We start from the raw sequence: 248,751 nt of genomic DNA on the forward strand, positions 1-248,751 counted from the left end.
AACGCTCGTTAAAGGCCAGGTGGTACTTTTATGTTGATTACCCCTATTATTACCGTTAATAACCAATTAATTAGTGCTGCTGCGTCCTCGCCGCGTGCGATCACGTCTCTCTAGGCCGGGAAGTCACCGGAGCCCGAGGCGCGCTCGGGCGCAGACCGCCCCCCACAAAACCCACTGCCCATCCCACGCGCTCCACCCCGGCCCGCAGTGGGCCTCGTCCAGCTGGGGGTGGCGCGGGCCTGGAGGCGGGGTCTGAGTGGGAGCCAGCTGTGCCCCCCCGTCCATTTCCCTCCAGAGTGTTTGGGGGGCCAGCGACTCACGCTGAGCGATCGGCGGCGGGGGGGTGTCGCCCTCCTATCCCGCGGGCACTAGGACCGTGCGGGTGCCCGGCGTAGAGGCCGAAGAAGCCCTGCGGACACGCCCCTCTCCTCTTTCCTCGGCCATTGGCTGCGATTCCCCGGGGCGCGGCTCCGATTGGCGCAGATGCCGGGATCGCCCCGCCCCGCCCGGCCCGGCGCAGACTCCTAGCTCCAGCGCCCGGCGGCCGCTGCGGCGAGTGCGGGGCGGACGCGGCGGGTGCGGACGCGGCCGGAAGAGAGCGGGGCGCGGGGTGCGCGGTCCCGGCGCGTGCTGGGGTCCCCGGCGCCTCCCGCCACCGCACCCCGTGAGGCCCGGCCGGGGCACTCTCCGCGGAGCCCGGGGGCGGGGGGCGCGTGCGCGGCGCCGCGATGGGCCCGGGACCCCCGGCGGCAGGAGCGGCGCCGTCCCCGCGGCCGCTGTCCCTGGTGGCGCGGCTGAGCTACGCCGTGGGCCACTTCCTCAACGACCTGTGCGCCTCCATGTGGTTCACCTACCTGCTGCTCTACCTGCACTCGGTGCGCGCCTACAGCTCGCGCGGCGCGGGGCTGCTGCTGCTGCTGGGCCAGGTGGCCGACGGGCTGTGCACGCCCCTCGTGGGCTACGAGGCCGACCGCGCCGCCGGCTGCTGCGCCCGCTACGGCCCACGCAAGGCCTGGCACCTGGTCGGTAAGTGTCCCGGCCCCGCCACCTGTCTGGCAGCCCCTCCGAGAGTCCCGGACCCGGGAGCCTCCTCCCTCTGACCCGCCTCCCGGCCACGCGCCTCCTCTCGGTCTGTCAGTCCCGTGGCCTGACCCTCCCTACACTGTCTGTCCTGGGCCTGAACCTCCCCTATCTGTCTGTCTCCACCACCCAGCCCCTCTGTCTGTCTGCGGGAGACCTAAGCCTTCCCTGTCTCTCTGCCCACCCCATGAGCTGAGTCTTCACCTCTCTGTTCCGTGGTCTCAGCCCCCCTGCTCTGACTACCCAGTGCCCCCTCTGTGGTGTCACTCCTGACCGTCCCCTGCCTATCCCACCATCCAGCCTGAGCCTCCCCTGTCTTTCTGTCCCATGGCCTCCCCCATCTGTCTGACTGTGCAGGGCCCCGCTGTCTGCCTGAGCCATGAGCCTCCCCAACCTGTCTGCTTAACTGCCCCGTGTTCCCTCTGTCAGCCCCTTGGCCCAGCCTCCCCTGTCTGTCTGCCTCAGAGCTGCTGTCTGACCTGCAGGACCCTGGCCATCTGACTGCATGCCTTTCCAGCGTCAATTCCCTTGTCCGTCTGCCTCCTCCGGCCGCCCTGAACCCTCTGGAGGGTTGGTGGTGACTGCCCAGCGCCGCCTCTGTCAGTCTGTCCAGCCTGACCTTGTCTATTAGGGACAGCTATGGCAGAGGACCGTCAGGTTGCCTAGAGCCGCCTCTCTGTCCATTCTGCCAGGGCACCCTCGTGCGTGGGCGGTTTGGGGGTGCTGCCTCGGGAGTTGAGAGTTGGGGGCCACCTGGGTGGGACTGGAGGGTCAGGGGTCTTTGCCTTGTTCTTGCCAGGGACAGGGTCCCCCTAGGTCTGGGGGAGGTGCCCTGATTGGAGAGGGCTTTTGGGAGAGCAGGAGGCTGGCATCACCCTGCCCTGGTGCCCTCGATAAGACTGCAGGGCTGCCTCCCAGCGGCCCTCCTCTCCCCGCCCCGACCCTGGGCCTAAAGATTCGCCACAGCCTCCTTCCCTGCGTCTCCTGCCCTCGAAGAATTGCTGGCTGCCTTCTGGCATTTGGGGCACGTGGGGAAGGAGGCAGGGCCGGGAAGCCTGCTCAGTTGTTGGAATTCCAGGCCACAGCAGGGGCGGGCCGGCGCCTCTTCACCCTTGGGAGCAGTGACTGAGTGGGTGGTGACCCCAGGCTCTGGGGAATGGCAGGTTTTACAAGAGGCAGTGGATCTCCTGTGGCCTGAGAGCTCCAGGCCCCGCAGAAGGCGCAGCTTGGGGCTGGATTTTCATGTTTTTCATGTCCGGATGATTCCTGGGTCACCTGAGACTGTGGCACACAGGGAGGGGACCGGCTGTCCCTTCCTTTTTGGTTATGTTGGGATTGGTTGCTGAGTGGAACCCAGGGCTTCACATGCGTCTTTGATCATGATAGTGGGATAAGCTCATGACAGACACAGGAGGATTGCTGGGCACCCGGGGCGGTGGCCCACGCCTCTCATCCCAGCACTCTGGGAAGCCAAGGTGGCAGATCACCTGAGATCAGGAGGTCGAGACCAGCCTGGACAGCATGGCGAAACCCCATCTCTATTAAAAATGCAAAAATTAGCCGGGAGTGGTGGTGCACGCCTGTAGTCCCAGCCACCTGGGAGGCTGAGGAAAGAGAATCACTTGAACCCGGGAGGCAGAGGTTGCGGTGAGCCGAGATCACGCCGCTGCACTCCAGCCTGGGAGACAGAGCAAAACTCCATCTCAAAGAAAAAAAAAAAACGAAACATGAACAAACAGAAAAAGCAACTGAAGGCTTTGTGCTTTTCCAAAGCAGGCCTGGGGTACCGTGCTCCAGCCAGACAGCAAGCTTCTACCTCACCCTCTTCCCTGCCTGGAGGAGGGCATCTGCCCCGGGAGCTGAGAGTCGGGGGCCATCTGGGCGGGGAGTGGAAGCCCAGGAGCTGCTCTTGATGCCTGGTCAGATGACTGGAGTGGAGCTCACCCTGACAGCGGCTCCCACTTCTCTATTTCAGCCCCAAATCTGGAGCTGGTGGCTAAGGACTCACCATGCCCCGTAACTAGTCCTGGGGGGCTCCCCGCCAATCCTGGGAAGACCCTAAGAGTCAGACACAAACACTCCTGTGGGTGGGCAGATGGCATGAATGGGCTTCAGAAGGAAGAAGGACGTTAGCTTTGAGGTTTTGAAGGATGGGTAGGAGTGTGTGGAGGGGGGGGCGCATTCCAAATAGCAGAAAGAGCTGTGGAAAGGTAGGGACCGCCCTCACTTTGAAGCTGCGGAAGCAGGAAATTCAGAGTAGAAGGAGCTTCTGCTGGTGCTACACGTGAACTCTGTCCTCACGCCAGCCTGTGGGGCAGGAACTAACTTTCTTTTCTTGTTTGTTGTTGAGACAGAGTCTCACTCTGTGGCCCAGGCTGGAGCGCAGTAGTGATCTCGGCTCACTGCAACCTCCGTCTCCCGGGTTCAAATGATCCTCCTGCCTCAGCCTCCTGAGTAGCTGGGATTACAGGTGCCCGCCACCACGGCCGGCTAATTTTGGTATTTTTAGTAGACATGGGGTTTTACCGTGTTGATCAGGCTGGTCTTGAACTCCCGACCTCAGGTGATCTGCCTGTCTCAGCCGCCCAAAGTGCTGGGATTACAGGCGTGAGCCACGATGCCTGGCTTCTTTTCTTTCCCGCCCCTCCCTTCCTCCCCCTCTTCTCTTCTCTTTCTTTTCTCTTTTCACTGGTCGCAGCCGTGGGCAGGAACTTTCACTATCCTTTTTCTTCTTTTTTTTCGAGACAGAGTTTCGCTCTTGTTACCCAGGCTGGAGTGCAATGGCGTGATCTCGGCTCACCGCAACCTCCGCCTCCTGGGTTCAGGTAATTCTCCTGCCTCAGCCTTCTGAGTAGCTGGGACTACAGGCACGTGCCACCATGCCCAGCTAAATTTTTGTACTTTTAGTAGAGACGGGGTTTCACCTTGTTGACCAGGATGGTCTCGATCTCTTGACCTCGTGATCCACCCGCCTCAGCCTCCCAAAGTGCTGGGATTACAGGCGTGAGCCACCACGCCCAGCCTTCTTCTTTTTTTTGAGACAGTCTTGCTCTGTCGCCCAGGCTGGAGTACAGAGGTGGGATTTTAGCTCACTGCAACCTCCACCTCCCAGGTTCAAGCAACTCTCCTGTCTCAGCTTCCCAAGTAGCTGGGATTACAGGCACCCACCATCATGCCTGGCTAAGTTTTGTATTTTTAGTAGAGACGGAGTTTCACCGTGTTGGTCAGGCTGGTCTCGAACTCCTGACCGCCTAACCCGCCTCAGCCTCCCAAAGTGCTGGGATTACAGGCGTGAGCCACCGTGCCCGGCCTCTTCTTTTCTTTTTCATTCTTTCTCCTTTCTTTTCATTTTTTTCTTTCCTTGACAGGGTCTCACTCTGTCACCCAGGCTGGAGTGCAGTGGCGCGATCACGAGTCACTGCAGCCTCAACCTCCTGGGTTCAAGTGATCCTCCCATCTCAGCCTCCCTCAGTGCTGGGATTGCAGGATGAGCCGCCGCTCCTGGCCACTATCCTTGTTGTGTGAAAACTGAGGCCTAGAGGGGCACAGTCACTTGCCCAAAGTCCCCCAGCTGGGCAGCCTGGCCCCAGCAATGGTTAACTCAGACTGGTCAGCAGGAGCAGAGAGTCCAGCCGGGAAGGGACCTTCTCACCAGAGTCCACAGTCCGTGCTCTGCCCCCAGATGAGCCCCAGGACCCCAGGAATCTGCAGAAATCCTCCTAGGCCCTAGTTCCAGGGAAATCGCCAGGAGAGGGTGGTTTTGGTTTCACTTCTCCAATTCCAGCTGTCCGGGGCGGTCCCAGGGTCTGGGGATGAGGTCACCTCCGGAGCCTGGAGGGAGGAAGGAGGTCCAGCTGCCAGGCTTGGTACAGGCATCCCTCCAGATGCTCTGGGCTGGGAGGAGAGCAGTGCAGGGCTGCAGGGAAGGAGTCGCTCCAGCTCACTCTAGAGGCCTCAGTTTTCCCATCTGAAAAACGGGATAATGACACCCATGCCTCCAGGCTGCGTCAGGTCCACGATTGTTACAATCACTCACTCAGAAGGTATTGAAGTAACAGCGGGGCGCAGTGGTTCACGCCTGTCATCCCAGCACTTTGGGAGGCCAAGGATGACGTATCACTTGAGGTCAGGAGTTTGAGTCCAGCCTGGCCAACGTGGTGAAACCCCTGTCACTACCAAAAATAGAAAAATAAGCTGGACAGGGTAGCAGGTGCCTGTAATCCCAGCTACATGGGAGGCTGAGGCAGGAGGATCGCTTGAACCTGGGAGATGGAGGCTGCAATCAGCTGAGATTGCACCACTGCACTCCGGCCTGGGTGACAGAGCCAGACTCCGTCTCAAAAAAAAAAAGGGGTACCGAAGTAGTGAGTTCCGTGTTGGGTGTCCCCAGGCCTCTTGGAGCCTGCTGTCTGCAGAGGAAAGCCAGCGGACAGATAAAGAATTCCTGGGTGTGCTGAAGTGAGGTAGGGGCAGCAGGGGCCAGGAGAGGAGGTGTTTGAGGAGGTGACATTCCAGTTGAGCTGAGAGGTGAAAAGGAGCTGGCCTTGCCAAGATGTGAGAGCGAGAATGCTTCAGGCAGAGGCGCGCCTGTGCAAAGGCCCGGGGGCTGATGGAGGAACAGTGAGGAGGCCTGTGGCTGGAGCGGAGAGATGAGGAGAGAGGGCAGGGCAGGGAGGGGATGGGGCAGGTCACGCAGGGCTCCATGGGCTGCGGGGAGGATCTGACATTTGTTCCAAAGTGTCTTAGGATTTTTTTCTGAGCATGTGAAAAGCCAGGGCTTGGCACAGTGGATCTCGGTTGGGGGCAGGAGCTATTTGCAGACTGGAGGCCCAGTGTTCTAGGGAGTGGTCACCTTAGATGCTGACAGGGACGGGGAGCTCAGGGAGGGCGGGGTCCAGCCCAGCCCCACCAGGGCCTCCCACTCCCCGAGGCCCCACAGGAGGCTTGACAGTGGCCGACGGGGAGGAGCGGGAGGAGGCTGTGGCTGTAACTGGGGCACCCGTGTGGGGCAGGTTTCCGGGGACCTCCTGTGTCCCAGTTCTTCTGACTACTAAGCCCAGGTACCCGGTCTCAGTTTCCCCTTTTGTGACCAGGGGCCATAAGCCTGGGAAACCGTGGCTGCAGACCCTCGTTTCTGCCTGTGTGCCTGTGTGCATGGCGGGGTGGGGGGGGGGGGGCAGATCTGCATCTGTGCCTCAGTTTCCCTCTGTCCTCCGTCAGTATCCCCACCCCTGGAGCCCTGGCTGGTGCGGGAAGGCCCTGTGACTGACCTCCCCTCCCGTCCACAGGCACCGTCTGCGTCCTGCTGTCCTTCCCCTTCATCTTCAGCCCCTGCCTGGGCTGTGGAGCTGCCACGCCCGAGTGGGCCGCGCTCCTGTACTACGGCCCGTTCATCGTGATCTTCCAGTTTGGCTGGGCCTCCACGCAGATCTCCCACCTCAGCCTCATCCCGGAGCTCGTCACCAACGACCACGAGAAGGTGGAACTCACGGCACTCAGGTGGGAGCTCGGGCACCTGCCCCTGAGGGCAGCGTGGGACGGGACTGGCTTATGAGTCGATGACACCGCAGATGCAGCAGCTAGAGACCACACAGTCTTTTATGTTCAGTTTTAATTTATGCTATTTATTTTTTGAGATGGAGTCTTGCTCTGTTGCCCAGGCTGGAGTGCAATGGTGTGATCTCGGCTCACTGCAACGTCTGCCTCCTGGGTTCAAACGATTCTCCTGCCTCAGCCTCCCGAGCAGCTGGGATAGTGGCACCCAGCATCAGACCTGGCTAGTTTTTTTCTATTTTTGTAGATGGGGTTTCACCGTGTTGGCCAGGCTGGTCTGGAACTCCTGACCTCAGGTGCTCCTCCTGCCTTGGCCTCCCAAAGTGCTGGGATTACAGGTGTGAGCCACCGCGCCCAGCCTTTATGTTTATTTTATTTTAATAAGAGATGGGGTTTCTCCATGTTGGCCGGGCTGGTCTTGAACTCCCAACCTCAGGTGATGCACCAGCCTCAGTCTCCTGAAGTGCTAGGATTATAGGCGTGAGCCACCATGCCCAGCTACGTTTATTTTTTAAAGAAGGGGGTCTCACTCTGTCGCCCAGGCTGGAGTGCAGTGGCTCGATCTTGGCTCACTGCAGCCTTGACCCCTGGGCTTGAGCAATTCTCCTGCCTCAGCCTCCCGAGTAGCTGAGATCACAGGAGCGTGCTATCATACCCAGCATACCCAGCTGGTTTTTAAAGTTTGTGTAGAGATGGGGTCTGGCTATATTGCTCAGGCTGGGGACTCGGGCCCAAGGGATCCTCCTGCCTTGCCCTCCCAAAGTGCTGGGATTACAGGCACAAGCCACTGTGCCTGGCCATCGCACACTCTCCTCTCAGTTTCTAGGGGTCAGGAGTCCAGCGTGGCTGAGCTGGGAGCGGGAGTTGTGCTTCAGGGTCTGTCTTGAGCCTGCATTCAAGGGGTTGCCCAGGCCTAGGGTCTCAGGGAAGGCTGGAGTGGTACCTCCTCCATGGTTGATGGTGGGATTTGTCACCTTCCACCTGTGGAAGTCACGCTGGCTGGCTGCTGCTTCTGAGGCCAGGAGGGAGAATCTCTGATTTCAGGAAGCCCTAAGCCCTGTCTCCCAAAGGATCCTCTGAAGTCTCCCCTCTTTATTTTTATATTTTTAAGACAGTCTTGCTCTGTCGCCCAGGCTGGAGTGCAGTGGTGTGATCTTGGCTCATTGCAACCTCTGCTTCCCAGGTTCAAGCAGTTCTCCTGCCTTAGCCTTCTGAGTAGCTGGGACTACAGGCATGTGCCACCACGCCCAGCTAATTTTTGTATTTTTAGTAGAGATGGGCTTTCATCATGTTGGCCAGGCTGGTCTTGAACTCCTGACCTCAGGTAATGTGCCTGCCTCGGGCTCCTGAACTGCTGGGATTACAGGTGTGAGCCACTGTGCCGCCCCTTGAATCTCAGCTTCTTTTTCCCTCCCTGTGAACTGGGAGGTGAGAACTGTTCCTTCCCGAGTATTCCAGAGGAGGACACGGCCCCAAATGGTGCCCAAAGCCAGGGTCCCCACAGTGCCTTTGTCAGGAAGGGGGTGTGGGGGGAGCCCGCTGTTTGCCCCGCTGCCTGTGTCACCAGCTCTGCCTACTCTGGCCTCCTCCCCTGGCTTTCAGTTCCCCATTATGGCTGTGAGACAGATGCAGGCACTAACGACAGGGTTTCCCAATACCCAGGGCCCCTGAGGGCCCCGGCCGAGCGGGGCCGGACCCAGCCACTTCCTCTGTGCCGTCGCTTTGCCAGCTGATCTCCTGCTGTGCTCACATGGCCTCGAGGTGACATGGTTCCTGCTTTCAGAAAGTGAGGTCCCCAGCTCGGGCTCTGCGCCTGTCTAGGCTTCTAGACCAGGGAGCCCTTGCCTTGCAGCCACCCAGCATCTGGGGAAGAATTATTCCCCAATCCTGGCTTCCGAGTCTCTGGGTTCTCAGACTTTTGGGTTGCAGCCTGGACTCTTGCTTGGCTGAGTAACTGCACCCTGGTCCTAGGCAGGAAAGGTGCAGCTGCGGGTCACAGCTGTCCCGTGTCAGATAACTTGCAGGCTGGGGAGACCGAGGCCAGCACAGGTATCCTGGAAGCCACCCAGTGTGGGGGTGGCTGGAGTCTCCCAGCAGTCGGGGTTCCGCAAGGGGCTGGGACGGTGCGGCCGCCTGGGGAAGAAGGGGCCCCGGTTTCCAGGGTCCTGTTGAGTCCCTGCCCGCCTGCCCGCCAGGTATGCGTTCACCGTGGTGGCCAACATCACTGTCTACGGTGCCGCCTGGCTCCTGCTGCACCTGCAGGGCTCGTCGAGGGTGGGGCCCGCCCAGGACATCAGCGTCAGTGACCAGCTGGGGGGCCAGGACGTGCCCGTGTTCCGGGTGAGCTGGGGCCTGGGTGTGTTGCCTGAAGTCCTCAAGCCTGGGGCGGGGGCTGGGCCAGCTGCTGCTGACTGCTTCTGCCGCGTCCCCAGAACCTGTCCCTGCTGGTGGTGGGCGTTGGCGCCGTGTTCTCACTGCTGTTCCACCTGGGCACCCGGGAGAGGCGCCGGCCGCGTGCGGAGGAGCCGGGCGAGCACAGCCCCCTGTTGGCCCCGGCGGTTGCCCAGCCCCTGCTGCTCTGGAAGCACTGGCTCCGGGAGCCGGCTTTCTACCAGGTGTGTGCCGGGGGTGGCAGGGCCAGCTCATACCTCTCCTCCCACCCTTCGGGCCCTTTGCTCTGCGGGATAGCTGCATGCACACACAGCGCACACGCCAGCCCCCGGTGTGGCCCGTGCCCGGGGCAGATATTGCTCATGAAGCACTGCTCTCTGCTCCTACACCCCAACCCACTGGGCAGTCACTACCAATGGATCAAATGCCAGCTGCAGGGCACCCACCCAGGCCCCGGTGCCCCCTGCTGGTGGGAGTGGACAAGGGCCCTCCTGACCCCTGCCGGTCCCTCTGTTGGTCTGCCCACAGGTGGGCATGCTGTACATGACCACCAGGCTCATCGTCAACCTGTCTCAGACCTATATGGCCATGTACCTCACCTACTCTCTCAACCTGCCCAAGGTAAGTGGGTTGGGACGGGGGCGCTGGGGTGGGACGGCCCCAGCCTGGCAAGCCGTGACAGACACGCCGTGCCTGGCTCTGCCCCTGCAGAAGTTCATCGCCACAATTCCCCTGGTGATGTACCTCAGCGGCTTCTTCTCGTCCTTCCTCATGAAGCCCATCAACAAGTGCATTGGGAGAAACGTGAGTGGACGGGGTGCCCTGCAGCTAGGGTTCCAGCCTCAGATGCTCCCAGGCCCCCGAGTTCCCGCCTTGTAGAAGCCCCGGATCTGGGAACCAGGAGGTCTAGAGCCCTGGCCTCTGCGTGTCTCAAGTTCACACTGTCGTGGCGGCAAAGCTCTGGAGCTTTCTGTCCTCCCTGTGCAGCTACTGAGGGCTTCAAATGTGGCCGAGGGGACTGAGCCGAGTCCCTCGTTTGCTTTTGTGTACCTGACCTGCCTTTAGGCGGAATAGCCACGCGTCTCCAGCTACTACCGTGGGGACAGAGAGCACAGCTCCGCGTGGCAGTTCTCCTGGGCCTCAGAGCCGGGGATTTCTTGAGGCCAGAGCCGGGGCTCCTTAGTGACCGTCCAGCTCACACCCCTTGTTTGCGGGGTAAGGGGTGGTGGATTGAAGACCAGAGAGGGCAAGCGCCGGGCTCAGGGGCACCCAGCGGCATGGGCCTGACCCCGGGGCTGTCCCCTGCAGATGACCTACTTCTCGGGCCTCCTGGTGATCCTGGCCTTTGCTGCCTGGGTGGCGCTCACGGAGGGGCTGGGTGTGGCTGTGTATGCAGCAGCTGTGCTACTGGGTGCCGGCTGTGCCACCATCCTTGTCACCTCGCTGGCCATGACGGCCGACCTCATCGGTCCCCACACGGTAAGGCTGGTGGCCGGGGTGGGGGTGGCTGGGCGTAGAACTCGGGCTACACGCTGACCACCCATGTCCCCCCAGAACAGCGGAGCGTTCGTGTATGGCTCCATGAGCTTCTCTGATAAGGTGGCCAACGGGCTGGCAGTCATGACCATCCAGAGCCTGCATCCCTGTCCGTGAGTGCTGTCCATTCGCTCGTTTGTTGAGGAAGAGGGTTCAGACACGGATGGGTGTAGACACAACCTCCCAGCATTCACGCCTTTGGAGGCCTGGACCTGGGAACCAAAGCCTCTCTGGGACCTGACCTCACAGGGCTGGGTCAGAGCCAGCTATGTTAATGGTCACAGAGGTGAACGTGTGGTCGGGACTGGTGTGTAAAGGTGAATGCCTTTACCCCGGAGAGGCCTGGGCAGCCAGGACAGGATGCGAGGGAGGGCTTCCTGGAGGTGGTGACGTGGACCTGACACTTGTAGGAAGTCAAATTGTTCCAGGTCAATGGGGAGGGGCAAGTAGCACCAAAGCCCTGGCGGGGGGCCACACACGGTGTGTTGGAGGAGCAGGGACGAGGAGGCCAGTGTGGCTGGAGCACAGGCAAGAGGGAGAGAGGCGCAGGGAGGGGAGGGGGCAGGTCGTGCAGGGCCTGGCGGGCCAGTGGGAGGGCTTGGGCTTTGACCTGAGGGTGGTTGGGCTGTGGGCAGAGGGACAGGCACTCACTCACAGGTGCCCTCTGGTGGGGGTGAGGGGACTGGGCGGGTGCAGGTGGGCCCCACTGGGCCTGGACCATGTGGAGACAGACAGGGAGGCAGAGCAGCAGTGAATGCTGGGTGGAGAGGACTGCCATGCTGTTGGGTGTGGGGAAGGAGGTGGGGGGACTGACCCCCAGCTCCCGGCTTGGACAGGAGGAACCGGTCCAGGTAGAGGGGGGGTCATCCCTGTGGTGCCCACTAGGCCCCTGCCTCCTCCCACAGCTCGGAGCTCTGCTGCAGGGCCTGCGTGAGCTTCTACCATTGGGCGATGGTGGCCGTGACGGGCGGTGTGGGCGTGGCTGCTGCCCTGTGTCTCTGCAGCCTCCTGCTGTGGCCCATCCGCCTGCGACGCTGTGAGTCCTGGCCCACCCCTCCCTCCCCAGACGCTGACCACGCCAGGGGCAAGCGTGGGGCCCACCCCACCTTCTCTGATGCCATTTCCACCCCTCCCTGGCAGGGGACCCAGAAGCCCAGCCCTGAGTGCTGACGGCCTCCTGCACCTCTGGAAGGGACATGTGGGGACACACGAGGATCACGAGGATGCTCCCAGCGCCTAGGGGCAGAGCACCCCCCATCCCTCACTCTTCTCCAGCCCCCCACCCTCACTGCCTCCCAGGGATGGGAGTCAGGGTGAAGGCAGCGGGAATGCCTACCAGGGCCTTCTGAATCCAGAGGTTTGCAAGGACTCCTGTGCTTTTAGCGTGCCCCATTCTCAACTCTAATCCACCTCAGTCCCCTGGAGGATTTGGGGTGCCCCTCTTGGAAGGAAGTAGGAACCCCAGAGGGGTGTGGGGGAACCCTAACCCCAGCGCAGTTCACCGCTCACCTCTGGCCTGGGGATGGCGAGAGCCTGCAGGAGCCCCAGCCACGGGGTGGTGGGCTGGGCCTGGACCCCGCCATGGTGGGCAGCAGGGCTGCCTGGGGGGCTTGGTGGACTCTGCTGGCAGTAAATAAACAGATGAAGGCAGCCTGGCTCCTGTCTGCCGGGCGGGAGTGGCCTGGGCATCTCGGCTGTACCCTAGTTGTGGGTAGTCACCCACTTTTGGGTGCAGAAAGACTGCAGATGTGTCGTGGAAGCATGCGTTTATCGGGGAGCAGGCGTGGGGACCAGTGGGAGCTGCTGGCCGGTGGAGGGGCAGTATGGCTGCAGGCCCCACTGCAAGTAGTTTTGGGTGGTGTGGGGTGGGCGCTGGGGCACTGACAGGAAGGGCACGTAGTCCGATGCCCTCCACAGAGGCTCCACCCCGTACCGATTCCTGTTGACCACTGCAGGTGGGACCCAGGTCACTGTGTGCCCCCACTTCCTCACCCTCGGCCAGCAAGGGGGTCCCAGGCCTCCCTGGGCAATTTCACCCTGGCCGAGGTGGCCTTGTCCCCCTGGCCTCCCGGGGAGCTGCCCGCCCTGGCCTCACCGTAGTCCTTGCCCCGGATTGGCCTGTCCTTCCACAGCATGCTCCCCCACCGGGTGCTGGGGTCCAGGTACTGGGCGGGGACGGTGGGGTCGTGCCGGGCAGTCTCCCGCAGGTGCTGGGTGTAGGCTGCAGTGGGGCAGGGGCTGGCGGTCATTCCTGTCCCCCTCGAGCAGGCCCGGCACCTGGGGCGGGGAGGGTGGGCACTCACCCGAGGGCAGGCCGCACTCGCGGTGTCGGTAGCAGCTGTGCCAGCAGTTGTAGGCCTCACGGAAGGGGCGGTCCGGGGTCGAGGGCGGGTCGTACCAGACTTCCCGGGAGTCCGAGTTGGTCAAGCCCGTGTACCACAGCTGGCCGGCTGCGTCGTGTCCCGTGGGCGTGTACTTCCAGCGTGTGGCCTGCTTCATGGCCGGTGCCCAGCGTGGCCCCTCCAGGGACAGGTAGTCATCGCTGAGGGTGGGTGGTGGGGCAGAGACTGAGCCCGTCTCTACCACAGGCGCTTTCGACGTCTGCCAGGGTGGAGAGTGTAGAGGCCTGGCCCATGGCGTGGGGCCACCCTCCCTCCCCACTTGGTGTCTGTCCTTTGGCCCTGGACCCCTCACCCCACAGCGGGTGGCAGAGGATAGAGGCTGACTCCCTCTCTCCCCACACATCCCACCCCCGGTACCCAAGTCAGCACTAAACTTTTTTTTTTTTTTGAGATGGAGTCTGGCCGTGTCGCCAGGCTGGAGTGCAGCGGCACAATCTCGTCTCACTGTAACCTCTGCCTCCCGGGTTCAGGTGATTCTCCCGCCTCAGCCTCTCAAGTAGCTGGGACTACAGGCACCTGCCACCATGCCCAGCTAATGTTTGTTTGTATTTTTAGTAGAGATGGGGTTTCACCATGTTGGCCTGGTCTCAATCTCTTGACCTCGTGAGCCGCCGCCTCAGCTTCCCAAAGTACTGGGATTACAGGCGTGAGCAACTGCGCTTGGCTAGCACTAAACCGTTCTGTTCTGAGCTTTTCTTGCCTGGAGAAGAGATACCAGGGAGGGAAAAGGTCGAGGGCCTGGCCACTCCTGGGTTCCTACAGTCTTTGTCCAGCCTCCAAGACCCACAAGTCCCTTCCTCTGGGAAGCCCCCCTGGCCTGGAGGTGCACCAGGAAGAAGTGGAGCCATGGCCCAGGGAGGACTGGGGGACCCGCTTGGCCAGGCATGTGGCTCACACCTGTAAACCCAGCACTTTGGGAGGCTTAGGCAAATGGATCACTTGAGGTCAGGAGTTTGAGACTAGCCTGGCCAACATGGTGAAACCCCATCTCTATTAAAAACACAAAAATTAGCTGGGCGTGGTGGCATGTGCCTGTAATCCCAGCTACTCAGGAGGTTGAGGCAGGAGAATTGCTTGAACCCGGGAAGTAGAGGTGGCTGTGAGCTGAGATTGTGCCACTGCGCTCCAGCCTGGTAATAGAGCAACAGTCTGTATCCCAAAAAATAAAGAGACTCAAAGATGTTTCATGCTGTGACTTTGCTTTTGGGAATATGTCCCAAGGAAGTCACCCCAAAGAGTAAGGTGGTTGGCCCCGTGTAGTCCCGGCAGGGATAGAAACACTCATCTGTGCCTTGTGTGGGAGCACGGTCCCGGCTCTCCAGTTTGGGAGGCCGAGGTGAGTGGATCACCTGAGGTCAGGAGTTCGAGACCAGCCTGGCCACCATGGTGCAACCCCGTCTCTACTAAAATTACAAAAGTTAGATGGGTGTGGTGATGGGTACCTGTGGTCCCAGCTACTCGGGAGGCTGAGGTAGGAGAATTGCTTGAACCCAGGAGGTGGAGGTTGTAGTGAGCCGAGATCTCGCCACTGTGCCCAGTCTGGGCAACAGAAAGGGAGTCCATCTCAAAAAAAACATGCAATTAAAACAAAATAATATTTGGTGAGAAATGAGCCCCTCTCCCCGCTGTTGGCCCCATACCCACCTGCCACTCACCACTTCCTGGTGTCTCCTTCCAGGAGCAGGTGGGACGTGCACCCTCCACCCTGTTACTCCACACTCATGGGAGCCTGGTTTACTGCATCTCCACTTTTTTTTTTTTTTTTTTTAGTAGAAATAGAGTCTCACTCTGTTGCCCAGGCTGGCATGCAGTGGCACAATTTCGGCTCAATGCAGCCTTGACCTCCTGGGCTCAAGCAATCCACCCACCTTAGCCTCGCAAGTAGCTGAGATTACAGGCATGTGCCACCATGACTAACTAATTTTGTATTTTTAGTAGAGAGGGGGTTTCACCATGTTGGTCAGGTTGGTCTCCAACTCCTGAACTCAGGTGATACTGCCTGCCTTGGCCTCCCAAAGTGCTGGGATTACAGGCATGAGCCGCCATGCCTGGCCGTCTGGCTGATTTTTAAATATTTTGTACAGATGGGTCTCACGGCTGGGTGCGGTGGCTTATGTCTATAGTCCCAGCATTTTGGGAGGCCGAGGTGGGTAGATCACCTGAGGTCAGGAGTTCAAGACCAGCCTGGCTAACGTGGTGGAACCCCATCTCTGCTAAAAATTAGCTAGGCATGGTGGGAGGCACCTGTAGTCCCAGCTACTTGGGAGGCTGAGGCAGGAGAATCCTTGAACCCGGGAGGCGGAGGCTGCAGTCAGCCGAGATTGCGCCTTTGCACTCCAGCCTGGGCAACAAGAACAAAACACTGTCTTTAAAAAAATAAAAGAGATGAGGTCTCACTATGTTGCCCAGGCTGGTCTTGAACTCCTGGGCTCAAGTGAGCCTCCCAAAGTGCTGGGTTACAGCTGCGGGCCACCACGCCCAGCCACCGTCTGGGTTTGTTTTGATTTCTTCCCTTGGAAATGCAGCAAAGGGCTTTCTATCTTCTTTTCCATGGCTGCACAGTATTCCACAATCATTTAAACAATTGCTAACAGACACTGTATTGGGGTGACTGTTGTACCCTCCAAATCACACGTGCCCAGAGCTCCAGGACATGGCCTTGTTTGGAAATGGTTTTAGTAGCTGCAGCTAAGATGAGGTAAACCCGTGTTAAGGTGGCCCTGAATCCAGTGCCTGGTGCCCTTCTAAGGAGAGGGAAATGTGGATGCACACAAGAAGGCCAGGTGAAGACAGAAGCGGGGACCGGGGACCGGGGCCCAGGAGTGCCTGGGGGCTGTAAGGGGCGCAGGGCAGACTCTGCCTCAGCCACCGGAGGACCCAGTCCTGCGCACGCCTGATTTCAGAGGGCATTTTTGTGGCGAAAACTCCCAGTGCATTTGCAGCCTTGGAAACGGCCACAGACACATTTGCTCTCGGCCTATCTCCAAGTCTGTGGCTGCCACAGTGAGTGACCACAGGCCGGAGGGGCCATCACACCCATGAGCCTTTTAAGAATAATGAGTGACACATGCAAGACCTCAAAGTGACACCTGACACCCCGGGAGGGAGGGTCCCTTAGCATCCGGCTGGCTGGGAGGGACTCACCTGTAGAGAGGTGCTGGGAAGCTGGTCTCGAGGGTCCCCGTGGGGACATAGGGCCCGGCAGCCTCTCGCCTCAGGGTCTGCATGTCTGCCTGTCTGCCCGGGTCCCCAGGGCTCCTGCCAGGAAGGCCTCTGAGGCCACCGCTGACAGCATAAAGGCCGCCCAGTGTCCTGGCAACCATGCTGACGCTCCTTCCTCCCAACTGCAGGGTGAGGCAGCCCCAAGGAAGGGGAGGCCTGGAGAGTTGTTCGCAGTATCTGACAACTGAGGGTGACGCAGCGTGGGCGCGCAAGGCCAGGGCCACTGCCAGGTGGGGTCTGCGGCCATGAGCCCCCAGCTCTGTGCGCCTCCAGCTCCATGCGCCACCCCCCCTCACCTGGGGCCTAGCCTCCCCATCTCCACACCCCCTTGAGGGGCTTCTGTCTCCCCGTGCACCTCCCATCCAGGAGGCGATGCCTGCACAGGCACCTGGCACCCCAACCCCTCTCTCCTCAGCCACTCGCACGCAGTCCATTTGTAAAATACACTCAGGATGAGACCGGCACGCGGCGCCTCACACACCATGATTCACGACAGCCCAAGGCGGAGACCATGCAAACGCTCACCGAGGGCGAGGGGATCAGCAGCGCGCGGCCACCCACGCGCCAGAACGAGTCTCAGCCACAGGAGCGAGGCTCTGACCTGGGCTACAGCGCGGAGGCACCTCGAGGATGTGATGCTCAGCGAGAGACACGACACGGAAGGGCACACTGTGATCCCGTTTCTATGAAATGTCCAGGACAGGCTGAACCACAGGCACGGAGAGGATTCGTGGGTGCTGGGACTGGGGAGGGGGACCCAGGGGTGACTAGGTGATGTGATGGGGACGGGGCTGCCTTCTGGGTAATGAGAATGTTCTGGAATCAGAGGCGATGGCTGCACAGCCACAGAATTGCTTACTGTAAGATGGTGGATTTTGTGTGTATTTTACCACAATAAAACATATAACAAAAACCAGAAAACATCCAGAACCCTCCTGCCCTGCCCCTACTCAGCCAGAGGGCCCCGTCTTGGGTCGAATGCGGCCTGAGAAGGGTCAGAGCCTGCACCCTGGTTTTGGCTTCCCCTGCCCGTGTCAGGTCCCCACAGAGCCAACACTCAGGATCCCCACTCGCTTGGGGTAAGCGCCCAAGTCTTACCTGAGGCCCACCAGACACTGCCTGCCCTGCCCTCCTCACTCTGCCCCTCCCACACACTGGGCGCCATCCTGCCCTGGAGCCTTTGCATGGCTGTGCCCTCTGCTTGACACCCAGGTGTCCCTGCCTCCTCAGCCCTGGCTGAAATGCTAGGCTTGTGGTGAGCCCCTGATCCAAGGCCACCCTTTCTCGGGGCCCTCCCCATCCTCTTGGTGCTCCCTCATTTCCAGTGCCCAGGATGGGACCTGCCTTTTCTCAGGCACCATGCAAAAGCAAGCCTCAAAACCACCTGGGGACTCCCTGCAGCCCCTGGCCCCCAGGCCGCCTGCCTCCCCCAGCCCCAGCAAGGCACCAGTACCCCCTGGGCCAGGCTCCTGCCTCCTGCACCTGTCTCACTGCAGGACCTGCGGCCCCCGATTTTTTCTTCTCAATTTTCTTTCCCTCTCAACGCAACAGCTAGTTCTAGGATCGACGGAAAAGCTGCAGCCCATCCTATGGGAACCTTGGTCAGTCTCTCCCTCCATCCAGGCATCTCCCAGACACTGCCATCATTGGCCCTGGCAGCAATGGCCCCACTGGCCTTGCTCTGCCTGTCACGTAAAGATGGCAGCAGAGACACCTGCCCCAGCGCTGCTGTGTGACTCACATGCTCCCCATGACTGACATCTGCTCCCCTGGGGACCCTCCAGCCCCTCTCGGCTGTCCTGGCCTGTGGGGAACCAAAGCCCCCATTCTACACAAGCCCTGCCCCATCACCATGGGCCCCTCCCACCACCACAGCCTTCACCCCACTTGCTCTGTCCCTCCTGGCCCCCATCTGCCAGCCCTGGGGTGACCTCAGCCCAGCAGTGCCTCCAGCCTCCCTCCCTGGTGTCAACCGATGGGGTCAGGCGAGCACCTCCTCCCCAGAACAGGGCCATCCGGCTGGGGTGCAGGGACTTGCTGGGGTCCAGTCCTTAGCCCCACAGGACTGTGGCTGGTGCCCTGGTGTATGGGCCCAGGAGGGGTCTCTTGTGGGATTCGAGGGCTGAGTTCCCTATCTGTGAAATGCCGGCCTGGGAAGCCCCTCAGAAGCTGCTCTTGCAGCTCCAGGGCCAGACAGGGGCTCCAGGGCAGGACTGTGTGACCCTACCCTAGCCGGGGACCCTCAGCCAGCCAGCCCCAGCCACGGGTGAATCCACGTGTTTAATGACAGCATCACTGCATGACATGAGAAACAAGGCCTTCCTGTCCTGGGGGCTCCTCCACCCCCAGCATGGACAGAACCAGCCCCCAACACAAATCGCATGTCCTCCCACCCGGACCTGTGGCGGTTCCCAGTTCCAGGAGGGGCCGCCAGAGGCCCACGAGGGTTGTGCACTGAGCTGGCAGGGGCCTGGCACCCACAGCGACAAGGCTGATCTTTGGCAACTGCATGGGCCACTGTGGGCAGGGCATGCATGGGCAAAGGCAGGGTTTGTTTTCTTAGAACAGGTGAAACAGTAAGACCTTGATCACTCAAAATCCACACTGCCACGCGCACCAGCCCCAACCTTGCAGGAGGGCTGAGAGGTGTCCGCGACCTGCCCAGAGAAAGGTGGAGAGAGCCTCTCCAGCGAATGTGGAAGATCGGCCCACTTGAAATGACGGGGCTTTAAAACTGGGATCCCAACACCCCAGGAGCAGTGGGCGGGTCCAGGCCCCCTGCCCCTCCCTGTCCAGCCTCAAACATTTCCAGGACCAGTCAACAAAAACACAAAACAAATCCAAAGAAAAGTCACAAATACATATGTACACATGCACACCAGCCCCGCTGGGGACGCCAGGCTGTCAGGACACGAGGGGTGCAGGTTCCCAAGGGCAGCAGGGTGGCGGATGGGACCCTCCAACCCCAGCCTGCCCCACCCTCTCCATGTCCCTACCGATGAAATGGGAAGGGGGGGCAGAGGGACGGGCAGGGGCCGTGCTCAGCTCAGGCTCCACTCCCCGGCCTTGCCTCCCTCCCTGCCTGCCGCGTGGCCTGGGAGCACGAGAAGCTTCTAGAAGGACAAAGGGCGCGCACCTCCTGGACCCCTCAGGTCTCCCTGGCTTCCCCACGGCCACCAGTGCTGACGGACAGGACAGGCTGAGATACGGGCAGCAGCTGCCCTACTGCCGACCTCCACAGGACCCAGCCACCCAGCAGGCTTGGGGGATGCGAGTCTCACGCCGCAGGCAAGGGGGACGCTGGACACCGTGAGGGCACGAGTTGGCGAACGCACAAGGACGCGGCACCTGTCATACTCCTCTCTAGTCAGCGCGGTGAGCAGGCCCGGCATCAGTTCTCCCAGGGTGACGAGTCCAGAGCAGATGTCCTCCTCCGGTGTGAGGGTAATGCTCGGCTGGGATGCACAGGCCCATCCGAAGCCCACTGCCCGCCAGGCGATAGCCATGACAGAGCAGAGGTGGCTGCAAGGTGAAATCCAGGCGGGAACCGTCTCCTGCATCCACAGGCCCTCAGGTCTTGGTCTGGCCTTCGGTTCAACACAGAGGGGCTGTAGCTGTGAACCTGCAGCCGGGGCGTCTGGTCTGTTCCGTGCAGATGTGGGCAGTTCCAGGAAGAGCATGCAGCCTTGGCGGGCAGGTGCCGAATAGACAGAAGCAGTGAGGGTCCCAGGGGGCATCCGTTGCTCCGAGCACAGACAGTCCGAGCTGGGGCCGTCCAACGTGGTTCTTGCCTTCTGAGAAGTGGGACAGAGCCCCCGATGCTGAGGGTCCCGAGCATGTGCCCACCCCAGATACTGGTGGACATGGTTCACAATCAGGCGTTTAATGAGACTCCAGGATCCTCCAGGCCCAGCTCCCCGCCCGCCCAGCCGCCTTCCTCAGGGGACACGCGCTGGAAGGGCAGGGTCCATGCAAGCTGAGGAGCTGGGTCCTCCGGCCCCGGATGGCTGGTGTGGTGCGGTCCTGCTCGGCGGGTTTACCGGATCCTGGTGAAGAGGTTCAGCACAGACACAGATTCCTGCAGACACATGGGGTGGGGGACGCTGAGCCACAGCCCCGGGGAAAGCTGCCTGAAGGGAAACTGAGGCTGTGGGGCTTGGTGGTGAGGGGCTGAGAAGTGCTGGTCCAGCCTCGGCCTGCCACACTACCCCCGACACATGACCCAGAGTGCGAGGTGAGGGGAGCTTGGAGGTGGGGGATCCCGGGGGAGGGTACGACCGAGGACACAGTGGGGACAGGGACGGCCCTGGGACAGGCTAGGGTTGGGGCGGGGGCGAGTGGCGCTGATACCGACCCACTTTACCTTTGTCGAACGGGTTTTGCTAAAGACGTTCCAGAACCTCAGGGTCTCATCTCCAGCACCAGTGACGATGGCCTCCCCGTCAGGGGACATTGCCTGTGGACAGGAGGGAAGCACCCCATGTCTCTGGGTTTCTGAGGTGCCTCGGGGACAGTGCTGGGGGACTCAAGGAGGGAGAGCAAAGTGTGGGGTGGCTGGGCCCCCCAACCCAGGTTGCATGGGCAGAGCTCAGACTCTGGAGCCAGGAAGGAGGGGCAGGCCGGGGTCGCCATGGGCAGAAACCAAGGTTGGAGCCTGTTTTTTTTTTTTTTTCTAAGCCGGGATCTGGCTCTGTCACTCAGGCTGAAGTGTGCAGTGGGGCGATCCTGGCTCACTGCAGCCTTGACCTCCTGGGCTCAGGTGATCCTCCCACCTCAGCCTCCTGAGTAGCTGCGACTACAGGTGCACACCACCACACCTGGCTCATTTAAAAGAATGTTTTGCAGAGATGGGGTCTTGCTATGTTGCCCAGGCTGCTCTTGAACTCCTGGGCTCAAGCCATCCTCCCATCTTGGTTTCCTGAAGTGCAGGGATTACAAGCGTGAGCCACTGCACCTGGCCAAGGTTGGAGCATTTTTTTTTTTTTTTTTTTTTTTTTTTGAGACAGAGTTTCGCTCGTTACCCAGGCTGGAGTGCAATGGCGCGATCTCGGCTCACCGCAACCTCCGCCTCCTGGGTTCAGGCAATTCTCCTGCCTCAGCCTCCTGAGTAGCTGGGATTACAGGCACGCGCCACCATGCCCAGCTATTTTTTTGTATTAGTAGAGACGGGGTTTCACCATGTTGACCAGGATGGTCTCGATCTCTTGACCTCGTGATCCACCCGCCTCGGCCTCCCAAAGTGCTGGGATTACAGGCTTGAGCCACCGCGCCCGGCCAGGTTGGAGCATTTTTGCTAAAACATCAAGGACATCCCCTTGCAAGGGGGGGGACAGTCAACTCTGCGCAAATGAGGAAGGGTACAGTCAGATGTGCGGATGAAAGCAGAGAACACTTCTCAGGGAAGAAACAAAACCTTGACGAGTAAGGGCACCCGGGGACAAGAAGGCCTCCTGGCCCCTCCCAGCCACATGCACACGGTTCTGTGCAGGACGTCCATGGGGTCATCTGACTGGTCAGCTGTGAGTTATCTCTGGCTTTCCTCTTCACCCCTCTTTTAGGGGAAAATAAACACATGAAGAGGCTGAGGTCCTCCAGGAGGACAGGGCCCACACCTGCAGGGCTGAGAGTCGGTAAAGCCCACGCCAACACTGGCGATTCAACCAGCACCGGATGCCCTGATGGCCAGCCCCGCCGCTGCGTCCCGCGGGGTTTTAGATCTGCACACCGTCCTCCCTAGGAACATAGGACGGGACGCTCTGGAGCAGCCATGGCTGACACTTTTTCCAGAATCCCGGGGCATCTCGAAGCGCCCGGTGCGCACTCACCAGGTACAGCACGCGGTAGGAGTGCCCAGTCAGCTTGGCCACCTGGGTCAGGGAGGGGTACTTCCAGACGAGGATCTGGTTCTGCGAGTAGCCGTGCGTGCTCACCTGCAGGTGGGAGGGGGCGCTATGGTCAGTGGCGGGGAACGAGGCTGGGTGTGATACCTGCTGCCCCACACACACCCAACCCGAGTCCACAGGAGAGCTCGGAGCTGCCAGCCAGCCGGGGAGGAGCAGGGGATGCGGGATGTGGCTGCGCCTCCTGGTTCCATCTGGGAGGTGTGGAGGCCACAGCCCCTCTGCCCCACCTGCAAGTCATCCCTGCATCTGTCCTGGGGACACACAGCCCAGAGCGGCTGGGGCAGGCCAGCGTGCCAGCGGAGCCCACTTCGTCCTGGGCCTCCACTCCGAGCAGAGGCAGCCGACGGAGCTCCCCAGCTCCTCACAGAGCCACCAGGTGTGGCTGCAAAGGGGGCCCAGAAGCCCGAGTGTTGCCCCAGGTGAGGTCCTGGTAAGGTCCTGATGGGGCCCAGGAGCCGTGCCCCACCCCTGCTTCCCCAGCCCGCCTCCTTCGCCCATCTCCCCGCCGGCCGCTGTCAGATGGCAGGGGGGCAGGGGGGCAGGGGGGCAGGGGGCCAGCGGGACGCATATCCTGAGGCCTGGTGGAAGGAGGCCAGGCTGCCCGTGCTCACCAGCTCGTTGGCGTGCTTGGACCAGGCCAGATTGCACACTTGGGAGCCCGTGTCGATACACTGCAGCGGCTGCCCCGTCAGTGTGTTCCAGAAGCGGATGCAGCGGTCGGCCGTGCCGCCCCCCGAGGCCAGCAGGCCGTGCTGGTGCGGGGACCAGGCGATGGCCTTCACGGCTGCCAGGTGCTCCGTGTACTGCTGCACAGGACTCAGGCTCGAGTGATTCCAGACCAGCAGCTGGAGGACAGGGGCTGTAAGGCTGGGGCTGTCCCAGCCCTGTGGTCCAATACACTGGTCCCCACGGGAGTGAAGACCTGCCCTGGTGCCCCACCCCACGCCCCTCCTGCTGCTCCCTCAAGGACTCCTGGGGGCACATGCTCATCACCGCGTGCTACAGAGAAGGACTGGCTGAGTAGGAGGGACGAGCCCCAGGCCCCGCCGACGGCTATGGAGTGGGCCCCACGCCTGTCCCCAGCCCAGGCCCCGCCGTCACTGCCAGCGTGAGGCCGCAGCTTCTGGGAGGGAAGCCGGGCTCTAGGCGCGTACCTTGTTGTCGTTGCCCCCCGAGGCGAGAAGTTGGTGGTCCGTGGACCACTTGAGCCCGCACACCTCCTGCCGGTGGCCCTGCAGCCGCCGCTCTGACTGCAGCGGGGGGGTGCGGATGTCCCTCTGCAGGATCATGCGGTCCCGGCTACCAGATGACAGCTGGTCAGCGTTCCAGGCCAGCGCCCCTGGAGGCCAGGCAGAAGCAGGGGTGAGCCTCTCCTGGCCTCGGGGAGCTGGGGCCTTGGGGAGCTAACCCACCACAGAACCCAGGCTCCTCACCGACGCGTGCTGTGTGGCCCTCCAACATGGACAGCTTCTTCCCTGCAGCCGCGTCCCATATCTGCACAAAGCCCTTGTGTGTGCCCACTGCCACGAGATTCCCCTAGGACAGAAGGCACGGCCAGAGTGCCAGTGTCAGGTCTGGCCCAAGGACTCTGCCCAGCCTGGACCTGGTCACCCTGGGCTCTGCTCACTAGGGCTCTGGATGGTTTCCCTAAAAACCCCTGAAGGCATGTCCCTTTGATGAAGCTTACACCCTGTCAGCACATTCCGGGGTGGCGGGCATGCCCTGCACACACAGCGCCAGGGTTTGTCAAGAGTCCAGCCAACACACTCAGGGTGCGTGGCCCTCCACCGCTAGGACCAGCCCTGGGCAGCTCTGGGCAGAGTAGGGACCCTCCCCGTGACACGCTTCAAAGTTGCTGCTGGGATATTTTCATCATAATCTGAAACAGAACTAAAGCCCACTCGACGCTGAGTAGAAACTGCAGCACCAGGAGAGCCAGTCCCAGATGGGACAGGCCCCACGGCAGGACTGGAGTGTTGTTTCCCCACTGGTCCTGCCATACTTTCTTGGGGGCTGCTGGGTCCCTACTTGCTCGTTACTCCCTCTACCACCACCACACCAAGGCCAGGGACAGTGGGGGACACAGAACTATGCCTGACACAGAAGACCTCAGAGCACACACTGGCCCCTCTGGGTCTGCAAGATACCAACAGACCTCCCAGGTCGGGGACAAGCACTCTACGCTCACCCGTTCAGACCAGCCCACGGAAGTCACTGAGTCCCCTTCCACTGAGAGGTCACAGAGCCGCGTCACCTGAGGGTAAAAGTCAACCTGTTCATGTGAGCTTTGCCACTGGTCATGAAGCACGGATCTATCAACCTGATCATCACCCCTCCACTCTCTCATCCATCCACTCAAATATGCACTGTCCCCCCCACTCTCCCCCCCACTCTCCCCTCCACTCTCCCCCCTCTCCCCTCCACTCTCCATCCACTCTCCCCTCCACTCTCCACCCACTCTCCACCCACTCTCCATCCACTCTCCCCTCCACTCTCCACCCACTCTCCCCCCACTCTCCCCTCCCCACCCACTCTCCCCCACTCTCCACCCACTCTCCCCCCATTCTCCCCCGACTCTCCCCTCCACTCTCCCCCCTACTCTCTCCTCCACTCTCCACCCACTCTCCCCTCCACTCTCCACCCACTCTCCCCCCCACTCTCCACCCACTCTCCCCTCCACTCTCCAACCACTCTCCACCCACTCTCCCCTCCACTCTCCACCCACTCTCCCACCCACTCTCCCCTCCACTCTCCCCTCCACTCTCCCCTCCACTCTCCATCCACCCTCCCCTCCACTCTCCACCCACTCTCCACCCACTCTCCACCCACTTTCCCATCCACTTTCCCATCCACTCTCCCATCCACTCTCCCATCCACTCTCCCATCCACTCTCCACGCAGTCATTCATCACTCCAGGCCTGCGGGCTGCCTGGGTTGGTCACTGCTGGGACCCTGGAGGCTCAAGCTGGGTGTGGAAAAAAGGCATGGGTGCAGGGGACCCAGGACTGCATGGGACAAGCTTAAGATGGGAGGAAGATGCCCAGTGCTGTGGGGCTCCTGCTGCCAAGAGGGGACACCAAAATGGTGAGGACAGGACCCAGAGGGGTGCGGTAAAGAGACTGGGGCTCCAGTGGGGACCCCATGCTGCTGTAGATGCCACCACTGGAGGGGAGAGCTGTGGCTGAGAGGGCAGTGGTTGGGCGGGTCATGGCAGAGAGGAATGCGAAGGACATGGCCAAGAAGGCTTGGAGGGCTTGGAGGGCTATAGCTGGGAGGGCAGTGGCTGCAAGGGCTGGGGGGGCTGTGGCTGAGGTGACTGGGAGGCCTGGGAGGGCCATGGCTAGGAAGGCTGGGAGAGCAGTGGCTGGGAGGTCTGGGAGGGCTGTGGCTGGGAGGGCCGTGGCTGGGAGGGCCATGCCTGGGAAGGCTGGGAGAGCAGTGGCTGGGAGGGCTGGGAGGGCTGTGAGGGCAGTGCCTGGGAGGGATGGGAGGGATGGGAGGGCCGTGGCTGGGAGGGCTGGGAGGGCCGTGGCTGGGAGGGCTGGGAGGGCCGTGGCTGGGAGGGCCATGCCTGGGAAGGCTGGGAGGGCAGTGGCTGGGAGGGATGGGAGGGCCGTGGCTGGGAGGGCCGTGGCTGGGAGGGCTGGGAGGGCTGGGAGGGCAGTGCCTGGCAGGGATGGGAGGGCCGTGGCTGGGAGGGCTGGGAGGGCCATAGTGGGTGCCTGGCTCGTACTGATGCTCCCCAGATCCTGGTTGGTATACTGAGGGCCACTGGGCGCTGGGGAGGCCGCTGTGCACGTGCACACAGTACACGGCACCCACCTGGCTGGTGCAGGCACTCCACAGGTACACGCAGGTGCCCAGCCCCACACTGAGCACGTTGAGGGACGACCAGTCCACCAGGTTCAGGTAGAAGTCATCCTGCAGCTCGGGCGCATCCAGCACCTTGAAGGGGATCTTGGAGATCTTGCGGGTCGGTTTCCGTGGAGACCGGAGCAGCTTCTGACTGCAGAGGTGGCCACGTGGCATCCGTCAGCCACTGCACTTGGGTCACTTCTTGCAAACGCACAGAAAGTATCTACTCCCCTGCCAGCCCCATGAGCCTGGTCCAGCCCCTCCAATCACTGCCGCCACCGTGTGATCCTAAACCCGGGGACGGCCCCACAGCCCTTCACCCTCAGGTCTCTGGCTCTCTTGGGCTCCCTCCCATAGCTGTGCTGGCTCTGCTGCCCACACCTCCTCCAGGCAGCCCTTCCTGACTGCCCTGACCTCTGTCCGAGGCCAACACTGCCAGCCACGGTGTGTTCACAGTGAGGGGGTCTCTGGGCTGCCCTGGCCTAGCGTACACTTCTGTTACTGACTATGGCTAATGGGGGGCTGGGCCCTTTCCACCCTCAGGACCCTGGGGGAGGACATAGTCACAGCTCCTGGCCACCATGCCCTGGGGAAGCCCCCTTCAGCCCCGCCCACCAGGCCCCACAGGGACACTTGGTGCTGAGGAACCCTGTACCCACCTCTTGTTGCTGACGGGAGATAAGGAGTACGGCGACACGTCATTGCCGTCGTCGGGGCTTGAGCGCTTGGTGCTGAGGGAATACTGGGGAGCGGGCGATACACCGGCTGAGCGGATGCCCAGGCCCTGGGACCCTCCGAGCCAGACGCCCGTGCTCCTGGTACTGCTCACAGCCCTAAGGCAGGGGCTGAGACCACGTTTGGAGCAGCTGTGAAGAAGAAGGCACCTTCCCAGCAGGGACTGTGAACCCCGGCCCCTTCCGCCCTCCTCCTTGAGGCACCCACGCAGGGCTCTGTATGATTCTGCCTTCGGGCTCCGGAATCTTCTGGAAAGAACAGGGCCCTGTGGCAGGACCCAGTGCTGCCTCTCTAGGGCAGGACCCCCACCGGCTTCGGTACTTGGGACCCCAGGTAGCATCAGTGTGGGGAAAAAAAGCTCAAGAGGCTGAGCCCAGATTCCTCCTGTGCCTCCACTTCCCAGCTTGCCTGAGGGGCCAGCAGCCTTCAGCCCCCGAGAACCAGGGCCCCTGGCCTGGCTGAGGAGCAGGGTCAGAACAGTGTGCTGAGCCATGGCCAGGCCCAAGAACCAGGCTTGGGGAGGCAGAGTTGGTGCCTGGGAGGTTGCCACCGGGAGACAGCTCTGGGGTGGGGCCGTGGGCTCACCGTGAACAGACCCTTCTTCTCGGGCGTGGAAGGCTGCAGCCTGCGGTCCTCGGTCTGCGGGTCCTGCACCTTCTCGATGCCGGCGCCCAGCAGCTCGTTCTTGAGCAGGGCGGAGTAGGCCAGGCCGTCTGCGGGCACCAAGCACAGTGAGGCGGGGCGGGGCGGGGTGGCCTGTGGGGCAAGCGGGCAGGCTCTGACCCTCACCTTTGCCGTTGTCTGAGGTGGCGTCCTTGGCTTTCCGGTTCTGACTGGGAGACTTCTCATTCTCCTGCAGGGAGGAGAGAGGGAGGGAGGAGTCGAGGCACCTGCTCGTGCCCAGCCTCGAAGTGAGGAGGCTTGGAGGGGCCCTGGGCCTCCCAGGGGGTCCCGTCTCCTGCCCGGCCGGCCCCTCACATTGATCCTGTGGAAGTTCACGCTCCAGTTGGCCCCCGCTCTGGAAGGGATGAAGCGGTCTCCGTGTTTGCTGGGCGAGGACACTGGGGAGCTGGCAGGTGTCAGGGTCCGCCGCATCTCCGTGACCTGAAGGGCGTCAGGGGAGGGCTTGCTCTCAGTCCTCAGAGCCCCAAGAGTGGCCCCAGGCCAGCCTCTCTCCACATCTGGCCACTGAGCAAAGGGGGATTCGATCTTGAAAACCCAAGGAGTGGAGCCACACGGTCACTCTCGGTCAGCGGTTTCTGTGCCAGAAGCTTCCGGAAGGTGCCAGGTCCACAGGCAGGCTCAGCTTCCCAACTATGCCAGGCAGGAGGGTGGAGAGGACAGGGCCACAGGACGGGGTGGGGGCGGCAGGAATGGGGGCCATGGCGGAGGAGACAGAGCCAGGCAGCAGGGCTGGATGAGAACCCGACTGCCCTCCCAGAGCTGTGGGGATGCCGCACGTTCACTGTTTCTGAACAATCACAGATGCAGGCCTTGACGGCACAGGACATGTAACAGCTGTGCCCAGAACCGCCTGAAGTATAGCCCCCCTTACCCCCATTTCCTGCCAAGAAGTTAAGACAATGGGTCCACGACAACTGTCTAACCCTCCAACCCCATCTGACCACCCCCACACCACCCTTTTTCTGAGGGCTCTGTTACAAGCTGACTGGTGTCCCAAAAAGGACACTGTGAAGTCCTGAGCCCCGCTACTGGGAATAAGACTGTGTTTGGACACGAGTTTCTTGCAGATGCGATTATACTCAAGTTAAGAGGAAGCCATTAGGGTGGGCTCTGATTTGATAACAGGTGTCCTCATATGAAGAGGGAAACACAGGCTGGGCACAGCGGCTCACACCTATAATCTCAGCACCTTGGGAGGCTGAGGCGGGCGGACAGCCTAAGCTCAGGAGTTCACGACCAGCCTGGGCAACACAGTGAAACCCCATCTCTACTACAGTACAAAAAATTAGCCAGGCATGGCAGCGTGAGCCTGTAGTCCCAGCTACTCAGGAGGCTGAGGCAGGAGAATTGCTTGAACCCAGAAGGTGGAGGTTGCAGTGAGCCGGGATTGCGCCACTGCACTCCAGCCTAGGCGACAGAGTGAGACTCTGTATCAAAAAACAAAACAAACAAAGACAAAAAAAAGAAGGGGAAACATGGACAGAGAGACATAGGGAGATGTTCCTGGGAGGGACGCAGAGGCCGGAGGGGCACAGTCACAGTCATGGACAGCACGAGCTCCCTGGCGCTGGGAGAGGCAGGAAGTGCAGCCCTGCCCACACGGTGACCTCTGGCTCTGGCCCCCCAGGACTGGGAGAGGTTCCCCGAGTGCTGCGTGGGCCCCGTGTGCAGCCTCTCTGGTGGAGGCCCAGGAAACCCAGGCTCAGGTAGGGTCATGTTCTGTCTGCTGTCCCATCTCCCTACCCCCAGCCTGTGACGCTGACTGTCAGGGACCTCACACTTCGGAACGTTCCAGGGAGGTCTCTCCACAACCTAGCACTCCATCTGGGTCTGAAGGTGGTTCTGTGTCATAAAGTCCAGGCTGTATTGGGTGACCCCAGAGCAGGACGGGCGTGTGGGGAGCTCTCCCACACTGCAAACGCCCGCTCCTCACCCATTTCTCATTCACACCCATGCCTCACTGCATCCGTGAGACTAGAAGTGCAGTGGGTGGAGGGGTGCTGGGTCCTCACACCGCAACCAGCCCTCCCACGTATCACTGGGACCGCAGGCACACAGAGCACTCAGGCCCTACTGTCCTCCCAGTAGCTCCGAGAGTGCTCTGGAGGCTGAGGGCCGGCACTAGGGCTGCTCCCTGCTGCTGGGATGCTGGGGCGCCTAGAACCTCTCTGTGCACACAGACACCCCTGTATTTATGTCTCTCTCTGCCTGAAACCCCCAAGGTTGCAAAGACCCCTCTAATTCTACACTACTTTTCTTCCACAGTGGCCCTGTCCCTTTACCAGCGGGGACCCTGCTACATCACGCACGATCCTGGATCTGCCTCCCTAGCTCTGTCCTGCGGGACTTCGGGGTAGAGCTGCACCGGAGGGAAAGGGGGCTGCGGTGGGTTCCCGTGGGTTCCAGGGCCCAGACTCTGGGGTCTGAAGCTGAATTAAGCCTTGAAGGTGAGTCTGCCGAGGCCCAGTCCAATGCCTGGGCACAGAGGGCACTGGCGCCGAGGGAGCTGTGACAGGGCAGCCCCTCCCCACAGGCCCATGCCTCTCAGACCCACCCAGTTGGGGGCGCTCAGGACAACAGCAGCCGAGTCTATGAGAATGACAGCTTGGGGGTCTGCCAGAGGTCAGGGGCTGGCGGCCAACCAGGCTAGGACTGACGCTATTCTGACCCAGGCTTCCTGTTGTGTAGACGGCAACGGGAGTCTGGTCCCAAAGACGCCCACAGGAGTCGGGTGGGGAGGCAGGTGAGGGATGTGGCTGTCACACAGCAGGCGCCAGCCACAAGCAGCAGTCACGATCACCAGCCCCGAGCCATTGGCGTACCCGGAGCCCAGGGCAAGGCAAACACGGCAGGGCTGGGGAGGCAGGATGGAGTGCAAGGAAGGACAAAACCATGCCTCCCTAAATCCCACAAGGTTCCAGACTCACGGGGCTAGGGGGCAGGAATGGGTCTCCCTAAACGCTCTGCAGACCACCCTGGGCCTCTGCTCACGGGGTCGCCCCAGCTCCACCACTCCGGGCCTTTTGCCTCCCTGTCCCTCCAAGCCCCGCTGGGTTCTGACTACGGCCCTGGGGATGGCAGCAGCCTTGACACCCTGGGAGGTGGAGGCCCCGTGTGACCTGGGGGGCTGGGACCTGAGTGGCCTGTGGGGCTCCAGCCTATGACAGTGGGGGCTCCTAAGGCTGCTGGCCAGGGCAGAGGCAGCTGGGGGAGGGGAGCTGCAGTGGTAGGCGAGGTGGGGTCACTCACACGGGGCATCGTGTTCTCGTTCTGGATGACAATCTGGCGGAGCAGGCGCCGCTCATAGTCCTGGTCCATGGCGAGGCAGGGCTCGGCCCACAGCAAGGTTAGCCTGCAGCAGGAAGAGCAGGAGAGGTCAGTGGGGCAGGAGCAGCTGCTCAGGGGGCTTGGCTGCACCTCCGGGCCCTAGGAGCCAGAGTGACTGTGGGCTCCTCCTGGCTCCTCTGCAGGGACCTCCTGCCAGCCCTGGCCTCATCCTGGGTGAGGCTCCCCACTGAGCCTGGCCCCGGCTGCTGCTCACAGACCCTATCAGGCTGTACACCTGCTCAGGAAGGGGGCTTTTTGCCCTGGAGGTCCCGGGAGGGGGGCGGGGCTGGAGTCCCCGCGATCCCCGCAAGGACTCTTCCCAGAGTGTGGGCAGCCTCGAAGTCCCAAGGCGCCACGGGGACTCAGGTTCCTGAGCTACATGTGCGTGTTCATGCAAGGAGGTGCGACAAGCCACACCGGCTCCGAGGCAGTGTGCAAGAGCTGGCCACGCACAGGCCCCGGGCCAGCCACATGGGTCCAGGCCCAGGGAGACCAGGCCACAGCTCGGGTACATCAGCCTCCAGTGGACAAGCCACATCCATGCTCAGCTACAACCAAAGTAACATCCAGGGACCCATGCAGACCCCACAGTGGACCAGGTTCAGCCAAACCAGAAAGGCCCCTCCGAGGTGGGGGTGCATTTATGTTGAAGCCTAAAGGAGAGTGGCGGTGAGGAGACTGGCCAAGAACGTTCCAGAGGGAGACGCACAGCCCAAGGCAGGAAGGGGGCTTTGCACGAGAACAAAGTGAAGGCCCCTGTGAGCAATGGAGACAGAAGGTAGCCAAGAAACAACGCTCTTTCCATCAGGGCCAGCAAACCACAGCCCGAGGCCACGCGTAGGCTGCCAGTCTGTAGCTACACTGGTTCTTTTTTTTTAGACAGGGTCTTGCTCTGTCGCCCAGGCTGTAATGCCGTGGCACATCACAGATCACCACAGCTTCGACCTCCTGAGCTCAAGTGTGGTGGCACGCACCTGCGGTCCCAGCTACTTGGGAGGCTGAGGCAGGAGGATCACTTGAGACTGGGAGTTTGAGGCTGCAGTAAGCTATGATCATGCCACTACACTCCAGCCTGGGTGACACAGCAAAACTCTGTCTCAAAAATTTAAAAAAGTAAAAAAAACACCTAGAGTTTACCATCTTGACCATGTTGAAGTATGCAGTTCTGGCTGAACAGGGTGGCTCATGCCTGTAATCCCAGCACTTTGGGAGGCCAAGGCGGGTGGATCACCTCAAGTTGGGAGTTCAAGACCAGCCTGACCAACATGGATAAATCTCGTCTCTACTAAAAATACAAAAAATTAGCCAGGTGCACATGCCTTTAAGCCCAGCTACTCAGGAGGCTGAGGCAGGAGAATTGCTTGAACCTGGGAGGTGGAGGTTGCAGTGAGCCAAGATCACGCCGCTGCACTCCAGCCTGGGCGACAGAGTGGGACTCCATCTCAAAAAAAAAAAAAAAAAAAAAAGCATACAGTTCAGTGGCATTTAGCACATTCCCATGGTTGCGCAGTCGCCACCATGATCATCTCTAGAGCCTTCTTACCTTCCCACTCACTCCCCATCCCTCTCCCCAGCCCCTGGTGACTTTTTTGGCAGGAAGTTCCTCAAAGGTTAAACACAGTTGCTGTCAGTGAGGAAAGCTTTGTCCAGTTCTGCTCCTGACGTTAAGTGACAGTACAGTTATGGCAAAGTAAGAGAAACCCAGTTACCAAGTGACCCAGCACTTCCCACATACACACCCAGGAGAAAGGGAAAGACACAGACCCACAATTCACAACAGCCAAGACAGCAGAATCCTACGTGCCCATCAACAAGTCAGGTACGAACCAGTGCAACCCTCCACACGCCGGAACATGACCCAGCCATGAAAAGGAGCGAGGCTCTGACGCAGCTCCTTTTCACAGCGTGAACACGCCCAGAGGACGTCATACCCCATGAGAGATGCCAGGCACAAAGGGCCACGTGAGGGTCTGGGAGGGCCCTGGAGGAGGCCGACTCACAGAGACCCGCCTTTCTAGGAAACAAGACACCTGGGGCATGCACTGGCTTGAGTCAGCAGGTGGGGACAGACCTACGAGGGTTTACAGCCGCTCCTGTCATCCCAGGCACCACCCTGTCCTGAGATACTAAGGCAGTCAGCCTGATCCACCTCCACAGCCCCAGGCGGCCTCTGACCAGCTCCGGCCTGGAGTTGGAGATAAGGTCTATCACATGGCTGCTGCTTCTGCAAGAGCCCACAGGCAGTGCTGCCTGGGCCTGCAGTCACGGGACACAAGGGGTCCCTGGCTCGGCCACATGGAGCCAGTCAGGTTCTCAGGGACAGAAGCATGCAGTCCGAAGTCCCGTGTTAGTGGGTTTTCGCGGCTTATCTCACGCCCCCTCTGCAAGGCCTCATGGATGGGGTGCCAGCCCCACTACCTGTGCAGATGAGGACACGAAGGCGGAGTGCGGGGCAGCAATGCCCACGGCCACATAGAAGGCCCAGGGTCCTCTATGTGGCTCAGCCCAATGCACAGGGTAGTCTAGGTGGCCACAGAGCAGCGGAGAACCGGCGTTTCTCCCTCCTTCCAGCCTGCCGCTCCCAGGGCCAGGTCATGCCACCAGCCTCCTCCCCACCCGCTTCTCCCCTGCCCAAGGCCGGCCTCTCCCCACCCACAGTCCCCACTGGTTCTCCACAGGGCACAGCCACCTCCCGCAGCCCCGAAGCCCCACCACACCTAACCACTCCTGAGGCAGCAGTGACCATCCCAGGACGAGGAGAGGCCTCAGCATCTGTCCCCAGTACAGACAGCCTCTGGGGAACAATTTCCCGAGCCTGGAGCCAGAGGGGCTATAGAGACCTGAGCCCCAGGAGAGCTGTAGGTGTGGGCTGCCCAGGACTGCTTCACAGACGAAGGGGGAATCTATGCAGATCCTGAGCCCCAGGAGAGCTGTGGGTGTGGGCTGCCCAGGACTGCTTCACAGACCAAGGGGGAATCTATGCAGATCCTGAGCCCCAGGAGAGCTGTGGGTGTGGGCCCCCCAAGCCAGGACCAATGTGTAGATGAAGGGAATCTACACAGATCCACCAGCACTCACAGAGAGGAAACCTTGGAGCAGAGAGCCCTGGCAAAGGCAGAAGTGCAGCATGGAAAACCCACTCTGGGGGCAGGGGTTCCTGGGGGGTCTCCATCAGAACCACAATGCTGGTCCAGGCCATGCAGGGGTGCTGTGTGCAGCCACAGAGGACATCGGCCATGGCCATGGCTCGGGAGGACAGCTGGAAACATCTGCTTCACAGACAACAGTGCCCAGACAGTAGCCTGGGCCCCTCAGCACAACAAAAACCAGGCAGGACCCAAACACAGCTTCAGTGCGGGTCTGAGGGAGCTGCTGCTCAGACTCCAGGAGTCCAGGAGCCACGCGGTCAGGAACTTGTTCAAGTCCAGCAAATACGAGGCCAGAGGGAGACCAGGCCTCTGTCCTCCGCCCTCCTCGGGGTAGATCAGCCACCACTGGCGGCTCCACGCGGGTCGCCCGGCACTAGCAGCTTCCCAGGCCCCGTGCAGTCGGCAGGTAACTCACCATGTAGACACGGCTGCCGCAGGGCAGACGATCCGGGTTGCTGACCCCGGGATCTGTGCTGAGGCCACCTCGCGTGGCAACAGGGACTCTGCAGGTGCAACTGAACGTTTCAGGGGATGGCAGGTATGGACGGGGCTTCCCAAGATGCTTATGCTCACCCCAGTCCTAAAGCCCCTCTCTCTGCCCAGTCCTGCATGAGGTACGCTGCCCTCTCTTTCCTCTCTGTGCCCCCACAGACCCTGACGTCTGAGAGCCCCCATCCTGTGTGGGATATGGTGGAGGGTCATTCATTGATCAACACACATGTACAGGACCCTCCCAATGAGAGGGCCACAGCCCCACCTGCCCACTGGAGAGAACTCCCTACCCAAGGGGGCAGTGTGGGAGGAAATCAAGCTGGGGGAACAGCATTCTAGGCAGCGGCATGCGCTACCTGGAAGCACTTTTTTTGGAGACAGGGTCTCTTGCTCTGTTGCCCAGGCTGGAGTGCAGGCGACATCATCACAGCTCCCTGCAGCCTTCACCTCCTGGGCTCAAGCTATCCTCCCTCCTCAGCCTCCTGAGTAGCTAGGACCAGAGACACGTACCACCATGCTGTGCTAAAGGAAGCACGTCTGTAAAAGCGGCCCCCAACGACCAGCTCCCAAAGTAAAAGCAAGATGGACACCGGCGCCAGCAGACTCCATTCCCCCACACAGAACAGTCTCCCCAAGACCTGGCACCCTGCAGACGGACCCATGGGCGTGGGAGCACAGGCACAAGTGGAACAGCTCCAGGACTGCGTTTCATGCCAGCACCGCCCCTGCTCCAGATCTGACTGGGGGTGAGGCCCAGCCCTTCCCGGGTCCTAGTGGAGCCTCTCCCACTTCTGTACCTTCAGCAGCCTCGGCCAGGCCTTCTCCAAGAATGGAAAAACCTCATAATCAAGTCTTACTCATTAAAGAATTTAGTTGCGAGGCACGGCAGGAGAATACCAGGAGTTCGAAACCAGCCAACGTGAAGACACCCCGTCTCTACAAAAAACACAGAGGCACTGTGGGGGCGCTGGGGCGGGCAGATCATCTGAGCTCAGGAGTTCGAGACCAGCCTGGCCAACATGGTTAAACCCTGTCTCTACTAAAAAATAAAAATTAGCTGGCATGGTGGCACATGCTTGTAATCCCAGCTACTCAGGAGGCTGAGGCAGGTGAATCACTTGAACCCAGAAGGCAGAGGTTGCAGTGAGCTGACATCGCACAATTGCACTCCAGCCTGGGCAAGAGAGAGAAAGACTCTATCTCAAAAAAAAAAAAACAGTTGGCTGGGTGTGGCAGTCACATCTGTAGTCCCAGGACTCAGGAGGCTGAGGTGGAGGCTGCAGTGAGCGGAGATCACGCCACTGCACTCCAGCCTGGGCAACAGAGCAAGACACTGTCTTAGGGGCAAAAAAAAAAAAAAAAAAAAAAAAAGAACTTAAAGAATTTAGTTACAAATCACACCATTTCAGATGACCCATTTTTTTGTTTATCTTGTTTCACATGGAGACCCAGATGACACAATTCATTTCCAGAGACCTAGGTGTGAGTCCTTCAGGTAAACACTGTGCAAACGGGAGCACCATGGAACTTTTATCTTTTTTTTTTTAAGACAGGGTTTTGGCCGGGCGCAGTGGCTCACGCCTATAATCCCAGCACTTTGGGAGGCCGAGGCGGGTGGATCACGAGGTCAAGAGAAAGAGACCATACTGATCAACATGGTGAAACCCCGTCTCTACTAAAAATACAAAAATTAGCTGGGCGTGGTGGCGCGTGCCTGTAGTCCCAGCTACTCAGGAGGCTGAGGGAGGAGAATTGCCTGAATCCGGGAGGCAGAGGTTGCAGTGAGCCAAGATTGTGCCATTGCACTCCAGCCTGGGTAACAAGAGCGAAACTCCGTCTCAAAGAGAAAAAGAAAAAAAAAGACGGGGTTTCACCATGTTGGTCAGGCTGGTCTTGAACTCCCAACCTCAGGGGCCCACCTTGACCTCCAAAGAGTTTGGATTACAGGCATGAGCCACCACGCCCGGCTGGAACTTTTATCTTTCTTTCTTTTTTTCTTTTTTTGAGACAGAGTCTCACTCCGTCGCCCAGGCTGGAGTCAGTGGCGTGACCCTGGCTCACTGCAACCTCCGCCTCCTGGGTTCAAGTGATTCTCCTGCCTCAGCCTCTCGAGTAGCTGGGATTACAGGTCCCCACCAGCATGTCCAGCTAACTTTTTATATTTTTAGTAGAGACAGGGTTTCACCATGTTGGTCAGAGAACTCCTGACCTCAGGTGATCCACCTGTCTCAGCTTCCCCAAGTGCTATGATTACAGGCCTGAGCCAGTGCGCCTGGCCAGAATTTTTTTTTTGAGACAGGGTCTCACTCTGTCACCCAGGGCTGAAGAGCGGTGGTCCAATTATGGCTCACTGCAGCCTTTGCCTCCTAGGCTCAAGTGATCCTCCCACCTCAGCCTCGGGAGGAGCTAGGACCACAGGTGTACTCCCCCAGACCCAGCCAATTTTTGTATATTTTATAGACACGGAGTCTTCCCATGTTGCCCAAGCTGGTTTTGAACTTCTGGGCTCAAGCAGTCTGCCCCCCTCAGCCTCCCATAGTGCTGGAGTTACAGGTGTGAGTCACCACACCCAGCCAGCATTTTTCCAGAATGAGAGAACGTAAACAAGCAGGACCAGCAGCAGTGGCGGTAACCACGTGCACTGAAGCACGTGCTGGCAGGCTCCGCTTGTGATTGGCTAAATATCATCCCCCACTTCCCCAGAACACTGATGCCACCCTGAAGTCAACACTGAGAGCGAGTACACTCAGCACCAGCCGCAGCTGCAGATGGCCTCCGGCACACATCGCTGCCCAGCAGCACAGGGCCACACCTGACAAGCCCTCCTCATCAAGAGAGACGCTGTGAGCCGACGGCACAGACGCCAGCAGGCGGCGGTAGCCACAGTCAACTGGCCACACAACTCACTCATACCGCCTAAGGCTGGTGGGCAAAACCACAGGGCCCAGGCCTGCCCAGCAGCCTGAGACCCGGCTCTTGTCTGTCCCTGCAGTGAGGGCAGGGGTGTACATGGCGGGTGTGCAGACTGTCTTCCCACCTCCGAGATCTGGAGGGACACAAGTCCTGTGTCCCAAGAGCCGTAAGAAACATGGCTGTTGAACTCAATGCCGGGAAAATCAGGAGTCCGCAGGGCAAACACACCACCAACACAGTAGGAAAGAAAATGACAAACTGAGAGAAGCATGTGCCACCCACAGGAGAGCCCAAACTAGCAAAGGACACCAACAAACCGCGCTGGGAAAGGACCAGCTCCCCCCTCGCAGTCAGGAGCTGCCTGTCAGACGGGGGATGCTGCGGACTGGGGGCTCGGCCTCGCCAGCCCAGGCGCGGGGAGAGAGAGCCACGTGTGCTCACAGTTGGCAGAAACCTCAAACTGTTAAGGCTTCAAAGAAAGGCAATTTAGCAATTGCTTCCAAAATTTAAAAAATGCACATCCTCTGTGATGCGGTATTTCTACTTCTAAGAATTTATCCTTAGAAACTCCAGGTGCGTGTGTGCAGAGATGAAGTCACTGCAGCAGCTCATCTGAGCAGAAAATGCAAGAGGCCCCCAGACAGGGGGTGGAAGAGGCTGCGAGACCCACTGCAGAGAAAAACAGCCCATGCAGGGCACACCGCTCCCAGAGGGTTCGCGAAGCGGCTAGTCACAGTGAGGTTTAGGGAGAGGAAGGAGAAGATGGGGGCTAGGGGAGGAAGGAAGCTTTATTTCTCCTTACTTCTCCTGGCACCTCAATTTGTACTTCTTGAATTCTGTGTCACGTGAACTGTGAGCTATTCAAAAAAATAAACCAGAAAGCAGAGATGGGCCAGGCGGGCTCCGGATGAGACTAAGCACCACCACATTCTCACTTCTTTGCTGGACGCTCAGAATGTTTCATTGTAAACTCTCAGAGGGAGAGAAATCAGGATCTGAAGCTGCTGTTAAGAAATTCCTGAGCACGGACAACGTGCGTGGCTGTGTGGAAAGGCTCCAAGTGGATCAAGGGGGTTCAGCACCAACCTGGAGCCTCACCACGAATTAGGAGTGAATCAGTGAATGACTCGTGCTCTGCCGGGCCCTGCCGAGGTTCTCGTCCCTGGCCCAGGGGTGCCTGGTGGGGACGCTGCTGTGGCTCTGCCTGTGTGGCCGACACCCGTGGCCTGGTTTCCCTGGTCTGCATGGTGACTGGGGCCCTGGGCTGCTGGGCTTCCTGCTGCCCCTACCCCTCGGCAGGGCACTGCCCTGTGGGTCCTGCACACCTACCGGGCCAGCTCATGAGAAAGGTGCACCTCTCACCCCCAGGCCCCAGAATGAAGAGCCAGGAGGCCCCCTGTGGCCACTGCCCTGGGTGAGCCTTCAGTCTCCCAGTTTCCACTGCTTCCTTGGGAAATGGGCATGATCCCGTCACCTGACAGAACAGTGACAAAGCCCCCGTACGGAGGGAGACGCCCTGGTATAACTATGTGGAAAATACGGAGTCGGCCCCTGTTCACATCGGACACCAGAATATGCCCCTGATGGGGCAGACAGCATAAATCAACCCCAGCTCCTGGGATGCACCTCTTCTCTCCCTCCCACTCAGGATTTCAGTGTGTGCACCCTCCTGGGACCTCAGCAGGGCAGAGGATCATGGGATGCAGAGTCTCTTGGGGGTCCATGGAATCCCCTAACCCAGGGTGTCTCAACCAGGGTGATTCTGCCCCTAGGGAATATGTGGTGATGTCTGGGAACATTTGTGGTTGTCATGACCGGTGATCCCCCTGGCATGGAGTGGTTGGAGGCCAGAGACGCTGCTCAGCACCCTGTAGTACCCAGGACAGCCCCACCCAGAGAATGATCCGGCCTCAGTGTCCACAGTGTGCACCGAAAGAGGCCCTGCTCTAGGGTAAGACCAGGGAAGTGACTTGAAGGAGTGAGACCTCGGGGAGTGTGGCCAGGAACCCCCCAGCCCCACCCTCGCCGTGCCCGTGGGGAGACGAGGAAAGGGAGATGACGACATGGCACGATTCGTCTCCAAGTCTGACTCTCAGGTGTCCCTGAGTGGTGACACAAAGCGTGAGGGGCTGTCCGCCATGTAGACGGGGCCTGGGAACCGCATTGGTGCAAAGCCCCCCGGTCTTGCCCAGTGCTAAATCTTCCCCAAGAAGATTCCTGGAGGCTCAGCCAAGCTCCTACTCCTGCAAGGCCTTGCTCAGCTGGAAAAACTGGTCCCCACTGTCTTCATATTTTTTTAGGCTCTTTAACGGACAAAAGGAATTGAAACATCCCAATGACAACTCTTTTATGACTCAGGTGTTGAGGCTGACTATGGTCTGGACGTGCCACCTATGAGATGATATACACCAGGGTGCCCCCCAACCCCGGCCCTGTGGACACTGGGGCAGGACTGCCCAGGGTAAGGGTGGGGTGCCCAAGGTAAGCCTGCAGGTGGGGCGACACTTGCTACCCACGGGGGACATGGAGCTGGTAAGGGAGGAAGCAGCGGCCAGAGCCTCATAGGTGCCGCCATGTCCCATGTGGGCTCCTGGCCCAGTGGCGGAACACACATGGGGCTAGGACAGAGGCGAACCTTGCCCATGCCCACCGGCTGGCACAAATGGAAGCACTTAGTGTGCTTGACTGAATGTCCTCGACAGTGGGCAGGCAGGCACCATCATATCTCTGGGACTGGGACAGCACCCCTGCCCAAGGTCATCATGCAGTTGGTGAGGGTAGAGCTGGGATGTGAACCCAGCCAGTCTAGGTCCAGCTCCATGCCCACTCCCTGGCCCTTGCCCTATAGGTAGGCCCTGGCTCCAGGAGGCGAGATGTCTTAGACTCAGCGCTGGGCCAGCCCTGCCCATGGGGAAGCTGCAAGACACCACCTCCCGCTGGAGTCTCTGCAGAGTGGTTCCAGCAGGACGCCTCCGACTAAGGATTACTGGATGGTGGTGACAGAGCAGGGGGGCAGGATGGGACACAGCCCCTCACAGGTCTGGACCCCTGCAAAGTTGCAAAGTGTTTCTGCCTCAGGGGTCCCAAGTGCCCAACTGTCTCCTCAGGGAGCCCCTTCCTCGTGTGAAAGGCAAGGGCCTCACTGGCTGCCTGGTGTTGATGTCCAGCCATCCTCTGCACCAGATAAGAAAGACCCCACAGAAAAATGGAGGGTCACCCAGCTATCCACTCTCTACTCTCACTGGATCTGAGGGTTTCTGGAGGGAGTTTGCCTCCTCCCTGCACCCAGGAGTGTCTTTCACGAAACACAGCTTCACGAGCATCACCTCATCAGGCTAATCTCATTTCCAGCCACCCCTCAGAAGAGGACTCTAGATGCTCTTTTGAATCACATTTGGATGCCTTTGGTGCCATGATGAGATTAAGAGCGTGAGTGTGCCAGCCACATCGATGGCCTCATCAGAGCATGGGAGCCCCCACTAGCACCACGCCACACGCGGCCCTTGGCCCTGCAGCTGCAGGGGGCCAAGGTGGGCAAACCACCCAGACCCCCTCATCACCAGCCCTCCCTGTTCCCTGCCACGAAAGTAAATCAAGTCCCATGAAAAGGTTCTAGCAGGATCCATAAGAAAAAGTGTGGGCTTTCGATGGGACCAGTCCAGGCTTTGAATCTCAGCTTCAACCCTTCCTGGCCACACAGCTTTGGGCAGCTTCACCTCTTGGGATGTCAGGCTCCTGCCTAGGAAGCTGTGAAATCAGGCACCAGGTCTGTAAGGCAGCAGGCAGCCGGCCTGACCCAGAGCAAGTGCTCAGTGCGCACTGGCTGGGCCTGGGACTGATGACAGGAGCACACAGGTCCCCAGAGGTGCTCGGTGCGCACTGGCTGGGTCCGGGACTGATGACAGGAGCACACAGGTCCCCGGAGGTGCTTAGTGTGTGATGGCTGGGTCCGGGACTCATGACAGGAGCACACAGGTCCCCGGAGATGCTCGGTGCGCACTGGCTGGGCCTGGGACTCATGACAGGAGCACACAGGTCCCCAGAGGTGCTCGGTGCGCACTGGCTGGGCCTGGGACTCATGACAGGAGCACACAGGTCCCCAGAGGTGCTCAGTGCGCACTGGCTGGGTCTGGGACTGATGACAGGAGCACACAGGTCCCCAGAGGTGCTCAGTGCACACTGGCTGGGCCTCGGACTGATGACAGGAGCACACAGGTCCCCAGAGGTGCTCAGTGCGCACTGGCTGGGTCTGGGACTGATGACAGGAGCACACAGGTCCCCAGAGGTGCTCGGTGCGCACTGGCTGGGTCCGGGACTGATGACAGGAGCACACAGGTCCCCGGAGGTGCTTAGTGTGTGATGGCTGGGTCCGGGACTCATGACAGGAGCACACAGGTCCCCAGAGGTGCTCGGTGAGCACTGGCTGGGCCTGGGACTCATGACAGGAGCACACAGGTCCCAGAGGTGCTCGGTGCGCACTGGCTGGGCCTGGGACTCATGACAGGAGCACACAGGTCCCCAGAGGTGCTCAGTGCGCACTGGCTGGGCCTGGGACTCATGACAGGAGCACACAGGTCCCCAGAGGTGCTCGGTGCGCACTGGCTGGGTCTGGGACTCATGACAGGAGCACACAGGTCCCCAGAGGTGCTCAGTGCGCACTGGCTGGGCCTGGGACTCATGACAGGAGCACAAAGGTCCCCAGAGGTGCTCGGTGCGCACTGGCTGGGCCTGGGACTGATGACAGGAGCACACAGGTCCCCAGAGGTGCTCGGTGCGCACTGGCTGGGCCTGGGACTGATGACAGGAGCACACAGGTCCCTGGAGGTGCTTAGTGTGTGATGGCTGGGTCCGGGACTGATGACAGGAGCACACAGGTCCCTGGAGGTGCTTAGTGTGTGATGGCTGGGTCCGGGACTGATGACAGGAGCACACAGGTCCCTGGAGGTGCTTAGTGTGTGATGGCTGGGCCTGGGACTGATGACAGGAGCACACAGGTCCCTGGAGGTGCTTAGTGTGTGATGGCTGGGTCCGGGACTCATGACAGGAGCACACAGGTCCCTGGAGGTGCTTAGTGTGTGATGGCTGGGTCCGGGACTCATGACAGGAGCACACAGGTCCCTGGAGGTGCTTAGTGTGTGATGGCTGGGCCTGGGACTGATGACAGGAGCACATAGGTCCCTGGAGGTGCTTAGTGTGCGCTGGCTGGGCCTGGGACTCATGACAGGTACACGGAGGTCCCCAGACCTGCTCCCTACTCGTCTGTCCTTGGGCATGGAGTGCCCTGGCAGCCAGGATGCTGTTCCAGTAACCACCTGGCCACAGACCATGACACCCATCTCCTCCCATGCTGCCCTGGTCAGTTCCAGGGAGGAGGGAGGATGTCAGAGAAATGGGGCTCCTGGGGGGGAGTGGCCGTGGCTGCAGGGATGGACTCACACAGGAGAGAGATGGATTCTGGACCAGAACCAGAGCCGGGGCCTAGCAGAGAGAACGCTGAGGCACAGAGATCTCTGTAGGAGCAAACCCCACCCACAGAAGAACAAGCTGAGCTGGCGGACTCTGACCTCTACAATCACAAAGACACATGCAGAAGGGACCAAGTCAAAAAAGGTAGGGCCCAGACCCTCAGCAGGAGACAACATGGCTTCCAGGGCGCCCATGTGAGCCATGGCAAGGCAAGTTACTGCTGGGGGCCGGTGCTGGACCCGAGAAACACACCCCGCATGCATCATTCATTCATTGACTCATGCCACTGGCCGACGCCTCCTCCCCAACCAGCCATGCGCCATGTGAGTTCCCGGTGCTGACCCAGGCACTGCAAAGCAGAGCCGAGCTGCTGCTCCCACTGGGTGGGCAGTCTATTTTTTCTTTTCTTGTTTTTAAAATATAGAGATGGGGGTCGGGGTCTCCCTATATTGCCCAGGCTGGTTTTGAATTCCTGGGCTCAAGCAATCCTCCTGCTGAGAGGCCTCCCAAAGTGCTGGGATTCCAGGCGTGACCCCTGTGCCCAGCTGGCATGCAGTCTAGAGTGGACGGAGGTTTAGAGTGGGTGAGAAGCATCCCCAGCGTCTTTTCAGCCAGCAGCTCTTACCCTCTTCCCTGTGCCGGGGGAGAGGGGCTCCCACCGCCGGCCCACCCCGGTGAGAACAGCTCTCCACACCTCGAAATGGCGCCTGAAGATAACAGACCTGAGGTTTCTCATCTCCAACCTCCTGGTACCACCGAGTACCCACAGCCTTGACTGACTTGGTGACACCTTCAGACCTAAAAGACACCTGGGTCTGCAGCAGCACAAAAGGCCGCAGCGCCCCGTGCAAGGAGAAGGGCAGCGCGGCACCACGCCTGCAGTCTCTCAGGGCCCTGAGAGGATAGGATGGAGCCCCATCGGGTTCCTGAGGCCCACACATCCCTGAATCTCTGTCTCATGCAGCTCCCACCCATGCATCCCAGGTGAGGCGGCAGTGGAAAACCTAGCCCAGGGGGCTCAGCCTCCGCACTGCGGACATTTCAGCCGGATTGGACTCTATGGTGGGGAGTCCTGGGCTCTGCAGGGCGCTGAGCAGCATCCCTGGCCTCCATCCACTCCATGCCAGGAGCGCTCCCCTGTCGTGACAATGCACAATCGTCCCAAGACACTGCCTAGTGTCCTGTGGAGCAGAGTCACCCAGGCGAAGAATGCCTGGATGAGGGAATCCTTAGGTGGAAGAGCTGCTCTCCAGGGCCAACAGACCAGTGCTGGCCTCCCCCACTCCTCAGCCCTCTGGTAAGAGCAGATAGAGGCCTGCCACCTACCCTCTCTCCGCTCCCATCATTCTTCCACCACCGACCCAGTGGCCTGCAGGCCTGGTGAGGATGAGAACCTTGCCCAGGGGTCACAAAACAGAAGTTCCCAGGCCAAATCAGATCTGGGAGACAGGAAGATTCACAATAGGAGGGTACGTGCGCAAAACGACACAGGAATCTGAACAGCTTGCCACTCTCCAGAATCCAGCAGCGTGGCAGTGTGCACTGGTTCACACTCATAATTCCAGAGCTTTGGGAGGCCAGGCCAGGAGGATCACTTAAGCCCAGGAGTTCAAGACCAGCCTGGGCAACATGGTAAAACCCTGTCTCTGGCCAGGCACAGTGGCTCACGCCTGTAATTCCAGCACTTTGGGAGGCTGAGATGGGCAGATCATGAGGTCAAGAGATCGAGACCAATCTGGCCAACATGGTGAAACCCCATCTCTATTAAAAATACAAAAATTAGCTGCGCATGGCAGCACGCGTTTGTAGTCTCAGCTACTCAGGAGGCTGAGGCAGGAGAATCACTTGAACCTGGAAGGCAGAGGTTGCAGTGAGCCAAGATTGTGCCACTGCACTCCAATCTAGCAGAGCGAGACTAGGTGGGCGGATCACCTGAGTCTGGAAGGTTGAGGCTGCAGTGAGTAGTGACTGTGCCATGGCACTCCAGCCTGGGCAATAAAGCGAGAGGAAAGAAAGCCAGCCAGCCAGCAGGGAGGGAGGTCGGGAAATCAGAACCATGCACACAAAGTGAGACCCTAAGAAAGAAGAGAGAGAAAGAAAGAAAAAAGAAAAAGAAAAAGAGAGGGAAAAAAAAAGAACCAAAGAGAAAAAAGCAAAGCAAAGCAAAGCAATCCGATCATGCAGCAATTTGGGAAGGCTAGGGTGGAAGGGACACATGCACTGGAGCAGGAAGACAGGGAGGAAAGGCTGGAAGGCAGGTCTCCTCAGCTGGGCTCACGGAGGTTGGCATGGGAGTGACACCATCAGACACAATCAGCTGGCGAGACGAGGCACCAGGGCCTGAGTCACAGAGCAGAGCAACCAGGATGCCGCCACATAATCACCAGCACCTGCCTCTTCACAGCAGCTCAACTCACAACAGGCAGAGGCTGGAAACAGCACCAAGGTCCACTGAAGAAGGACACACACAAAACCCGGTCCCTCCACACCGCAGAACATGACTCGGCCATGAAAAAGAACAGGGCTCTGACTCAGGCCACAGCCTAGATGCACCGTGAGGCCGCCACACTCAGTGAGAGAAGCCAGACACAAAAGGCCACACAGTGTGGGATCCCATTTCTCTGATATGTCCGGGACAGGCCCAGCCACAGAGGCGGGGGAGACAGGTGGTGGCGGCTGATGGGGTCAAGGCTGGTTTCTTCCTGAGGGGATGAGAAGGCTCTAGGGTGGGATAGAGGTGATGGCTGCATGGGCCTGTGAAAATATAAAAACCAGGGACTGCACACTCTACAGCAGTGAATCGTGTGGCATGAGAAGTGTATTCAAACAAAGCTGCCACAAGAAAAAATTAAATAAAGTAAGAAGGGCCAGTGAGGCCGGGCGCGGTGGCTCACGCCTGTAATCCAAACACTTGGGGAAGCCGAGGTGGGCGGATCACCTGAGGTCGGGAGTTCGAGACCAGCCTGACCAACATGGAGAAACCCCATCTCTACTACAAGTACAAAATTAGCCGGGCATGGTGGCGCATGCCTGTAATCCCAGCTACTTTGGGAGGCTGAGGCAGGAGAATCACTTGAATCTGGGAGGTGGAGGTTGTGGTGTGCCAAGATTGTGCCACTGCACTCCAGCCTGGGCGACAAGAGCAAAACTCCATCTCAAAAAAAAAAAAAAAAAAAAAAAAGAAGGGCCAGTGAAGGAGCCTAAAGGAATAACCAGACGAAGTTAGAAACCGAGAGGGAGGGGTCCGCTGTCATGGGAGTGGGGCCCACTGTTCAAGGTGGGGTGTCATTTGTGATCAGTGGCAGCTGACTTACTGAGGTGCAGCCAGGTGGGCTGCTTGTGCACCCCTCATCCCAGCCATGAATGAGGACACCGAGGCAGAGGAAGACAGTCACCTGCCAAAGCACAAAGGGACCCAGGGCCGCTGGGGACATGGACATCCCTGGACAAGACCCTAAGGGGCCCAGGAAGGGGCTATGGCTCTCTGGTGAGTCCAGCGGTTGGGGAGAAAGTCAGGTGTGGGCAGGGCGCTGACAGGGGGAGGTGACAAGCATGAGGTCACTGGTGACCACAGGGAGGTGTCAGGGGCAGAAAAGAGATGAGGTCAGACACTCCCTTCCTGCTGGAGGTGCCTGGGTCAGTGCGGCAGTCCCAGCAGGGGGCCCACTCCTGGCAAACACACGGCCCAGGGCACTGCACAAGCCAAGGGCAGAGCCAGGACCAGGCAGACGCAGTTGCTGCCCTCACGGGGCTCACAGTCCAGAACGGTCGACACGCTGCTTGCTGTACTGGGCGTCCTGGGCACAGCGGGCTGTTGAGCAGCACCTCTGGCCCAAACACTGTCAAGTGTCCCCTCGGGACAGAATCGGCCAGTGGAGAGCTTTGCTCCAGGAGAAAGGAGTGACAGGGCTGGGATCGGAGAGTTCCTAGAAGACCAAGCCCCTGGATCTTCAACTCTGCCAGGATTCCCCAGGAGTGGCCCCACACACAGAACTTTCCATCCTCTTCCCACTAAGTGACACGGAGAAAAAGTTCCTCAGAACCAATTCCATTCTGAGCCTCCCCAAACCCAGAAGTTCCCAGTCTACAAAACCCTCCCACCAGAAGCCCCAATAAACAGTAGGTGGTTTGAAAATCAATGGAAGGCCAGGTGCGTGGCTCACGCCTGCAATCCCAGCACTTTGGGAGGTTGAGACGGTGGATCACGTGAGGTCAGGAGTTCAAGACCAGCCCGGCCAACATGGTGAAACCCCATCTCTACTAAATACACAAAAACTAGCCAGGTGTGGTGGTGCGTGCCTGTAATCCCTGTAATCCCAGCTACTTGAGAGGCTGAAACAGGAAAATTGCTTGAACCTGGGAGACGGAGGTTGCAATGAGGCAACATCACGCCATTGCACTCCAGCCTGGGCAACAAGAGTGAAACTCCATCAAGAAAAGAAAAGAAAAGAAAAGAAAAGAAAATCAATGTAGCCCCACCCTGAAGAGACTGATGGCGCTTCTTCGTTTCTAGGAACTCCTCCCCCACCCCACCATTGCCTGCAGCCAGTGCGCGGGTTCAGAAATTTTACCTGGGAAGCAGCCACAGGGGCAAACTGGCGGGCACGACTTTGCCAAGACACCCCTTTCCCGGGGCTTGCCTTTCAGCGGGAGTCTGCACCCTTAGCAAAGCCCCATGCAACCCAACTCCTCGCTGCGCGCAAGGCAGCCGGCAGCGGCCAGCAGCCAGCACACCTGCCTCCACTTGGATTCCGAAGGAAACGACAATCGGGTGTCCCCAAAACAAGGAAGGGCCCTGACACAGAAGAAAGCCCACGCGGAATTCCGCACCGCAGACAACCCGAGGGATGTCGTCAGCTTCTATCCCCACCCCCACGCCCAGAGAGACCACCCTGCTTTCACTTCGCAGTCCCCGCAGGCTGTCACGCCGGGGGCGGTCGTGTGTGCTCCGGGTGGATGGTTTTCCCTTAGGCAAACCACCCCTCTTCAAAGCACACAGGTTGGGGTGGGGGCCTCGCCCTGGAGAGGCATGAGGTCATCACCGCAGACTGCGGCGGGGCGGGGGGATCTGTTTTCCTGCCAGAGGGGCGCCCTGAACCCGAGGATGAGTTTGGGGCGGAGACAACGGGAAAAACAAAGCAGGTGTAGGCTGTGGGTGGCGGACAGGTCCGGACGGTGGAAGGTGGGTGGGAGGGTGGCAGGGGTTTGGGGCAAAATGGCTCAGGCCGAGGGCCACACTCCACGTTTTGGGGGTCTGAGATGGCCAGGCTCGCGTTGGGAGGGAGACCCAGGGCAGGACGGAGGTGCAGTTCGGAGGAGAGACGGGGCTCGTGCTTGAACAGCTCGTCTGACGCTTTGGTGGGAGAGGTGGGGCTGGCACCGGGCACGCCGGGAGGGTGGGGGGCAGAAAGCAGAGGGGCGGGGTGAAACGGGGACCTCCATGTACTCAGACCGCACCTTCGGGGCCTGAAGCACACGACAGTGACCCCAGACACAGGTTTCCGGGTGTCCCGGGCTCAGACTGCATTTTATCGGGGCGAGGGACGGGGCGGGGGCTTCGTGTTAGCAGGACGCCACCTGGGAGGGTCTCAACTGGGAAGTACGGGGGATGACAGGCCGGAGAGAAATCTCCCGGGTTAGGAGGCGGGGTCGGCCGTTCCGGGGGTGCGCATTGGGGTCCCCTGGTTTAGGGGTGCAGAGCTCAACCTTTTTTAAAAAAGAATAGTGAATACTGACGGCGGCGGGGGGAAGGTCACGACTTGCAGGTGGCTCGGGCTGGGGGGTCACGGCAGGCCCCAATGTGGGGGGACGCTCGGAATTGGGTAACACGGAAGATGGGGATGCTGAGGTCACCGGGGCCTAGTTTGGCCTAGGGGGCGCCATTCCAGGGGACTGGGGACTCCTGGAGGGGCCTGAGCTGGAGTAGGGGTCGCAGCCGGCCCCGCCGGCACGCTTTTGGGCGGTCGCGATCGAGCTCCGCCGCCTGCGGCCCGGGGGGGCGGGTCCCCGACCCCGGCGGCCTCACCTGGCTCGCTCCCGTCGCTGGCTGGCTCCCGCCGACCCCGCCTTTCTCGGCACCGCACGGCGCCCGCCTCCGACCCCCACAGCTCCCGCAGGCCCAGCGGCAGTCGCCGCTGACAGAATCCCGGGCTCCGCGGTCCCTAATATGGCGGCTGACGCTGCTCCGCTGCCTCCCGGTTCCCTCCCTCCGGCGCGCGCGCCCTATCGGCCGCGCGCGCCCACGCGACCCGGCCACGCCCCCACGCCGACGCCCGGCACATCGCGACCACGCCCCCCCGCCTGCTCCGACCCCGCAAGACCCCGCCCACTCCAAGCGGCTGCGCCTGCGCGCCATGTGCATCTCGGGAGGACGTGACGTCTCCCGCGATTCGAATCAATACAGGAAGCGCGGCGCGAAGCGTTGCCCAGGGCAACCGCGGCCGGAATAGGACCCACGGGGCGCTAGACGATGAGGAAATGGCTCTGCTAGGTGGAGAGCGTCGTTCCCATTGGGGACAGGTGCGGAATTGGGAGCCTCAGGTCGGACCCTCCTCAAGGTAGATCGAAACCAGGCACTCCACGCCTAACGAGTGCAGATGGAACCCAACCACAGGTGCATGTGTCGAAACAAACGCCACAGCTGAGAGTCATTCATTTATTCAACAAACTTGCCTTGCCCTCCTACTGAGTGCTGCTCCTCCAGGCCCCAGTGAGACAACAGGCAACAAAACAAGTTTTTAGGCCGAGCGCGGTGACCCAGGCCTGTAATCCCAGCACTTTGGGAGGCCGAGGCAGGTGAATCACCTGAGAACAGGAGTTCGAGACCAGCCTAGCCAACCTGGTGAAACCCCGTCTCTACTAAAAATACAAAATTAGCCGGCCGTGGTGGCGCGCGCCTGTAATCGCAGCTACTCCGGAGGCTGAGGCAGGAGAATTGCTTGAACCTGGGAGGCGGAGGTTGCAGTGAGCCGATTTCGCGCCACTGCACTCCAACGCTCTAGCCTGAGCAACAAAATGAGACTCCGTCTCAAAAAATAAAAAAAATAAATAAATAGGCAAAGGATCTGAACACATAAGAACATGGTCAATACACTCACGTAAAGATGCGCAATTTCTGGCCAGGTGCCTGTAATCCTAACACTTTGGGAGGCCGAGGCAGGCAGATCATTTGAGGTCAGGAATTGGAGACCAGCTTGGCTAACATGGTGAAACCCCTGTCTCTAATAAAAATACAAAAATTAGCCAGGGCATGGTGGCTCGCGCCTGTAATCTCAGCTACTTGGGAGGCTAAGGCAGGAGAATTGCTTGAACCCAGGAGGCTGATGTTGCAGTGAACTGAGATGGCACCATTGCACTCCAGCCTGGGCGACATAGCAAGACTCCATCTCAAGGGGAAAAACTAAATTAATTAATTTTTTTAAATAAAAGATGGTCAACATCATTAATCCTTAAGGAAATGCAAATTAAAACGACAATAAGGCCATGCGTGGTGGCTCAAGCCTGTAATCCCAGCACTTTGGGAGGCCGAGGCGGGCGGATCACAAGGTCAGGAGTTTAAGACCAGTCTGGCCAACGTGGTGAAACCCCGTCTCTACTAAAAATACAAAAATTAGCTGGGCGTGGTGGCGGGCACCTGTAGTCCCAGCTACTCGGGAGGCTGAGGCAGGAGAATCCCTTGAACCCAGGAGGCAGAAGTTGTAGTGAGCCAAGATCGTGCCACTGCACTGCAGCCTGGGCGACAGAGTGAGACTCCGCCTCAAAAAAAAAGACAATGAGATCCCACTGCACACCTCGTGTGTGTGTGTGTGTGTGTGTGTGTGTGTGTGATGGAGTTTCACTCTTGTTGCCCAGGCTGGAGTGCAAGTGCAATGGCACAATCTCTGCTCACCAAAACCTCCGCCTCCCAAGTTCAAGCCATTCTCCTGCCTCAGCCTCTCCAGTAGCTGGGATTACAGGCAAGCGCCACCACGCCTGGCTAATTTTGTATTTTTTTTTTCCCCTTCCCTCCATAATTTTGTATTTTTAGTAGACACAGGGTTTCTCCATGTTGATCAGGCTGGCCTCGAACTCCCGAACTCAAGTGATCCGCCCGCCTTGGCCTCCCACAATCCTGGAATTATAGGTGTGAGTCACTACACCAGGCCCTTCACACCTCTTAGGATGACTGTGATTCAAAACAAATCAAAACAAACAAAAAGGACAAAAATTAATTTTTTAAAAAGCATAGGCAGCCAGGTGCAGTGGCTCACGCCTGTAATCCCAGCACTTTGGGAGGCCAAGGTGGGCAGATGACCAGGTCAAGAGCTGGAGACCAGCCTGGCCAACATGGTGAAACCTCGTCTCTACTAAATACACAAAAATGATCTGGGCATGGCGGCGCGCGCCTGTAGTCCCAGCTACTCAGGAGGCTGAGGCAGAAGTATCGCTTGAACCTGGGAGGCAGAAAATGCAGTGAGCTGAGATCGCATCACTGCACTCCAGCCTGGGCGACAGAGCAAGACTCCGTCTCAAAACAAACAAACCAAAAGAAATTTTACCTTTTTTTTTTTTTTTTTTTTGAGATGGAGTCTTGCTGTGTCACCCAGGCTGGAGTGCAGTGGCACGATCTTGGCTCATTTCAACCTCTGCCTCTGGGTTCAAGTGGCTTTCCTGCCTCAGCCTTCCCAGTAGCTGGGATTACAAGCTCATGTCATCACACCCAGCTAATTTTGGTATTTATAGTAGAGATGGGGTTTCACCATGTTGGCTTTGAACTCCTAACCTCAGGTGATCCGCCAGCCTAGGCTTCCCAAAGTGCTGGGATTACAGGTGTGAGCCACCGTGCCTGGCTGCAGAGTCCTTTTTATACCATGTAAAATGACACATTCCAAGGTTCTGGGGACTAGGATGTGGATGTCTCGGAGTGGGTTGGGAGGTCTTTATTTCCCACCAGCCACATCTGTTGTGTTGCAATGGTTCAGTGACACGATTGCGGTGGTGGCACAAAAACTACAGGGATATAGAATTATCTAGAACTTAATACACACATACCTACACCCATACCAACAAGAACAAGTAAAACTGGGGACCTCTGCTTAGATGCGTGGATTGTATCATCCTGGTAATGTTATGCACCAGTGTTTTTCTTTTTTGAGATGGAGCCTCATTCTGTCACCCAGGCAGGAGTGCAGTGGTACGATCTTGGCTCACTGCAACCTCTGCCTCCCATGTTCAAGCAATTCTCCTGCCTCAGTCTCCCAAGTAGCTGGGATTACAGATGCCCACCACCATGCCCAGCCAATATTTGTATTTTTAGTAGAGATGGGGTTTCACCATGTTGGCCAGGCTGGTCTCGAACTCCTGACCTCAGGTGATGTGACCGCCTTGGTTAGGCACCAGTGTTTTGCAAGATGTTGACATGGGGGAAAGCGAGTAAAGGAAACCCTTGGTCTCTCTGTATTATTCTTACAACTGCATAGAATCTACCATAGTTTCGGTCAGGTACAGTGGCTCACGCCTGTAATCCAAGCATTTTGGGAGGCCGAGGCGGGCAAATCATGAGATCAGGAGTTTGAGACTAGCCTGGCCAATATGGTAAAACCTCATCTCTACTAAAAATACAAAAATGACCCAGGCGTGGTGGCGCGCACCTGTAATCCCAGCTACTTTGGAGGCTGAGACAGGAGAATTGCTGGAACCAGGGAGGCAGAGGTTGCAGTGAGCCAAGATCGCACCGCTGCACTGCAGCCTGGGTGACAGAGCAACGCTCTGTCTCAAAAAAAAGGCACAAAAAACAAAACACAGAGAAACACAGGGGCCAAGGCCAGGTGATGACAGAGGCAGAGATTGGAGTGATGGAGCCACAAGCCAAGCAACACCAAGGACTGCTGACTACCCCAAAAGCTGGAAGAGGTGTGAAGGATCCTCCCCTGGAAACTCCAGACAGGGCACAGCTCTGCACACACCTGGATTCCAGACTGCCGGCCCCCAGGGACTTGCTCAAGCCCAGAGGACCCACAGAGCAGAAGTCGCAGACGCCCAGGCTCAGTGCAGGTTCCTTCCTAATCAGTTTCTCGCAAGTCTGCGGAAATGCCGTGTTCGCTGACTTACACGGGCCTTGCTTTCAGCTTCAGCTTCGTATCTGCTTCCTGCACCCGGGACTTATCTCCTCCCACGGAGCATCCTTAGGCTGATCACACCTGGCACCCGGCCCTGTAGCCTTCCTGAGTCAGCACAGTCCCCGGCCCACGGGAAGTCCTCGGTAAACAGCCTGAGCCACCAACAGGATCGAGATGACGTCCTTGCAAGGTGTCTGAGGGCTGCAGTGACGCCTGTTATCTGCAGGCAGCTTTCAAACACCTAGGAAGACAATAAAAACTAAACTGGGGTGTCAGCTCCCTGAAGCCAGATACTGTGTCTGTTTTGTTCTGTGTCCTCGGTGCCCAGGACACTGTCCAGCACGCGGTGGTTGTTCAGTAAACATCTGTGCAACCAATGACAGAATGTTGTTTTAAACTAGAAGTTGGCCTTCCAAAGGGATTTCTTTGCTATGCACAGCATTTTATGTTTTTTTAAAATTAATTTTTCTTTATTTTTTTTAAGATGGAATCTTGCTCTGTTACCCAAGCTGGAGTGCAGTGGTGCGATCTTGGCTCACTGCAACCTCTGCCTCCTGGGTTCAAGGGATGCTTCTGCCTCAGCCTCCTGAGTAGCTGGGATTAAACGCATCACGCCTGGCTAATATTTGTATTTTTAGTAGGGATGGGATTTCACCATGTTGGCCAGGCTGGTCTCAAACTCCTGACCTCAGATGATCTGCCCACCTCGGCCTCCCAAAGTGCTGGGATTACAGGCATAAGCCACTGCACCTGGCCATTTTTTTTTTTTTTTTTTGAGACAGGGTCTTGCTGTGTCACCCAGGCTAAAGTGCAGTGGTGTGATCACAGCTCACTGAATCCTTGAACTCCTGGACTCAAGCCATCAAGCCTTCTGAGTAGCTGGGTGTACAGGCATGAGCCACCACGCCCAGCTTTTTTTTTTTTTTTTTGAGATGGAGTCTCGCTATGTTGTCCAGGCTGGAGTTCAGTGACAGGATCTTGGCTCACTGTAACCTCTGTCTCCCAGGTTCAAGTGCTTCTCCTGCCTCAGCCTCCCTGGTAGCTGGGATCACAGGCATGCGCCACCACACCCAGCCAAATTTATAAGAAAAATTTTCTGCTGAGACGGGCTTACTGTATTGCCCAGGCTGGTCTTGGAATCGTGGGCTCAAGCCACCATCCCACCCCATTCTCTCAAAGTGCTGGGATTATAGGTGCGAGCCACTGTTTCTGGCAATTGCCCACATTTTAAAAATGAGAGCTTGCAAGCAGGGTATGGTAGCTCACACCTGTAATCCCAGCACTTTGGGAAGCCGAGGCAGGTGCATCACCTGACGTCCAGAGTTCGAGAACCAGCCCGGCCAACATGGCAAAACCCCATCTCTACTAAAAATACAAAAATTAGCTGGGTGTGGTGTTGCATGACTGTAATCCCAGCTACTGGGGAGACTGAGGCAGGAGAATCTCTTGAACCCAGGATGCGGAGGCGGAGGTTGCAGTGAGCCAAGATGGTGACACTGCACTACACCCTGGGCCACAGAGTGAGACTCTGTGTCAAAAAAAATAAAATAAAAATCAGGCGTGGTGGCATGCGTCTATATCCCAGCTACTAGGGCCTCCGAGGTTGGAGAATCGCTTTTGAGGCTGCAACGACCATTCATTGCACCACTGAACTCCAGCCTGGGTGACAGAGAGAGACCCTGTCTCTAAAAAACAAATACATAATTTAAAAACATTTTAAAAAGGAAAAGAAAGAAAAATAAAAAAGATAAAAAGCGCCCGCTTTTCTTGTCTAGACAGCATTCGGGTGACAACCAGAGGGGGCTTGGACCCTACCCCCACTCGAGCAGTAAAGATGAGTGAGCTGATTGGACTCTGACTCCATTTCAGAGGCAGAGTCTACAGGACTGTGGATGGATAGGATGAGGAGGTGAGAACAATTAATGTGGGGTCCACCTCTCCAGCTGCTCCTCTCAGAAGAACCCGGTACTCATCCTTGGCAGGATTGCTTTTCTAAATTCCCACATCCAATCCGTCTATAAATCCTTTCACCTTCAAAATTAATCTGGCACCTGCATACTTCCGGTCTCTCTGCTTCTAACCTTGCCCATCTTCTGTTTACTTCCTTTTTTTTTTTTTTTTTTTTTTGATATAGTTTTGCTCTTGTCACCCAGGCTGGAGTGCAAGGGCACAAACTTGGCTCACTACAACCTCCGCCTCCGGGGTTCAAACAACTTTCCTTCCTCAGCCTCCCGAGTAGCTGGGATTACAGGTGCGCACCACCATACCCGGCCAATTTTTGTATTTTTAGTAGAGGCGGGTTTCACCATCTTGGCCACGCTGGTTTCGAATTCCTGACCTCAAGTGATCCACCTGCCTCGACCTCCAAAAGTGTTGGGGTTACAAGCGTGAGCCACCGCGCCTGGCCCCTTTAGGTCTTTCTTCAAATGTTACCACTTCAGACTCTGGCCACTCTTCCTAAAACTGCACCCCCTATACATACCTTGGCTACCGAATTTTTTCTCTTTATCTTAAGCCTTTTTCACCATCGAATAGGTATTGCATTTATTTCTCTTATTATTTTCTATCTCCCTCTATAACAGCATTGTGAGGCGTACGAGGGTAAGGGCTGCAGGCTGACTTGTCCTCAACACCCATTTACTATTTGTTACGTAAATGAATGAGTGAACGGCCACATTTCTTCCAATTCCTTACCCCGAGCCCATTGGCCACGCCTCTACAGTCTGACCACGCCTGGAGACACTGCGCATGCTCCGTCGCTAGCCGGCTCAGGCGCAGCGCTGAATAGGCACAAACCATTCTCACTTTTCCTACCGCGGTGGGGAGGTCGGAGATAAGTTTTTCCCATGAAAGAACATACGTCGCCCGTCTCCTTCCCCGAGGAATGAACTAAGAATTCCGTTCCTGTGTTTGCGTGAGCTGTGGCACCAGCACCGAATAGGGCTTCCGGATCTCCCTCCTGCACGGGAGCCTCACACTGGGTCTCCCCCGGAGCTGCGTTGGTGCCGTCCTGCCCGGTCACGTGAGCGGCAAAATGACGGCCCCCAAACCGCACTGCGCGTGTGGCGGCTGGTGAAGCGGTGGTGGCGGCGGTGCCTGCGGGAACGGGCCGGGCCAAGGGGCCCTGAGTCTCCGGAGCTCGGTGAGGTGTCTCGGAGGCGGCGATCACGATGCGGGGCCCGAGTCTGGCGGGCGGGCGGGCACCGGGATCGCCTCGTTTGGAATCCGGTCCCAGGGATTCGTTGGCTGTGGATGGGGAGGGTTAAGGGGTCCCGAGTCAGGGTGATCTCTTTCCTCTGGGGTGTTTTACATTAAATACTGCCAGCCTCATGTCCTGAAGCTCCTATGTCGTACGGTTGGGTCTCGATGGTCCCCCATCGCCCTGCCAGCTCGCAAAGTCCTGGCTTCTGAGGTCAATGATGATCCCTCTTTCAAGGTGTCACTCTCTTTTGATCATCTGTGCTTAGGTGGCTACACCTCCCTCTTTAAGCCCAGGCAGCCTTGCTGACGCCACTGTTAACCAGAGAGGGCTGCTGGCAAGCCGTAGCCTGCTTGTCCTGAGATGAAGCATTTGCCAGCTTCTCAGCCGATCTGGAGGACAGAGAGGGGTCCCTTCTCCCCGCCTTGGTTCTGTTCTTTCATCCTAAGTCATTCAACAAAGTGTTGGTGGTTTAGAGCCCGACTCTGGAGCCAGACTTCCTGGATTCCTAACTCTTCACGCTGTTCCCAAGCAAGTTCCCAAGCACAGTCCCAAACTGCCTCAGTTTCCTCACCTGTAAAACGGGGACAATCTTAGTACCTACCTCACAGGGTAATGATGTGGATCGAATGAATTAATGAATGTAAATGGCTTGGAGTGCCTGGTGCATAGCAAATGCTACCTAAGTGTCAGCTGCTACTGTCACAAATTCCTTCCTTGTCATGCATGAAGGCCCAGGAAAGGCCTGGGCAAAACTCGTGGTGGGCTTTTGTTACATTCCAGCCTTTTGTATGAGGGCACTGGCTCTTTTAGGTTTTATTTTTTAATTATTATTATTTTTTGAGACGGAGTCTTGCTCTGTCGCCCAGGCTGGAGTGCAGTGGCACCATCTCAGCTCACTGCAACCTCCCTCTCCCAGGTTCAGGCGATTCTCCTGTCTCAGCCTCCTGAGTAGCTGGGACTACAGGTGCCCGCCACCACGCCTGGATAATTTTTGTATTTTTAGTAGAGATGGGTTTCACCATATTGGCCAGGCTGGTCTCACAACTCCTGACCTTGTGATCCGCCCACCTTGGCCTCCCAAAGTGCTGGGATTATGGGTGTGAGCCACTGTGCCCAGCCTATTTTTATTATTTATTTATTTATTTATTTTTGAGGAGGAGTCTCACTCTGTCGCCCAGGCTGGAGTGCAGTGGCGTGATCTCGGCTCACTGCAACCTCTGCCTCCCAGTTTCAAGCAATTCTCCTACCTCAGCTTCCTGAGTAGCTGGCATTACAGGCACAAGCCACCATGCCCAGCTAATTTGTGTATTTTTAATAGAGATGGGGTTTCACCATATTGGTCAGGCTGGTGTCGGACTCCTGATCTTGTCATCTGCCCACCTCAGCCTCCCAAAGTGCTGGGATTACAGGCGTGGGACACCGTGCCCAGCCTCTTTTAGCTTTTAACGTTTAACTTAACCACTCAGTCAGTGCCGAAACAGTTGTTATGCAGGCCTGCGTTAGTGAGACCTGGCCTGGCCTGCTACTTGGGAACATCTGGGGAAGAATATTCCTCATGAAGAGCACAGCAAATGCCAAGGGCCTAGGGCTGGACTGGGCCTGGAATGCTGGAGAAACAGCAAAGAGGCCCATGTGGCTGGGAAGAGGTGATGGGAGGCGGCCATGAAGGGCCTTTGGGACTGCCAAGGAGATTAGAGTAGTGAGGAGGCACAGGAGGATCTTAAGCGAGGGAGCGATATGGTCCAGTTTACATACTGAAAGTGCTTCTGACTCCGTTATTTAAGCTGGGTAACAAAAGTCCCCACAATGGCAGGGTGTGTGGCTGATACCTGTAATCCCAATGCTTTGGGAGGCTGTGGCAGGATGATCACTTGAGCCTGGGAGTTGGAGACCAGCCTGGGCAACATAGAAGTGAGATCCCATCTCTACAAATAAAAAAAAAAAAAAAATGAGCTGGGCATGCTGGTGTATGCCTGTGGACCTGGCCACTAAGGAGTCTGAGGCAGGAGGATCACTTGAGACTTGGAGTTTGAGGCTCCAGGGAGCCGTGATCACACTACTGTACTCCAGCCTGGTGAAAGAACAAGATCCTGTCTCAAAAAAGGAGCCCAACGTTAACAATAGCCAGGTGCGGTGGCTCACGCCTGTAATCCCAGCACTTTGGGAGGCCAGGCAGGCGGATCACAAGGTCAGGACATCGAGACCATTCTAACTAACACGATGAAACCCTCTCTCTACTAAAAAAATACAAAATATTAGCCAGGCATGGTGGCACATGCCTGTAGTCCCAGCTACTCAGGAGGCTGAGGCAGGAGAATTGCTTGAACCTGGGAGGCAGAGGTTGCAGAAAGCCAAGATTGCGCCATTGCACTCCAGCCTGGGCAACAAAGTGAGACTCTGTCTCAAAAAACAAACAAACAACATTGAACACAGCTGCACACAGCTGCTCCGGGCCTGGCTTAGCTGGCTGGCTCTGGGTCTGGCCTCTGGTAAGGCCGCAGTGGAGACACTCTGGGGCTGCATCATCCGAAGGCTTGCCGGGGGCTGGATGAGCTGCTGCCAGCCCACGTCTCTCACATGGCTGTTGGTGGGAGGGCTCAGTTTTTTGTCATGTGGGCCCCTACAAAAGGCTGCTTGAGCATCCTCACAACATGGCCACTGACTTCCCCTAGAGAGAGAGCAAGGACGAGACTGTTGTGCCTTTTATGCCCTAACCTTGGAAGTGTCGCTCTGTTCTATCTTCTTGACGTTCACACAGGTCAGCCTTGTTCAGAGTGGGAGGGGGCTACATAAAGGCATAAATATTAGGTGGGGATCGCTGGGGCCATTTTTGGGGGTCAGCTGTTCCTCTGGCTGCTGTGTGGAAAGCAGACAGTGGTGGTCATTTCTGACAGGCCTATTGGCAAGAGGTGGTACAGAGACTTCAGCCCAGAGAGGGAAAGCAATTTATGGAAGGCTGCACAGCTAATAGGTGGGGTTAGAGCTGGGCCTCCAACCTAGATGCTCAGGTGGGTCAGTGGGTAGGAAGTTGCCCTGCCCAGGTCCTAGGAGCAACCCAACAAGCTGGTGAAGGGGGCCTCTAACCTGGACTCTCATTTTTCTGCCATAGATTCCTACACCACTGTGTGCTCAGGTTTAGCCCGGGTTGTGGAAGGCCAGGGCCCACTGACAGCATGATGGTGACAGAGCAGGAGGTGGAGGCCATTGGGCGGATGCTGGTGGACCCCAAGCAGCCCCTGCACACCCGCTTCCGGGCACTGTTCACGCTGCGTGGGCTTGGCGGCCCAGGTGCCATCGCCTGGATCAGCCAGGCCTTCGGTGACGATTCCGCCCTGCTCAAGCACGAGCTAGCCTACTGCCTGGGCCAGATGCAGGATGCCCGTGCCATCCCCGTGCTGGTGGCTGTGCTGCAAGACACCCATCAGGAGCCCATGGTGCGCCATGAGGCAGGTGAGTGCCTGTCTGTGTCCCGGGCACCCGCTCCTTCCTGCCTCACCTCTTCATGACCCCACGTGTCCCTGTCCTTACTCAGGGAACTGATAAATGTCAGGTTGGCCAACTGCCCCATAAAGCACCAGATAGCAAATACCTGCAGCTCTGCGGCCAGACAGCGACTCAATAAAGCCGGGGTAAGCCAAGTCGCCTGAGAGTGAATGGCTGAGGCTGCGTGACCAGAGAACCTCAGTTGGGCTGGGGGCGGTGGCTCACGCCTGTAATCCCAGCACTTTGGAAGGCCCAGGAGGGTGGATTGTTTGAGCTCAGGAGTTTAAGACCATCCTGGGCCACATGGCAAAACCCTGTCTCTAAAAAAAATAAAAAATTTAGCTCAGCATGGTGGCACACACCTGTAGTCCCAGCTACTTGGGAGGCTGAGGCGGCAGAATCGCTTGCGCCTGGGAAGTCAAGGTTGCAGTGAGCCGAGATTGCTCCACTGCACTCTAGCCTGGGCGACAGAGCGAGATCATATCTGTATAAAAACCAAAAAACAAACTTCTTTTCAAAATGCTAAGATTTGAATTTCATGTAAGTTCCACACATCAGGAAGTATCATCCCTTTGGTTTTTTGTTTTAAACCATTTTTGTTTGGAGTCAGAGTCTGGCTCTGTCACCCAGGCTGTAGTGCAGTGGCTCTGTCTCGGCTCACTGTAACCTCCACCTCCCGGATTCAAGCAATTCTCCTGCCTCAGCATCCCAAGTAGCTGGCATTACAGGTGCTCGCCACTATGCCGGCTAATTTTTGTATTTTTAGTATTTTAGAGATGGGTTTTGCCATGTTAGCCAGGCTGGTCTTGAACTCCTGGCCTCAAGTGATCCACCTGCCTCAGACTCCCAAAGTGCTAGGATTACAGGCGTGAGCCACTGCGCCCGGCCTTAAACCATTAAAAGTTCCCAAAGCATTCTTCACTCATATAAAAACAAACAGGCGTAAAGCTGTAGATCCCCAACCCCTAATGTCTATTAGATTTACTCCACTCATTGGACACACATTTAGTGAGCACCTACTGTATGCCAGGCTGTGTCGCATATGTAAGAGACAAAACAGTGAAAACACAGATACAGGCCGGGCATCATGGCTGTCGTCTGTGGTCCCAGCTACTCGGAAGGCTGAGGCAGGAGGATTACTTGAGCCGGGGAGGTTGAGGCTGCACTGAGCCATGATCACGCCACTGCACTCAAACCTGGGCAACAGAGCGAGACCCTGTCCAAAAATGGACTGTTCTAGTAAGGGACCTAGACAGCAAATGAGACCAATGAGTCAGACTGGGTGCGTCTGTGCCATGGGGACTGTGTTTCTGTAACCAGCGAGCTCATTCGCACTTAGTGTGTGGGAGGTGCCTGACACAGAGCATGTTTTGGTGCACACAAGACTTTTCCCGGCAGAGGGAGCCTGCCAGGCAGGTGCTCAGATGCCAACTGCGACCTTCAGGAAAAGCAAAAGCCACCCGTGCAGCTGCCCCACAGGCAGAGCCCTTGAGCTCGATTCTGAGAAAATCCAAGGAACCTTGGGACCCAGGGCTCTGCAGAGCCTTGTGCGAACTGGGCTTGCTACGCCTGCACCTGTGCCTGCATCTGAACCCACCCAAGTGTCCCCTCAGTGGCTCTGAACTCTGGAACTCTGGAGTCTCCAGCTGGCACCCCTGGCCTGGTTTTGTTTGTTTTTTTTTTTTTTTGAGACACAGTTTTGCTCTCTTGTTGCCCAGGCTAAAGTGTAATGGCGCGATCTCGGCTCACAGAAACCTCCTCTGCCTCAGCCTCCAGAGTAGCTGGGATTACAGGCATGTGCCACCACGTCCGGCTGATTTTTTTTATTTTGTATTTTTAGTAGACACGGGATTTCTCCATGTTGGTCAGGATGATCTCAAACTTCCGAGCTCAGGTGATCCACCCGCCTCGGCCTCCCAAAGTGCTGGGATTATAGGTGTGAGCCACCGCGCCCGGCCACCCCTGGCCTGTTTACGGCTTTTTTTTGAGACAGGGTTTCACTCTGTCGCCCATGCTGGAGTACAGTGGTGTGATCATAGCTCACTGCAACCCCGACCTCCTGGGTTCTTGGAGCTGCTTGTCAGCTGTGACCCCGAGTTGTAGGGACATACTGTGTCCCTGTCTCATGGTGCGAGGCCAGATAGGGTGTATTTTGCTCTGAGCGGCAGCCTGGTGTGGTTCCAGGCAATGCCTCGCACTAGGGAGGGGATGCTGATTGGTCCAATGGGGAGCCTGTACCCACTGCTGCTCCAATCAGCCATGGCCAGAGGCGGGGCTTCCCCACAGAGGCAGAGCTGTGGGAGGGGTATCCTCTGGTCCCACAGGTAGCTGGCCATTTCCCATACATCCCGCCACGACACCCAGCCCACCAACGTGACCTCTCTGGCGGTTTCTTCCCAGGGGAGGCCCTGGGGGCCATCGGGGACCCGCAAGTTCTGGAGCTCCTGAAGGAGTATTCGTCAGACCCCGTCATCGAGGTAACCAGGCCCCTGTCTCCCTGCCTGCCTTGGGTCCCTGGAAAGCCCTGCCCTGCCCTAGCCCTGGCCTGGAACAGCCTCATACTCTCCCAATCTCTGGTTGCTAGGGCGACCACTTGGCCAAGGATGCCCCAGGGATGAGGGAGGCCAGGGCGACAACCCAGATGGACACTTGCTGTGCTCCATTTGGCAAAATGGTGACAACCAGTTCTGCTCACGCACTTCCATCCCGGGCCTTGAGCCGATCTGAACCCCTTTCTCTGAACCCTGACGTCCAGCCCCTCTGCCAAGACCCCTCTGAACCCACCCAGTGATCTCTACCTCTGATACCTGGCACTAGCCCACCAGACCTCTTCAGGGGTCTCCTGCCTTCTGACATTTCTCCTTGTTTTTTAAAGTAACAGCTTTATTGCCAGGTGCTGTGGCTGACACCTGTAATCCCAGCACTTTGGGAGGCAGAGGCAGGTGGATCACCTGAGGTCAGGAGTTTGAGACTAGTGTGGCCAAAACAGCAATAGCCCGCCGCTACTAAAAATACAAAAATTAGCCAGCCACGGTGGCGGGCACCTGTAATTCCAGCTACTGGGGAGGCTGAGGCAGAAGAATTGCTTGTACCTGGGAGGTGGAGGTTGCAGTGAGCCGAGATCTCGCCATTGCACTCCAGCCTGGGTGACAGAGCGGGACATCATCTCTGTAAAGAAAAAAAGAATAAAATGAAAATTTGTTTCATTTTTTTTTTTCTTTCTAGAGATGAGGTCCCGCTCTGTCGCCCAGGCTGTCTGGAACTCCTGGGTGCAGGTGACCCTCCTGCCTTGGTCTCCCCAACTGCTGGGATTATGGGCATGAGCCACTGCATCCGGCCCCATTGTTCCTTTTCATGGCTGAGTCACGTTCCATGGTGTGGACGGCCCACGCTGTGTCGATCCACTCACCGTGGCTGGATGCTTGGGTTGCCTCTGCTTTTTGGCTGTTGCAAGTCGTGCCGCTCCGGACGGGGGTGTGCACGTGTTCGTGTGGACATGTGTGCTCTTTTCTCCCCTCCGCCTCTCATCCACATCCCACCGCGACCCGCGGTCACTCCTCCTCCTGGGCAGCGGAGGCATGTGTGACATTGAATTCTGCTCCTCTGTCCTGTGCTTCAAGCACTCACGATGTCTCATCACCTTTAGGACAAAATCTCGAGTCCTCACCGTGGCCGCAGGCCTTCCCTAGTTAGGCCTGGCCGCTGCCTGACCCCTCGGCCCTCACCTCTCCACAGGGTCCTACCTCAGGGCCTTTGCGCCGGCTGCTTCCCCATCCCCGGGCCTCCACCTGACTCGCTCCCTCAGGTGGTCCTAGTCTCTGCCTCCACATCACCTCCTCCCTGAGGCCCTCCCCAGCCCCTCCAGCCTTCCCTGGTCACTGGCAAGTCAGCCGCCCCTGCTGGCTTACTTCCTGCCTGAAATGATCAGTTACCCTGCTGGTTCTCTCCCCTGCTAAGCTGCCATGGGAGGGTTGGGGGAGACCAAAGGGCCCCTGCGGCCTCCTCAGGACCTACTGCTGTTCACGTGCCCCCTCCCCACAGGTGGCCGAGACCTGCCAGCTGGCCGTGCGCAGGCTGGAGTGGCTGCAGCAGCACGGTGGGGAGCCGGCGGCGGGACCCTACCTCTCCGTGGACCCCGCCCCACCAGCTGAGGAGCGTGATGTGGGGCGCCTGCGGGAGGCGCTGCTGGATGAGTCCCGGCCGCTGTTTGAGAGATACCGCGCCATGTTCGCCCTGCGCAATGTGGGAGGCGAGGCGGCCGCCCTGGCACTGGCCGAGGGTGAGGACGGGCTCCTGGGGTGGGGTCCTGGGTGGTGCCTCCCTGGGAAGCCCAGTAATGGCATCTGTACCATGGGGCTGCAGACTGCCCCAGGAAATGTGCCGGGCCTGACCCCAGGTCTTTCCCATGGGGCCTGTTGACCTGTGCAGGTGTTCCCCTCGGCCCCCACAGCTCCGGTCAGTTCCCTTGGGCAGCCCTGATCACTGGGTCTAGGGGCAGGGGGTGTCCTCAGACAGACCACCCCAGGTTGGGCATGGTGGCTCACACCTATAGTCCCAGCAGTTTGGGCAGCCAGGGTAGGAGTGTGAGACCTGCCTGGGCAACACAGCAAGACCCCACGTCTTAACGAAAAGAGCTCTCCTTCCCGCTCCTCTCCCCTGCAGGCCTGTGCTGTGGGAGCGCCCTCTTCCGCCACGAGGTCGGCTATGTCCTGGGACAGCTGCAGCACGAGGCGGCGGTGCCCCAACTGGCAGCCGCCCTGGCCCGCCACGCTGAGAACCCCATGGTGCGGCACGAGTGCGCGGAGGCCCTGGGCGCCATTGCCCGGCCTTCCTGCCTGGCCACACTGCAGGCCCACACGGGCGACCCTGAGCGCGTGGTGCGTGAGAGCTGCGAGGTGGCTCTGGACATGTACAAGCACGAGAGCGGGCTGGCCTTCCAGTACGCCGACGGCCTGGAGCAGCTGCGTGCGGCCCCCTCCTAGGCCCCTCCCCCCACCCTGGAGGGCCGCTCCTCCCCGGAGGGCTTGGAGGGCTTTGATGTCTAAACTGGGTGTGTGTGAATCGGGTGTCATCACGTGTCTTGCCGGGCGCATGGCTGCTGTCCCCTCCCTCCATCTGGGACCAAGGGGCTGCCTTTGCACTGTGACTCCCTGAATCCCCTGGCAGCTCCCGGGGGCCTAGTGCAGGGCTGTAGCGTGGAAGTTTCCAGGCTCAGAGGTGGGACTGTGGGAGGCTGGGATGCTGGGCTTGGGACAGGGTGTCTTAGGAGGGAGGATTTTGAGGGAAGGCACGGGCAAAGCTGAGGCTCTTGGAAGAGGCTGGTGTTAGTTACGGTGGCTCCAGCTTCACTAGGAATGGGGCACAGGGTCTGGGGGTCTCTGATCCCCCCATGCCTGGGCAGAGATGGGGTGCTGGTCCTTGAGTGGGTCAGGCAGGGCACAGGGGCCAGGGAGGGACAACGACACCCCAGAGTGCTGCCCAGATGGAGTATTAAATTATTTTTGCCAAGCAGTGACTCCTCCGTGTGTATTGTGTGAGGGGAGTGTGGGAGGGACAGAGGGGTGGGCGCTCTCAGGGAACACTGCCCGAGAGTGTGTGGTGTCAGGGGGGTGGTGGGGGGTTGTATCTGTAGCCACTGCTCTACGATCTGTCCTGCCGCTGACACTGAGCCAGGAAACTGCGCATGAAACGGGAGCAGGCCCGCCACCGTCAGCCACAGGCAGTTACCTGGTCACATCTGCCCTGTCAACTCTCTCCAAGGGGGCTCTGGGGAACCCGCCCTCCAGCCCGGCCCCCTTCTCAGACCATCTTCCCCCTGCTCCTGCTGTGGGTGCTGAGGAAGGGGTTCTGTGGTGCAGCCGAGAGCCCAGCCGCGGCTTCCCCTGCTGGCTCCCCCAGCTCCTCTGTGTGCGGCGGGGACAGCCCACTTACCTCTCCAGAAAGTGGGCACAGCGATAGAACCACAGGTGCACAGCTGCTGTTCTGCAGCCAGAGAGACCAAAACCAGAAGGCAGGAGGCAAAGCGGTGGGAAACGATCGTCCACTGAGTGCCGTTTCTCCGCTGCCGCTTCTGACCGTCCGCTGAGCGCTGTATTTCTCCGCTAGGCGCTGGGTCCTGCCCCAGGCGTCAGATTCGGCTGTTGCGGGGTGGGGGTTGGCGTGTGCAGGGGGCATCCAGTCAGGTAGTCGGGAGGAGGCCAAGAATGCTGGAAGACAGCCTACAGCACTCGGTCCCTACAACAGAGAACGATCCAGCCCCAAATGAGTGTAGAGGTTGAGAAATGTGCCTGAAAGTCATGTTTGATTATAGATTTGATTTGATTTTTTTTTTTTTTAGACGAAGTTTCGCTCTTGTCGCCCAGGCTGGAGTGCAGTGGCGCGATCTCTGCTCACTGCAACCTCCACCTCCTGGTTTCAAGTGATTCTTGTGCCTCCGCCTCACAAGTAGCTGGGATTACAGGCATGCACCATCATGCCTGGATAATTTTTATTTTTTATATTTTTAGTAGAGACGGGGTTTCACCATCTTGGTCAGGCTGGTCTTCGACTCCTGACCTCAGGTGATCCACCCGCCTCCACCTTTCAAAGTGCTGGCATTACAGGTGTGAGCCACCGCGCCCAGCCTTTTTTTCTTTTCCTTGAGACTGAGAGTCTTGGTCTGTCCCTAGGCTGGAGTGCAGTGATGCGATCTCAGCTCACTGCAACCTCTGCCTCTCAGGTTCAAGGGATTCTCCTGCCTCAGCCTCTTGAGTAGCTGGAATTACAGGCACATGTCACTACGCCCAGCTAATTTTTGTGTTCTTAGTAGAGATGGCGTTTCACCATGTTGGCCAGGCTGGTCTCCAACACTCGACCTCATGATCTGCCCACCTTGGCCTCCCAAAGTGCTGGGATTACAGGCGCGGGCCAGTGCGCCTGGCCTGCCTTTTTTTTTAAGTGGAGAGGCTCTTGCTTTGGCACCCAGGCAGGAGTGCAGTGGCCGATCAATGCAGCCTTGACCTCCTGGGCTCAGGCGATCCTCCGTCTTGGCCTCCCAAGTAGTTGGGACTTCAGGTTTTCCCCACAATGCCCGACTAATTTTTGTATTTTCTGTAGAGATGGGGTCTCAATATGTTTTTTTTTGTTGTTGTTATGTTTTGAGAGAGAGTCTCACTCTCTCACCCACAGTGGAGTGCAGGGCTGCCATCTCAGCTCACTGCAACCCCCGCTTCCCAGGTTTAAGTGATTCTTGTGCCTTACCCTCCCGAATAGCTGGGATTACAAGTGCGTGCCACCATGCCTGGCTAATTTATATATTTTTAGTAGAGATGTGGTTTCGCCATGTTGGCCAGGCTGGTCTTGAACTCCTGGCCTCAAGTGATCTGCTCTCCTCAGTCTCCCAAAGTGCTGGGATTACAGACATGAGCCACTGCGCCCGGCCAACTTAGGTTTTAGAGACCGAGTGTTGCTCTGTTGCCCAGCGTGAAGAGCAGTGGCTTGATCTAAGCTCACTGCAACTTCTGCCTCCCAGGCTCAAGTGATCCTCCCACCTCAGCCTCCTGAGCATCCAGCATCCATTCTACTATGGGTCTGTGTGGTTCTCTCTCTTGCCATCTATTCCCTCTGTCACTTTCTTGTTGACCTCCAACCTCCCTCAACCTCACTCGGCTGATGACCTTGCTTTCGGCCTCAGTGAGAAAATCAAAAAGACCTTGTGCACGTCCCCACCAACAGCTGTGCCTGCCCACCTGCACCTGGGCTGTGCATGCTGCTTCCCCTTCCGCCCGCTCCTGCTGGCTGATGAACTGTTGGTTCCGCTAGCCGAGACCTACCTAAGATCCTTATGGCTGTGCAACAAGTTACTCCAGACTCAGCAGCTTCAAACAGCTGTACATGGGTCGAATCGTGCCCTCCCCAAAAGACCTGTCCGGGTGGTAACCCCCGGTACCCACGAATGTGACCTTATTTGGAAAGAGAGTCTTTCCAGGTGTTCTTAACGATCTCAAGATGAGATCATCCCAGATTTAGGGTAGACCCTAAATCCAATAACCAGAGTCCTTTTAAGACACAGAAAACTAGACCTAAGCGCAGTGGCACACGGCTATAGTCCCAGCTACTCTACACGCCAAGGCAGGATTGCTTATGTCCAGGAGTACTGGACCAGCGTGGGCATCATAGAAACACCTCGTCTTTTTTTTTTTTTTTTTTTGAGATGACATCTTGCTCTGTCACCCAGGCTGGAGTGCAGTGGTGCGATCTTGGCTCACTGCAACCTTGGCTTCCTGGGTTCCAGCGAATTCTCCTGCCTCCGCCTCCTGAGTAGCTGGGGCTACAAGCGCACACCACCACACCTGGCTAATTTTTAAAAAATTTTTTAGTAGAGACGGGGTTTCACTGTGTTAGCCAGGCTGGTCTCGAACTCTTGACCTTGTGATCCGCCCGCCTCAGCCTCCCAAAGTGGTAGGATTGCAGGCATGAGCCATGACGCCTGGCTGACCCCATCTCTTAAAAAACAAATAAATAAATAAGTGGCTAGGCGCGGTGGCTCACCCCTGTAATCTCAGCGCTTTGGGAGGACGAGGTGGGCAGATCATGAAGTCAGTAGTTTAAGACCAGCCTGGCCAACACAGTGAAATCCCATCTCTACTAAAAAAAATACATAAAAATAAAATTACAAAAATTAGCCAGGTGTGGTGGCAGGCACCTGTAATCCCAGCTACTCAGGAGGCTAAGGCAGGAAAATTGCTTGAACCTGGGAGGCGGAGGTTGCAGTGAGCTAAGATTGCACCACTGCACTCCATCCTGGCGGACAGAGCTAGACTCCATGTCAAAAAAAAAAAAAAAAAAAAAAGGATAAGAAAACCCCCAGAGACAGAGGAAAGAAGACAGATACCTTTCCTGTGGGTCGGAAGTCTGGCAGCAGGGTATCTGGATGTTTCTGGCTTTGAGTGTCTCATGAGGTTGCAGTCAAGCTGTCGCCAGGGCTGCCTCATCTGAAGGCTCATTTGGGGCTGAAGGAGCCACTTCCAAGTTAACCCCTTTCCATGGGACACTGGCTGCCTGAGCCACCTCTTTGGTTTATCAGCTCCTGGTCCTTCTCGTCAACTCACAGGCATCACTTCAGCCATTCACCCTTTTCTCTCCAGCCTCATTGATTTCCTCTCTTTATCCATCATATCAGCTGTAATTTTTAAAAAACAAGGAATGGCTGGGCGCGGTGGCTCAGGCCTGTAATCTCAGCACTTTGGGAGGCTGAGGCGGGTGGATCACGAGTTCAAGAAATCGAGACTATCCTGGCTAACGTGGTGAAACCCTGTCTCTACTAAAAATACGAAAATTAGCTGGGTGTGGTGGCGCGCGCCCGTAGTCCCAGCTACTTGGGAGGTTGAGGCAGGAGAATCGCTTGAACCAGGGAAGCGGAGGTTGCAGTGAGCCGGGATCGCCTCTGCACTCCAGCCTGGGCCACAGAGCGAGACTCCGTCTCAAAAAAAAAAAAAAAAAAAGAAAAAAAAAAAGAAAAAGAAAGAAAGAAAGGAAAAAGCCCGGCACAGTGGCTAACGTCTGTAATCCTGGCATTTTGGGAGGCTGAGGCGGGTGGATCACCTGAGGTCAAGAGTTGGAGACCAGCCTGGCCAACATGGTGAAATCCTGTCTCTACTCCAATTACAGACATTGGCTGGGCGTGGTGGCGCACGCTCGTAGTCCCAGCTACCGGGGAGGCTGAGGCGCAAGAATCGCTTGAACCCAGGAAGTGGAGGTTGTAGTGAGCCAAGATCACGCCACTGCACTCCAGCCTGGGCAACAGAAGGAGACTGAGTTTTAAAACAATAACACCACCACTCCGGAAAGTAATCCCAGCTACTCGGGAGGCTGAGGCAGGAGGGCTTGAACCCTGGAGGCGGAGGTTGCAGTGAGCCGAGACCGCGCCACTGCACTGCAGCCTGCGAGACAGACACTGATTCTGCCTCAAAAACAAACAGGACAGGCGTCGCGCGTCGCGGGTGCGTGACGTCACCCCGGGGTGTGCGCAGCGCGAGCGGGACCGGAAGCGGAAGCGGCGCTGTTCGCCGCCCCTCCCACCGGCCCGATATGCTTCAGCGGTTCCAGCGGGGACCCCGAGGCGGCGCCAGTGTCGGCTTGCGGCACGCTGCCCGCCAGCATCGCCACGGAGAACAAGGCCAGCCCCGCGGGGACACCAGGGCGGCCTGAGGCTGGAGCAGCTGCTGGGGGCACGAGACCATTGGCGGAGCGGGCCGGGGCGCCCCTGGAGGGGGCCATGTTTAACAAGGTTTCCGTACTGCCCAGCGCGGCCCACGGAGACGGGAAGCCCTTGGTGTCCAGCGCGCCTCTGGTGGACTTCTTGATGCAGCTGGAGGACTACACGCTTACGATCCCAGATGCAGTGGCTGGTTACCACCTGAGTTGTGCCGGCTTTGACGCCTCAGACCGACGCGGAGTTCAGCTCATATCCCTAACTGCCCAGAAATTCTTCTCAGATATTGCCAGCGATGCCCTACAGCACTGCAAAATAAAGGGCACAGGCTCCGGCAGCTCCCGGAGCAAGAGCAGGGACCGCAAGTGCACTCTAACCGTGGAGGACCTGAGCCCCCCCGACCTCAATGTGCTTGTCTGTCCCCATGTCCCCACACCAGCCTGTTTTCATAATAAACTATTGTGACAAAAAACAAAACTCATATAATACAAGGGCACCCCCTTCTCTCTTTTTTTTTTTTTTGCTTTTAAAGATGGGGTTTCACCATGATGGCCAGGCTGGTCTTGAACTCCTGACATAAGGTGATCCACCCACCTCGGCCTCCTAAGGTGCTAGGATTACAGGCGTGAGCCACCGCGCACAGCCGGCACCCCCTTCTTTATAGAGACAAGATCTGGCTCTGTCACTCAGGCTGGAGTACAGTGGCACAATCTTAGCTCACTGCAGCCTCCAACTAATGGGTTTAAGCAATCTTCCTGCCTCAGCCTCCTGAGCCCCTGAGACTATAGGCATGAGCCACTGTGACTGGCGAGGCTCATAGTTTTTTATTTTTGAGAGGGACACTCTGTCACCCAGGCTGGGGTGCAGGGCCGTGATAAGGCTTACGGTTTTTGCTTTTTTTTTGCCGCTATTGTTGATACAGTCTTACTCTGTCGTCCAGGCTGGAATGCAGTGGCTCGATCTCCGCTCACTGCAACCACTGCCGCCCAGGTTCAAGCGATTCTCCTGCCTCAGCCTCACGAGTAGCTAGGATTACAGGCACCCGCCACAGTGCCTGGCTAATTTTTGTAGTTTTAGTAGAGACGGGGTTTCACCATCTTGGCCAGGCTGGTCTCGAACTCCTAATCTCGTGATCCATCTGCCCTGGCCTCCCAAAGTGTTGCGATTACAGGCATGAGCCACCCAGCCCGGCCAAGTCTCACACTTTTACACATCATTGCATTTCCTCCTCCCAACACCCCAGGAAATTTTACCAACCCTGTTGTAGAGAGACGTTCAGAGAACCCCGGACAGCAGAGGTTGTGCTGTGACGGGCAGAGCTGGGATTTGAAGCCCCTCTCCCTCACCACCACCTGATACTGCCTTGTCCTGGCTCCCCGGGCCCTGGCTGCTTGGACACCTCTGCGGTGTCCCTAACTCAGCAAATGGGAACAACGCCGTCCCAGGCAGTCTAAAAACACAGGTTTGGTCAATGAAAAATCTATCCCGTCAGGCATGGCGGCTCACGCCCGTAATCCCAGCACCGTGGGAGGCCGAGGCGGGCAGATCACCTGAGGTCGGAAGTTCGAGACCAGCCTGACCAACATGGAGAAACCCTTTCTCTACTAAAAAATACAAAATTAGCCGGGTGTGGTGGTGCATGCCTGTAATCCCAGCTTCTCGGTAGGCTGAGGCAGGAGAATTGCTTGAACCTGGGAGGTAGAGGTTGTGATGAGCCGAGATTGTGCCATTGCACTCCAGCCTGGGCAATAAGAGTGAAACTCCATCTCAAAAAGAAAAAAAAGGAAAAATCTATCCCAAGGCCAGGTGCAGTAGCACACACCCCTGTAATCCAGCACTCTGGGAGGCCGAGGCGGGTGGATCATGAGGTCAGGAGACCAGCCTGACCAACATGATGAAACCCGTCTCTAAAAGTACCGGGCGTGGTGGTGTGTTCCTGTAATCCAGCTACTCAGGAGGCTGAGGCAGGAGAATCGCTTGAACTGGGAAGGCGAAGTTTGCAGTGAGCCCAGATTGTGCCACTGCACACCAGCCTGGGTGACAGAGTGAGACTCCACCTCGAAAAGAAAAGAAAAGAAAAATCTATCCCAAGGCCAGGTGTGGTGGCACACATGCCTGTAATCCCAGCACTTCGTGAGGCTGAGGCAGGAGGATCGCTGGAGCCCAGGACTTAAAGAGCAGCCTGGGAAACAGAGTGAGACCCTGTTTCTGTAAAAAATACACTCAGAAAATTAGGTAGGTGTGGTGGCACAGACTTGTAGCCCCAACTACTCGGGAGGCTGAGGCAGGAGGATGGCTTGAGCCTGGGCAGTCGAGGATGCAGTGAGCCAAGATCCCACCACTGCACTCCAGCGTGGGTGACAGAGCAAGACCCTGTCTCAAAAAAAAAAAAAAAAAAAAAAAATGTGGCTGGGTGCGGTGGCTCACGCCTGTAATGCCAGCACTTCAGGAGGCTGATGGGGGCGGATCACCTGGAGTCAGGAAGTCAGGAGGCTGAGGCGGGTGGATCATCTGAGGTCAGGAATTCAAGACCAGCCTGGCCAACATGGTGAAACTCCATCTCTTCTAAAAATACAAAAAAAATTAGCCGGATGCGGTGGCACACGCCTGTAGTCCCAGCTACTCGGGAGGCTGAGGCTGGAGAATCGCTTGAACCTGGGAGGCAGAGATTGCAGTGAACCGAGATTGTGCCACTGCACCCCAGCCTGGGCAACAGAGTGAGACTCCATCTCAAAATAAATAAATAGAAATAGAAATAAAAATCAATCCCAAATCTGCCCACTTTTCTCCCACTGGGACCAGCTCAGTGCCCTCCACCTCGTTCCACAGTCTGTCCCCCCAAAGCAGCCACCAGGGGGCACCTGTGAGTACCTGGGTCAGGACCTGTCCCTCCTCTGCCCACAGCCCTCATGGCTCCCACCTCCCTTAGGGTCTAAGCCCGTCTTCCTCAAGGTCTACATGGCCCTGCAGGACCTCACTGTTCCTCCAACATGCCAGGGCAGTCCTGCCCCAGGGCCTTTGCACAGGCTATGCCCTCTGCTTGGAACTCTCTTTCCCCTGGTTCTTCCGTGGCTGGTTCCCTTCTTCCTCCAGGTCTTTGTTCAAATGTCACCTCCTCAGCGATGCCTTGGCAGCCCTATTTTTTTTTGAGATGGAGTCTTGCTCTGTTGCCAAGTCTAGAGTGCAATTGCATGATCTCGGCTCACTGCAACCTCCGCCTCCTGGGTTCAAGTGATTCTCCTGCCTGCCTCAGCTTCACAAGTAGCTGAGATTACAGTGCCTGTCACCACACCCGGCTAATTTTTGTATTTTTAGTAGAGACGGGGTTTCACCATATTGGCCAGACTGGTCTCGAACTCCTGACCTCAGGTGATCCGCCCGCCTCGGCCTCCCAAAGTGCTGGGATTACAGGTGTGAGCCACTGCGCCCGGCCGGGTCTTTCTTATTCATAGCTGTGTGTTAGCACCTGAGAGAGTGTCCGGCTATAGTCACTGCTTAATACATATTCCATGAACGGATGAAGAGCCAAGCACGGTGGGGAGGACCTGTAATCTTTGCTGCTCCAGAAGCTGGGGCGGGAGGATTGCTTGACCCCGGGAGGTTGAGGGTGCAGTGAGCTATGATCGTACCACTGCACTCTAGCACTCAGGGAGACAGACTCTGTCACCAAAAATAATATTAGCCAGGCACAGTGGCAGGCATCTGTAATCCCAGCTACTCAGGAGGCTGAGGCAAGAGAATCACTTGAACCTGGGAGGTGGAGGTTGCAATGAGCTAAGATCTTGCCATCGCACTCCAACAAGAATGAAAATCCATCTAAAAAAAATTAAAAAAAAATTAAAATAAATAAAATAAAATAATAAAGTCCGGGCACAGTGGCTCATGCATGTAATCCTAGCACTTTGGGAGGCCTAGGCGGGCGGATTATGGGGTCAGGAGTTCGAGACCAGCCTGGCCAACATACTGAAACCCTGTCTCTACTAAAAATACAAATATTAGATGGGTGTGGTGGCACATGCCTGTAGTCCCAGCTACTCAGGAGGCTGAGGCACGAGAATCACTTGAACCTGGGAGGCGGAGGTTGCAGTGAGCTGAGACTGTGCCATTGCGCTCAAGCCTGGACGACAGAGCAAGACTCCGTCTCAAAAAATAATAAAAATACTAATAAGAAGAATAAGAAAAAAGATGAATGAAGAGAGTGAACCGGCCGTGAGGAAATCTGGGCAGGGCATTCCAGGTGGCAGAGTCGTGGCTGGAGCTGAGCAGGTAGGCTGCCGGTGGGCGGAAGTGATGGGCAGTGTGCTTAACCCAGGCAGATGGTGGCCGTGGGGCAGCCGCCCAATCCTCTTAGCTCAAAGCCCCTTAATACTTCCGCTGTGTGGGTCACCTCCGGGCCTCCCCGGTGGCGGGCGGACACCATGCCGGGGCTGGCAGCCGGGGAGGAGGCCGAGGGCTGGAGCCGGTCCCCGCCGCTGTACGAGGAGTATCGGCCGCCGCCCCTGGACGCCATCCGCCTGCCCAGGTATGTGCTGTACCTGCTGCTGGCCACGCTGATCGTGCTGGCTGTCGCCTACGCCATCGTCGGGCACCTCATCAAAGACCTCGCCCACGACCTGGCTGGTGAGCTGCCCCCACCAAAACCCGGCCTGGCAGATGCCGGGCCACCCTGGGTGGGCGGTCGGGGGATCCAAGGCCTTCTCCTAGCTGGGGAGGGGACAGAGAAGGGTGGAGTTGCCTCACCAGCTCCCTTGCTGCAGACTGGGCGTTTGGCCCGAAGCCAGACCAGGAGGATGCCCCCCGGGAGCTGCGCCCCAGCCTGACAGGCGAGGACTTGGAGGGGCTGGACCTGCAGCTGGCCCTGGCCTGGCAGGGCGAGGAGGACGCCGTTGGGGGTGGAGAGGGGGCCCCCTCCGAACCCCCGCCTCACCCGGAGCCCCGCCGTCCCTCCATTGCCTTCAAGGATGCCCCATCCCGAAGCTCCTTCTGGAAGCTGATGTGAACTTGAATCCTGGACCCGGGTTCCGGACGCTTTGGCCATCATGTGGACAGAACATGCCCCTTCTGCCAGCCCCGAGCTGCCTGGTCGCAGCGGATGGCTTTCTCATTCCCAGCCGGCAGGTTCCGGGGATTGGACGCTGACGACTTTCACACTCTTCAGAGACTGCCCCGCTCAGCCTCAGCCAAGCTGTCAGCAAACTGTGAACTAGGAACACCAGGGTGATTTAAAACATTGTAATATTATCGGCCAGCCTTACCTAGTGCTTAGCGCGCACCTGCTGCTCTGTGGGGCAGGCTTTCCCTATGCATCATCTCATTTAATCCTCCAAGATAGGACTGATTGCCCCCATTTAACAGATGGGGAAACTGAGGCACGCAGCGGTGAACTGGCTTCACCGAGGTCTTAGAGCACAGAGAGCTTTTCTCAGAAAAAGCCCAGGCAACTACTGACTTTGGAGGGCAGGATCTCCGAGGTGGGTCCCGCCCTGTCCCCTCTGCTGGGCTCCTCTCCCTCCAAATCTTCTCCAGCCCCACCTTGGCTGCTGGGTCTGCTTGTCTCTGGGGCGTGGTCCTGATTTCCTAACCAGATCAGGAGCTCCCAGACAGCACTGAGGCCTCCTTCCCTTCCAAGCCTTGCAGAAGATGGGGTACACAGTAGGAGTTTAATAGATGCCTGCCTGGCTGGCTCAAGCAGACCTGTGGCCGTCCTGGGGCTGGGATGTGTAAGCTCCGTCCTGCTGAGTGGCCTGTCGGCTCAGCAGTCATCTGCAGACCTCTGGAAGAGAGGAAGTGCCAGGGACGCAGCAGGTGCTCCATAAACACCCGTGCGATGACGCTGGGCCTTCCTGCCACTCGCCTGGGCCGTGGCTGCTCCCGTGTCAGCTGGGGTGGGGTCCCCCTTCGCCCGGGCAGGGCCTGCTATCTAATCAGCCAAGGGACCAAGGTTGAGGACAGGAGAGCCTGGACCCTGAGTCATCAGTCATCAGCCCTTGGGGCACCCCCACGTGAGAGCGGCCAGGTTTGCAGGTGGACCACGGGCATGTGGTTTCTGCATACCTTTCCTGTCCCTGTGTGCTCCCGTGGCTGCTTGTGGGTCCCCAGAAGCCAACAGCCTGGGCGAGGCAGGATAAGCTGGGGGTGAGGTGGACCTGGCTTCAAATCCCAGGTCAGACCTGCTGCGTGACCTTGACTCTCCTGGGCTGTGCACAATGAGACCGGCCACATTTCACGGGGTGTTAAGGAAGTGCAATGTATGAGACTGCTGAGCACAGAGCCTCGTGGGTACTCTGTGAGCAAAAAAGTTGACTCTCAAATTTCTTTTGTTTTTAGAGACAGGGTCTTGCTGTGTTGCCCAGGCTGGAGTGCAGTGGTGCGATTGTAGCTCGCTGCAGTCTCACACTCCTGGGCTCAAGTGATCCTCTCACCGTGGCTGGGACTACAGGTGCAGGCCATCATGCCCAGCTAAGTTATTTATTTATTTATATGTTTTTATGTTTTTGAGATGGAGTCTCGCTCTGCTGCCCAGGCTGGAGTGTAGTGGTGAGATCTCGGCTCATTGCAGCCCCTGCCTCCCGGGTTCAAACAATTCCGTGTCTCAGCCTCCCGTGTAGCTGGGACTACAGATGCATGCCACCACACCTGGCTAATTTTTGTATTTTTAGTAGAGACAGGATTTCACCATCTTCACCAGGCTGGTCTTGAACTCCTGACATTGTGATCTGCCCGCCTTGGCCTCCCAAAGTGCTGGGATTACAGGTGTGAGCCACCTCGCCTGGCCTATTTTATTTTTTTGAGACCGAGCCTTGCTTTGTCACCCAGGATGGAGTGCAGTGGTGTGATCTTGGCTCCCTGCAACCTCTGCCTCGGTTCAAGCAATTCTCCTGCCTCAGCCTCCCAGTTTTTTATTTTTTATTTTATAGATGGAGGGAGACTGGTCTAGAACTCCTGGCCTCAAGCGATTCTCCCGCCTTGGCCTCTCAGAGGGCTGGGATGACAGGAGTGCACCGCACTGGGCCTTGGTGACTCTTTTTATTTCTATTTTTAAAATTTCTTTTGAGACAGGGTGTCCTTCTGTCACCCAGGCTGGAGTGCAGCGGTGTGGCCATAGCTGGCTGCAGCCTCAAACTCCCGGGCTCAAGTGATCCTCCCACCTCAGCATCCCCTAGTAGTTGGGACTCCAGGCGCTCGCCAAGTCTGGCTAATTTTTGTATTTTTGTAGCGATAGGGCTTCACTAATTTCTCCCAGCTGGTCTCAAACTCCTGGGTTCAAGGATCCTCCTGCTTTGGCCTCTCAATGTGCTGGGATTACAGGCATGAGGCACCACACCTGGCCCACCCTTCTTTTTTTTTTGAGACAGAGTTTTGCTCTGCCACCCAGGGCTGGAGTGCAGCTGCCCGAGTAACTGGGATTACAGGCACGTGCCACCATGCACAGTAAATTTTTTGTATTTTTAGTAGAAACGGGGCTTCACCATGTTGGCCAGGATGGTCTCCATCTCTTGACCTCGTGATCTGCCCGCCTTGGCCTCCCAAAGTGTTGGGATTACAGGCGTGAGCCATCGCGCCCAGCCACCCTTCTTAACATATTCCAGTTGTATTTGTGAGTTTCCCCTGTGCACATAGTGGCAGGGGGCTTGGGTCGCGCTGGGATGTGGGAGCCATCTCAGCTCAGCCCCTGCAGCAGGGATCGCGAGGGGGTGGCCCTGAGGCTGACGGTCCCCAGGGCAGGGTGCAGGGAGGAGGCACTCCGCCAGTTAATTGTTACACAGGTCCAGAGTCTGGCCTCCCGGAGGGGGAGCGATGGGGCAGAAGCTGGCAGGGGAGGGCAGGACGCCCAACCAGGTGGTGCCAGGGGCGGGCCCCGCTCCCGGGTCTCTGGCATCCCCCGCCCCGGACCGCCCGCGCCTTATCTCGGGGTGGCAGGGCCTCGCCCACACCAAACCTGTGGAGGCCGACCCGGGACGCCGCTGGCTGGCTGATGGCTCGCTCGACCGTCATGGAGATCCTGGGGTCCCTTCTGGTTCTGGAGTTTCTGCTCCTCTCCCCGGCAGAGGCCCAGCAGAGTAGGTGCAGCGGGGCGGGAGGGGGCGTCGTGGGGTGGGGGAGTTGGTTAGGGGGTCACCATCTCCCAACTTTCCAGGGCGAGAAAGAGGAGAGGGGGCAGGAGGAAGAGGAAGGGTGGGTTGGAGGCCCTCCTCAGCGCCTTGCAGTCCCGCCCGGCGCCTCTCCATCGCTGTAAGGGCCCGAGCCGCGCCCCTCTCCAGCCCTTCTCTTCTGAGCACACCAGGCTGAGACCCCCTTGAGCTCGGCCCGCTCTGAGTTCCCGCCTCCTCACTAGTCCCTCCCCATCTGAGCCCCCTCTTCCTTTGTAAACCCCGCCTCCTCACTCCTCCTCCTCCTATATAAATCCCTCCCCAAGTCCCTCCTCTGCTGTAAGCCCCACCCCTCTGACCTCCTCCTCCTTTACAATCCCCCTCCGTTATAAGTCCCTCCCCCGAGACCCTCCCTTCTTTAAGCCCCTCCCCTCTGAGCGCCTCCTTTTTTATAAGCCCCTCCCCTGAGTCACCGCCTCCTTTATAAGCCCCTCCCCCCTGAGACCCTCTCCCTTTATAAGACCCTCCCCTGATCCTCTACCTCCTTTATAAGCCCCTCCCCCTTGAGCTTCTCCTTTTATTTTATTTTATTATTATTTTTTTGAGACAGAGTTTTGCTCTTTCCCCGGGCGCCAGGCTGGAGTGCAGTGGCGCAATCTCGGCTCACTGCAACCTTTGCCTCCGGGCTTCAAGCAATTCTCCTGCCTCAGCCTCCCGAGTAGCTGGGACTACAGGCACGCACCACCACGCCCATCTAATTTTTGTATTTCTAGTAGAGACGGGGTTTCACCATGTTGGCCAGGATGGTCTCGATCTCTTGACCTCGTGATCCACCCACCTCGGCCTCTCAAAGTGCTGGGATGACAGGCGTGAGCCACCAAGACCGGCCAGCTCCTTCTTTTCATAATCCCCTCTCCCTAAGCCTCCGCCTCCTTTATAAGCCTCTCCTCTCTGAGACCCTCCCCTTAGCATCACTTCTCCTCTTAGCTCCTCTTTCTTTGTTTTGTTTTTTTTTTTCTTTGAGACAGCGTTTCGCTCTTGTTACCCAGGCTGGAGTGCAATGGCGCGATCTCGGCTCACCGCAACCTCCGCCTCCTGGGTTCAAGCAATTCTCCTGCCTCAGCCTCCCGAGTAGCTGGGACTACAGGCACGCGCCACCATGCCCAGCTAATTTTTGTATTTTTTAGTAGAGACGGGGTTTCACCACGTTGACCAGGATGGTCTCGATCTCTTGACCTCGTGATCCACCCGCCTCGGCCTCCCAAAGTGCTGGGATTATAGGCGTGAGCCACGGCGCCCGGCCGCCCATGAGCCCTTGAGTTGTAAACCCCACCCCGGAGACTCTTGTTCACAAGCCCCTCCCCATCCGAGGGCCCCGCCTCCTTCATAAGCCCCTCCTTCTCTGAGCTCCTCCTCCTTTATAAACCCCGCCCCTGAGCCCCTCCTTTGTCATAAGCGCTTCCCACTCAGCCTCCTCCTGCATTTAAGCCCCGCCCCTTCTGAGCCCCTTCTAATTTGCAAACTCCGCCCCCTCAGAACCCACCTTCATTCATAAGCCCCTCCCCTCTCTGGGTCCTCAGCCTCCCTCCCACTCGGGTAAGGTACCCTCTCCCCTCTCTAAACCCCCCACCCCGCTACGGCATCCCGATCTCTGAAGCTCCATTCCTTTCCAAGATCTCCTCTGTCTGAGCACCCCAGTGCCCTTCTCTCTCTCCTTCCTAGGGTGGTGGGGGAATGGGGGGCCTCTGCCCTGTCCTTGCTCTGAGTCGAACCTCCCTGACCTCCTGCAGCCACGGAGCGTCGCCTGAAGCCGTGGCTCGTGGGCCTGGCCGCGGTGGTCGGCTTCCTGTTCATCGTCTATGTGGTCTTGCTGGCCAACCGTGTCTGGTGCTCCAAAGCCAGGTGGGCGCCAGCCCCCACCCCGCTGCCCCCACAGCTCTGCCCAAAGCGCTGCCCCCGTCCCCAGCTTCCTAACCGTCTCTGGTCCCTGCATCACCAGCTTCGATGTCCAAAGGTCTCCCATTTCCCTGCTGCTCCTCGGAACCCCTAGTCTCAGAGCCCAGACCCCGGGCCTGCACCTGCCCCTCTCCCCCAGACAACCGGCCCGGCAGCCCACCCTTCTTGCATTCTGGGGTTCATGAGCCCCGGCTGGGAGGTTACGACAGAGGCTGAGGCTGTCACACCACCTCCTTCCCTCTACACCCCCCACCCCGCCACTCCCTCCCGCCCCTCCCACCCTTTTCTTTATCTCTGCAGGGCTGAGGATGAGGAAGAGGCCACGTTCAGAATGGAGTCCAACGTATACCAGGACCTGAGGTAGTATGCGTGAGGGTATTGGGGGTCTGTGTGAGCCCCTCCTCCGGGCGGGGGAACAGGTGTGCAGAGATGACCTGACTCTCCTGACTCCCTCAAACACCTTCCTGCCCCGGGGCCTCCACTGGTCCTGTACCTTCTGGTGGCTCCTCTCCTCCTCCCCCTGTCCCCGCTCAGGGGTTTCTGGCCTGGCCACCAGCCTTCCCGACACTGTCCCCTGGCCCTATGTCTGATTCATGATTCTCACCAGCGGAACCGCTTCCAGATATTACGTGGGCCCTCCAGTCGCGTAGGCAACTTCGCTTTCGTCCTGCCTGTGTCCTCATACCCAGCACGGGGCCTGGAACACAGGAGGTGCCTAACAAACGCCTGTTGAAGAAGAGTGTGGTGTAGGATTGTGTAGGCGTCTGTACAACGCCCAGGTGTGGGCGACCCACCTGGACTCAGCGTCTCCTATGACTTGCGACTACCTCCTAACACAAGGGTTCCAACAGAGGGCTAGGGATGCAGACGTCCATCACTCGTCCACCCACCCACCATCTGTCCACCCGCCACCCCCACTCATCCACCCATTTACCCACCTCCATCACTCACCATCCATCGCCCATCACCCACTTATCCATCCACTCACCCATCCACCCATTCACGCATCCATCCATCACTCACCATCCATCCACCTGCCACCCACTCATCCATCCACTCACCCATTCACCCATTCATCCATCCATCCATCACTCACCATTCATCACCCACCGTCCATCCACCTGCCACCCCCACTCATCCACCCACTCACCCATCCACCCATTCATCCATTCACCCATCCATCCATCCCTCACCATCCATCACCCACCATCCATCCACCCATCACCCACTCATCCATCCACTCACTCATTCACCCACCCATGCATTTACCAACCCATCCACCCACTCACCTATCCATCCATCACTCATACACCCATCACTCACCCACCATCCATCACCCATCCACTCACCCACTCATCTGCTCACACACCCATCCATCTACCCACCCATCTATCCATCACCCATCCATTCGCCATCCATCCACCCACTCATCTATCCATCATCCATCCCACCCACCCATCCACCCATCCTTCCACCATCCATCCATCACCCATCTATTCGCTCACTCATCCACCTACACACCCATCCATCCACTGACCCATTTATCCCTCCATTCATCCATCCATCCATCCACCCACCCACCCACCCATCCATCAAGGGCTGGGGGCTCTGTCTTGTGCAAAGGCTTGCGGACAGGAGTAGGAGTGTGGGAGCTGGGAGGTGACCAGCTTGGCTGGGAGATTCTCAGCCGAGTTCAAGATGTGCCTGAGGGAGAGGACCTGAGTGGTGGCTTTGTCTAAGACCTGGCTCAGCCCCAGTAAAATGTGATTCCTACTCCTAGGATGTGTACGGAGGATCTGGCTCCCACCTGCGTGCCTGTACCTGTGACTTCCTTTCTGCCTTGTTCATTCCTCCATCCATCCACCCAACTGTCCGCCTATACATCCATCTATTGGTCCGCCTGTGCAGCCCTCCCCTCCAACCACCCATCCATCAGTCCACCTAGCCCATTGATCCATCCACCCATCGACACACCCACCCACCTGTGCATCCATCCGACTGTGCAGTCTTCACTCTCCAACTGTCCATCCATCAGTCTACCTGCCCCTTAGCCCCTTGGTCCATCCACCCACCCACAGTCTCATTTATCCTCCATCTACCTATCCATGGATAGGTCGTTCTCTTCTTCCTCCAGTTCATCCACTCATCTACCTATTAATCTGTCCCTCCCTCTATGCAACCATCGGTTCCGCTAACTCCTTATCTACTCATCCATCCATCCACCCACCTATACATTAGTTCATTGATCTACACATCCATCTATACTCCCATTCTCATCCTCCATCCGCCCGTCCACTGATCCATCATTCTCTCCTTCCTGCAATGTATCCATTTATCTTCCAGTTCATTTATTCAACCTCCATGCAGCCATCCATTCACATAACTACTCTCTATTCATCCATCCACCCACCCACCCATCCATCCATTCATCCACCCACCCACACACCCACTCATTCATTCATACACCCACTCAGTCACCCATCCATTCACCCACCGATACATTAATTCAGCCACCCACCCACCCATCCACCCACCTACCATCCGTCATTCATCCACCCACCCACACACCCACTCATTCATTCATACACCCACTCAGTCACCCATCCATTCACCCACCGATACATTAATTCATCCACCCACCCACCCATCCACCCACCTACCATCCGTCATTCATCCACCCACCCACACACCCACTCATTCATTCATACACCCACTCAGTCACCCATCCATTCACCCAGCGATACATTAATTCATCCACCCACCCACCCATCCACCCACCCATCCATCCACCCACCTACCATCCGTCATTCATCCACCCACCCACACACCCACTCATTCATTCTTACACCCACTCAGTCACCCATCCATTCACCCACAGATACATTAATTCATCCACCCACACACCCATCCACCTACCATCCGTCATTCATCCACCCATCCACCCACCCACTCATTCATTCATCTACTCATCCATCCATCCATCCATCCTTCCAACCACTTACCCATTCATCCATCCACCCATTCGTCTATACACCCATCCTTCCCATCCACACATCCATAATCCAGCCATTCACCCACTGTCCACCCACCCATCCACTCATCTACCCTTCTATCCCCCAACTTCTTTACCCACCTACCCATGTATCCATCCATCCATGGAGCAATTTAGTCTTTTTTTTTGAGATGGAGTCTCGCTCTGTCACCCAGGCTGGAGTGCAGTGGCGTGATCTCAGCTCACTGCAACCTCTGCCTCCCGGGTTCTTGCAATTCTCCTGCCTCAGCCTCCTGAGTAGCTGGGACTACAGGTGCCCACCACCACTCCTGGCTAATTTTTTTTTGTATTTTAGTAGAGACGGGGTTTCACTGTGTTGCCCAGGCTAGTCTCAAACTCCTGAGCTCAGGCAATCCGCCTGCCTCGGCTTCCCAAAGTGCCGGGATTACAGGCGTGAGCCACCGTGCCCAGCCCGCAATTGAGTCTTCGTTGCAGATGACGATATGCAGCATGAGCCTCCGTATCATCCGCCCAGCCACGGCCCCCAGCCTGAAAAGCAGCCTCCTTCCCCAGGGGTAAACTGAGTCCCAAGAGGCAACAGGGGCCCTTTGCCTTCTTTCCATCCATCTAACCCTCCATGGAGCAACTGAGTCTTAGTTGCTGTCTTTGTGAAATGGAAATTGTGAGGCTGCGTAGTCTGGGTTATTTTGAAGATTCACTGAGATACCGCTTGTAAAACACTCATCACATGGGCTGGCTCAGGTGAATGGTCATTAAATAGGAACGACTCTGTTTCTTATTATGGTTTGGGGCCTTTGTGTCCCTACAGTGAAGACAAGAGGGAGAAGAAAGATGCCAAGGAGAAAGAAGAGAAGAGGAAGGAGAAGAAGGCGGCCAAGGAAGGAGAGAGCAACCTGGGACTGGAGCTGGAGGAAAAAGAGCCCCAAGACCACGAGAGAGCAAAGAACACAGCCATGTAAAGATTCCTGGCTGCTTCTTCCAGGCAGTCCCCCAGAGATGCCTCTTCTGCCCCCTGCAAGCAACGCCCTGGCGTTGAAGCCAGTGAAAGGACTCCATCTGGGATTCAGAATACAGTGTTCTCAAGTGAAGGAGGCTTGCATCCCACCCCACCGCCCTCCATGGGGGCTCTCTGGGCATCATACGGTTTTCATGCACCCCTCTTCCTGAGCTTGGTCCCTGCCTGGTGATTCTTCCGATGCTTGGAGAACATCCCTGGTTGAGGACACACCTGCAATCCTCCACAATCTCATGGCTCCACCCGCTTCTACCCCCTGCCTGATTTCTGTCTGCTGGCCAGAACTTCCCCTCTCCCATGCAGCCACTGTCAGCCAAGGGCTGCCTCCTGATGGCCTGGATTAAAGAATTCCTAAGAGCCCTTTGGAAGGGCTCCTGTCATCTCTTGGGACTCAGTTTACCTCTGGGGAAGGAGGCTGCTTTTGGGGCTGGGGGCGATGGCTGTGCGGATGATATGGGTGCTCAGGCTGTGCAGGTGCCCAGATGCCCTGGACAGATTAAACACCCCCCCGCCAATCTGGCTTCTGCTGTCCTGGGCCCTGGACTTTGTGCCCTGAGCGCCGTCTCCAGGGAAATCTTTGCTCCTTCCCCCCACCCCCAATCGTGTTCTTGGGGCACGTGGCTTTGTTCCTGGGAACTGGATCCTGGAGGGTGGGGGTGTCTCAGGGCTCTGCAAGATCTTGGAAAGGGACGAGCACTTCCTTTCCCAGTTTCTGTTCTCCGTCTTCCACTCACCTTCTCCAGGCCCTGGACCTTGCCCTCAACAATGACCATTTCTCTTGCTTTTGAGACGGAGTCTCCCTCTGTTACCCAGGCTGGAGTGCAGTGGCATGATCTTGACTCACTGAAGCCTCCCCCTCCCGGGTTCAAGCGATTCTCACGCCTCGACCTCCCATGTAGCTGGGACTCCAGGTGTGAGTCACCACGACCAGCCCACAATGACCATTTCTTGATGGGGACTTTTTTTTTCTTAAGGCAAAGTCTTATCCTATTGCCCAGGCTGTAGGGCAGTGGTGCGATCTCAACTCACTGCAACCCCCGTCTCCTGGGTTCAAGTGATTCTCCTGCTTCAGCCTCCCGAGGAGCTGGTATTACAGGCACCCGCCACCACGATTGGCTAATTTTTGCATTTTTAGTAGACATGGGGTTTCACCATGTTGGCTAGGCTGGTCTTGAACTCCTGACCTCAGGTGATTCGCCCGCCTCGGCCTCCCAGAGTGCTGGGATTACAGGCGTGAGCCACCACGCACAGGCCATTTCTTTCTTTCTTTCTTTTTTTTTTTCTGAGACGGAGTTTCACTCTTGTTACCCAGGCCGGAGTGCAATGGCGCGATCTCGGCTCACCGCAACCTCCGCCTCCTGGGTTCAGGCAATTCTCAGCCTCCCGAGTAGCTGGGACTACAGGCACACGCCACCCTGCCCAGCTAATTTTTTGTATTTTTAGTAGAGACGGGGTTTCACCATGTTGACCAGGATGGTCTCGATCTCTTGACCTCGTGATCCACCCGCCTCGGCCTCCCAAAGTGCTGGGGTTACAGGCGTGAGCCACCGCGCCCGGCTAGGCCATTTCTTAATAAGGACCTAGATAAAGGCTGGCATGAGGGCTTCGTTGTGGGGTCCAGGACTGGGGCGGGGGAGCTTCACTGGGAGAACTCTTCTAAGATCATCCGCCAGGGGGCGAAAAACCTTCAATAAGTAACTGGTGTCCCTGCAATCCCAGGGCTTTGGGAGGTGAGGGGAGGACAGCTTCAGGCCAGGAGTTCATAGGGCAGACCGGGCAACATAGCGAGACCCATGTTTACAAAAAAAAATTTATTTTATTTTAAAATCTTTATTATGAATTTTTGAGACCGAGTTTCACTCTGTCACCCAGGCTGTAGTGCAGTGGCATGGTCTCAGCTCACTGCAACCTCCACCTCCTGGGTTCAAGCAATTCTCATGCCTGAGCCTCCTGAGTAGCTGGGACTACGGGCGTGTGCCACCACGCCTGGCTAATTTTTGTGTTTTTAGTAGATAAAGGAGTTTGCCATGTTGCCCAGGCTGGTCTCAAACTCCCAGGCTCAAGCGATCCACCCTCCTTGGCCTCCCAAAGTACTGGGATTAAAGGCGTGAGGCACCATGCCTGGCTAATTTTATTTTTTGGTAGAGCTAGGGTCTTGCTATGTTGCCCAGGCTGGTCTTGAACTCCTGGCCTCAAGCATTCCTCCCATCTAGGACCTTGCAAATTGCTGGGATTACAGGCATGAGTCACTGCACCCGGCTGCGTTTGGAATTTTTTTGCTGGGGCATTTTGGGTTGTCACAAGCCCACCCACCCTTTAGGGTGGGGAGTCAGGGGTGACGAACCCAACAGCCTGCCGTGCTGGGGCGACCCCCAACTCCCAACCAGGAATCGCATCACCCAGGGGCAAGGGTTGGACATGACGGAGGCTTTCCTTGAGATCCAGGGGCAGGCTGAGTCTCCACCCTGGCCGCGGCTGACTCCAGCTGAGACCCCCCTGAACTCGGCTCAACCCCCGCTCTACAGGAAACCTCCTCCGAGAAAGACAGGAGCTGGGAGGGGGGAGGCGCGTGGGGTCCCCGGTCTGCCCACAAGGGGGCGCCAAAACCTCGCTGCTGAGGGCAGCAGGGGCCTCCCAAGTTGGAAGTGGGACGTGGGAAGGGGCCTCGGACCCCCCATCCTCGATGTCCTCAGTGCCTGTCACTGGGGAGTGGCGTGGGGCCACGTACCTGTGTGTTGGCAACGACGCACTGTGCCTGCTGCCTTGTCAATGCACCTTACCTCGCTTTTTTGTGCCTCAGTTTCCCCATTTGCAAAAAAGGATCGTTCCTGCCTTGTGGTCTTGTGGGTAGGATGGAAGGAGCCCATGGGGCAGAGAGACTTTTCCTGGCCCATCCTAGGGGTATCTTGGGGTTTTGGATGGGGGACAGGATGGAGGGCGCCATCTCAGCCCTCTAAGAAATAGCCTCTCACAGTTTTTGTTTTTTGAGCCAGGGTCTTGCTGTGTCACCCAGGCTGGAGAGCAGTGGCTCGATCTTGGCTCACTGCAGCCTCTACCAACCAGGCTCAAGCGATCACCTCCACCTCCCAAGTAGCTGGGATTAGAGAAATGTACTACCATGCCTCGCTTTTTTTTTTTTGGCGATAGGGTCTTGCTCCATTGCCCAGGCTGGAGTGCAGTGGTGCAATTTTGGCTCACTGCAACCTCCACCTCCTGGGTTCAAGCAATTCTCCCACCTCAGCTTCCTGAGTAGCTGGGATCACAGGCGTGCGCCACCGATGCTTGGCTATTTTTTTTTTTTTTTCTGAGATGGAGTTTTGCTCTTATGCCCAGGCTAGAGTGCAGTGGTACAATCTCGGTGCACTGTAACCTCCACCTCCTGGGTTCAAGCAATTCTGCTTCAGCCTCCCGAGTAGCTGGGATTACAGGCGCCTGCCACCAAACCTTGCTAATTTTTGTATTTTTAGTAGAGACAGGGTTTCACCGTGTTGGCCAGGCTGGTCTCGAACTCCTGACCTCAGGCGATCCACCTGCCTCGGCCACCGAAAGTGCTAGGATTACACCTGTGAGCCACTGTGCGTAGCCTAATTTTTGTATTTTTAGTAGACACAGGTTTCACCATGTTGTCCAGGCTGGTCTCAAACTCCCGACCTCAAGTGATCCACCTGCCTCGGCCTCCCAAAATTCTGGGATAGCAGGCATGAGCCACCACACCTGTCCCCTCTCACACCTTTTTGAGTCTCACTCTGTCACCCAGGCTGGAGTGCAGTGGCATGATCCTTGCTCACGGCAACCTCCGTCTCTTGGTCTCAAGAGATTCTTGTGCCTCAGCCCCCCGAGTAGCTGGGATTACAGGCACATGCCACGATGCCCGGCTTACATTTATATTTTTAGTAGAGATGGAGTTTCTCCATCATGGCCAAGTTGGCCAGGCTGGTCCTGCCTTGGCCTCCCAAACTGCTGAGATTACAGGTGTGAGCCGCCGCACCTGGCCACTTCTATTCACTGTTTACTGTTCCTCCTGACCTGGAGGAAGCTGTAGGGTCCAGGAGGGTCGCTGATTTTGAGTGTTTAGTTCACTGCTGGGTCCTAGTGCTTGGTACTCAGGAGATGCTCAGGCAGTCTTTGCTCAATGACTGGGAGTTTGCCAGATGGGAAGAGAAGGCATTTTGTGCATTTATGGAGCACCGGCTGTGTGCCAGGCTTGGATTACTCCAAGGCGGAAGGGACAGGGCTGAATCCCCTGGGCCTGGCTTGGAGCGGGTGCTCCATAGATGCCCCATGGAATTCACTGATAGCTCTGAGACTGCTGGGGGAGGAGGGGACCAGGCTGGAGAAAGCTGGGAAGGCTTCCTGGAGGAAGAGGACACCAGGGTTAAAGGTCTGTTAAAGCAAAGAGCAAAGGACCGGGGTGTGAAAGGGCCCATCTGACAAAGGGGAAGAGATTACAGCCACCAGAGGCATTGCAGGGACAGGTCTGGCTTCAGCAGCTCGTTCAAAGCCACCATCTAAAGTGGGTGCCCTCCCACCACCGGGCACTGTGAACATGGGCGCTGGATCACTCTCCGGGGTGGGGCCATCCTGGGCACTGCAGGGTGCTGAGTGGCGTCCCTGGCCTCCACCCGCTCCATGCCAGGAGCTCCGCCTGTTGTGACAAGCACAGATGTCCCAGACATCACCCAGTGTCCTCTACGGGCAGGATCACCCTTGCGTGAGACTCCCTGCATTCGGGGATTTTTCTTTTTGAGATGGAGTCTCGCTCTGTCGCCCAGGCTGGAGTGCAGTGGCGTGATCTTGGCTCACTGCAACCTCCGCCTCCCGGGTTCAAGCGATCCTCCTGCCTCAGCCTCCCCAGTGGCTGGGATTACAGGCGTGTGCCACCAAACCCGGCTAATTTTCATATTTTTAGTAGAGACGGGGTTTCACCATGTTGGCCAGGATGGTCTCAAACTCCTGACCTCGTGATCCGCCCGCCTCGGCCTCCCAAAGTGCTCGGATTGCAGGCGTGAGCCACCGCGCCCGGCCGGGTTAGGGGATTCCATGGACCACCCCCACAATAGACTGAGTCCCACGATCCTCTGCCCTGCTGAGGTCCCAGGAGGCTGCACACTTTGGAATCCACACCCCGAGTGGAGAGGGAGGGAGGAGGATCCCCGGAGTTGGCGGTCACCCTGGATTACTGTCCGCCCCATCGGGAGCTTATCCTGGTGTCTACTGTGAGCAGGGAACAAATCTGATTGTTTTCTTCCCAAATACTCAAAGCAGGTCTCTCCCTGCCGGGCACCGTGGACATTTTCTGTGGCTGAATCTCAGTCCTGGGCACTGCAGAGTGCTGAGCAGTGTCCCCGGCCTCTACCCACTCCACGCCAGGAGCATCCCCCAGCAGTGGCAACCACAAATGTCCCTAAACATTGTATAATGCCCCCGGGGGGCCTGGCATGGTGGCCCAGGCCTGTAACCCCAACACTTTGGGAGGCCAAGGCAGGCAGATGTCCTGAGGTCAGGAGTTCGAGACCAGCCTGGCCAACATGGTGAAACCCCATCTCTACTAAAAATACAAAAATGAGCCGGGCGTGCTGGCGGGTACATTTAATCCCAGCTATTCAGGAGGCTGAGGCAGGAGAATCACTTGAACCTGGGAGGTGGAGGCTGCTGTGAGCCGAGATCACGCCTCTGCCCTCCAGCCTGGGTGACAGGGCGAGACTGCAACTCAAAATAAAAAATAAAAATAATGATGCCCCCAGGGGGCGTTTGATCTGAAGCTTTCAGAATCCCAGCCTGCCCATCCACGGGGTTCAGGGTCCCCCCGGCTCCCTGCGGACCCCGCCCCTGCAGCCTCTGCCCCTCACTCGTCCAAAGGACACAGAGCAACCCACACAGGACACGGAAAAGAGGATCGGGAACAGCCGGAAAGAGTCGAAGCATAGCTTGTTTAATTTTTATACATTTTTTTTCTTTTTTCCTTTTTTTAATCTTTTATTGAATCTTTTACGGAATCCCCCTTTTTTCTTTTTCTTTTCTTTTTTTTTTTTTGCATAGGGAACAAACAAACAACGTAATGACAGCCAGAGTCACTTTCTGTAAATGGACTCGGGGAGGCGCTCCTGCGAAAACCAAAATGACTGCGTAATATACAAGGTTATGATCGGAGTATGATGTGGGGGGCGGGGCGGGGGGAGGGCCGGTAGGTCCGCCCATGTGTCCCCTTGTCCCCCTCCTGTCCTCGGGGTCGGAGGAGCAGGAGGAGGGGGAGGGCGGGGGACCCAGCCGGAACCTTCTCTGGGTCGGGTTCATGAGCATTTCTGTGGGTGTGTACGTGTGTTATCCGGTGTGCAGTAAGCAGACAGCTAGAAGAAGAGTAAACTATCCTGGTAATATCAGTAAAATACAAAACGGAGACAAGCAAACCAAAATCTCAAAGGGAACAGCAAGGGGAGAGAGAAAAAAGGAAAAAAAAAATACCCAAAGAGGAAAATGTTCTCCTTCCCCTCCTCCCTGCTGCCCCATCCTGTCCCCCTAGAGCCTTTGCTTCTTTCCCTGTGTGAGGGCGCTCGGGGCTGGGTGGGCAGGAAGCTGGGGGCACAGGCTGGGACCCCTGGACTTGAGGGGACTTTGGTTTTGGGGGGACCTGGCTGGGACCCAAGATGAGAGGATGGGGTGTGGATGCAGTTGAGGGGCTGGGGCAGCCACTGTCCCCCTTCTGGAGGGTTCTCTTCCAGCCAGATGTGTGTGGAAGGCTGGTGGGGTGGTGGCTTGGGGATGCACAACTTCCTTCCTCTCTGGAGCCCTTATTCCTGTGGGATCCCCTTCCTCCTTCCTGCCTCAGGCATGAGCAAGGCCTTGGGGAGGGGCTGCCAGGGAAAGGGGAGCAGGAGAATCTCAAAGCCACACCAGTGGACGTGTGAGGCACTGCTTGGGAAAAGTCTGTTTTGGTATCACTGGCGACAGGTCCTGCTGGTGTCGCTTTGGGTCCGCCTCCTCACCTTGCCCTGGGGGGAGGCCGGGGGTGGTGGACTGATCCCAGACACTGAACCACTGAGCGATGGATGGGCAGTGGTGTAGGTCTGGACGCCAGACCCTCAGGAAGTGTCCAACGGGGCAGAAACCGGGAAAGACGGGAGGATGCGGAGGAAGCTGGATTGAGAGATGTAAGTCCCAGCGCCCTCCAAAAAGCAAGCGAAGTCTGGGGTCTGAGAGAGAGAATCCAGGCCGAGATAAAAGGTAGCCATTGTATATTCTGTATTATGACAAATTCCAAAATTATGTATATATATATACATATATATATGTATAGTATAGCCCTACACTGAGGTCAAAAGTACCATTGGGGAGGCCAGGGTGGGAGGGGGCCTGCTTGCTGTCTCTTCTGGAGGGCTGGACAGTTGCTCCTGGCTCCAAGACCTGTCTTGCAAGGGACAATGGGGTGCAGCCAAGTCTGTCAGTGCCTGGGATGCTGCTGTCGCTGGGGACAGACAGAAGGCCCTGGGGCAGGGAGGCTGGAATTGTCTGCTGCCTGGGGAGCTGCAGTGGGGGGGCCAGGTCTGGCTTCTAAGCAGCTCTCCCAACCGAGCTCCCTTTAGCATTCCTTTGGGATCTGATTGTCTAGCCCAGGGTGGGGTTCTGGGGTCAGAACCTGGGCTCCAGACCTGGAGGTGGAGGACTCCAGATCCCCCTCTCCCTGGTCAAATAGGGCTGGGTCTTCCTACTCCTCCACGCCCCATCTCCACCCGGGTTGGTGTCAAGTGCCTCCACCCAGAGAAAGGAATGGAGACGATTTGCATATATTTGGGAGGCCTCCCTATTCTTTCCCACAGCATGGGCAGACCCCAGAATGAGACCGGGGGCTTGGCATGAGTGTGGTGCCCATGGCAGGGGTGGGTGATGGGGGCTTCGGGAGGGGATGGAACAAAGTTCGAGATGTCAGTTTCATACATGTAAAAAAAAAACAAAAACAAAAAAAACACCAAAGCCCACACCTTGCCCTCCACCCAGGGATGACGGCACCCCTTCTGAGAACCCAGACTGCAGAGGTGGGCACGGAATCCTGGTTCCTGGTGTTTTTGTCTGTCTGCAGCCAGGTGCCCAGGAATTGTGCCCTACGGCAATCCCGTAGCTTTTCCAAGAAACGGGGGGAGAAAAATTAAAGCATCCACAACGTGCTGCCTGGCACGGGTTTGCCTGCTGTGCTCAGCAAGGCGCTAAGTCAGCCCAGGATGCAAGCCTGGGGTGAGGAGGGCGGCGCCCAGCCTTCCTTCTGCAGGGGCTCTGGGCCCCGGGCGTGGGGGTGTGGGCCGTGCAGGGACGTGACGGTCCCGGCAGCGATGGCACCACCCACTCCCTTTGCTGCTGGTTGTTCCCCGTTCCCTGGCAAGACAGATTTGCTCAGGAGGCGGGAAGAAAAAAGCCAGACATCAGCGACATGGATGGTGTGCACAGCCAGCCCGGGCTCTCTGGCCAAGGGACAGTTCTTAAGGGTAATGTCACGGCCAGCTGTGAGGGTCTGGGCTCTCCCTCTGTGTCACCTGGGGAGACTGCTGAGGTGTCTTTTCAGAAGAAAACACGGGATGAGTGTGTGATGGTGCCCGGCACCCTGGCGGCGGGCAGTGGTGAATGAATGGGACCATCTGCGTGGCTCCCTGCATGAGATGCCTGGAGGGCCCCGGAGGGGCTGGGGGTGTCAAGGACTGCAGGAACAGCCTAAGGTTGGGGCATCCCGCCCCGGGTCCTCCCTGCCTGGCTGCCCCACTAACCATCTGGCTATTGTCTTAGCTTTGGTCAAGAAAAAAGCAAAGGAAGCTGGAGTTAAAAACAAAAAGAAAGAGAAAGAACAAGAGAAAGTAGAATCAAGAAGACAACAGCGTGGTCAGCCACCGACCACGGCCCACGACGCGGGGCCGCCCGGCTGTCCCTGTGCCCTGCGGGCCCTCAGCGGGGCCTCCGGTGGCCGAGCCAGGCCCAAGGGTGTAGACGAACAGATATTGCATATATCAGGTTTTGTTTTTTTGTTTGTTTCATATCGGATACCCTTCCTATTCACAGCTGGAAGACGGAAGACAGGGCAAAGGGGACAAAGAAGAGGGTGGGAGAGAATGCCACCCCCGGGTGGTCTCCGGATGGGGGAAAAGCAGGTCCTTTGGCAAGAAGGGTGGGGGTGCACGGGGCAGGGGAGAGGGGGTGCCTCTGAGGTGGGAGTAGGACAGCATTTGACCCTGAGCCGGGGGGACGCCAGCCTGCATGAAAGGTGGGGCGGGGGAGTCTGGCTGCGGGCGGGGTGGTCACCCTATGGTTGGGGATGGGGACAGCCTGCAGTGGGTCAGTGAATGGTGTCTGGGGGCCAGCCCATGGCCCAGGGACCAATCGGAGAGGAGAGCCCTTCCCCGGGGCCAGGATGAGCCCCGGAGGTCTGTCCTCTGGGCAGGAGATTCAGAAATGACCCCCCTGGGAACCCAAGAGCAGGGCTGGGGGTGGCAGAGGCTGAGCACCAGGGGGCACCCCTGAATACAGCAGGAGGGGAGACAGGACAGAGGGGAGCCAGGGGACGGGCAGACCCGGGGGCAATTGTTTTTAGTGACTTTTTAGCATGGTTTTTCTTCCTTTTTTTTAAAGATTCTCACTTTCTTCTTAGTTTTTATTTTTATTTTTTTTTTACAAATAGAAATACATCCCTTTTCAATTGTTATTTTTTATTTCATGTCACTGTTTTGTCTCTTTTTGTAACTACACGAGCAGAACATGCAGCTATGTGTGTGCGCTGATATTGTTTAAAGGTAATACTTACTCTCGGAAGGCAAGGCACATTTTGTGGTAGAAAATTTCGTGCAAATTAGGAAACATGGAATTTTTTTTAAGGTTTTTTTTTTTTTGTATCTTTTTTTTTTTTAAAGAGGGAGTGGGGGGTGGAGGGGGCGAGGGGGAGGGAGATAGAGCCAGGTATAATCTGCCATGCATGTGTGTCAGCGCTGCCAGCTGACCTCAGGGGCCAGGACACAGGAGTCCTTGACTAAGCACCATGCAAAGTTAGGTAAAGAGTCGGTTCTCCACGCGCCTTGACCCCTCGGGAGCCCGGCTGGCCCCCCTCCCGCACCCCACGACCCCCACCCTGGCTGAGAAGCTTCCAGATACTCCAACAGCACGACCCTACCCCCCCCCCCGCCCACACCCGCCCTCCTGGAGAGCGGCCCACGCTTTGGTCCCCAAGGGCCACGGGGGCGGGGGGGGGGGGCAAGGCCGTGAGGACGGACGGACGGACCAAGGGATTGAGGCCAGAGGATGGAGAACCTCTCTCGGGGTGACAGGGAAGGGTCCTGGGTCTTTCTCTTTAGGAGCGAGCGTGTTCGCCAAGCCCCTGGGGCTGGTTTGGGAGGAGAGTCTGGTTTTCGGGACGGGTGGTGGGGGTGGAGCGAGGCTGGGAGCAGGTGAGACCCGGAGGCCCTGCCCTGGCTTTGGCCTGGGTGGGGGCTATGATGGGGGGATTTCCCCCTAGGCATGGAGGTCAGTTGGGGCTGGGCTGGGAGGGGTCCTTGTGTTTGAGCTGGTGGCCCTAAAACACCTAACACCCTCTCCCAGCCCTCTCCTAAAGATGGCAATTCCGGGGTGGAGGTGGAGGTGTGGGTGGGCCGGGGAGCCGGGGCGGGGTGGGGGGACCTGGCGTCCCCAGCTTAGTGTTTTTGGAGCGGCTCAACGGAAAACGCTTAGCAGATGGAAGGCCCCCTACACGGCCGCGGGGGGCCCCGAGGTGCGACGACGAACCCCCGCCCAAAGCCCTCCCCATCCCGAGCGAGGACCCACTGGCGTCGCCCTTTTCTCTCCTCTGGGGACCCAGCCACGGTCGCATCCTCCGGCTGGGCGCCCTGTGGGGGGCGGACGATCAAAGTGCAAACGGCGTCCCCCTGGGCTGGGAGGCACGGGGAGGGGGTCGCTCCAGAATGTAAGGCACTGGCAGCGGAGGCGTGGGGGGCGCGCCGGCCTCCCCAGAGCCCATCCCCGCAGCCCGGCAGGGCAGGACGCTCGGGAGGTGATGCCCAGCTCTGCCCCTCGGGCCGCACAGGGGCCCCGTCTCTCTAGCTCTGAGGGGGATGCGGCGATGAGGGGTGACTGGAGGGGTGGGGGAGGAGGCCCGTGGCCACTCCGTGTCCCAGCTGGACAAAGCGGGGGGCGGGTGGTGGGAATCAGGCACTTAAACCACTCGCTCTCACCTCCCACCGCCAGGGGCTCGTGGGGGGCTCCAGACGGGCACCCCCCAACTCGGGGAGCTCTGGGCGTCCCGGCTGCCCCGTCCCCTTCCTCGGAAAGTGCATTTCTTACAGTGTGTGCAATGTGGGTCCCTCCCTTTGCGGGTGTGAGCTGGGCGAGCTGGGGTGGGGGGCCTCCGGTGCCGGGGTGGGGGTGGGGTCAATTGCATAGAGACTTCTCCTCCCAAACGGGCGGGCGCGAGGGCTGAGAGTCCCCAGCCAGACAGCTGTCTCGAGTCGGCCAGCACTTTGGGAGGGCGTGTGGGGAGGCCCCACGGCAGGCAGGACCCGCTGGAGGGGCAGCAGGTGCCTGGCCTAGCTTCCTCCCCTGGCCAGGGCCACGAAACGCCACGCACCCCCTGGACATCGCCACTCGCCTGCCCCACCCTGTCCACCTCCGAGGTCTCTGCTGCCCAGCCGGGGTCCACAGCGTCTCCCTTCCCCCCAGCAGCTGCGTCCTGGGGGAGGGGGCCGGTCCATGTCCGGCAGAGGTGCGGGGCCCGGGGAGAGGTGGCCTTGCTGGGTGTCACGCCTGTCGGCCCTGGGTGCAGGCTCCAGGCTGCGCTCACCTGGTCTCCTCCGGACAGAGCCAGGGCCTCGGGGGCGTGGGTGGGCGGCGGGTGCCGGTCCTTCCCGAGCAGCAGGCGGAGAGATGAGTGACTTAGGAAGACGCCCCTGTCCCGGGGCTCCCGTGGGGTGGCGGGGGCTGGCCCTCCAGTCCTGCGGCCTCGGCATCCAGAGTGCTGGAAACGTCTTTACCGTTTGTCTTCTTGGTTGGGTGGGTTTTTTTCTTCTTCTTTTTTCCTTTGTATCTTTCTTTTCCTCCTGCGCGTGTGCGTCTGTGTTCTGTCTTTTCTGCCGGGCTGGGCGTCGGCGGGGGTGTTCTTGTTCACTCTAATTTTCCACCGAAAACGTGGGCCGGGGGCCGGCTGTGCTGCCCCCTGGGATTCCTGGGACGATGGAGAAGGGGCAAGGGACGAAGACCTTTGCTATCCCAGATACCAGGACTGAGCAGGCCCAGTGGCGACAGAGGGAGGGAGGGAGGGGAAAAGAGAGAGAGAAAGAATGAGAGAGAGAGAGAGAGAGAGAGAGAGAAAGTTGAGGGGTCAGACTCTGCCTGGACATGGTTTACCTCACCCCCCACCTCCTGTAACCCTGAGACCTCAGTTTCCCTACCCCAGCCTGTAACAACCCGCTGGGTGACCAAGCAAGTGACTCTGCCTCTGAGAGAGGTGGCCGGACACAGCACAGGTTACCCAGGGACACGAGTTCTGGTTAACTCAAAATCTTTTTAGTGTAAGTCTAGCCCATGTGAGATTGGGCAGGTACTTAAACTAAGAAAAAAAAAGGGTCCGGCCGGGCGCGGTGGCTCACGCCTGTAATCCAAGCACTTTGGAGGCCAAGGCGAGTGGATCACCTGAGGTCGGGAGTTCAAGACCAGCCTGAACCCACATGGTGAAACCCCGTCTTTAAAAAATAAATAAATAAAAAAGGAAAAAAAAAGGTCAATTTATCTGGAACTGTGTTTTATATTTGATCTATTATTTCATTATTTTTTTGAGACGGAGTTTAACTCTTGTTGCCCAGGTTAGAGTGCAGCGGCACAATCTCAGCCCACTGCAACTTCTGCCTCCTGGGTTCAAGAGATTCTCCTGCCTCAGTCTCCCGAGTAGCTGGGATTACAGGCACACGCCACCATGCCCAGCCAATTTTTGTATTTTTTTCTTCTTTTTTTGAGACACAGTCTTGCTCTGTCGCCCAGGCTGGAGTACTGTGGCGCGATCTCGGTTCACTGCAACCTCCGCCTCCTGGGTTCAAGCGATTCTCCTGCCTCAGCCTCCCGAGTAGCTGGGACCACAGGCGCACTATACCACGCCCAGCTAATTTTTGTATTTTTAGTAGAGATGGGGTTTCAGCATGTTGGCCAGGATGGTCTTGATCTCCTGATCTTGTGATCCACCCGCCTCAGCCTCCCAAAATGCTGGGATTACAGGCGTCAGCCACCATGCCTGGCCACAATTTTTGTATTTTTAGTAGAGATGGGGTTTCACCATGTTGGCCAGGCTGGTCTCAAACTCCTGACTTCAGGTGATCCTCCTCAAATGCTGGGATTACAGGCATGAACCACTGTGCCTGTCTTTAGTTGTATTTTTAAAATTATTTATTATTTTATTTTTATTATTTATTTATTTAGTTTCTGAGACAGAGTCTTGCTCTGTTACCCAGGCAGAAGTGCAGTGGTATGATCATGGCTCTCTACAACCTCCACCTCCTGGGTTCTAATTTGTATGTTCTTAGTAGAGACAGGAATTCGCCATGTTGGCAGGGCTGGTCTTGAATTTCTGGCTTCAAGCGATCCGTCCACATTGGCCTCCCAAAGTGCTGAGATTACAGGCGTGAGACACCGTGCCTGGCCAATTTATCGTTTCATTTTATTTTGAGACAGGATCTCGCTCTGTTGCCCAAGCTGGAGTGCAGTGGTGCGATCAGAGGTTCACTGCAGCCTAGACCTCCTGGGCTCAAGCGATCCTCCCACCTCAGCCTCCCAAGTAGCTGGGGCCACAGGTGTGCACCACCACGCCTGGCTAGTTTTCTTTGTGTGTGTGTAGAGACAGGGTTTCACCACATTGCCCAGGCTGGTCTCAAACTCCTGCCTCCCAAAGTGTTAGGATTACAGACGTGAGCCACCACACTGGCTGCCTTGTTCACTTTTTAAAGGATTTTTGTTGTTGAGTTTTTGAGACGGAGTCTCGCTCTTGTGGCCCAGGCTGGAGTGCAGTGGCGCGATCTCGGCTCACTGCAACCTCTGCCACCCAGGTTCAAGTGATTCTCTTGCCTCAGCCTCCCGAGTAGCTGGGATTACAGATGCCCGCCACCACACCAGGCTAATTTTATATTTTTGGTAGAGATGGGGTTTCACCATGTTCCCCCAGGCTGGTCTCAAAACTCCCAACTTCAGGTGATCCACCCGCCTTGGCCTCCTGAAGTGCTGGGATTACAGGCCACCTTGCCCGGTCTCTCATTTACTTTTTTTTTTTTTTTGAGACGGAGTTTCGCTCTTGTTACCCAGGCTGGAGTGCAATGGCGCGATCTCGGCTCACCTCAACCTCCGCCTCCTGGGTTCAGGCAATTCTCCTGCCTCAGCCTCCTGAGTATCTGGGATTACAGGCACGCGCCACCGTGCCCAGCTAATTTTTTGTATTTTTAGTAGAGACGGGGTTTCACCATGTTGACCAGGATGGTCTCCATCTCTTGACCTCGTGATCCACCTGCCTCGGCCTCCCAAAGTGCTGGGATTACATGCGTGAGCCACCGTGCCCGGCTCATTTACTTTTTAAAAACATTCTCCCCTTTAACGATCCCCCCAGCACCCCTGTAAAGGAGCGAGTAGGTCTCCCTCCAATGCCCTGTTTTTCGCGAAGAAAGTGAGGCCCAGAGAAGTCAAGGAACTTGCCGGAGGTCACCAGCATGGAAGTGGCAGAGTGAGCACTGGAACTCAGGAGCGTCTGGCTCCGGCTCTCATTTCTGTTCCTGCCTGGGGCCAACCCCCTAGCCTGCCTCTCAGGACCCCCTTGGCATCATCTGGGCACTGTCCTGGGAGTCCAGGGCCCATCCTGTCATAGGACGCCTGGACGGCTCCCCTCACCCCACAGAAGCTCACGAAGCACAGGGAGGCTGAGGATGGCGCTCAACCTCCCAGAGGCAGGAGACCGAGGCTCAGGGAGGGGAGGTCTGCATGGGGAATGGACCCAGGGTCACGTGATCTGGGGACAGCACCGGCCTCAGTCTCTGCAGAGAAGCTGCTGTATAGACCCCTGTCCTGGAAATGTAAACTCCAACCCCAATGGAGCCTCCAGCGTGGCCTGTGAGGGGAGGGCTCTGCCTCCGGACCTGGGGAGACCCCTCCAGTCCCCCACTGAGGTTAGAGGCAGGGCTGCCCCCACCCCTGTGGCAAATCATTCAACAGAGACCCTCCAACCAGGCCGCCGCTGGGCCAGACCATCTAACTGGCGCCACCGTGGTTCCCAGCGCCCCACCTCCAGCCAAGTTCAAGTTCATCTTGGCCATTACCTCATGTCTGGTTTCTGTTGGCAACCGACAGACTCTGGGCGTGACCCTCCCGTGGTGGACCAGCCTCCCCTGAGCCCTTCCTCCCTCCCCTCCCCTCCCCTCCCTGCCTGGCTCTGGCCCCAGCAATGGTTGCGGGGCATCCTCAACTCCACATCCTCCCCTCAACTCCACATCCTCCCCCTCAGCCAAGGGGTGACGGAGGCAGGGAGGCGGTGGGTGTGAGGAGTGAGGTCCAGGCTCTGGCATCCTGCTGGCCTGGCTGCAGCCGGCCTGTGTGGCTCCTGGCATGTGGCTCAACAGGCCCCCTGCCCCCCCACCCTCGGTTGACCCACCTGCTACGTGGGGTCCCGTGCAGAGAAATGTGGGGGGGAACATCACAGAGGGGAGGGGCTCGGGCATCAGAGCCACCCAGTCGCACTGTGGGGGATTGATGGGGAAGGACATGGGGGGATGGGCAGGCAACTGACCAGGGTGAGATCAATTAACATTGATCACGGGGAGGGATACTGATGGGGGAAGAGTCCGTGGAGCGGACGGTGGCGGGAGCTGGAGAGGCACAGGGAAAGGGGTGCCCGCCTAGGCTTGGGGGAGGAGGGGGCAGAGGGAAGCCAGGAATAGAGGAGGCGGAGGCAGAAGTGCTGACTGGCCAGAATTGGAAATGAGAGGCCTCTGAGCTCAAGGCCCTTTGAGCAGGAGAGGGGAGTGGGGAGAGCGGGGTCTCACTGCTCCTTCCCTCCCTCTGCAGGGAGGTGGTGGCGCCTGGCTGCACCCCGGGTGCTTTCAGTTCAGGGACTGTGGTCCAGTCAGGGCGGCACCGATGGGGTCCTCCCCAGACCTGCCCTCCCTGGACACCCAGTTTGGAGACATCACCTCCCCCCGAACCCATGCTCCCGAGAGCCTCCTGACAATATGTCACCTCCCTTCTGTGCCCCAGAAAGCTCTGACTCCGGGGCCTCGCGGGTGGCCCCTCCCTCCCTCTAAACTCTTCTATGGCTCCCCACTACCCCAGAGCCAAGCCCACGCCATCCGTCTAGCCCCTGCTGCCAGAGGTCTCCATATTCCAGCTGTTTCCCACACCCCCCCACCCATACCACGGCCTATGCACAGCCCCCCTACCAGTGCCCCTCCTCACCCCATTCTGTCAGCCCTGGCCCCACCCCTTCTGGGTCCCCAGAGGGGTCCAGTGGATCAAGAGAGGGATGCTGAGAAACGTGCTGCCCTCGCCTGCCTCAGTTTCCCTCCCCTCCCAGGCTCGGGCGGGGTGGGGCTGGAGCCAGCACAGGGTGAGAGGGGTGCCCACCCCGGGTCCTGGTGGGAGGGCCAGGTCAGAGAGTTTGGTCCAGGCAGAAGCTGGGGAAGGGTTAAGCGGGCTGGGCCTCCTCCCTCCGCCCGCAGCTTTTATTAGCTTTGGTTTCTGAACCACTTAAAGACATTCCCAGCCTCCCGCAGGGGCGGGGAGAGGTGCCGGTGGGGGCGGCGCCGGTGGGGGCGGCAGAGGTAACACCCGGCTCCATCAGCACCCAACAGGGGAGAGGGGGGCCAAATCCCAAAGCAGGGAGTCCTGGATGTCTACCTTGGGGGCTCCCCAGCTCACTGGGGGACTCTGACCAAGTCACTCCCCTCTCCGGGGCTCTGTGGGTGCAAGGCAGGGTGCTTAATATTTAGGGGGTGTGGGGAAGTCTGAACCTTTCAGTGCCCTTTCTGTTCCCCAGTGCCAAAGTCTCCCGGTGTGGGTGCCCATGGCTAGAGGAAGAGACAGAGGTTCAGAGTGGGTGAACCAGTGCTGGGCTGGAGGCCTGGCTCCTGACCCAGGATTCCCTCCACCCACAGCACACGGGAATCCTCTGAACTCAGGAGAAGGAGCCTCAAGTCCCCTGCTGCCTGCTTCCTCCTCCGGCTGGTTTTGGGGCCCCGGGGCCCAGGGCTCACCCGGGAGGAGAGGGAGGTGCTGCCTACAGGCTTCCTGGGCACCTGGCACAGGAAAGGAGGGGGAATGCCACCTCCCCTCCCCTGGGGCTGGCTCAGCCAGGACGGCCCTGCAGGGTCCCAGGGAGGCCCCCCGACCCTTGCTGTGGGCTCTGCAGCAGAAAACCTCCCGCTGTGGCCAGAAGATTAGAACATGGCCCCTGGGGACCCCACACATCCACCCCCATGCTCTGCAGTTCTGCGGCTACTAGGGAGCCCAGAGCTGGGTTCTCTCTGTGTCTGGTCTCTGTGCCTGCGGCAGCCGCCCCTGCGACCCTGCATCCTCCGACCCTCTCCCCAGCACAAACCTGGAAGGAGGAGAGGCTCAGAGGTCAGCCGCGTACCATAACCCGCAGACTCGCTCACACACTCCTGGCCTGCACAGGCACAGACGACAGCCCCTGACTGGGGTGGGGGTGGGGGACACCTGGGCCTGGGGTTACAGCTGCCCTCCCACACCCTCCTCCCCAGGAAGCTGGGATTCACCTCCCCTCTCTGAGCCTCCTCTGTTAACCGCCTGCCTGCCTGCCTTCTCGGGGTGGTGAGACCCCGCTCACGCTCACTCAGCTGCAGCCATCTGAACGGGGAACGGGGAACACGAACGCCAGCCCTGTCCCATCCCGTCTGCCTTACTGACGAAGCCTCTCTGCCCCCACCCCTCACAGTGGCTCTGATATGGGCTGAGGCCTGGGGTGGGGCTTGGATGCTGTCCTGGGAGGCCCCACACCCCGCCATGGGTTGCCTCAGTTTCCCCCGGTCATCCCGTGGTCCCTCTAGGCCTCGGCATGGAGGGGGATGGAGGTTGGGGAGGTGTGAAGCCCTGTGTGACCCTGGGCAGATCTCTTTATCTCTCTGGGCCTCAGTTTTCCCATCTGTACAATACGAAGCAGCTGGTAACGACCCTGGTCCCATGGCTCTGCCATGATGGTCTCCAGGAGATGCCCCTGGGGACTCCACAGGCAGAGTCTGGGGCCACACCCCATCCTCCCAGGACCAAGGTGGAGGGAAATCTGGCCTCAGGGAGAGGCCAGGCGGAGGCTCAAGGCCCGGGTGGGGTGTGGGAGGCTCAAGGCCCAGGTGGGGTGTGGGAGGCCCCTATGCCGGGGGGTGTGGCGTGGGACCCAGCAGGCCCTCTTTGCCCTGAGCCCCCCTGGGCCGGCCCCTCTGCCCTGCCCCTCCCGCCTCCCCCCAGCCGGCCTCTTGGCCCCTACCTGTGCCTGATAAATGCCCGCAGGATCCCTTGGTCCTAATCCCACAAAGGAACGGTTTGCAGGGGACGTGTCGGGCGGAGAGTAGGCTGCAGGGAGGAGAGAGACCGAGAGCCCGTTAGCGAGGGGTCGCGGCGGCCGGGCGGCCCTGGGCCCAGAGAGGGTGGCCGCCGCCGGGCGCCACACAGCTGAGCCTCCGCACCCGGTGCCTGGGGCCTCAGAGGCTTCTGCCCTCCCCCGGCTGAACCGGGCCCCCTTGAAAGGCCTAAGGTCCCTGGGAGGTGGGGATCCTGACTGGAGGGGCCCAGGGGTCACGGCTGAGATCGCCCAGGTGGGCGGGGTGTCTGCTGAGAGGGACGGCAGGAAGGATGGCTCCATAATTCACGAACCGCCTGTGAATTATCCAGGGTGTGCCAGTGCCCACCCCGTCCTGCCTCTGCGGGCTGCCTCCATGCAGGGCGCATGCATTATTGAGGGCGTTTTATTTATTAATCTTCCTCCCGGAGAGGGCAGAGGGAGGGCTGGGGGGTGCGTACATACAGATGTGCGTACTTATATTTCAAGTCTCAGCCATTATGTTCTGCGGCATGTGAGTAACTCACCGCCTGGTGCCATGGCGGGGACAGGGGCCGCAGACAGGCCCAGGCCCAGGCCCAGGCCCAGGATAGGGGAGAAGCAGCCGAAACAGGCAGGGTCCCCAGGTTGTCTTGCCTAGGGTTGAGGGGAGCTGGAGGCAGCCAGGCTTGGGGGGAGAAGTGGGGTGGATCTGCAGTTAAGAGCCCCACTGCAGGGAAAGGCGGGTGGAATCCATACCTAACCTGCCTTTATTAAGTGTCTACCGTATGCCAGGCACTAGGCATGATCACACCGAGCCCTGAGCGGATCCTACACAGTATCCTGCATCTATTAAGTGTCTACTATATGCCAGGCACTGGGCACAATCCCACTGAGCCCTGAGTGGACCCTACACGGAATCCTGCATCTATTAAGTGTCTACTGTATACCAGGCACTGGACATAATCCCACTGACCTCTGAGTAGATCCTATGCAGTATCCTGCATCTATTAAGTGTCTACTGTATGCCAGGCACTGGGCATAATCCCACCGAGCCCTAAGTGGACCTGACATGGTATCTTGCATCTATTAAGTGTCTACTGTATACCAGGCACTGGACATAATCCCATTGAGCTCTGAGTAGATCCTATGCAGTATCCTGCAACTATTAAGTGTCTACTGTATGCCAGACTCTGGGCATAATCCCACTGAGCCCTGAGTAGATCCTAGGCAGTATTCTGCATCTATTAAGTGTCTACTGTATATACTGGACATAATCCCACCAAGTTCTGAGGAGACACAATGCAGTATCCTGCATCTATTAAATGTCTACTGTATACCAGGCACTGGGCATAATCCCACCGAACCCTGAGTGGCTCTTAAGTGGCATCCTGCATCTATTAAGTGTCTACTGTATATGAGGCTCTGGTCATAATCTCACTGAGACCTGAGTGGATCTTACGTGGCATCCTGCATCTATTAAGTGTCTACTGTATACCAGGCTCTGGGCATAATCTCACTGAGCCCTGAGTGGACCCTATGCAGCATCCTGCATCTATTAAGTGTCTACTGTATACCAGGCTCTGGGCATAATTTCACTGAGCCCTGAGTGGATCCTATGCAGCATCCTGCATCTATTAAGTGTCTACTGTATGCAGGCAGTGGGCAGAATCCCACGGAGCCCTGAGCCAATCCTATGCAGTCAATGCTCCCATTTCACAGAGGAGCAGGCAGGGACGGCTGGTGAGAATTACCACAGCCACCTGACACAGCACAGCATTGGGCGCCACACAGAATGTCCTCCCTGATCCATGTCACCAGCTTATTCCCCACCACCCTGTGAACTGGGCACCAACGCAGACCCATTTTGCAGCTGAGAAAACTGAGGCTCAGAGAGGGGAAGACGCCTGCCTGAGGTCACACCGGGAGAGAGCTGCAGAGGCGGGATTCCAGCCCAGGGTGGATTTGGGGCTGACCCCCTCCAGCCAGTGATCAGAAGCCAGTTTTTACCGGCTGGCAGCCCCGGTTCTGGAAGGCAGTGGGGACAGGGCAAGGAACGCCGGGGCAGGGGAAGAGGAGCCAAGGACGCCTAGAAGGAGCCGTGGCCACCAAATGCTCAAGAGGGTTGTGGGGGTCTCACTTGGAGAGTGAGGAACAGAGATGTTCAAAAAGGGGGGTGAGGGGAAGATGGAGTCCTCTCCAGGGGGAGAGGTCTCTGGGCTCTGAGATGTCTGGCGGCCTGTGAGGGTGGGTGACCCACCCAAGCCTGCACAGGGCGGTTGCAGGGAGAGTCTGGGGGCAGAGCCGCTGCGAACGAACTCCACGTGGATCCTACGTGGTGTCCCGTAACTATTAAGTGTCTACGGTATACTCAGGCCAGGATCCCAGGACTGAGGGGCCATCCAGTGGCCATCCAGAACCACACTGAGAGAGTGGAAAAGTCTAGAAGCTGCAGCGGCCGCCAACCCAGGGGCTTCCGGGTGAGGTGGCAGGTGAAGAGGGTCCCATCTAAAGGTGTGCTCCAGCCAGGTCACCCAAAGGAACTGGGCCTGATGTGGCTCATTTCGCCCCAAGAAGCCAGAACTCCAGAAAATTTTATGTGAAACATCCTGATTTTAAAACAATCACACTGATTCTCCTTTTCCACAAACGAAAGACCAGCCTGGGGTCGAGTCTGGCCCTTGGGCTGCCACCTGAGATCTGTGTCCACCGTCAGCTTCCTGACACACCAGGGAAGGTTTTCGGCAGCCTGCGGCAGACGCCAGGGTCCCCCAGGCTACTCGGCGACGGGGACAGACCCTGGACTCTCACCCCGGCCCGTGGCTCGGTCCTGCCAGCCCCTAAGGCTGCCTCGGCCCTACGTGGCCAGACCACACGGCCTCAGGGCTGCTCTCCGGAGACCCACCAAACTCGCCAGGCCCTGCAGGGCTGGGCCGGACCGCTGACCTGGCAGTGGGGCTGGGGAGAGGACAGGCCTCCCTGCGGACGTCCGCCCCACCAGGGCACCGCTTCCCGCGTGCTTACAGGGCGAGGTCGGCGACGTGGCTCCTCCCTCGGAGGTGGTGGCGGGTTTGGTGGCAGGGGGGAGCGCCAGCCGTGGCAGCCCCGGGGGCGGAGGAGCCAGCATCTGAGCGGAAAGGCAGTGGCTGGGCATTTTGAGCTGACCACTTCCATTTAACTGGGGGAACAGAGAGACACATGGTTAAGGAGCGGGCTCTCCCTCTGCCTCGGTCTGCTGGCGCCGGCCGCCCCCGGCTCTGTGCACGGCCCGGGCGGGGAAGCTAGCAGGCTGGGGGGCCAGGGCGCGGGCGTGGCCGTGACGGGTTTGGTGGGTCTGAGGGGCCTGGGGATGCCCACTTCCCGGTGTCACTCGAAGCCCGGCACTGCTGGGGCCTCGCTCACTGGATCTCCCCCATAAACCCCCTGCACGGCAACTCGACCGATTTCCTTCCAAATGGCCCCACGGCCTCCTCACAGCAAGCCCTCTGTGTTCCTCATTCGATATGAGCACACAATCGTCCATCACCCACGGCCTGGCCCGTGGTTCTAAAGTCCAAAAAGCTCCAAACACCCAAAGCTTCCTGAAGTCTGGCGAAAGCTGGCTTACTTGAACTGAGTTTGGTAGTTTTTTTGCAATTAATTTCTTCCTGCCCTTTTTTTTCCCTTTCTTTTTTTTTTTGCTGAATTCTAACCACTAGACCACCAGGGATTTTTTCTTTTTGAGACAAGGTCTTGCTCTGTCACCCAGGCTGGGGTGCAGTGGCACAATCACAGCTCACAGCAGCCTCCACCTCCCGGGCTCAAGCGATCCTCCCACCTCAGCCTCTTCAGTAGCTGGGACTACAGGCGCACACCACCATGCCTGGCTAATTTTAAAATATTTTTTGTAGAAACAGGGGTCACGCTCTGATGCCCAGGCTGGTCTTAAACTCTGGGCTTATGCAGTCCTCCCACTTTGGCCTCCTAAAGTGCTGGGATCACAGGCGTAAGCCGCTAGGCCTGGTCCCTCTCTGCCTTGTTAACCCGAGGACGACCCATGCCGTTGCTGGGACCTGCACAGGCCACCCAGACCCTACAGGGTTCGACATGACCCATCTAAAACCCTCACAAAGGAAAGCATCTTAATTCTTACCCAATCCAGCTGCCTCCCAGCCCTACAGAGGAGGGGATTTCAGAACCGAGTCTCCAGGACCCTTTAAAGCAGAGGTTGTGCGTTCGTGTGAGCATGTGGCCCCCGGAGGTCACCTGGAGCCGCCAGGAGAGGCCCGGACGCACCCTGCCTGACTCACCGGTCCAGGTTGCTGGCTGGCTGGGTCGCAGGCCAGCGAGACGAGATCTTTGAGCGGGTCCTGGGGGTTGAGATGAGGCGGATAGCGGATGGCCGTGTGGGGGAAGTAGGTGGAGGCCGTCTGGGGCAGGATGGACGTCGTGGGGAAGTGCAGAGCGGAGGACGGGTGGGGGCTCCGGGCAATCCCTGCGGAGACAGTGGGAGGTGGGGGTTATTCGGGGGGGCCCTGGCCGGTCTGCTCTGCGACTGTGTGACTGTGGTTCCTGCCTGCATCTTGGTGCGTTTATTTATTTATTTATTTATTTTCCCTCCTCCTCAAGTGTGTTTAGTAATAATAATATCAACAACCAAAAAAACCCAGCAGCACTGACCACATTTACCCCAAATTCCCCGGCTCCCACGGCAACCCCAATGGGGCTGTGATATTATCCTTGTGTTTTAGTTTTATAGAGGTGGGGGTTTTGCTATGTTTGCCAGGAGGGTCTCAAACTCCTGGGCTCAAGCGATCCTCCCTCCTCGGCCTCCCAAAGTGCTGGGATTACAGGTGTGAGCCCCTGAGCCCGGCTGGCCTTTTTTTTTTTTTTTTTGAGACAGTCTCGCTTTGTCGCCAAAGCTAAGGTTCAGTGGTGCGACCTCAGTTCACTGCAAACTCCACTTCCTGGGTTCAAGCAATTCTCCTGCCTCAGCCTCCCAAGTAGCTGGGATGACAGGTGCCCGCCAGCATGCCCAGCTAATTTTTGTATTTTAGTAGTGACGGGGTTTCACCATATTGGCCAGGATGGTCTTGAACTCCTGACCTCAAGTGATCTGCCTGCCTCAGTCTCCCCAAGTGTTGGGATTACAGGCGTGAGCCACTGCACCTGGCCCCATCTTTTAACAGAGGATGACAGGGTGGCCTTCAGGGTAAGTGCCACCTGTCCAAGGCCACACAGCATCAGATGGCAGACCTCGAATATGAATCCAGCCCATCTGGGCCCACGGACTATATTATAAAGCTGGAGTTGGTAAGCTCTTTCTGCAAATGGCTGAAGAGGGATTTTTTTTTTTGAGAGAGTTTCACTCTTGTTGCCCAGGCTACAGTGCAATGGCATGATCTCGGCTCAATGCAACCTCTGTCTTCCGAGTTCAAGTGACTCTCCTGCCTCAGCCTCCCGAGTAGCTGGGATTACAAGTGTGTGCCATCACACTAGGCTAATTTTGTATTTTTAGTAGAGACAGGATCTCTCCATGGTGGTCAGGCTGGTCTCAAACTCCTGACCTCAGGTGATCTGCCTGCCTCAGTCTCTCAAAGTGCTGGGATTATAGGGGTGAGCCACCAAGCATGGCCTTTTTTTTTTTTAAGAGATAGAACTTCCCTTTGTCACCCATCTGGAGTGGCATGATCATGGCTCACTGCAGCCTCAACCCCCTGACCTCAGGTGATCCTCCCACCTCAGCCTCCTGAGTAGTGGGGACTGCAGGCGTGTGCCACCACGCCTAGGTAATTTTTTGTATATTTAGTAGAGATGGGGTTTCATCATGTTGCCCAGCCTGGTCTCAAACTCCTGGACTCAAGCAATCCACCTGCCTCAGCCTCCCAAAGTGCTGGGATGACAGGCGTGAGCCACCGCACCCAGCCTAATGCCAGCACATCAAGAAGCCCCGTCCCCATCGGCAGTCACTCCTCACCCTTCCCCCAGCCCGGGCACCCACACATGCCCTCCCTGTCTCTGTGGCTTGGCCTGTCCTGGACATTTCATAGAAATGGGATCACACAGTGTGGCTTTTCGTGTCTGGCGTCTCTCGCTGAGCGGGATTGTCCTGAAGGTGCATCTGAGCTGTGGCCTGCGTCAGAGCCTTGCTCCTTTTCACGGCTGAGTCGTATTCTATTGTGATATCTGCCTTTTCCTTTTTCTTAACAGTTCAGTCTGTGATTTTTAGTATTTTCACTATTTATAGCAGTCACTCCCTCGTCTCCCCAGCCTCTGGCTGGATAGTAAAGATTTTTGGCTTTTGGCCACGTGGTCTCTGCTGTAGTTACTCAGCTCTGCCAAGGAAGGGTGGGAGCTGCCACAGGACATATACAAAGGCGTGCTCGTGGCTGTGTGCCAATAAAACTTTATTCCAAAGAACAGGCGGCCAGAGGGCTGGTGTTTGCTGCCCCCTGGCCGTAATGACTGCTTTGATTTGAGTTTGCCTCTCTGTGTGTGACTGTGTCCTTGTAAGGAACTAAATGATTTATCACCAGAACATGAGGTCGTAAGCAATATTTGAGGCTTCCTGCAATTCACCCCCCTTAATCCCAATGGCAGCCACGGGAGGCGGAGAATTTTTGTTTTGCTTTGTTGAGATGAAGCATTGATCTGTCCCCCAGGCTGGAGTGCAGTGGCGCGATCTTGGCTCACTGCAGCCTCTGCCTCCCAGGTTCGAGCAATTCTCGTGCCTCAGCCTACTAAGTAGCTGGGATTACAGGCGTGTACCATCAAACCCGGCTAATTTTGGTATTTTAGTAGAGACGAGGTTTCACCATGTTGGCCAGGCTGGTCTCGAACTCCTGACCTCAGGTGATCCACCTGCTATGGCCTCCCAAAGTGCTGGGATTATAGGCGGGAGCCACCGCGCCCGGCCAGGTGGAGCTGTCTTATCAGCCCCAGTTGACAGGTGGGGAAATGGATGGCTACCGTGTGAGTGGCCGGCTCAGCTCCCGACCTGTGGTTACCCCAGGTCTACGTTTATCTGTGAATGTGACCCTACGGCCTGTCTGGGAGTCTCTCTTGTGTGACTTTTTCTTTTCTAGAGGCAGGGTCTTGCTGTCACACAGGTTGCATGCAGTGACGAGATCACAGCTCACAACAGCCTCGAACTCCTGGCCTCAAGCAATCCTCCTGCCTCAGCGTCCCGGGTAGCTGGGACTACAGGTGCATGCCACCACAGCTGGCCTCTCTCAGGTGACTTCGGTGGGGCCCCCTCACCTCTGGGGATGCGTGAGGCCCTGGCCTGGTCTAAGCATTGGCCTCATGGTCTGTGAAATGGGGGTGCAGCCTGACCCTCAGGGTTCTGGGGAGGCTGCCTGCTGCGTGCTCAGCCGTAGGCTGTGGCCTCACTGGCAATTTCTTCTTTTTTTTTTTTCTTTTTTTGATGAAGTCTCGCTCTGTCGCCCAGGCTGGAGTGCAATGGCACGATCTTGGCTCACTGCAACCTCTGCTTCCCGGGTTCAATCGAATCTCCTGCCTCAGCCTCCCGAGTAGCTGGGATTACAGGCACATGCCACCACACCTGGCTAATTTTTGTATTTTTAGTAGAGATGGGGTTTCACCATGTTGGCCAGGCTGGTCTCAAACTCCTGACCTCAGATTATCCGCCCTCCTTGGCCTCCCAAAGTGCTGGGATTACAGACATGAGCCACCGTGCCCGGCCTCACTGGCAGCTTCTGATCCTGTCCATCGGTCAGTGTCTAGGGTTGGAATGCAGGGATTGGATTGAGACGGCGGATGAGGAGAGTGACGTGAGGTAAGCCCCAGGCTGCAGCCTCTCCTTATACAGAACAGGAAACTGAGGCCCAAAGGGACTGAGACCAAGCTCTCGACAGGGCTGGGACCAGGTCCCGGGCGCTCTCCACCATGGCACTTCTATGTTTTTTTGCCACCTAGAAATCTATAGCAATGGGACTCATGGTCAGACATCCAGTGGGACTTCCCTGGCTGTGAGAGGCCTGATGGGAGGGCCCTGCCGCCCCTCCCCGCCGGGGTCCCGTGGTGCTCACCGCTGTGCACGGCGATGACGGGCCGGTGGTGCTGGGTGAAGCTGGAGAGTCGGGGAGAGTCCTGGGGGGATGGGCTGTTGAACGGTGACTTGTCCATCTCTGTCTTCTTCACCGGGGATGAGATGCCTGTGGAGGGGACGGGATGAGAGAGTCACAGACTGGTCACACCCCAGGAGCCCTGGACTTTCCCCAAAGCCAGCCTCCAAAGGGGCAGGAAGCCCCATCACCCTGCCTCCTCCTCCTCCAGAATCTGGAGGGGGAGAGGCTGCGAGCTCATGACACAGAGGAGTACACGGAGGCTCAGAGCAGAGAGGTGGCTGCCCAGGGCGGCGTGGCTGGGGGATGGAGAGCCAGGTGCCAGCACGTGTCCCGGGGCCTCACAGCCCGGCCTTCTCCTACTCTCCTTCCACAGAAACGGGAAGGCTCAGGGCTCCCCCCATCACCTGGGGGTCACTTGAGCCCTAGAGAAGGCGGTGGGGAGGGCGGCGAGGGTCAGGTTGGAAGCCCATTTAGACCCTGACCGGCGAAAGGTGCACAGACAAGTCCCTGCTCAGCTCAGTGTTTCCTCGTCCACAAAGGAGGAAGGAACAGAGCCCCCCTGGGGCTGAAGTGAGATGCAGCCACTCTCTGCAGTCACTTGTTGGAATCACCCTGCAGACGGGGGCCTCACTGCCTTCCCAGGCTGCCTGGAACACAATCCCCAACAGCTCCCAGCTCCGCCCCTCACACCTTCCTCAGTGAAACAGCGAAATGAAGAAATAGACGGAGGCTGGGCGCGGTGGCTCACGCCTGCAATCCCGGAGCTTTGGGAGGCCGAGGCAGGCAGATCACTTGAGGCCAGGAGTTCAAGACCAGCCCGGCCAACATGGCGAAATCCTGTCTCCACTAAAAATACAAAAATTAGGAGGGCTGGGTAGCGGGTGCCTGCAATCTCAGCTACTTGGGAGGCTGAGGCAGGAGAATCGCTTGAGCCTGGGAGGGGGAGGCTGCAGTGGGCCGAGATCGCACCACTACATTCCAGCCTGGGCAACAGTGTGAAACTCCATCTCAAACACAAAAAATATTTGGGTGGCCGGGTGCGGTGGCTCACGCCTATAATCCCAGCACTTTGGGAGGTCGAGGTGGGTGGATCACCTGAGGTCAGGAGTTCAAGACCAGCCTGGTCAACACGGTGAAATGCTGTGTCTACTAAAAATACAAAAATTAGCTGGGTGTGGTGGTGCATGCCAGTAATCCCAGCTACTCGGGAGGCTGAGGCAGGAGAATCACTTGAACCCGGGAGGCAGAGGCTGCAGTGGGCAGAGATAGCACCATTATAGTCCAGCCTGGGCAACAAGAGTGAAACTGTAACTCTGTCTTAAAAACAAACAAACAGCTGATGGATGGACTCAGGTGGGCTCGCCCACTAAACATGGGTTTCCCTCCCCGTCCAGACATCCCCCTGGAAGGCCCCTGGGTGTGAGGGAAGCAGCTGGTCCAGGGTTCAAACCCTAGCTGGCTGTGGAGGCTGTGCGACCTGGGTGAGCCGCCGTGTCCACCCCTTTTCAGAAAACGGGATTCTGTGAAGCTCTGGAATTTCCAGCTGGCGCAGTGTGGGAACGGCGCTTGTGAGGACTGGCCCAGGTTGCCTGTGTGGGTGAAGCCCACAACCGTCCCGGATCCTTGGGCATTGGGCATTCTCCGAGGATGCCTTCAGCCCCACTATTCCGAGGAAATGTCAACTGCCCCGCTCAAAGAATGTTACGGCAGGAGCCGCAGCTGCTGCTGTTAGGGGTGAGTGGGGAGGTGACAGGGCGCCCCTTCACACTTTCACCCCATCTTCAAAATGAAGTGAGAACACAGAGCCCCAGAGAGGGCCACTTTGGGTATTTCGAGGAGGCTGGGGTGGAGTCTGGCTCTGGAGCTGAAATGCCTGGGCCGCCCGGGGATGGGTGGTGCCTTTCTTTTCTCTTTTTTATTTTTGAGATGGAGTCTTGTTCTGTCGCCCAGGCCGGAGAGCAGTAGTGCGATCTCAGCTCACCCCGACCTCCGCTTCCTGGGTTCAAGCAATTCTCCTGCCTCAGTCTCCCGAGTAGCTGGGATTACAGGCGCCCACCAACGCGCCTAATTTTTCTATTTTTAGTAGAGATGGGGTTCCACCATCTTGGCCAGGCTGGCTCCAACGCCCGACCTCATGATCCACCTGCCTCAGCCTCCCAGAGTGCTGGGATTACAGGCGTGAGCCACCATGCTTGGTTCTTTTTTTTTTTTTTTTGAGTCTCACTTTGTGGCCCAGGCTGGAGTGCAGTGGCGTGATCTCGGCTCACTGCAACCTCTGCCTCCCAGGTTCAAGTGATTTTCATGCCTCAGCCTCCCAGGTAGCTGGGATTATAGGCACCCACCACCAGCCCGGCTAATTTTTTGTATTTTTAGTAGAGATGGGTTTCACCATGTTGGCCAGGCTGGTCTAGAACTCCCGGCCTCAAGTGATCCACCTACCTCGGCCTCCCAAAGTGTTGGGGTTACAGGCGTGAGCCACTGTGCCTGGCCAATTTATGTGTCACCAGGCTGGAGGGCAGAGGCACGATCATGGCTTACTGCAGCCTCAACCTCCTGGGCTTAAGTGATCCTCCCACCTCGGCCTCCCAGATAGGTAAGTGGGACCAAAGGCAGGCACCATCAGGCCCAGGCAATTTTTTTTTTAAGAGATGGGGTCTTGCTATGTTGCCCAGGCTGGTCTCAAACTCCTGGGCTCAAGGGATCCTCCTATCTTGGTCTCTCAAAGTGCTGGGATTACAGGCGTGAGCCACAGCACCTGGCCCCAGGAAAGCTTTTACAAATGAGGACTGAGGATCACATCTTGCCTGGACAATGCCGCATCCTGGGCCCTACAGGATCCCTAGGAATGGAATCTCAGGGTAGCATACCCTAGGGAGCCACGTTTTTAGGAATAATTCTAAAGTTTCTTGTAAGGTAAAACACGGACTGAGACCATCTAAACAAGGTGATAATTTAGCTTCCCTCTGACCTGGCCCTTGGAGCACCTTCCCTCCAGCCTGTCTCAGATTAGCCCTGTGGACACTGGGGCCGGATCGTTCTCTGGGGTGAGGCTGTCCTGGGCACTGCAGGGTGCTGAGCAGCATCCCTGCCTCCACCCACTCCATGCCAGGGGCACCGCCAGTTATAACAACCACAGATGTCCCCAGACATCACCAAAAGTACCCTGGGGCAGAATCACCCCTGGGTGAGACCCCCTGGGTTAGGGGATTCCACAGACCCTTCAGGAGACTGTATCCCACGATCCTCTGCCCTGCTGAGGTCCCAGGAGGCTGCACACATTGAAATCCACACCCCGAGTGGGAGGGAGGAGGAGAGTCCGAGGAGTTGGGCCCCCCTGGTTTCCACTGTCCGCCCCATTGGGAGCTTCCAAATTATTTTCCAAATAATTCACTCAGGATTTCTCAGTCTCAACGTTGCTGATGCGGGCGGCCAGATCAGTCTCTGTAGGGAGCTGTCCTGGGCACTGCAGGGTGCTGTGCAGCATCCCTGGCCTCCAAGCACCCCATGCCAGGAGCACCCCTCAGTGGTGACAACCCCCAGGGACATCCCCACGTCACCTCGTGTCCCCAAGTGATGCCCTGATGAGAAACGGTGACTGTGTCCCTGTGCCTTGGGTCCCCTGCTGATGGTTCCACAGGCACCTGCAGGCATCTTGAGACACTCCCCCTGCCAGCCTGTCCCCGCCACCTCTGTCCTCCCAGCACTGCTGCCTCCTTCCCCAAATGGGGTCAGCACGCAGGGAACTTCCGTTCTCTCTGATGGCTGCAGCCCAGGGGGAGCCCATCCTAGACCCAGGTCACCACGCAGGGAACTTCCGTTCTCTCTGATGGCTGCAGCCCAGGGGGAGCCCATCCTAGACCCAGGTCACCACGCAGGGAACTTCCGTTCTCTCTGATGGCTGCAGCCCAGGGGGAGCCCATCCTGGACCCAGGTCACCACGCAGGGAACTTCCGTTCTCTCTGATGGCTGCAGCCCAGGGGGAGCCCATCCTGGACCCAGGTCACCACGCAGGGAACTTCCGTTCTCTCTGATGGCTGCAGCCCAGGGGGAGCCCATCCTGGACCCAGGTCACCACGCAGGGAACTTCCGTTCTCTCTGATGGCTGCAGCCCAGGGGGAGTCCATCCTGGACCCAGCCACGGCGAATGTGCAGCTCCTCCTCTGCTTTTTTGGTTATGGAACCAGCTGTCCCCATGGTCCTGCACACATCATGCTGTGTGGGAGCAAAGGTATCGCCGGGACACATCCCAGAAGCGGGTCAGCAGGGCCGAGGCTCTGGGAACACCCAGCTCTGGAGGAGACTGGCACCCAGGACACCCACACAGGGGCCAGGAGGCGTGACTCCTCCACTCATGCCTGGCCTGTGAACACTCACGGGGGAACACTCGTGAGGCCCGCACATGGAGGCTGAGCCGACTGGAGTGGCCCCACTACCCGGCAGGATGCCAAGAAGTCTGTGGCCAAGCTGGGCCCCAGCAGCCAGGTCCGGGAGTTTTCCAAGGCAGGAGGACGTGGGAGGACTGAGGGTGGCCTGGAGCCAGGGAGGCCAGGCTGGTCCTGTCGGCACGTGTGTGTGTGTGTGTGTGTACACCTGTGCACGTGTGTGTATGCATGTGAGCATAGGTCCATACCTGTGCAACGTGTGCATACATGCGTGTATGTCTGTGCACGTCTGTGAGTGTGCACACATATGCACACCTGTGTATGTGTGCATGTGAATACATGCATGTGTGCACACGTGTGCACATGTCTGAGTGTGCGCATGTATGCACGCCTGTGTATGTGTGTGCATGTAAATACATGTGTGCACAGGTGTGCTCGTGTGCATGCCTGTGTGTGCACGTGAATACATGCACACGTGCATGTGTGTATGCCTGCACACGTGTGCATGTGCACAGCTGCATGCCTGCACACGTGTGTATGCCTGAGTGTATGTGCATATGAGCACACCTGTGCACCGTGTGCATGCACGCATGTGTGTATGCCTGCACAAGCATGTTTACACTTGTGCATGTGTGCATAAGCATCAGTGCACGTGTCTACGTATGTGTGCGCATGCATGTGTGCATGTGAATACATGGATGCATGTGTATGCCGGCACATGCATGTTCATGTCTATCTGTGCATGCACATGTGTGCAAGCATGTATGCATATATGTGTGTGCATGCCTGTGCACGTGTGTGGATATGGATATGTGAGATTACGCACACGTGTGTGCGCGCGTGTGGAGGGCTGGCAGCTCCCTGCAGGCGCAGGGCCATGGTGGGAACGAGGTTAGGGGTTGTCAGATGCTCACTTAGGAGGATTTCCTAGAACAGCTTGTTCTGGATGGAAATAGTCTGCCCCAGACTCCACCCCTCGCCACCACATCCCTGCAGACACCACTAGAGCTTCCTGAGATGGGGCCTGCGGGAGCCAGGGCAGGGCAGGAGGGAGGGGGGCGCAGCCCAGGCACTAAGAGAATGAACAAGCCTGCATGTTCCCAGCAGGTTCTGACTCTGCACCCCGCCTCCACGCACCCGCCATCTGCTCAGCAAGCATGCCTGGGACCCCCGTGGGGCCCTGCCGTCTGAAGAACATGATGCCTGCCAGTTCCCCGTCCGGGCACACACCTCCCTGTTCAGCCAGCGGGCCTGTGCGTCCCCCGTCCATCTCAGTGGCCATCTTTTTACTCAGGGAACACACGGACGTATCCACACGCTTCCCTGCATCCTACACGGCCTCGTCTGAGAATACCGACTGTAAGGAGCACGCAGACCTGCGGCTCCCCCATCCGAGCTTCCTCCTGTCTGTTTAACAAACACGCCCAACTGACCTCCTCTCTGTATTTAACAAAAGGCCCGCATCACCCAGCCGTCTGGTCAACAAACATGCCCATCTCCCACTGAAAATGCCTACTCCCCCAGGGACCGAGTCTCACTTATGCTGGGTCTCCAGGGTCCGGGGTCAGGAGGGGGCCCCACACAGGGCACGTGGAGTGGACAGAGGCACCGACGCAGGGCAGGGACCTGCTGGGGACGGCAGCGACCACTAGGCTGCCACACCTCCTAGGCGTTGACAGTACACTAAGGTCTCCTCTGGGTCCTGTGGACATTTGGGACCGGATCGTTCTCTGGGGTGGGGCCATCCTGGGCACTGGAGGGTGCTGAGTGGCATCCCTGGCCTCCACCCATCCCATGCCAGGAGCACCCTGCAGTCATGACAACCACAAATGTCCCCAGATGTCACCCAGTGTCCCCTGGGGGCAGGATCACCCCTAGGTAAAACCCCCTGGCTTAGAGGATTCCACAGACCCCCAAGAGACTCTGTGTCCCATGATCCTCTGCCCTGCTGAGGTTCCAGGAGGGTGCACACATTGAAATCCCACCCTGAGTGGGAGGGAGAGAGGAGGAGAGTCCCAGGAGCTGGGGTCCCCCGGTTTATACCGTCTGCCGGGAGTTTATTCTGGTGTCTTGTGTGAGCAGGGGACAGACTTAATTTTTCTGTTGTTTTTTTGAGACAGGGTCTTGCTCTGTTGCCAAGGCTGGAGTGCAGTGGTGCAATCACGGCTCACCGTAGCTTTGATCTCCTGGGCTCAAGCGATCCTCCCAATCTCAGTCTCTCGAGTAGCTTGGACCACAGGCACACGCCACCACATGCACCTAGCTTCATATTTTCTTGTAGAGAGACAGGGTTTCCCTATGTTCTTGAACTCCTGGGCTCAAGGGATCCTCCCGCCTCGGCCTCCCAGAGTGCTGGGATTAAAGGCGTGACCCACCACACCCAGCCTCAGTTTTTTTCCACATAATTAACACATAATAAATATAGGTTTCTCAGCCTCAGCACTGGAGACATTGGGGCTGCCTTGTTCTTTGGGGCGGGGTCGTCCTGGGCACTGCACGGTGCTGAGCAGTGTCCCTGGCCTCCACCCACTCCATGTCAAGAGCACCCCCAGTTGTGACAACCACAGATGTCCCCAAACACTGCCCAGTGTCCCTGGAGGTGTGGCAGCATCGCCCTGGGTGAGGACCGTCTGTGAAGGCACAAGCCGCCTCGTGCACTGTGGTCCTCACAGCTGCCACGTGAAGAGCTTACAGGAGCTGTGCCCATTTCACAGAGGCCGGATGGGGGCAGACATTCGCCTAAGGCCGCAGAGCTAAGAGGGGGCGTGGGGGTGGAGCTTGAACCCGACTCTGTCCCTCCCCAGGCCGGGCTCCACTAGCCTCCAGCCTGGGGTAGAAAAAGGGATGGGCAGGCCAGGCTCGGTGGCTCATGCCTGTCATCCCTGCACTGCGGGAGGATCACTTGAGGTCAGGAGTTTGAGACCAACCTGGCCAACATGGTGAAACTCCGGCTCTACTAAAAACACAAAAATTAGCCGGGCATGGTGGTGGGCACCTGTAATCTCAGTCCCAGCTACCTGGGAGGCTGGGATGGGAGAACTGCTTGAACCCGGAAGGCGGAGGCTGCAATGAGCTGAGACTGTGCCATTTACTCCAGCCTGGGCAAAAGAGCCAGACTCTGACTCAAAAAAAAAGGCTAGGGGAAGCCCTGGTGACAGAGGAGAGAATGAATGGGGGTTGCCTGCCCCTCCCTGTGTAATAGCTGGCCGAGGATGGTGCCTGTGTCGCCTTTGAGGGGGGTCACACAAGCAGCAGAAGCAAAGCACAGTGGGGCTGCTGGCGGGCGCCTTCCTCCACCCCACGCAGCTGGGCAAGCAGGGAGGCCTCGAAAGGAGGTGGCCAGGAGAAAGGGCACGCCTGGCCCAGACCCCGAGCGGACAGAGCCTAGAGGCTGGAATGTGGGGCCTGGAAGTGTGGAGTGGGGGTCTTGCCTGGCATGGGGCTGGCACGATCCCCCCAGGCGTCTGTGAGGGTCAGGGTGGGGGATCGGCTGAGCACTGCCCAGGAGAAAAGGCCCCCAGGCCGCCAGAGGAAGGGAGAGCTGCTCTAATCAGCTTAACCCCCTTAATGAGCGGCTAATTGGGGGCTGTCTAGACAGGAAGCTGGAAAGGCCTGGGAGGAGGAAGAGAGGGAGGGGGAGGATGAAGAGGAGGAGGGGGAGGGGGGAGGGGGAGGAAGAAGAGAAGGAGGAGGAGAATTCCAGGGCGGTGGCCATGGCCAAGGGCACCTCCGGGAGAGACCCTGCCTGCCTGGGGTCCCGTTTTGTGTCTTCCCTCTGTGGAGACACCTGACTTGGCACAGGCTTGCAGCCTGGCCCTTCCGTGCCCCTGGCCCCTCCAGCTCTCCCTTGGTCCAGCCATGGGGGTAAGGCTGGGCCCCACTGGGAACCTCAGGGACCCCACTCCAGCCCAGGGGCCAGGCCTGTTCCCAGGCGTCCCCCTTGGGACTTCAGTGGCTGTGAAATGTTTCTCAATGCAGGCCACGGCCATGGGGAGGGACCCAGGAAGCATCGGGCATAAGCTCTGGGCTCTGCCCCTTCCTGCCTCAGTTTCCCCACCCATCAACTGATGGCCAGGGGCAGGCATGATCTCATGGAGCGTTATGGGGGAGGGGAAATAACCTGGCTTAGGACATCGCAGACGCCCCATAAAACAGAGAGAGCGAGGTGCCCTGAGTGGGGTCCCAGGGAACGGCCACGTGGTTCTGTGCCCATGTGCACCTGCCTGTCGCTGGGGTGACCTGGAGCAGGTGACGTCGCCTCTCTGAGCCTCGGGGTTTCCCTCTGCAAAATGAGGCGACTGCCAGTCACCTCCACAGGGCTGTCTGGGACAAAAATGTTGGGAAGGGCATGAGAGTGAGCAAAAGCAGCCAGCTGGGTGCGGTGGCTAACGCCTGTCATCCCAGCACTCTGGGAAGCAGAGGCAGGAGGATCATTTGAGCCAGGAGTTCAAGACCAGCCAGGGCAACACAGGGAATCCTGTCTCTACAAAAAAACACAAAAAAAAGCTAGATGTGTTGGCGTGTGCCTGCAGTCCCAGCTACTTGGGAGGCTGAGAAGGGAGAAGGGGTTGAGCCCAGTGAACTGTGATCCCATCACTGCACTCCATCCTGGGTGACAATAAGACTATTTGGAGAAAAAGAAAAAGGCCGGGCGCGGTGACTCATGCCTGTCATCCCAGCACTCTGGGAGGCCGAGGTGGGCAGATCACCTGAGGTCAGGAGTTCAAGGCCTGCCTGGCCAACATGGTGAAACCCCATCTTTACTAAAAATACAAAAATTAGCCAGACATGGTGGTGGGCGCCTGTAATGCCAGCTACTCGGGAGGCTGAGGCATGAGGACTGCTTGAACCCGGGAGGCGGAGGTTGCACCAAGTCGAGATCACGCCACTGCGCTCCAGCCTGGGTGACAGAGAGAGGCTCCGTCTCAAAAAAAAAAAAAAGAGAAAGAAAAAAAAACCACCAAGAGTGGCCCAGACCAGGGGTCACACACCTTCTCCCCTCTCCCTTCAGGCTACGTACAGCGAGATTCTGTTCTCAGAGATGGTTGGCCAGGTCTGGGGACATTTGTGGTTGTCACCACTGGGGGGTGCTCCTGACGCAGAGTGGGCAGAGGCCTCCGACTCAGCACGGCGCCCTACAGTGCCCAAGACCGCCCCACCCCAGAGGATGATCTGGCCCCGAACGTCCAGGGTGCAACTCCCAAAACCACGGCTCTCCCTGCTGGGAACGCGCTCCCATCATTTTCCCTGCGGATGAATCCACTTAAATCGTCCGGGTTGCAGCGTAGCCATGAATTAATAATAAACCCAGCTCTCACGCCCCAACTGCACGCTTTACGTCCGCCCTGGGCTACGGGTGTTAAAATTCTTCCATTGTTTTCTCTCTACTGGGATGCTGAGCCAGAGTTTCTGAGATGGAGTTTCGCTTTTGTTGCCCAGAATGGAGCGCAGTGGCATGACCTCGGCTCACTGCAACCTCCGCCTCCGGGGTTCAAGTGATTCTCCTGCCTCAGCCCCCCTGAGTAGCTGGGACTACAGGCATGCACCATAATGCCCAGCTAATTTTGTATTTTCAGTAGAGATAGGGTTTTACCATGTTGGCCTGCCTGGTCTGAAACTCCTGACCTCAGGTGAGTTGCGTGGCTTGGCCTCCCAAAGGGCTGGGATTACAGGTGAGCCTTTTTTTTTTTTAAGAGACTGCCTTTCCCTGTTGGCCCGGATGGAGTGCAGTGGTGATCATAGCTCACTGCAGCTTTGACCTCCTGGCTCAAACCATCCTCCCACCTCAGCCTCTTGAGTAGCTGGGACCACAGGTGTGCACAACTATGTCATGTTAATTGTTATTATTTTTTGAGATGGAGTCTTGCTGTGTTGCCCAGGCTGGAGTGCAGTGGCATGATCCTGGCTCATCACAACCTCTACCTCCCGGGTTCAAGCCATTCTCCTGTCTCAGCCTCCAGAGTACCTGGGACTACAGGCGTGAGCCACTATGCTCGGTTAATTTTTGTATTTTTTTAGTAGAGACAGGGTTTCACTATGTTGGCCAGGCTGGTCTCGAACTCCTGATCTCGTGATCCGTCTGCCTTGGCCTCCCCAAAGTGCTGGGATGGCAGGCATGAGCAACCGTGACCAACCATTTTTTTTTTTTTTTTGAGGTGGAGTCTGGCTCTGTTGCCAGGCTGGAGTACAGTGGCACGATCTCGGCTCACTACAACCTCCACCTCCTGGGTTCAAATGATTCTCCTGCCTCCAAATGATTCTCCTGCCTCAGCCTCCTGAGTAGCTGGGTCTACAAGCGTCTACTTCCACGTCCAGCTAATTTTTGTGTTTTCAGTAGAGATGGGGTTTCACCACGTTGGCCACGTTGGCCTCAAACTCCTGAACTTGTGATCCGCCCACCTCGGCCTCCCAAGGTGCTGGGATTACAGGCCTGAGCCACTGCGCCGGGCCTTTTTTAAACAGAGATGGGGTCTTGCCACGTTGCTAGGATCCCGATCCCACAGCAGAGGAAACTGAGGGGCGCAAAGGCTAAGGAAGCTGCCAGAAGTCAGGCAGCTGGAGATGCAGAGAAGCCAGTCGCCCAAGCTCCTCACTGCTCTGTCACCCTGATTCTCCTCCTCCAGGAAGTCCTCCCTTTTCTTCCAGGCTGTATCAGGGTCCTCCTGTGCCCCCTCCTCTGGGGTGTAGTGACCTGGATAAGCACCTATCTCCCTCATTAGGCTGTTAGCCCCTGGAAGGCAGGGACAGGAGTGGGTTGGATCATCTCTGTGTCCCCAGGGCCTCAGGCAGAGCCAGCACACAGTAGGGCTTCACAGTGAGGATAAAACCCTCAGGAGGGAGTGAGTTTGCCATCACCTGAGGTAATCAAGCGGAAGCTGCAGGAGTACAGACCTCTGACATCCCTGGCTAGCTCTGCGATTCCTGATCACACAGCAGAAGCTGGTGGGGGCTTCCACTTCGTCCTCCCCCATCGCTACCACCCCTTCCTCCAGCGGAAGGGGTTGCCGGGGAGCAGCCGGGCAGAAAAGCCAGACCGAGCTCCAGAGACTAACATTTCCTCTCTCTTAAAATGTTTTGAGTTTCCTCAGTTGAAAGCTAGATTCTTTATTTTCAGCCTTTCTCCTCTCCTAATAAATAAAGTACGATTTTTCCTCTCAGGGCTGCTTTGGCTCATCACTGAGGAGGTCTTTCATGTAATTAGCGTGCAGCTTACATTCTGACAGTCCCGTCAATTACAGAGTCAATGAGAAGTGATCGCCAGCGAGCGGTGGCTGATGCAAGTAATCCCAGCACTTTGGAAGATCACTTGAGGTCAGAAGTTCAAGACCAGCCTGGCCAAAAGGGTCTCTACTAAAAATACAAAAATTAGCCAGGTGTGGTGGCGCGCGCCTGTAGCCCCAGCTACTCGAGAGGCTGAGTCAGGAGAATCACTTGAACCCAGGAGGCGGAGGTTGTAGTGAGCTGAGATTGCACCACAGCACTCCAGCCTTGAAGAGGGAAAGTCTGCCTCAAAAAAAAAAAAAGAGAAGTGATCTTTTTTTTTTTTTTTTTTTTGAGAGTAGGTCTCAAAAGACCTTGGTGCCATCTCTCAAAACAAGTGAGACTCTGTCCCAAAACAGAAACAGCAGACAGACAAACAAGAAGAACCTAATAAAGAGAGAGACAGGTCTCGTGAGAGAGGGAGGCTCTGGGGGCCCACACGGCGGAAGGGAGGAGCCTCAGCACCTGAAATGTCACCAGCAGAGGCGTCCGAGAGCACGGGAAGGAGACGGGAATGTTATAAAGGTATGGACAACAAGGGCCTCTCCCACTTCCCCGGCGAGCGGCGTATCCCAGACGGCGGCTTCACGCACATTCTAGCCCTTCCTCCTCCCGTAGCTCCCAAAAGAACAATTATTATTCACATCAGCCCCCCATTGTGGAAATGAAGAAACTGAGGCTTAGAGAAATTAAATTATGTGCCCAAGGTTACATAGCTAGGCACAGGCAGAGCGGGGATCCGAACACAGGTCTCTCCAATGCATGAATCTGACCTCTAACTCCTAATGTTATGCTGCTTCTCAAAAATCCTACAGGTGGCCGGGCGCAGTGGCTCACGCCTGTCATCCCAGCTCTTTGGGAGGCTGAGGTGGGCAGATCACCTGAGGTCAGGAGTTCAAGACTAGCCTGGCCAACACGGCGAAACCCCATCTGTACTAAAAATACAGATTAGCTGGGCGTGATGGTGGGTGCCTGGAATCCCAGCTACTCAGGAGGCTGAGGCAGGAGAGTCGCTTGAACCCAGGAGGTAGAGGTTGCAGTGAGCCGAGATTGCGCCACAGTACTCCAGCCTGGGTGACAGAGCAAGACTCCACCTTAAAAAACAAAACAAAACAAAAAAAGAAAGGCCAGGCGTGGTGGCTCACACCTGGAATCCTGGCACTTTGGGAGGCCGAGGTCGGGGGATGACTGGAACTCAGGAGTTCAAGACCAGCTTAGGCAACATAGTGAGACCCCATTTCTACCAAAAAATTAAAAAAAAAATTAATGGGGTGTGGGGGTATGTGCCTGTAGTCCCTGATACTTGGGAGGCTGAGGCAGGAGGATCACTTGAGCCTGGGAGGTCGAGGCTGCAGTGAACTGTGACTGTACCACTGCACTCTAGCCTGAATGGCAGAGCAAGGCCCTGCCTCAAAAACAAAAACACAAATAAAGTAGGCCTCGTGGGTACAGGGAGGAGAGAGAGGAAGGAGGGAGACGAAACACATCTGGTTGGGTGCGATGGCTCACACATACAATCCCAGAACTTTGGGAGGCTGGGGCAGGAGGACCACCTGAGCCCAGGAGTTTGAGACCAGCCTGCGCAACATAGTGAGACCTCATCTCCATATAAAAAAAAAAAAAGGGCCGGGCATGGTGGCTCACGCCTGTAATCCAAGCACTTTGGAGGCCAAGGCGGGCGGAGGTCGGGAGTTCAAGACCAGTCTGACCAACATGGTGAAACCCCGTCTTTATATAAAAAAATAAAAAATAAAAAATTAGCCAGGCATGGTGACATTTACCTGTACTCCCTGATATTCAGGAGACGCAGGTGGGAGGATCACTTAAACCCAAGAAGTTGAGGCTGTAGTGAGCCATGATTGTGCCACTACACTCCAGCCCTGGGGAGAGTGAGACCTTCTAACAAAAAAAAAAAAAAAAAAAAAAAAAAAAAAACAGGCTGGGTGCGGTGGCTCACATCTATAATCCCAGCACTTTGGGAGGCCGAGGAGGGTGGACCACCTGAGGTTGGGAGTTCGACATCAGCCTGGCCAACATGGAGAAATCCCGTCTCTACTAAAAATACAAAGTTAGCTGGGCGTGGTGGTGGGTGCCTGTAGTCCCAGTTACTCAGGAGGCTGAGGCAGGAGAATTGCTTGAACCGGGGAGGCACAGGTTGCAGTGAGCCGAGATCACGCCACTGCACTCCAGACTGGGTAAAGAAGCAAGACTCTGTCTCAAAAAAAAAAAGGAAAAAGAAAGAAAATAAATTTCCACGTTTATTGTGCGCCTGTGTGTTACGTGCCAGGCCTGTTTTACTGACATGATTAATTCACTTAATCCCCATGACAACCCCAGGCGAGCGAAACGGTACTGCAGGTACTAACACCCCCATTTCACAGATGAGGAAACTGAGGCTCAGAAAGCTGGAGTTGTTAGGAAGCTGCAAGGGCTGAGCTATGGACCCAGGCAGGTGGACCACTGACCCCACGCATGGATCCACTGGGCTGCCTCCTGGGGCCCTATAGGATAAGGCACCACACAGAGCAATGCTTGTAAAATTTAGGGGCACAAAGTCAGCTGAGAATCTGAGGGATGGATGTCAGGGACACCCTCTCCAGCATCACACAAGCCCACAGGCCATTTCACACACAGTTTCCTGAAAGTCACAGGTGCCAGCCGGCCAGAGAGCAGGACCTTAGAGGGAAAGGAATTCTTTAGATGAAAACTACAATGGAGACGGGGACCTCAAATAAGGGAAATCTTTGGAGAAAGCCCTTGGGGAGACAGGAAATAAACACGATCTCAAGGAGCTGGCGTTCAATGGAAAAAAGACCCCGTGGAGCTGCCGATCCTAAGGAATAGGAATCCTGTAAGAAAGACACCCTAGGTAGGCGCGTGGCTCACACCTGTGATCCCAGCACTTTGGGAGGCCGAGGCGGGTGGATCACCTGAGGTCAGGAGTTCGAGACCAGCCTGGACAACATGGTGAAACCGCGTCTCTACTAAAAATACAAAAATTAGCCAGGTGTCGTGGTGGTGGGTGCCTGTAGTCCCAGCTACTTGGGAGGCTGAGGCAGGAGAATCGCTTGAACCCGGGAAGCAGAGGTTGCAGTGAGCCGAGATTGCGCCACTGCACTCCAGCCTGGGCAACAGAGTGAGACTCCATCTCAAACGAAAAAAAAAAAAAAAGAATGACACCCCAGGGAGGACCCTTCTGAAGACAGAAAAGCAACAGGATAAAATCTCCCTGGAAAAGGACGCCATGGGAATGGAGACCTTACAGACAAGAGACGCGTTTCCTACAGAACCGGAATCACACGGAAGAAGATCCCATGGAGACGCGAACCTGGTTTAAAAAAAAAACAACAAGCCAGGCGCAGTGGCTCACGCCTGTAATGCCAGCACTTTGGGAGGCTGAGGCTGGCGGATCACCTGAGGTCGGGAGTTCAAGACCAGCCTGACCAACATGGTGAAACCATGTCTTAAATAAAATAAATAAATAAATAAAAAATAAAAACAACAAAAAGGAACTTCAAGAACGACCCCAGTGAGAAGGAATCCGGCATCTCAGGACCTTCTAGTGGGGAAGAGGACAAACAGTAACCCTACAGACGAGGGATTCTGTGGCAGATCCCAGGAGGCGGCATCCTGTTGATCTGAGTCAATTCTGTAGCTCGTGGACCCCACAGCTGGACGGCAGGAAAGTCAGGCAGGGGACAGTCTCTGCCCTCCCTGGCCTTAGCGGAACCAAAGAGATCCAAGAACGAGAGCCCGGGGACCGCACTTCCAGCCACGCGCAGCGCGGCGCAACTACAATTCCCAGGAGGCCGCGCAGCTCCAGGCCGGCTTCCTGCCCCGCGGCGCCCGCGCAGTGGCTGCCGGAAGACGTAGTTCCCGCCGCGGGAACTCCGACCGGAAGGCCGGTTCCGACCCCGCCGCCAATCCTACCTCCTTCCATGTCCTCCGTCCAGTTGCGGCTGCTACTCGTGGGCGAGCTGGGCGAAGTGTAGTAATCGCCGCCGGGGCTCGTGTCCACGTCTTCCTCCATCGAGCCCGATTTGTGCCTCTTGCTCCTTACGGGCGAGGGAGGGGGAAACGCTAGTTACCAGGGAGACGCAAGGGCGGGGGGCGCGGCGGCGGGCTTTGCTACTTCCGATCCCTTAGTGGGCGGTGCGAGGGAAATGGTCTCGCGATACGTCTCGGGAGCCGCGGGCATTCAGCCCCGTTCCGAATGAACGCCTGTTCTGACCTGTCCATTGCTTAGATGGGACACCCGGGCTAGAGGCAGGGAGGGACTCAGCAGCAGCTGGATACCAAAGCCGTCAGGGTGGAGACCAAAACCCAGGTAGCCTGGCTAATCCCCTGGCCACCTGCAGTCCTCAGAACTGCCTGTTAGGGGTATGATCCCATTTTATGGGTGGGGAAACTGAGGCACACACAATGTGACCCACTCGAGGTCACAAAGCATATCTTAGCAAGAACCTGTGTCTGCATTCTCCAGGAGGAGTCCTAAGGGCTGGCTGAACAAGTACGACTTGAGGCTGAGGGAGCCCACGGTGGGCTGTCAGACCTAGAGGAAGAGGCACTTGAGGCTGGCTGGGTTTTGAAGGATGAGTAGGAGTTTCTCAGGCCAGGTGAATCGTGAAAAGAGGTATTCCAGGGAGAGGAATGAGTCAGCTGGGGCCAGAGGGGATGGGTTGATGAGGGGGGTCATGAAACGGGCAGAGGTGGGGACCTGGATACTTACCCGCTGGAGGAGGTGCTGGGTAGCGTTCTTCTCATGCCAGTGCTGGCTGGGTTCAGGTCGTATGCCAGGTGTCCCTGCAGCTCCCCCAGGGAGAAGTTGGGTCCTGTTCCGGTCACCACAGGTGCTGCAGAGGGTGACAGAAGAGAGTGAGGCAGGAAGCAGGGCCCAGTGCTGTGGTTTGCCCTAGAGAGGCAGGGTAAGCCACTGGGTCCAGTTCAAGGGAGGATCCTTTCCCGTATTGGCCCGGTTCCTAAGGTGGCTGAAACCAGCTTTATACTATGGATCACAGGACCAAGGCCATGGGGAGAGGCAAAGAGCACACTGTGAGGCAGAGGTAAAGCCAGAGCTGGAGTCTGGGCTTTGCGGATCTGGACAGGGAGGGTGTCAATCAGGGCTAAAGGACGGTGCCCGGAACTCGCTGGGGTGGGATTCAGATGGTGTCTGCTGGAATGTGCTGGGTCCCCAACAGGTCGGCAGGGAGGGCAAGGGGACAGGAGGAGTGGGGTCCTCTGGGGTCTCCTAGGATGGGCCAGTGGAAGCAGAATTTTCCTTAGCTGCCATCCAGCATCTGGATTCTGATTCCTGAGGAGGTGGGAAGGGCCTGGCCACGTCCCTTTCTAGGAACCTTAGCTGGGTGACACGGGTGTCTGGAGAGGACAAGAAGTAGGGTGAGGGGGGTGGGCTCCTCCTTCCTCCCTGTGGCCCCTCCCCTCTCCAGGACCCAGCTCCGGGCTGATGGGAACACTCACTCCGGGACACCTGGATGAGCTCGCTGACGCTGAACACGCCGGAGGTGACAAAGCTCTCTTGGAAGTCGGTCGTGTCTGGAACAGGAAGACAGCGGAGTCAGTGGGCTGAGCCGGGCCTGTTCCCCTTCCCCACGCTCCAGGGCTGCCTGGACCCCGGCGCTGGCCCGAGCCTAGGCGTTCACCCTGTCTGTCCCCTGCAGTGGGGGAATAACAGGTCCAGTCTGACAGCGGAGGCCCCATGGAGGGCCCTTGTCCAGCATGGGCCTTCACCTGGGGCCCCCCACGCTGTGGAATGCTGCATTCAACTGGACAGCAGGCTGGGCGCCATGGCTCATGGCTGTAATCCCATCACTGTGGGAGGCCGAGGCGCGATGATCGCTTGAGTTTAGGAGTTCAAGACCAGCCTGGGCAACACAGTGAGAGCCCGTCTCTACAAACAGTGTTAGCATTAGCCAGGTGTCACGGTGCATGCCTGTAGTCCCAGCCACTCAGGAGGCTGAGGCGGGAGGATCACTTCAGCCTGGGAGGTGGAAGACACAGTGTAACATTGTTGTGCATTGCACTCCAGCCGGAGAAACAAAGCGAGACCCTGTCTCTTAAAAAAATGAGTGGAGAGGCCGGGCGCAGTGGCTCACGCCTGTAATCCCAGCACTTTGGGAGGCCGAGGTGGGTGGATCATGAAGTCAAGATATTGAGACCTTCCTGGCCAACGTGGTGAAACCCCGTCTCTATTAAAAATACAAAAATTAGCCGGGCATGGTGGCGCATGCCTGTAATCCCAGCTACTCGGGAGTCTGAGGCAGGAGAATTGCTTGAACCCGGGAGGCAGAGGTTGCGGTGAGCTGAGATCGCGCCATTGCACCCAGCCTAGGCAACAGAGTGAGACTCCGTCTCAAAAAAAAAAAAAGAGGCCGGGCGCGGTGGCTCAAGCCTGTAATCCCAGCACTTTGGGAGGCCGAGGCGGGTGGATCATGAGGTCAAGAGATCGAGACCATCCTGGTCAACATGGTGAAACCCCGTCTCTACTAAAAAATACAAAAAATTAGCTGGGCACGGTGGCGCGTGCCTGTAATCCCAGCTACTCAGGAGGCTGAGGCAGGAGAATTGCCTGAACCCAGGAGGTGGAGGTTGCAGTGAGCCGAGATCGCGCCATTGCACTCCAGCCTGGGTAACAAGAGCGAAACTCGGTCTCAAAAAAAAGAGTGGAGAGTGGAGACCTGTCTCTCATCACCCGCCTCGGTGTGTGATCATGGCAAGTCACTTTCCCTTGCTCAGCCTCCAAGTTTTCCTAATCGTAAACGTGGAAACCATAAATGCCATCATCTTGGCTGTGGTGACATCTGCATCAAACTGCCTGGGAGGGGCGGCTGGCTTGCTTTGCACACTGTCACCCTTCGAGATAGTCTGGCTTCCTGTTCTTCTCCCTCCAGACGGAAGTCCATGTGGGCAGGGATGCCCATGTGCTGCAGCCTGCAGTGTCCTGCGTGCCTAGACCAGAGCTCAGCACCCAGCAATGGGTCAGTTAAAATGGGGGGTCAAATAGGGGGTCTGCAAGCCACAGTTACAACCCCTAGTGTCCCCAGCACTGCTCCTGCCTAATGTCAAAGGAAGGGGAACTGTCCTCTCTTAACTGGAGTGGTTTGGACCCGTTTCATGGGTTTGGAAACCGAAGTTGTCCCCAAGAGGCCCGGGAGCCTTGGCCAACCTCAGACGGCTTGGGGACAGCCCTGTCGTGCCCTCGGAGGCCTTTGCAGGAGGGATTCATTGACTCAATAGGCATTCACTAAGCATCCATGGTGTCCCATGCTGAGCTGGACCTGACACTGCGGATGAGACAGATGGAAGCACTCGCCCCCGTCGGACTCAAAGTCCAGTGCAAGCAACGAATGGTAACCAAGATTACTAGGTTAGCAACAGGTGATGAGGGCTCCTCACAGCACCATTCACCACGGCTCAGAACGTAAAGCCACCCACATGTCCCCTCAGAAGACGAAGAGAGAAACACAGTGCGCTCTGTCCACACACTGGAGAAGAACTCAGCTGTAAACAGGAGGCCAGGCATGCTGGCTCGTGCCTGTAATCCCAGCACTTTGGTGGGGGGAATCTCTTGAGCTCGGGAGTCTGACACCAGCCTGGGCAACAAAGTGAAACCCTGCGTCTACAAAATATACAAAAATTAGCCGGGTGTGGTGGCGCACGCCGGTAGTCCTGGCACTTTGGGAAGCTGAGGCGGGTGGATCACTTGAGCCTAGGAGTTTGAGACCAGCTTGGGCAACATGGCAAAACCGCATCTCTACAAAAAGTACAAAAATTAGCCAGGTGTGGTGGTGCACACCTGTAGTCCCAGCTACTTGGGAGGCTGAGGTGGGAGGATCATTTGAGCCCAGGAGGTTGAGGCTGCAGTGAGCCATGATTGCACCACTGCACTCCAGCCTGTGTGACAGAGAGAGACCCTGTCTCAAAAAAAAAAAAAAGAAAAAGAATGAGGCTTTGGGCCAGGTTCAGTAGCTCACACCTGTAATCCCAGCACTTTGGGAGGCTGAGGCAGGCAGATCACCTGAGGTCAGGAGTAGTTCGAGACCAGCCTAGCCAACATGGCAAAACCCCTTCTCTACTAAAAATACAAAAATTAGCCAGGCGTGGTGGCACGTGCCTGTAGTCCCAGCTACTTGGGAGGCTGAGGCAGGAAAATCACCTGAACCTGGGAGGTGGAGGTTGTGGCGAGCTGAGATCACACACTGCACTCCAGCCTGGGGCGACAGAGTGAGACTCCATCTCAGAAAATAAATAAATAAATAAGAACAAGGCTCTGGCCGGGCGCAGGACTCACACCTGTAATCCTAGCACTTTGGGAGGCCAAGGTGGGCAGATCACAAGGTCAGGAGATAGAGACCATCCTGGCTAACACAGTGAAACCCCGTCTCTACTGAAAATATGGAAAAATTAGCCAGGTGTGGTGGCACGCGCCTGTAGTCCCAGCTACTTGGGAGGCTGAGGCAGGAGAATCGCTTGAACCTGGGAGGTGGAGGTTGCAGTGAGCCAAGATTTTGACACTGCACTCCAGCCTGGGCAACAGAGTGAGACTCTGTCTAAAAAAAAAAAAAGTAAAAATGATATATTGTACATTATGCACATTTTACTACAATTTTTTTTTTTTTTTGAGAGGGAGTCTCCCAGGCTGGAGTACACTGGCTCAACCTTGGCTCACTGCAATCTCCGCTTTCTAGGTTCAAGCGATTCTCCTGCCTCAGCCTCTCGAGTAGTTGGGATTACAGGCGCACGCTACCATGGCCTGGCTAATTTTTGTATTTTTCAGTAGGGTTTCACCATGTTGGCCAGGCTGGTATTGAACTCTTGACCTTGTGATCGACCTGCCTCGGACCCCCAAAGTTCTGAGATTACAGGCGTGAGCCACTGCGCCCGGCCCCAACTTTTTTTTTGAGACAGAGTTTCGCTCTTATTGCCCAGTTTGGAGTTCAATGGCACAATCTCGGCTCACTGCAACCTCCGCCTCCTGGGGATTCTCCTGCCTCAGCCTCCCAAGTAGCTGGGACTACAGGCACGAGCCACCACACCCGGCTAATTTTTTGCATTTTTAGTAGAGATAGGGTTTCTCTGTGTTGGTCAGGCCGGTCTCAAACCCCCAACCTCAGGTGACCCTCCTGCCTTGGCCTCCCAAAGTGCTGGGATTGCAGGCGTGAGCCACGGAGCCCAGGCTTTACTAGAAATTAAAAGCTCATTAAATCAAATGCGAGGTGCATCAGCCTGTAGTAAGGCAGGCGGCCTGTGGGGAACCCGCTAGGGTGGGGACGGAAGCAATTTTACACCCAGGGCTCAGAGAAAGCCTGGCTGAGATGGTGGCATTTTACAGAGACTTCAAGATGAGACTGGATAAGAGGAAGGAACTTGTTAAAATTTGCAAAGCTCCAAGAACAGCGCCTGGCAACCACCCCGTGAGTGTTGGCTTATCTGATGGGTATGATGTTTCGCCACCTCCCTGAGGGCCACGATGTTCCCAGCACTGGGAACAGCCCGTGCAAAGGCCCCAGGGTTGGAACGCACTTGGCAGGTTACAGGCCAGCAGGGTTGGGGCGGAAAGAGCCAGGGAGCGCTGTCGCTTTGGAGGCTGGAGAGGCTCTTGGCTTTGGTGTGGTGGTGGGAGCAGTTCCTCTCTCAGCCCCCAGGGGGCAGCACGGGCTGCAGGGAGCTCATGGCTGTGTCCAGTTCTGCAGACCCAAGCCCCGGCCAGTACCCCTATTACAATCTTTTTCTTTTTTAGAGACAGAGTCTCGCTCTGTTGCCCAGGCGTGAATGCAGTGATGCAATCATAGCTCACTGCAGCCTCGAACCCCTGGGCTCAAGCGATCCTCCTGCCTCAGCCTCCCAAGTACCTGAGGTTACAGGCATGCACCTCTATGCCTGGCTAATTTTTGTAATTTTTGTTTTTTTGTGTGTGTGTAGAGATAGGGTCTTGCTGTGTTACCCAGGCTGGTCTCGAACTCCTGGGCTCAGGCCATCCTCCCGCCTCAGCCTCCCAAGTAGCTGGGGTTACAGGCATGTACTTCCATGCCTGGCTAATTTCTGTATTATTATTATTATTTCTTGGTCTTGCTATATTACCCAGGCTGGCCTTGAACTCCTGGGCTCACTTGACCCTCCCTCTTCGGCCTCCCAAAGTGCTGGGATTGCAGGCATGAGCCACTGCATCCGGCCCCCTGTTCCAGTCATTTGCTGAGTGATGGCAAGGAGCCCTACCCCGCGCTGGGAGGTTCAGGCCACACATTCTGAGGAGGACAGAGCGGTGGCCCTGAGTGTCCAGGAGAAGTGGCCAGAGCCGTTTCCGGCTGACCCAGCTGGCCGGCCGGTGTCAGCACGCCCCCCTGCCTCCCCCACACCGGGGTTTCCTGTTTGTGCAGTGCCTGCGCAGCTCCATCTCCGGGGGACTCCCTGGCGAGCTGGGAGGACGTGATTTCCTCTACCAGACGCCCAAGCTCCCCAAGGGACCAGGCCAAGCACCGCCGCCTCCGCCTCCTTCCAACATCTGGCTTGGAGAGAGGCGTCTGGGGATCACAGGAGGCCGAGGAGGACCCGGGTCACAGACGGACGAGTCACCAGGGGCCAGTGAGGAGTGGCCTCGGGCCTGTGAACCTCCGGGAACCCCTTGGCCTCCCTGCGCACAACTGTTCCAGCCATTCCAAGAAGGACGCCTCGCCCACTTGCTTTCTCTTCCTTCCTTTTTCTTCCTTTTTTTTTTGGAGACAGTCTCGCTCTATCCCCCAGGCTGGAGTGCAGTGGCGTGATCTCGGCTCACTGCAACCTCCACCCCCCGGGTTCAAGTGATTTTCCTTCCTCAGCCTCCAGAGTCCTAGTAGAGACAGGGGTTCACCATGTTGGCAAGGCTGGTCTCGAACTCCTGACCTCAGGTCATCTGCCCACCTTGGTCTCCCAAAGTGCTGGGATTACAGGCGTGAGCCACCGCGCCCAGCCCCTTCCTTCTTTTTCATCTCTTCTCCTTCCTCTCCCCTACATACCCTCTCTTGTCTCTTTTTCTCTCTGCATCATCCCTCCCTCCTTCCTTCCTTTATACAAATATTTATTGAGCACCCGCTCTGCACCAGGCCTTATTCTAGCCACTGAGGACACAGTGGAGATCCAGACAGACAAAGCCTCTGCCCTCGAGGAGGTGACGTTCCACCGGGGAGATAAGCAAACACCTGCGCAGCCGCTAAGCAACTAAGCAAACCCATAGGCAATCACTAACTTCCTCTGAAGGAAAGAAAACAGAGGGCTGAGACTGGGGGTGGCCAGAGGCTGCTTGAGATGAAGGGGCTCAGGGTACTCAGGGTAGACCTCTATGAGAAGGGGGCATTTGAGTTGAGACCAGGGGAGATGTGGAGAGAGCAAGAGACCAGTTAGCTATTTAGATAGATGGAGTAGAATGTGCAAAGGCCCTGAGGCAGGACTGGGCCTGGTGCACTAGAGGAACAGCGAGGAGGTCTGTGCAGCTGGGGGTGAGTGAGGGGGAGAGAGGGAGGAGGGGAGGACAAGGAGGGGATGGGGCAGGTTGCACAGGGCCTTGTGGGTCACAGGGAGGACTTGGGCTTTTATCCCAAGAGAGGTGGCAGCCATGGAGGGCTGTGGGCAGAGGAGGGACGGGCTCTGGCTCCGGGGGGTCACAGGCATCCTCTGGCCATAGTGAGGAGGACAGATGGTCGGGGGTAAAGGCAGGAGCCAGGGGCTAGGATGGAAGAGACTGCTCTGGTCTAAGTGACCTAAGCAAAATTTCCCACTTCCTATCCCTATGACAGAATCGCTCTGTCTTTTCCATCTATTAGACACCCCGTGAGGGCTGGGCATGGGGGTCACACCTATGATCCCAGCACTTTGGGAGGCTGAGGCAGGTGGATCGCTTGAGCTCAGGAGTTTGAGACCAGCCTGAGCAACACATGAGACTCTATCTCTACAGAAACAAACAAACATAAAGTGAGCCAGGCACGGTGGTGCACACCTGTGGTCCCAGCTACCTCAGAGGCTAAGGCAGAAGGATGGCTTCAGCTCAGTTGGCCCAAGGTGCGGTGAGCTAGGATGGTGTCACTGCACTCCAGCCTGGGCAGCAGAGTGAGACCGTTTCTAAAACAAACAGGCCGGGCGCCGCAGCTCACACCTGTAATCCCAGCACTTTGGGAGGCCGAGGCAGGTGGATTACCTGAGGTCAGGAGTTCAAGACCAACCTGGCCAACATGGTGAAACCCCGTCTCTACTAAAAATACAAATATTAGCCAGGCGTGGTGGCGGACGCCTGTAATCCCAGCTACGTGGGGGACTGAGGCAGGAGAATGACCTGAATCCGGGAGGCGGAGGTTGCAGTGAGCCGAGATCGCGCCACTGCATTCTAGCTTGGGTGACAGAGTGAGACTCCATCTCAAAATAAATAAACGAATGAAAAATAAAACAAGCAGAAACCCCTAAACATCCCATGGAACTGTAGAGCCCTCCGGGGTCTCCCATGCGTGAGGACCTCAGAGCCCACATGCTGGGAGCTCAGCGTCATGCGTTCCAACCCAGCTCCCTGGCTGCCCCCGGACAGGCCCCTTAACCTCTCCAAGCCTCCGTCTGTTCATCTGTAAAATGAGTGGTTCTGAGCAAATGATTCCCAAATAAAAGACACGGACGGGGCCGCGCCACCCACAGACTCACCCAGTGTGATGGGCTTGCTGTCCTCCTGATCAGACCCCATCCCCGCCCGGGGACTGCCGCTCTGCTCTGCGTCTGCAAAGAGAGGGAAGAGGTGTTGGTGACGTCGCAGAGACCCCACCCCAGGAGCAGATGAGGTATCGATGCTGGTAACCCAGTCCTGGGCTGGGCCAGTGCTGGGAAGATAGTGGCCCTGAAACACGCCCACGCCCCGGGGTCTCTGCTTGGGCCCTTCTCTTGGCCGCTGCCCTAGAGGGTTGTGGACATGTGGCCAGGCACCCTGCAGACACCAGCTGGGCCCCTGTGGGCGCCAGTGCACCTGTATGCTGGAGTCAGCCCTCCGTGTCTGCAGGAGTGGCTCAGTTGTGGGTAAAGAAGTTGGGGGCCGGGCGCGGTGACTCACGCCTGTAATCCCAGCACTTTGGGAGGCCGAGGCGGGTGGATCACGGGGTCAAGAGATCGAGACCATCCTGGTCAACATGGTGAAACCCCGTCTCTACTAAAAATACAAAAAATTAGCTGGGCATGGTGGCGCGTGCCTGTAATCCCAGCTACTCAGGAGGCTGAGGCAGGAGAATTGCCTGAACCCAGGAGGCGGAGGTTGCGGTGAGCCGAGATCGCGCCATCGCACTCCAGCCTGGGTAACAAGAGCGAAACTCTGTCTCAAAAAAAAAAGAAGTTCGGCACCTGGAGTCTTAACAGAGTGATGTTCAAATCCCAGCTCCCCCGCCTTCTTGCTGTGCAACCCTGAGCAAGTCACTTGCCTTCTCTGAGCCTCATCTGTAAAATGAGGTTCAGGCCAGGCGCGGTGGCTCACGCCTGTAATCCCAGCCCTTTGGGAGGCTGACGCAGGCAGATCACCTGAGGTCGGGAGTTCGAGACCAGCCTGGCCAACATGGTGAAACCCTATCTCTACTAAACATACAAAAACTAGCCAGGTGTGGTGGCGCGCACCTGTAATCCCAGCTACTCCGGAGGCTGAGGCAGGAGAATTGCTTGAACCTGGGAGGTGGAGGCTGCAGTGAGCTGAGATTGCGCCACTGCACTCCAGTCTGTGTGACTGGAGCTGGAAGCCAGCCTGGGCAACAGAGCAAGACCCCATCTCAGGAAATAAAACCAACCAAACAAACAAAATAAAACAAAACGGCCAGGCGAGGTGGCTCAGGCCTGTAATCCCAGCACTTTGGGAGGGCAAAGCAGGAAAATCACCTGAGGTCAGGAGTTCGAGGCCAGCCTGGCCAATATGGCGAAACCCCGTCACTACCAAAAATACAAAATTAGCCGGGTGTGGTGGCGGTCGCCTGTAATCCCAGCTACTTGGGAGGCTGAGGCAGCAGAATTGCTTGAACCCGGGAGGTGGAGGTTGCAGGAGAATCACTTGAACCCGGGAGGGAGAGGTTGCAGTGAGCAGAGATCACACCACTGCACTCCAGCCTGGGCAACAGAGCGAGACTCTGTCTCAAAATAAATAAATAATAAAATGCAATTAAAAAAAAATGAGTTCACTCATTCAGCCCCACCTTAGCCCTATGCGGGAGGGCTATCACTGTGCCTGGCTTACAGACGAGGAAACTGAGGATCAGAGAGGTGAGTCCTTGAGATGCCAGGCTCCCCGAGCCTCAGCCTCTGCCCCTGTCATCCCAGGGACCCGCCTGTTCGTCCTGGGTTGCCGTTCAGGGACCGCAGAGAGAGGAGGCTGAGGGGCGGCTTCTGTGATGGCGACGTCCCCACTGTCCGCCTGGCTGGGGTGCTCCCTCTGCCCCGGCGCCCGCCCCTCCATCTTATCTAAAAATAATCAGGTTCCTTGGCAGACACGCAGGCAGACAGACGCTGAGCTCAGCGTTATCGGCTCTGGCAGCCTGGATGGAGGACGAGTCACATCCACCCCCTCCGGAGCCCTGACCCTCCCTCCACTGAGGGCTGAGGCTGGGGGGCAGGTGGACACGCCCAGCCAGGCAGAGCCCCCTCCCCAGCCCCACCCATGGATCGCCCAGGTCAAAGACGAAGGTGGCAGAAACCAGCATCGAAGGCCGCAGAAAGACAATCACGCTCCTCCCAGCCGCCCCCCAGGCCCCAAGGCCATCCAGTCGCTGTGTGACCGCAGGCAAGCCGCCTAGTGTCCTGTGCCTGTTTTTCCACATGGGTACAAACATCGCCCAGGCCCTATCAGAGCTGGGAGGGAGCGAGGAGAGGATACTCCTGAAGCACGAGCGGGTATCTGGAGACCTCGATCCCGAGATAATCCACCACGTCATCGCTTTCTTTCATTTTATTTATTTATTTATTTTTTTGAGAGACGGGGTCTCACTCTGTAGCCCAGGCTGGAGTGCAGTGGCGTGATCTCAGCTCACTGCAACCTCTGCCTCCCAGGTTCAAACGATTCTCCTCCCTCAGCCTCCAGAGTAGCTGAGACTACAAGTATGCGCCATCACGCCCAGCTAATTTTTGTATTTTTTTTTGTTTTTTTTGAGGCAGAGTCTCACTCTGTCACCAGGTGCCAGGCTGGAGTGCAGTGGCGCAATCTCGGCTCACTGCAACCTCCGCCTCCCGGGTTCAAGTGATTCTCCTGCCTCAGCCTCCCGGATAGCTGGAATTAAAGGCGCACACCATCACGCCCAGCTAATTTTTTTGTATTTTTAGTAGAGACAGGGTTTCACCATGTTGGCCAGGATGGTCTCGATCTCTTGACCTCGTGATCCGCCCGCCTCGGCCTCCCAAAGTGCTGGGATTACAGGCGTGAGCCACTGCGCCTGGCCAATTTTTGTATTTTTAGTAGAGACAGGGTTTCACCATGTTGGCCAGGCTGGTCTTGAACTCCTGACCTCAGGTGATCTGCTCATCTTGGCCTTTCAAAGTGCTGGGATTAAAAGCATGAGCCACCGCGCCATAGACAAGGAAAGCTATAGGTCAGAACCACAAGCAATAGCCTCCCTCCCAGGCCACATGATGGGCTTCATTACCAGGGTTACTTTATCCACTGTTTTGTGCTGGGATCAGATACCTGAGCCAGGTACTGTCTCTGAGAGCTGCCAGTCTGTGTGCTCCTGAGCTCGCCACTTCCCTTTCAAGGCCTGAGTTTCCTCGTCCACAAAATGAGATGGTGATTAAGCCAGGTGCAGTGGCATGGTGGCTCATGCCCGTAATCCCAGCCCTTTGGGAGGCTGAGGAGAAACAATTGCTTAAGGCCAGGAGTTCGAGACCAGCCAGGGCAACATAGTGAGACCCCGTTTTTACAAAAAATACAAAAAAATTAGCTGGGTATGGTATCAGGTGCCTGTAGTCCCAGCTACTCAGGAGGCTGACGCAGGAGGATCACTTGAGCCTGGGAGGTCGAGGGTGCAGTGAGCCGTGATCATGCCACTGCACTCCAGCCTGGGCAGCAGAGCAAGACCTTGTTTAAAAAAAATAAATGGGGGCCGGGCACAGTGGCTCACGCCTGTAATCCCAGCACTTTGGGAGGCCGAGGCGGGCGGATCACAAGCTCAAGAGATCGAGACCATCCTGGCCAACATGGTGAAACCCCATCCCTATTAAAAATACAAAAATTAGCTGGACATGGTGGCAGATGCCTATAGTCCCAGCTACTCAGGAAGCTGAGGCAGGAGAATCGCTTGAAATGGGGAGGCGGAGGTTGTGGTGAGCCGAGATGGCGCCACTGCACTCCAGCCTGTGCGACAGAGTGAGACCGAGCCTCCATCTCAAAAAAAAAAAAAAAAAAAAAAAATGGAGACCACTCCCAGGGTTGCTGTGAGACTGGCCAAAGCCGTGATACTTCCTAGCACATGGAGCCTCTGGTGCTGGCTTAGAACTGTGCTGATGGCATTGCACACACTGTGCGTCCTGCACCCACTGATGCCATAAACACGACAGGGGCAGGGCCCGGTGCCTCAGTTTCCCAACCAGGAAACAGAGGAGCAGATGAGAGAAGCCCTTCCTGCAGCCAGGCGTTCCCAGCCTCGGCCAAATGGGCCAGACGGCAACTGAGGGGAGTGTGCCCGGCTGGGCCCTGAGCCCTGCCACCGATCCCAGGCTGGGGCAGCCAGCGGCCCCTTGGAGCTGGCCAGTTCTGTTTGGACCGCCTCGAGGCTGGGCACGGGTGGCCATGCCATTGGGAAGGGCCCAGCCAGGGCAGCCAGCCGTCTGGGCTACGGGCCGTGGGCACAGGACCCTCTTCTGGAACCAGAGCCCACACAGACTGAGCAGGCTGCAGTGCTCGGCTGGCGTCTGGGTGTTTCTTGGGCACCTACTAAGCACGAGGTCCCCACAGTGGTTCCCCGCATACGCTTGTGACTCGGGCAGCCAGGGAGTGGGGACCTCAGATGCATCTGCGCCTTCGCCTTCTCATCTGCAGAATGGACATGACCGTGGCACCCTCTGGAAGCTGTTTGTGAAGGACAAGATAGTAATGAATGAAACACTGGCCGGGCGCGGTGGCTCACGCCTGTAATCCCAACACTATGGGATGCCGAGTCGGTCGGATCACCTGAGGTCAGGAGTTCGAGACCAGCCTGGCCAATGTGGTGAAACCCCGTCTCTACTAAAAACACAAAAATTAGCCAGTCGTGGTGGCGGGCGCCTGCAATCCCAGCTACTCGGGAGGCTGAGGCAGGAGAATCACTTGAACCCAGGAGGCAGAGGTGATTGGGCCAAGTGCACTCCAGCCTGGGTGACAGAGTGAGACTCTGTCTCACCAAAAAAAAGTAATGAATGAATTATTAATAAAACTCCCAGAACCACAGCTGACACACAGGGAGTGCCTCCCAGGCAGAGGCCAGCTTCACTACTATTGCTATTTGATTAATATTGCCGTTGTTACTGTCTTCGATGCTGTTATTTTGAATGGTTTTTTTTTGAGATGGTGTTTCAATCTTGTTGCCCAGGCTGGACTGCAGTGGCGCGATCTCGGCTCACTGCAAACTCCACCTCCCCGGTTCAAGCGATTCTCCTACGTCGGCCTCCTGAGTAGCTAGGATTACAGGTGTGCACCACCATGCCCAGCTAATTTTGTATTTTTAGCAGAGACAGGGTTTCTCCATCTTGGTCAGGCCGGTCTTCAAACTCCTGACCTCAGGTGATCCTCCTGCCTCAGCCTTACAGGCGTCTCATTTTATGTATGTATGTATGTATGCATTTATTTAGATGGGGTCTCGCTCTGTGGCCCAGGATGGAGTGCAGTGGTGCGATCTCGGCTCGCTGCAACCTCCGCTTCCCAGGTTCAAGAGATTCTTGTGCCTCAGCCTCTCCAGTAGCCGGGACTACAGGGATCCGTCATCACACCCGGCTAATTTTTGTATTTTTAGTGGAGACGGGATTTCACCATGTTGGCCAGGCTGGTCTCGAACTCCTGACCTCAAGTGATCCTCCTGCCTCAGCCTCCCAAAGTGCTGGGATTACAGGCGTGAGCCACGGCGCCTGGCCAGCTGTCTCATTTTAAATCATCTCTAAAATCCGGGACTATTTCTCAACCACCTGCTGACCACCCTTCCATCATTTGGCTCCTGAAACCCCCCATATTCAAGAGCCATTGAGTAAGAGGGTCACAGCCACATACGACGTTTTAAGTTAGCTACACGGGAATAAAATTAGACGGGGCATGGTGGCTTATGCCTATAATCCCACCACTTTGGAAGGCTGAGGCAGGAGGACCACTGGAGCCCAGGAGTTCCAGCCCAGCCTGGGCAGCATGGTGAGACCCCATCTCTACAAAAAATACAAAGTTAGCTGGGTATAGTGGCATGCCTGAGTTCCAGCTACTCAGGGAGCTGAGATGGGAGGATTGCTTAAGCCTGGGAGGTGGAGGTTGCAGTGAGCTATGATCGAGCCACTGCACTCCAGCTTGGGTGCCAGAGCCAGACTATATCTCAAAATAAAATAAGTTGCACAAATCATCTTTCAAGTGCCAAAGAGCCACACGTGGCTGACGGTGGCCAAGCCAGACAGCACAGAATATTTTGCCATCAGCAAGGAACATTCTAGTGCACTGTGCTGCCCTGGCTGTTGCCATGAAAAATTAGAAGGAAAAAAAAAAAAAGGCACGGATCATTCCTCCTCCTCCACCTACTCAGCAGACACCCGGCCTTAAAATGGACCTTCCTGTGCTCTGAACAGATGTGCCTGAAGTGGAGAATGTCTCCGGCTGGCTAGCTTCCAAGGCCGCAGATTCCCCAGACCCCCAGTGGGCAGCTTCTGTCTGCTGAGTTCTTACTGTGCTGAATTAGCTCTTCCTGGCCCCATCTGATTAAATCGGCTCAATTCGTGAGGTTGGTCCACCAAGGCTCAGGCTGCGGAGAGTATTTCCCAAAGCTGGTGTCAGATTCAAAGCAAAGCTGTCTACCTAGCTCAGAAGTTCTGTTTTTTTGTTTTGTTTTGAGACGGGTGGCGGGGGGGGGGTCTCACTATGTTGCCCAGTCTGGTCTCAAACTCCTGACCTCAGGCGATCTGCCCACCTTGGCCTCCCAAAATGCTAGGATTACAGGCGTGAGCCACCACCCCAGCCACAACCGTGGTCTTAATTTTTTTTTTTTTTTTTTTGAGACAGGGCCTCACGCTGTGGCCAGGTTGGAGCACAGTGCAGCTCACTGCAGGCTTGACCTCCCGGGCTCAAGCGATTCTCTAACCTTCATTTCCCAGGCAGCTGGGACTGCAGACTTGTGGCACCACATACATCTAATTTTTTTAAAACTTTTTTTTGTGAACATGGCGGGGTCTCACTATGTTGCCCAGGCTGGTCTCAAACTCCTGGGCTTAAGCGATCCTCCCGCCTCAGCCTCCCAAAGTGCTGGGATTACAGACGTGAGCCACAGTGCCTGGAAAGGGAAAGCGATAATGGGGAGAAAAACGGGCTGTGAAACACCATAGCGGACAAGACCCTTCCACCCCAGCCTATACCTGCACCAGGTATACAGTAGGCGCTCAATAAATGCACACCACTGAACGACTTCCCCCAGAGCCTCCATCAAAGACTGCTGTCTCGGAAGAACATTTACCAGAAGGCAGCAGGCTTCCTCGGCCCCAAACCCCTTAAATACAAGCTTGCAGGGGCTGAGTGGGGGGCCTTTGGAGATGCAGGCTGGGAGGGAAAGAGATCTGGATTCCCATCAGCTCCTCTTCTGCTCCCCTTCTTGCTGTATGGTCTTAGACAAACCCCCGCCCATCTCTGGGCTTCAGAGGCCAATGGGTGAAATTGGGCTTGGGGTTGGGGGAGTGGAGGCAGATCCAACCTGGGTAGCAGAAAACAGGAGTTGAGTCGAGAAAGAACCAAGCACTTTAGGTCGGGCGTGGTGAGGTCAGGAGTTCAAGACCAGCCTGGACAATATGGTGACACTATCTCTACTAAAAGTACAAAAAAACAAAACAAAAAACTTAGCTGGGCATGGTGGTGGGCGCCCGTAGTCCCAGCTACTCCGGAGGCTGAGGCAGGAGAATTGTTTGAACCCGGGAGGTGGAGGTTGCAGTGAGCTGAGATCGCGCCACTGCACTCCAGTCTACAGAACCAAGCACTTGGCCAGGTGTGCTGGCTCACACCTGTAATCCCAGCACTTTGAGAGGCTGAGGCAGGCAGATCACATGAGGTCAGGGGTTCTAGACCAGCCTGGACAACATGGAGAAACCCCATCTCCACTAAAATTACAAAAAATAGCTGGGCATGGTGGCGGGCTCCTGTAATCCCAGCTACTTAAGAGGCTGAGGCAGGAGAATCTCTTGACCCGGGAGGTGGAGGTTAGAGTTGATTGTGTCACTGCACTCCAGCCTGGGCGACAGACCGGGCCCCCGTCTTAAGAAAACAAAAACAGGCCAGGCGTGGTGGCTCACGCCTGTAATCCCAGCACTTTGGGAGGCCGAGGTAGGCAGATCACCTGAGGTCAGAAGTTCGAGACCAGCCTGACCAACATGGAGAAACCCTGTCTCTACTAAAAATACAAAATTAGCCAGGTGTGGTGGCGCATGCCTGTAATCCCAGCTATTCGGGAGGCTGAGGCAGGAGAATCACTTGAACCTGAGAGGTGGAGGTGGAGGTGAGCCAAGATTGTGCTACTGCACTCCAGCCTGGGCAACAAGAGTGAAACTCTGTCTCAAACAAACAAACAAACAAAAAACTCACCAGGCATGGTGGTGGGTGCCTGTAGTCCCGGCTACTCGGGAGGGTGAGGCGGGAGAATCTCATGAACCTGGGAGGTGGAGGTTGCAGTGAGCCCAGATCATGCCACTGCACTCCAGCCTGGGCAACAGAGCAAGACCCTATCTCAAAAAACAAACAAAAAAAAAAAAAAAAAGAAAGAAAGAAAATGCACTTGGGTGGGTTTTTAAAGAAGAGGTGGTAAGTCCCAGAGTCGTCTGATTTTGGGGCATCTTATGGAAGCGACGGCTGCACCCTGAAACCTAAGTTTGATGGAGTCGCAGCCCCGGGACAACCTGGCCTGGCCACTTCCTCTGTCGGAGCCTTGCTCTTCTCCACCTACAAAGCGAGTGTTTCCATCGCCGCCTCATCGCACGGTTCCACTGCTGTGCCCAGAGGAGCTTACGGAGGGGAAGGGGACAGCTCTAGGTTTTGTGAGAAAGTCTGTTTTCATGACAGCATTTTGCCACGGTCCAGCAGTTAAACGAACACGGCCCCTCCTCCCCCCACAGCACTCCATGGCTCCCACCTTCTCTGGGGGGAGAAGCCCATGTTCTCCCTGTGGCCCACAAGGCCCTGCATGACCTGCGCTGTCCCCTCCCTGTCTTCTCCTCCTCCCTCTCCCCCTCCTCACTCTGCTCCAGCCACAGGGGCCTCCTTGCTATTCCGCCTACACGCCAGGCGCGGTCCCACCTCAGGGCCTTTGCACAGGCTGTGCCTCTGCCTAGAACGCTGTTCCCTCAGATACCGACATGGCTCATTTTCTCCCTCACTCAGTCCTCAAATATCTCCTCCTCAGAGAGTCACAAGTGGCTCCTGAAACGCTATTTAGGATGGATAATCACACACATGCTAGCGTGAGAGGCCTTGGTTCTGGAAAGCAAATTGTATTTCTTTTAATTTTAATTTTAATTCAATTTAATTTTTTTTTTGAGACAGAGTCTCACTCTGTCACCAGGCTGGAGTGCAGTGGCACAGTCTCACTCACTGCAACCTCCACCTGCAGGTTCAAGCGATTCTCCTGCCTCAGCCTCCCAAGTAGCTGGGAATACAGGCGCCTGCCACCACGCCCGGCTAATTTTTGTATTTTCAGTACAGATAGGCTTTGTCGCGTTGCCCAGGCTGGTCTCGAACTCCTGAGCTCAAAGTGCTCCACCTGCCTCGGCCTCCCTAAGTGCTGGGATTACAGACATGAGCAATCATGCCTGGCCTTCTTTTGAAAAAAAAAAAAAAAAAAAAAAAAAAAAAAAATAGAGACGGAGTCTCGCTATGTTGCCCAAGCTGGTCTCAAACTCTTGGGCTCAAGCAATCCTCTAACCTGTGCCTCCCACAATGGTGGAACACAGGTATGAGCCACCGCACCTGGCCAGCAAATTGTATTTCTTTTTCCTTTTTTTTCAGACAGAGTTTCGCTCTGTCATCCAGGCTGGACAATAGTGTGATCCTGGCTCACTGCAACCTCCACCTCCCAGGTTCAAGTGATTCTCCTGCTTCAGCCTCCTGAGTAGCTGGGATTACAGGCGTGCACCACCACGCCCAGCTAATTTTTTGTATTTTTAGTAGAGAAGGGGTTTCACCATGTTGGTGAGGCTGGTCTCGAACTCCTGACCTCACGTAATCCATCCGCCTCGGCCTCCCAAAGTGCTGGGATTACAGATGCAAGCCACCGCACCTGGCCATGCAAATTATATTTCAAATGACACCCTCATTTGGCCGGGAGCTAGTTCTCCTGACTTCCCAGGTCTGTGGGGTGTCACGGACAGCCCCAGGAATGTCACTGCACCCTGTCGCCTTTGCTCAAACAAACACGATGGACGCCAACAGCAACGTACGCTGGATGCCACTGACGGCGTGGACAAACTGTACTTTTCCGTCTGTGGCCATGAGCCCAAATTCGGTCTGTCCTAGCTCACGACAAAGGCATTGCCATCGCCTCCGGCCCCACCCTTCCCGCCCAGGAGCACCCACCCGGTTTGCAAGGGACAGCTCCCGGCGTCCGGTGGCTGAAGCTTCCGCCCTTGGTGACTGGGGCATCAAGGCACACCCGACATTCACGGAGCTGACGATTACTGACCATCTACTATCCGCCAGGCCTCGAGGGAATGGCAGAGACACAAGTGGGGAGGGAGATGGGCAGAACCGGGGCACGGAGGAAGCCTGAGATGGTTTTGCTCACTCTTCACTTACTCAGGCTTCTGCTCACAGCTGCCGGCACAGAATCTGGGCTTGAAGCGAGGGAAGTTTGGGTTTTCACCTCCTCACATCCCTCCTGAGAAATATGACCACAGAGGGTCCGAGCGCGTCCAGTCACGCGGCAAACTGCTTTGCATTTCCCGAGCCTCCGCCCCGATCCTGGGCCAGCATCCGTGCAAACCCAAGCCTCAGGAGAGACGGTGATGCTTTCATCCAACACACGTCTCGAGCGCCTACTGTGTACCGGGCCCTGTCCTAGGTACTGGGGACACATGCTGGGGTTCTAGGTTCTACGGAGGCAATGCAGGTGGCGGAAGGGAGGATGGTTTCGGGGGCGGCGTCGGAAGGAGGACTCAGGCAGAACCTCTCTGAGAACCCGATGGTGACTCTCCGGCAGGAGGAGCCCAGCCATTCAGAGAGCTGGGATGAAAGCGTTCCAGGCAGATTCGGTGACAAGGGCAAAGTCCAGGGGGCAGGAATGAACATGGATGTGTGAGGGGCAGGGACAGACCCCCGGCTGCAGCGTGGTGCTGGGCAAGGGGAAGGAGGGATGGCGAGGGGGCGGGACCACTCAGGGCCGTGCGCGTTGCAGTGAGAAGCCTGGGTTTTAGCAGCGCGAGGAAGAGTGATACGACCTGTGAGACAATCCACTTTACACTTATTTTTTGAGATGGAGTTTCACTCTTGTTGCCCAGGCTGGAGTGCAATGGCTCCATCTCGGCTCACTGCAACCTCTGACTCCCAGGTTCAAGCCATTCTCCTGTCTCAGCCTCCCGAGTAGCTGGGATTATAGGCGTGAGCCACCATGCCCAGGTAATTTTTGCATTTTTAGTAGAGATGGGGTTTCACCATGTTGGTCAGGCTGGTCTCGAACTCCCGACCTCATGTAATCCATCCACCTCTGCCTCCCAAAGTGCTGGGATTACAGGCGTGAGCCACTGTGCCCGGCCCATTTTATACTTTGAAAAGTCTGTGGGCCAGATGCAGTGGCTCACGCCTGTAATCCCAGCACTTTGGGAGGCTGAGGCAGGCGGATCCCCTGAGGTTGGGAGTTTGAGACCAGCCTGACCAACATAGAGAAACCCCATCTCTACTAGAAGTACAAAATTAGCTGGGCGTGGTGGCGCATGCCTGTAATCCCAGCTACTTGGAAGGCTGAGGCAGGAGAACTGCTTAAACCTGGGAGGCGGAGGATGCAGTGAGCAGATCACTTCAGCCTGGGCAACAAGAGCGAAAATGTCTCAAAAAAAAAAAAAAAAAAAAAAGGCCGGGTGCGGGGGTGGCTCACGCCTGTAATCCCAGCACTTTGGGAGGCCGACGCGGGCGGATCACGAGGTCAAGAGATCTAGACCATCCTGGTCAACATGGTGAAACTCCGTCTCTACTAAAAATAGAAAACATAGATGGGCGTGGTGGTGCTCACCTGTAGTCCCAGCTACTCGGGAGGCTGAGGCAGGAGAATTGCCTGAACCCGGGAGGCGGAGGTTGCAGTGAGCCAAGATCGCGCTACTGCACTCCAGCCTGGCGCCTGGCAACAAAGCAAGACTGTCTCAAAAAAAAAAAAAAAGCTGGGTGTGGTGGTGTGCACCTGTGGTCCCAGCTGCTCAGGAGGCTGAGGTGGGAGGATTACTTGAGCCTGGGAGCTTGAGGCTGCAGTGAGCTGACAATACCACTGCACCCCAGCCTGGGCGACAGAGTGAAACCCCGTCTGGAGGGAAAAAAGATTAGGCAACGTGTGTCTTAACACAGTTAAAGCAACTTTTAAAGCAATCTCTGGCTGCCGAGTGACTTCTGGACTGTCAGGTGCTGAGAATCTTGGCCTGAACACAGCACTCCCCGCAGTGGGGTGGCCCGGCACGGCACAGAGTGGTCATATTTATCTTTCGGCTGCAGAACAGGACTTGCTGAAATCATAATCACACTTATTCAAACGCTGGCGGGCCGTCAGGAGGCCTGGGATGCCGGCGCGGGCCCCAGAGGTGCGTCCGCTGGCCCTCACCGAGCCCAGGTTTCCAGCTCCAGCCGCCGCCACCGCCGTGAGCCCGCCTGGTTGATTTTCCAACGTTAGCTGGCTTCCAAACGTCGCTGGCTCTGCGGCTGCCACGTCCGCCTCCCGACCTCGGCCAGCTAAAGAGAGAAGCAAAGCCAGGCCCTGGAATTCCCAGCCACTGGGTGTCACTGGCCATTTTTAAACCTTCCCCGGCTAACGTTGAACTTTCTCTGTCCTGGAAGGCAACGGGATACACGCGACCTGGGCCCGAGTCCTCTGAGCTCCGGCTCTGCCGCCTTCCCCGCTCCTCTCCCTCCCGGGAAACCTGCAGCCATTTGTCCCAGCCCAGCTCGGACACCTCCTTCTCCGGAACACCGTCCTCAGCCCTTTCTCCAAACCCCTGTTTTAGTCTTCATCACCCTGGACTGCGTCTGGGTCTGCAGATGTGTAGAAGTCCATGTTCTCCTCGTCTTCCCATGGCGCTCAAGGCCCTGCACAGCCCGCCTCTACCCACCGCATCCTCCCCTCGTCGCTCTCTCCCCGTGGCTCACTCTGCTCCAGCCACACAGGCCTCCTCCCGTTCCTGCAATGCACCAGGCTCGCCGATCCTCCTGCCTCAGGACCTTTGCACGGGCTGTGCCCACTGCCAAAAACACCCTCCCTGCAAACACCCGCCTGGGTCACTCTCTTGCTTCACTCAGGCTTCTGTTCAAACACGGTTTCTCATCCACAGCTACCAGCACGGAATCTGGGCTTGAAGCGAGGGAAGTTCGGGTTTTCACCGCCTCGCGTCCCTCCTGAGAAATGGGACCACAGGGCATCCGAGCGTGTCCAGTCACGTGGCAACCCGCTTTGCATTTCCTGAGCTTCTGCCTCCATCCTGTGCCAGCATCCGTGCAAACCCAAGCCTCAGGAGAAACTGTGACATTTTTATCCAACACACGTCTTGAGCGCCTACTGTACACCAGGCCCTGTCCTAGGTACTGGGGACACACCAGTGAAGACACAGAGACACTGGCTGGGCGCGGTGGCCCACGCCTGTCATCCCAGCACTGTGGGAGGCTGAGGCAGGCAGATCACCTGAGGTCACAAGTTCAAAACCAGCCTGGCCAACATGGTGAAACCCCGTCTCTACTAAAAATATAAAAATTGGCTGGGTGCGGTGGCTCACGCCTGTAATCCCAGCACTTTGGGAGGCCGAGGCAGGTGGATCACGAGGTCAAGAGATCGAGACCATCCTGGTCAACATGGTGAAACCCCGTCTCTACTAAAAATACAAAAATTAGCTGGGCACGGTGGCGCGTGCCTGTAATCCCAGCTACTCAGGAGGCTGAGGCGGGAGAATTGCCTGAACCCAGGAGGCGGAGGTTGCGGTGAGCCGAGATCGCGCCATTGCACTCCAGCCTGGGTAACAAGAGCGAAACTCCGTCTCAAAAAAAAAAAAAAAAAAAAATATATATATATATATATATATATATATAAATTAGCTGGATGTGGTGGCGGCTGCCTGTGATCCCAGCTACTCGGGAGGCTGGGGCAGGAGAATTGCTGGAACCCAGAAGGTGGAGGTTGCAGTGAGCCGAGATTGTGCCACTGCACTCCAGATGACAGAGCGAGACTCTGTCTCAAAAAAAAAAAGAAAGAAAGAAAGAAAAAGAAAACAAACAGACACAAATCCCAACTTGGTGAAATTCACATTCATGGGTTTCCCCTCAGCCATGCGGAGAAGGCCCAGAGGCTGAGTCAAAGCGTGACGGCTGTAGGGTAGACTGAAGGTGGACTTCCTTGGTAGTGTGGCAGGAGGGCTGAAACTGAAATCGCCCAGAACTTCGAGGAATCGCAGTTGGCTGCGTGCGGTGGCTCATGTGAGTGATCCCAGCACTTCGGGAGGCCAAGGCGGGTGGATCACTTGAGACCAGAGGTTCCAGACCAGCCTGAGCAACATATTGAGACCCCTATCTCTACAAAAAAATACAGAAAAAAAATAGCCTGGGCGTGGTGGCTCACGCCTGTAACCCCAGCACTTGGGGAGACCGAGGTAGGTGGATCACCTGAGGTTAGGAGTTCAAGACCAGCCTGGGCAACATAGCGATACCCCACCTCTACAAAAAACACAAAAAAATAGCCAGGTGCGGTGGCTCATGCCTGTAATTCCAGCACTTTGGGAGGCTGAGGCAGGTGGATCACTTGAGGTCAGGAGTTTGAGACCAGCCTGGCCAACATAGTGAAACCCCGTCTCTACTGAAAATACAAAAAATTAGCTGGACATCGTGGCATGTACCTGTAGTCCCAGCTACTCGGGAGGCTGAGGCAGGAGAACTGCTTGAACCTAGGAGGTCTAAGCTACAGTGAGCCATGATCGTGTCATTGCATGCCAGCCTGGGTGACAAAGCAGGACTCTGTTTCAAAAAAAAAGAAAAACGAATTCCATGACAGATCCTGATCCTCCGTAGACAACTTCCTTCTCCCCAGGGCGCTCCGAGGAGGGAACAGCTGTCAGTTTTGCCAGTGCTGTGTGACCTCACTAAAAGCGCTCTCCCTCTCTGAGCCTCCACATCCTGGCAGTCCAGATGACCTAAAACCCCCGTGCAGCCCTTGTCTGGAGTGTGTCTGAACAAATCAAAGGAAGAAAACACACGAGGCCGTAGATGTCTGCGGCACTCCCCACCACCCGATCAGGGCCAGGGAAGAAAATCTGCACGAGGCGTCGGGGAGGGGGCTGAGAGGCAGGGATGTGGACAGGGCAACCTCCAGGACGCTGGCCTCCACCCCGGGCCTCCCCGGCCCCGTCCTTCCTGCGTTCCCTGAGTCTGGCCCACACTTTCCATCTCCCTCTCCCCGCCGCTGGGCTGCCTGGGCCCGAGCCAACCTGCTTCGGAATCACTTTCAAAGAAAAGTTTCTTTTTTCTTTCCACCCGGCCCCCGCCGGCTCCGTGGCCTGGCTCAGGGCCCTCCCGGGTGCTGGCGGATGCCTGGGTGTCCTGCAGGTCAGGGCAGCGGCCACCACCGTCCCCCATGCCCGGCTGCTGGGACTGGAGGCCCAGTGCTGGCCTCGCTGTCCCCCATATCTCAGGGCCACCTTTGGGGACCCCTGGGGACCCCGTGTAACTCTTGGCGGGTGTCAGTCCTGGGCAGCGGGTCCAGAGACCACTGAAGGGCACAGGGCCCTGCTGGGATGCCCGCCGGCCAGGACTCGCCCCGTGCTGGGGACGCTCTGGGAGGCCACGCCGCCCATGACATCATCCCTCTGGCGGCCATTTTCTCGCCTCTCCCTTCCCCTGTTCCAGATGTTTCTCTGGCCTTGGCGGCCATTTTGTGGGTCTGGGCGGCTGGCGCTGGCACCGGCCTCGGGCACCCGGCCCTGCCTTCCTGGGTGGGGCAGTGGGGGGGGGACACCAGGATAGGGCGACGAGGGAGACACCCCTGGGCCACCTCCCCCAGCCCCTCTGCGACCTCTGAGGGGTTAAACACACGGTGCCAGTAGCAGAGCGGTCTTGCCAAGTGCCCACCCGCGCAGGGCCGCCCAGACCCCCCGCGCCACTGCGGCCCCCTCCGCTATCCGCCACTCCAAACTCCAGGGACGTGAGGAGCAAGGTTAAAAATACCCACACGCACACCCTCACCGCCACCCGCCCGGTCCCTCCAATGTCAAATGTGTCAATGCCACTGGGGCGCGGTGGGGGGGGGGACAGACTGAAAATAACTCGCTGTTTACATTTGGAGCAAATTCTTGGCTTCTCCAGCAGCCAAGCCGAGGCCTCCCACCACCCCCCCGCCACCAACACCTTCCTGGCAGACCCGGCCTGGCGGCTGTGTCGGGGGAGAGGGGCAGGTCTGGCGGGGGAGCCCCGGGAGCCACATGTGCCCACGGGCTGAGCGCACACACGGACGGACGTCCCCATGGAGAGGCTCCGGAAGGGATGGGGGGAGACGGGGGGAGTCCCGGGAGCCACATGTGCCCACAGGCTGAGCGCACACGTGGGTGTCCCCATGGAGAGGCTCCGGAAGGGATCTGTGGCCACACGAGGCAGGCAGGGCCAGACGGAAGTGCCCGAGGACACTCTCTGCCAATGCCGGGCACTAGGAGGGGACAGCCGGGCGCGGCAGGGGGTGGCGGGAGGAGGCGGAGGCCCCTCCCGGCTTCCCCTTCCTTCTGATGTTTCTTGGGCTGCGTCACCAACTGGGCAGCCCCTTGGGAGTCAGGAGGACGGGAGGCGAGGCTGGCAGCCCAGCCACAGGAGGCAGGAGGAAGACGTGGGAGCCCGGGTAGTTGCCGAGGGGAGGGATCTCCACAATCCCGAGGCCTGTTCCCCACCTCCATGCTGTGTGACTTCAGGCAAGTCTGGCCCCTCTCTGGGCCTCCAGGAAAAATAAACAAAGAAAAGCATCCTGGCTTTGGCGCGGGGTCAGGAGAATGGGTTCCTTGTCAGTCTTGCTTGGGGAGGGGGAGGTTCAGACTCCGCCCCTCTCTGTGCCTCAGTTTCCCTTGCTGCAGAAAGTAGCTGTCGAGTTGCAAACACACCAGACTGTTGAGGGTTCTGCTTTACAGAGGGGGAAACGGAAGATCCGAGAGGGCAAGGGGCTTGCCCCCGGTCTCACAGCCATGAAGTGCCTCAAATGTGGGAGGGGGCTGGAAACCAGAGGGCACAAGCCTGAAGGGAGGGGCGAAAGGAAACTTTTCTCCTTCCCAAGCTTTCATGTGGTCTCTCTTCTCAGAGCCTGGCATACAGGTGGTGCTCAATAAATGCTTTTAAACATCTGGCACTCAATACACGCTTACAGCCAAATGAGTGTGGTTATTCCAGCAGAGCCTGGTACACAGTAGGCACCCAATACTAACCCTGTTGCATGAATATATTTGGGATTCTTCTGATAGGACCTGGTATGCAGCAGGTGCAAAATAAATGCTTTTCACTCTGCCCCAGCCACAGGGGCCTCCTCACTATTCCTCCAATGCGTTAGGCCCAGTCCTGCCTCAGGGCCTTTGCACATTCTACTCCCTCTGTCTGAACAGCTAACGGCTTGCTTTCCCTCTTGAGATCTCTCCCGGTCTCAGCTGAAATGCTCCCTTCTCAGAGAGGTCTATCCTGAGCCCCTTCATCTCAAGCAGCCTCTGGCCACCCCCAGTCTCAGCCCTCTGTTTTCTTTCCTTCAGAGGAAGTTAGTGATTGCCTATGGGTTTGCTTAGTTGCTTAGCGGCTGCGCAGGTGTTTGCTTATCTCCCCGGTGGAACGTCACCTCCTCGAGGGCAGAGGCTTTGTCTGTCTGGATCTCCACTGTGTCCTCAGTGGCTAGAATAAGGCCTGGTGCAGAGCGGGTGCTCAATAAATATTTGTATAAAGGAAGGAAGGAGGGAGGGATGATGCAGAGAGAAAATGAGAGACAAGGAGAGATGATACATGGGGGAGAGGAAGGAGAACTGAAAAGAAAGGAACGTCTGGGCACAGTGGCTCATGCCTGTAATCCCAGCACTGTGGGAGGCTGAGGCGGGCGGATCACCTGAGGTCAGGTGTTCAAGACCAGCCTGGCCCACGTGGCGAAGTCCCGTTTCTACTAAAAATACAAAAATTAGCTGGGCGTGGTGGTGCAAAGCTGTAGTCCCGCTACTCAGGAGGCTGAGGCAGGAGAATTGCTTGAACCCGGGAGGCGGAGGTTGCGGTGACCTGAGATCACGCCACTGCACTCCAGCTTGGTGACAGAGCGAGACTCCGTCTCAAAAAAAGAAACAAAACAAAAAAGAAAGAAAGAAAAAAATGAGAATAGGCTGGGCTCGGTGGCTCACGCCTATAATCTCAGCACTTTGGGAGGTCGAGGCAGGGGGATCACTTAAGTTCAGGAGTTCGAGACCATCCTGGCCAACACCGTGAAACCCCGTCTCTACTAAAAATACAAAAATTAGCCAGGCATGGTGGTGCAAAGCTGTAGTCCCAGCTACTCAGGAGGCTGAGGCAGAAGACTCGCTTGAACGCGGGAGACGGAGGTTGCGGTGAACTGAGATCGCGCCACTGAGCTCCAGCCTGGGCGACAGAGCGAGACTCTGCCTAAAAAAAAAAAGAGAATAATCCTGCCATGTGGGTGGTGTACCCAGGTTGGGGCTGGGACCCTGGCAGAAGCCCAGAGCCCCATGGGCGTCCGGGGCACCAGGACCCACATCCCAGCTTGCCCGCTAACAACGTCCTGGTTGCCAGAGAGCTCCGGGGGCGTGCCTGCACCAGCCACTCCCTTCCCTGCATGTGCTGAGGCAGGTGTGGCCTGCAGGCAGGAGACGGAGTGAGAGCAAGAACCAGCCTCAGATAAGGCATAAGCGATCCAGGTGATCAGCCACTGAATCCTCACACTGCTGGAGTCCATCTGGAATCTTCCCCCTCCTCTGCCTCTGCCCCCACCACCACCCTGGTCCCCAGCGCTTGCCCTCACCCCCCCAGTCTGTCCTCCCTGCAGCAGCCAGAGGGCGCCTGTGAGCACCTGAGTCAGGGCCGGTCCCTCCTCTGCCTACAGCCCTCTATGGCTTCCACCTGCCTTGGAGTCAAAGCCTAACTCCTTCCTACTGCCCACCAGGCCTTGCACAAACCACCCCACACCCTCCCCACCCTTCCCTCCTCCTTTTCTCCCTCTCCTCACTCTGCTCCTGCCACACGGACCTCCTCGATGCCGCAGGCCCTTTGCACGGGTTGTGCCCTCTGCCTGGAACGCCTTCCCCCAGTTCTCCACATAACCGGTTCCTCCTCACCCCTCAGCTCTCAATAGCTCAAATGTCAAATTTCAGACAGCCTTCAGGAACCTTCCCAGCACAGCCCATTCCTCCCTTTTCCTCTGGCCTTTATTTTTCGTGATAGTCCTTATCACTAAACTGAACATTTATTTCTTCTTTATTGTTTTTAATTTTTTTGGGACAGAGTCTTGCTCTGTGGCCCAGGCTGGAGTGCAGTGGCACGATCTCAGCTCACTGCGACCTCTGCCTCCTGAGTTCAAGCAGTTCTCCTGTCTCAGTCTCCCCAGTAGCTGAGATTACAGGCGCCCGCCACCACGCCTGGCTAATTTTTTTTGTATTTTCAGTAGGGACAGTGTTTCATCATATTGGCCAGGCTGGTCTCAAACTCCTGGGCCCAAGTGATTCTCTCGCCTCAGCCTCCCAAAGGGCTGGGATTACAGGTGTGAGTCTGTGAAATAGACTGTGCCCAGCTGATTTTTATTGATTGATTGATTGAGATGGAGTCTCACTCTGTCGCCCAGGATGGAGTGCAGTGGCGTGATCTCTGCTCACTGCAACCTCTGCCTCCCAGGTGCAAGTGATTCTCCTGCCTCAGTCTCCCCAGTATCTGGGATTACAGGCATGCACCACCACACCCAGCAGATTTTTGTATTTTTAGTAGAGACGGGGTTTCCCCTTGTTGGCCAGGCTGGTCTTGAACTCCTGACCTCAAGTGATCCGTCCGCCTCGGCCTCCCAAAGTGCTGGGATTACAGTCGTGAGCCATCACTCCTGGCCTATTTTTATTTTTTTAGACAGGGTCTTGCTCTGTCACCCGGGCTGGAATGCAGTGGTCCAATCACAGCTCACTACAGCCTCAACCTCCCAGGCTTGAGTAATCCTCCCGCCTCAGCCTCTCAAAGGGCTGGGACTACAGGCACACACCACCACACCTGGCTAAGTTCTATTTTTTGTAGAGATGGGGGTCTCACTATGTTGCCCAGGCTGGTCTTGAACTCCTGGCCTCAAGCGATCCTCCGGTCTCGGCCTCTCAAAGTGCTGGGATTACAGGTGTGAACCACCATGCCCGGCCAGCGTCTAAACTCTTAATGTGTCTTAACTTGACTCTCCCTCAGTAACCCATAGAGCAGGCAATATTTTATAGATGGGGAAACTGAGGCCCAGAGAGGGGGATCCCACCTGTCTGAGGCCACACAGTGAATAGGCAGCAGGGCCAGAACCCCCACGCCTTCCTGCCCTGCTCCCCTGTGCAGAAGGGGAGGCTGAGGCTCAGAGGGAAGGACTTAACCAAGTGACACCCAAAGCCAGCGTCACAGCCCAAGCCTCTGCCCGAGCGCTGGGCATGGTCCTCCGCTCAGCTGACCCCCCACCCTGGGGAAAGAATATAGTGATGATAAGGCCGGGCACCAGTGGCTCATGCCTGTAATCCCAGCCCTTTGGGAAGCCAAGGCAGGCGGATCACAAGGTCAAGAGATCGAGACCATCCTGGCCGACATGGTGAAACCCCGTCTCTACCAAAAATACAAAAAAATTAGCTGGGCGTGGTGGCAGGTGCCTGTAGTCCCAGCTACTCAGGGTGCTGAGGCAGGATTGCTTGAACCCAGGAGGCAGAGGTTGCAGTGAGCCGAGGTCGCACCACTGCACTCCAGCCTGGGTGACAGTGCGAGACTCTGTCTCAAAAACAAAAACCAAAAGTATAGAGTGATGATAAATGACATCCACAGAGATAATCATAACCACTCAGATGGCGGCGGTCCAGCTGAGCATGGAGTCCGCAGCTCACCTACGAATTAACAGCAGCGCCCACCCGTGGAGGGAGCCGTGGGGCCACCGGTCCCTTTAAGAGCCTCCCCCTCCCCAGCCGGGCGCTGGCCCGGCCTCCCCTTATGTAAGCGGGCCGGCTGCCCTTGCAGAAACTGGTTACATAAGGCAGCAAGGCACAGGCTTGTCCATCCAGCAGCAACCTGTCCCAAGCTGTCTGAGGGGCCGGCCTGGGGCACAGGAGCGCCTCGGCGGCCTGGCGTGGCCACCGGGTGCAGCCCGGGTCCGAGGGCCTCTGAGTTGGCTCCTGTCTGGGGACACTTGGGATTCCCAGAGACAGCAAAACCCTCTCCCAGGCAGCAGAAGGTGACAGTTTCTAGTGGGGGAAGGGATGGGATGTTCCCCACTACTCTGAAGGTGAAACCGAGGCCCGGGGGGTAGGGGGCAGCCTGAAGCCTCACGGCCCTGAGCAGAGGAAGGAGGCGATGGCACCAGAGTGAGATCCAGGCTGGGTGGCCTTCTCCTCTCAGCTCCCCTCCTCTGTAAAGCGGCTTCCCCGGCAAGGCCAGTATGCAGCTGGTGCTCAATAAGTGCACCAGTGGAGGTGACACTCGGCAGCGTTTCAGGCCCTTCTCTCCAAAACCCTCTAATTCCATGAACTAACCCAATCCTTGCATCGCTCTCTGTGAAGCTAAGACAGCCATGGCCTCATTCTACATTTGGGGAAACTGAGGCATGGAGCAGGGCGAACAAGGGATCTCCAAGTCCGCACGGCAGGCGCTCCATCAGCGCACAGTGGGCACAGGAAGAGCATCCACCGCGTGCAGGGTCCCAGATAACATGCCACCTGCCCAGCAACCCACAGGGCTGGTCCCAAGGAGCCCCCGATCTAGATGGGGAAACCGAGGCACAGAGAGACGAACGGATTCATCCAAGGTCAGACCCAAACCCTAAACCCTGTCACATCTTCTCCTCCAGACAAGCCTCCCCCAAGCCACGAGGGTGTCTAGGTACAGAGCTCCCCAGCCCCATCAGACACATGAGTGGTCCACCTTTGGGAGTGGGTGGGGTTTGGGAATGGAGGCAGCCTCCTCTGCTCCCATTCGCTCTGGGCACTGGCCCTTTAAGGGAGCCACGCTGCCTGGGCATGTCCCAGGGTGACCCCAAGGGGCGGGTGTGGCAAGGAACAAGAGGCTCATTCAGCTGTCCATTGCCACCGCCTCCGGGCAGCCCACTGGGTGGGATGGGGGGGCTGGGAGGAGACTGGCCAGGCCCAGAGAGACTGTGGGAACAGACAGGGACTGAGACAAAGCAGGCTGGAGAGCGTCAGAGGTGGAGGGACGCGGACACACCTGACCTCCGATGCATCTTGCAAGCTCTGGCTCCCCAGGTCCAGGGGTTTGAGGCCCGCTGCAGCCCTGGAGGTACTCCTTGAGCCAGCTGAACCTGCAGCCCGCTCCCTGGCACCAAAGTCCTATAGACCCAAAGGTGGGATCCAGAACGATCAAAGGGGCTCCCCGCCATACCTCAAACACCCCCTTTATCCGGTGCCCACGGTAGGCCCTGGGACCTCCCAGACCTGGGTTGAAATCCCGACTCTGCCTTTTTTTTTTTTTTTTTTTTTGAGACAGAGTCTTGCTCTGTCGCCAGGCTGGAGTGCAGTGGCGCAATCTTGGCTCACTGAAACCTCCGCCTTCTGGGTACAAGAGATTCTCCTGCCTCAGCCTCCCAAGCAAATAGGATTACAGGCACACGCCACCATGCCCATCTAATTTTTGTATTCAGTAATTTAGTAGAGATGGGGTTTCACCACTTTGGCCAGGATGGTCTCGATCTCCTGACCTTGTGATCCACCTGCCTCGGCTTCTCAATGTGCTGGGATTACAGGGGTGAGTCACCGTGCCTGGCCCCGGACTCTGCTTCTTAGCTTTGTGACCTTGGGCCAGTGACTCTGCCTCTCTGGGCTTCAGTTTCCCCGTCTGTTAAATGCAGTTAATGATCATTCCAACCTCAGTGGGTCACCGTGAGACAGTGAGGTAGCTGGCCCTAGCTGCCCTCAGCTACCTGGGAGGCTGAGGCAGAAGGATCACTTGAGCCTGGGAGGTTGAGGCTGCAGTGAGTTATGATTGCACCACTGCACTCCAGTCTGGGCAACATAGTGAGACCCTGTCTCTACTAAAAATAAAAATAAAAATAAATCAACTGGGGTGGTAGCATGGGTCTGTAGTCCCAGCCACTTGGGAGGCTAAGGTGGGAGGATCACTTGAACCCGGGAGTTTAAGGCTGGAGTGAGCTGTGTGATTGCATCTCTGCACTCCAGCCTGGGCAAAGCGTAGGAGTTTCACTCTGTCTCCCGGGTTCAAGCAATTCTCCCGCCTCAGCCTCCCCAGTAGCTGGGATTACAGGTGCACATCAACACACCTGGCTGATTTTTCTATTTTTAGTAGAGACGGGGTTTCACCATGTTGGCCAGGCTGGTCTCGAACTCCTGACCTCAAGCCATCCGCCTGCCTTGGCCTCCCAAAGTGCTGGGATGACGGGCATGAGCCACGCAAGTGGCCTCTTTGGAATTTCCCACACAGCCTCCCAAAGCGCTGGATTTTCAAGCAAATAGTCTGAAGTTCTAGAACCTGGCCTCACATTTTCAAGAACCCAACTTGGGAGATGGGAGATCTGCTTCCGAGGTCTCTAGAACAGCAGCCTCCACCCTTTTTGGCACCCAGGAACCAGTATCACGGAAGACAGTTTTTCCACAGACGGGATGAGCGGGGAGATGGTTCTGGAGCGAAAGTTCCCCACCTCAGATCATCAGACGTCGGTTAGACTCTCACAAGGAGCGCGCAACCTACATCCCTCCCTGGGCAGTTCACAAAAGGATTCACACTCTTATGAGCCTCTCATGCTGATCCGCCAGGAGGCAGAGCTCAGGTGACAATGACCACTTGCCTGAAGCTCACCTCCCGCTGGGTGGCCTGGATCCTCAGAGTCACGGTACCCAGGGGTCGGGAACCCTGGCTCTAGAACTCACAGGGCTTAGCACTGAAACACAACTCCAATACAACAGCCACCAGCCACACGTGGCATCCAGTGGGTGAAATGTGGTCTGTTTAAATTTCAGACTTAGTGTAGGGAAAAAATAAAAAAAGAAGAAAATAAACTATCTCAGTAACTTTTTTTTTTTTAAGTTGAGGTCTTGCTCTGGCATCCAGCTTGGAGTGCAGTGGCACAATCACAGCTCCCTGCAGCCTCGAATTCCTGGGCTCAAGAGATCCTCCCACCTCCGCCTCCTGAGTAGCTGGGACCACAGGTTCACGTCTCCACGCCTGGCTAATTTTTAAATTTTTTTGTAGAGATGAGGTTTCTTGCTACGTTGGCCAGGCTGGTCTCGAATTCCTGGTCTCAAACGATCCTGCCACTCAGCCTCCCAAAGTGCTGGGATTCCAGGCGTGAGCCACCGCGCCCAGCCAATAACCTCTCCCATTGCTTATGGATTGCAATGCTAATATTGTGGATGTCCAAGGTTAAATAAAATCATGTTAAAATTAAACATTTTAACGTTACTACTCGGGAGGCTGAAACAGAAGAATCGCTTGAACCCAGGAGGCGAAGGTCGCAGTGAGCTGAGATCGCACCACTGCACTCCAGCCTGGGCGACAGAGCGAGACTCCACCTCTAAATAAATAAATAACATTAACATTATTTAAAATAATGTTAAAATTAATTTCCCCAGTATATTTTAACTCTTAAGTGTGTGAGGACCAGAAAAAAACGTTAAATTCTATGTGTGGTTGAAATTTTTTTTTTTTTTTTTTTTTTTTTTAGACAGAGTCTCACTCTGTTGCCCAGGTTGGAGTGCAGGGCCGTGATCTTGGCTCACTGCAACCTCTGCCTCCCAGGTTCAAGCAATTCTCCTGCCTCAGCCTCCTTCGAGTAGCTGACACTACAGGCTTGCGCCACTGTGCCCGGCTCATTTTTGTATTTTTAGTACAGATCGGGTTTCACCATGTTGGCCAGGCTGGTCTCGAACTTCTGAACTCACGATCTGCCCAGCTCGGCCTCCCACAGTGCTGGGATTACAGGTGTGAGCCACCGCGCCCGAACAAAATTCTTTATTTCGACTGGACCCCTGGGTCTGGAAGTCACTTAGGAGAATTCTAGAATCACCTGCAGGGTCAGGATCCCAGTGGAAGAAATTCTATCCAGGCCTTGGGGATTTCAGAACTTGTGCTGTGGAGAATCTAGAAACGGCTTCGGCGTGGGATTCTCACACCGACCTGCCCCTGGAGCCCGATTTTCCCTTTCCTCCGGCAGATCCTCTGCCCTGAGACTCCAGGGTCCCTCCTCGCTGGCCCTACCTCCCCTCCAAATGGCCCTGCAACAGCCAAGAGGACCTAAAGATGGGTCTGAGCCTGGGCGCGGTGGCTCACGCCTGCAATCCCAGCACTTTGGGAGGCCGAGGCAGGTGGATCACAAGGTCAGGAGTTCGAGACCAGCCTGGTCAACATGGTGAAACCTCATCTCTATTAAAATACAAAAATTAGCCAGGTGTGGCGGTGGGCGCCTGTAATTCCAGCTACTTGGGAGGTGAGGCGGCAGAATCACTTGAACCCAGGAGGTGGAGGTTGCGGTCAGCTGAGATCGCACCACTACACTCCAGCCTGGGCGACAGAGCAAAACTCTGTCTCAAAAAAATAAAATATAAAAAATAAAAAGATGGGACTTAGAAAGGACAAGACCCTACAGGCCCTTCCTGGGCAACCCTGGGCAATGCCTCGCCCCTCTCTGGGCCTCAGTTTCCCCATTTGGATAAGACATCTGGTGTCCCCAAATGCCCCCTGCTTTGCCCCTCACCAACCCTGACCATCTGTGACTTCCTGCCCACGCCCAGCTGGAGGGAGGGGCTGGCCTGGCAGCTGGCTGGAGAGGGCCGTGGGCGCCGAGCTGTCCCTAGCTGCCCTCAGCCTCCCCTCGGCTTCCCCGGGCATGGGGCCAGTGTGACAACTGTAGCCCCGACACAGCGGGGGCATCACAGGTGCAATAAAGGCGCCTCTCCCTCCCACCGGCTCTGGGAGGGCCCCTTAGGGGCTGCCTCGGGAGCCCCCACACAAATGCATTCATGCAGCCCAGCATTCCACTGGATAGGGGAGCCACAGGGTGGGCGGTGAGAGGACCTACTCCCCAAGGAGCCCACCAACACGAAGCATGTGCAAAGCGTTGGTTTCTTCATAGATATTATCTCATTTAGGCCGGGCACCGTGGCTCTCGACCGTAATCCCAGCACTTTGGGAGGCCAAGACGGGTAGGTCACCTGAGGCCAGGAGTTCGAGACCAGCCTGGGCAACATAGCGAAACCCCGTCTCTATTAAATATACAAAAACTAGCCAGGTGTCGTGGCGCACGCCTGTAATCCCAGCTAATCAGGAGGCTGAGGCAGGAGAATCACTCGGACCTGAAAAGTGGAGGTTGCAATGAGCTGAGACCATGCCACTGCACTCCAGCCTGGGCGACAGAGCATGATTCCATCTCAAAAGAAAAACAAAAAACATATTATCTCATTTAAATTGCTAGACCCACCCATGCTCAATTCACAAAACGAGGCAGTAAAGCACAGAGTTGCCAAAAAGCTCACCCAGGGTTGCACAGCTGTCTGCAGGGCAGAGCTGGAGGAGAGCCACACATGATCGTCACGATAATGACAACAATAACCATTGTACTGTCACCACAGACACTATTTTTCTTATTTATTGTGCCATGATTATATATGACATGTTGCTAATTATTACACTGGTTTTTTTTTTTTTTTTTTTGAGATGGAGTTTCGCTCTTGTTACCCAGGCTGGAGTGCAATGGAGTGATCTCAGCTCACCGCAACCTCTGCCTCCTGGGTTCAGGCAATTCTCCTGCCTCAGCCTCCCAAGTAGCTGGGATTACAGCCATGCACCACCACGTCCAGCTAATTTTTTGTATTTTTAGTAGAGACGGGGTTTCACCATGTTGACCAGGATGGTCTCGATCTCTTGACCTCATGATCCACCCTCCTCGGCCTCCAAAAGTGCTGGGATTACAGGTGTGAGCCACCGCGCCTGGCTCCTTATTACACTGTTAAATACACGAATACATGTGACATTTGTTTTTTGAGATGGAGTCTCGCTCTGTCGCCCAGGTGGGAGGGCAGTGGTGCAATCTTAGCTCAATGCAACCTCCACCTCCCGGGTTCAAGCCATTGTCCTGCCTCAGCCTCCCAAGTAGCTGGGACTACAGGCACCTGCCACCACGCTCGGCTAATTTTTGTCTTTTTAGTAGAGACGGGGTTTCCCCATGTTGGCCTGGCTGGTCTCAAACTCCTGACCTCAGGTGATCCTCCCGCCTCAGCCTCCCAAAGTGCTGGGATCACAGGCGTGAGCCACCACAGCCAGTCAAATACGTATACCATTATTACTTGTTATTATCATTATTAACCATTAGAACTACATTTTTAGATTGTGGTAAAATCTAGATAACACAAATTCACCATTTTAACCTTTTTTTGTAGGGGGGTTGTCTTTGAGACAGGGTCATACCCTGTCACCCAGGCTGGAGTTCAGTGGTGTGATCACAGCTCACTGTAGCCTCAAACTCCGGGGCTCAAGTGATCCTCCTGCCTCAGCCTCCTGAGTAGCGGGGACCACAGGTGCGCACAACCACGCCCAGATAATTTTGAAAAGTTCTGTAGAGATGAGGTCTCGCTGTGTTGCCCAGGCTGGTCTCGAACTCCGGGCCTCAGGCCATCCTCCTGGCTCTCTTTAACCATTTCTAAGTTCAGTGGCATTAATCCAGTATTAGGCGCGTTCACAGGGCTGTATAACCATCACCAGCATCCTCTCTAGAACTTTCTCATCTTCTCAAACTGAAACTCTGTCCCTGTGAAACACTCACTCCCCACCCCCTCCCAAGCCCCTGCCCGCCCTCCCCACCACATTCTATTTTCCGTCTCTGTGAATCTCATGACACTAAGGACCTCCCAGGAGTGGAATCACACAGGATTTGTCCTTCTGAGTTTGGCTTATTTCACGGAGCGCGATGACCTCAAGATGCATCCACACTGTAGCCCGTGTCGGGATGCCCTCCCTTTTTTCAGGCAAGAAATCACTTTTGAGTGCTTACTGTATACCCGGCCCTGTCCTCACACTTTTCTTTTTTTGTTTTTTGTAACAGAGTCTCCCACTGTCGCCCGGGTTAGAGTGCAGCGGCACGATCTCGGGTCACTGCAACTTCCGCCTCCCAGGTTCAAGCGATTCTCCTGACTCAGCCTCCCAAGTAGCTAGGTATAGGCGCGCGCCACCACACCTGGCTAATTTTTGTACGTTTTTTTTTTCCTTTTCTTTTTGAGATGGAGTCTTACTCTGTCACCAGGCTGGAGTGCAGTAACAAGATCTCTGCTCACTGCAACCTCCGATTCCCTGGTTCAAGTGATTCTCCTGCCTCAGCCTCCTGAGGAGCTGGGATTACAGGCATGTGCCACCATGCTCAGCTTTTTTTTTTTTTTTTTTTTGTATTTTTAGTAGAAATAGGGTTTCTCCATGTTGGCCAGCCTCGTCTTGAACTCCTGACCAGAATGGTCTTGATCTCCTGACCTTGTGATCCACCTGCCTTGACCTCCCAAAGTGCTGGGATTACAGGCACGAGCCACCACACCTGGCCTAATTTTTGTATTTATAGTACAGACGGGGTTTTGCCATACTGGCCAGTCTGGGCTCAACTCGTGACCTTGTGATCCACCCACCTCGGCCTCCCAAAGCGCTGGGATTACAGGTGTGAGCCACCGCACCCGGCCTCATCCTCACACTTTTCACGAACTAATGGAATCCTACGTAGCCCTATTAGGTGGGCAGCATTATGATGATCCCCGTTTGACAGGGGAGGAAACTGAGGCCCAGAGCTGTGACGTTCCTTGCCAAACATCACGTAGTTCCTGAGCAAAGGGGTGTGAGCCTGGGCCTCCAGGCTGGAGAACAGGGCCCTGGGTCTCCCCGACAGCGTGCTCAGCTCCCTGGCCCATCCCGGTGGGCTCTCGCCTGCAGCGGGAGCTGGACCCCACCTGCCCGTTCCCTCTTTGCCACTGACGTGTGCCCCGTGGACTCCTGCTGTCACTATAAATACACCATCAGCTGGCGTCTGCGACTCACGCCCAGCAGCCACCTTCTCTGCACAGACAGACGGCTGGCACACCTGGCTGCCCGGCCCTGGGGGGATGCCAGGCTGCTGCTGCTAGGAACTGCTCACCGTTCTACTGTCCAGACACCGGGAGAGGGTGACTCGGTCCAGCTTCAGGCGACCGCCACTCCCAGGTCACAGGTGCCCCCACTGCCTCACTGGGTGGGAAAAGGAGGCCCAGGGCGCTGGGGCCTCCCTCATTCCCTTCTGGGGTTGGGGAGCGGATCCAGGGAGGAAAGGAGCCTTTATTGAGTGCCTCCTGTAAGCTTCTCAGAGAACACTGACTTAATCCTCAATGCAATGGGCATAGCTCTGATTCTCCCCATTCCCCAGAGGCAAAAACTAAAGCTCAAACAGAATACGGTGGCTCACGCCTGTAATCCCAGCACTTTGGGAGGCCGAGGCGGGTGGATCACGAGGTCAAGAGATCGAGACCATCCTGGTCATCATGGTGAAACCCCGTCTCTACTAAAAAATACAAAAATTAGCCGGGCATGATGACGCGCGCCTGTAATCCCAGCTACTCAGGAGGCTGAGGCAGGAGAATTGCCTGAACCCAGGAGGCGGAGGTTGCGGTGAGCCGAGATCGCGCCATTGCACTCCAGCCTGGGTAACGAGAGCGAAACTCCGTCTCAAAAAAAAAAAAAAAAAAAAAAAAGAGGTTTAAGGGTTTCAATCCTCCCCCTTTTTTTTTGAGACAGGGTCTCACTCTGTTGCCCAGGCTGGAGTGCAATGGCGAAATCTCAGCTCAATGGAGCCTCCACCTCCCAGGTTCAAGCGATTCTCCCGCCTCAGCCTCCTGTGTAGCTAGGATTACAGGTGGGAGCCACTATACCTGGCCACAATCACCCCTTCAAAAAAATGGATTTTAGAGACGAGGTCTTGCTCAGTCCCCCAGGCTGGAGTGCAGTGGGGTGCATCACGGCTCACTGCAACCTCCAACTCCTGGGCTAAAGCCATCCTCCCGCCAGCCTCCAAGGAGCTGGGACTCCAGATGCATACCACCACATCCGGTCAATTTTTGAAATTTTTGTAGAGTGGGGGGATGCCTTGCTATGTTGCCCAGGCTGGCCTCAAGTAATCCTCCTGCCTCAGCCTCCCAAAGTATTGGGATAGTAGGTGTGAGCCAGCTTGCCCAGCCTCAATCCCTTTTTGTTTTCTTTTCTTTTCTTTTTTTTTTTTTTTTGAGACAGAGTCCCGCCCTGTCACCCAGGCTGGAGTGCAGTGGCGCAATCTCAGCTCACTGCAACCTCCGCCTCCCAGGTTCTAGCAATTCTCCTGTCTCAGCCTTCCCAGTAGCTGGGATTACAGGTGCACACCACCATGCCTGACTAATTTTTATATATTTGGTAGAGACAGCGTTTCACCATATTGGTCAGGCTGGTCTCGAACTCCTGACCTCAGGTGATCCTCCCACCTCAGCCTCCCAAAGTGCTGGGATTACAGTCGTGAGCCACCTCGCCCGGCCTCAATCGAGCCTTTTTTCAAAGGGATTCCTGGATTCTCATTCTGACTCTGCCCCTAAGAAGCTGTGTGACCTTGGGCAAGTGTCTGACCATCTCTGGGCCTCTACTTCCTCCACTGGAACATGAGAGAAGGTCAAAGTCCCCGCCTCCTTGGATGGGGAGAGGATTAAACCAGTTAGGGTGAGCAGTGGCCTCAGAGCCAGGAACACGAGGGCACTCCATGTGTGTTTGCTGCTACATCATTGCTGTCTGGGTCCTTGCTCCCCAGTTCCATCTAGAAGGCTCTGGGGGCCTCCCCTCCCATGTTTCTCCTGCCACCCTCTCCAGGGCATCGTGGGCAGCCTCTCTGGAGTGCTGCGAGCTTCCCAGGCCGGGCTCTGCCCACAGCACCATTCCGGGTGCTGGACTGCAGGAGCTTGGCACGGCGCAAGGCGGGAACAGGAGGCTGGCCCATGGCGGCGTCAGCAGATGGGCACCATCTGGGCTGGCGGCTCGGGGCGGGCTGGCAGCTGCCGGGGCGGGCGGGCCTGGCAGCCCCTCCCCCACCCAGCCCTGGCATGGTGCCCGCCCGCGCCTCGGGTTTCTTGAGCTGCCAGAGGGGGCGGGGAGGCCCGGCTGGGCTTTGGGCCCTGGGCGGGCAGGCGGCTTCCCTCTCTGAGCCCTGGTTCCTGCAGGCTCCTTCCCAGATGCATGGCAGGTCAGAGAGCACCCAGGTCACCCTCTCCAGGCCCCCGACCCCCCTGTCACCTTGACTGGGAGACCACAGGGCGGCCCTCACCACCCACTACCCCCTGAACATCCCAGCCGGCTGCATGCGCTGTTCCTGGACTCCAGGCCTTCACACTGGCTACAACGCCCCCCAGCCCCCTCCCTCCAGCCTCTCCAGGCCCCCTCACCCGCTTCAAGCTTCACCTCAAAGACGCCTCCTCGGAGAAGCCCTCCCCATCCAGAGGCCCCCCAGCCCCTCTCCATGCCCCTCCCTGCTTTGTTTTCCTGCCACTACCTGACACCCTCTTCTTAATAATTTTTATTTTTTGAGGCAGAGTTTTGCTGTCTCCCAGGCTGCAGTGCAGTGTCACGATCTCGGCCCACTGCAGCCTCCACCTCCCGGGTTCCAGTAATTCTCCTGCCTCAGCCTCCCCAGTAGCTGGGACTACAGACGACCGCCACCACACCTGGCTAATTTTTTGTATTTTTAGTAGAGACGGGGTTTCGCCATGTTGGCCAGGCTGGTCTCGAACTCCTGACCTCAGGTGATCTGCCCGTCTCATCCTCCCAAGTGCTGGGATCACAGGCATGAGCCACCACGCCCGGCCTTCTCTCGCTTGTGATGTTACAAGTGGAGCCTCCTTTCATCCCCGTGGCAGGTGTCCCTCCACCGACATCCACCCTGCTCCCTGCAAGAGGCCAACCGAGGCCCTGTGCCTGTCCCTCCCTCCCCATCTATCCCAGGCTGGCAGCTGCCCAGCATGGCGGACGAAAGCCAGACTCTCCACTCTGGCTGGGCCAGGACGCTCCACAGCCAAGGGGACTCTCAGTTGGGAAAAGGAAGCGGTGGCCAGCCTTCCTGCCATCAGGGTGACAACCGGAGGGCCCAGCATGGGAAAGTGGAGGCCAGCTGTAGCCAGGGGACCCTACACAAGACCTCAGTCTTCGGGTCCTCTAACACACAACCCTGCCAGAAGGCGACCTCCATATCTACCACCATTTCTGCCCATCCCCTTCTGACGCTGGCAGAGGACGAGGGCAGAGGCAGAAGCTGCTGGGGTCCAAACCCAACCTGGCCCGGCCTCAGCTGTGTGACCTCAGGTCAGACCCCTCCTCTGAGCCTGTTTCCTCTGTAAAGTGCACACAGCAGCCCAGCGCTTTGGGAGGCCGAGACGGGCGGATCACTTGAGGTCAGGAGTTCAAAACCAGCCTGGTCAACATGGTGAAACCCGTCTCTACTAAAAATACAGAAATCGGCCAGGCGTGGCGGCGGGCACCTGTAATCCCAGCTACTGGGGAGGCTGAGGCACGAGAATCAGTTGAACCCAGGAAGCAGAGGTTGCAGTGAGCCGAGATCACCCCACTGTACTCCAGCCTGGGCGACAGAGTGAGACCCTATTAAAAAAAAAATACATACAGCGATAATCTCTGCCTCATAGGGCAGTGGTAAGAATGGGAAAAAATTTCTAGCCAGGCGGGTGGCTAATTTTTTGTATTTTTGGTGGAGATGACGTTTCGCCTGTTGCCCAGGCTGCTCTCAAACTCCTGGCCTCAGGAGAACCACCTGCCTCGGTCTCCCAAAGTGCTGGGATTCCAGGCATGAGCCACCGCGCCCAGCCAAAGTTGGGGTTTTCCATACGGGAAAGACATTCTGTGTACAGGGAACAGCGTAAGGAAAGCCCTGGGAGTGGGACATTATAACCGGAATGAGGAGGATGGCTGGGCGCGGTGGCTCACGCCTGGAATCGCAGCACTTTGGGAGGCCGAGGTGGGAGGATCACTTGAGCCTAGGAGTTCGAGACCAGCCTGGGCAACATAATGAGACCCTCATCTCTGCAAAAAATTAAAAACAAGGCCCAGTGAGGTGGCTCATGCCTGTAATCCCAGCACTTTGGGAGGCTGAGGTGGGTGGATCAACTGAAGTCAGGAGTTCGAGACCAGCCTGGGCAACATGGCAAAACCCTGTCTCTACTAAAAATACAAAAAATTAGCCAGGCGTAGTGGTGGGCAGGTGTGCTGCCAGCTACTCGGGAGGCTGAGGCAGGAGAATCGCTTGAACCCGGGAGGCAGAGGTTGCAGTGAGCCGAGATCGCGCCACTATACTCCAGCATGGGCGACAGAGCAAGACTCCGTCTCAAAAAAAATAAAAATCCAGAGGATAATGTTGGTAACAATAACCATCCGGGGCCCTAGCCCTGTGCCTGATGCCATCTGCACGATGCCTCGTGGGTGGTTTACTGAGCCCTCAGCCTGGGCACCTGACATTTCCCACAAGGCGACCAGTTTTGAGCTCCCGAATTTATAGACAAGGAAAGAAGCACAGAGTGGGTGAGTGACTGCCCCAGATCGCCCAGCCAGTGGGTAGCTGAGCTGAGGCTGGAGTCCAGTCAGGCAGGTGGCAGGGTTTCCGGGGTTGTGACCTGCTGGGGCCAACTGCAGCAGGGATTCCCCTGGGGATGGAGGGGTCAGGCTGGGGGTGAAGGAGGGGGCAGCCCTCACTCACAGAGGCCAACCTGACCCGGGGCACAGGCCTGCCTGCTGAGCAGAGCTGGGAGGGGCCGGGTGGGGGTGGGGAGGCGCCCAGAGATTGTGCTGACTGCAGCAGAAAGCTCGCTTCAAAATTTTATCAGCTCAGCGTGGAGGAGGTGGGGGCGGGGCCGGGCTAGGAAGATGTGTGATGGCAGAGAGGTCTGGCCCTGCGTGGCAATGAGCGTCCCCGCCCCCACGGCGGCCCCTGCCCCCTGCCCACAACAGGCAGTCGCCTGGCCCACCCCTCGGCCCCCATCGTCCCCAATACCCCCTCACAGCCAGCCCCAGCAGGTTTGACACTCATTGGTGGAGGAGAGGGAGGAGGAAGATGCTAAGATCAAGGTCAAAGAATCAAGATCAAGACCAGGTAACTGCCGGGCTAGTGGCTCACGCCCGTAATCCCAGCACTTTGGGAGGCCAAGGTGGATGGATCACCTGAGGTCAGGAGTTCAAGACCAGTGTGGCCATTATGGTGAAACCCCATCTTTAAAAAAAAAGAAAAAAGAAACCCCATTTCTACTAAAAATACAAAAATGAGCTGGGTGTGGTGTAATCCCAGCTACTCAGGAGGCTGAGGCAGGAGAATCGCTTGAACCCGGGAGGCGGAGGTTGCAGTGAGCTGAGATCGTGCCACGGCACTCCAGCGTGGGTGACAGAGTGAGATTCCATCTCAAAAAAAAAAAAAATGTGGGTGGGTGAGGTGGCTCACACCTGTAATCCCAGCACTTTGGGAGGCTGAGGTGGGTAGATTACCTGAGGTCAGGAGTTTGAGACCAGCGTGGCCAACATGGTGAAACTCCATCTCTACTAAAAATGCAAAAAATTAGCTGGACATGGTGGTGGGTGCCTGTAATCCCAGCCACTTGGGATGCTGAGGCAGGAGAATCGCTTGAACCTGGGAGGCGGAGGTTGCAGTGAGCTGACATCGTGCCACTGCACTCCAGCCTGGGCGACAGAGCGAGATTCCGTCTCAAAAACAAGTCATTGGTGGTGTGCGCCTATAGTGTCAGCTACTCGGGAGGCTGAGACAGGAGGATCACTTGAGCCTGGGAGGTCGAGGCTACAGTGAGCCAAGACTGCACCACTGCACTCCAGCCTGGGTGACAGATCGAGACTCTGTCTCCAGGAAAAAATATAATACTGGGTAACTCTGCCCTGCTCTCCTTCCACACACCCTAGAGCCTGAGGGCCCCATCACCCTGCCTCACCCTTGCACCAGCACTAGAAGGCGGCATGGCAGTCACTCCCACTGTACCAAGGAGGAAACTGAGGCACAGAAAAGGGATGGGTCCACACAGCTGGGGCAGGGCAGGGCTGCATCTGGAGCATGGGCAGTCTGCTCCCAGGGTCCCCTTTCTTCCTGCAAATGCCCTCCTTCTCGGGCTGTGCAACTCTGTTTCTAGAGGGTGCTGCCTGGGCTGGGGCTGGGCTGGTGACCCACGTGGGTCCTCATCTGGCGTGCACCCATCCCACATGCTCTGGCAGGCCCTGGGTGTGTGAAGGTTCACGCGTGCTCCACACACGGCCTGGGTGGGCATGGCGGGGAGCGCTGTGCACCCATTCAGGTCTTGGGGTGCAGGTGACACCCCGCACGTGGCTACACACATGATCTTCTGGAACCTCCCATAACCCCATCCAGCAATGGACACTGATCACCTGGCAGGCAGGGGAAAGTGAAGTCCAAACAGGCCACACAGCCAAGAAGCTGCAGGACCACCCCTGCTCTTAGCACCGGGGCCAGGGGCACAGGCGTCAGGCCTCCCACCTCCACGCTCCTGCCAGGCCCCCTGGGGAATCCCTGTGTTCACTGCTGCCTGGCCATCCTGCAGAGCTCAGCTCAGCTGCGCCTCCTCCTCTGGGAAGCCGCCTTGGAGTTCCTCACCATCACAAAGCTTGCTGGGCTAACACTAGGCATTTGATCACCGGCAAACACCCTGCGGGAAGGGCCAGACTCATCAGGCCTCTGCTGGCGTCGTCTGAGAGTTGATCAACCTGGACTCTTCCCGGACGGCTGGGACGCTCTGTCCCTCTCCTCTCCTTATCCCTGCTCCCAGCAGAACGTCCGTTGCACCCAAGACCCTCCGGGACATTCTCATCCCCCTGAGTCCTCAAGGGCCTTCCTGCCTCCTCCCTCAGACATGGGGGTGAGATCCTGCCTCTGCTGTTGGAACCCCACAGCCCACCTGCCTCCCTGTCCAAAAAACTTCCTTGTACCACGTCTCACTTGAGACCTCTGTGAGCCCTGCCTCCTCCATCTGACCTCCACATTCCATCAGCAGCCACCCTGGGCCCTGGATGCACTGGCCTCCTCCCTCAGACACTCCTTGCCTGTGTCACCCCCATTAGATGCTCTCCTAGGCCTGCCTCCCCTCTCAGACCACCACGACACATCTACACATACTGGCCTCCTCCCTCAGACCCTCCTTGCCCCGTGTCACCCCTGTCAGATGCCCTCCCAGGGCCGCCCCCCAACTTAGACCACCACACTAGTGGTGGTACATACACACGCACCAGCCTCCCCCCTCAGATGCTCTCCCAGGCCTGCAGCCCCACCCGGACCACCACGACACATACACACCACCAGCCTCCCCCCTCAGATGCTCTCCCAGGCCTGCAGCCCCACCCGGACCACCACGACACATCTACACATGCTGGCCTCCTCCCTCAGACTCTCCATGTGCCATGTCACCCCGTCAGGCCCTCTCTGAGGCCTGCTGCCCCACCTGGATCACCACATTGCATCTGTGTGCACCGGCTTCCTCTCTCACACCCTCCTTGTACCATATCACCTGCTTTAGATATTCTCCTAAACTTGCCTACCCTCTCAGACCACCACATCGCATCTACACGCACCAGCTTCCTCCCTCAGACTCTCCTTGCACCACATCACCCCCGTCAGATGCTCTCCCAGGCCCACATCCCCCCTCAGACCACCACATCACATCTGCACACACCGGCCTCCTCCCTCAGACCCTCCTTGTACCATGTCACCCCCATCAGATGCTCTCCCAGGCCCACCTCCCCCTTCAGACCACCATATCACATCTACACGCACCAGCTTCCTCCCTCACACCCTCCTTGCCCCATGTCACCCCCGTCAGACGCTCTCCCAGGCCCACGTCCCCCCTCAGACCCCCACATCACATCTGCACACACCGGCCTCCTCCCTCAGACCCTCCTTGCACCATGTCACCCCCATCAGACACTCTCCCAGGCCCACCTCCCCCCTCACACCCTCACATCACATCTACACGCACTGGCCTCCTCCCTCAGACTCTCCTTGCACCACGTCACCTCCATCAGATGCTCTCCCAGGCCCACCTCCCCCCTCAGACCACCACATCACATCTACACGCACCAGCCTTCTCCCTCAGACCCTCTTTGCCCCACGTCACCCCTGTCAGACGCTCTCCCTGCCCGCTGCCCCGCTTGGGCCGCCGCACCGCACCTCACCTCGCTCACGCACGAAGTAGGCCAGATAGAGGTCCAGTTCCTTCACGGCCACCCCGATGTGGTGCGGCTGCACGCACAGGACCGGGTGGCCGCACTGCGCGGCCTTGACCAGGCGCTCGCCGTCGGTGCTCTCCAGCGGGATGCCCTTGAACAGGATGACCATGACCAGGTCCAGCCGCCACACCTTGTCCGCCTGCCGGAGACAGTCGATGCGCCTCATCTTGCCCTTCTGGTCGGGGTTGGAGAGCACGCAGCCCGGCGCCTTCTTGCCGGTGATGCTCAGCACGAAGTCCTCACGGCACTCGGGCCGGATGTCCTTGCGCAGCTTGGCCAGCAGCCGCGACGCCCACTTCTGCTTGACCTCGGGCTTCTCGCCCAGCAGCTCGTCCTTCACCGCACGCTCCTCGTCCTTCGACATCCGCTTCTCGTGCTTCTTGAAGTATTTGCGCTTCCGTGCCTGCAGGTTGAACCAGGTGTAGGCGAAGGCGCGGACGTGAGGCAGCAGGGCCTCGATGAACGGGTGGAACTCATCCTGCGGGCCGGACAGGCGAGAGGTCAGGGGCGCCAGGGACGTGGAGGGTGGACCCACCGCCCGGTCCTGAAGGCTGAGGTCGGAGGGGCCCTGGACAGACCGCAGAGGTGTGCAGGGGGGTCCCCACAGACCCGTGCATGCCACTGGGGGGGAATGGAAGGCCAGGGGGACCCAGGAGGAGTTTATCAGGGACCTGCGAGAACCCATCGCCCAGATGAGCAAACTGAGACTTGGACTACGTGAGAGGCACAAGCCCAGGCAGGGGTTCGTGGAGGACCATCTTGAACCCCAGTACGCAGACGGAGCAAGCGAAGGGGGCCAGCTGGAGGCTCCTGGAAGACTCATTGTACAGACGCGTAAAACTGAGGCTGGGAGAACACAGACGTCATGGACCTGTTCTGTGCCTATTACAGCTAAGGCTGGGCTGGGCGTAATGGCTCACGCCTGTAATCCCAGCACTGCGGGAGGCCGAGGAAGGAGGACTACTTGAGCCTAGGAGTTTGAGACCAGTCTGAGCAATATGGTAAAACTCCATCCCTACAAAACAAACAAAAAACAACTGACACACGCACGCACACACGCGCACACACACACATATACCCACACACGAACACACACACACTCAAACAGACATGCATGCACACATACACACACACGCACACGCACACACACAAAAACACATACACACATACACACGTGCGCACACATACGCAGACAGACACATACACGCACGCACGCACACACAAACACACATATACACACACATGCACACACATATACACACAAAAACACACACATACACACATACACTCAAACACACATGCACACACACAAACACATATACACACAAAAACATACACACGTACACACGTGCGCACACACATACACACACGCACACACATATACACACAAAAACACATACACGTGCGCACACACATACACACACACGCACACACATACACACAGACACAAACACATATACACAAACGCACACACACGCACACACACAAACGCACACACACGCGCGCGCACACACACACACACACAAAAAAAAACACAAAAACTAGCCAGGCCTGGTAGTTTGCCCCTGTAGTCCCAGCTAGTCGGGAGGCTGAGGTGGGAGGATTATTTGAGCCCAGGAGTTTAATGCTGCAGTAAGCTGTGATGGCCCCACTGCACTCCAGCATAGGTGACAGAGCAAGACCCTGTTTCAAAAAAAAAATTTTTTTTAAGGCTGGGCATGTTGGCTCACACTCGTAATCCCAGCACTTAGGGAGGCCGAGGTGGGTGGATCACCTGAGGTTAGGAGCTCCCGACCAGCCTGGCCAACATGGTGAAACCCCATCTCTATTAAAAATACAAAATATTAGCCAGGCATGGTTGCACACACCTGTAATCCCAGCTACTTAGGAGGCTGAGGCAGGAGAATCGCTTGAGCCTGGGAGGAGGAGGCTGCAATGAGCCGAGATCGTGCCACCGCACTCCAGCCTGGGCAACAAGAGCGAAACTCCGTCTCAAAATAAATAAATAAATAAATAAATAAATAAATAAGGCAGGTGCAGTGCCTCAGCACTTTGGGAGGCTGAGGCGGGCAGATCACTTAAGGTCAGGAGTCCGAGACCAGCCTGGCCAACACAGTGAAACCCCATCACTACTAAAAGTACAAAAATTAGCTGGGCACAATGGCGTGGGCCTGTAGTCCCAGCTACTCAGGAGACTCAGGCAGGAGAACCGTTTGAACTCAGGAGACAGAAGTTGCAATGAGCCGAGATCACACCACTGCACTCCAGCCTAGGCAACAGAACAAGACTCTGTCTCAAAAAAAAAAGGCAGTCTCAGCCGGTCACCGTGGCTCACACCTGTAATCCCAGCACTCTAGGAAGCCAAGGCGGGTGGATCACAAGGTCAGGAGTTCGAGACCAGCCTGGCCAATATGGTGAAACCCTGTTTCTACTAAAAATACAAAAAAAATTAGCCACGTGTGGTGACGCATGCCTGTGATCTCAGCTACTTGGGAGGCTGCGGCAGGAGAATTGCAGTGAGCCGAGATCATGCCATTGCACTCGAGCTCAAACAAACAAACAAAAATTGTAAAAAAGCTTGTTTCTGCAGAGCAGACGTACAGACAGGCCTGGCTGAGGGCCACAGGGAGGCACGAGGCCTGCCTGGAGGTCGGGCTGATGGAGGGGTGGGGGGGATTTCTTCACGGAACCACTGCAGGAGCCGGGAAAGGTGAGGCTGATAAGAGATTCAAGTGCACCGGAATTAAGCAGGGGGAGGAGAGCTCCCCAAGTGGGAGTCCTCTCCCCGCTTTCCCCTTTCCATGAACCCACTGTTCTGCTACAGAAACAGAGCAGAGACGCAGACACTCAGCCACGAAGGTTCAGAGCCGGGGAGGGGCCACCCCGTTCCCTGCAGACCTGTTATGGAGATGGAAAAGCCGAGGGCTGGGGACGTGCTGAGACGGGGCCAGAGCTGGGTCTTCAACCCACTCCCAGTCATGACGAACTGGTGTCTGAGGGCAGCCACAACACCCATGCTACAGATGAGAAAACTGAGGCCTTGAGGGGGAACCCGGCCATGGCGGGGCAGAGGTGGGACTGGAAGCTGCACCCATTTGACTTCTCCACGAAAATTACAGCTGCCCCTTGGAAAGGCCTATGGAGAAGTGGGAGGTACCCCGCTCCCTGTATGTGTGTGGGGAAGCCCCTCCCATTCTTCTCAGTGTCCAATAAGGGAAACTGAGTCAGCATAACAGCTGGGATCTTGGATGGGCACTGTGGCTGACGCTTGTAATCCCCGCACTTTGGGAAGCTGAGGTGGGTGGATCACTTGAGGCCAGGAGTTCAAATCCAGCCTGAGCAACATGGCAAAAACCCATTTCTTTTTTTTTTTTCTTGAGATGGACTTCACTCCTGTCACCCAGGTGGAGTGCAGTGGCGCGACCTCAGCTCACTGCAACCTCCGCCTCCCAAGTTCAAGCAATTCTCCTGCCTCAGCCTCCCGAGTAGCTGGCATTACAAGCACGTACCATCGTGCCCGGCTACTTTTTGTATTTTCAGTAGAGATGGGGTTTCGCCATGTTGGCCAGGCTGGTCTGGAACTCCTGACCTCAGGGGATTCGACTGCCTCTGCTCCTAAAGTACGGGGATTATAGGCGTGAGCCACTGAGACTGGCCGGCGAAACCCCATCTCTACAAAAATGAGCTGGGCATAATTTTTGTGGTACGCGCCTGTTGTCCCAGCTACTTGGGAGGCAGAGGTGGACGGATCGCCTGAGCCCAAGAGTTTGAGACCAGCCTGGCCAACATGGCGAAATCCCGTCTCTACTAAAAATTGCAAAAATAATTAGCTGGGCACAATTTGCGTGGTGCACATCTGTAGTCCCAGCTCCAGGAGGCTGAGGCGGGAGGTTCGCTTGAGCCTCGGGGGTCAAGGCTGCAGTGAGCCATGATCGTGCCACTGCACTCCAGCCTGGGGGATAGAGTAAGACCCTCTCTTTAAAAAAATTAAAAATAGCCAGGTGTGGTGGCTCACACCTGTCATCCCAGCACTTTGGGAGGCTGAGGCGGGTGGATCACAAGGTCAAGAGATCGAGACCAGCCTGGCCAACATGGTGAAACCCCGTCTCTACTAAAAATACAAAAATTAGCTAGGCGTGGTGGCACGTGCCTGTAATTCCAGCTTTCTTGAGAGGCTGAGGCAAGAGAATCACTTAAACCTGAGAGGTGGAGGTTGCAGTGAGCCGAGATTGTGCCACTGTGCTCCAGCCTGGGCGACAGAGCAAAACTCCATCTTAAAAAGACAAAAATTAAAAAATTTAAAAATCACAAATAAAATAACAAACTAAAAACATCTGGGACCTGGTTTCTCAGCCTCAAGGTGGAATAAATTCGAGGAGAACGAAGACAAAGAGAATCAAAGCTGCCTTCCTTCTCCCTGCGCTGACCAGGCTGGGCCGGGCGTTTCGGAAGGGGAAGGTCCCTTCCTAACACAGAAACCTGCACCTCTCCCCGCAGCTGCTCCCACACCTCTCAAAGGGCCACGTTATTATTAACGCTGCCATTATTGTTATCATTACAACTCATTGCTATTGTCTTTTTTATTACTTTTTTTTTCCTTTAGAGATGGCGGGGGGGTCTCATCACTTGAACCCGGGAGGCAGAGGTTGCAGTGAGCCAAGATCGCGCCACCGCACTCCAGCCTGGGTGATAGAGCAAGACCCTGTCTCAAAAAAATAAACAGACACGGGGTTCTCACTGCAGACAGGGGTACAATCTTAGGTCACTCAGGCCCTGAACTCCCAGGCTCAAGCGGTTCTCCCACCTCAGCCTCCCGAGTAGCTGGGACTACAGGCGCAAACCACCATGCCTGGCTAATTTTTATTTTTATTTTTGCAACGATGGGGTCTCACTCACCATGTTGCCTTGGCTGGTCTCAAACTCCTGGACTCAAGTGATCCTCCCACCTCAGTCTCCCAAGGTAGTGGGATATATTTTTTCTTTTCTTTTTTTTTTTTTTGAGACTGTCTCGCTCTGCTGCCAGGCTGGAGGGCAGTGGTGTGATCTCACTGCAACCTCCGCCTCCTGGGTTCAGGCGGGTAGCTGGGATTACAGATGCACCAGCATGCCCAGCTAATTTTTGCAACAGGGGGTCTTGCTATGTTGCCCAGGTCAGTGTGGAACTCCTGGGCTCCAGTGACCCTCCAGCCTCAGCCCCTCCGAGACGCTGCCACACGCTGCCTGCAAGGGTCATTTTGATTGCGGCCGATATTCCAGGAAGCAGGAACAGCCCGAGGCCCTCCTGGGCGTTCTGCGGCGGGGAAACTAAGGCTCAGAGAAGGGCAGAGACCTGGCTGGGCTCCCGAAGGCTCTCAGGGCCGGTGTGAGGATAAGAAGCAGGGCCCTGAGCCCCTGGAAGGCTATGGGTCCCTTTCTCAGAGCAGTCAGCTCTCCGTAAGGCTGGGGTCTTGAGAAGAGAGGGAGACGTTGACCCCGGACCCCCACTGTGCGTGCTAACAGGTATGGCTGGACCCGGTCCCATCTGCAGGCTGGGCAGGGCAGCTGCTGCCCAATCACCCTCCCTGCCCTGAGCTCCATGTCCCTTTGGGCCACCTCCAGCCATGGGGTGCTGCGGGGGGAGGGGCGGGACATCAGATTTCATCTATTACTGAGGCTCTGAAAATAGCCTCCCACCCAGGGAGACCAGAGACAGCTTGTCCCAGCGAAGCTCCCCGACCCCAGTGTCCCCCGAAGAAGCGTGAGTCACTGTAACAGCTGCAGCGCGGACCGGACCTCAGGGCCCTTTTCCGCTGCCCCCGCTTCCCCAGCCAACCTGCTAAGGCCAAGGGGAGCTGGAGGGGACCCGGCCCAGTCCCCATCCAACCTCGTCCCTGCCCATGCCTGGACGAGACCCAGAGATGGGGAGTGATTTGTCCAGGGTCACACAGCCGGTCAGCAGAGCCGGGACCAGAGCCCAGATGGTCTGGCCAGGGAAGCCGGGCGGGGACAGTGGGATGAGGCGGAGAGGATCCACAGAGGCGCAGGACCTGCCTGTGGAGGGGACGCCAGGCGGGCAGGAGGCCCAGACAATGGTGTCCAGCTGGGGCTGTGGCTGCCACCCAAGCTCCAGCACTTACTGGGGCTGTGATAAGAGGTTGCTGGAAGGGGCAGGGATCATTGACCCCCCTCAACTTCTTCTCTCCCGAAACCCCCCCAGCCCCTCCCCACTTCTGAGCCCCTCTCTCCTGAATCCCTTTTCTCAGTCCGGCCCCTCCTAGATCTGAGTTCCCTTCCTCCTCCCTAACCACCCCTCCCCTCTCTATCCTCCTCCCCCTCTCCGTGCCCTTTCCGGGGACAGGTGCCAGGGAGGCGGGCAGGGGTGGGGGCCCACGTCAGTGGTGACCCCGGCTAGTTACAGAGGCAGGAAGACAAACAGCCTGTAACTGGGTCATGGACCTGCCGCCCTACCCTCCCTTGTCCTCCCTGGGGGGTCACACCAGGTGAGAGGCAGGGCCAGTTGTCACTTTCTTGGTGCCGTAAGACCTGCAACAACCAAGGCCTCTTCCCCAGGACCTCCCACTGCCCTCAGAGGCCCAACTGGCAAAAGAGATAGTCAAGGCAAGCTAGATACTGAAAATCCTTTCAAACTCCTACACATCCCTCAATGCCCTATCTCCAGTGTCCCCCTCCTTCAAGCAGCTTTTCCTCCTCTCCCCGAGGGTTTCCCAGATCTAGCCAGGACCATCCAGTTCTATCACCTCCCCATCTCCAATCCTGAGGCCGAGGGCTGAGGCACCCACTCTCAGAGAAGGTGACTGGGTGACAGTAGTGTCCATTTTCACCTTCTGAATGGCCAGGAAACAAATCACCTAGGACAGACCTCAGTCTCTCATTCTGTTACAATGGGCAGAAAGGGATATCGCAGCCTGGTGGGGAGAGGGCAGCTGGTTCCTCGCCCTGGTGACTTTGTTTGTTGCAAGGTGGTGAGGAGAAGGGGTCAAGGCCAGGTCTCTCCTGGAAACCCCAGCTTAGCCCACTGTGACTTCCTGGCGGAAGAGAGCAGCAGCAGCTGGGAGAGAGACATCTGGGCCCAAGCCCCTGCTGAACGACCGTGCCGTCCACCGGGCTCTGCCCCTCACTCCCCACCCCCCGCCACCGCCTGAAAGTCCAGGGCAGCAAACTAGGCCGTGAAACTCCAATTTCCAAACCAAAAGCCATCCAGGTGAAAGTGCGTCAACAGTCCTTCATGAGAATCTACCTCATCACCTCCTTTGCACTTACCCCAAATCCCTATGCACCCTTCAAAGCCCTGAGTTCTAATGCCCTCTTCTCCAGGCCGGATGACTTGTCCACGGTCACACGGACAATCCCAGGCTCATCCAGCACCAGCACCAGGCTCTAACCTTGGGCCGACGCTTACCCCGGCTCTGAGCATCACGGCCTGTGGACATGTGAACGGCTCCCAGAGAGGGAAGGACTCATTCTGTGGTTCAACAAACGTTTAGTGAGTGCCTGCTGCATACCAGCCCCATGCACGGCCACGAGGACTGGCAGGGACCTGGGCTGGGCCCTCACCTGATCCAGAGCTGGGGCAGGGATGGCTGGTGAAAATCATTAGAATATGACATAAAACGTCAAGTTGGGCAAAGTGCTCTGAAGAAATTTAAAGGAGTTTGAGGGACCAGAGAATCTCGGGGAGGGAGCGGGGTGTTTTTTAGCTTGGGGTGGTCCAGGAAGGCCTCTTGCAGGAGGAGACACCTGAACAAAGTCCTGAGAGACGGCACTCCAGGCCAGCAGCTTTTCTGATGGAGGAATGGGATGTGCAAAGGGCCTGGGGCAGGACCACGCCTGGCGTGTCAGAGGAGCAGCGAGGACACCCGTGTGGCTGGAGCAGGGTGAGCAAGGGAGAGAGAGAGAGGAGGGGAGGGTTGGGGAGGGGATGAGGACAAGCTGGGAGGGTCTTGTGGGCCACAGTGAGGAATCTGGGGAAACTGAGTCCACAGGGTTCAAACTCCTCACCAAGGTAGTGAGTCAGCAAAATGAACCCTGGGTCCCCTTCTTCCCTCTGTGCCTTGATGTTCCGGGAGGACAATGAGGACTGAGCCAGAGGGGCCAGAAGGTGACTGAGAAAGGCAGCCCCTCTCAGAGGCTGAGCGTTTGCTGAGCTATCGAGCGTACTGCGAAATGTGGACTGGGCGCAGTGGCTCACGCCTGTGATCCCAGAACTCTGTGGGAGGTCGAGGCAGGCAGATCACCTGAGGTCGGGAGTTCAAGACCGGCCTGACTAACATGGTGAAACCCCATCTCTACTAAAAAGACAAAAAGTAGCTGGGTGTGGTGGCGCGCGCCTGTAATCCCAGCTACTCGGGAGGCTGAGGCAGGAGAATCGCTTGAACCCGAGAGGCGGAGGTTGCGGTGAGCCGAGATCGTGCCATTGCACTCCAGCCTGGGCGTCAAAGTGAGACTCCATCTCAAAAAAAAAAAAAAAGAAAGAGAAAAGAAAAGTAAAAAGGACTAACAGAAATGGCACCGCAGAGAGGGGTCCTCCGAGCCTGGGTCTTTCAAGGTCACTACTGTCCTTGTCACCCAGCGCAAAGCCCGGCCTGCGCTGCGCAAATACAGACAGAACGAGGGGAGGGAAGCTGGAAAATGCCTCCGGGATGTTTACTGCAATGACTGACTTAGCAACAATGACAAGCACAGCAGCACTTATTTGGCACCTACTATATACCAGGCGATCGCTCTGAGGAAAGTGCCATTGTGCTTCTTATTCTACTCTGCTTCCTGGGGGAGAGGCAGAGGCTCCGGAAGATCAGAGTCCCCGCTTCTCGGCCAAAAGAATTCATTCATTCGTGCAACTGGTATTTATTGGGCACCTGCTGAGTACCGCGCCCTGCTCTGTGCACCGCAGAAATATCCTGTCTCCCTGAACCTGCAGGGAGCCCTGAGGAAGTGGGGGTTTCGGTTGACTTCATTTCAGCGCGAGAAACGGTCTGGGGTTGGGGCGAGGGGTGGGGGCAGGTCACCTGCCCAGAGTCAGGGAAGAGGAACATTGTTTAGCGGCCATCACAAGCACAGCAGCACTTATCTGGCACCTACTGTATACCAGGTCCTATACTGGGTTTGGCGCCTCCTGAGCAGGATTTTTCCGGCAGATCCGAGGGGCGCTCTAGATCTCTGCGTTGGTGACCCCCGGCAGGGCAGATGCGAGGCAGGGCAGGGCTGTGTCCCCATCCGTGTGGGTGTCAGGGAGTGTGCACGCGCGTGCGCCCTGCGTGTGGTCATGGATGCGTCCTGGCCAGGCCATGGCAGCCCAGGTGAGGTGGGTGTGGACACAGGTCGGAGAGTGGGGGGTGGGCCGTGGCGGGAGGGCAGGGCAGAGGCCCAGGCAGCGCTTCCCACCCATTCGGTGTGAACCAGGGAGAGAGGCCAGCTCAGAGAGACCCAGAGAGAAAGAAGAAGAGGGGCAGAGAGAGGGAGGAGACAGGGAGAGAGAGGGAGGAGACAGGGAGAGAGGGAAGAAAGGGGGAGAAGGAGAGAGGGGGAGAGAGGAGAAGAGAGAGAGAGAGAGAGAGGGAGGGAGGGAGGGAGGGAGGGAGGGAGGAGCCAGAATGCTGACTGTGCCGGAATCCCAGCGTTGCTGATTTACACGGGGCCCTGGCGCAGAGACACCTCCGCCGCAGAGAGGGGAGGGGGAGAACCCGAGAGGGATGCACAGAGAGACCGAGAGGGACAGAACCCGGGAGAGGGGTGGCACCCGGTGGACAGTGAATCAGAGGCCATCGGGCCGCGGTGGGGCCCACCTGGCCAGGCCTGGCCAAGCCACCAGATGGAAAATGGCCTGAGCCCCAGCTCTGCCAGCCCCGGGCAGGCCCTGACCCTCTGTGAGTCTTAACCCCTCTCCCAGGCCCCTGCTCCTGGCAGGCACCCCCCCAGGCACCCTCTAAGAACCCACAGCGGGCCTGGGTCCTGCCGCCTCAACCACTCCCACCTATCCTGGGGCCCAGGAGATGCTTCAGGAAGATCGAGAAAATCCGACACAGGCCGGGGGTCTGGGGTGGGAGGACAGCCTCTCCCAGCCTCAGTTTCCCTGCTGGAGAAACGGCAGCAAAGGGCGTTCTGCTCTGAGAGGGCATGGGATGAGGGAATGAAGGACCGAATGAATGAATGAGGGAGGGACCGGGTGGCGGGGCGGAGGTGGCCCAGGGAATCCTCTGCGCCACAGCAGCCAAGAAGGACTTGGCCCCAAACCCGGAATAAGTAACGTGGCGGCGGCGCCGGCGGGAGGGAGGCAGGGAGGGAGGCCCAGAGCAGGCGCAGGGAGGCCGGCCTTCCCGCCGGCAGGATTTATGGACAGTTCCTCTTAAGAGTAAAAGTGAAAAAGCGCTTGAGTCACCGCTGAGCCTGGCCCGGGGCTCCCAGAATGCCCCAGGGCCGCCAGCACCCGCTCCCCCCTTGGCGGGCAGGGCCTGGGTGGCACGGAGCGGGCTGGCACTGAGGCGCCCCCCACCCCCCAACCCCCACCAGCCTCGGCTCCCGGGAAGGATCCGGGTCGGATCAGCTAAAAGGGAGCTATTTTCGTTTGGGCTCAGGTTGTAAAATTAGCTGGGAAAAGGGGGGAGAGGGAGGCCCAGAGACAGAGAGAGACAGGGAGAGGGGGGCTAGGGAGACATGCAGAGACACGGGGAAAGGGACGGAGACACAGAGATGAAGAGCCAGAGACATACTGGAGAGACACACAGAGAGCAAAGGGAGGCAGAGACAGAGGAGAAAGGGATGGTGAGACAGAAATGAAGAGACAGAGACAGAGGGAGACACGGAGCCATCAGAGAGACAGGAGAGAGACAGACCATCAGTGACTGGGAGCGAAACAGAGACGGGGCGGGGAGAGACAGAGACGGAGAGACAGGGAGAAACAGGGACCCGCAGAGAGTCAGAGACAGAGAAAGAACGAGATAAAGACAGACAAAAAGAGACCAAGGTGAGAGAAACTGAGGGTACGTGATTCGGGAAACTGAGTCAGGAGGTCAGGACCTGGGTGTGAAGCTTTGGCACAGGGCACTCGAGGTCCTCCTGAGTCCCCCAGCCCGCCCCTACCCCAGACCAGGCAGGGCCTTGGAGGAGCAGTAGGGATTAGATTCAGGCTGAAGAGAAACCCGACAGGGGGTCCCAGCTCCGCTCCAGGGCTGGGTGGAGGGAAGGGCAGAAAGGAGAACTGCAGAGGGGGAGGGAGCCCTGCACTTGGGACTTGCTGTCCCCACCCCAGCCTGGGCGCTCCCTGCCTCTGTCTCTCTGCCCGCCTCTGTCTCTCTGCCTGTCTCTGTCTCCCTGTCTCTGTCTCTCTGTCTGTGTCTGTCTCTCTGCCTGCCTCTGTCTCTCTGCCTGTCTCTGTCGTCCCGTCTCTGTCTCTTGCATGCGGCCACCCTGGATAGTTTTGAGCCTCTCCGTTTTCCAGTTTCCACAGAGAGCGCTCCACTGTGGCGGGTCCTTGCGCTGTTCCTGCAGAAACAGGCCGAGTTAGCAGTTCTCTGAGGCAAAGCCGGGACTGGGGTTCTCATTACCCGCAACCCACCCCAGCGAGCAGGAGGGAAGCCGGCTCCCAAGCAGCCCTGACGGGGGAATTCCAGGGTGCACAGGCAGCCTTCCAACCTCCCCAGCCTGGAACAGCGTCTCCCCGCTCAGCCCTCCCGAGTGGCTCCTTCCAGCTGTCCAGGACAGAGCGGTGGCACCTCCATCCCCCCCATAAGCCCAGAGACTTCAAAGTCTGCCCAAGGTCACACAGCATGTCTACTCCAACCCTAGGTGTTCTTGGAGAGCTTCAGAGAGATGCCTTCTTCAGGAACCCCTCCCCAAAGCTGCTCAGAAAGGGAAACTGAGGCTGGGAGAGGGACAGGGACTTACCAAGGTCACTCAGGGGATCATAGGTAGGACGGCCTCAGACCCCCTCAGCACCAGCCCCTGCATTCCCTGTCAGGTCCAGGGGGCCGATGAGAAAGACCCTACCAAGGACCATGCCTGGGGTGGGGGGTCCCTGGCTGCACCATTCCCTGGGGCGGACGCCAGGCTCTCACAAACTCCCCACTAAGTGCTCCTGAAGACGGCCTGGCCCTCACTGGAATCGCACCCCCCACATGCCCTCACTGTACAGTGTGCCCGCCACACCGCCCCTCTCTCCAGAACCGGCCTTAGCTGCACATCACCTCAGGGGAAACTGAGGCCAGAACCTCTCCAGACTAAAGACACATAGCGTCACGAGGAAAGCGGCGGTCTAGGAAACGGAACCTGGAGACCTTGGGGGTCCCCGGGGAGTCTGGGGCTGGAAGGAGTCCCCGGGGGCGCCGCCCCCTCCCCACACACCCCCACACACCCCCTCGGCCATTGCACAAGGCTCGCCCCGGGGCGGTCTGGGAGCGCGGCCAGGGGTGAGAGGCTACGGGAGGGGGAGGGGGCAGGGGCAGGTGCCGGGCTGGCGAGGGCGTCCGCCGCAGTGCCCGGGCCAGACCCGGAGCGCGGGCCTCCCGCTCCTCCCCGCGGCGGCGGCTCCAGAATCCAGAATCGATGCGGCGAAAATGCCAGGACGGTGCTGGGTGGGGGGAAGCTGGGTGGGGGGGCACCGAGCCGGGCCGCCTGAGCACCCTTCCCCCTCCCGGGCCTCCAACTTCTCGTGCCCCCTCCCCCTCCACGCACACGTGGGCCAATAACGGGGGAAAGGCGGCCGAGGGCCTGGGCGGCCGCACAGCCTTGGTGTGGGGAGATGGGGGAAGCACAGGAGGGGTCCCCGTCCCGCCAGCTGGGGAGGCCCAGGGTCCAGCCAGACTCCCTAGACTCCTCTCAGAGGCAGACGGGGGAGAGGTTTCCCGCAGAGCCCTTGCTGGAGGGGGGCCAGCCCCCACCCCGACCCGTTCGAGCGTTGGGGGGGGTGCGTCGGAGTAGGGGAGGGTGCAAATCTGCAGACCGAGCCCCCACATCCGGGAGAGGTCCCGAGAGTCGGGGGTGGGGGGCAGGGCGGGAGTCCCGCGTAGGGGGTCCGGGGTAGGTGGGGGTGTATGTGTGTGGGGGGGTCCCCGGCCCGACCCATCCCCCACCGGACCCCAGCCCTCGGGGCGCGCGGGGGGCATCCCGGGCAAGGATGGCGGGAGGGACGCGCGCCTTTTTCGTCCCGCCTCATCCGGCTTCAAAACTCCGGGGCCGGGATGCGGGGGGCGCGGGGGCGCGGGCGAGGACCGTACCTGGGTGAGGCAGAGCGGGGACGAATACATCCCGGGCGCGGCGGGAGGCGCAGGGCCGGCCGGAGCGGGCGCGCTGAACTTACTGAGTCATTTTTCCAAACCACCCCCCCGCCCCCCCCCCGCGGCCGGCGCGCTCTCCTCGCCGCCTCCTCCCTCGGTCTCCCTCCGCCTCCCTCCCGCTCGCCCGCCTCGCTCTCCGTCCCTCTCTCCCTCCGTCTCCCTCTCTCCGTCTCTCTCTTCCTCTCTCCCCGTCTCTGTCTGTCTCTGTGTCTCTCCACCCTCTGACACCCTCCCCCATGTCTCCCCTCCCACCCCGAACCTCCCACTTCTCAACACCCAACTTTCAAAGAAACGAGGGAAAAAAAGGGCGCGAGCGAGAAAGGAAAGCCTCCCCCCACCCCATGTCTCAGGAGACCCCCCCTCCCGTATTTACGCAGCGCCCTGGGGCACCAGACCGGGACCCCCGGAATGCAGAACCCCACTCGGATCAAGCGGAGACGGGGGTGGGGGTGGGGACCTGGGCTGTTTCTGGACATTAAGGGGCCAGAGGTGGATTTTTAAGCCCCCCCTTCCCGCCCCCCCATCACCCCCGAGCTGGCCGGGAAGTTGGAGGAACGAGCCAGGGGGGAGGGAAGGAATGAAGAAGTGACGTGCGCAGAGGCCAGCCAGCGCGCCTCTTTCCCCTTAAAGATGTACGACCCGGGGTGCACGGTGGGCCTGCCCAGGGCACCCTCTCTCCCTTCTCCTCCCAGAGCCGCGCAGGGGCTGCGGTTCCCAGCCAGAGGGGTTTGTGTGCAGGTTAACACGGGAGGCTCCAGAGTTTGCTCTCTTCACGCAGCGCACGGGGCAGGGGTGGGGTGCCCTCGCCCGAGTGTCTCTCCAACCCCCCAGGAGGACCGCGTGCAGATCTCCAGCTGGCCAGATAAACCCCTGCAGCCTCCCCCGGATGTCCAGCAATTTCCACCTGCCTCAGAGGTGCGCCCATTTCCCAGATCTCGAGACTGAGGTATGGCGAGCGTGGCTTGGAGCCAGGCTATCTGGCCCCAGAGCCCACATTCTGTTCTCCCTCTAGAATAACAGGGCGGAGACCTGGCCTGCTTCCGTCTGAGCCCCCAGGGCATCTGGTGACAGGGCCCCAACCCTCCCCAGTTCACTGCCTGAACCCTCCCAGTCTCGCTCAGAGGCTGCGGAGTCTCATTCCCACCCCAAGGGTTCTCCCCTATAAAGTGGCTTAAAGGGGCCCATCCTGTGGCATTGCTGGGCATAAGGACAGTGACCCTGGCAGAGCCCTGACCTTCAGCCAAATGTCCACTAAGACACATTCTTAGAAAGCTTGGCCATTTCGCCTCATCTCTCTGAGCTTCCCAAGGACAAATGATACTTTCTCACCAAGCCGAGGCAGAGATACAAGCACCCATTATCCTCGGGCATTACGAGAGAGGAAACTGAGACCCAGAGAACGCAACACTTGCCCAGGGCCTGACAGGTAGACTAAGAAGTAGCAGAATGCCCAGAGGGTAGGTTCGCTGGGACCGCACAGGCTCCTCTCTGCATGACAGTGACATTATTCAAACAGTGCTTAGCACATCACCAACGCTCCGTAAATATGTGTGTGTGTGTGTGTGTGTGTGTGTGTGTGTGTGTGTGTGTGTTAAACCCATTATGAAGGTGTAGGGAGTATTTAAGCCCTCAGGATAAATGGTGAGACGAGTATCTCGGAATCCACATACCAATATAACATAAAGCAATTATTTTATTAAAACACGCTAGGGGCATGTATAGGGTAAAATCTAAAATTCACAGACATTTAAAAGTTGCAGTTGAGGCTAGGCGCGGTGGCTCATGCCTGTAATCCCAGCACTTTGGGAGGTCAAGGCGGGCGGATCACGAAGTCAGGAGTTTGAGACCAGCCTAACCAACATGGTGAAACCCTGTCTCTACTAAAAATACAAAAATTAGCCGGGCGTGGTGGTGGGTGCCTGTAATCCCAACTACTCAGGAGGCTGAGGCAGGAGGATCGCTTGAACCCAGGAGGCGGAGGTTGCAGGGAGCCGAGACTGCACCATTGCACTCCAGTCTGGGTGACAGAGCAAGACTGCGTCTCCAAAAAAAAAAAAAAAAAAGTTGCAATTGACTTCAGACAAGCCTCCTGGACTTCCAGACCCCATGCCTCCCACCCTCCCTCCCCGGCACAGCCCACCCTGCCTGCAACGTTCACCCGACAGCTTAGACTCCTTTGGAAGGTGAAGTTTAGAGAGCACAGACTGCCCGACCTGGAACCTAGGTTTCCTTATCTCTAAAATGGCTATGGCAGCAGGACGCGTGTTGGAAGGTGGGGAAGGTTGGAATTTTTTTTTTTTTCTGAGATGGAGTCTCGCTTTGTCACCCAGGCTAGAGTGCAGTGGCTCACTCTCAGCTCATCGCAACCTCTACCTCCTGGGGTCAAGCAATTCTCCTGCCTCAGACTCCCGAGTAGCTGGGATTACAGGCGCATGGCACCACAGCCGGCTAATTTTTGTATTTTTAGTAGAGACGGGATTTCACCATGTTGGTCAGGCTGGTCTCGAACTCCTGACCTCGTGTGATCCTCCCGCCTATGCCTCTCAAAGTGCTGGGATTACAGACATGAGCCACCGCGCCCAGCCAGGCCGGAGTCTTTAGACAGCGTGTGCGTAGGGTGTGTTAATATTATTGGTGATGGTGGCTGCTGGAAGAAGCTTTTGCAATGTACGAGCGGCAGCCTACATCCCGGTTTGGGTGGGAAGGTCCCCCGCAGCGCACACAACTGGTCCCCTAAATGCATGCAGCAGGTCAACTGCAGTGCAGGTTTGGGTCTAGACATCTTGGGTCTATGTCATCTCCAGCCAGTAGCTTCCTCTCTCTGCACCTCGCCTTTCCCTTCCGTGAAATGGGACCACGCCAGCTCGGTTGTAGGCAAGTCAGCAAATACCCGCCCGTGATTACAGCAGGGAATCATACATACTAGTTTCTTGCTTTTTTTTTTTTTTTTTTTTTTTTTTTTTTTTTTTTTTAAGACAGAGTTTCACTCTTATTGCCCAGGCTAGAGTGTGATGGTGCGATCTCGGCTCACCGCAACCTCCGCCTCCCGGGTTCAAGCGATTCTCCTGCCTCAGCCTCCCAAGTAGCTGGGATTACAGGCATGCACCACCACGTCCGGCTAATTTTGTATTTTTAGTAGAGATGGGGTTTCTCTGTGTTGGGCAGGCTGGTCTCAACCAGTAGAGGCGGGTGTGTATTTCGGCCTCCCAAAGTGCTGCGATGACAGGCGTGAGCCACTGCACCCGGCCACACTAGTTTCTTTAAAAAGCAATTGGTGGATTTGGACCTGTGAGTGGAGGGCCTGGAAGATGGGTGCATGATTTAGCTCCTGGCACTTTCCAGCACAATCTGGCTCATTTGTTTTAAAAAAAAAAAAAAAAAAAAGCACTCTCTCTACAGTTAATTCACTCTTCGGCATCTCTGTAACTGTAACAGATACAAGAGCACAGAAGTGTTGACTGCCACCTAGAACACCGATGCCCACAATTTGGAAGCAGCCATGTCCACCTGTGGGGGACCAGTTTAGTAATCTCAGCACAGGCCAGAATACTGTGCAGCTGAATACAACCAGCAGCTCCCAACTGGTGATGTCCCCAAGAGATAAGTTGGGGGGGGCGGGCAGGAAGCTGTAGACCAGGGTCTCCCGCTTGGCACTGTGGACATTTGGGCTGGATCCCGCTCTCTGGGTTGGAGCTGCCCTGGGCACTGCAGGGTGCTGAGTAGTGTCCCTGGCCTGCACCCTCTCCATGCCAGGAGTACCCCCCAGTCATGAGAACCACAAATGGCCTTAGACATGGCTAAGTGTCCCCTAAGGCAAAATCACCCCCAGGTGAGACCCCACTCACTGCTGCAGACCCAGTAAGGAAACTCCAGATCTCATTTCGGGTTTTAAAGGCTACACATGTATTTATAAAAATATACACAGTATCCATGGCCAGGTGTGGTGGCTCACGCCTGTAATCCCAGCACTTTGGGAGGCCGAGGCAGGTGGATCACTTGAGGTTAGGGGTTCAAAACTAGCCTGGTCAACATGGTGAAACCTTGTCTCTACGAAAAATACAAAAACTATCCGGGCATCATGGTGGGTACCTGCAATCTTAGCTACTCAGGAGGGTGAGGCTGGAGAATCACTTGAACCTGGGAGGCGGAGGTTGCAGTGAGCCAGGATCCAGCCTGGGCGACAGAGCGAGACTCTCTCTTTTCCCCTCCACTCTCAATATATATATATATCTTCTTCATGGAAATAGACAGATATTTCCACAAGTACATCCTTTATGGAAATATACAAATACACACGTGTCCTCTATGAGAATGTGTACTTCTCGGCCGGGCACAGTGGCTCACGCCTGTAATCTCAGCACTTTGGGAAGCTGAGGCAGGCAGATCACCTGAGTTAGGGAGTTCAAGACCAGCCTGACTAACAAGGAGAAACTCCGCCTCTACTAAAAAAAAAAAAAAAAAGAAAAAGAAACAAAAAAACAAATTAGCTGGGCATGGTGGTGCATGCCTGTAATCCCAGCTACTCAGGAGGCTGAGGCAGGAGAATCGCTTGAACCCGGGAGGCGGCGGTTGCGATGAGCCGAGATGGCGCCACTGAACTCCAGCCTGGGCAACAAGAGCGAAACTCCGTCTCAAAAAAAAAAAAAAAAAAAAAGATGTGTGAGAAAATATCAAATATTTGTTAACAATTTTTAAAAATGTGTATATTTCACTAGAAGGTAACACTGTGCAGTGGGGTTCCACCCAGGAACGGGGGTGATGAGAAAGGTTTCATTTTCTTCCTCTGCAAACATCTGTATCTTCTTCATGCGATCACTAATGGCTTCAGTAATTAAAAGTGAACTTTTAAAAAGTTGAATGCAATTCACAGAGCAGCTGAGGCAGGGTAGATAGGAACCCCCCCAGTCCCCAGGCTAACCCCACAGCCACCACACCCAGAGAATAAAGGACACAATCTTGCAGGCAAATGATTATGCAGCAGTGCAGTCTGCTCTCCCTCCACCCCGCCCCTGCCCGCTCCTGCTCAGCCAGGGGCTCACAATGCCAGCTCCCCATGAACCTTGCAAGACTCCCATGTGGTCCCATTTTACAGATGAGAAACTGAGGCTGTAGGAAGAGCCGTTAAGGTCAAGTGAGGCCAAGTTAATAGGCCATTGAGGCTGGTATAGATAAAAGACAAACACACCAGAGACATATACCACACACTACAACCCACAGACACACAGACACACATCATGCAGACTCAAACAGCTGCAGACACAGACCCCACGCCACACACCCAGCTACACACGCGCGCACAGACTCGCCCAAAAACAGACCCTTACATCACAGCCTTCCCCACACCTGACCTCAAAGACCGCCTCAAAGAGGGGCGAGCAGAGACACACATAAGCACACAGACCCACACATGGCACACACACAGCCACAAACGCAACACCCTCCCAACTCCCCACAGGATGCTTCTTTACAAGCGGGCTGCCCCCACACAGGTGCAGACACAACCACAAACATGTGGACACTCATCCGAAATCACACACTCACACTCCACACGGAACCACACACTCCTGCACACACACACAAACTGGAACCCTCATATTCCCACGCAGGCACACGCAGAGTCACATACGAACCATCACAAGGACACAAAACACGCCACCTCCCTGCTCCTCCCGCACCAGCTCCGCAGTGCCTGGGTTCTTGGCCTTGCAGAAACAAGGTGGGGATAGCGAAGGGGAGGAGGGTGTCTCCCCCACCTCCAAGTGCGGTGTTGTGTCCGTGAGTGCGTTTGTCTATGTGTGTGTCTGTGCACTCCTGTCTGTGTGGCATCTGTCTCTACACAGGCCTGTGTGTCCATGTGAGTCTGTGTGTGGTTGTGTGTGCAGAGTCACGCAGACCCAGGCACCTTGAGAGCATCGTGGGTGTGTGCGTGCGTAATTATGACTGCATGCACGTGTCCCGCTGAGTACAGATCGAAAATAGGGACTGAGGGGAATGGCGTTTGCTGAAGGCCAGGGCGCCCCACCGTCCAGGAGAGCAGAGGGAGAGTGTGGTGAGTCTGAGGCTGGGAGTGGGTGTGGGGGATGGTGACAACCCGAGCGTGACCTTGAGTGTTGTGTGGGGAGGTCTCTGTGTCACAGTGAGCCTGGTTTTCTCTCTCTCTTGAAATCCCAAATAGCCCCCCATAACGGGATATCAGGAAGAAAGCGAGAGAGCCCAGCCTGGCCTTGGGGTTTTTATATTTAGAAAATCATATCAAACGCACGGGGGGGGTGGGGTGGGGGTGGGGAGCGGCGGGGATTCCCCTGGAGGTGAGAAAACAACTCTCTGTGCCTGTGGCCTCTGGTCTACTGGGGGCAAGCGCTGGAGGCGGGACTGCGCGCCCCTGGGCTCTCCCCAGCACGGAATAAGAGGGGTCTCCTTAGCCACACCCCGGGGCCCGTCCTAGTCCCTGCACTTCTGTAACCACCTACCCCTCCGGACTTCCACAGCCGCTCAGGGAGGGGGGAACCCCCGCCAACCCGCCCCACTCGGGACAGGTCCCCGCGCAAGCGCAACCCCTGGCGAGCGATGTCTGCGCGGCAAGTGATCGCGTCCCGGCGCCACCTCGCGCCTGAACCTCCAGCCAGGACCCCCTCGGCGACGCCACGCGGATGGGGGGCCTGAAGGCTGGGGGAAGTGGACAGGAAGGAGGGGGGACATAAAGGGACAGAGGTTTTAAAAGGTGGAGGGAGCGCTCTCCCCGCTCTCCCCCGCCGACCAGGCAGCCCCCAGTTACAGGAAAAAAAGGAACTGGGGGAGGCCAGGCTGGGAGTGAGAGGCAGACCCCTCCCCGGGACGGTCAGGGCCAGTCACTCGCACACAGCGAGCAGCCCCCAGCTCTCCCCTGGGACACTCGACAGTTCCCTGCTCGCGGGCGACCCCCCACACGGCGCCACACACCCACACGGGGACACCCCACAGTCACCCAGGGACACGCGGCCCCGCGGACACGCAGCGCAGCCACAGTTTCACAACACCGCCCCGCAGGGACGCGCGGCACAGTCGCCGAGTTATTCAGAGACACAGGAGTGTCCCGCAGCCGCACAATGCGGACCGTGCTCACAACACAACACACGGCAGCACGTGTATGTGCAGACACACGCGGACACAGAAAGCGGACGAGCCGGCGCGCCGGGACCCGCGGCCCCACGGCAGGTACGCGACCACCCCGCCGCGCGCGCCCTGCATGCTCCCCCAGACGCCAGCGCCGGCCCGTTCCGGAGCGCAGGGGCCCCCACGCGCCCCTCAAGAAGCGCACGACCCTGACGCCAGCCGACCGGACACCGGAACCCCAAGTGCAGCCACTGCCGCCGCTCCCGGGCCTGGGGCGCGCCTGGCCGAGACCCGGGGATCCCTCCCAGCTGGAGAGCCCGCAGCGCGTGCGGTTTAAGGGCCGGGGTCTGCGGAAGTACCGGGTGGGGGCGGTGCGAGGGCAGGCGGGGCGGCTGCTCCTGCGCGGCGCCGAGAGCGGCCGCCCGCCCGGCTCCAAGTTCAAGGCGCCCGGCGGCGGCCGCGGCGCGCTCTCCGCCCCTCTCCGCAGCGGCCATTTTCCGCTAGCTGGCGCGCTGCGCTTGCCCGGGCCGGGGCACCCCGCGGGGGCCGCTGTGACCCCCGCCCCGCGCCGCCTCGCCGTGCGCCCCCTCCCTGGCTCGGGTCCCCCACGAGCTGCACACTCGGGGGTCGTGCGCCCAGGGCCGCGCCCTCTCGCCTGAGGTCTGGCCGGAGAGGGGGCGGGGGCCCGGGCTGGGGTGGGGGGGCCTTCTCCGGGGAGCCCCGCCCTCCCCGCCAACTCCGAGGTACCCGCGAAGGGCCCCCCACTTGGGGTCTCCCGCTGCGCCCCGCGCGCCAGCTCCGCCCCCTGCCGGGGTGGGGGGATCGTGGGTAGGGGTCCCGAGGCGATGGGCGAGTTGGGGTCCACGCCTCGAGCCCCTCCTCCGGGCGGCCCCCGCCCCCTGCCACCCCCAGACCTTGCAACTTTCGCCCGGAGCCCACGCACCACCCCAAAAAGTCCCCGGGCGAAAACGAAAGTGGGTGCGGCGACGTACCATGGCGCTGCTGCGAGGAGGCGAGGCCGGCGCCGGAGCGAGCGCGCTCGGTCCCCGGCGAGGGGGGGCCGCAGGCGGCGGGAGGAGGCGGCGAGGGAGGGCGCGCGGGGGAGGGAGCGAGCGCGCCAGGGAGGGGGCGCGCCGCGCCCGCCCCCCCGGCCCGCAGGACCCTCCCCTCGGCCCGCCCTCCCCCCGGTCCCGCGCGCCGCCCGCGTCTCAGGCTGCTCCACGCCGCGGTTCCGGCTGCGGCTGCTCCGGCTGCGGCTCCATCCCCGGCCCGGCCCGCGCGAGGGGAGGCCCGGGGAGCGGCGGCGGCGGTGGCGGCTGCAGGTCGCGGGGCCCCGGCCGGGCTGGCTGCCGAGCGAGCGGATCCACCTTCGCCGCGGCGCGCGCACACACACACGCGCACTCACACACTCGCGCGCAGGCGACTCGGGGACACCGGCGGGCCGGGCCTCCTAGACTCCGCCACGGACACACACACGCCGCACACGGACCCGCACAGAGACCCCCACGCGCGGCGCCTGCAGCGTGGGACGGACACACGGCCCGTGGGTGTCCGCTGGGCACACGGGGGCCCACGCTCGAAGCCGGTGGGGCGTCTGGGACACACGCCTTCTGCAGGAGGCCGACACAGACGCACACTCGCAGCCTGTGGGGCTGGCACCCCGAGATTGCACAGTCCCATAAAGACACTCAGACCTCAAGGGGACCCACGCGCCAACCCCGGGACCCCTCCCCCAGCCGCCCTGCCTGGTGACTGCAGGTGTCCGGGGGACACGCGGCTACACACACGCACAGCAGGGAGACGGGACAGACAGGGACACAGACAGAGACTCCGACATCGAGGGCGACCGACCTGGGGGCGGGGGTCCCGCAGGGGCTCCAGGTGGGAGTGGCGGGGGAAGCGCACGCAGCAGCCCCCGTAGGAGGTGGGGGGCAGCGGGCGCCCCCTCCCCCGGTCAGGATTAATGGTGAGGCCTCCGCAGCGGGGGAGGGGCCGGGCCTCGGTGGGTCAGCGCCCCCGCCCCTGCCGCGCGAGCCGCTGCGGGTTGGGACCGGCTGCCGCAGCGCCCCCCCAAGCGCTCTCCCGCAGTCCCCCTCCTCTGACAGCCGCAGAGTAGGCGCCGCCCCCTCCCCCCCACAGGCTCTGCGTCTGGCGCAGCTGGGGGAGGTTGCAGGGGGTGGGGGGGAGTGTTGCCCGGGCTTGATGGGTGAAGGAGGTTCTGCTATGGTCCTTCTGTCTGTCTTTACCCAGTTACCCCCCACCACCAGTGGGGCTCCCGGATCTCAGGGACTCCCTTTAGGGAAGGAGGGCGCCGCGCCAGGGTGAGGGTGGAGGCAGGCGGCACTCCGGGAGGAGAATCAGGCCCCGGAGCGCCCCTCCGGAGCGGTGGCTGAGTCTGGGGGTTCTAGAAGTTGAGTCTGGCACTCTGGGAGCTGAGCAGTTCTAGCGACGGTGATGCCAGCAGCTCTGCCCACATGGTAGGCGCTCAGTGTGTCTGGGTGAAGGATGTCTCAGCCAGCCCCGGGGCATTTACCCTGTGCCCTCATCTTCAGACGCCGAGGCTTGCCCATTTCATTTCTGCAGTCTTCGCCCCGTAGTTCAGAAGGAACAAATGAGGCCCAGAGGGGGGTCAACCTGGGGTCAACCAGCAGGGACCCTAAGGCTTTCTCCAGGAGTGTGGCAGGCACCGTGGTTCTGCAGGCCCCCACCCTTCCCGCAAACCTCGGGCAGGACTGGCAAGGGAAGGGTTAGTGGCTTAGAGACCCCCCTCCTCCCTCCTACCCTCCCATCTCTAATCGGCCTCCGCTAATCCTCAGCTTGAATCCTCACCCCCTCCCCTGCCTCGGGGAATTAGGCACCTGGGGGTGAGGAGGAGAGGCGAGGAATGGGTTGATAGCAGCCGGGAGGTAGTGAAGGGCGCAGAGACGGCGGAGCGCTGATGTGCGCGCACTTCACCAATCAAGTTCCCCGACGAAGTTCCCCTGCGCCTGCCGGGCATTTCGTGGAGTGCTTGACAGGAACCTACTCACTTACCCCTCGCCACAGCCCTTTGGAGTGGGTGCTATTACCATCAACCCCATTTCACAGATGAGGAAACTGAGTCTCAGAGAGGTTTAGACACTTGCTGGAGGTCACCCAGCTGGTGAGTGGTGATGGTGGGGAACGTCTAATTTCAGCGTCTTTGGTGATCCGAGTAGGCTTAGAGTTTCCCAGATCATCAAGTCCTGGTTCCTTTTTACTTCACGCTTCTTCCCTCAATCTGTCTATTTCCTCTCACATTTTACAATAAGCAGAGAGAAGAAACCAGGCTGCGCTTTCGACGCTTTGCTGGAAATTCCCCGAGGCTAAATGTCCCAGTGCCCTGCTTGCAAATTCTGCTTTCTGCACAACTATAGGATCCAACACAGCTAAGTTTCTGCCCCCCTACGTGAAGGGACCCGTTTTTCCCTAGGTGTCAACTTGATATTCTACTCTAGAACATTCCCCAGGGACAGCCTGACTAGCAAACATATTTAAAAGGTTCAGCCTTACAGAGACCGAAAGACAGGTGGGAAAACAGTAAGAATGTACCATGTTTTGGCACTCCTCAAAGTCACCAAAGATTTTCAAATGGATAAAACCCGGTGCTGGTGAGGATGTGGTGAAACAGGCATTTTCATCACTGCTTGAATGGGTGTATGAATTGGAAAATCAGTTTGGCGTATGTGGCACAGGTCTAAGACAGGCTCAGACTTTATGGTCTAAATTTTGGGAGCCTATTCTAAAGGTGAGAAAACACATATAGGGCAGGGCTCAGTGGCTCACCTGTAATCCCAGTGCTTTGGAAGTCAGAGGTGGGAGGGTCACTTGAGGCCAGTAGTTCAAGACCAGCCTGGGCAACATAGTGAGATCTTATCTCTACAAAAAAAATTTTAAATTTGTGGGGCGTGGTGGCACACACCTGTAGTCCCAGTTACTTGGGAGGCTGAGGTGGGTGGATCGCTTGAGCCAGGAGATTGAGGCTGCAGTGAGCTGTGATCACGCCATTGCACTCCAGCCTGGGCAGCAGAGTGAGATCCTGTCTCCAAAAAACAACAGAGGCTGGGCGTGGTGGCTCACGCCTGTAATCCCAGGACTTTGGGAGGCCGAGTGGGTGGATCACTTGAGGTCAGGAGTTCAAGACCAGGCTGGCCAACATGATGAAACCCCATCACTAAGAAAAATACAAAAATTAGCCGGGCATAGTGGTGAGTGCCTGTAGTCCCAGCAACTCAGGAGGCTGAGGCAGGAGAATCGCTTGAACCCAGGAGGCAGAGGTTGCAGTGAGCCGAGATCACACCACTGCACTCCAGCCTGGGCAACAGAGTAAGAGTCTGTCTCAAAATAAAGAAATAAAATAAAATAGATAAAAATCCCAACAAACCCCAAAAACCAAAAAACAAACAAAAAAGTATATATGCCTCTAAAAATGTTTGTTGCCGTATACTCATGAAAATTGGCATAAAAATATATTTTTTGTCATTATCAAGCCACAGACCTTTTTAGACATTTGAGTACCGTAGATGTCCGTATATTTCCTTGTATACTGCATGTGGATCTGTGTTTTGCTGTGTTTTGTATGTTAACAGAGTAAGTGAGCCAAGATTGTGCCACTGCACTCCAGGCTGGGCGACAGAGCGAGACTCTGTCTCAAAGAAAAAAAAAACAGACCTAGAGCATGGCTTAGGCCTGTAGTCCCAGCTACTCAGGAGGCTGGGGAAGGAGGATCACGACAGCCCAGGAGTTCCAAGCTGTACTGTGCTGTGACCGTGCCTGCAAATGCCGCTGCACTCCACCCCGGGCAACACATCTCTAAAACAAAATAATTTTCCAAAATCTCATATATGTATTATATATGACGCGTACATATATAATAATTATTATCATGATTACTTTTTGAGATAGGGTCTCACTCTGTCTCGCAGGCTGGTGTGCGGTAGTGACATGATCACAGCTCACTGCAGCCTTGACCTCCCAGGCTAAAGTGATCCTCCTACTTCAGACTCCTGAGTCGCTGGGACCACAGGTGTGTCACCACTCCTGGCCAATATTTAAAAAAATGATTTGTAGACCAGGCGCGGTGGCTCACGCCTGTAATCTCAGTACTTTGGGAGGCTGAGGCGGGCGGATCACTTGCGGTCAGGAGTTTGAGACCATCCTGGCCAACATGGTGAAACCCTGTCTCTACCAAAAAATATTTATTTCTTTATTTTTTTGAGATGGAGTCTTACTCTGTTGCCCAGCCTAGAGTGCAATGGTGTGATCTTGGATCACTGCAACCTCTGCCTCCTGGGTTCAAGCGATTCTCCTGCCTCAGCCTCCCAAGTAGCTGAGACTACAGGTGCGCGCCACCACACCTGGGTAATTTTTGTATTTTTAGTAGAGACGGTTTTTCGCTATGTTGGCGAGGCTAGTCTCAAACTCCTGGCCTTAAGTGATCTGCCTACCTTGGCCTCCCAAAGCACTGGGATTATGGGCATGAGCCACTGCGCCCAGCCTGTACCAAAAAATAAGAATAAAAATTAGCCGGGCATGGTGACGCACACCTATAGATCCAGCTACTCAGAAAGCTGAGGCTGGAGAATCGCTTGAACCCGGGAGGCAGAGGTTGCAGTAAGCTGAGATTGCACCACTGCACTCCAGCCTGGGAGACAGAGTGAGACTCCATCTCAGAAGAAGAAAAAAAAAAAAAAAAAGCGGCTGGGCACGGTGGCTCACACCTATAATCCCAGCACTTTGGGAGGCCGAGGTGGGCGAATCAGGAGGTCAAGAGATCAAGACCATCCTGGCCAACACGGTGAAACCCTGTCTCTACTAAAAATACAAAACTTAAAAAAAAAAAAAAAAACTTAGCGGGGTGTGGTGGCACGTGCCTGTAATCACAGGTACCCAGGAGGCGGAGGTTGCAGTGAGCTGAAATCACACCACTGCACGCCAGCCTGGCGACAGAGAAAGACTGTCTCAAAAGAAAAAAAAAAAAGAGTAAAAACGACTCTTAGCTCATGATGTGTTAGTACAGAGAAATCTGGCCTTTGGGACACGGTTTATTGATCCTGCATTCACTCATTACCATAGTTCCATGGGGAAGGGACTATTAGGTTGGCACAAAAGTGAAGGCAAAAACTATAATTCCTTTTTTTTTGAGAGAGAGTCTTGCTCTGTCACCCAGGCTGGAGTGCATTGGTGCAATCTCAGCTCACTACAACCTCTGCCTCCAGGACTCAAGCAATTCTACTGCCTCAGCCTCCCGAGTAGCTGGGATTACAGGCACGCGCCACCGCACTGGGCTCATTTTTGTATCTTTAGTAGAGACGGGGTTTTACCACGTTCACCAGGCTGGTCTTGCACTCCTGACCTCAGGTAATCTGCCCACCTCGTCCTCCCAAAGTGCTGGGATTACAGGCGTGAACCCCCGTGCCCGGCCAAAAACTGCAATTACTTTTGCACGAACCTAATGGTATCATTCCCAGTCTACAGATGAGGAAGCTGAGGCACAGAGAGGTTGAGGCACTTCCTCAATGCCACACAGCCAGCAGCGTTAAGTCTGAGATTGGAATTTGGGCAAGTTGACTCACAAAGCCCATCTCCTTAACCCCCAGTGGCTCTACCTTCTATCTCTTAGCAGCAAAAAAAGGGCAGGAAAAGAAAGTGAGGGATGGCTGGGCGCGGTGGCTCACACCAAGGGGGGTGGATCATGAGGTCAAGAGATTGAGACCATCCTGCCAACATGGTGAAACCCCATCTCTACTAAAAATACAAAAATTAGCCGGGCACGTTGGTGGGTACCTGTAGTCCCAGCTACTCAGGAGGCTGAGGCAGGGGAATTGCTTGAACTGGGAGGCAGAGGTTGCAGTGAGCGGAGATTGCGCCATTGCACTCCAGCCTGGGCGACAGAGACAGACTCTATCTCAAAAAAAAAAAAAAAAAAAAAAAAAAAAGAGAAAAAGAAAAAGAAAGAGGGAGGGAGGGAGGGAGGGACTGAAGGAAGGGGAGAGAGAGAGAGAGAGAAAGAGAAAGAAGAAAGAAAGGGAAGGAAAGAAAGAAAGAGGGATGAGATTCGGGAACAGGAGAAAAGAGATTACAATTGGAACAATGGGCTGGGCACGGTGGCTCACGCCTGTAATCCCAGCACTCTGGGAGGCCAAGGCAGGTGGATCACCTGAGGTCAGGAATTTGAGACCAGCCTGGCCAATATGGTGAAACTCCATCTCTACTTAAAAAAAAAAAAATACAAAAATTAGCCAGGCATGGTGGCATACACCTGTAATCACAGCTACTCGGAGGGCTGAGGCAAGAGAATCGCTTGAACCCGGGAGGCAGAGGCCGCAGTGAGCCGAGATTGCGCCACTGCACTCCAGCCTGAGCAACAGAGCGAGACTCCTTTAAAAAAAAAAAAGGGATGGTGTTGCCCGTCTTTTGTTTGTTTATTAGATTTTTTCTCTCTCTCCACACTTCTGCAGGGGACCTTATAAAAACTGAGGGGTGGAGAGCGGAAGGCAACTTCACAGGAAAAGCCACCGTGACCACCTCTGGAGAATTTGCTGGGTCTTCAGACATTTCCTCTGCAAGGCATCCTCAGTGCACCTTGATCCTCCAGAGCCCTGAGAGCTTAAGGGCAGCTGGGATGATTAAGCCCATTTCATAGATGAGGAAGTTGAGGCTCACAGGTAGCCCTGCATCCCTAATAACAGCTTAGGTAGTCAGGCAGCGGTTTCCGGCAATTATCCCATTTCATACCCAGACAGCCCCAGGCCAGGCAGGGGAGCCTTTACTGCCTTGTTTGAAAGAAGAGGCCTCAAAGGAAGGGGATTACCCAGGGTCACACCATGGGAGCGCTGGGGTCATGCCCTAGGAAGGAACCCAGGCAGCCCTGCCTTCCCTGAAAAGTCAGCGCAGAAGCTCCCTGAGCAAAGACTGATGGCTTGGTTAGGCGGCCGGCCCCCACCATGCCTGGGGCCCCTCTGTCCCTGTGCGGCTCCACGGGCCGGCGCCAGAGTTCAGATACCCACAGCCCTTGCCTGGTCACATCTCTCCCTGCAGTTATTTTTTCTGTCGCTTTTTTGTTTTTGTTTTTTTGTTTTTTTTTTTCGTTTTTTCTTTTTTTCTGAGACGGAGTTTCGCTCGTTACCCAGGCTGGAGTGCAATGGCACGATCTCGGCTCTCCGCAACCTCCGCGTCCTGGGTTAAGGCAATTCTCCTGCCTCAGCCTCCTGAGTAGCTGGGATTACAGGCACGCGCCACCATGCCCAGCTAATTTTTTGTATTTTTAGTAGAGACGGGGTTTCACCTTGTTGACCAGGATGGTCTCGATCTCTTGACCTCGTGATCCACCTGCCTCAGCCTCCCAAAGTGCTGGGATTACAGGCGTGAGCCACCACCCTGGCCTGGTTTTTTTTTTTTTTTTTTTGAGATGGAGTCTCACTCTGTCGCCCAGTCTGGAGTACAGCGGGCAATCTCGGCTCACAGCCACCTCCACCTCCAGGTTCAAGCGATTCTCCCGCCTCGGCCTCTTGAGTAGCTGGGATTACAGGCACCCACCACCACACCCGGCTAATTTTTGTATTTTTAGTAGAGACAGGGTTTTGCCATATTGGCCAGTCTGGTCTCGAACTCCTGATCTCAAGTGATCCATCTGCCACAGCCTCCCAGAATGCTGGGATTACAGACGCGACTCACTGCACCCAGCCTAATTTTTAAATGTTTGTAGGGATGGGGTCTTGCTATGTTGCCCGGGCTGGTCTTGAACTCCTGGCCTCAAGCGATCATCGAGCCTTGGCCTCCCAAACGGCTGGGTTGACACTGCGGATGGTGCTGGGTGGATGCGGCTACCTTGTCCAGCTGGTAACTCACGCTTTAACACAAACTTTCTAAGAATAAAAGTGATTGCAGAAGATCCAGAATGAATGAAATACTAATATTTAAATAAAGATGGGTTACATATGACGGATTTCTGGGTTCTTTTTGTCCTTAAGCTGCAACATGACTCTTCTTGGCCCTGTAGGTCCTCGGGATTTGAAGTCCAGATCCCTGGTGGTGCTTGGGGGGGAAACTGAGGTGGAAGAGAAAGGCATTCCAGGAGGAGAGGACTGCCCAAGCTAAGGTCTGGGGGTGGAAAGCCTGTCCCGACACTCGTGGGAGAGGCGGCAGCTGCCAGCCGGGGGCCGTGAAGACCACGTGTGATGCCCTTTGGGTGGGCCACCCCCTTTCCGCTTTTACAAATGCTGGGAAGCGGGTGGGAGAACCTCTGTCCTCTCTTCCCGCCCGGAGTGTGATTTTTCAGGGTGAGCCCAGCCTCGGCGTGGCTCCAATTCCTCCTTCCTGCCAACAGCTCTCTCTGTCTCTTCTCCTTTTGATTCTGTCATGGAGGGGGGGTGGGGGGGGATGAAGGGGAGACGAAATAAGCGCTCCCTCTCCTTCTTCCCCCACCGCTCCCGGGAGGAATTTGACATGGCAGTGGGCCCGGTCCTCGCCCTCCCCGGAGCTGCCCTCGCCAACTATGACGTGGCCGCCCTGGGGCTCTTCCGAGGATGGCACCAGATTGCCAGCCCCAGGCGCAGGGGCACAGAGGGGCTCCCTGCCTCGGTTTCCCCACTGGGAGGGCAATGGGACTGCGCCAGAGACCCTGCGTCCCCCCCAGGCTCAGCTCGGCCCCCACCCCCGCCGCCCGTGATCATCTGTTCGTCATCGAAAACATGATGGGATTTTGCTAGTGGAGAGACCAGAGCTAAAGGCGGGGACCCTGGGCCAGAAACAGGGGAAGAGGGGGCTCGCCGGGGCCTTGTCCACCACCCCCACCAAGACGGTCCAAGGTGGGCCTTCAGGCTGAGCAGGGGGTCGGGACCCCGCCACATTTCTGCACCCACCCACACAGACCCATCCCCACCATCTCCAGGGGAGCCACACTGCAGGACAGCCCCTGGCCAGAACCGAGCTCAGGGAGCCTTCTGGTATGAAATCTACTCCCTACACAAGTGTGGCCACTGCAGGGCTTACGCCCCCTCCTCTGATTCAAGAAGAGAATCACTGGGACCCCTGCTTGGCCGTCAGCGTGACGAGAGGCTGAAGGCTGCTGGAGGTGGCTGGCTGTACCTGCTCCTCCCTCTCCCACCCCATGGACCTCTGGGGTTCCCCCAGAGCTAGGGAGGGTGGCTGGAGTGGGGGAAGGAGGGCAAAAAAAGGGGGACAGGGGGCCGGCCGCGGTGGCTCACACCTGTAATCCCAGCACTTTGGGAGGCCAAGGCGGGTGGATCACAAGGTCAAGAGATCAAGACCATCCTGGCCAACATGGTGAAACCCTGTCTTTACTAAAAAATACAAAAATTAGCTGGTCATGGTGGTGCTCACCTGTAGTCCCAGCTACTCGGGAGGCTGAGGCAGGAGAATTACTTGAACCCGGGAGGCGGAGATTGCAGGGAGGCGGAGATTGCAGTGAGCCGAGATTGCACCACTGCACTCCAGCCTGGCGCCTAGTGACAGAACAAGACTCTGCCTCAAAAAAAAAAGGGGGGACAGGGACTGATCTGGAACACAGAGGGGATAGAAGTAATGACAGCCGCCTTTCAGCAATTCACACATCCCCATTTATTGAGCACCTGCTGTGTGTCAGGCCCTGTTCTGGGATCTGGGGTTGCTGCTGCCAGGAAGAAAAGAGAGTGCCCGCCCCCGTGGCTCTGATAATCAGATGGGGACACAGGCCGTGGCCAGGGCACGGAGGGAAAGTGGACAGCACGCTGCTGAGTCCTACTGAGAAAAGGAGGCCAGGGAGAGAGGGAGGCAGGTGGGGCAGGCTTAAGGGTGCAATTTTTTCTTTTTTTTTTTGAGACAGAGTCTCATTCCATTGCCCAGACTGGAGTGCAATGGCACGGTTTCAGCTCACTGCAACCTCCGCCTCCCAGGTTCGATTAATTCTGCCTCAGCCTTCCAAGTAGCTGGGATTACAGGCGCCTGCCACCACGCCTGGCTAATTTGTTGTATTTTCAGTAGAGATGGGGTTTCATTCACCATGTTGGCCAGGGTGGCCTCGAACTCCTGACCTCAGCTGATCCACCTGCTTCGGCCTCCCAAAGTGCTGGGATTACAGGCATGAGCCGCTGCACCCAGCTGAGAGTGCAATTTAAGAAGCTGAGAACTGAAGGAGCCAGGGGAGGAGACATGGGGAGTCGGGGGGAAGAGGGCTCCGGGCCTGTGCAGAGACGCTGGGGCAGGATGGCACCTGGCATGCTGGAGGAACAGCGAGGAGGCCTGTGGCTGGAGCATGGGTGAGGGGACGGCAGCGAGGGGACGGGGAAGGCTGTGCAGGGCCTCATAGGCTGCAAGGAGTCCTTGGGCTTTGACCCTGAGGGAGGTGGGAGCCATGGAGGGCTGCAGGCAGAGAAGGATGGGCCCTGACTCGGGTGCTCACAGGCACCCTCTGGCTGCTTCAGGGAGGACAGGTCACGAAGGGGCAGGGATGGGAGTGGGAGCGTCCGGGCGGAGGGGACGGCACTGGTCCAGGCGGCCTATGACGGGGCTGGACCTTGGTGACAGCTGTGTACCTGCTGTGTGCTGGCTACCGCGCAAAGTCCTTCCCCTCCCTCTGCATCGGGCTCCCCGCTGGGCATCCATCGCCCCGTTTGACGGATGAGGAGACTGAGGCTCAGAGAGGGAACGGCCTTGCTCCAGTCTCAGTCTCTAGGTGGCACATTACATCCCTCCACTGCCTGAAGCCCTCCATGGCTCCTCACGGCCCTCCAGATGACAGAGTCCTCCCTGAGGGCCACAAGGCCCTGCCCGACCTGCCCTGTCCCTTCCTGCCCTCGCCTCCTTCCTCTCTCCCTCTCTTCCCTCTGCCGCAGCCACCATGGCCTCCTCCCTGTTCCTCCTACACACCAGGTGCGTCCTGCCCCAGGGCCTTTGCACAGCCTGTTCCCTCTGCCTGGAATGTCCTTCCTCCAGTGTGGCTGTTTCTCTACATCCACCTCATTCAGCCTCACATCCTCAGTGTCTCGCACATAGTAGCTGCTCAATAAACGTTTAATGAGGCCAGTCATGGTGGCTCACACCCGTAATTCCGGCACTTGGGGAATTTGAAGCCAAGGCGGGAATTCCACTTGAGGCCAGGAGTTCGAGACCAGCCTGGGCAGCATAGCGAGACCCCCCTTCTCTATTAAAATAATAATAATAATAAAGTTTACTAAGTGACATTGAAATGTGAAGGAGAATCCTGGCTCTGGTTAGGTAACAGTCTAGTGGCACGCCTCTGAGAAGGTTGCTCTCCCAGATCGACCCTCAGTGCCCACATATGAGGAAGCACCAGCCGACCGACGTCTGCCAACACAGTGGAGAAATGTGAGGACCTAAGTGACCCACCCCAAACCCTTGCATGGGGCCAATTGGCTTCACTTGGGGGGGCGTGGCCTTGCTCACAGGGACATTCTCATTGGCCAGGACGTATGCAGCCGTCTTCTGATAGGCCACACAAGCAAGGCAGCCATCTCTGATTGGGCCCTGCTTTCCGGCAGCTGTCCCACGCCTGGGATTCCACGTTGTCCTGGTGCCCAGGTGTGAGTTGCATTTTTCATTCCTGGCGGTGCCCGCGGGGCTGAGGCCGTGGCAACTGCCCAGGCATGCCGCCCTCAGATTTTGCAACAGTAGCATGTCCTGGGCCCCTGCTGGCAGTTCCTGGAACCCTGGCGTGGCCGGGGCTGTTGGCCCCCACCCCTCCCCGGCTGTGCCCTGGAGTCTGGCCCAGCGCAGAAGCTGGCTCCACCCCACCGTGCTGTGTGACCCTGGGCGAGTCCTGCCCCTCTCTGAGCCTTGATTCTCTTCTGCTAAACGGGAGCTTTGAACAGCAACCACGACGCTTGGCAGTGGTTCTCAACGGGGTAATTCTGCCCCCCAGGGGACACTTGGCAATGTCTGGGGACATTTTTGGTTGTCATGGCTGGGGCAGGGGTGTGGGAGGGGTGGAGGAGCTGCTGCTAGCGTGCAGTGGGTGGAGGCAGGGATGGTGCACAAACTCCCAGCAAGCACAGCACATCCCCCAACGCACACATGCTGACGGGCCCAGACGTCCACGGCGCTGAGAACCCGGCGGCAGAAATGTAGCATTTTTGGAAACTAGAAGACATCGTCCCCAAGGAAGGAGCTGTGTCATTATTTTTGTTATTTACTCAATAAACATTTATCGATTTGCTTCGACGGGCCAGTCCTTTATAGGGCTGGCTTTTTATTACTTTAAAAAAAATTTTAATCTTCATATTTATTTATTTATTCAAGACAGAGTCTCACTCTGTCGCCCAGGCTGGAGGGCAGTGGCACGATCTCGGCTCACTGCAACCTCTGCCTCCCACGTTCAAGCAATCCTCCTGCCTCAGCCTCCCGAGTAAAGCAGCTGGGACTACAGGCACCTGCCACCACACCTGGCTAATTTTTGTCTTTGTAGTAGAGACAAGGTTTTGTCATGTTGGCCAGGCTGTCCTGAACTCCTGACCTCACACGCCCGCCTCCGCCTCCCAAAGTGCTGGGATTACAGGTGTGAGCCATAGCACTCGGCCTATTTTTTAGAGACAGGGTTTCACTCTCTTGCCCAGGCTGGGGTGCAGTGGTGCGATCATGGCTCACTGCAGCCTTGAACTCTTGGGTTCAAGCGGTCCTCCCGACTCAGCCTCCAAAGTGCAGAAATGCACCACACGCCTGGCTAATTTTTTAATTTTTGTAGAGACAGGGTCTTGCTTTGTCGCCTGGGCTGGAATGCAGTGGTGCGATCATAGCGTACTGCAGCCTCGAATTCCCGGGCTCAAGTGATCCTCCCACCTCAGTCTCCTGAGTATAGGGCAGGCTTCATTTGTCCTCGTGGCCAGGTGCAGTGGCCATGCCTGTAATACCAGCACTTTGGGAGGCCAAGGTGGGTTCATCACCTGAGCTCAGGAGTTCGAGACCAGCCTGGCCAACATGGTGAAACCCTCTCTCTACTAAAAATACAAAAATTAGCTGGCAGTGGTGGCACATCCCTGTAATCCCAGCTACTTGGGAGGCGAGGGAGGAAAATGGCTTGAACCCGGGAGGCGGAGGTTGCAGTGAGCTAAGATCATGCTACTGCACTCCAGCCTGGGTGACAGAGCAAGACTCTGCCTCAAAAAATAAATAAATAAGAGCCAGACACGGTGGCTCATGCCTGTAATCCCAGCACTTTGGGAGGTCAAGGTGGGCAGATCACGAGGTCAGGAGATCCAGACCATCCTGGCCAACATGGTGAAACCCTGTCTCTACTAAATATACAAAAAATTAGTGGATGCCTGTAGTCCTAGGTATTCAGGAGGCTGAGGCAGGAGAATTGTTTGAACCCAGGAGGCAGAGATTGCAGTGAGCCAAGATGGCACCACTGCACTCCAGCCTGGGCAACAAGAGTGAAAATCCATCTCAAAAAAAAAAACAAAAAAGCGAAGCGCTTTGGGAGGCCAAGGTGGGCAGATCACCTGAGGTCAGTAGATTGAGACCAGCCTGGCCAACATGGGAAAACCCTGTCTCTACTAAAAATACAAAAATTAGCCGGACGTGGTGGCGCATTCCTGTAATCACAGCTACGTGGGAGGCTGAGGCGGGAGAATTGCTTGAACCAGGGAGGTGGAGGTTGCAGTGAGCCAAGATCATGCCACTGCACTCCAGCCTGGGCAACAGAGCGAGACACCATCTCAAAAAAAAAAAAAAAAAAGAAAGAAAGAAAGAAATACAGAACAATGAGCAGGTGAATGATGGCCCTTGTAGGGTAGATGGGGAAACTGAGGCTCAGGAAATTGCAGCCATTCGCCCATGGGCCTTGGGGCTCCAGGCCAGGGAGCTGATGCCCTGAGTTTTCTGAAACCCTCTGGGTGCTGTGGAAAGAGCTGGACTCTGGAGGCTGGCTGAGCTGGCCCTGGTTTTCCCGCTCACTTCCTGTGCAACTTTGGGTGAAGACGTGGAACCAAGCTTGGCCCTGTCCAGTGGGGCAAAGAGACCAGGGAGCGTGGCAGCAGAGCGAACCCCAGCCCCTCTGCCCTGCAGGCCTGGCACCGTGGATGTGGACACGGGCATTGCCTGGTACTCCCAAGCCTGCCCACACACTCCAGGCCCCCATGCCCAGCCTGGCAGAGCCCCAGGGAGCCAGCCTCCGAGGTCACACTCACAGGCCTCTGGCATCTATTGCTTTGCAGATGGGGAAACTGAGGCCTGGGTGCTAGGACCTCACAGGTGGACGCTATGAAGGGTGGAGACGCTGCCTGGAGGTCTTGGAGCACCCCCCTCTCCCAGCTAAGGGTATGTCCCTGGCTAAGCCTCTCTCACAGTATCCCATGAACTCGCCCAAGCTGCTTCTGTTTTCTGGCAGGGGTCACGGCACGGCAGGGAGAGTCACCCATGTCTGTGCAGAGATGTTACGATTTCCAGCCCTGCAGAGCCCAGGGGAGTCCCATTCCCTGAACCCTCCACCAACGCCCCCGCAGTCAAGTCTTCAGAGGTTCAAATCCCAGCTCTGCCGCTTACGGACCACAGGACCTAGGGCAGATGGCGGCCTTGCTTAATGCCTCAGTTTCCCTATCTATAAAATGGGGACAGTCATATGACTGTGGCTGTCACTAAGTGCTGTTTGCCCCAGAGAACTCCTCACAACCCCACACAGCCTTCCGGAGCAGGGCTGGGGTTTCCTCCTTGCACCATTGGGAGGGCGCCTCCCACCCCCTACCCACAGCTTTGAAAACCCTGAAGAACCAGAGGTCTGCCTCCCCCAAAGTGAGAGGCAACTCCTGCTTTTCTCAATCTAAAAAGGGAATTCTGGCCATGCTCGGTGGCTCACACCTGAAATCCCAGCACTTTGGGAGGCCAAGGCCAGCAGATGACCTGAGGTCGGGAGTTCAAGACCAGCCTAGTCAACATAGTGAAAACTTATCCCGGGCCAGGCGCAGTGGCTCAAACCTGTAATCCCAGCACTTCGGGAGGCCGAGGCGGGCGGATCACGAGGTCAAGAGATCGAGACCATCCTGGCCAACATGGTGAAACCCCGTCTCTACTAAAAATACAAAAATTAGCTGGGTGTGGTGGCGTGCGCCTGTAGTCCCAGCTACTTGGGAGGCTGAGGCAGGAGAATTGCTTGAACCCGGGAGGCAGAGGTTGCAGTGAGCCAAGTTTGCACCACTGCACGCTAACTTGGCGCCTGGCAACAGAGTGAGACTCTATCTCAAAAAAAAAAAAAAGAAAAAGAAAACCTATCTCTACTGAAAATACAAAAGTTAGCTGGGTGTGGTGGCAGGTGCCTGTAATCCCAGCTACTTGGGAGGCTGAGGCAGGAGAATCGCTTGAACCCGGGAGGTGGAAATTGCAGTGAACTGAGATGGTGCCACTGCAGTCCGGCCTGGGCCACAGAGTAAGACTCTATCTCAAAATAAATAAACAAAAAATAAAATTAATTAATTAAAAGGAATTCCAGCCAGTCGAGGTGGCTCACACCTGTAATCCTAACATTTTGGGAGGCCAGGGCAGGCCAATCACTTGAGGTCAGGGGTTCAAGACCATCCTGGCCAACATGGCTAACCCTATCTCTACTAAAAATACAAAAAAAAAAAAAAATTAGCCAGGTGTGGTGGCGCACGCCTGTAATCCCAGCTATTCAGGAGGTTGCAGCAGGAGAATCCCTTGAACCTGGGAGTGGAAGTTGCAGTGAGCTGAGATTACACCACTGCACTCCAGCCTGGGCCACAGAGCAAGAGTGTGTCAAAAAAAAAAAAAGAGAGGGGCAGTTCGTTGGCCTTTGCCCTTTGCCCTCTGACCTCCAACCTCAGGTTGGGGGCAGTCAGTACCCAGTGTCCCAGCCAGTGGCCAAAAGGAGCCGGGCCATGGTCCCGGCAGCCCAGGGACACATCTGAATGGGGGAACTGAGGCCAGAGGTGGCTCGACCCTGGCTCAGGGTCACACTGTGGAGCAGCCTGGGGTATGGGGGGCCCTTCCTTGGGGAGGAAGCCCCGGGGTCAGGGATGAGACCCCTCCGCCTCTGCAGACGGGAGCAGCGGCTGGTACCCAAGGTGGGTGGGTAGCGACAGGAAGTCGGTTACAGAGGGAGTCTGTCGGTTACTGGGGAGGCAGTCGTTGGCATTCTGATTTCCTGCCACTCTGCAGGTTATGTAAAGGGCTGGGAGTGGCGGGCACCCCAACACCCGCCTGCCCTGCGCCAGCCAGGGGCTTGTCTCACCAAGAAGCTGGGAGTGGGATGTTCAGGGCCTCTTGGGACCGGGCACTGTGATCTCAGTTCTCTGCCCCCCTGCCTCCCTCCACCGGGCTCCCTGGGGGTGTAGGGTGACAGGTTTCCACTCTAGTTTCTCAGCTCCCAGCCCTGCCTCTGACTTGTTCTGGGAACATCAGCTTCCGTTTGCCCATGTGCAATGGGACTGGTTTCTTTTTTTTTTTTTTCTCATTTATAACTTATTTTTTGAGACTGAGTCTCACTCCGTCACCCAGGCTGGAGTGCAGCGGTGCGATCTCGGCTCACTGCAACCTCCACCTCCCTGGACCAAGTGATTCTCCTGCCTCAGCCTCCTGAGTAGCTGGGATTCCAGGAGCATGTGCCACCATGCCTGGCTAATTTTTGTATTTTTAGAAGAGACGGGGTTTCACCATATTAGTCAGGCTGGTCTCAGACTCCTGACCTCAGGTGATCTGCCTGCCTCAGCCTCCCAAAGTGCTGGGATTACAGGCGGGAGCCACCGCGCCCGGCCCACGCTCACTCTTTGCATGGATGTGTTCCCAACAACCCGGGCTTGGGACCACGGGGATTCCAGTTTTTGGAAGAGGAACCTGAGTGCCGAGTGGAGAAGCCGCATCCCAGGGGCCCAGCGGAGTCTGAGCCAGACGCATGCCCTTAGCCTCGGCCTCTCGGCCACACTCCACTGGCTGAGCCCGTCCGGCCCCATGCTCCTGCCACCGGCAGGACCTGGTGTGTGTGGTGGGGGGAGAAGCCGGGGGGGGGGGGTGGTTGGGAAACCAGGTAGGGGTGTGGCCAGAGGGGGGCGCTGCTGGGTCTGCAGCCCCCTCCCTCTCTGAAGAGGCCTCGCCCGAGCACCCCGCCCCCAGCCCAACTGGCAGAGCGATTAAACAGAGAAAGATGACGGAAAAAGCCTGAAAGAATTAAACAAACAAAGGGAGAGGTCGGTTTATATAATCTCTGGTACAACATGTCCTCTTGAGCCAGGATTAGGCCCTGGCGTTTCCCAGGCAGCTGTGGGGGCGGGTGGCAAACACCCTGTTCCCTCCTTGCTCTGTCCTGATGCCTGTCCTGGCCGCCTCCCTCCCCAGGGGGCCCTCCTGGATCCCCAGGTTGGGGAATCTCGAAGTGGGTGGGGGGCAGGTCCAGCTGGGAGGATGCCAGCTCCCCCTGGGACGGGGTTGGCGGGGGCAGGTCCGGGAACTGTGCCACCTGGCAGATCGGCTCCCAGGCCAGCTCACAACCTTGGACAGACCCGACACCTTGGTTTCTCTTCTGGGAAATGAGTTTGTGGGGTTATAGGTGTTTGGGGCCTGGTACACAGTTGGCGCTAAGTAATTGCATGTCTCTGACGACTGTGGAAGCTGGAATCAGGGCTATAATCACGACCAACTGGGTGTCAACAGTAGCTAAGTCACCACAATAAGAAGGCCTGACGGTAACGTCACATTAATATTTTAATTTGGCCGGGCTCAGTGGCTCACACCTGTAATCCCAGCACTTTGAGAGGCCGAACTGGGTGGATCGTGAAGTCAAGAGATTGAAGTCAGCTGACCAACATAATGAAACCCCATTTCTACTAAAAATACAAAAATTAGCTGGGCGTGGTGGCACGTGCCTGTAGTCCCAGCTACTGGGGAGTCTGAGGCACGAGACTCACTTGAACCCGGGAGGTGGAGGTTGCAGTGAGCCGAGATCGCACCATTGCACTCCAGCCTGGGTGACAGGGCGAGACGCTGTCTCAAAACAAAACAAAAAATTAATGTATGGTTTGTGTCTCTCCCTGGCATCCCAGCTCCTCGAGAAGGACAGGTGTCTGTGTGAGTTTTGTTTGCTGCTGGATCTCCCATGTCTAGGACAGGGCTGGACCTGCAGGGAGTGCCTTGAACATACTTTGAGAACGGAGGGCTGGACCGTTCACGTGTACTGAGTGCCCTCCCAGGACCACGCTCTGTGCTCAGCACAGCCGTATTTCGTTTGAGCGTCTCGAAACCAGGCAGGCGGGTACTCCGCTGTTCCCATTTTCTAGATGGGGAAGCTGAGACTCAGAGAAAAGGAGTGACCTGCTCAGAGTCACCCTGCCAGAAAGTGACAGAGCTGAAATTCAGACACGGCCCCCCCTGCTGTCAAAGGCTCCTTCTGGGCCGAGTTGCTGACTTGCTCTTCCCAGACACGGGCTTCTCTGAGGCCAGGGCCGGAGGAAATGCTCAGGGCTGCCAGGGATGCCCGGGACTCTTTCTCCACCCACCCATCAGGCCTCCCTGGGTGTCGGGGTATGGGAGCGGGGCTGTCACTGCAAGCCCCTGTGCCTGGGGGAGTGTGGCATGGTGGGGACAGAGTGTGACAGGAGTAGGAACTGGGCCTGCTGTGGTACTGCTGTGTGTGACAGACAGCCCAGCCCTGGCCCCCTCACCTCTAGCAGCCAGGCTGGGGACCTGGGAGGATGGGGCCGTGGCCACACAGATGGCCGACTTATTTTTCCGGTAACTGTTACTCAGCTCCAGGATCTGGGAGAAAGGTCATGACCTTGGCCAGCAGCAGAAGCTGGGATTGGAAGAGAGAGTGGCGGGATTCCCCAACCCTCTAGCTCCAGGCCTGGCTGCCTGCTGTCCCCTGGCAGGAACCTGCTGCTCTGGGAGGCATGGACGGGGCTGTGGAGACTCCCTGACCCCGGACAGCAGCCGCAAACTGCCCCAAAAGGTGGCCCTCGTATCGGTCACCTCCACAGTTCACTCAGTGTCCCTGCGGCCACCTGACCCCAGCACCCCTGACAGCAACGGAACCCACAAGGCAGAAGCTTCTGCTGATTGCCTGCCGACCCTATTGGTGGGTAGGAGGGATCTCTGTCCCCCGTGGACCTGGCAGGAAACACACAGCTCCCTCCACCCTTTCTTTTTTTTTTTTTTTTTTTTGAGACGGAGTTTCGCTCTCGTTACCCAGGCTGGAGTGCAATGGCGTGATCTCGGCTCACCGCAACCTCCGCCTCCTGGGTTCAGGCAATTCTCCCGCCTCAGCCTCCTGAGTAGCTGGGATTACAGGCACACGCCACCATGCCCAGCTAATTTTTGTATTTTTAGTAGAGACGGGGTTTCACCATGTTGACCAGGATGGTCTCGATCTCTTGACCTCGTGATCCACCCACCTCGGCCTCCCAAAGTGCTGGGATTACAGGCGTGAGCCACCGCGCCCGGCCCCTTTCTTTTTTTTGAGATAGAGTCTCACTCTGTTGCCCAGGCTGGAGTGCCGTGGTACAATCTCAGCTCACTGCAGCTTCCGGCTCCCAGGTTCAAGTGATTCTCCTGCCTCAGCCTCACAAGTAGTTGGGACTACAGGCTCGCAAAACCACTCCCAGCTAATTTTTGCATTTTTAGTAGAGACAACGTTTCACCATGTTGGCCAGGCTGGTCTTGAACTCCTGACCTCAGGTGATCCGCCCACCTCGGCCTCTCAAAGTTCTGGGATTGCAGACATGAGCCACCGCGCCCGGTGCCTTTAACCTTTAATCTCCCTCTTCTGTCTGTTCTATTCCTTGCCTTCTCCGATGGGCAATTCATTGCCGGATTCCCTGCACCAATCACAAATGATGAGCGCATCTGTGTGGTCCTACTGTGAACAGGCACTTCACCTATGTTGCGTGTATCCCTATCAATAATGCTTAGGCCAGGTGTGGTGGCTCATGCCAGTAACCCCAGCACTTTGGGAGGCCAAAAGCTGGAGGATGGCTTGAGCCCAGGAGTCCAAGACCAGCCTGGGTAACATAGAGAGACCCCATGTTTAAAAACAGAAAGGAAAGGTGGGCTTGGCGTGGTGGCTCAAACCTGTAATCCCAGCACTTTGGGACGCTGAGGCGGGTGGATCACAAGGTCAGGAGCTCAAGACCACCCTGGCCAAGATGGTGAAACCCCGTCTCTACTAAAAATACAAAAATTAGCCGGGCATGGTGGCAGGCACATGTAATCCCAGCTACTCAGGAGGCTGAGGCAGATAATTGCTTGAACCCAGGAGGCGGAGACTGCAGTGAGCTGAGATCGCACCACTGCACTCCAGCCTGGATGACAAAGCCAGACTCTGTCTCAAAATAGAAATAAAAAAAAAAGAGAGGAGACTGGAGAAGAGGAGAGGAAAAATTGGTCACACATGGCAAGCCCTGCAATCCCAGCTTCTCAGGAGGCTGCGGCGGGAGTCCTGCTTGAGCCGGGGAGGTGGAGGCTGCAGTGAGCTGTGACTGTGCCACTGCACTCCAGCCTGGGTGACAGAGCGAGACCTTGTCTCAAAACAAACAAACAAACAAAAAGCTGGGCGCAGTGGCTCACGCTGGTCATCCCAGCACTTTGGGAGGCCGAGGCAGGCGGATCACAAGGTCAGGAGATCAAGACCAGCCTGGCCAACATGGTGAAATTCTGTTTCTACTAAAAATGTAAAAAATTGGCTGGGCGTGGTGGTGGGCGTCTGTAATTCCTGCTACTTGGGAGGTTGAGGCAGGAGAATTGCTTGAACCTGGGAGGCGGAGGTTGAAGTGAGCCAGAATGATACCACGGTACTCCAGCCTGGGTGACAGAGTGAGACTCTGTCTCAAAAAAAAAAAAAAAAAAAAAAAAAAAAAAGACACCTCTGTATACCAAAAGATGTGCTTGAAAATGTTCATAGCCACTTTATTCATAAGAACCCCAGATTGGAACCAATATAATAAACGTCCACACAAAAATGGATGCTATGACCCCTGCATTATGAGTTCACCTCCCTAAATTCATATGGGAAGTCCTAACCCCCAGGACCTCAGAAGGTAACCTTATTTGGAAATAACGTCTTTGCAGATGGATTAGTTAAGATGACATCATCCTTGAGTAGGGTGGGACCCTAGTCCAAAAACCAGTGTCCTAATAAAAAGGGGACATTTGGCCGGGTGCAGAGGCTCACGCCTATAATCCCAGCACTGTGGGAGGCTGAGCCCAGTGGGACAATTGCTTGAACCCAGGGGGTTCCAGACCAGCCCCGGCAACCTAGCGAGTGAGACCCAGACTCTACAAAAAAAAAAGGAAGAAAAAAAATGAGCTGTGCATGGTGGCACATGCCTGTGGTTCCAGCTACTTGGGAGGCTGAGGGGAGGCTGAGGAGGGAGGATCACATCAGCCCCGGAGTCTGAGGCTACAGTGAACCATGGTCATCCCATTGTACCCCAGCCTGGGCAACAGAGCAAGACCCTGTTTTGAAAAAAAATTGAGATTAATTTGCGGTAGCTTTGAAGGTCTCTAAAAAAAAAAAGAAAGAAAAAAAAAGAGAGAGACAGGGAAGGAGGGAAAGAAGGAGGGAAGGGAGAAAGAGAGAAAAAGAGAAAGAAAAAAGAGAAAGAGAAGAAAGGAAGAAAGGGAGGAAGGAAGGGAGGTAGGGATGAAAGGGAAGGTGCCAGGTGCGGCGGTTCACCCCTGTAATTCCAGCACTTTGGGAGGCCAAGGCAGGTGGATCACCTGAGGTCAGGAGTTCGAGACCAGCCTGACCAACATAGTGAAACTCCGCCTCTACTAAAAACACGAAAAATTAGCCGGGCATGGTCGCCTGTAATCCCAGCTGCTCACGAGGCTGAGGCAGGAGAATCACTTGAACCTGGGAGTCGGAGGTTGCAGTGAGCTGAGATCGCGCCATTGCACTCCAGCCTGGGCAACAAGAGTAGGACTGTGTCTCAAAAAAAAAAAGAAAGAAAGAAAGAAAGAAAAAAGGAAAAGAAGAGAAATAAAGAAAGAAGGAAAGGAAAGGAAGGAAGGAAGGAAGGAAGAAGGGAGGGAGGAAGTTTTTTGTATTTTTAGCAGAAACGGAGTTTTACCATGTTAGCCAGGCTGGTCTCAAACTCCTGACCTCACATGATACACCTGCCTCAGCCTCCCAAAGTGCTGGGATTACAGGTATGAGCCACCGCGCCCAGCCGAGAAGAGGTTTTATTATGTCACACAGGCTGCTCCTGAACTCCTGGCCTCAAGCGATCCTCCTACCTCAGCCTCCCAAAGTGCTGCGATTACACGTATGGACCACTGCATCCAACTTAAAAGCATTTTTGAATTATGATATATATATTTTTGAGACAGAGTCTCACTCTGTCACCCAGGCTGGAGTGCAGTGGTGTGATCTCAGCTCACTGCAGCCTCCGCCTCCTGGGTTCAAGACATTATCCCGCCTCAGCCTCCGGCATAGCTGGGACTATAGGCGTGCGCCACTATGCCTGGCTACTCTTTTGTATTTTAGTAGAGAAGGGGTTTCACCGTGTTGCTCGGAGTGGTCTTGAACTCCTGAGCTCAAGTGATCCACCTGCCTCGGCCTCCCAAGGTGCTGGGATTACAGGCGTGAGTCGCCGCGCCCGGCCAACTTGTGATATTTGTAACTTACAATGAGCTTCTCAGGACACGGTCCCTTCGTAAGCCGAGGAGCGTTTTGAACGCCGATACCGTCAACCCACAGCCCTGAGTCAAGTCCAGCCTGTGACGGTTGATTGCATGGGGCCGCGGGGTGAGGCCACGGTCTGGTCGTTTGCTCCAGCAGGCAGCTGCGTGTTGCCATGAAGGTATTTTGCAGATGTGGAGAACGTCCACAGTCAGTTGCCTTTAACTGAAGGAAAGGACCCTCTGTAATGTGGGTGGGCCTCATCTAATCAGTTGAAGGCCCTGAGAGCAAAATGCCGAGTTTCCCAGAGAAGAAGGAATTCTGCCTCAATACTGGAACATAAAAATCCTCGCATTTCCAGCCTGCTGGGACGGCCCTGCTGTTTTTGAACCCAGAACTGCAACACTGACTCTCTCTCTCTTTTTTCTTTTCTCTTTTTTGGAGACAGTCCCGCTCTGTCACCCAGGCTGGAGTTCAGTGACGCAACCCATCCCCCGTCTCATCTCACTGCCACTTCCGCCTCCTGAGTTGAAGCGATTCTCCTGCCTCAGCCTCCCGAGTAGCTGGGACTACAGGCACTTGCCACCACACCCAGCTAATTTCTTTTTTTTCTTGAGATGGAGTTTCATTCCTGTTGCCCAGGCTGGAGTGCAGTGGCGCAATCTCGGCTCACTGCAAACTCCACCTCCCAGTTTCAAGCGATTCTCCTGCCTCAGCCTCCTGAGTAGCTGGGACTACAGGTGCGCACCACCACGCCAGGCTAATTTTGTATTTTTAGAAGAGATGGGGTTTCTTTGTGTTGGCCAGGCTGGTCTTGAACTCCCGACCTCAGGTGATCCACCTGCCTTGGCCTCCCAAAGTGCTGGGATTACAGGCATGAGCCACTGTGCCTGGCTAATTTTCGTATTTTTAGTAGAGACAGGGTTTTGCCATGTTGGCCAGGGTGGTCTCGAACTCCTGACCTCAGGCGATCCACCTACCTTGGTCTCCCTAAATGCTGGGATTACAGGCACGAGCCACGCGCCCAGCCTGCACCGTTGACTCTTACGTGAATGTCTAGCCTGCTGCCCTGTTCTATAAATTTTGGACTGGGTACCCCCCCATATCACATGAACCAAATTTTTTTTTTTTGAGATGGGCTCTCGTGCTGTCACCCAGGCTTGAGTGCAGTGCGGCGACCACAGCTCACTTCAGCCTTGAACTCCTGGGTTCCACTCTGCCTCAGATTCCCAGCTAGCTGGGACTACAGCTGTGCACTACCACACCTGCCTGATTTATTTATGTTATCATTATTATTTTGTAGAGACAGGGATCCCATGTGGCCTAGGCTGGTCTCAAACTCTTGGGCTCAAAAGATCCTCCTGCCTCAGCCTCCCAAAGTGCTGCAATTACAGACGTGAGCCGCTGCACCCAACAGTTCCTTCAGATCACTCTCTCTGTCTCTCTCCTCTCTCTCACACACACACACTCCCCATTGGTTCTGTTTGAGAACGCTGGCTAATACACAGCCCGCCAGTTATTACGATGATGGTTATTGAGATGGAGGCTCACTCTGTCACCAGGCTGGAGTGCAGTGTCACGATCTGAGCTCACTGCAACCTCTGCCTCCCTGGTTCAAGTGATCCTCCTGCCTCAGCCTCCCGAGTAGCTGGGATTACAGGTGCCCGCCACCACACCCAGCTAATTTTTGTATTTTTAGTAGAAACGGGGTTTCACCATGTTTCCCAGGATGATCTCAATCTCCTGACCTTGTGATCTGCCCGCCTCAGCCTCCCGAAGTGCTGGGATTACAGGCATGAGCCACCGCGCCCGGCTACCCATCACTTATTTTTATAAATAAAGTTTTACTGGTATCCACAGCCACCCCCACTATCTTATGGCTGCGTAGTCACTACGGGAACAGAGTGAGTAGCTGCAACAGAGACTGCCTAGCCCATGAAGCCTAACACATTTACGATATGGCCTTTTTCAAAAAAAACTTGCTGACACGCAACCTGCAGAAACATGTGACAGACGAATCTCACAAACTTTACGTTGAGGTCAAACAGCCTGGCATTATGGGATCCAGGATATGGAGATCACACTGGGCAGTACTGATTGATCGATTTACCTTTTTATTTATGTCTGAGATAAACATATGTTTGTGTTTTGAGGTCTCACTGTGTTGCCCAGGCTGGCGTTTAACTCCCGGCCTCAACTGGTCCTCCTGCTTCAGCCTCCCAAAGTGCTGGGATTACAGATGTGAGCCACTACGCCCTGTGCTAATTTATGAAGACAGAAATCGAACCCGTGCCTCACCAGGGGAGTTAGAGACCGAATCGGAGGATCAGGGTGACTTTTCAGGTGGCAGGGGAATCAGAAATATTATTTTTCTTGACAAGTTCGGAAAGCAGATGACACAAATCACAGAAGTGTTTGGCTTGGGACGGTTTTTGAGCTGTGCACTTACACTAGATACACTTCCCTACATGTAGGTGGAATGTCTGTCAAAGACTAATACAGGGCCAGGTGCGCTGGCTCACACCTGTAATCCCAGAACTCTGGGAGGCTGAGGCAGGTGGATCACTTGAGGTCAGTAGTTCGAGACCAGCCTGGGCAATATGGTGAAACCCTGTCTGTACTAAAAATATAAAAATCAGCCAGGTGTGGTGGTGTGCACCTGTAGTCCTAGCTCCTGGGGAGGCCGAGACATGAGAATTGCTTGAACCCGGAAGACAGAGGTTTCAGTGAGCAGAGACTGCACCACTGCACTCCAGCCTGGACAACAGAGCCAGACTCCATCTAAAAATAAAAAAAAGTTAATACAGAGCTGGGCACAGTGGCTCACACCTGTAATGCCAGCACTTTGGGAGGCTGAGGCAGGCGGATCACTTGAGATCAAGAGTTCAAGACCAGCCTGGGCAACATGGCAAAACCCTTTATCTAAAAAAACAAAAACAAAAACCCAAACAAAGATGAACCTGGCAAGGTGGCATGAGCCTGTAGTCCCAGCTGCTCAGGAGGCTGAGGTGGGAGGATCGCTTGAGCCCAGGAGGTCGCGGCTCCAGTGAGCCGTAATTATGCCACTGCACTCCAGCCGGGGGTGCAGAGCAACACCCCATCTCTAAACAACTAAATATATAAACAAACAGTCGGCGCAGTGGCTCACGCCTGTAATCCCAGCGCTTTGGGAGGCCAAGGCAGCCAGATCACCCGAGGTCAGGAGTTTGAGACCAGCCTGGACAACATGGCAAAACCCCGTCTCTAGTAAAAGTACAAAAATTAGCTGGGCGTGGTGGTGCGCACCTGTGATCCCAGCTACTGGGATTACAAGCTCAGGCAGGGGAATCGTTTGAACCTGGGAGGTGGAGGTTGCAGTGAGCAAGATCACGCCACTGTACTCCAGCCTGGGAGACAGAGCGACTCTGTTTCAAAAAAAAAAAAAAAAAAAAAAACGAAAGAAAGAAAGAGAAAAAGAAAAATGGACAGAAATGCATGAGTAAATAAAACAGGAAAGAAAGTTACAGGATAAAGCCTTCAATAATTTGAGCCAGTAATGGAAGGTTTCCTGGTCATGTGCTGCCCTCTAGTGACAATAACAAGCATCGCGGCCGTTCATCACACATTTCCGAGGGTTGCCCTACAGAACGGCTAATACTCCAGCTCGTTTAAATCCTGCGGGGGGGTTATTGCATGGATGCATCATTAAAAAAAAAAAAAAAAGTGCCTCTCAATGCTTATTCTGTTTATTGCCAGTCTTTTGTGACCACAAACTAGGTCGCACTGCATATTCTGGTGTTTTTGCTTTGTTTTCGAGACGGAGTCTTGCTCTGTCACCCAGGCTGGAGTGCAGTGGCACAATCTCAGCTCACTGCAGCCTCCACCTCCTGGGATCAAGCGATTCTCCTGCCTCAGCCTCCCGAGCAGCTGGGATTACAGGCACCTGCCACCATGCCAGGCTAATTTTTGTCTTTTTAGTAGAGACAGGTTTTCACCATGTTGGCCAAGCTGGTCTTGAGCTCCTGACCTCTGGGGTGTGTGTGTGCGCACGCATGTGTGTGTCTGAGACAGAGTCTCACTTTTGTTGCCTGGGCTGGAGTTCAATGGCATAATCTCAGCTCACTGCAACCTCCGCCTCCCAGGTTCAAGCAATTCTCCTGCCTCAGCCTCCTGAGTAGCTGGGATTACAGGCACTCACAACCACGCCTAGCTAATTTTTGTATTTTTAGTAGAAATGGGCTTTACCCATGTTGGTCAGGCTGGTCTCGAACTCCTGACCTCGTGATCTGCCTGCCCTGGCCTCCCAAAGTGCTGGAATTGCAGGCACGAGATACCGTGCCCGGCTATTGTAGTTTTAATTTGAATTTACTTTTCTATGAATAAGGGTGAACATTTTCTTGTAGATTTAATTAATTTTTTGAAATATTTATTGTTGAGACATGGTCTCCCTCTGTTGCCCAGGCTGGACTGTAATGGTGCAGTCTCAACTCACTGTAACCTTCACCTCCCGAATTTAAGTGATTCTCCTGCCTCAGCCTCCCTAGCAGCTGGGACTACTCAGAGATGAGCCACTGTACCCGGCGTATCTCTGTATTTTTTGTGGAGACAGGGTTTCACTATGTTGCCCAGACTGGTCTCAAACTCCTGAGCTTAAGCAATCCTCCCAACTTGGCCTCCCAAAGTGCTGGGATTACAGGTGTGAGTCACTGCGCCCAGTCCCTTTCTCATAGATTTAAAGACTATTTTTATTTCTTTTAGGTATTTTCTGTGACGATGTGTTCATGTCCTTTGCATATTTTTTCAGTTGATATTTTCTTATTGATTTGTAGGAACTCTTTACATATTTGTTGCCCAGTTAAATTCTTTTCCAAGTATGTTGCAAATATTTCTCTGCTTGCTGTTGTTGAGGGTATGTAAATGTGTGTATACACACACACACACACCCCATTATATATATACCATTACACACACAGACACACACACATATATAAAAGGTGTGTGTATACACAGAATTGGATTAGAAACCAAAGTATAACATTAAGAGGGTGACAGAGTCTCCCTCTTGTCACCGAGGCTGGAGTGCAGTGGTGAGATCTTGGCTCACTGCAACCTCCACCTCCCGGGTTCAAGTGATTCTCCTGCCTCATCTCCCGAGTAGCTGGGATTACAGGTGCCTGCCACCATGCCTGGCTACTTTTTGTATTTTTAGGAGAGACGGGGTTACTCCATGTTGGCTAGGCTGGTCTTGAACTCCTGACCTCAGGCGATCCACCTGCCCTGGTCTCCCAGAGTGCTGGGATTACAGGAATGAGCCACCGCATGCCACTGATAATGATAAGTTATTGAATAAATGAACAGAGAACTGAACATTTTTTACAGAAGAAGGAAACATATATGTTTTTTCTTTTTCTCACTTGGTGATTAGGAGGTAAGGCAACATGCATTTCAGTCATACATTCAAATGTGTATTTTCAATTATATACGTGGATTTTCCCCCCTCCTGGAAATGGGGCTTAAACTCTCCACTCCAGAGTGGGCTGGACTCTGGAGCAGAGAACGGAGCAGAGAAAGGGGAAGACAGTCTGGTCACGGGGAAAGCTGGGCGCCCCGTCTTCACCAAGTGCCCTAAGTCAACCTCACAGGTGACATTGTGGGGGGTCTCAGGTACCCCCTAGGATGTGAGGAGAAAGGCACTTCGCCTTGGGTGTACTTCCCAAATCCTATCACCTCAGCCCAATCATGAAAAAAAACATTAGAGGCTAGGTGGAGTGGGTCACCAGCCTCCCAAAGTGCTGGGATTACAGGCATGAGCCACCGTGCCCAGCTCTTCAGTGCCAATTATGAGTCGTGCCCTCTGATGCGGGGTGCTGGAGGCCCCGAGGAGGCCAGGGGAGAAGTATTGCTCTCTCTGCAGTTGAGTGGGGAACACAGAGATGCCTGCAGAGTCACACAGAGAATGATTCAGTGAGAGAGAGTATGTGTGTGTGTGTGTGTCTGTTACCTTCACAAGAACGAGGCCAGGCTAGACAGCCACAGGATCTCCTTTAGTTGGGGGAGGGGTGTCCTGGATGCCATTTGAGGTGAGGCCAGACAGGGGAGGCACAGCCAGTTTGTCTAAGGGGAGGTGGAAGGCACAGCCTGTGCAAAGGCCCTGGGGCAGGACCACACCTGGTGTGATGAAGGAACAGCAAGGAGGCTGGTTTGGCTGGAGCGGAGAGAGTGAGGGAGAGAGAGGGAGGAGGGGAGGGCAGGGGGAGGACAGGTTGGGTCATGTGGGCCATGGGGAGGACTTGGGCTTTGCCCCTGAGGGAGGTGGCAGCCATGGAGGGTTGTAGGTAGAGGAGGGTTGGGACCTGATCCAGGTGCTCACAAGCACCCTCTGGTGGCTACTGTGGGGAGGACAGACTGTGGGGGGTAGAGCAGAGGGAACTGTACTGGTCCCGGTACACAGTGACCAGTAAGTGAATTTATCTCACTCCTGGGCGCCTCAGTGACCCCCTCCCTAAAATGGGGATGAACACCTTGCTGGTATCGATTGGCTTATTTTGAGAATTTGAGGACCAGATTCGGCCCTATGCCCGGCACATAATAAGGGCTTAGTAAATACCAGTTTGCCCACAATGGTTCATTTTAGCCTCCCAATACTGGCGAGGTGGCTCATGCCTGCAATCCCAGCCCTTTGGGAGGCCGAGGCAGGAAGATCGCTTGAGGTCAGGAGTTCGAGACCAGCCTGGGCAACATAGTGAGACCCCCGTCTGTACTAAATAATTAGCCAAGCATGGTGGTGTGCACTTGTAGTCCCAGCTAACTCGGGAGGCTGAGGTGGGAGGATCGCTTGAGTCTAGGGAATTTGTGGCTGCAGTGAACTGTGATCGTGCCACTGCACTCCAGCCTGGATGACAGAGTCATATCCTGTCTTAAAAAAAAAAAAAAAAAAAATCTCCTAACACCCTTATTTTACAAATGAGGAAAACAAGGCACAGAGAGGGAAAGTGATTTGCCCAAGGACACACAGCTAATGTGGCAAAGTGAGGTTTTTGCTCTCAAGGCCTCCAGGCAAACAGGATTATAGATAAGGGGGCGTCAGATACCTCTGAGGGGATGTGACTTGGTCTGCGAGGGCTTCCTGGAGGTGGTGACATTAGACCTGAGACCTACAACATGAACTGGAGCCATCTAGCCAAACCGAGGGAGAAAGAATGTCCCAGGAGGAGCCACGGGGGCGCAGGGGTCCAAGTGGGTCCCTCCCCAGAGCTCAAGGTCATCCCTGTCCCTGCCTAAGCCCTTCCCAGCCCTGCCATCGCCGCTACCCTTCAGCTTTATGAGCTGCACCTCCTCTCCCAGGGACCACCCCCTCCTGCTCAGATTGGGTGACTGGTGAAGACCCTCACCCCCCATCCCCCCGCTGCCTCCAGCTGGTAACAATCCCCAGAAAGGGGTCATTAGTGCCCGGCTGAGGCCGCCGATCTCCAGTGCACAGGCACTATTTTAATTTTCCACTGATTTGTCTGCGGTAGGCCCCCCAGAGCCAAGCCATGTGTGTGTGTGTGTGGTGGGGTGTGTGTGGGGGGATTTCAAGTCCAAAAGCCGTTTATGGGGAAGAGGGGCAGAGGAAAGGGCTTGGGTGGGGAGGCCTCACAGAGAGGCAGTTGTGGGGGCAACTGGCAGAGTTCCTGCCCCTCCCCCAATCTCCTCTTCCTGGTCCTGATGTGGGGCTTCCCGGGGCTGTGCTCAGCCTTTGCCTTCACACTCAGGGCAGATACTTCTCTCTTCAGGCTCCACCTACCCATTGCTGCACCCACAATGCAACCAACCATCCGAGCATCTAGCCACCACTCCCGCCATCCCTTTATCCGTCTATCCAGCCACCTTCCTGTCTATTCACCCATCTACCCATCCGAGCATCTAGTCACCACTCCCATCATCCCTTTACCCATCTATCCAGCCACCGTCCTGTCTATTCACCCATCTACCCATCCGAGCATCTAGCCACCACTCCCGTCATCCCTTTATCCGTCTATCCAGCCACCTTCCTGTCTATTCACCCATCTACCCATCCGAGCATCTAGCCACCACTCCCGTCATCCCTTTACCCGTCTATCCAGCCACCTTCCTGTCTATTCACCCATCTACCCATCCGAGCATCTAGCCACCACTCCCGTCATCCCTTTACCCGTCTATCCAGCCACCTTCCTGTCTATTCACCCATCTACCCATCCATCCATTCATTCACCTGTCCACCCATTCATCCCTATACCCATCCATCCATGCATTCATCCATCCATGCATCCATGCACCCATCCACCTACCCATCCATTTGTCCATTTGTCTGTCCATCTATCCATCCATCCACCTCCCACCCATTCACCCATCCATCCATCCCTCTAATCATCTATCCCTCTGTCCATCCACCCATCCATTCATTTCTCCACTCATCCATCTACTCACCCATTCATCTATCCATCCATCTACCATCCCACCCATCCATCTATCCCACTACTCATCCATCCATCCACTCATCCATCTATCTATCCATCTATCCACTCATCTATCCTTCTACCCATCTATCCATCCATCTACTCATCCATCCACCCACTCATCCATCCATCCACTTATCCATCCATCCATCCAATCATCCATCCATCTGTCCACTCATCCGTCTATTCATCCATCCATTCATCTACCCATCTACCTATCTATCCACTCATCCATCCACTTATTCATCCATCCATCCATCTACTCATTCATCTATCTACCCACCCATCTATCCACTCATCCATCCATCCACTTATCCATCCATCCATCCAATCATCCATCCATCCATCCACTCACCCATCCTTTCATCCATCCAACCATCCATCCATCTATCCATGTACTCATCCATCCATCCACTCATCTATCCATCTATTCACTCATCCATCTACCCATCCATCAACGCATCCATCCATCTACCCATCTATCCACTCATCCATCCATCCATCCACTCATCCATCCATCTACCCATCCATCCACTCATCCATGCATCCATTTATCCATCCACCCATCCATCCATCCATTCATCCATCCACTCATCCATCCATCCATCCATCCATCCACTCATCCATTCATCTATCCACTCATCCATGCATCCATCCATCCACTCATCCATTCATCCATGCATCCATCCATTCATCCATCCACTCATCCATGCATCCATGCATCCATCCACTCATCCATGCATCCATCCACTCATCCATGCATCCATCCATCCATTCATCCATCCACTCATCCATGCATCCATCCACTCATCCATGCATCCATCCATCCATCCATCCACTCATCCATTCATCCATCCACTCATCCATGCATCCATCTACTCATCCATGCATCCATCCATCTATCCACTCATCCATTCATCCATCCACTCATCCATGCATCCATCCACTCACCCATGCATCCATCCACTCACCCATGCATCCATCCATCCATCCACTCATCCATGCATCCATCCATCCATCCATCCACTCATCCGTTCATCCATCCACTCATCCATGCATCCATCTACTCATCCATGCATCCATCCATCCATCCATCCACTCATCCATTCATCCATCCACTCATCCATGCATCCATCCACTCACCCATGCATCCATCCATCCATCCACTCATCCATGCATCCATCCCTCCATCCATCCACTCATCCATTCATCCATCTACTCATCCATGCATCCATCCACCCATCCATGCATCCATCCATCCATTCATCCATCCATGCATCCATCCATCCATCCGCTCATCCATCCATCCACTTATCCATCTATTTATCCATTCATCCATCCATCCATTGATCCCCTCACCTAGCCATCCACTCAACTATCTCTCCACTCATCAACCAACCAACCCACCCACCCAGTCCTCCCTCCCTGCCTTTATCCAATTCACAAGCAGTTACTGATCACAGATATTCTAGTCATTAGCTTAGACTAATCTCTCTCCCTTATTCAGCTTCTCCCAGGACATTTCTCTAGGTCCCTTCTCCAATGACTTCTGGGGTGAGCAGCGGCTGGGCTCTGCCCTTCTCCTGGAGGGACAGCCCCAGGGGCTTGCAGGAGAGCGTGTGAACGCCTTGCCATTTCTCTGCCCTGGGGCAGAAAAGAGTGAGGAAAGACCCACGTAGGATATGAGGAGGGACTTCCAGATGGTTGCGGGAATGGTTGGAGGATGGGGGCTGGGGGACTTCGGCACGGTCTGCTTGGTCTCTGGCTGGGGTGGGAGGCCTGGCTGGGCGGAGTGAACGCTGCCTTCATTCATTCACCTACAGAACTCATTCATTCATTCATCACTGAAAGAGTTCCAGCTGACCCCTTTGCTTTGGGTTAGCGGGCAAGCCCCGAGGTCTGTGGCCAGGAAGTCTGGCTTTGAATCCCAGCGGCGCCTCTCCCCAGCCCTGTGCACATAGAAAGTTGCTTGGCCACTCTGTGCCTCAGTTTCCCCATCTATAAAGCAGCGTGGCATCGTGGCGGCCCCTCTGGGGCTGAGGGTGACAATGATTCTGCGTCCCTCGCGTGGGGGTGGCCACTGCCGTGGCCCATCTCTCCGGGTCTCCCCACCCTTCCCCTCCTCACCACCGACATTCCCGGCCCGGCGCTCCGGGAAACATTCCGTGGTTTGCGGCAGACTGTCCGGCTCCTAGACGCCTCAGATGTGGGCAGAGTGGGCGGCGGCCGGGCGGGCGCGGGCCGGGGGGCTGGGGAGACGGAGCATCCCGCGGCCCCCCACCAGCGCCGGGCACACAGAGGGGGAAGGCGGCGGGTGGCACTCACGGACGGGCACAGGGAATGGCTTGGTGGATGGGGGAGGCCCTCCCTGCCCACAACCCTCCATGGCTCCCTAGGGCTTCTGATCCCAAACATCACATCTTCCCATGAGCCCCAAGTGCCCTGGACGACCTGCCCTTCCCTCCTCCCTCTCTCCCTTCTTACTGTGCTCCAGCCACACAGGCCTCCTGGCCGTTCCTCAAACGCACCAGCACAGTCCTGCCCCAGGGCCTTTGCACGGGCCGCGCCCTCTGCCCACCAGACCTCGGGTCCCTTGAGATGGCTCAGGCTGCGACGTCACCTTCCCGGCCCACTGGCTGCCTCTTCTAATTTCCTCCCCATCCTCCTCCCAATTTAAATCCATCTCATGCATTATTCATTTTCTCTTCTGTTCCTCCCGCCAGGCCAGGAGCCCAGGAAGGGCAGGGCTGGGTCTCTCTGGTTCACCACGGACTTGTAATAGGCACTCACGAGCTATGTGAAGCCACCGCGGAAGTCCTTCTGGAATCTAACCACAATCTCTCCTGCTTTATCTCTGTGACTGTTACTCAGTTCCTGACCTGGGCAGAGCCCTTAACAGTTTGTGAGATATCTCTGTGGTCATTGGCACATTGAATTTCCCACAAAGACCCTACTGGGGTGGGGGGCTCTGCTGTGCATATCCCCACTTGCTTTACAAATGAGGAAACTGAGGCACAGAGAGCTGACATGACTGGTTCTTTTTCTGTTTTTTGTTTGTTTGTTTGTTTTTGAGACAGAGTCTTGCTCTGTTGCCCAGGCTGGAGTGGAGTGGCGGAATCTCAGCTCACTGCAACCTCTGCCTCCCGGGTTCAAGAGTTCTCCTGCCTCAGCCTCCTGAGTAGCTGGGATTACAGGTGCCCACCACTTCGCCCAGCTAATTTTGTATTTTTAGTAGAGATGGGGTTTCACTACGTTGGTCAGGCTGGTCTCGAACTCCTGACCTCATGATGCGCCCACCTCAGCTTCCCAAAGGGCTGGCATTACAGGTGTGACCCACTGCACCCCGCCTCTTTTTCTGTTTTTTTTTTTTTTTTTTTTTTTTTTTTGGTTTGTCTGTCTGTCTGTCTGTCTGTCTGTTTCTAGAGACAGGGTCTCACTCTGTTGCCCAGGCTGGAGTGCAATGGTATGATCACGGCTCACTGCAGCCTCAAACTTGAGGGCTCAGGCGATCCTCCCACCTCAGCCTCCTGAGTAGCTGGGATTACATACGTGTGTCACCATGCCTGGTTAATTTTTGTATTTTTTGTAGAGATAGGGTTTTGCCATGTTGCCCATGTCTCGTACTCCTGGGCTCAAGCGATCCTCCCGCCTTGCTCCTAAAGTGTTAGGATTGCAGTTGTGAGCTACTGCCCTGCTGTAACTTGTTCTTGGAATGAATGAACAGATAAATGAATGAATTTAGCTACATTATGATTTTCCCAGGCCCAAGGAACTTGTGCTTCTGTGGGCTTTTTCCTCCATAAGAAATAGAATTATTTAAAACGACCTTTCATGGGCTGGGTGCAGTGGCCCACGTGTGTATTCCCGGCACTTCGGGAAACTGAGGCGGGCAGATGACCTGAGGTCAGGAGTTCAAGACTAGCCTGGCCAACACAGCAAAAACTCATCTCTACTAAAAATACAAAACTTAGCCAGGTGTGGTGGTGGGCGCCTGTAGTCCCAACTACTCGAGAGGCTGAGGCAGGAAGATCACTGGGACCAGGGAGGTGGAGGCTGCAGTGAGCTGAGATAGCACCACTGCACTCCAGCCTGTGCAACAGAGTAGACTCCATCTCAAAAAAACAAAAACAAAAACAAAACAGGGCCGGGCGCGGTGGCTCACGCCTGTAATCCCAGCACTTTGGGAGGCCGAGGCGGGCGGATCATGAGGTCAGGAGATCGAGACTATCCTGGCCAACATGGTGAAACTGTCTCTACTAAAAATACAAAAAAATTAGCTGGGCATGGTGGCTCGTGCCTGTAATCCCAGCTACTCGGGAGGCTGAGGCAGGAGAGTTGCTTGAACCCAGGAGGCGAAGGTTGCAGTGAGCCGAGATTGTGCCATTTCATTCCAGCCTGGGTGACAGTGCGAGACTCCATCTCAAAAAAAAAACACAAAAACTTATTTCATATGGCTGCATGGACACACAGATGAATAGAATCCAGGTTGGACGCATAACCATATATTCATTATTACCATATTTTTACAAGAAATTAAAATTGCAATACTTCCAGGAGCCCTAAAGGTCTTGGGAGTCTGGGTGCGGTGCCTCCTGAGGCTGTGGGGATGTTAACTCTGCCTTGGGATTTGGAGGCTGAGGCTGAACTCTTGTCCCGTATCCTCTCTCCATCCAGCCCCACATTTTGAACCCTTTGTGGACCCTTCATCCGCCCTGGGAGCCTGGCTGCTCTGAGTGTAAGGGCATCTTTTGAAAATCGCCTGGTCCACTCTATTTAAAAGAATGGAGGCTGGGGCCGGGCAGGGCGGCTCATGCCTGTAATCCCAGCACTTTCGGAGGCTGAGGCAGGAGGATCACCTGAGGTCAGGAGTTCCAGACCAGCCTGGACAACATAGTGAAGTCCCGTTTCTACTAGAAATACAAAAAATTAGCTGGGCATAGTGGTGGGTGCCTGTAGTCCCAGCTACTCAGGAGGCTGAGGCAGGAGAATCACTTAAACCAGGGAGGCGGAGGTTGTGGTGAGCCAAGATTGTGCCATTGCACTCCAGCCTGGGCAACAAGAGTGAAACTCCGTCTAAAAAAAGAAAGAAAGAAAGAAAGAATGGAGGCCAGGCACAGTGGCTCACTCCCGCAATCCCAGCACTTTGGGAGGCCGAGGCAGGCAAATCACCTGAGGCCAGGAGTTCAAGACCAGCCTGGCCAATATGGTGAAACCCCGTCTCTACTAAAAATACAAAAGTTAGCCAGGCGTGGTGGTGAGAGCCTGAAATCCCAGCTACTCAGGAGGCTTAGGCAAGAGAATCACTTGAACCCGGGAGGCGGAGGTCGCAGTGAGCTGAGATTGAGCCACTGCACTCCAGCCTGGGGGTCAGAGGGAGCCTCCATCTAAAAAAAAAAAAAAAAAAGAATGAAATTTCCACCAACAGTGGCTTGCATGCCTTCTGTGACGGATGCCTCATCACCTTTCGCACAGTTGGGAGAAAGTCCTTACGGAGGTCGAGCTGAGCCCCGCAGAGGCTGGGTCCTGCCCTCTGCCCTCTTTTCCCTCCTCTGTCCTAGGGACAGTCCGAGACCTGAATCGTGGTCCTGCTGCTTCAGCTCTTGTATTTGGGAACCCCCTGCAAGTGTGGTTGAGGGCCAGGTGACCCAGCTCAGAGCCAATGTGGAGACGTGTCAGGGAGAGCTTGGAGAGCTGAGGTGAATTCCACCCCTGGGTTTCATCTTTCCTTGGGCTAAAGCCCTGAGTCTCTCAGTCTTTCCCTGAAGAATGCCCCATACGCTTTCCCTGTCTGGACATACTCTGGTTTGAAACCTGCCTTTGACTAATCAGTGGGTCCATAACCTCCCCTATACTGCGGCTTCTACCTCTATTGATAAGACCTCCAGTTTGCACGGAAATGTTCTCCTTTTCTCAAACTGCCATTTCTGCTTGGCTCTCTAAGGACCCTGGAGATGGGGAAGGGCTGCCCTGGCCTCTGACCTCTGGCCTCAGGGCCTTCTCCCAATCCCAGCTCTGTTCTTCACTTGCTGGCTGACTCTGAGGAAATCACTCCACTTCTCCAGGCCTTCGTTTTCACTGCCAAGGCCCAGTCTTTTTTCATCTGAAAGCTGCTTCCTCTCCTGCACCTCCAGGTCCCCTCATCCCTCGCCTGGACGCCGCCCCAGCCTCCCCCGATCTCTGGCTGTCACATCAGCCCCAGCCACCCCTTCTCCCCACAGAAGCCCAAGGAAGCTTTAAACGTATAAAAGAGGTCCCATCCCTCCTCTGCCTGCAGCCCTCCATGGCTCCCACCTTCCTCGGTGTCACAGCCCAAGAGGCCATCAGGCCTGCACGACCTGCCCCGTCCCTTCCCTGCCCTCTCCTCCTCCCTCTCTCCCCCTCCTCTCTCCGCTCCAGCCGCACGGGCCTCCTCGCTGTTCCTCCAACACGCCAGGCGCGGTCCTGCCCCAGGGCCTTTGCACAGGCTGTGCCCCGTGCCTGGAACTCTCTTCCCATTTCCCTCCTCCGAATGAATTCTGTCATCCACCAGGTCTCGGTTCAGATGCCACCTCATGAGAAAAGCCCTCCCAGATTGCTCGGCTCCCAGATTGCTCGGGCTGACCAGCCCCAGCGCCGTCTCACTGCTTCTGCCACCGTGGCAGTTCACTCCGACTTCACGCACAGATATTTCTACCCTCTGTCCCCCGCTCCGGGACATGTGCCCCCAAGAAGGCAGGGACGTTTTCCGTCTGGGTCACTGCTGGGCCAGCTCCACGCCTGCTTGCCCTGTCTGTCACCCAGAACTGCCCCGGAATCGCTTCTTACCCTATCTGGCAGGGTCCCAGTTTCAAGGGACGTGGCCTTAACCCCCACCCCCGCCAGTGTGGCCTGGGGCGCGGTCAGCAGTCAATAAATGTTGGTTGCGTGAAAAATGAAAAGTGAAACGAACTTGTGACACTCCCCAGGGCTGTGGGCAAAGTCTCTCTGTCCTTGTAAACCCCAAGACTTTGGTGCTCAGAGACGAAGGAAATGACCCCAGATGCTCTGACCCCACCTGCAGCAGACGCACCCCAGAGACACTGGCTATGAGAGGTCGCAGCAGGTCACGGGGTGCCACGCCCCACCTCGAGGCCCAATCTTCCTTGGCGACCCACAGAGTACCTGCCACAAACCAGGCCGCACGCCGTTTCCCTGATGGGAACCTGCGGCCCAGAGAGGGTAAGCCACTGTCCCAAGGTCACACAGCAAGCCCAGGTTCAAACCCACTTTTGTGTGACGCGGAACCGTGTTGACGGATTTTCGGGCTCCCAATGGATGACAGGTCAGCTCCCAGACAGCTGAACGGACCAACGGACCGAGAGGCGGACAGTGTGAGGGCCTTGCGCTGACCCCAAGAGCCGTGGACGCTGGCCCCCAGCCAGGCTCCATGCCTGTTTGCCCTGTCTGGCACCCAGGGATGCCCCGGAATTTCTTCTTACCCCGTCCGGCCAGGTCCTAGTTTCAAGAAACGTGGCCTTAACCCCCGTCACCGCTGGAAGCTTCCGGAAGGGTGCCCAGTCTCAGGGGTGATACCATAACCCTCCTCTGGGCCGAACCAGGCGACAGCCCCACCCCACCTTCCCTCGGCCCTTGGCCATCACCCAGCTGGAGCGAGGAGGGTGTGCAACCGTTTTCTGGGACCACAGGGCGCAGAGTCAGGCGGGGGCTCGGCCAGGGTCACACGGCAGCCCAGACCTTTGACCTTGCACTCCCCAGCCCCGAGACCTCCCCACCCTCCAAACGTCCCATCGTAGGCCCCGGGCCCAGCACAGGCATCTCCAGGACCCCTGATCCTCTGCAAAACCTTCCAAGGGAATGGCCACCCTGGTGCCCTCATGGGCCACAGAAATGGGCACTTTCGGGCTGTGCCTGGGCAGCCCTGGACACGTCTCCAGGTGGAAGACGCAGGAATCACTCTCCTCTCCATGGCTGGGCTCGGTCTCACCGCCTCTGACCACCTTCCCCGACTTCACAGCTCCCCGGTGAGGGAGCACAGCCGCCCCCAACCGCGCCTGGCTGGAGAGGTCCCCCCTGCCGGCCGCCCCCTCCTGCCCCCGGCCCCGGCCCCGGCGGGCCGCGCTCCACTCACCATCCACCACATCTTAGCTGTCGTGTTGTAGCACAGCTGCCATTTGACCGAAGTCTCTCCCGGCTTGCTGGACACGGGGGGCCCGGGCACCTCCATGCTGGGGCAGACAGCGAGGGCAGCCCCGAGTCGCCTTATGGGGACCGGAGTTTGAGCTGGGCCAGCCGCCTGGGATGCAGGTCCGGGCACCCGGCTTCCATGACACCACCGTCACACAAGGGGGTTTTCTCTGGGGAGTCGGAGGTGGGTGCCGGGGACACTGGAAGCTGGAGAACATAGACAGAGAGAGAGAGAGATTGAGTGACAGAGAGAGAGAGAGCGAGCGAGCGAGAGAGAGGGCTTGAGATGCGTTAATCTCAGACACACCAGGCCATTCTCAACTAAGTGACCACCCACAAGCCGTGTGTGTGTGTGTGTGTGTGTGTGTGTGTGTGCCATGGATTTGTGAATGAAGCTCAGGCTCCGATTGGGAAATCCCCCCTCCCGCCCCCCGGAAGGAGCGTGGCTTCTCCGGCCTGCCCACCACCTTCATCAGGGCAGACGGATGCACAGGACCCGGCAGCCTGGGGCGGGAGGGAGGACCCCTCCCAGCCACCCACCCACCTCCCCTTCCCAGATGCCAGCCGGGAACGCGCCCCTGTGAGCATGCTCCAAGACCTCCGTGAGCTCCGGGCAGGGCTCGGAGGTCTTCACGGGGCCCTGGACGAGTAAGTTTTTTTTTTTTTGAAACAGAGTTTCGCTCTTGTCACCCAGGCTAGAGTGCAGTGGTGCAATCTTGGCTCACTGCAACCTCCGCCTCCTGGGTTCAAGCGATTCTCCTGCCTCAGCCTCCCAAGTAACTGAGACGACAGGCGCCCGCTGCCACTCCTGGCTAATTTTTGTATTTTTAGTAGTGATGGGGTTTCACTATGTTGGCCACGATGGTCTCGAACTCCTGACCTCAGGTGATCCACCCGCCTCGGCCTCCCAGAGTGCTGGGATTAGGGGGGTGAGCGACTGCGCCTGGTCAAATTAAGGCGCAAAGGGTAAGTCTTGAGAGATGAGGTGGGACAGGGTCTCTCTGCCTGCAGGAAGCGGGTGGGGTGGGAAGCCCCTGGGTTTGGAAAGAGGAGGCCTGGGTTGGTGTTCTGGCTTTGCGATCGCGGACGAGGCACTAGATCTCTCTGGGTTTCAGTCTCTTTCTCGAAAATACCAAGAAGGCCAGGTACCATGGCTCACGCCTGTAATCCCAGCACTTGGGGAGGCCAAGACGGGAGGACCACTTGAGGTCAGGAGTTCGAGACCAGCCTGGCCAACGTAGAAAGACCCCTGTCTCTACAAAAAATAAATGTACAGCAGGGCTCGGTGGCTCACACCTGTAATCCCAACGCTTTGGGGCAGCCGAGGCAGACAGATCATTTGAGGTCAGGAGTTCGAGACCAGCCCGGCGAACCCATCCCTCCTAAAAATACAAAAACATTAGTCGGGCATGATGGCGCTCACCTGTGATCTCAGCTACTGGAGAAGATGAGGTGGGAGAATCGCTCGGACCCGGGAGGTGGAGGTTGCAGTGAGCCAAGATTGTGCCACCGCACGCCAGCCTGGGCAACAAGAGTAAGAATCCGTCATCTGAAAGAAATGATAAAATAAATAAATAAATAATAAATGAACGAATGAATGAGTAAATAATTAAAAAAAGGAAACAGCAACTAATCACTGAGAACCAGCGTGGGGCCAGATGTAAACCTCACAGAGGGGATGTGACCATCAAAATTCTATCTCCTCCCTTCTCCCAGCCTCCAAGCAGAGACACGTTGGGGAGTTTGGGCAGGGGAGGGTCTTTGGTTTCATAATGTAATGGTTGCTGTGCATTTATAGAGCACCAAGTGTATACCCAAGCAAGGCGAGACGGGGCTGGTCACTGGTGTGAGTGTGTGTGTGCTTGGGGGCGGGGGGAGAGTGGATGTCCTGACCCACAGGCAGCAGGAGAGACTGCAGATAGACTGCAGGAAGAACTTCCCTGGGGAGCGACTACCCATTGGCTCTGAAATGGCAATGACAGGGAGTGCCTGGAACTCTTCCGGCCTCTGCTTTTTTATGTTCACTCTGAGTGCTGGGAGGGAAGTGGAGGCTGAGCAGCAGGTGCAGGATGTGAATGACGCCAGGCCTCTCGCTGTGGAGTTGGGGCTGAGGATGGGATGGCGTGCTGGGGAACGGGGCCACACCTGCGTGCTCTCCTCTGCTCAGTCCCCGGCACCGTGGAGGAATCTTTCTTCCTGAAATGCAGCTGAGGCTGGTTTCCTCCTCTCTCAGCCTCCCTTCGTCGTCCCCAGCATAAGCACCCAACGAAGACTGGACCCGGCTGCCCGCTGCTTGTCCCCCCTCCCCAAATGCATTCCACTTCCCCACTTCCTGATGACGCCACGACTTTTCACAGCTCTGGGCCTTCGCTTCTGCCTGGTACGCTTTTCCTCTTTGCACCACCGAGCAACTCCTATGCATCCGTCAAAACCCAGCCCCGACATTGCCCCCAACCCTTGAGGACAGAGACAAAGGGAAACAGAGATACAGAGACAAAATGGAGGGACAGAGGTAGAGGGACAGAGACGGGGAGAAAGCTGGAGAGAGACAAAGAGAGGAAGGTGAGACCCCCCAGCCACGTCACGCCCACTGCCTGGACCACAGGCTCTGAGCTCTCACCTTGAAAAGCCTGGATTAGCAGCACCACATTCTCCTGGATAGGAAGGTTCCTGCAAGCCCCAGCCCTCACTCCATGGGATTGAGATCATCTGTGTCCAGTACGGCCTCCCCCAGCCTGGCGGGCTCCTGAAGGGCAGGCCCAGGTCTGAACCCTCACAGGGACCCCAGCATCCCCTGGGACTTAGCTGTGCACACAGTAAGCACCCACAGTGCTTGAGACAGGGCAGCTGCATGGGGGAGACCCCAGCATTTGAATCATTAATATTAACAGCAACGGCTTGACTGGGCACGATGGCTCACACCTGTAATCCCAGCACTTTGGGAGGCCAAGGCAGGTGGACCGCTTGAGGTCAGGAATTTGAGACCAGCCTGGCCGACACGGTAAAACGCTGTCTCTACCAAAAAATACAAAAATTAGCTGGGCATAGTGGTGCACGCCTGTAGTCCCAACTGCTGCTACTTGGGAGGCTGAGGTGGGAGAATTGTTTGAACCCGGGAGGCAGAGGTTGCAGTGAGCCAAGGTCACACCACTACACTCCAGCCTGGGTGACAGAGTGAGACCCTGTCTCAAACAAACAACAAAACATAGCAATGGCTGGGCAGACACGGTGGCTCACGCCTGTGACTCCAGCACTTTGGGAGCCCAAGGTGGGTAGACCACCTGAGGTCAGGAGTTCCAGACCAGCCTGGCCAACATGGCAAAACCCATCTCTACTGAAAAAATAAAATTAACTGGGTGTGGTGGAGGGCACCTGTAATCCCAGCTGCTGGAGAAGCTGCGGCAGGAGAATCGCTTGAACCCCGGAGGCGGAGGTTGCGGTGAGCTGAGATTACGCCACTGCTCCAGCCCGGACAAGAGCGAGACGCCCTCTTAAAAAAAAAAAAAAAAGGCAATGGCTTAAGGCTTATTGAGACCCTAAAATGTGCCCAGCTGTGCGGCTCATTACCCCACACAATCCCCCAAGAGCCAAGTGAGGACCAGCTGAGATCAATGCTTCAATGCTGCCTCTCTTACAGACAGGGACGCAGAGGCTCAGAGAGGTTTGCCCAGGAGCCCGCGGACACGCAGCGAGGGGAAGTCACCCCTACCGTGTGGCTGTGATCTATCTACGTAGGCCTTTCTTAGGGGCTGAGAGTGCCCATGGTGATTTAGGCCGGGGCTGTCATTGTACCCATTTTACAGAGCAGAAAACTGAGGCTCAGAGAGGGGCAGTAACTGCCCAGGGTCACACAGCGGGTCTGCAGGGAGCTGCCTGTCCACCCAGCTTCCCCCTCATCCCTGCAGGTCTTAGCTCAGATGACACCTCCTCAGAGAGGCTCCCTCTGACCTCCCTGTTTAAAATCACTCCTCTGTGCCTGGCGCGGTGGCTCGCACCTGTAATCCCAGCACTTTGGGAGGCTGAGGCGGGTGAGTCACTTGAGGCCAGGAGTTCGAGACCAGCCTGGCCAACATGGTGAAACCCCGTCTCTACTAAAAGTACAAAAATTAGCTGGGTGCGATGGCTCACGCTTGTAATCCCAGCTACTCAGGAGGCTGAGGCAGGAGAATCGCTTGAATCCGGGAGGCGGAGGTTGCAGTGAGCCGAGGTCACGCCATTGCACTCCAGCCTGGGTGATGGAGCAAGACTCTGCCTCAAAATAAAAATAAAAAATAAAATAAACTAACTGTCTTGGGTCCCTGAGGTCTCTTTCCTGCTTCATTTTTCTTCAAAGCACTGATCACCATTACCTAGTTCTTTTTTTTTTTTTGAGACCGAGTTTTGCTCTTCTTGCCCAGGCTGGAATGCAGTGGCGCAATCTCCGCTCACCGCAACCTCCGCCTCCTGGGTTCAAGTGATTCTCCTGCCTCAGCCTCCTGAATAGCTGGGATTACAGGCTAATTTTGTATTTTTAGTAGCGACGGGGTCATCCATGTCGGTCAGGCTGGTCTCGAACCCCCGACCTCAGGTGATCCGCCCGCCTCGGCCTCCCAAAGTGCTGGGATTACAGGCGTGAGCCACCGCGCCCAGCCCACCAGTACCCATTTCTTGCCCGTCTCCCCCAGCGGGGTGTTGATTTCAGGAGGGCTGGGATTTGTGTTGGTCTCATTCACTGCTTTGACCCCTGTGCCTGGAACAGTGCCTGGCTCAGAGTAGGCGCTCAGGAACAGATCTGTCGAATGCATGAATATATGCATGAACAGCAAGTCTGGGTTTGGCAAATATTGGAGTTTCCTGCTGATTTTCACAAAAGGCATTTTCATCCTGGCACAGAAGATGGAGGTCTGGCAAAGGACTGACTGGCGTGTGGGGAGGGGTGAGGGGAAGGGCTGGGCGTGAGCTTTCCTGGCCTCAGTGGGGCCGTGCCTCGGCCATCCTGCCCATCCTGAGGCCAGCAGAGCCCGGCCCAGCGGACGCAGTTCGCCCACTTGGAGGCCCCCACCCCGTAACTATAATTTGCCTCAGTACCTTGTGGTTGTAGGAGACAATTACCCCACAGATGTGCGGTTGGGGTCAGGCATTCAGACGGCGGGTCAGAGCCCAGGCCTTGGCAGAAGGCAGATGTGGGAGGCAGCCTTCAAACCGGGGCGGGGGGTGGGGGGAAGAGATGGAGGGAGGGAGAGAGGGATGGAGGGGAAGAGGGAAAGAGGGAGAGGGAAAAAGGGAGAGAGGGAGAAAGAGAAAGTAACAGAGGCCGGGCGAAATGTCTGACGCCTGTAATCCCAGCACTTGGGGAGGCTGAGGCGGGCGGATCACCTGAGGTCGGGAGTTCGAGACCAGCTTGACTAACATGGAGAAACCCTGTCTCTACTAAAAATACAAAATGACCTGGGCGTGGTGGCGCATGCCTATAATCCCAGCTACTCCGGAGGCTGAGGCAGGAGAATCGCCGAGATCACGCCACTACACTCCAGCCTGGGTGACAGAGCGGGACTCCATCTCAAAAAAAAAAAAGAAAGAAAAGAAAAGAAAGAAAGAAAAAAAGAAACAGAGAGAGACATCACGGAAAGAGACAGGGATGAATGAGAGTCAGAGAAACAGACACGGGGAAAGACAGAGACAGACAGAGATATGCAGAAAGGGTGAGAGAAAGAGAGAGAGAGAGAGAAAGACGAGACACCCAGCCGTGCCCAGTCACCGGGGTGGGCTGTGGACCCTCAACCGTGTGGCACAGACTGTGCTCCTGCCAGAGACGGCCGGGCAACCACCCAAGTTTTCCACTACGAGAACAGAGGCCCGGGAGGGTCAGCCTGGTGGTCAACACTGCAGCGGCCGCTGAGCCGGGCCAGCGCCTGGATCTCCGTGAGGGCCCTCCGTCTCCACCACACCCCCCACCGCAGTTTCCTACTCCCACCATATCAAGGACAGAGCGCCCAGGTCTACACGTCTTTACCCCCGCCATGCCTCAGTTTCCCTAGCTGGAAAACCAAGAGGCCACGTTAGGCCAGACTCCCAGTGTTCTGTCACTCACACGGCACCCTTCTCATTTGGTCTGTGTCCAAGTATTACTGAAGATTTTTCTTTGGATCAAACTTTTTTTTTAGACAGAGTCTTACTGTGTTGCCCAGGCTGGAGTGCAGTGGCATGATCTCGGCTCACTGCAGCCTCTGCCTCCTGGGTTCAAGCGATTCTCCTGCCTCAGCCTCCCGAGTAGCTGGGATTACAGGCGTGTGCCACCACGCCTGCCTAATTTTTGTATTTTTAGAAGATACGGGGTTTCACCACGTTGCCCAGGCTGGTCTCAAACTCCTGACCTAAGGTGATCCACCCTCCTCGGCCTCCCAACGTGCTGGGATTACAGGTGTGAGCCATCGTGCCCAGACAAACTGTTTATTTTAAAAGACTCAGATGTATTTAAAGAGAAAAGGACAACCCCCACCCTCTCACTGTATTCTGCCGTGAGTCCAGGGCAACTCCAAAGATGAACGCAATAAAAACCTTCTCAGCCTTACCATACTCTAACCAAACACCAAGCCCATGGCCTGCTCTGTTTGTAAAAAAAATAAGCAAGAAAGCCGGGCGCGGTGGCTCACGCCTGTAATCCCAGCACTTTGGGAGGCCAAGGCAGGCGGCTCACAAGCTCAAGAGATCGAGACCATCCTGGCCAACAAGGTGAAACCCTGTCTCTACTAAAAAATACAAAAATTAGCTGGGCGTGGTGGCACACACCTGTAGTCCCAGCTACTCAGGAGGCTGAGGCAGGAGAATCGCATGAACCCGGGAGGCGGAGGTTGCAGTGAGCCGAGATCGCGCCATTGCACTCCAGCCTGGCGCGTGGCAACAAAGCAAGACTCTGTCTTAAAAAAAAAAAAACAAAAAAAACGCAAGAATTAGAGAGCTGTTAAAGACAGGTTAGGAGCACCCAAGAGCTGCAGGTTAACAGCAAGTGATCTACCACAGGTGTAATTGGAATCACAGAGGAGAAGGAAGAACAGGGCAGATGAATGTTTTCAGAGAGAATGCCCAATAATTTTCACACATCCAGTAAGCTCAGAAAACACCAAACGGAATAAATATCCTCTAAGAGATATACCCAGACATATATTCAAAATGCAGAAAAGTGAACATAAAGAGAAAATTCATTTTTGTTTGTTTGCTTGAGATGGAGTCTCACTCTATCAGTCAGGCTGGGGTGCAGTGGCACAACCTCGGCTCACTGCAACCTTTGCCTCCTGGGTTCAAGCAATTCTCCTGCCTCAGTGTCCTGGGCAGCTGGGATTACAGGGATGCACCACCACACCCAATTAATTTTTGTATTTTTGGTAGAGATGGGGTTTCACCATGTTGGGCAGGCTGGTCTTGAACTCCCGACCTCAGGTGATCCACCCGCCTTGGCCTCCCAAGGTGCTGGGATTATAGGCATGAGCCACCATAGCTGACCAAAAATAGAAAGAAAATTCTTGAAGGCAGCAGAGAGAAAGCAAAGAAAACAAAAGAGATCCATTTCATTAAGAAAACTAACACCCTTGCCTGTAATCCTCGCAACACTGGGAGTCAGAAGTGGGAGGATTACTTGAGGTCAGGAGTTTGAGACCAGCCTGGGAACCATGACCCATCTCTACAAAAAGTTTAAAAATTACCTGGGCATGGTGATGTGCACCTATAGTCCCAGCTACTTGGGAGGCTGAAGTGGGAGGATCACTTGAGCCCAGGAGGTTGAGGCTGCAGTGAGATGTGATCATACCACTGCACTTCAGCCTGAGTGACAGAGCAAGATCCTGCCTCAAAAGAAAAAAAAAGAAAAAGAAAAAGAGTAACAGCAGACTTCTCATCTAAAACCATGCCAGTAAGTAGATGATGCAGTAACATCTTTAAACTATTGGTAGAAAAAGACTGTCATCTCAGAATTTTATACCGAGTGAAATCATTCGAAAATGAAGGAAAAATTGAGATTTCTTTTTAGCAAACAAAAACTGAGAACATTTATGATTAGCAAGAAACTCACTTTAAATATATAAAGACATAAATAAGTTAAAAGTAAAACGAATGGCCAGGCATGATGGCTTACACCTGTAATCCCAGCACTTTGGGAGGCTGAGGCAGGAGGATCACTTTAGCCCAGAAACTTGAGACCATCCTGGCCAATATGGGGAGACCCCATCCTTACAAAAAAAAAAATCAAAAGCTAACCAGGCATGGTGGCTCACACTTGCATTCCCAGCTACTCAGGAGGCTGAGGTGGGAGGATCGCTTGAGCCCAGGAGGTTGAGGCTGCAGTGAGCTGTGATTGCATCACTGCACTGGGCAAGAAAGTAAGAACCTGTCTCAAAATCAAAACAAAACAAAAGTAAAAGGGTTGAAAAATACCCAAATAATACCCAACAATAGCAGAATATATAACCTTTTCAAGTTAACACAAAACACTCACCAAGTGGACCATATTCTTTTTTTTTTTAGATGGAGTCTCAGTCTATTGCCAGGCTGGAGTGCAATGGCGCAATCTCAGCTCACTGCAACCTCCACCTCCTGGGTTCAAGCGATTCTCCTGCCTCAACCTCCTGAGTAGCTGGGATTGCATGTATGCACCTCCATGCCCAGCTAATTTTCGTATTTTTAGTAGAGACAGGGTTTCGCCATGATGGCCAGGATAGTCTCGATCTCCTGACCTCGTGATTTGCCCACCTCAGCCTCCCAAAGTGCTGGGATTACAGGTGTGAGCCGCCGCGCCCGGCCCATATTCTTTAATTATAATCACCAAGATGTGCCATAAAACAAACCTTAATACATTTAAGAGCATTCAAACCATCCAAATTATGTTCTCTAACCTTAATAAAATTAAATTAGATATCAATGATGAAACTCTGTGCCCCTCCATTCTTTCCCTTGCTGCCCACTCTCTCCCCCCATCGCCCCTGACGCTTTTCCCTCCTGGCCTCTCACTCTTCTGCTGGTCCCATCCCTCGCTTCTCACCACGTTCCCATTCTCTCTCTTGCTGGCCTGTTTCTCCCCGCACCTGCTCCCTAATTCCATCCTCCTGGTCCCTCACACCTGCTGCTCCTCCAGTTCCAGCCTCTCTTTTGCTATGTCGCCTTCCACTTGCCCTCTTGATTCTCCCCTCTGCCCCCACCCACCCGATTCCCATCCCCTCCATCCTCTCTCGTCTCCCCCTAGCCCTCCCCAAAAGGAAGAAGAACATAACAAAAACTTGTGTAAAAAGGCCAGGTGTAGCGACTCACGCCTGTAATCCCAGCACTTTGAGAGGCTGAGGCAGTGGATCACTTGGGGTCTGGAGTTTGTGACCAGCCTGGCCAGCACTGTGAAACCCCATCTCTACTAAAGACACAAAAATTAGCCGGGCATGGCAATGCACATATGTAATCCCAGCTACTTGGGAGGCTGATTTAGGCTGGAGAATCGCTTGAACCCAGAAGGCAGAGGTTGCAATGAGCCGAGATCGTGCCACTGTACTCCAGCCTGGGCGACAGAAAGAGACTCTGTCTCAAAAAAAAAAAAATAATAATATATATATATACACATATATATATATATATATTTCAAACATACATGTAAAAAATTTTCCAAATATTTGGGAATTAAACAGAGAATTCTTTTTTTTTTTTTTTTTTTTTTTTTAAAGATGGGGTTTCACCATGATAGCCAGGCTGGTCTTGAACTCCTGACCTCAGCTGATCCACCCACCTAGGCCTCCCAAAGTGCTAGGATTACAGGCGTGAGCCATCGCGCCCAGCCTAAACAGAGTATTCTTAATGACCTAGGTCAAAGAACTCATAAGAGAAACAAGAAAATACTTTAATTCAATAATAATAAATTAAATATTATACGTCAAAATTTGTGAGATACAGTTAAGACAGTGTTTAGAAGAAAAACTATAGTGTTAAATGCTTATATTATTTTTTTAAGTGTCAAATCAAAGATCTAAGCTTCCACTGTAATAAACTAGAAAAACGGGCGGACACGGTGGCTCACGCCTGTAATCCTAGCACTTTGGGAGGGGTCATGGGGAGGATTTGGGCTTTGACCCAGAGGAAGGTGGGAGCCATGGAGTGCTGTGGGCAGAGGAGGGACAGGCCCTAAGTCGGGTGCTCATAGGCCCCCTCTGGTGGCTGCTGCAGGGAGGACAGATCGTGGGGGAGAGGGTGGAGCATAGGACCAAGGCAGAGGCGACTGAGCAGGGCCAGATGGGCAACGATGGGGCTGGACCCAGGCAGAGGAGCGGGAAGCAGGAAGAAGTGAGCGTTTGGGGATGGAATAGTGAGGGCAGGGGTGACAGGACCTGCTGATAGATTGGAGTTGAGCAAGAAACAAAAGATCCAAGATAGCATCAAGTTTCGGCCCCAGCGCCCGAAGAATGGAACTGCCATCAGCTGAGATGCAGACGACGTGGGAGGAGCAGGACTGGGGGCCAAGGACAGACTTTCCTCCTGAGTAGCAGCCCCTTAGCTGTCAGAGATAAGGGCTGAGTTCATTTGAGGCTTTGACGGCGAACAGACAGGCAGAGAAAGCTCAGATCCTTGTCCCCATTGATCCCTGCACGGGAGCCCCTCCGACCAGAGCCGGGAGCTGTCCGCGACCCCCGGTGCTGAAGCTCCCATTCTAAGCAGGAATTTCGGCGCCCCCGCTGGAGTAAAGTGCCTGGCATGGAGTGAACGCTCAAAAAGTATCCCTGGATTTCACCCAGGGTGGCAAAGCTATTTCGGCGTCATTGTCCTACGCTGGTTTCTACGTCCCGCACTCCCCAATCTGCATTTTATAGATATGCAGACAGAGACCGTGAGATGTTGCTGCAACTTTAAAAATCACGTAAGGCATCACTTTTTTTTTTTTTGAGATGTAGTCTGGCTCTGTGGCCCAGGCTACAGTGCAGTGTGCAATCTCGGCTCACTGCAAGCCGCGCCTCTCAGAGTCAAGCGATTCTCCTGCCTCAGCCTGCTGAGTAGCTGGGATTGCAGGCATGTGCCGCCACGCCCAGCTACTTTTTACATTTTTAGTAGAGACGGGGTTTCACCATGTTGGCCAGGCTGGTCTCGAACTCCTGACCTCAGATCATCCTCCCGCCTCGGCTTCTCAAATTGCTAGGATTACAGGCCTGTGTCATTGAGGCCGGCTAGTTAACGCATCACTCTGGACGTCACAATCAACTAGGCTCCAAAGAGGAACTCGAGTTCAGGCTGTGGATTGGCTGATGCCTCATGAATATGTAGATTACCTTCACTTCCTCCTCGCTATGGTAGGCTCGGAAAAGTGAGGGGGAGGAGAGGAGGCAGGGTTGGGGGAGGGGCTGGAAACTGTTCCTGCGAGGGTGGGGGCAAGTAGTGGGGCGGGGCGAGTCGCTGTGGGCGTGGTCAGAAAGTGTACATCTCGTCGCCTGCCTTCTCCCCAGAACCTTCCTACAACAGCACACAGTAGGTGCTTCATAAATGCTCACTGACCCTGGAATCCAGTACTGATATAATGGGATAGTATCATTGGTATCATTCATCTTGATCTGCCCAATTCTGGATGTTGGCATAATATCCTGAGCCCTGTCGCAGTAGCTCAGGCCTGTACTCCCAGCACTTTGGGAGGGCGGATCACTTGAGGTCAGGAGTTCGAGGCCAGCCTGGCCAACATGGCGAAACCCTGTCTCTACTAAAAATATAAAAAATTAGCTCTGCATGATAGCAGGCGCCTGTAATCCCAAATACTAGGGAGGCTGAGGCAGGAGAATCGCTTGAATTCGCGAGGCGGAGGTTGCAGTGAGCCAAGATCGTGCCATTGCACTCCAGCCTGGGTGACAGAGCAAGACTCTGTCTCAAAAAAAAATTATATATATATATACACACACACGTGTATATATACATATATATGTATATAAACACACATTATATATTATATATAATATATATATTTTATACACACACGCATTATATATATTTATATATTTATAATATATATATAATGCGTGTGTGTATAAAATATTATACATATTATCATGAGCCCCGTCTTTTTTTCTATTTTTTTTTTTTAAGATGGGGTTTCACCATGATGGCCAGGCTGGTCTTGAACTCCGGACCTCAGGTAATTCACCCACCTCAGCCTCCCAAAGTACTAGGATTACAGGCGTGAGCCACCGCGCCCGGCCGAGCCCCGTCTTACAGATGAAGAAACTGAGGCTTGGAGAGAGAATGCAAGGCTGAAGGGCACGCACATCTTAGGTCAATCAGAAAATGTTGAAGACCCAAAGGTGAGTGACTCCAGCCCCCCTTCGTCCTGGGATCCACGCCTATTTGGCCCTCAGTTTCACCCCCACACACCCGGCTTCAGTCCTCTGTGCGGTTTTGAGGTCACGGTGGAAGGGCTCTCTGTTTTCTGACTCGAACCTGAGTAATTTCTACGTCTACACCCACCTTTGGTAACGGCATGCCCTGTGCCTAGCAGGTCACGGGTGTCTCCATCCCAGCCCAGCATCTCTGACCTCCAGGGTGGGAACAGAGTGTTCCAGGCTGGGGAAACCGCACGTGCAAAGGCCTGGCCAGCGAACCCCATTCAATTACTGGAGAGAAGGGGAGAGGAGGCGCGGGGCTGATCCCGCAGGTCAGGAACTTTGCAAGGGGCAGCTTTTGCGTCCCAGGAGAGAAGCCAGGGAGTCCCCTCACCATCTCCCCCGGCCCCCAGCGCAGGCAGCCCGTGGCACACACTCTTGGTGCTCAATAAATGCTTGCACATTTCAAGCCAAGGCCCCGAGCCTGAACGAAGGCATGGTCTTTGCTGCCCCCTGCTGGTAGCTGGAGCGAAAGCACCGGGAAAGTGAATTTTTTATTTGAAACAAGAGTTTCGTTCTGTCGCCCAGGCTGGAGTGCAGTGGTGGGAAGTCGGCTCACTGCAACGTCTGCCTCCCAGGTTCAAGCTAGTCTCCTGCCTCAGCCTCTCGAGTAGTTGGGATTACAGGCGCGCGCCACCACACCGGGCTAATTTTTGTATTTTTAGTAGAGACGGGGTTTCGCCGTGTTGTCCAGGCTGGTCTCGAACTCCTGACCTCAAGTGATCCGCCCGCCTCGGCCTCCCCAAGTGCTGAGATTACAGGCGTGAGCCACCGTGCCCAGCCAAAAAAATGTATTTTTAAGGGTTGATTTATTTTAAAACTGCAGTGCTTTCTACGGACCAGGAAGGGCTTTATAAATATTAACCCTTTGCAGGCTGGATTAGCCTCATTTTCCAGAGAGATAAACTGATCCCCAGAGGATTCGGCTGCTGGTTCAAAGTCCCACAGCTATGAAATGTTATAACCCGGTCTCAAAATCTGGAATAGTATGATTCTAGACTGAAGCATTATGCTTTTAGTGCATTTATTAATAGCAAGCAGGCATCACGTGCTAGGCAGCAGGGAATACAAACACAAAACCCCGCCAGGTGTAAGGGCTCATGCCTGTAATCCCAGCACTTTGGGAGGCCAAGGCAAGAGGACTGCTTGAGCCCAGGAGTTCAAGATGAACCTGGACAACATAGTGAGACCCCGTCTCTACAAAAAAAATATTAAAAAATTAGCCAGGTGTGGTGGCATGCATCTATACTGTCAGATACTTCGCAAGCTAAAGCAGGAGGATTGCTTGAGCCCAGGAGTTGGAGGCTGCAGTGAGCTGATTGTGCCACTGCACTCCAGCCTGGGTGACAGAGGGAGACCCTGTCTCAAACATAAAGACAGGCTGGGCGCGGTGGCTCAAGCCTGTAATAGCACTGTGGGAGGCTAAGGCAGGCAGATCAGCTGAGGTCAGGAGTTCGAGACCACCCTGGCCAACATGGAGAAAACCCATCTTTGCTAAAAACTAGCCAGGTGCGGTGGCATGCATCTGTAGTCCCAGCTACTTGGGAGGCTTGGGCAGGAGAACTGCTTGAACCTAAAAGGTGGAGGTTGCAGTGAGCTAATATCGCACCTCTGCACTCCAGTCTGGGGAACAGAAAGAGACACTGTTTCAAAATAAATAAATAGGCCAGGCGCGGTGGCTCATGACTGTAATCCCTTTGGGAGGCTGCGGCAGGGTGGATCACGAGGTCAGGAGTTTAAGACCAGCCTGGCCAACATGGTGAAACCCCGTCTCTCCTAAAAATACAAAAATTAGCTGGGCGTGGTGTTGTGTGCCTGTAGTCTCAGCTACTCAGGAGGCTGAGGCAGGAGAATTGCTTGAACCTGGGAGGCGGAGGTTGCTGTGAGCTGAGATCATGCCATTGTACTCTAGCCTGGATGACAGAGACTCTGCCTCAAAAAAATAATTAGTCAATTAATTAAATTAAAAAAAAACATAAAAACAAAACCATTTACACTTACTGTGAACTCATTTCATCCCGTCATGAAACCTGAAAGCTTGTGTCGAGTAGACAGACATCGAACCAGCCGGCTCATACATGAGCAGGGGGTTATAACTGTGATCCCTGCAGTGAATGAGAAGGGAGGGGAACCGAGGCAGGGGTTAACAGGGCACAGGTTCAAATCCTGGCTCCACCATGTCCCAACTGTGTGGCCTTGGGTTCACCTCTCCACAAATCTGCCCCTCCGTTTTCTCATCTGCAAAGTGAGAATCACAATTGAGACCCACGTTGCTGGTTGGTTGTGTTGACAAAAAGAGTTGATCCCAAGCTGCACACAGTAGGCGCTCAATACACATAAGGCTTTACTGTGCGGCTGTAGCATGCTTTGGGGGAAAGGAAGCTACCAGGGTTGTAAAGAGTAAATTTATGCAGTGGGCACAGTGGCTCACACCTGTAATCCCAGCACTTTGGGAGGCCCATGTGGGAGACTCGCTTGAGCCCAGGAGTTCAAGACCAGCCTGGGCAACATAGTGAGATCCTGTCACTACCAAAAAAAAAAAAAAAAAAAAAAGAATAAGCTGAGTGTGGTGACATATGCATTTGTAATCCCAGCTACTCTGAGGATCTCTTGAGCCCAGAATTTCAAGGCTGCACTGAGCTAGGATGGCACCACTGCACTCCATCCTGGGCGACAGAGCGATACCCTGTCTCAAAACAAACAAACAAAAAGTCTATATGATCTCTCTTTCTCTCTTTTGGATCACACTCTGGGAAAAACCAGCCACCATGTTGTGAGGATGCTCAAGCAGTACCATGGAGATTCACACACGGTGAAGAGCTGAGGCCTCCCACCAACAGCCATGTGAGGGCGCCAGCTTGGGAGCGGCTCCTCCAGCCCCAGTCGAACCTTCAGATGCTGCTGAGAGTTGATTATGAAAAAAAGGGGAAAAAAAAAAACCAACCTTCAGATGCGGCAGCCCCGGTGACAGTTTGACTGCAAGCTCATGAGAGACTGTGAGCCAGCACCACCCAGCTAAATCAGTCCTGGACTCCTGATCCACAGAAGTGGTGTAGGTCAGATAATAACGTATGTTTTAAGCTGACAGACTGGGGGGTGGGTAAATTATTATGCAGCAACAGCTAATGGATGCACCCTGTATGTCACTTAGCCTGTGCCTCAGATGAGCGCTTACATCACAGCTAGTGCTCCTCTGTCCTAAGCACACCCTTGATCATCCTTCTTTTTTTTAAACGGAGTCTTGCTCTGTTGCCAGGCTGGAGCGCGGTAGTGTGATCTTGGCTCACTGTAACCTCCGCCTCCTGGGTTCCAGTGCTTCTCCGGCCTCGGCCTCCCAAGTAGTGGGCCTACAGGTGTGCGCCACCACACCCGGCTAATTTTTGTATTTTTAGTAGAGACAGGGTTTCACCATATTGGTCAGGCTGGTCTCGAACTCCTGGCCTCAGGTGATCCACCTGCCTCAACCTCCAAAAGTGCTGGGATTACAGGCCTGAGACACTGCCCCTGGCCATTTTTATTTTTATTTTTTGAGACAGAGTCTTGCTTTGTCACCCAGGCTGGAGTGCAGTGGCATGATCTCAGCTCACTGCAGCCACTCCCAGGTTCAAGCGATTCTCCTGCCTCAGCTTCCCGAGTAGCTGGGATTACAGGAGTCCATACTACGCCGGGCTAAGTTTTGTATGTTTAATAGAGATGGAGTTTCACCATGTTGGCCACGCTAGTCTCAGACTCCTGACCTTGGGTGAGCTACCCACCTCGGCTTTCCAAAGTGCTAGGATTCCAGGCATGAGCCACTGTGCCCTGCCAGAATTGGTGTATTTTAAGGGCGCACATTCTAAATGTTTAACAACACTGGGTTAAATTTTAAAAGTGTTGGGCATGGTGGCTCACACCTGTAATCCCAGCATTTTGGGAGGCTGAGGCGGGCGGATCATGAGGTCAGATCAAGACCATCGTGGCTAACACGCTGAAACC

General features: G+C 56.5%; 8 protein-coding genes and 1 long non-coding RNA gene across 20 annotated transcripts; 5 read left to right on the top strand and 4 right to left on the bottom strand.

The window, feature by feature from the left end:
* The first annotated feature begins 728 nt into the window (after positions 1 to 728).
* MFSD12 (major facilitator superfamily domain containing 12) lies at positions 729 to 12,757 on the top strand. The gene is made up of 10 exons (XM_012436131.2): positions 729 to 1,026; positions 6,369 to 6,579; positions 8,829 to 8,973; positions 9,066 to 9,248; positions 9,553 to 9,645; positions 9,736 to 9,828; positions 10,333 to 10,503; positions 10,579 to 10,673; positions 11,466 to 11,596; positions 11,701 to 12,757. The coding sequence occupies exons 1-10, from the start codon at positions 729 to 731 to the stop codon at positions 11,721 to 11,723; spliced, it is 1,443 nt and encodes a 480-aa protein (XP_012291554.2). The 3' UTR covers positions 11,724 to 12,757.
* Positions 11,682 to 18,739, bottom strand: TEKTIP1 (tektin bundle interacting protein 1). The gene is made up of 4 exons (XM_012436138.3): positions 16,107 to 18,739; positions 12,864 to 13,102; positions 12,656 to 12,781; positions 11,682 to 12,509 (listed from the first exon to the last, which is right to left on the bottom strand). Exons 1-4 carry the CDS (start codon positions 16,616 to 16,618, stop codon positions 12,328 to 12,330), a joined length of 1,059 nt encoding a protein of 352 aa, XP_012291561.3. The 5' UTR covers positions 16,619 to 18,739; the 3' UTR covers positions 11,682 to 12,327.
* A 284-nt stretch (positions 18,740 to 19,023) lies between these two features.
* On the bottom strand, positions 19,024 to 55,821 carry FZR1 (fizzy and cell division cycle 20 related 1). Of its 5 annotated transcripts, none has more exons than XM_064382093.1 (14): positions 55,500 to 55,821; positions 30,611 to 30,713; positions 27,656 to 27,781; positions 27,467 to 27,530; positions 27,263 to 27,390; positions 26,602 to 26,684; positions 25,910 to 26,093; positions 24,276 to 24,341; positions 23,521 to 23,623; positions 23,242 to 23,426; positions 22,699 to 22,932; positions 22,010 to 22,114; positions 20,539 to 20,640; positions 19,024 to 20,262 (listed from the first exon to the last, which is right to left on the bottom strand). In XM_064382093.1, the coding sequence occupies exons 1-14, from the start codon at positions 55,553 to 55,555 to the stop codon at positions 20,221 to 20,223; spliced, it is 1,581 nt and encodes a 526-aa protein (XP_064238163.1). In that variant the 5' UTR covers positions 55,556 to 55,821; the 3' UTR covers positions 19,024 to 20,220. The 5 variants fall into 5 exon arrangements, with proteins under 5 accessions (XP_064238163.1, XP_064238164.1, XP_012291556.1 ...); XM_064382094.1 differs by having other exon boundaries at positions 20,548 to 20,640; positions 55,500 to 55,820; XM_012436133.3 differs by lacking the exon at positions 55,500 to 55,821 and adding an exon at positions 48,734 to 48,786.
* Positions 55,822 to 55,865: 44 nt separating this feature from the next.
* Positions 55,866 to 65,001, top strand: DOHH (deoxyhypusine hydroxylase). Its single transcript, XM_012436137.2, has 5 exons — positions 55,866 to 55,947; positions 59,117 to 59,457; positions 61,891 to 61,967; positions 63,532 to 63,769; positions 64,153 to 65,001. Exons 2-5 carry the CDS (start codon positions 59,181 to 59,183, stop codon positions 64,470 to 64,472), a joined length of 912 nt encoding a protein of 303 aa, XP_012291560.2. The 5' UTR covers positions 55,866 to 55,947; positions 59,117 to 59,180; the 3' UTR covers positions 64,473 to 65,001.
* Positions 55,903 to 63,479, bottom strand: LOC135276811 (uncharacterized). Of its 2 annotated transcripts, XR_010344385.1 has the most exons (4): positions 62,900 to 63,479; positions 62,583 to 62,658; positions 57,837 to 57,932; positions 55,903 to 56,578 (listed from the first exon to the last, which is right to left on the bottom strand). It is a non-coding gene; the product is annotated as an uncharacterized LOC135276811 (long non-coding RNA). The 2 variants fall into 2 exon arrangements; XR_010344384.1 differs by lacking the exon at positions 55,903 to 56,578 and having other exon boundaries at positions 57,298 to 57,932; positions 62,900 to 63,477.
* A 4,555-nt stretch (positions 65,002 to 69,556) lies between the features above and the next one.
* Positions 69,557 to 70,168, top strand: LOC105705847 (transcription initiation factor TFIID subunit 10-like; the record flags this gene model as incomplete). Its single annotated transcript, XM_064382153.1, has 1 exon — positions 69,557 to 70,168. A coding segment is annotated over one exon (591 nt), but the record flags the coding sequence as incomplete, so codon positions are not given.
* Positions 70,169 to 74,100: 3,932 nt separating this feature from the next.
* SMIM44 (small integral membrane protein 44) lies at positions 74,101 to 79,651 on the top strand. 2 transcript variants are annotated; one of them, XR_010344386.1, is made up of 3 exons: positions 74,101 to 74,302; positions 74,440 to 75,153; positions 79,563 to 79,651. XR_010344386.1 is itself a non-coding variant. In XM_064382095.1 (2 exons), the coding sequence occupies exons 1-2, from the start codon at positions 74,101 to 74,103 to the stop codon at positions 74,679 to 74,681; spliced, it is 444 nt and encodes a 147-aa protein (XP_064238165.1). In that variant the 3' UTR covers positions 74,682 to 77,489. The 2 variants fall into 2 exon arrangements, 1 of the variants encoding a protein (XP_064238165.1); XM_064382095.1 differs by lacking the exon at positions 79,563 to 79,651 and having other exon boundaries at positions 74,440 to 77,489.
* Positions 77,615 to 84,544, top strand: SMIM24 (small integral membrane protein 24). Its single transcript, XM_064382096.1, has 4 exons — positions 77,615 to 77,742; positions 79,563 to 79,674; positions 80,029 to 80,088; positions 83,550 to 84,544. The coding sequence occupies exons 1-4, from the start codon at positions 77,658 to 77,660 to the stop codon at positions 83,698 to 83,700; spliced, it is 408 nt and encodes a 135-aa protein (XP_064238166.1). The 5' UTR covers positions 77,615 to 77,657; the 3' UTR covers positions 83,701 to 84,544.
* Positions 84,545 to 92,656: 8,112 nt separating this feature from the next.
* Positions 92,657 to 193,239, bottom strand: NFIC (nuclear factor I C). 6 transcript variants are annotated; one of them, XM_064382099.1, is made up of 11 exons: positions 193,195 to 193,239; positions 171,789 to 172,320; positions 134,672 to 134,743; positions 127,475 to 127,549; positions 126,726 to 126,849; positions 125,927 to 126,051; positions 110,316 to 110,441; positions 106,575 to 106,759; positions 105,310 to 105,463; positions 102,235 to 102,320; positions 92,657 to 95,994 (listed from the first exon to the last, which is right to left on the bottom strand). In XM_064382099.1, exons 1-11 carry the CDS (start codon positions 193,195 to 193,197, stop codon positions 95,977 to 95,979), a joined length of 1,500 nt encoding a protein of 499 aa, XP_064238169.1. In that variant the 5' UTR covers positions 193,198 to 193,239; the 3' UTR covers positions 92,657 to 95,976. The 6 variants fall into 6 exon arrangements, with proteins under 6 accessions (XP_064238169.1, XP_064238167.1, XP_064238168.1 ...); XM_064382097.1 differs by lacking the exon at positions 193,195 to 193,239 and adding an exon at positions 185,051 to 185,126; XM_064382098.1 differs by lacking the exon at positions 193,195 to 193,239 and adding an exon at positions 179,242 to 179,271.
* Positions 193,240 to 248,751: the final 55,512 nt, after the last annotated feature.

The sequence above is a fragment of the Aotus nancymaae genome, unplaced genomic scaffold (genome assembly GCF_030222135.1).
Source record: "Aotus nancymaae isolate 86718 unplaced genomic scaffold, 86718_ANA_hifiasm-v0.15.2.pri h1tg000028l, whole genome shotgun sequence".
In the NCBI taxonomy this organism is placed as follows: Eukaryota; Metazoa; Chordata; class Mammalia; order Primates; family Aotidae; genus Aotus; species Aotus nancymaae.

Excerpts from the sequence above, each read along its gene's own strand:
- MFSD12 (XM_012436131.2), top strand. The coding sequence starts at position 729 with ATGGGCCCGGGACCCCCGGCGGCAGGAGCGGCGCCGTCCCCGCGGCCG. Across the intron at positions 9,829-10,332 it reads ACAAGTGCATTGGGAGAAAC|ATGACCTACTTCTCGGGCCT; the intron begins GTGAGTGGACGG and ends TGTCCCCTGCAG. Across the intron at positions 10,674-11,465 it reads CAGAGCCTGCATCCCTGTCC|CTCGGAGCTCTGCTGCAGGG; the intron begins GTGAGTGCTGTC and ends CTCCTCCCACAG.
- TEKTIP1 (XM_012436138.3), bottom strand. The coding sequence starts at position 16,618 with ATGGACTGCGTGCGAGTGGCTGAGGAGAGAGGGGTTGGGGTGCCAGGT. Across the intron at positions 13,103-16,106 it reads TTCCCAGCACCTCTCTACAG|CGATGACTACCTGTCCCTGG; the intron begins GTGAGTCCCTCC and ends ACCCACCCTCAG. Across the intron at positions 12,510-12,655 it reads AATCCGGGGCAAGGACTACG|TGGTCAACAGGAATCGGTAC; the intron begins GTGAGGCCAGGG and ends TCCCACCTGCAG.
- FZR1 (XM_064382093.1), bottom strand. The coding sequence starts at position 55,555 with ATGCGCAGTGTCTCCAGGCGTGGTCAGACTGTAGAGGCGTGGCCAATG. Across the intron at positions 27,531-27,655 it reads TGAACTTCCACAGGATCAAT|GAGAATGAGAAGTCTCCCAG; the intron begins GTGAGGGGCCGG and ends TCCTCCCTGCAG. Across the intron at positions 22,933-23,241 it reads CGGGGGGCAACGACAACAAG|CTGCTGGTCTGGAATCACTC; the intron begins GTACGCGCCTAG and ends CCTGTCCTCCAG.
- DOHH (XM_012436137.2), top strand. The coding sequence starts at position 59,181 with ATGATGGTGACAGAGCAGGAGGTGGAGGCCATTGGGCGGATGCTGGTG. Across the intron at positions 59,458-61,890 it reads CATGGTGCGCCATGAGGCAG|GGGAGGCCCTGGGGGCCATC; the intron begins GTGAGTGCCTGT and ends GTTTCTTCCCAG. Across the intron at positions 63,770-64,152 it reads CGCCCTGGCACTGGCCGAGG|GCCTGTGCTGTGGGAGCGCC; the intron begins GTGAGGACGGGC and ends TCTCCCCTGCAG.
- SMIM44 (XM_064382095.1), top strand. The coding sequence starts at position 74,101 with ATGCCGGGGCTGGCAGCCGGGGAGGAGGCCGAGGGCTGGAGCCGGTCC. Across the intron at positions 74,303-74,439 it reads CCTCGCCCACGACCTGGCTG|ACTGGGCGTTTGGCCCGAAG; the intron begins GTGAGCTGCCCC and ends CCCTTGCTGCAG.
- SMIM24 (XM_064382096.1), top strand. The coding sequence starts at position 77,658 with ATGGCTCGCTCGACCGTCATGGAGATCCTGGGGTCCCTTCTGGTTCTG. Across the intron at positions 77,743-79,562 it reads CCCGGCAGAGGCCCAGCAGA|CCACGGAGCGTCGCCTGAAG; the intron begins GTAGGTGCAGCG and ends GACCTCCTGCAG. Across the intron at positions 80,089-83,549 it reads AACGTATACCAGGACCTGAG|TGAAGACAAGAGGGAGAAGA; the intron begins GTAGTATGCGTG and ends GTGTCCCTACAG.
- NFIC (XM_064382097.1), bottom strand. The coding sequence starts at position 185,080 with ATGTATTCGTCCCCGCTCTGCCTCACCCAG. Across the intron at positions 172,321-185,050 it reads CCCCGCTCTGCCTCACCCAG|GATGAGTTCCACCCGTTCAT; the intron begins GTACGGTCCTCG and ends TCCGGCCCGCAG. Across the intron at positions 102,321-105,309 it reads CACGTCGCCGACCTCGCCCT|CCTACTCTCCGCCCGACACG; the intron begins GTAAGCACGCGG and ends TCCTCCCTGCAG.